The 233,875-nt window shown below is 43.0% G+C and overlaps 2 protein-coding genes and 1 pseudogene across 2 annotated transcripts; 2 read left to right on the plus strand and 1 right to left on the minus strand.

The window, feature by feature from the left end:
• Nucleotides 1-6,447: 6,447 nt before the first annotated feature.
• Nucleotides 6,448-19,352, minus strand: GRXCR2 (glutaredoxin and cysteine rich domain containing 2). Its single transcript, XM_065875451.1, has 3 exons — nt 19,017-19,352; nt 13,018-13,239; nt 6,448-6,630 (listed from the first exon to the last, which is right to left on the minus strand). Exons 1-3 carry the CDS (start codon nt 19,350-19,352, stop codon nt 6,448-6,450), a joined length of 741 nt encoding a protein of 246 aa, XP_065731523.1.
• A 30,284-nt stretch (nt 19,353-49,636) lies between these two features.
• LOC136120286 (interferon regulatory factor 3-like) lies at nt 49,637-71,818 on the plus strand (annotated as a pseudogene).
• Nucleotides 71,819-92,050: 20,232 nt separating this feature from the next.
• On the plus strand, nt 92,051-217,024 carry SH3RF2 (SH3 domain containing ring finger 2). The gene is made up of 9 exons (XM_065874425.1): nt 92,051-92,551; nt 152,150-152,419; nt 155,756-155,851; nt 162,536-162,856; nt 201,540-201,631; nt 203,153-203,323; nt 210,457-210,689; nt 214,175-214,533; nt 216,693-217,024. Exons 1-9 carry the CDS (start codon nt 92,174-92,176, stop codon nt 216,954-216,956), a joined length of 2,184 nt encoding a protein of 727 aa, XP_065730497.1. The 5' UTR covers nt 92,051-92,173; the 3' UTR covers nt 216,957-217,024.
• The last annotated feature ends 16,851 nt before the right edge of the window (nt 217,025-233,875 follow it).

Consider the following 233,875-nt stretch of genomic DNA (forward strand, 5'->3'; position numbering starts at 1 on the left):
TTCCCCCTCCTACTTCCTTCCCCCACTCTCCCACCCCCAAGCAATGAGGAAGTTCTACTGTATTATGGTTCCAAGTCTTCTCTTCTCTGGGCTGTACACGTTCTTTAACACAGGCAGTAATTATATGCCACAATCCGACACTGACATAACTCCATTTCTCTCTCACATAATTGCAGGAATGCAAACTCTCTATAATTACTGTGGTTAATTAGAAAACGAGGAGACGCAACTAATGAGGACAGGTGATAAAAACAACTGTGAACATTTCTTTCAAATTTACCTTTAGCATAAAATTCACTCAGCTTAAGCTCTAGTGAACCACAGAAGTTTTTTATAAATGTCACCAGCACAGGTCTAAATGAATATTTTACCACAGCGATTCGTGTTTTCAGAAGACTTAGAATAAGAACAACATCTTCTCTATAAATGTAAGCTTAATTCATGTCTTTGGAAAGGTAAATTATGTGGATTTCAAAAAATATTTTAAATATGCAACATTCTCTTCAAGAGGAATCTTATCTGGAAAAAAAAAAGGAAGCAAAAGTAAAAACAGAAAAATCGTAGAGTTATTCTAGGGGCAAAGGTTTCAGGAGTATGGACTCTTGCCCTCCTCACCCCACAGAATCCCCTGGACAGGAAGGGAAGGGAAGATAAGTCATTTCAAACCACAAGCGTCTTCCAAGAAGGGTGGGGTGTGTGAAAGAAAACCCCTAGCCCTGCAGATCTTGGCCTGTGGAGAAGCAGATAGGCGTTGAGGCTAAGCCGTGTTTGGGAATAGGGGCCATGAAGATGAGTCACTCTACCCAACAGATTAATAAAAACAGAGGGTGAACTAGAAAAGAAAGGAAGGAGCAGCAGGATGGTGGCAAGTGGCCAGCACAGTCAGCAAAGGTAGTCTTGCTGAGTTAGGTTGCCTCATTACAATCATATAAGGTCAGCCCCCGTTTTCATACAGCTTGTTCCTTTCACAAAGGCGCAGTGAGGCAAGACGTTTGTGAGGACCACAGCAAGGGCCTGCAGGTGTATAGTCTGGGTGGACGTGGCACCCAATGGAAAGGAACATCCTGTGTGGGACTGAAATCGAGCAGGACGCTGTGGGGCTCCTGGGCATGGAAGGCTTTCCGTGTCCCTCATTTCTTGTTTGTAGGGAATAGTTTCCAGCCTCCGTGACCTTCCCTGAGATCCAAAGGGCGGATTCCAACAGTTGCTAATCAGGGAACGGAGGGGATGCAGAGACACGGGCAGAGCCACCAAGAAACAATAGTGCAGCCTTGGAACAGGATCCTGGTCCCATCTCAAGGGATACACGACATAACGATATCTTTAAGCTCTTCTGCAGATCTAAAACCTCCACCAACTGGAAGATGTCCCAGAGAGAAGGTCACAGTTTGATAACCTCGAGAAACTCATCAGGACTACCTGAGGCCACATTAAAGGAACCAGAGAAGTTCATCAGGAGGCCAGATTAAAGGAGTGCAGGCCCTGCACACACTCTGATCCCTATCAGCAACTCTGCCCTTGAAGCTTTGCTATAAAACTCCATATCAGGGACTTCCCTGGTGGCACAGTGGTTAAGAATTCACCTGCCAATGCAGGGTACATGGGTTCGAGCCCTGGTCCGGGAATATCCCACATGCCGCGGAGCAATGAAGCCCGTGCGCCGCAACTACTGAGCCTGCGAGCCACAACTACTGAGCCCACGTGCCTAGAGCCTGTGCTTCGCAACAAGAGAAGCCACCGCAATGGAAGCCCGCGCACTGCAATGAAGAGTGGCCCCTGCTCACCGCAACTAGAGAAAGCCCATGCACAGCAACGAAGACCCAACGCAGCCAACAATAAATAAATAAATATAAACTTATATAAAATAACTCCTTACCAAATCTCCCCAGGTTGGGACACAGAGTCTTGAGAGGGGACACACAAACCCACTGTGGCCCCCCTTTGCCTAGCAAAGCAGTAAAGCTGCTCTTTTCTATGTCACCCAGAACTCTTGTTTTGAAGAGTTCGTTCGGCACTGGTGCAGAGAGGCTGAGTTTTTGGCATCAGGACTAAGAGGTGATCCCTAAACTGAATTAATTCAATTGTTAGGACGATTCAAGGTGCTAGTAAATGTGGAGTGCTAAGAACAGTGTCTTGTGATGAATTGGGAGATTGGGACTGACATATGTACACTAATATGTACGAAATGGATAACTAATAAGAACCTGCTGTATAAAAAAATAAAGTTCTAAAATTCAAAAAAAGTATTATTATAATAATGAAAATTAAAATTTTAAAAGAAAAAAAAAAAGAACAGTGTCTTGCACACACTACAGCTGATACGTACTTGTTAAAATAAACAAGTAAATTAACTCTGCAATACAGCTGACCTGGGCCAGCACAGGAACCAAAAGTCACTGGAGGAAGTAGCAGAGGAGGTAACTGCATCCTCCCCGAGCTGTAAGGCCAGATTCACTCATTATGCTGACCAGAGGCCCAAGATTATAATCTCATTAATGCGAAATACTAAGTGTACTTTCATCTTTGAATCCCCTACTTATTAATTCTTTATTAAATAGAAGCATGATTTAAAAGAGTACACATAACAAACAAACAAGAGTACACACAAAAGTCTATGAAACCAAACAGAAAAAAATAGCTACTAAGACTATACAAATACACTGTGATATTATATTATATATACTGTCTTTTATGTATAATATTTTTTAAATCTCAAAATAAGAAAGAGATTAATGCATAGACTTTAGCTTCCTCGAATCTGATCTTGCTGGAATATAAATGAATGGATAGATAGCGTGCCTTTTGCAAACATGTATTCATTGAAAATTTTTTGAGTTTTCAAAGGATATAGCATTATTTTTATTTTGACCACAGCATCACTGTGATACTTTCTAACCCTCTTATTTGTCTCTAGCTCTGAAGGAATTCTCATAGTCTTAGGCGTCCTGGTTGGCTAACCTTGCCCTAAACCTATCCCTGACACTGCCCAACCCACTGGTAATGCTTGTAGTCTACAAATCAGAAAGCGGATTTTTGTGCAAACTTACCTCCACTAGTAAGCAAAGGACTCAGGAAAGTTTTGTATACAGTTAAGTAGGTCACAAGCAATATTTCTGCATACAAAGGACAGTAAGTAGACCCTATATCTCTACCTTCAAAATATATCCACAAACTAACCATCTTTACCCCTTCTGCTGGAGCCACCCTGGCCTAGGCCACCATTAGCCGTCACCAGGCTTACTGCAGTGGTCTCCTATCTGGCCTCCCACTTTCACTTTTGCCCGGTAGCATCTTCCCTCAACACAGCAGCCAGAGTAGCTTGTTAAAACGTAAATTAGATGGTGAACCTCTGCTGTTCCAAACATTTGTATCAGTCAGCATCCAATCAGGAAACCAGAAACCACTCTAGATATCTCAAAGAGAGAGGCTACGGATTATAAGGAATTGATGACAAAGAGGAGTAACTGCAGGAAGCCACTGCCACCCTCAGGCTGGAGGAACAGAGGGAATATGGTGTGACATGGAACCTGCAATCAGAGCCACTGAAGGGACCATGGCTGGAAGGAGCTGCCTGAGCCAGAGTCCCCAGCTGCCGTTGCTGCTAGGGCAGCTGCCACATGAGAAAGGCTGCCAGGACCCTCAGCTGGAAAAACAAGAAAGGCTCTTCCTTCCTCCCTTCTTCCAGTCCTGCCAGCACCTCCCAGGGCGGAACCTAAGAGGACGCCAGCGGGCAAGGGACTCTGGGAAGTGTAGTTTGCAGGTCCCCTGCCCCAGCAGTAAGAGGAGGGAGCTAAAGGAGAGGGTGAGGGGTTTCAGAAAACAGCTCCCATCCAGAGCAGCACCTCTCTCACGGTAACACCCAAGTTCTTACGACGGTTTCACAAGAAGGCACCGCCTGGTCCCGACACACGCACGGGCAGGTCTTGACCTCCTCTTGTCATCTTGTTCACTGTGCTCCAGCCACGCTGGCTTCGTTGCTCTTCAAACACACCATGCTCTCCTTCCTGTGCTGTTTCCTCTGCCTGGAATAGTCCTACCCCAGATAACTTCGCAACTCCTTCATCCCCTTTAAGCCTTTATTTAAAGGGCACCTTCTCATGGCCACTTCCCTGAAAACTAATTTAAAAATGCAACCCCTCCCGATCCTCACCAATGTTTTCTTTTTCTTTTTTTTAAATTATTTTTATTTATTTATTTATTGCGGTACGCGGGCCTCTCACTGTTGTGGCCTCTCCCGTTGCGGAGCACAGGCTCCGGACGCTCAGGCTCAGCGGCCATGGCTCACGGACCCAGCCGCTCCGCGGCATGTGGGATCTTCCTGGACCGGGGCACGAACCCGTGTCCCCTGCATCGGCAGGCGGACTCTCAACCCCTGCGCCACCAGGGAAGCCCCAATGTTTTATTTTTCATCAAACATTTATCCTTCTGTAACACACTATACATTATATACATAGTATATAGTTTAATCAGAAAGGTATCTTTTTATTCTGTATTACATATTTTTAGTTGTCTCTAAATACATATATTTTTGTTGTCAATATCACCGCACCAAAATGTAAGCTCCATAGGGGCCAGGACTGTGTCCATTTTGTCTAGTGATGCATCCCCAGTATTCAATAAATACTTAACTGAATAAATAAATGTAATCATTAGTAGATGTATTTATTATGAAATGAAAAGTATTAAATGCTCTTAAGAGCTTGGGGTAAGGAAAAGAAACCAACAGAGTTCACACCTCTTCCTCTGGGAAGCCACTCTAACCCCACTCAGTCTACCTTAGGGGTCCCTTCTATGTGCTCCAAATGCTCCCTGGAATTCCCCTTTCCCAGAACTTGTCACACTATATTGTAATTATCTGTTTATATATCTGTCTCCTCCATTGAAACTCTAAATCCCATAAGATACCAAAGAGTGGTGCACATCTGGGAAACACTGCACATCAAGCACCTGGTAATACCATCCTGCATGTCCAACAAACAGTATCTGTGGTCAAATGTTCCTGTCAAAAAGCAGAAGAATACACTTAAAGGTCTTAGGATCTCTTGACATCATTCTTTCCTCTGATATTCTGGAAAGACAGAAGAGCCAATAGCTGTAAGAAAACATAAACAGAGTCAGGAAATAGTTAAGTACAGAAGCAAAGAAAGTTGGTGAGCGATAGTGCCACTGTTTTGGCTGAAAGAGAACAGGCAAAATTATCTTGGTCTTGAAAAATAGTTTAATGTTTTTATTAGAAGTATGTATATTGTCTGAAGATCACTCCACTGTTGAATTATATTAACAGCTGAATATTAGAGAATAACAAACAAATCTTGAAAAAATTAAGTTATGAAAATCAAAATAATTACCATAGAAAAGCAATGCATATAAATAGATAACAGATTTTACAGTGTTATTCTCAAGGGGGAAGGGGAATGGCTGTTAGAGCTGCAAACGTTCATTGAACAAACGTATTTTTCTAATTTTACAACCAACTTTAAGAGGAAAAATTATCCTTAGTATGTATATTCATAGACAGTAGAAACATAATTACTAAATATCAGCCTTGGTTAGTTTTTCTTTTTAGAAGTTTCCAATAGATACCTATAAAATACCCACAGTCTTTTATGAAGAGATCATGGCTATATCTTAGCCTTAAAATAAATGCATTCTTTTGGTAATAATTTGGGGGCTGGAAGAAGTCGTTATCACACACACCCATATACTTAAGCACCAAATTTATCATAAATAGCTTTGACTTGGCTTATAACCTCAGTAGTGTAGAGGCGCACAGAAATGTCTTATCTCATCTTGTCCTAAGAAGTAGCATTGCTCATTGCCTGCATGCATATTACCCAAGCACATCACACAGGAGAGACTCAGGACTTTGAAAAAAAGGGGCTCCTCAGCTTGCCTCTCTTCAGCAAGAAGCAAACACATCTTGTTTTGTTTTCAGCGGCCTGCTAGTGCATTCAACATTGGGCCTCCCTTTCCTCCTCTGCTTAATTAAAAATGCAATTTGACCAATAACTGTGTGAAATGCATTATAAGCAACAAGAATGCAGTTCAGAAACCTGCCTTTTTTTATTCCTTTCTCTCTGCATAATTTTTCAAATAACTCCCAACCGGGAAATGACTTCAGCCTGCTGCCTGAATTGTACATTTATTTGTCCACTTGTGCCAGGAGAAACCTGAGCTAAGTCAAGTGAGATACATGCACACAAGTCCTGGAAGGATCACTTGAGAACCAGTTTCAAAGCAGATTCTAATTCAAAAATGCCTCTGCCACTTAGACCCACATGGAGCCTCACGAAATATCATCGAGTAACTGAGTTGTGCCAGTGGAGGAAGTGATGGCAGCCACGGTGGCTTCCTTGCTGGGAGAGGGAGAAGAAGGTGGAGGAGGGGCAGTTGATTACAAATAGCTTTAGGGAGGATGCGATAAAAGCGGACATACAAAGCCACGGGCTATTGATTGCAAATCTGGCAAGGCTGCAGGCCATTCTCATTGCAGGCAGGGCACCGCAGGGCCCGATAGGACTCCTTAAATCTGTTGGCCAGCATCGAGAACTTGCTGCCGTGGCACAGAGAGCAGGTGGCACTGCCCGATCCTCGGCAGTGAAAACAGTTGTCCTCGGGAAGTTCCCCTTCCTGCAAGAGACAGGTCAGGGTTAAGTTACAGCAGCAGTCCAAATCCATTGTTCACACACAGGTCAAAATAGCACTGGGAGCCTGCAGAGGCTGGGGCAGAATTAGAGGAAAATGCGTCCCACACGTGCCAACGAGGGACCTGGCCAGAGGCACAGAATAAGCTCAGCACTTTCTCGGAGATTTCCCTGATGGACCTCTCTAAGACAGCAACTCCTGCCACCAGGCCGTGCACTCCACAACTTGACCTTTTTCGTCTCTCTTGTCACCATCTGACACATTATTTCTGTGCCCATAAGGGCAGGACTTAATGTTCCTCATTGCCAAACTAATAGTCAACACTTGTGAAACACCTGGGAGGTGTCAGGCGCTGTACCCGAGCCCTCGGCAGTGAGAGGGCAGAGTCCTAACCACTGGACTGCCAGGGAATTCCCTGGGCTCTGTTCTAAGAGCTCTCTCTGTGCCAGTGGTCACACAGCTTGAAGACAAGGAGGCAGGCTTGGGTCCCAGGGGGTCGGGCGCCAGAGATCATGCAGTCCTCATCGGAGTCGCCCAGCAGTAGGTGCCCAGGATTGTTCTGTGTGACTGAGGGGATGGATGAATGGATGTTGCAATCCTTTGGAGCGTAGCTCTGAGTTCCTACAGAACTTTTATCTTTATGCTCTTGGAGAGCCATGAAAAGGCCCTGTGATTAAGAGCTCGGCTCTGGAGTCAGCAGCCTGGAGCTGAGGCCTGCCTCTGACAACAACTGTGCATCTGGGACGGTTCCCCTAACCTCCCTAAATCTCAGTTTCTTTACCTGTGATCTGGGAGGGATATTGCTTACCTCTCTGAGTAGCTGGAATATTAAATGAGAGAGTATATGTAAATGCCCTAATATATTATCTGGCATATTATAGGTTCTCCGTTAAAGTTAGTTTACTTCTAAGCCTTGTCCCCTCCTGCCAGGGACACCAGACTATGCCTCTTGGCTATCGCTGTGCTCTTCCCCTAAGACATCTCAAGGAAACTGGCAATTTTGCGCTGCCATGCAATGACTGTGCACAGACCACGAACCTTCTGTGAAATAAGGGGTAATACCAGGTCGATACCAGGTAGATTCAGCACCAGTTCCTGTCCATTTCACCTTTTGAACATCTCTCAGATCTCTTCAGTTTCCCCTCCACAACCACAATCCCCATCCAGACACCTATCGATTCTGGCATCAACTCAGCATAGTCCCTGCCTCCGGGCTTGGGGGATGTTCTCACCATGGATACCAATCTCATGAACCTACAGTTGTGATTGCCACATAGAAAGCACCCAAGAAACCTTGTAATGAACACCTGCCCGCCAGATAAACTTCAGGTTAAAACCCAATCCCCGGGACTTCCCTGGTGGCTCAGTGGTTAAGAATCTGCCTGCCACTGCAGGGGACACGGGTTCGAGCCCTGGTCCGGGAAGATCCCACACGCCACAGAGCAACTAAGCCCGTGCGCCATAACTACTGAGCCCGCACGCCTAGAGTCCGTGCTCCACAACAAGAGAAGCCACCGCAATGAAAAGCCCACGCACCGCAACGATGAATAGCCACTGCTCACTGCAACTAGAGAAAGCCCGCGTGCAGCAATGAAGACCCAACACAGCCAAAGATAGATAAATAAATAAATTTATTGAAAAAAAAATCTCCTTAGCTGATGTACATTGTCAGTTACTTCTCACATCAGGCTCTCATCCTTAGGTCTCTCTCTAGCTGGTGTCGAGGAAAACTTTCCCCACTCTCAACCCAACCAGCTCCTACCTGTTCTCAGATGTCAGCTTAGCAGCACTTCCTCCGGGAAGCCTTGCCCACTCGTACCTCTGGACCAGGAGTCCCACCCCACCTCTACTGCCCCTAGCCTGGCAGGTCTCACACTCCCCTGAAAGTTCCTGCTGACTAGACAGGAAGTGTTCTGGGCTCGTGCCTCTCCCCATCACTTCCTGACATCTAGTGTAGTACCTGGCACAATATTTGCTGTTCACATACTTGCTGAATGAATAAACAAACAAAACAATGACGTCTGGAGATCCCTTAGTGTTCTTAAATTCTAGGAACTAACAAGACAGCCGGAGTTCACCGGGTGCCTCAACCAGCTAACACAGCTTTCTTTTGTAACCTAAGAATAAAAATCATCTCTGAAAAGGGAGGCCTATGTTCTAAAAACAGCCCCATCGCACTGCAAAGTGCCTAAGTAGGTATTAAATTGTATTTATTCTAGATGTAGGGAATGGAGGTCATTTTCCAGCTGACAAAATCCCAAATGATGTCCATGTCCCCTTTTGTTACTATTTTACTGATTGTTGCCATATTCTGATATGTTAACAATGGGGAAATTGGTTTTCTTCCCTTAAAGTATGCAGAATAAATATATTTGCCAAAATATTCTTAAAGCAAATTGCCATGTCCATTTTTCTGCCAAATCCATCATGTTTTTGTTTTGCACTTGATCCCACTGAGATTTTAATGATATGAGTCAATGTTGTCAAAGAAAATACAGTAAAATCCTACCATAATGTTACACATGTGATCCAAAAATTATTTGCATAGAATGCCAGGCAAGATATTGAAAGATTAGTGAAATGACCTGGTGAGCCTGCCATAAAGAACAAGAACAAATCATCAATCAAATTTCGTCGCATGTCACATGGTTATATGACACATTGTTAGAGGTTTCACTGGAGTTTCCATTCTTTTTTTTTTTTTTGCGGTACGCAGGCCTCTCACTGTTGTGGCCTCTCCCGTCACGGAGCACAGGCTCCAGACGCGCAGGCTCAGCGGCCATGGCTCACGGGCCCAGCCGCTCTGCGGCATGTGGGATCTTCCCAGACCAGGGCACGAACCCGTGTCCCCTGCATCGGCAGGCAGACTCCCAACCACCGCGCCACCAGGGAAGCCCTGGGGTTTCCATTCTTATCCTAAGTTACCAACCTTCCTCCAACTGTTTGCTCTCAATATGCTCTTTTTAATCATTCAGTTAACTCAACAGGTATTTATTGAGCCTCTACTCTATATAAGGCATGTATGATATCAGCGTCTGCGTACCAGTCTCAATATTTTTAAAAATTCTTCCCAGAAGACATTTAGTAAGAAGATATAGAACATCGCTGCACAGAGTGACTTAGGTTCGAGAACCCAACAACCTGCCCAAACCAACTCTCATTAGCTCCATGACTGAGAAAAGGGGTCCCAGCTTTCATCAGAGACTCAAAGGCTTGCGTGGCCCTGAAGATGGTAACCAGCACCAATCTGGAGGCCGATCAGCAGAGTGATTAAGACCATGAGATTGGTAGTCAGATGGACCCGGGTTTGACTACTGACTCTGGTGACCTCTGGCGAGTTACTCAACTTCTCTGGGCCTTAGTTTCCCCAGCTGCAGAATGGGACTACAGATAATACCCACCTCACAGAGTCCTTGTGAGAATGAAACGGACTACTGCATGGAAAGCACTGGGCATGGAGCCTGGCTAACATGAACCCTCAAAAAATGGCAGTTATTATTATTATCATTATTCTGTTTCAAAGGTAAGATCACCTAAAGCATAAAGAAGCCCAGATGACTTATGGTCTCAAATCCACTGAATACAGGGTCAGACTTTTCCCCTTCTACTTTTCATTGTGGCTCAATTCAATTATTCCTCTCCTTTTCTTTTATAGTTAATACAGACGTTCAAGCATGGCCTGGCTTTTAGCCCTCCCTGCTCTTTCATCAAGGTCCTACTGTTTCCCTGTTCCATATAACACAACAAAGAGTCTCTTGGTCAGAATGGGCTCCTTGATGTTCTCTGACCCTCTGTTTTAGAATAAAAGTTGTCTGGGCATTTACTGCATGAGGGATGGGGCAAACAAATAGCAATTTCAAACAGAGCTTAGGGACTTCCCTGGTGGCGCAGTGGTTACGAATCCGCCTGCCAATGCAGGGGACATGGGTTCGAGCCCTGGTCTGGGAAGATCCCACATGCCGTGGAGCACCTAAGCCCATGCACCACAACTACTGAGGCTGTGCTCTAGAGGCTGCAAGCCACAGCTACTGAAGCCCGAGTGCTCAACTACTAAGGCCCACGTGCCTAGAGCCCGTGCTCCACAACAAGAGAAGCCACTGCAATGAGAAGCCCATGCACCACAATGAAGAGTGGCCCCTGCTCGCCACAACTAAAAAAAGAAAGCCCGCGTGCAACAATGAAGACTCAATGCAGGCAAAAATCAATCAATCAATTAATTAATTATAAATAAATAAAATAAAATAGAGCTTAAAGGACAGGCAAGTGCAGTATAACCTTTCACAGCAACTTTCTGCTGCATACCTCTGTCTTGGTTTACGGCATTATAGCTAAAAAACACAGTTCTCTCCAAATCGAATTTAAAGGTAATTGTCATAGCAGGCTTGTTGTTGCTTTTTCATTCAGGCCTGCAATGTGACCTGCATTTCTGGTCCTCTTCTGAAAATGCATGCTCCAAGTTACAATATGGTATGGAAAACGATAGAATTAATGAATTTTAAAGTGGGACGGTAATGCTTTGGATCACAAAGTTTAGCTGTCTGACTGCTGCTATGCTAGGCTCTGAATAGTGCTTTGTAGAAAGTGAGAGAAGGCAGAGGCAGAATATTTCTTATCAGTTGGCACTTTCATTCCAAATTCCAGTATTCTTTCCACAAACATTTACCTAATATTTACTGAGCAGCTATTATATTCCAGGCTCTATTTTTTTGGCATTGGAACTACTATGTTACACCCAACATAAACATGCCCCCTGACCTAATAGAGACCAAATCCTAGTGGGTAAGAGCAAACATTAACCAAAGAATCACACAAATAAATGTAAGATTACATGTGCATGGGGAGGGGGAGGTGCCTTGAGGGGTCCATCCTTGTGGATTTTTATCCTCATGGGATTTTATCCTCATGGAAACCAGGGGAGGCCTCTCTGTGGAAGTGATGCCTCCACCGAGATCTGTGGGCAAGGAGGTAGGGAGTCTGGAGAATATTCTAGGCACAGGGAAGTTGCCTCTGGCAGGACAGAGCAAAGAACATCTGAGGGGTAGCCAGATGGGCAGTGTGTCTAGGGCAGAGAGAATGAGCAGAGATGTGTAAGAGATGAGGCTGAAGAAGCCAGTCCACACAGTGCTTTCTAGAACAAGTGAAGAGTTTTGGTTTTATCCCAAGTGATAAGAGCCTACTGAAAGTTGTTTTCTTTTGGCAGCGGGGTGGGGTGGGGGGGTGCTGTGAGTAAGGGATGGCATGATCAGATTTGCATTTCAACTATATTTTATCAAGTGTGAGATCAGGTCGGAAAGAGACAGGAATGGTTCTGAGGAGAACTGGAGTCCGGTCATGGCTTTCTCATTCCCTTGACATCACTCAAGTGCGAGGAAGTCCCTGGCCCATTTTGTCACGCTAACCCATGGGAGGTTCAGCTTCAAGTCCCAAGAGATGGAATCTAAAGAGGGAAAAATTCATTTCTGCTGCTTTCCAAGCTTTTACTCTCTTAGCTTAAATTCACCAAAATTGCTTTTCTCCCCCTCAACCCCATACTGTGAACTAACGAATGTCATCACCTTCCCGCTTGTCTGAGCATGTCTGAGCAAGGTGGGGTGTGCACACCTCTGAAACGTGTGGGGAGAAAAAACATTCGTACTATCTATATTTATTTTTTATCTAAAGAAAACAAAACAAGAATTAAGCTTTAATAATATCTTCATAAGAAATGGTTCTATTGATTTTTAATAAACTAGGTGACACCAGCACCCTAAGTTGGGCAGTCACTTAACATAGGTGGTACCCAAGGGACCCTGTTGTATACATGATGTAAAGTGACCTCACTTTACATAAAGTGACAATGACGACCCTGCTCATTCGTTCACTTTCAGCATATTACAACATGTGGTTCACTAGTGTCTGGTCTAGTGGATTTACAGATGATATTGCTTAGTTTTAACTAAACTAATCTCCACAAACTCTGAAGACAAGTAGATTTATTAGATTTCTTCAAGGAAACTGTGGGCTGAGGATTACCAACAGTAATAGGAGCACAAGCAAACCCATAAGAAAAGGACAGAGCTGATTTTTTCCATCTCTAGAACAAGCTGTTCTAAGCCTCAAAGCAAAGGGAAAACAATAAGTTCCTAATCAGATCTTAAATCATTCAAAATAATTCAAATTATGAGTATTTGAAATATGGGCTTATCACTATTATTGCTAACAATAAAATGTGATAAACCACGAGAATATAATAAAATTCCTCAACATCTTTAACATTTAGACATAAGTATTCACATTCAAAAGTTCTTACTTAAATAGTGCACAGTGAAAACAATTTGGAGACCACGGCTATAGGGCCAGCTCTGCACAGGGCAGTGAACCGTTCTGACATACCTGTGGGTACTGGTTATGGGGGAAGGTGCCTCCCGTCTCTGCCAAAGGCCCATCGTTCTGGTCTCCATAGATTTCTTCTTTGCTCATCAGAGACTCTTCCTCAGCCTCCTCTTCCTTCTGGAGCATTTTCCTCATGAAATCTCTCTTGTCCATTGGAGTTCGAATGATTTTCAGGTTATTCGTGTAGATGATTATCTTTCCAAAATCTATAATAGGTGGGGACTAGAGAAATGAAGAATGAGCATGGTGATTCACCAGGAGTCACCAAGTACAGGGCTGCAGAACCTCTTCCACATCCCGGGAAAGAGAGATATGGTCTGGCACTAGGGATCCCATCACAGCCCAAAGCTACAGTTCGTTCTCTGGTTTCTTTGCTCGGTCTGAAAACCCTGAACACCAGCTTCTTTCTTCCTGTTGATGGTAACCAGCCAAAGCTGAATTAATCATGTAACTAGAATGTAGGACTCTGCAGGACAGGGTCCAGAGCTTCTATTCCTACTACATACCATGGGATCTGGTGCAGGGCTGGGCACAGTGAGTGCTTAATGCATACAAAGGAAAGCTTTTAAAAAATAAATCTCTCAGCAACCAAATTACTAGTTATGCTTTTTTTAAAAAAAAATTACCAGTTTACATAATTAATCAGGGTGCCTTTTAAGTTCTAACTTTTTTTTGTTTATTGTATAATGCATCATTTGAAAATACCAAGGAAATATCTTTTTGTTTTTAATGATGCATGAATGCAAGTAATTCTAGTTGGCAGTATTTGATTGTAAGAAATCAATAAAGTGACTGTATTTTTAAAAAAATAAATAAATCTCTCTCCAACATTTTTATGCATAACTAATAACAGTAGACACAATTTATTGAATTACTACTATTATTATTATTATAGGGGATAGCATTTATTTTGGGTCAGGCTTCATACTAAGCATTTTACAAACATTACCTCACTTCCCTCCCAAACATCCCTATGAGGTAGATGCTATGATTTCTACATTTTACAGAGAAGGAGACTGAGGTTCAGTGTGGTTAAGAGTCTTCCACGTTTACAGAGTTACTCAGGGTTTGTGGCCAGGATTCAAACCCAGGTCTGTCTCACCCTAAGGACCATATTCTTAACACCTGTACTGTAGTATTCACAAACATTCCCCACAACCACCAGATAAGATGTGTGTGTGTGTGTGTGTGTGTTCATTATTCATATAATATGAAAATTTTTTATGTCAATAAATGTACTTCTATAGCATAATTATTAATAGCCTATGTTCCCTTGTATGGATTTATCATGTGTTACTTCATCATTTGCTGAGAAACAACTTGGGCAATACTACAATGCAGTAGAGAAGCCTGGGGAGGAAATGTTTCGCAGAGCTAGGATAGCTTGGGGGGAAACAACACTAGATCCCAGTTCCACTGTCCACCAGTTGTGAGATGGGGAGAGCCATTTGGCCTCTCAGAACCTATTTGCTCACGCAAATGGGTTGACATCCAACTGATGGGCACCACCAGAGACAAATTACTTATTAAAATATATGAATATTCCCATACTGGGTGGTAATCAGGTGCTGTCCTGATACTCCTGAGAGCCTTCCTGTTTCCCCAGCCTCTCTCCTCAGGGAGCCTCTCACATCCCCAAACCCGGCAGTGTAGACATTAATGCTTAAGACCCCAGTCTCAGGACCCTGCCCCAGCACTCTGCTGGCTTCTGTGCTGACTGAGCAGTGTTCCTGGGCTTAAATATTTTGACTCTCATCCCTGAGGCTAATTATATCAACGTCTAGGGGCGAGGGTGCAATGAAGAATATGTAAGAGTTTGCAAAAGCTGAAGATACGATGCAAGTGATGGGCACTGTTACTGCCACTAGTATTAAAAACTCCTTTAGTAGTGCACGTACAATCATGCTACACGACTACATTCCCCAGCGTGAAATATCTGGCCCTGCTTTTACAGAACTGTATAAACCAAATTTATTTAGATGCCACAGTTAATCAGTCTCCTATTTAAAGCCATCAGGCATTCAGTCACAGGCTGGCTTGAGCAGGACTTCAATCTTCAGGTCCCCTTCCTTGAAACACCCATGGAGTTTTCAATAATTATTTACGGAGCCACAAGCTTCCTGCCTGGCCCTGTATTCTCTCCCTCTCTTCAGGAGATCATGTGGCAGCTTCCATTTCCTACTGTTTGATGCATGCTGGGTTCCTGTTTCACACTCTGGACTATCAGTTTCTGAGCATCAGAAGATAAAGATGGTGGCACTTTTGGAAGGTTCCATATCTCTTTCCAGTAATAGCCAAAGAGGTTCAGTTACTAGGAAGCTTTTTTCACACATAGGGCTGGTTTTTTCAAGGCAAAATTCTCAATATACAAAAAAAAAAAAAATTGCAGTCATCTGGTCCAACATCCTGCCTCTCTAAGCTGGTCAGCATCTGAGATACCCAGGATAGTAAATTTATTTTTAAGATACTCCAAAGATGGAGGGTCCCAAATCACCTTTAAGGTGTGTTTAAGTTTCAGTCACCCTGACAGCCAAGTTCTTCCTTGTGTCTAAGGAAACTCTCTGGGTGTAACTAAAGTTCACATTATCCAGTTACACCCAATTGCCTGTGAGGAATACCCACTCTTACATTATAGAGGACCAGGATGGAGCCAGGAATTTTTTGTGTCCTTCCAACGCCCGGAATGGCAACTTATGTGATTAAACATTCATAAATACTCTGATGTCAAAAGCAACAGGACTGGGAATTGCCATTCAGGGACCATGAAACCTTTCCACTGCTCTGTGTTTAAATGCAGACATGCCTAGTGGGTACCAGAAACTCAATGGGCTTTAGAGGTAGGCAGACCTGAGTTCAAATTTTAAATCTGTCAAACTGTGTGAGATTTGCAAGTTTTTTTAAGCCCTATAAACTTGTTTTTCCAATTTGTAAAACTCTCACAGAGTTACTGTGAAGATAAAATTGCATAATTTCCACAAAGTACCTGTTCAATAAATGTTACATTCCTTCTTCCTTTCCCTTTCATTTTTTTAATGAAACTTATAAATTTTAGTCAGTTTCAATTCCTTAAAATATCTGATTGTTTATAACCACTTTCTCTATCCATCACATGAAATTTTAAAAGACTCCATATTTCCTAGGTAAGAGCCTGGTCATTATCACAATGGTAGGTAGCATATACAATGTGCCACAATGCTAAGTACTTTTAATGTCATATATATATTTTTTTTTTTTTTTTTTTTTGCAGTACGTGGGCCTCTTACTGTTGTGGCCTCTCCCATTGCGGAGCACAGGCTCCGGACGCGGCTCACGGGCCCAGCCACTCCACGGCACGTGGGAATCTTCCCGGACCGGGGCACGAACCCACGTCCCCTGCATCGGCAGGCGGACTCGCAACCACTGCGCCACCAGGGAAGCCCCTGTCATATATTTTTAATCACCATGATAATCTTTGAAAGTAGGTACTTTTATTATCACAAGGTTAAGTGGCTTGCTCAAGCTCACAGAGTAAGTGGGTAGAACGGACATCAAGTCCAGGTTTAATTGACACCAGAGCCTTGCTTTTTATGATTATTATTTTATTGTGGTAAAATATACATAACATAAAAGTTACCACTTTAACCTTCTTAAGGTTCAGTTCGGGGACCTCAGTACATTCACATTATCGTGCAACCCTCTCCACCACGTGTCTCCAGAACGTTTCCTTATTCCCACACTGAAACTCTTCAGTTAAAACTCCACCTTCTCCTCTCCCCAACCCCTGGCGAACACCATTCTGCTTTCTGTCTCTGTAAATTAGACTATGCTAGTACCTCATGAAAGTGGAATCATACAACTATCTTTTTGTGACCGGCTTATTGCACTTAGCTCAAGGTCTTCAAGGTTCAGGCATGTTATAATGTGTATCAGAATTTCCTTCCTTTTAAGGCTGAATAATATTCTACGGTATGTATATACCACGTTTTGTTTGTTCAGTCACCTATTGACGAATATTTGGGTTGTTTCCACCTATGGGCAATTATGCTGCTATGAACACTGGTGTACAGATATCTGTTCAAGTTCAGAGCCCTTACTTTTAATTATTGTGTTTCACTGCTACCCAGTGTTGCTGCAAAGCCAATGTTTACTAAGGGTTATTTTACAGTTGGATTCACTATTGAAAAATCATGACGTCCCAGCTCTCATTTCCTTATTTTTCCTAAGTACCGCACTGACAACCTGTTTCAGTGGGTGGAGCTGCACGAATCCATCCTGATCACTCTCACACCAGAGGCGGCCTAGCAGTGGGATGGGGCATTTGTTCAGGCAACAAAGAAAACAAGGATAACCGGATGAAGCAGAAATCAAACCCTGAACCTTGTCTCTAGAGTACTATGTTTAAAACCACTGTGCCGTGCTGCGAGGAAGACTCCGGTAGCTGGTTTTAGCAAGTCCATGCCTAATCATACTTTTACATAAATGCCAAGTATGACACATGACTGATGAAGGTCAAGAAGTCCAACATTATAAACCATGGCCTTGTACAAGGTTCGTATAAACTATGACTTTATAAATTCTAAAGCTACAAATGAGGTTTAGTTAAAAAGAAATCCTGTAAGTACAGGATATAACAAAGTACCTAGGATGTAATAAGCACTTGATAAATGGTGACTATTATTATCATCATCATCACTATTATTAATGGCCTTATTCTCTTAAAAGGAACATTGCATAGGGCCAAGGGCATGAGGAATCAGAAGACCTGGGTTCTTATTCCGACTCTACACCTAATGACCCTATAATATTGGGTGGGTCCTTTACAACTTGGAACTCAACTTTCCTCACTTGCAAAATGGAAAATACCATACTTTGCCTTTCTCCTCAAGGTTGTGAAGAAGACTCAATGAGATAGAATGTGATAGTGCTTTGTAATGCATAAGTCACTCCACTAACATGAGGGATTGTTCATTCCAGCCCCCTTTAATATCAAAAAGAAACCTGGTATTATCTTTGATAAATGTGGACATGCCCATAATTACACTTTTACCAATGCCAGCAAGGCCAATACATTTGTCTGCTATAGATGTATAATCTGTTCCCTTAGGAAACGAACAATAAAAATGATTAGAGAGTAATTATCTGAATTTCACACTTTAAATATGAAAACATATCCTGGTGTGCTATTCATTAAAAACCTGGTACATTATATCATTGTATTCACTCTTTTTTTTTTTTTTTTTTTTTTTAAGGCATTCATGGCCCTACTGGCAGAGAGCATATACACATCTCTGTTTTTGGAAATCAGCGAATATTTTCCAGGTTCTTCTAACTTCAAAGAAGATCATGTATGGGCTTTTGATTATCCATGGTACTGGAGAAGATAACTGAAATTCACAGATAAAATACATGTTTCAAGTGAAATATTAGCTCAAATGTCTTCCCATGTAACATTTCCTCTGGCTGATTTGCTTTTCACCATTTCTTCCCAGGACTCCAACTACCCAGCATTCATGTTAACAAGCAATGGAAAGGCAAAATAAATAAATAAACAAACAAAAAAGCAGGCAGCAGGAGGGAGATAAGAAATAAAAGAAGACATGGATAAACCACAAGCTGAATAATTGGCTGGAATAAAATAAGCCCCTTCAAGCACTTAGCTCTTTCAGGAAAAAGAACAACTCGTTGTCCTATAATTTTCTAAAACGGCAGACCGGCAACCTGAAAACCGCTGCATCTCTATTTCATTTACTTACCAAGATTGCCCAGCCAAAGACCCAATTACAATTTGCTACCCTGGATGGAATTTGAATACTAGCTATGCATATTGCACTTTCCAATAGGTAGTCAACAAGAATGTTATTTTCATCCCAGAAATATTATTCTGAGAGCGGCTTGACATTTGGTGCACCTATAGCTCTGGTCAGTACCAGAGTAGGAGCGAGATACAAATCTGAACAATTCAGGTGTTTCTCTAACCACATTTTAGTCCTTAAAGCTTATACACCATGGGCAATACCAACCTTACGGTCATTCGCCTTGTAATCATTGAAGAAAGGCTGGCTGCTCGCCAAGGTGTAGGCACTACCCTCTCGAAACACGCTGATCCTCTGAGCAGTCAGCTTAGGGGAGTACGACCGGGGTTTGGGGGCTTCCCCAGACCCATAAACACCATCCATTGGTTCAAGGGACTCTTGGAGGAAACTGTGAGGGTACTCCTCCTTTGGCGACTCTAATTCCTGCCCATCCTCAAAGACCTGCTTCAACACCCGGCCACTGTAGGAGGAAGAGATTTTAAATCGTACTTTCCGGGGTTTGCCGTCACTCTTCTGGTTCAGCTTCTTCGCAGGGTCCTCCATCAGCAGAAGGTTCACCTTGTGGTTTCCAGGCTTTGGTGTAGCCAGTGAAACTTGGGGCTCTGAGAAAAAGGCATTTTATTTTCTCTCCTGCATATGATTAATTCAAGCTGGTGCTGGGGTATGCTCGGTTTACAGCAACTGACACCTGCACGTTAAATATTGATAGGCCTTCATGCCGAGGCAGGCTGCTGCGGGTCTATGGAGTGGGCGGAGCATAAGACACGACTGGGTCCTCTCAGAATCCCAAACTCGCCCGTGCCTTCACCCCAACCCTGGCATTTCTTAATAGGAGCATGAGGAGGTTTATTTAGGCTGAACAAGTAATCAGTGCAGCAGGGATCAGTTAGCAAGGGTCTTGTTATTCTTACCCACAACTATGACCTAGTGAGCATGTAATAGGTGCCAGAGATTTTTACAAGCATTACCTTACTTTGTCCTCACAATAAACCTACAATGAAACTATTATTATCTGTGTTTTACAGAGGGGAAAATGTGGGCGCCAGCAGATTCTCCATTAGTTTACTCTATTACAGCAAGTGACAGAGCAGGGATTCGAACTCAGTTCTAACTGATTCCAAAACCCATGACCAGTCCACCAAGCCGAAAGTTTTCAAACCGTGTCTCATGGAGCCCTAGACAGGAAGAAGCCATGGGTCCTCCTGAGCCTTCTACCCCTGCATTAACCAATGCACCTTCACTTTATATCTATTTTATATTTAAGATTTCATCTGCAAGAACAGCATGAGCCCCAATGCCTACTGAAGACAGCACCTAGTAAATGCCCACACTGTGAGATAGTTGCTGGGATGAATATCAGAGAAGCACAAGACATGGGGCTTGAGAATGACAGTCCTATAATTCAGTTTAGGAAACAGGCCTAACACATACGGAGTAACAGCTTCCTGCTTAGGGAGCAAAGCGTCCACTGCTAACTGCCGGAACAGCTATTCTGGGAAGAGAGCAGTCCCTCAGGAGACAAGGATGGAAGAAGAAGGCTTATAATGGAAGGGCCCTTGTATTGGCAAAAAAAAGAACGAGTTGGATTTGAAGAGCTGACAGGGTGGAGGTTAAGACTTTCTCCCAGTCTTTGCTAACGACATCATCATTGACTTAGTTGCCCAAACTGATTTCTCCCGTACTTCTGCAGCCATTCCCATGGATTCTATCACCACTGCCTTCTTCCATCCAGCCCCACCTCTCCTGCCCCAGCTCAAGCCCTCATCACTTCTGTTTTCAGAGCTGTGGCAGCCTCGTGGTGACCTCCCCACCCATCCACAAGTCCATTCTCCACATAGATGCCAGAGCTATGCTTCCAAAGCACAAGTCTGCGGATGCCACTCTCCTGCATATAACGTCCTAACTCTTCATGCAGCAGGCAAAGTTCCTCAAAACCTAACCCTGTCTTCCCCTCCAGACTGTCCTCTGTCTCTTCCAGGTGCTGCCTGGAATTTGTGTTCCAGGCATACTGACAATCTCACCTATTTCTCAAAACTACAGTTTTCTGTCTCCTATCCAGAACAAACTGTTTCCTGATTGAAATGTCAAACTTTCACTCATCCTTCAAGTCACACCTCCAAAGTCACAGCTTCTGGGAAGCCTTCCCACCTGCCCTGAGGAGAAGGCCATGGGACTTTGGACCTACCACCATTAACTGCTTCTAGTTTTTCTCTTACCATCCCTGCGTTCTCCATGAAACTGTGAACACATCAGAGTCAGGCGCTATCTTGACCATTTCTTTACCCCTGGTTTTTATCAAAATGCCTAGTATTTAATAAAACTCAGTTAATAATTATTCAATGAATGACTTCCAGGTGAGAGAAATCTAATAAATAAAACTTTGGAACAGGAGATGAGCACATATTGTGGAGAACAGTGAAGAGGTGAAAGTTGTCAAGAAAAACATCTACATTTCTACTAAAAAAGGGTTTCCCGGTTATAAGGTCTCTGTGCAATCAATGCAAGGAATAGATTAAGTACACACACACACACACACACACACACACACACACTCACAGAGAAACAACATCTTAAAACAAGAAAGAAAGAAAGATATGTCTTCATAATATCAGAAGATACATGCCTATAGGTTCCCTAGGATGCAGAGCTGGCTGTGATGTGCCATGAATGGATGACAAGAGGCTGAAACATGGACCCCTCAGCCCTCAGGACAGCCAGGTGGGGCCCCAGGCTCCCAGGTGGTCACCTCAGATGACATCAGCCTCATCTATTTCCTCCAGTGTAAAAAAACAAGTACTATTATTTTCTAAGTATACCATGCCATGAAAAAGACCAGGAAGCCCTAACTAGAAGAACATTTTCTTCTATCTATCCCAAGAAACAAGTATTAGTAAGTGACTTATAGCCTATCTTCATCCAGAGGACCAGTGAGTGGACTTCCATGACTACCTGGTAAATAGGCATTCTGCACTGAACACGGAATAGACATCATTAAAAAGGTAGACTTTCAAAAGGGTAGATTTCAACCAGAGTGTATACATTGATGCATTTTGCACAATTGTGCTTCTGCTACCTTGAAAATTCGTTAAGTTTAAATTAAGACAGAATTATGAACACAACTGAATGAATTGGATAGGATTCTCACTATGAAAAAAAGAATCCTTTAGTCATGTGCAGAAATCAAAAGCTGGCAATGAGTTTTCCAAGTAACATTTGTTTTGTACTTTTTACACCCATTCCCACGTTCGCAAACAGACTTTCAGCAAGCCAGACCAAACTCGTGGAAGTTTTGAAACAATCATGCTTACTTGATCATTTTTAGATGTTAGTGATTTCAGGACAGTCACAACTTACACACATCCAGATGGAGCATACGTTGACAAAATGAAAACAATTTTGGCAGTATTATCCAAAGCTTTAAAACTGTTCACATCCTTGAACCTTACTAAAGAGAAAATAATCGCATAAATCGGAAAAATAATGTCAAAACATTAGCATGAGTTGCCCCCAGGTGGAAGACTCTCAATGACTATTTTTTCCTTCCCAGTTTCATTATATTTTACTTGACTATGATAAACGTATCTTACTTTAATAATCGGGGGAAAATAAATGAAAAAAAATTCATTACTTTCAACCCAATAATTTTTCTTAAGGAGATGATTTTTCTTTTTAATTTTAAAAGTTTATTTGAGCAAAATTGATTTGAATCAGGCAGCACCAATCCAGAAGTGGTTAGGAGTGTTCCACCAACAGGGGCTTGGGGAGAGACTTCTATAGAGAAAAGGCAGAAGCAAAGTAAGGCAATCATTGTTTGGCTATAGCTCAAAGCCTAGTTGTCTGTCTGTGACTGGTCAGCCTTAGCATTTTGATTTCATAACCATGAGGCATTTACAGGCTTAGACTTTGATTTGCTTACATAGGCCACCACAGCATTAAAGCTACACCAATTTAATGGCCTCCTTGTTTAATTAATTTAACAATTCCCCTCTTTTTGCTATCTTCTCATACATGAGAGACTGACCAAACATTTGCTATTAGTGCCTCTCTCAATCACCATCAAAGTTCAGTTGTTCTTGTCTCATTGTCTCACAGCTTATGATGTCAGATCCACAGAAGAATTGTTTTTGCTGTTCATCTCATTGTTCATCTAGTTTCTGCTTCTCCAAGTGCAGAAAGACCATCTGATGTACTGCTGATGGCTACAAACATGCATTTAAGACCTTTGATAGGAGGATAATACCAAGAGACTTAAGCATACTCCTTAGCCAGGGACCCCGTGAACCAAACCAGTTGATATCAAATAAATCAAAGAAGGTGCCTGAAAGGGCATCAACCTGTTTTAGCCAAGTGGCTTATTTGTTAATTTCTTGTATTTGCTACAATACCAAAGGTGCTGATCTAGGTATAGCAGAAGGTATTTGCTATGGCATAGACTGCTTTTTCAGCCAAGTAATCTAAAGAAATTCTATCACGTAAAACTGCCTTAGCAAGAAAGTCTAGGGACTTCTGTTGTGTAGCTATGGCCTTATCGGTAGATTCTGTGATAGTTGCCAGAGTTAAGGAGCATTGTCTTCCTATGCATTAACAGAGAGAAAAAGCAAGTAGTAAAAACGAAAATGGAATAAAGTTTTCACACTGGAGATGAAGATCTTGATCCGTGATCTTGGAAGAGCTGTCCACCTAAAGATGCCGTCTGCTTTTGGGAAGTAACCTCCCTAGTCAATTTTAATTTTAGATCTCCAGCTGGTATGCAGTTCCAAGAGTCTGGAGAAGCCCTTTATAACTGGGGGAGGTAGACCCAAGGTTCAAGTCCCTAAAATTCAGCTGCCATCTGGGTAGTGAGGAGGACCTGGTATGGTCCATTTCAAGGAGATTCAAGGGCAGCCTTTGTTCTTAGTGATTCCAAATCAGAAGGGTGGCAGAAAACTGGAATCATTAGTTTGGACAGTTGTAGCCAGATATTTGAAGAGACTAGAATTAAGGATCCAGTCAGTTTACTGGTATATAACAAAGCCTCAAAGACAATGAACAGGACTAGAATCCGATATCCACAAGACTGTCATAATTTTCTATGAAATATAATTATTTCCTCTACAATTACGCTCATTTCTATCAAAGATAATCATAGTAAGACAAATTTGTTTGCAAGTGTAGTCTCATTAAATTTGGCCTGATTATTCAGATAAATGCAGCAAGAATAGTGATTGACCATATAGATTCTCTTAAATCTGCTTTGCGGGAACTTTTCATAAGGAATCTTAGATTGGACTTTTAAAAGCCTGTCCAGGCTAAGAGACCAGGCCAAGAACTCAACGTTAAACTTCACCTGGAATACCTACAGATGTGAGTGAATTCCTCTCTTTCTGAGGGTACCCTAAGGTTCTGGGCCTGCCAGGAAGCGGGCTTCCTCATTCACCTGGTAGGGCTTCCAGGAATCCTTAAGCAAGGTAAGAGGCCAGTTTTTCCAAAGGGCTTTTATTGACTCCATAGAATCCACCTGAGTTCCTTAAAAGTATCAGGTCAAAACTGATTTTATGCATATTCTCATATATGACATTCTAGTCAAAGCTTTGGTAATATAACCAATGTTTCCAATTGTATCTTATTATAAGAAGAAAATATTCTTATTGAACTTATGCAAATAACTATATTGCTATGAAAATAAGAATACGCAACAACTTTCTAAATTCTGGAGGGGTTGGGTAGGGAGAAAAAGTAAATGTTCCAGTTCTGTTTATAAAGGTATACTTTACAAAATTACTCTAAGTCATAGATAGATTAAGAGAAAGGAGAAAAAGTTTTCCTTAAATCTGGAAGGTAGGGGGGAAAGAATATTAAAGATCCAGCAATGTTTCAAAGGAAAAGTTGTAAAAAAAAATTATAATCATCCTCATCAGTTCATCCAATCCCATGTTATTAACTCCTGTTCTGCTGAATACGATTTTCCCATTAGTTCTGGAAATTCTCACCCAAGTCACTTTTATGGTCTTTATCACAAACTTACATTCTAGAGTACTTGTCAGAGTCCTTCCCGTGAATCTCTCTAAAGATGAAACACCTTTGCAAAAGCATCACAGTAAGACAATAACTGTTTGTAAATGATAAAAAAAAACACAAAACTTTAAAATGGCCATGGACTAACATCTGACGAGAGTGCATTTGATAAGGAAATGTAGTTATTTCTATAGTATACAAAAATTTAGGATAATAATTGGACTACTAGAGTGCTGACAAATTTCTAGAAACTTTAAACAATTTCTAGAATACCTATATGAGTAACATATATCCAACAACATATAACCTAAGAAGGTTTGTCATTACTTACTATTTGACAATGCACCCCACATATTTTAACATACCAAATAGACATAATTAGGTTAACATCTCTCTTTTACAAGGTGAGAAACAAATCCTTTGAGATTTTCCAGGCTTCCTCTGGGAAATTTCAAAGTTACTTTGAGGTCAAAAAGACTGCACTTATACTTTGATTTTGGGAAGTTGTCAAAATGTCAAAAGGTTTGAACATTTGACTAAATAGGATCTCATATCTTTATGAAATAATACTTAATTATCAATTTAACTAAATTGACAATAGAAGATTTTAAAAGCAAACACAGAAGGTTACAAAGCTGTAAACAAAACTTAGATCTTTTAATATTGAGAAGACTGGGTTTTCTTAAGTAATCAAAGACCTGATAAAGGCAAAGTAAAGCACAATAAATTATTTTGGAAGACACCAAATCTTTGCTTTCCAGGTAGATTACCCAAAAAGTTAAACAACAACAAACTTTCACAATCAAGAGGAAACCCACATTCCAAGAAAACTCTGTCCTTTTAACAGAGAGAAAGCCAAATTCTAATTCTGTATCAGTGTACTTCTGATACTAAAACTCATATTTTAAAATTTTAAATAAATCCATTCTCATTTTAGTCAGCTTGACCACACATAAAATTCCTTTTCCAACATCCTTTTCCACAAAACTTTTACAGCTTTTTTTTTTTTTTTTAAATATCCATTCAGGTTTTGTCCTACATTTTTCTCTTCCTCATCTGGAACAACCCGTCATTTTACTTTCCTTACCTACTTTTCACACAGTTGTTTCCTTTAACTTTTCTAAGTAGTTTTAATTACATTTATTGATTAGAATTCTTAACCCTTAGAATCCTTTATTCCTAATAAAAACTAAGAAGTAAGCAATTGTGGACTGCTACAGTAGCATTCTGTGGATTGGCCAATTGATAAATATATTTCACAATTTCTAGACGTATACTCTTCCTCATAGTAAAATTTTCAATGTGTTACAAAATGTGTCTACTAATAGATCCAAATATCTTTAGTTCCTCTCTAAAAGGAAGGCAAAAGTGGATAAACCTATGTCAGTAATTTATGTTTCAGTACTTTATTTTATTTGGAAATGATCTGGCTATTCAATGAATATCCATCATTTAACTGATCTCAACATAACTTTAAGGTTTCAATTTATCAAAAATATTTTGGAAATTATTTTTAAGTAGACATTCCTTAAAGCATTATTATTGTTGAAAAGTTTATTTATAAGCTTTAACCTTACTTACATCTATTTAACTTACTTGTTCTTAACAATTATGTTTAGATTACTCATGAAAATTTCATGGGACATTAAACAGCTAACCGTCATCTTAAGTTATGTTTCTTGCTGACAAATTCTGTAACAGAGAAGACATGAGCTTATTTGACTTTTAGTAAACCTAGGTAGAATGAAAGCATTCTATTTAATACTGTAACTCTAAAGACATGCCTGTTTTAATTAAACCAACAGGCTTAAACTAGCTTTTATTTGTCAAAGATTATCCTAGATCACATGAAATTGAAAGACATTTGGGTTAGTTTCTATATTTCTGAGTATGCTTGATTTATATAAATGTTTTTTTGTCTTTAAGCCAATTAAATAGAGCTCTTTACCAATTAATTTTGGCAATACCATTAGGAGGCAGAAAAATACCACGTATCTATAACATACATACATAGACATACATAAACATACAGACAAATGCAGAACTCTTATAGCTTTCATTTTAAAATTTTAGCCATGAGACAGTTACAATAATATAAAACTCACTAGTTTATAAAAGAACATTTGGATACAAATTGTGCTTCTGGTGAATACAGTAAGTTAAGGTTACCTCTCTGATGGCTAGGGCTCTTACTAATATTTGTGGTAAAGACTTCAAGTTTTTTTTTTTTTTTTTTTGCGGTACGCGGGCCTCTCACTGCAGTGGCCTCTCCCGCCGCGGAGCACAGGACCCAGACGCGCAGGCCCAGCGGCCATGGCTCACGGGCCCAGCCGCTCCGCGGCATGTGGGATCCTCCCGGACCGGGGCACGAATCTGTGTCCCCTGCATCGGCAGGCGGACTCCCAACCACTGCGCCACCAGGGAAGCCCCGAAGACTTCAAGATTTTTAATTCAGCTAATTTCCAAAAAAAATTTTTTTTTTCTAGATCAGAATTACCTCCTTTAAGTTGGCATCTCAAGAGATGGCTGTAGTTTCCTAGAGAAGACCAGGTAGAACATTTACATCTCAAAGGCACAGAGAAAGGACGGGCTATCTCCAAAAAGGACTCTTTTTCCCCCTAATTCCAGATCTTCCACAATATCAGCAAGGCTTTTGAGATGAAAAGGTGATATTCTGGGACTGGATAAAAAAAGAATAGGTGGCTTCGAATTGTTTCTAGAGCCGAATTTCTGTTCTTGTCAAGACTCAATTTGTAAGACAAGCACAGTTGTTTTTCATTCCTTAAAGAATTGGGTTGCGCAATCAAGAGGTTGACCCACCCACCCAATTACATCATACTCAGTTTGCTTGGTTATATCAGGGAGAAGATCTTCAACTAAGACGGAAGTCAAAAGATTCCTGTACTATAGCTTGAGAGCCGTGTGTCATTGAAATGTGTGAGTAAACCCTTCCACAAGGGCTTCAAAATGTTTTCTTTCCCTCTGGATACACAATTTCATTTTAGTCTAGGAGAGAAGGCCTAAAAAGTAGTTTCCTACCAGGCTCTGAATATCAGCTTCTAATTTGGCCAACTTCTGACCATAGAGCTATTAAAAAAAAGAAAAGAAAACACACACACACAAAAAAAACCTTTTGAATGTCTTGTTAGCTTTCAATCAGGGCAAATAGTAAATTTTCCTGGCAGTACTGAACCCCTTGGATGAAGAGGCATTCCCCAAAGAGGGTGCAAAAGATACGATCCTCCCAAGACTCAGGACTCCTCCCAAAGATAAGCAAGAAAAAGAAAGACTTAGAAAATTCCCTTGAGAGCTGACAACAGTTGGTAGGACCCTAGCTGCAAATGGAGTGCAACCCACAGTCCTGTACGGTCATATTTTGGGGGCCCCACCTAACAGATGTCAAGCCAAGTTCTCAGGACACAAATTGAGACAAACAAGAAGGCAATAGATGTCCCTGGGAAACCAAGGATTGATAACTGTTTTTTCCTGCCAATCTGGATTTGGAAAGGAAGGGACAACGTGAAATTTTACCTTCCTCTCTTGAGCAGCCATCATAGAGATCTGGGCGAGCTGACTTTGGTAAGGATTCTTACCCCTTGTGGGCTTCTGCCACTTTTCCCAGGATGCCATCTGCAGGCCCCGGAGAGGGTGGGGTGTCCCACCGGGACTCCTCCTGGTTACCAGAAACTGAGGCTTCACACTGGACCCAGTCCAGTTTAAGTCAGAACCAGTCCAACCCTGGACCCAGTCTGGGTTCTCAAGTAGACCCAGGCCAACTTCAGCAGTTTCCAGAAAGAAATGTTCAAATAAAGTCTGAAAGCGCAGAATGCAGAAGCTGTGGATGGAGGATGGAGGGACCTTACCCACCACCTCCAAAGGCAGCAAGAAAGCAGCAACGCAAGGGGCTCTGCAGGTGCCTTCACTGCTGTCGCTCGTTGTTCCTGAGGGCCTTCGGGGGTCTCCTTGGGTTCCCTCTTATGTCACCAGACCTGTGAAAAGATAAACTGAGGCATATTAAAATTTTTAAGAGTTTATTTGAGCAAAACTCAATTCAAATCTATCAGTGCCAAACGGGAAGTGGTTAGGAGTGCTCCTAAGGAGATGATTTCAAGTGGAGAAAAATATTTGTATGGATAAATTATTCACAGTAGGAAAATAATTTGAAAACAACTTAAATGTTCAACATAGGAATTCCACAAAATGAAAGATTATGTAGTCATTTTTAAAAGATTTACAGAGCTTGAAATAATATGGAAAAATACTTATGAAACAAATTAAGTGAGAAAAGGTGTAACAAAAATTTTTGTTCTGTGATATAGACTTTACTATGTAAAATTTTATATGAGAAAAAGACAAAAGTAAATCCATTAACATGTTAAAAATAGTTCTGTCTGAGAAGGTAGTTAGGGGTGATTTTTATTTTCTTTTTTATACTTTTCTAAATTTCCCATAATTAGCTAATATTGATTTTAATATTAGGGAAAAAACAGGTTTTTTAAAAGTAAACTGTGCCTAACATTTTAAAATACAGATGAATTTATGCAATTGGCTAGAGAAAATTAAATCTTCAACCACTGCCATTTTTCTTCTGGATAAATTCAACTAATAGGAAATTATATCATTTTATTGTAAAAATATATTTTTTTCATACCATTTTAACACAAAAAGAAGTGATTTTAACTTAGGTCAAACTTAAGGTAGAATCATTTACTCATGATTGTACCCAGATGCAGGAAATTTTGATGGGTTATTGAAAGTAGAGGTGACTTACATAACAAAATCAATCAATTTATAATCTCATTATGGGGCTCATTAATTTTTAAAAGCTCTGATGGACACCTAACCAGGTGATTAGACTGGGTGTCCCTAATGGTGGGACAAAGTGACATTCTGTGTCTCCTAATGAGATGCTTCATTTACAGATGGGGTGTCCAAACCAAGATGTTCTTGACACTGAAAATCACTATTTATAGTTACACTGGGACAGGAGACAAACGGGAATAAATAATCACCCTACTGATGAGGTATTCTGGCCAAAAATATTTAATATTTATGTAATCAAGACTTTAGACCTAACTTTTCATTTACAAGAAACACAGGTGATGGAAGTATGAGTGAAATGACCCTAAGAGGAAACAGATGGACAAAGCCAGTATGTGGGACATCCTACAAGACAACTAGTCTCACCAAAAAGTCAATACGTTGGGGAAAAATGTTGTGATGAGTGGGACATTTTAGATTTAAAGAGATACAACCAAATGTAATATATGAACCTTGGTTGGTTCCTGGAGAAACTTGACTCTAGAGTTGGTATCAGAGGGACCTAGAGAATTATTCTTCATTTTCTTATACAGGGTAACACTATGTGATTATGTGTGAGAATGTCCTTTTTGTAGGAGACACATGCTAAAATATTTAAAGTGAAATGTCATGATGTCTGCAATTTATTATAAAAAAGCTTATCCCCTCAGTATATATGCATACTTAAATACATATGCATATATATAAAGTAAAAAAATGGAAAAAATATTAACAATTCTTTACGGTTGTTTATTATACTATTCTAATTTTTTAATGTTTGAAATGTTTATGATAAAAATTGGGGGCAAATAATGTGCTTAGAAAAATATTCACAGATGTTTGCTTGTATGCATTTTGATTTATACCTAGTGTATTCTGAATCTTCTTGGAGTAGAATCTTTATCCTATCCTGTCTGATGTCATTTACTGGACTCTATTTTTATGTGTACTTTGGGATTTGAGAGATTATATTAAATATGTGTCTTGATGAAAGAAATGTGTAATTATTGCAAATTGAGTATAAACATTATCCGTTAGCGATCTTTCCACATCTATCTTTTCTAATCAGAGTAGGGCTTATAAATTAAACATATCCTTTTAAAATGCTCATACATTACTACACAGTGTGTGTGTGTGTGTGTGCGTGTGCGTGTGTGTGTGTGTGTGTGTGTGTGTGTATTTAAACCCCAGTCTGGCATTTCCTTTTGAAATATTGTTATGGTAGAACATTGTTATAGTTATTGATCATTCCTAGAGAGTTGTGAGGGTTCATGCAACTTTATAAAAAACATGAAAAACAAAATCTAAGTTTAGAGTACCCCTACTCTATCACAACCAAAATAGAAATTTCCAAGGCAATACTTCAAGAGACTCATATCTCACTATTTTTTTTTTTTAATTTTACAAGGTTGTCTAAGCTCCCACAGGAATGAGTTTTTCATTACGGACCTAGGTGATATGGAACATAGTCTGGTGACTTGTCTTCCCCCATATCACAGGACAATATGATGAGGAGACCAGCCCATCCAAAGTATGAGATCAAGGGCTCTGATTAGAGGGTAAGACATTTTCTTCCACGCCATCATTTCCCAAAGTGTGACCGACAGAGCTAAAAGTTACTTCTTGGAAAAAAAAATCCTCATAAAATAAGTTTGGAAAATTATGGGTTAAGTCAAGTTAAACTAATTTCTTTACTGCAGAACTTCTTAGAATGTTAAATATACTAATATACTTTGTCGACTTCCACGAGGGGACACACCATTTCCAAAATGTAGTGCCCACAAAACTCTTTTTATTGTTGGAATTCTATTTCAGGAAACCAGTGTTCTGAGAAAAATGTCTCAGAGATGCTGTTAGAAGATGCTTATCTGCTTAAAACTTCTCCCCACCTCTCACCCTCTTCATAGTGAAAAACAGTTACAGCTTATTAAGCATTTGCTATGTGTAAGAGAGGTATTTCACAGATCAGAAAACTGGAAACTGAAGCTCAGAGAGGTTATGCTATCTGCACAGGGTCCCAGAGACACGAAATGTCAGTTGCTATACTCACCTAGGTCTGACCCCAAAGTTCATGCTTCTCTTACATCATCAAATTGATCACTTGGGGGAAAAAGGTCAATTCTTTAAAAGTGGGATAGAGGGGACATTCCTGGTGGTCCAGTGGTTAAGAATACACCTTCCAGTGCAGGGGATGCGGGTTCGATCCCTGATCAAGGAACTAAGATCCCACATGCCACGGGGCAACTAAGCCCACGGCTCTAGAGCCCGCACACGCCACAACTAGAGAGCCCACACACCGCAACTACTGAGCCCATGCACTCTGGAGCCCACGCCCACAACTAGAGAGAGGCTCACGTGCCACAACGAAAGATCCCTTGAGCCACATATAAGACCCGCTGCAGCCAAATAAATAAATAAATATTTTTTTTAAAAAGTGGGATAGAAATTAATTTTAAGAAGTCTAGTCATAATCTAAAACCCATAATAGACTTTTGAATATATGATCAGTGAGGCCTCTCTGTGGCTGGGATATAACTTAGCCACCAGTGTGGTTGGGTCTCTATGTTCTGTCTCAGAGGAGACCCCATAGTTTGTTTTGAAATTTAACCACCTGCATTATCTGTAATTCACCAGAATGGAGAGATAGGCCATCTTCCTTGCACTTTGAAATGCTTCTGAGCAGAGCTGGCACGAGTCTTTGCATCACAGGCCAAAACCCCCATGTCAGAAGGTAAAGGGAAGGTTCCCAGAGGACCGAGCAGAGGGTGAGTGTAGTGGAAAAACAGCAACCCTGCCAGAAACCACAGGCCAAAATCTGGGACTTCATTAAAAAATAATAATCACTTGGGATTATTCTACCATTGCAAAGACCCTGTCCCTAGGGCCCCTGGTTTGCCAGCTAGAGAATAAGGAACTCGTTTTTCTAACTCCTCTCTCACTTCTGACTTACTGTGCATTGCTACCAGACAGAAAGCAAGAAGGGCTCTCAGAGGCTGCAAAACGGTCCTGAATTTTCTTGATCTCAGCACACTCCAGTAGAAATACACATATGTATGTAATGTAACCCACATATATATTTTTAAATTTTCCACTAGCAACATTTAAAAAAGTACAAAGAAATAAGTGAAATACTAGAAACATTTTATCAGTATTCAAATTTCATAAGATTGATACTTGATGAAGTAGATTCACATACCCAAGTAGTTCCAATCACACTTAAAAAAGTCTTCCAGTAACAGACTTGAGCATCAGTTTAAAAATATATGTGTAGGGAGTCAAGATGGCAGGGTGGGAAGACACGGAGTTTGCATCTCCCAACAACTAGGGTGCCTGCTCGATGCTGGGGGGACCCCGACACGCAAGGAGACGGGAAGAACCCCCAAGCAAACCGGTAAGACGTGGGGGGACTGATGGGGGAGGAGAAGTGGAGACCATACAGGACTGGTGCCCCAGAGGGGTGGCTAAGACAGGGGAGGGGTTCCCACGCCAGGAGAGACGCTCAGGGGCTTGGATGGAGGGAGAGCACCCAGCATTTCCCCTGCCCAATTGGGAGGAAGTCTGCCCGGCTCTTGGGCTGGGTCCTACACCCTCAGAGGTCCCCTCTGGGCCAGATTGGTCCTGGAGGTGTAGGAGGGAGGCTAGGAGAGAACAGGAGAGGTAGGTGAGAGGGACCGAAGATCTGGAGAGGAGCAGAGGTCATTTGCTCCGCCTACTTGGGCACAGGGAGCCTCATGGGCTCCCAGGCTGGAACCTTGCCCTCCAAAGTACCCTCAGAGCTGTGTGGGTCCTGGGGGAATAAGAGGGAGGCTGGGGAGATCAGCAGAGGCAGGCAGGAGAGGCTGTCCAGGATGAGAGGAGTGGGAGAGGAGTGGACGCGATTTGCCCCGCCCACTGGGGGCCCGGGGAGCCTGCTGAGCTCCCAGGTGGGGTCCCCCCCACCCCCTGAGACCAGAGGCGGGAGGTATGCCTGGGCCCCTTCTGTTCTGTTGAGCCTAAGCCCCACCCCCCACATCCCCCAGGGCCTTTTGCAGCCCTGTGTGTCCTAAGCATAGGCCCCGCCCACTGCCCAAATCTCACCCTGCTTAGGCCCCACCCTCCACAGCCAATGCCTTTTCCACCTTTTTTTTTTTCCTCCTCCTCTTTTTTACTATTGTGGTTCTGTTTTACCTTCCAGGTGTTGTTTCATCTATATTTTTATTTTTATATTTTTTCTAATACAGCTTTCAGTTTCGTAGTCTAATTTTATTTTTTACTTTGTTATTGTTTCCCCTTTTTTTTTCTGCCCCACACAGCTTGCAGGATCTTGGTTCATGAGCCAGGGGTCAGGCCGAAGCTTCTGTGGTGGGAGCTCCATGTCAGAACCATTGGACTAACAGAGAACCTCAGACACCAGGGAACATTCATCAGAGTGAGGTCTCCCAGAGGTCCTCATCTCAGCACCAAGACCCAGCTCTACTCAACAGTCTACAAACTCCAGTGTTGGAAGCCTCAGGCCAAACAACCAGTAAGACAGGAACACAATCCCGCTCATAAAAAAAAAAAGGAAAAAAAAAACTGAGACGGCAAATAAATATGTCACAGATGAAGGAGCAAGGTAAAAACCTACAAGATCAAATAAATGAAGTGGAAATAGGCAATCTACCTGAAAAAGAATTCACAGTAATGATAGTAAAGCTGATCCAGAATCTCAGAAATAGAATGGAGGCACGGACTGAGAAAATACAAGAAATGTTTAACAAAGATCTAGAAGAACTAAGGAACAAACAAACAGAGATGAATAACACAATAACTGAAATGAAAAATACACTAAAAGGAATCAATGACAGAATAACTGAGGCAGAAGAACAAATAAGTGAGCTGGAAGACAAAATGGTGGAATAACTGCAGAGGAGTAGAATAAAAAAAGAATGAAAAGAATTGAGGACAATTTCAGAGATGTCTGGGACAACACTAAATGCACCAACATTCAAATCATAGGTGTCCCAGAAGAAGAAGAGAGAAAGAAAGGGTCTGAGAAAATATTTGAAGAGATTATAGTGGAATACTTCCCTAATATGAGAAAGGAAATAGTCACCCAAGTCCAGGAAGAACAGAGAGTCCCATACAGGATAAATGCTAGGAAAAACACACCAAGACACATATTAGTCAAACTACAAAAATTAAATTCAAAAGAAAATATATTAAAATCAGCAAGGGAAAAACAAAATATAACATACAAAGGAATCCCCATAAGGTTAACAGCTGATTTTTAGCAGAAGCTCTGCAGGCCAGAAGGGAGTGGCAGGATATACCTAAAGTGATGAAAGAGAAAAACTTACAACCAAGATTACTCTACCCAGCACGGATCTCATTCAGATTCGGTGGAGAAATCAGAAGCTTTTCAGACAAGCAAAAGCTAAGAGAATTCAGCACCACTAAACCAGCTCTACAACAAATGCTAAAGAAACTTCTCTAGGTGGGAAACACAAGAGAAGAAAATGACCCACAAAAACAAACCCAAAACAATTAAGAAAATGGTAATAGGAACATACATATCGAAAATAACCTTGAATATAAATGCATTACATGCTCCAACCAAAAGACAGACTGGCTAAATGGATACCAAAACAAGACCCATATATATGTTGTCTACAAGACACCCACTTCAGACCTAGGGACACATACAGACTGAAAGTGAAGGGATGGAAAAAGGTATTCTATGCAAATGGAAATTAAAAGAAAGCTGGAGTAGCAATACTCGTATCAGATAAAATAGACTTTAAAATCAAGGCTGTTACAAGAGATAAGGAAGGACACTACATAATGATGAAGGGATCAATCCAAGAAGAAGATATAACAATTATAAATGTTTATGCACCCAACATAGGAGCACCTCAATACATATGGCAAATGCTAACAACCATGAAAAGGGAAATCAAGAGTAATACAATAACAGAAGGAGACTTATCACCCCACTTACACCAATGGATAGATCATCCAAACAGAAAATAAATAAGGAAACACAAGTTTTAAATGACACAACAGGCCATATAGTTTTAATTGATATTTATAGAACATTTCACCTGAAAGTGGCAGAATACACTTTCTTCTCAAGTGCACACAGAACATTCTCCAGGATAGATCACATCTTGGGTCACAAATCAAGTCTTGGAAAATTTAAGAAAATTGAAATCATATCAAGCATCTTTCCTGACCACAGCGCTATGAGATTGGAAATCAATTACAGGAAAAAGACTGTAAAAACCACAAATACATGGGAGCTAAACAGTGTGCTACTAAATAACCAAGAGATCACTGCAGAAATCAAAGAAGAAATTTAAAACTACATAGAAACAAATGACAATGAAAACATAATGACCAAAACCTATGGGATGCAGCAAAAGCAGTTCTAAGAGGGAAGTTTACAGCAATTCAATCTCACCTCAAGAAACAAGAAAAATCTCAAATAAACAATCTAACCCTACACCTAAAGCAACTAGAGAAAGAAGAACAAAGAAAACACAAAGTCAGTAGAAGGAAAGAAATCATAAAGATCAGAGCAGAAATAAATGAAATAGAAATGAAGAAAACAATAGCAAAGATCAATAAAACTAAAAGCTGGTTCTTTGAGAAGATAAACAAAATTGATAAACCCTTAGCCAGACTCATCAAGAAAAAAAGGGAGAGTACGCAAATCAATTAATTTAGAAATGAAAAAGGGGAAATCACAACTGACACCGCAGAAATAAAAAGGATTGTAAGAGACTACTACAAACAACTATATGCCATTTAAATGGACAATCATGAAGAAGTGGACAAATTCTTGGAAAGATACAATTTTACAAGACTGAACCAGGAAGAATTAGAAAATATAAACAGACATATCACAAGTAAAAAATTGAAACTGTAATTAGAAATCTTCCAACAAACAAAAGTCCAGGACCAGATGGCTTCACAGGCGAATTCTGTCAAACATTTAAAGAGCTAACTCTGATCCTTCTCAAACTCTTCCAAAAAATTGAAGAGGGAAGAACATCCCCAAATTCATTCTACGAAGCCACCATCACCCTGAAACCAAAACCAGAAAAAGATATCACAAAAAAAGAAAATTATAGACCAATATCACTGATGAACATAGATGCAAAAATCCTGAACAAAATACTAGCAAACAGAATCCAACAACGTATTGAAAGGATCATACAACACAATCAAGTGCGATTTATCCTAGCGATGAAAGGATTCTTCAATATACGCAAATCAGTGTGATACACCATACTAACAAATTAATGAATAAAACCCATATGATCATCTCAATAGATGCAGAAAAAGCTTTTGACAAAATTCAACACCAATTTATGATAAAAACTCTCCCAAAAATGGGCATAGAGGGAACCTACCTCCACATAATAAAGGCCATATATGACAAACCCACAGCAAACATCATACTCACTGGTGAAAAACTGAAAGCATTTCCACTAAGATCAGGAACAACACAAGGATGTCCACTCTTGCCACTCTTATTCAACATAGTTTTGGAAGTCCTGGCACAGCAATCAGAGAAGAAAAAGAAATATAAGGAATACTAACTGGAAAAGAAGAAGTAAAACCGTCACTGTTTGTAGATGACATGACACTATACATAGAAAATCCTAAAGACACCACCAGGAAACTACTAGAGCTAATCAACGAAGTCGGTAAAGTTGCAGGATACAAAATTAATCAGAGAAATCTCTGGCATTCCTATATACTAAAAACGAAAAATCAGAAAGAGAAATTAAGGAAACAATCCCATTTACCATCACAACAAAAGAATAAAATACCTAGGAATAAACCTACCTAAGGAGGCAAAAGACTTGTACTCAGAAAACTATAAAACATTGATGAAAGAAATCAAAGATGACATAAACAGATGGAGAAATAGACCATGTTCTTGGATTGGAAGAATCAATATTGTGAAAATGACTATGCTACCCATAGCAATCTACAGATTCAATGCAATCCCTATCAAACTACCAATGGCATTCTTCACAGAATTAGAACAAAAAATGTTTCAATTCGTATGGAAACACAAAAGACCCTGAATAGACAAAATAATCTTAAGAAAGAAAAATGGAGCTGGAGGAATCAGGCTCCCTGACTTCAAACTATGCTACAAAGCTACAGTAATCAAGACAGTATGGTACTGGCACAAGAACAAAAATATAGATCAATGCTATGGGATAGAAAGCCCAGAGATAAATCCACGCACATATGGTCACCTAATTTATGACAAAGGAGGCAAGAACATACAATGAGAAAAGACAGCCTCTTCAATAAGTGGCGCTGGGAAAACTGGACAGCTACATGTAAAACAATGAAATTTAAACGCTACCTAACATCATACACAAAAATAAACTCCAAAAGGATTAAAGACCAAAATGTAAGATGAGACACTATAAAACTCTTAGAGGAAAGCATAGGAAAAACACTCTTTGACATAAACCACAGCAAGATCTTTTTTGACCCACCTCCTAAAGTAATAGAAATAAAAACAAAGATAAACAAATGGGACCTAATGAAACTTAAAAGCTTTTGCACAGCAAAGGAAACCATAAACAAGATGAAAAGACAACCCTCAGAATGGGAGAAAATATTTGCAAATGAAACAATAGACAAAGGATTAATCTCCAAAATATATAAACATCCCATGGAGCTCAATATCAAAAAAACAAAACAGTTCAATTAAAAAATGGGCAGAATGGCTTCCCTGGTGGCTCAGTGGTTGAGAGTCCGCCTGCCGATGCAGGGGACACGGGTTCGTGCCCCGGTCCGGGAAGATCCCACATGCCGTGGAGTGGCTAGGCCTGTGAGCCATGGCCACTGAGCCTGCGCGTCCGGAGCCTGTGCTCCGCAACGGGAGAGGCCACAACAGTGAGAGGCCCACGTACCGCAAGAAAAAAAAAAAAATGGGCAGAAGACCTAAATAGACATTTCACCAAAGAAGACATAGAGATGGCCAAGAGGCACATGAAAAGATGCTCAACATCATTAATTATTAGAGAAACGCAAATCAAAACTACAATGAGGTATCAGCTCACACTGGTCAGGATGGCCATTAGAAAATCTACAAACAAATGCTGGAAAGGCTGTGGTGAAAAGGGAACCCTCCTGCACTTTTGGTGGGAATGTAAATTGATACAACCAATATGGAGAACAGTATGGAGGTTCCTTAAAAAACTAAAAATAGAACTACCATATGACACAGCAATCCCACTACTGGGCATATACCCTGAGAAAACCATAATTCAAAAAGAGACACGTACTGCCGTGGTCATTGCAGCAGGTATCTACAATAGCCAGACATGGAAGCAACCTAAATGTCCACTGACAGATGAACGGATAAAGAAGATGTGGGGGGGGGACCTTGAAGATGGCGGAAGAGTAAGACGCGGAGATCGCCTTCCTCCCCACGGATACACCAGAAATACATCCACACGTGGAACAACTCCTACAGAACTCCTACTGAAGGCTGGCAGAAGACCTCAGACCTCCCAAAAGGCAAGAAACTCCCCACGTAACTGGGTAGGGCAAAAGAAAAAACAGAGACAAAAGAATAAGGACGGCACCTGCACCAGTGGGAGGGAGCTGTGAAGGAGGAAAAGTTTCCACACACTAGGAAGCCCCTCCGCGGGCGGAGACTGCGGGAGGCAGAGGGGGGAGTTTCGGGACTGCGGAGTAGTGCACAGCGACGGGTGCGGAGGGCAAAGCGGGGAGATTCCTGCACAGACGATCGGTGCCGACCGGCACTCACCAACCCGAGAGGCTTGCTGCTCACCCGCCGGGGCGGGCGGGGCTGCGAGCTGAGGCTCGGGTTTTGGTTTTGGACGGAGCTCAGGGAGAGGACTGGGGTTGGCGGCTTGAACATAGCCTGAAGGGGTTAGTGCACCACGACTAGCCGGGAGGGAGTTCGGGGAAAAGCCTGCACCGGCCGAAGAGGCAAGAGACTTTTTCTTCCCTCTTTGTTTCCTGGTGCGCGAGGAGAGGGGTTTAAGAGCGCTGCTTAAAGGAGCTCCAGAGACGGGCGCGAGCCGCGGCGAAAAGCGCGAACCCCAGAGACGGGCGCGAGCCGCGGCTGAGGGCGCGAGCCCCCGAGACGGGCGCGAGCCGCGGCTGAAAGCGCAAACCCCAGAGACGGGCGCGAGCCGCGGCTAAAACCGCGGAGCCCAGAGACGGGCGGGAGACGCTGGGGCTGCTGCCGCCGCCACCAAGGGGCCTGTGTGCGAGCACAGGTCACTCTCCACACCCCTCTTCCGCGGAGCCTGTGCAGCCCGCCACTGCCAGGTTCCCGGGATCCAGGGACAACTTCCCCGGGACAACGCACGGCGGGCCTCAGGCTGGTGCAACGTCACGCCGGCCTCTGCCGCAACGTCACGCTGCCTCTGCCGCCGCAAGCCCGCCCCGCACGCAGTGCCCCTCCTTCCGCCATCCCCCAACCCCCGGCCTGAGTGAGCCGGAGGCCCCGAATCAGCGGCTCCTTTAACCCCGTCCTGTCTGAGCGAAAAAACAGACGCCCTCCAGCGACCTACACGCAGAGGCAGGGCCAAATCCAAAGCTGAGCTCCTGTGAGCTGTGAGAACAAAGAAGAGAAAGGGAAATCTCTCCCAGCAGCCACAGAAGCAGCGGATTAAAGCTCCACAATCAACTTGATATACCCTGCATCTGTGGAATACCTGAATAGACAAGGAATGATCCCAAATTGAAGAGGTGGAATTTAGGAGCGAGATCTATGATTTTTTTCCCTTTTCCTCTTTTTGTGAATGTGTACGTGTATGCTTCTGTGTGACATCTAGTCTGTATACTCTAGCTTCCACCATTTGTCCTAGGGCTCTATCCGTCCATGACTTTTTTTTTAAAAATTCCTTTTCTTAATAATTAAGTTTAATTGTAATAACTTTATTATACTTTACCTTCGTTCTTTCTTTCTTTCCTTCCTTCCCTCCCTCCTTTAGACAACGAATCACCCCAAATTGAGGAGGTGGTCTCAGGGAGCAGGATTTATGATTTTTCCCCCTTTACCTCTTTTTGTGAAGGTGTATGTGTATGCTTCTGTGTAAGATTTTCTCTGTATAGCTTTGCTTCCAACATTTGTCCTCAGGTTCTATCCATCCCTTTTTTTTTTTTTCTAAATATTTTTTAATTCAATAACTATATTATACTTTATTTTATTTTTACAGTATCATCTTTCTTTCTGTCTTTTTTTTCCTTCTTTCCCTCCTTCCTTCCCTCCTCCCTCCCTCCCTCCCTCCTTTCTTTCCTTCTTTGCTTCTTTCTTCCTTCCTTCCTTTCCTCCTTTCCCTCTTTCTTTACTCATACTTCTACTAATTCTCCCTACTTTTTCTCCCTTTTATTCTGAGCAGTGTGGATGAAAGGCTCTTGGTGCTCCAGCCAGGAGTCAGGGCTCTGCCTCTGAGGTAGGAGAGCCAACTTCAGGACACTGGTCAACAAGAGACCTCCCAGCTCCACATAATATTAAACGGTGGAAATATCCCAGAGACCTCCATCTTAACACCAGCACCCAGCTTCACTCAACGACCAGCAAGCCACAGTGCTGGACAACCTATGCCAAACAACTAGCAAAACAGGAACACAACCCCACCCATTAGCAGAGAGGCTGCCTAAAATCATAATAAGGCCACAGACACCCCAAAACACACCACCAGACGTGAACCTGCCCACTAGAGAGACAAGATCCAGCCTCATCCAGCACAACACAGGCACTAGTCCCCTCCACCAGGAAGCCTACACAACCCACTGAAACAACCTTAGCCACTGGAGACAGACATCAAAAACAACGGGAACTACGAACCTGCAGCCTGCAAAAAGGAGACCCCAAACACAGTAAGCAAAATGAGAAGACAGAAAAACACACAGCAGATGAAGGAGCAAGATAAAAACCCACCAGACCTAACAAATGAAGAGGAAATAGGCAATCTACCTGAAAAAGAATTCAGAATAATGATAGTAAGGATGATCCAAAATCTTGGAAGTAGAATGGACAAAATGCAAGAAACAGTTAACAAGGACCTACAAGAACTAAAGATGAAACAAGCAACGATGAACAATGCAATAAATGAAATTAAAATCACTCTAGATAGGATCAATAGCAGAATAACTGAGGCAGAAGAACGGATAAGTGACCTGGAAGATAAAGTAGTGGAAATAACTACTGCAGAGCAGAATAAAGAAAAAAGAATGAAAAGAACTGAGGACAGTCTCAGAGACCTCTGGGACAACATGAAACGCACCAACATTCGAATTATAGGGGTTCCAGAAGAAGAAGAAAGAAAGAAAGGGACTGAGAAAATATTTGAAGAGATTATAGTTGAAAACTTCCCTAATATGGGAAAGGAAATAGTTAATCAAGTCCAGGAAGCACAGAGGGTCCCATACAGGATAAATACAAGGAGAAACACGCCAAGACACATATTAATCAAACTGTCAAAAATTAAATACAAAGAAAGCATATTAAAAGCAGCAAGGGAAAAACAACAAATAACACACAAGGGAATCCCCATAAGGTTAACAGCTGATCTCTCAGCAGAAACCCTACAAGCCAGAAGGGAGTGGCAGGACATACTGAAAGTGATGAAGGAGAATAGCCTGAAACCAAGACTACTCTACCCAGCAAGGATCTCATTCACATTTGATGGAGAAAATAAAACCTTTACAGACAAGCAAAAGCTGAGAGAGTTCAGCACCACCAAACCAGCTTTACAACAAATGCTAAAGGAACTTCTCTAGACACGAAACACAAGAGAAGGAAATGACCTATAGTAGCGAACCCAAAACAATATATAAAATGGAAATAGGAACATACATATCGATAATTACCTTAAATGTAAATGGACTAAATGCTCCCACCAAAAGACACAGATTGGCTGAATGGATACAAAAACAAGACCCTTATATATGCTGTCTACAAGAGACCCACTTCAGAACTAGAGACACATACAGACTGAAAGTAAGGGGATGGAAAAAGATATTCCATGCAAATGGAAACCAAAAGAAAGCTGGAGTAGCAATTCTCATATCAGACAAAATAGACTTTAAAATAAGGACTATTAAAAGGGACAAAGAAGGACACTACATAATGATCAAGGGATCGATCCAAGAAGAAGATATAACAATTGTAAATATTTATGCACCCAACATAGGAGCACCTCAATACATAAGGCAAATACTAACAACCATAAAAGGGGAGATCAACAGTAACACATTCATAGTAGGGGACTTTAACACCCCACTTTCACCCATGGACAGATCATCCAAAATGAAAATAAATAAGGAAACACAAGCTTTAAATGATACATTAAACAAGATGGACTTAATTGATATTTATAGGACACTCCATCCAAAAACAACAGAATACACATTTTTCTCAAGTGCTCATGGAACATTCTCCAGGATAGATCATATCTTGGGTCACAAATCAAGCCTTGGTAAATTTAAGAAAACTGAAATTGTATCAAGTATCTTTTCCGACCACAACGCCATGAGACTAGATATCAATTACAGGAAAAGATCTGTAAAAAATACAAACACATGGAGGCTAAACAATACACTACTTAATAATGAAGTGATCACTGAAGAAATCAAAGAGGAAATAAAAAAATACCTAGAAACAAATGACAATGGAGACACAACGACCCAAAACCTATGGGATGCAGCAAAAGCAGTCCTAAGGGGGAAGTTTATAGCAATACAAGCCCACCTTAAGAAGCAGGAAACATCTCGAATAAACAACCTAACCTTGCACCTCAAGCAATTAGAGAAAGAAGAACAAAAAAACCCCAAAGCTAGCAGAAGGAAAGAAATCATAAAAATCAGATCAGAAATAAATGAAAAAGAAATGAAGGAAACAATAGCAAAGATCAATAAAACTAAAAGCTGGTTCTTTGAGAAGATAAACAAAATAGATAAACCACTAGCCAGACTCATCAAGAAAAAAAGGGAGAAGACTCAAATCAATAGAATTAGAAATGAAAAAGGAGAAGTAACAACTGACACTGCAGAAATAAAAAAAATCATGAGAGATTACTACAAGCAACTCTATGCCAATAAAATGGACAATCTGGAAGAAATGGACAAATTCTTAGAAATGCACAACCTGCCAAGACTGAATCAGGAAGAAATAGAAAATATGAACAGACCAATCACAAGCACTGAAATTGAAACTGTGATTAAAAACCTTCCAACAAACAAAAGCCCAGGACCAGATGGCTTCACAGGTGAATTCTATCAAACGTTTAGAGAAGAGCTAACACCTATCCTTCTCAAACTCTTCCAAAATATAGCAGAGGGAGGAACACTCCCAAATTCCTTCTACGAAGCCACCATCACCTTGATACCAAAACCAGACAAGGATGTCACAAAGAAAGAAAACTACAGGCCAATATCACTGATGAACATAGATGCAAAAATCCTCAACAAAATACTAGCAAACAGAATCCAACAGCACATTAAAAGGATCATACACCATGATCAAGTGGGGTTTATTCCAGGAATGCAAGGATTCTTCAATATATGCAAATCTATCAATGTGATAAACCATATTAACAAATTGAAGGAGAAAAACCATATGATCATCTCAATAGATGCAGAGAAAGCTTTCGACAAAATTCAACACCCATTTATGATAAAAACCCTCCAGAAAGTAGGCATAGAGGGAACTTTCCTAAACATAATAAAAGCCATATATGACAAGCCCACAGCAAACATCATCCTCAATGGTGAAAAACTGAAAGCATTTCCACTAAGATCAGGAACAAGACAAGGTTGCCCACTCTCACCACTCTTATTCAACATAGTTTTGGAAGTTTTAGCCACAGCAATCAGAGAAGAAAAGGAAATAAAAGGAATCCAAATCGGAAAAGAAGAAGTAAAGCTGTCACTGTTTGCAGATGACATGATACTATACATAGAGAATCCTAAAGATGCTACCAGAAAACTACTAGAGCTAATCAATGAATTTGGTAAAGTAGCAGGATACAAAATTAATGCACAGAAATCTCTGGCATTCCTATATACTAATGATGAAAAATCTGAAAGTGAAATCAAGAAAACACTCCCATTTACCATTGCAACAAAAAGAATAAAATATCTAGGAATAAACCTACCTAAGGATACGAAAGACCTGTATGCAGAAAATTATAAGACACTGATGAAAGAAATTAAAGATGATACAAATAGATGGAGAGATATACCATGTTCTTGGATGGGAAGAATCAACATTGTGAAAATGACTCTACTACCCAAAGCAATCTACAGATTCAATGCAATCCCTATCAAACTACCACTGGCATTTTTCACAGAACTAGAACAAAAAATTTCGCAATTTGTATGGAAACACAAAAGACCCCGAATAGCCAAAGCAATCTTTAGAACGAAAAAAGGAGCTGGAGGAATAAGGCTCCCTGACTTCAGACTATATTACAAAGCAACAGTAATCAAGACAGTATGGTACTGGCACAAAAACAGAAAGATAGATCAGTGGAACAGGATAGAAAGCCCAGAGATAAACCCACGCACATATGGACACCTCATCTTTGATAAAGGAGGCAGGAATGTACAGTGGAGAAAGGACAGCCTCTTCAATAAATGGTGCTGGGAAAACTGGACAGGTACATGTAAAAGTATGAGATTAGATCACTCCCTAACACCATACACAAAAATAAGCTCAAAATGGATTAAAGACCTAAATGTAAGGCCAGAAACTATCAAACTCTTAGAAGAAAACATAGGAAGAACACTCTATGACATAAATCACAGCAAGATCCTTTCTGACCCACCTCCTAGAGTAATGGAAATAAAAACAAAAATAAACAAATGGGACCTAATGAAACTTCAAAGCTTTTGCACAGCAAAGGAAACCATAACCAAGACCAAAAGACAACCCTCAGAATGGGAGAAAACATTTGCAAATGAAGCAACTGACAAAGGATTAATCTCCAAAATTTACAAGCAGCTCATGCAGCTCAATAACAAAAAAACAAACAACCCCATCCAAAAATGGGCAGAAGACCTAAATAGACATTTCTCCAAAGAAGATATACAGAATGCCAACAAACACATGAAAGAATGCTCAACATCATTAATCATTAGAGAAATGCAAATCAAAACTACAATGAGATATCATCTCACACCAGTCAGAATGGCCATCATCAAAAAATCTAGAAACAATAAATGCTGGAGAGGGTGTGGAGAAAAGGGGACACTCTTGCACTGCTGGTGGGAATGTGAATTGGTTCAGCCACTGTGGAGAACAGTATGGAGGTTCCTTAAAAAACTACAAATAGAATTACCATATGACCCAGCAATCCCACTACTTGGCATATACCCTGAGAAAACCAAAATTCAAAGAGAGTCATGTACCAAAATGTTCATTGCAGCTCTATTTACAATAGCCAGGACATGGAAACAACCTAAGCGCCCATCATCGGATGAATGGATAAAGAAGATGTGGCACATATACACAATGGAATATTACTCAGCCTTAAAAAGAAATGAAATTGAGCTATTTGTAATGAGATGGATAGACCTAGAATCTGTCATACAGAGTGAAGTAAGTCAGAAAGAAAAAGACAAATACCGTATGCTAACACATATATATGGAATTTAAGGGAAAAAAATGTCATGAAGAACCTAGGGGTAAGATAGGAATAAAGACGCAGACCTACTGGAGAACGGACTTAAGGATATGGGGAGGGGGAAGGGTGAGTTTTGACAGGGCGAGAGAGAGTCATGGACATATACACACTAACAAACGTAGTAAGGTAGATAGCTGGGGGGAAGCAGCCGCAAGGCACAGGGATATTAGCTCGGTGCTTTGTGACAGCCTGGAAGGGTGGGATGGGGAGAGTGGGAGGGAGGGAGACGCAAGAGGGAAGACATATGGGAACATATGTATATGTATAGCTGATTCACTTTGTTGTAAAGCAGAAACTAACACACCATTGTAAAGCAATTATACCCCAATAAAGATGTTAAAAAATAAATAAATAAATAAATAAATAAATAAAAAAAAAAAAAAAAAAAAAAAAAAAAAAAAGAAGATGTGGCACATATATACAATGGAATATTACTCAGCCATAAAAAGAAAGGAAATTGAGTTATTTGTAGTGAGGTGGATGGACCTAGAGTCTGTCATACAGAGTGAAGTAATTCAGAAAGAGAAAAACAAATACGGTGCACTAACACATATATATGGAATGTAAAAAAAAAAAATGGTACTGATGAACCTAGTGGCAGGGCAGGAATAAAGACATAGACGTAGAGACTGGACTTGAGGACATGGGGGAGGAGGGGAAAGCTGGGGTGAAGTGAGAATAGCGTCAACATATATATACTACCGAATGTAAAATAGCTAGTGGGAAGCAGCAGCACAGCACAGGGAGATCAGCTCGGTGCTTTGCGATGACCTAGAGGGGTGGGATAGGGAGGGTGGGAGGGAGGCTCAAGAGGGAGGGGATATGGGGATATATGTATGCATATGGCTGATTCAACAGAAACTAACATAGTATTGGTAAAGCAGTTATACTCCAATAAAGATCTATTTTTTAAAAAGTATATGTATAAGTTGAATTAGATTAAAAGTTTAGTTCTTTAGTCTCGCTAGCCACATTTCAAGGCTCACTGGCCACATTCTGCTTGTGGCTACCCTATTAGACAGCACAGCTGTGCAAGAGTTCTTAATGGGGCCAGCAGTGCCCCCTAAGGGGCATAATGGAAATGTGTGGAAACATTTCTTTTTCAGTACTGTACTCACAGGCAGTGGGTGGGAGGCCAGAGATGCAGACATCCTGCAATATAAAGGGCAGTTCTGCACAACACGACATTGTCTCACATCTCAGATTCCCACATAGGTTAAACACATGTTTATAATTAGAACCTGTTTGTTTTGGTGAGAGCAGTACGCTTGGCTTTAATATACATTTTGGGGGACTGAAAATGTATATAACTTAATAGAAGTTTGTTTTATTCAGAGCTCTACCAAGAATTGCATAACATTTTGAAAAATTGCTTCACAGATTGAAATGTCGCTCCTATATCAGACAGCACCTGTAGCTGTGGCATTCACAGGAGTCCTAGACACAGGTAAAACAGCTGACTACTTCATGATATCTGCTAGGGAAATCACACCCAAGCATTTGCTATTAAAATACACAGCATTTTATTATCAATTACTTTCCTTTATTTCTCTTTATATGAGTGCAAGGGCATTGTATGGGTTTTCAAAGTTATATTACTAGGAGGATTATTTAATCTAGTAATTTCATTCCAGAATAGTAAAGGGGTGTCATGAAATGTGTTACTAAAAGCACGTAGAACCATTGTTCTAGGAAGAAGCGTGGCTGGCTCAAGCCGATGAAGACTGCCACCTGCAGGTAGGAGAGCAAACTGAGGCTGCATCCCAGAACGCAGAGGACGGGAAAGAGCTGCCTCAATTAAACAGCTACATACTTTGCATCTCCCAAGTCCAAAGCACTGTGCTAGAAAACAGGGCCATGGCAGTGACCCAAACGATTAGGGCTCTGCTACCAAGGAGCTCATAGTCCAGGGTGGGAAAGTACGTGGGTCTGGGGAGGGGGGATCAAGGTCAAATGGGCACAAATAATCAGCTGGTCAGAGATACCCCCATCCATTTCAATCCTCTCTGATAGCAACCTGTTCAGTTTAGTTGATCCAGGAAGATATACCAAAGAGTGCTAAATTTTCTGTACATATATTTCATATTGTTTCAAAATTTACATCAATTTAGAAAAACATACACAAGTAATACATGAATACAGTCTTTTAGAGGATAAATTTTTTAAATTAGAGAGGAATAAAGAAGAAAATAAAAGGTCTCCTTCACTCTTCTTAAAAAGTAACTGTTGGGCTTCCCTGGTGGCGCAGTGGTTGAGAGTCCGCCTGCCGATGCAGGGGACACGGGTTCGTGCCCCGGTCTGGGAGGATCCCACATGCCGCGGAGCGGCTGGGCCCGTGAGCCATGGCCGCTGAGCCTGCGCGTCCGGAGCCTGTCCTCCGCAACGGGAGAGGCCACAACAGTGAGAGGCCCGCGTAACGCATAAAAAAAAAAAAAAAAAGTAACTGTTGGGCTACCCTGGTGGTGCAGTGGTTGAGAGTCCGCCTGCCAATGCAGGGGACACGGGATCGTGCCCCTGTCTGGGAGAATCCCACGTGCCACGGGGCGGCTGGGCCCGTGAGCCGTGGCCGCTGGGCCTGCGTGTCCGGAGCCTGTGCTCCGCAGCAGGAGAAGCCACAGCAGTGAGAGGCCCACGTAAAAAAAAGTAACTGTTACTAATACATCTAGAATGTGGCCTTCCCAACATTTTATGCATTTATATACATATGAATGCAGATACAAATATATGGTTTGAAGTTATATATACATAGATACATATGTATACAGATATACATTATAATTTCATTTATGTTTAAATATATATATATTAATAGCTTTACAACTTGATTTATTTAATTTAAAAATATATCTTGGAGATCTTTCCATGTCAATACAGATAGATCCCCCTCATTGGTTTTATGATTCCATAATAACCCATTGTAAAGAATTCATTCATTCTTCAACAGATATTTATTAAGTATCTACTACACGCTTGAAACTATTCTAGGTGCTGAGGATGTAACAGTAAACAACAAAAGCAAAAAAAAAAAAAAAGGCAAAAACACTTGCCTTCATGGAGCTTAAATTCCAGTGGAGAGAAAGAGGCAATACACTTAATAAATAAGTTAATAATATATGCACATGAAAAAGTGATAACTGCTATGGAAAATACAGAACAGGATAAAGGAGATTGGGAATACTAAACTCAGAGTGGGGTGGATTGCAACTAAAAACAGGGTGGATAGAGCAGGCCTCACTGGAAAGCAGGCTTGAGTAGATGAGAAAGAGAGCTATGAGGACATTGTGGGAAAGAGTTTTCCAGGCAGCAGGAACAGCCTGTGCAAAGGTCCTGAGGTAGGAATGTAACTAATAGGTTCAAAAAACAGCGAGCATGCTACAGCAGCTGGAAAGGGCAAAAGTAGAAGAAGAAAGATTAAGTCGAAGGTGACTGCAAAATCTATGAGAGATGACAGTGGGTTAAGATCAGGGTGGTAGCAGATAATGAGAACTGGTCAGATTCTACATATATTTTGAAGGTAAAGTCAACAGGATTTACTGATGGTAGTCACGTGGGGAGTGAGAGGGAGAAAAAAGGAATCAAATGTGATTTATCCTAAGCACATGGAAGTACTGAACTGCATTAACTGTGATGTACCATAGCTGATGTAACCTGTTCTTTATAAACTAACATTTAGGTTATTTCTAGGTTTTCTCTATTATAAATGATCTTGCAAAGTTTATCCTCTTACATGTACCTTTATGCACATCCAGTTGGGTTTCCCAGTGAACAGTTTCACTCATCTCTCACCTTTGAAACGAGCTGATCTACTCTAAACCACCAGGGAGGACAGACATGTTCTCAGGACATGCAAAGGAATCGGTGCGTGAAGCATAAAGAAAAGGTCATCTTTTCTCTTTTACATTTTCTCTTCTTGCATCATCCCATTCCCCAATTAATATCGTGCATGATAAAATCACATAACAGCTAACATTTTTGAGCACTTGAGTGCCAGGCACAGTGTTAAGTGATGGACCAGCATTTTCTCATTTTTACCCTCACGACAACACTATGAAATAAATGTGTATGTCCATTGTATACATAAGAAGTAAAATAAGATCTTGCAGGGGACAAATGTACCCCAAAGGTCAAACACACATAACTGATGGAACTTGGGCTTTAACCTGGCCCTGAAGCTCACATCCTCAGCCATCTGCACTGTGCAGTATTTAATATAAATAAACTTCTACATTACCCTGTGATTATTTTTCCTTGGGACAAAATACCTTCAATTCCATTTACCGTAAGGACTATGCCTGCCCCCCTAAAAGGCAGTACAGGGTAATGCAAAGGACACAGCCTACGGAATCAGCTCTTTCTGACTGTATGATCTTGAGTAAACAGTTTAACCCCTCTAAACCTCAGAGAAGTGGGTCAGGACCCAGAGAAAACAAAACATAGCGTGGCTAATTCTCTATGGGTACTTGTGAGTATAAAAACCTCTTAAAGATTTTATATCCAAGTGTCCTGTTTGTGGCTAAATACAGGCATTGAAGTCCTGAGTCTCTACTGGAGAAATCTAGATCATTCTCTCCACTCCCTGTGGTCCCCCTGCTACAAAGCAGTTTCCTTGGAAATGCAGCATCCTCCCTATCTCCCTTCTTCATGACCTACTCTCTATCCTGTGTCAGAGCTGCCACCAAAGTCACCAAAAGATTTCAGGGCTGTGGAAGGAGGATTTGCCTCAGACTCAGAAGCTGAGAGTCTAGTCCCAACTCGATCCATAGAATTGCTGTGTAACTGGAACAAGCCCTTAGCCCTCTCTGAGCCTGTTTCCCAACTCTGAAATCATCAGTAAACCAAAGAAACTCTACATTATCTCTCAGAATGAACATCCTACAACTCTGTCTCCAGTGGTGATGGGAAGGAAGAGAATTATGGATGCAGTGAACACGAAGAATCTTGCGTCCTACCTATATTTATTGATTTGTCAGAGGCCACAATTGATTGTCTTCCTCTGGAGCAGACGCTCAACTGCTGTTCATGCAGCAAAAGCCATTTTTTGCCTGAGGAAACAAAATGTTCTGGGAAATTTCACAAAAATTGATCTTAAATTGTCTAAAGAGCCACAAATTCACATCAAACAGGGCATTACGAGAAGCCTGAGGTCCCAAATGTTGTCTGTAAATGCTTCCTCCCTATGAAAATTTTAGCGCACTTCAGAGATGTGTCCTGGACTGCCTGGCTTAACGATTAGCTCTGTTGGTAAAGGCTGCGGAGCAGGGGTGACTGGAGCTGAGCTGGGTCTGACTCACTCCAAATCCAGGCAGCCGATTCATGTGCGAACATGGGTCTCTGGCCAGAGGGGCACTGGGAACACACAGAGCTCTGGGAGGATTACATCACTCCCCCTAAACCCCCAGCCCAAGGCCCCTCCAATCTACCCCATGTCAGATTCCCAGAAACACACACACTCACCCCACCTCTACCCCACCCCCGCCAACCATTACCACTGAGGAAACCTGAGGCGACAGGAAAAGACCAAGAGGAGGAACTGGGATACTGGGCTTCTGGCCTGATGACTGGTAGATCTTGACCCTAGAACTGGGCCTTAATTACAGTATCTGTAAAACGAAAGAACTGGACTTGAACTTGTTAACTCTGACAATCTACGATTCCGGGACATGAAGGACCTCCACCTAGGAGTTATGCTGGCTTTCTGCAGTCTCTACCAGGCTCCAGGACCTATACTTGTTGTCTCTTCTGCACAGTTTCCCAGACCTTCTGTGAGGCTCTCTTCCCCTGATCCATACGGTCCTCAAGGAGGTACAAGACCCCACCACCATGGCCACGGTGACTGGTTCAGGGCTGGGCAGGTGAACTTGGAATAAATCAGTCGCTTGCTTCTGTTACCTATTGCTGAAGACCAAACTGTCCTGAAACTTAATGGCTTTAAGTGACAACCATTTTACTCTCCCTCGAGGTTCTCTGGCTGGAATTGCAGTCAGCTGGAGGCTGGCCTGGGCTGGACCATCTGGGACACTCACTGCACCCAGGAGGCTCACTCATGCTGCCTATTGGTGCTGAGTGGCTGCTGAAGACTCAGCTGGGGCTGTTGATGAGAGCATCCTGCTTCTTCTACCCCATGGTCTCTCCATGTGGCTTGGGTTTTTTAGGGCATGTCAGTTGGGTTCCAAGAAGGAGCATTCAAAGTAGGCAAGTCCCAATTTGCCAGCAATTTATCAAGCCTCTGTTTACATCACGCTTGCTAAAATCCCATCAGTCAAAACATGTCACATGTCCAAGCTCAGAGTCACTGAGGGATGGCCGGCCCTACACAAGGGTGAGTACCAAAAAGCACGGTTCTTTGGGGGCCACCAATTAACCAATAAATTTCCTATTGTACTTAAGCTGACTTGAGTTGCTCTCACTTGTTGCCAAAATAGTTATGACTAATACAAAGATTTAAATTCAATTCTTGTCCTTACCACTGCGCGGCCAAAAAGTTACTTGACCTGAGATTCAGTTTCTTCATAAGATAAAATATTCAGTTCAGAATACCATTATAGAAAGTAAATAAGATGAAAAACCCCAAAACATTTTTAAAAATCTCAACATGCTATACAAATAAGATGTCCTATACAAATAAACATATCATAAATGATGATGATAAAGGTGATGATAAAGCAGGAGAAACTGAAAGTTTAAGTCACTTCAGTTTGTAATTGATTCATTTCACAAACACTTCTTAGATATCTACTATGTGTACAATACTATTATAACTGGCTGGTTGTATAGTGGCAGGAGATGTCCAAGCCCTCAAAGAATTTAGAGTCCAATAGGGGAAACAGGTATACACACACACACACACACACACACACACACACACACACATATATGTATATATACATATTGGATTGGCCAAAAGTTCGTTTGTTTTTTTCTGAAAGATGGCTCCAGTAGCGCTTAGTTGTCCTTAACTTCATTCGAAACAATTTTGTTAGATTGTATTGTGACAGCTGTCATATCCGCATGCATTTGAAAAAAAACTTATCGAAATTGGTGAATTTTTGTGTAGCCATTTTAATATCGAAGATGGAAAAAAACCCAACATTTTCAGCATATTATGCTTTATTATTTCAAGAAAGGAAAAAACTGAACTGAAATACAAAAAAAGATTTGTGCAGTGTATGGAGAAGGTGCTGTGACTGATCGAATGTGTCAAAAGTGGTTTGTGAAGTTTCCTGCTGGAGATTTCTCCCTGGATGACGCTCCAAGGTCAGGTAGACCAGCTGAAAGCTGATAGAGATCAGATTGAGACATTAATTGAAAACAATCAACTTTATACCACACGGGAGATAGCTGACATACTCAAAATATCCAAATCAAGCACTGAAAATCATTTGCACCAGCTTGGTTGTGTTAATTGGTTTGGTGTTTGGGTTCCACGTAAGTTAAGCAAAAAAACCCTTCTTGACCATATTTCTGCATGCAATTCTCTACTTAAATGTAACGAAAACATTCCTTTTTTTAAAACAAATTGTGACAGGTGATGAAAAGTGGATACTGTACAATAACGTGGAACGGAAGAGATTGTGGGGCAAGCGACATGAACCACCACCAACCACACTCAAGGCTGGTCTTCATCCAAAGAAGGTGATATTGTGTATATGGTGGGATTGGAAGGGAGTCCTCTACCATGAGCTCCTGGAAAACCAAACGATTATTTCCAACAAGTACTGCTCCCAGTTACCAAATGAAAGCGGCACTCTACAAAAAGCGTCCGGAATTGGTCAACACAAAACGCATAATCTTCCATCAGGATAACACAAGACCACATATTTCTTTGATGACCAGACAGAAACTGTTACAGCTTGGCTGGGAAGTTCTGATTCATCTGCCGTAGTCACCAGATATTGCACCTTTGGATTTCCATTCACTTCGGTCTTTACAAAATTCTCTCAATGGAAAAAATTTCAACTCCTTGGAAGACTGTAAAAGGTACCTGGAACAGTTCTTTGCTCAAAAAGATAAAAAGTTTTGGGAAGATGGAATGATGAAGTTGCCTGAAAAATGGCAAAAGGTGAATACTTTGTTCAATGAAGTTCTTGGTGAAAATGAAAAATGTGTCTTTTATTTTTAACTTTAAAAACCAAAGGAGGGTGGGAGGGAGGGAGACGCAGGAGGGAAGAGATATGGGAACTTATGTATATGTATAGCTGATTCACTTTGTTATAAAGCAGAAACTAACACACCATTGTAAAGCAATTATACTCCAATAAAGATGTTAAAAAAACAAAACAAAAACAAAGGAACTTTTTGGCCAAACCCATATATATATATATATATATATATATGTATATAAAACATTAACCTAAGGCTAAAAAAAATGTTGCCTCAGGAGAGGAATAAATTTTTCTATGACAAGAGATGGAGGGAATAAATCATTCTGAGCTGCATGATGGGTGGAGGGGAGAAGAATGAGGGCATCTTAGAAAATATGGTACTTAACCTAGGCCATAAAGAATGTGTTGGCTTTTATATACATGGAGGAGGCAAAAGGCATTCTGGAGAGCGGTCACCAAAAGGACAAAGGCTGGGAGGCATACAGTAGGTGCTTCATCAGAAAAAGATAGATAGATATAAGTAAGTGAATAAATGGTGTCCCAAGGATAGCACAGAGCCCAGTGCTTCTGCAGTGAAGGGACGATGGGAGGGAATGGTGAGACAAAACCAGAAGAATAGACTGGGACCACATTATGATGAGCCTTGAATACCAGCCCAAAGGATTTTCGCATTTATTTCAACAGGGAGTCAGTGAGGATCCTGGAGCATAATAATGACAGGATCAGAACCATGTTTTGCAAAGATCAGTCTGGTAATAATGAGGGATGAACCTATACTTCCCTTTACAGAAGCAGCCCTCCGTCTGTCTCAGTCTACGGATGGTGGGGGGCCTGGTACCCCTACTCTCTCATTCTACTCCAGGGGTGCGCAGGTGATTCGACTTGACCAATGGGAACATTTCATCCCAGTGGCTGGTTCAGGGAGAGGTGTCTGATTCAAGCTAGGTCAATGAGATTGTCTCCTAGGACTTTGGATAGAAGTGTTGGGAAAGACGTTGTTTGTTTTTTCCCCACTGGTGTTGCTAACGTAGTGTTATGTAAGGCTGAAGTTTATGGTGACCAAGAAAGCCTGCCTGAGAATGAGGCTAACAGGGAAGAAAAAGAGACAATAGGCAAAGGAAGCAAGTGACTATTGGCTTCATTTGAGTTCCTGGATAGAGCTGCCCTGAAAGTAATGCACCCCTGAATTTCTATCCCATTGGAAGTGATCCAATCATATTCCATTTGAATTGGTTTTCTTTTTGTAATGAAATGATTCCGGACTTCATACAGTCAGGCACTACGTGAATCCCTTAACAGTCATCCATTCACTCAAGAAATATGTTTAAGTGCCTACTCTGTGCCAGGCACTATTGTAGGCATTGGAAATAGTGTGAAAAAAACAGACAAATATTCCTGCCCTCAAGGAACTTACATTCTAGAGTGGACAAGCAGGCTAGATCAAATGAGATTAGAACTATAATGGGGGAGGGGCACCCTGGAGGGCTTAATAGGCCATTCTGAGGATTTAACTTTTGTTCTGAGGACAGGAAAGCATTAGAGAGTTTTGAGCAGAGGAGGGGTATGCACTCGCGCAGATTTCAAAGGATCACTCTAGCTGCCACACTGTGTATGAAAAAGGGCACGAGTGAAAGCGCAAGGCCAATTAGGAGACCATGGAAATCAGGAAAGAGAGGATGGTGGCTCGGTCCGTGGTGACAGCCATGAAGGTGGTGAGACATGGTCAGAATCTGAATCTAGTCTGAAAGTGAAGGCCAACAGGTGCTGCTGATGAATCGGACATGGGTCCTGTCAGGGAAAGAAAAGTGTTGGGGAGACGCCAACATTTTCCCTCAAGCACCTCAAAGGATAGAGTTGTTGTTAACAGATGTGGGGAAGCCCAAGAGAGGAACAAGCATGAGGGTGAAGGTCAGGCATTTGTTACCTTGTTAAACTTGAGTTGCCTGTTAGACTTCTAAGTGGAGACACGGAGTAGGTGGTCAAATATTAGAGTCTCGACTCCAGAGAAAACATCTGGACTGGAGTGACACACCTGCACCCACCCCAGAGAAAGATCAAGGGAAAGCTGCTCTGGCTACCTTACTTTTCCTCTGTCACTACACCTGCTCCCCTTGTAACTGTAATTGCCTGGCCAGGCAGTGAGCTCAAACATGCTTTCCACTGGTCTCAGAGGATCTTCTATATTCTAACAGTCCTATCCAAGAAGACTTTTTTTTTTCTTAAGTTTTTCAAGGTGAAAGTTCAGTTCTAGAGATCCAAGAACATAGGAATGACCATGTGCAAAAAACAAAAACAAACTCACTGGGAACAATGTTTCCTACCTGAGAAGTCTCAAGGAGAACTGGAATTCCTGGGCTCTACGCAAGCAGGAGCAATACAGGCACCGAGAGCAACGTCCGGGTGACAGGTGGCAGAGTGGGGGTCGATTCAAAATCGCGGTGGCTTTCATCAGCTGATGAATACTGAAACGCTTGGGGGATTTTTTTAGCTCAAAATAGGAACAATGAATATGGAGGGATCTTTTAAATATTAATAGAAGCAGTATTAAGGAAGAAAATTGAAACTATTGTTTCACAAACAGCTGGATCTACTGAAGCAAATTCAGTGTGTATTTCTGAGGGTTCCTTTCAAAATATGCTTAAGTATAATAATCAAAAACTCCAGGGAGTTGTGCCATGGGGAAAAGACCGGTGGATTGGGAATCGGATCTGGCTTCCACCCTGATGGCAAATCACTGACTTCTGAATGTCACATTCTAAAATGCAGGTTCTAAGATCGCTCACGGTTGCTGTGAAGTGGAAGACAATGTGCGTAGTAATGACAGAACTAGGAGCATTGAGAGTCATCACTGCCGGCACTGGGCGAGGTATCTGATGGGTGCTGTTCTAAGGCTGCTAAATCTGGAAGATACAGGGGGTAAGGCTGAGGACTTCGGACGAAGAGTGCCTGGATTCAAATCCCCATCCTGTCACTCACTGGCTGGGTGACTTGGGGCAAGTTGCTCACCCTCTCTGTACTCAGTTTCCTCATCTGCAAAATGAGGAACATAATATTAGCTTCTAACCTTATCAAGAAGGTTAGCAACAAGATTAAATGAGCTTTGGTAAATGAAATGCTTAGCCCGGCACATAATAAGCGCTCAATAATTATCAGTACTTATTACCATCACAGGTAAGTCTCATAACACGGCCAGGAGGTTGTAGTCATTACTACTGCTATGTTATGGCTGTCAAATTAGAGTGATGAATACCTTGTCTAAGGTCACACTGCTGCTAAGTAGTAAGTATCACTAGTAAGTAATAAAGAATGTGAAATTGTTTATTATTTGTATTTTAGTATGTGGCAGGGATTGAGAGACCTTTTGGTTTTCTCCCTGATGTTCAGCTCATTTCACGGCTTCTCCTGTTCTGTTCCTCAGGTGAGCTGCTAGGAACTTCCATCTCCGGGCAGCTGCCTCCGCCCAAACATCTGCTTTTCATTCCATGTCACATGTTCAGAGAAGCCTTTTCTGACCGTCAACCTTAAACAGTCCCTACCACCCCCATCCGAGTACCAGCCTATAACGTGACCCTGTTTTATTTTCTTTACTAAAGTTACTGATTAACTTGCTCATTTGGTTGTTGTCTACCTCTTCCCACCAGAATGTAAGCTCCTTGGGGGCAGGGACTTCGACTGGCTTCTTCACACTCGATCCACATGGCCTCGAATAGCACCCAGCACATAGCAGATGCTCAATAAATGAAAGATGAATGACTGACGTTCTCTCCACTTATCTGAGCCTTTGGAAGGCAGCCTCATTTTACTTCTATAAATCCTTCTCAGTTAGTCTTCTGTCTTAGATCCACCAGCAAATGACCAAGGAATTGGGATAAATATTCCTGCTCCCTTTACTGCCCCCCATTAATACCTCTCTCACACACATTTATAAGACTAACAGGACAGTTCGATCAGATGTGTTTTTCTCCTCTTCCTAAGGCTGCTGCTAAATTGTGAGGATTAATGAGATTCCCATCGTTCTCACACATTCTAAGTGTCATGCCGTGGCTGAACCAATATTGGGACTCATATAGTACATCGGAGTTCATTTCGTTCCTAGGCTGTTGTATTTGCAAGCACAGTCTCTGTCAAGTTTGTTTTAATAACAGGGTTCCAGAGAAAACGCCAACTGAATTCACTACTAAAATAAATTGAAACTACATGAGCAGGCTTGAGGGGAAGAGGTATCCAAGAAACTTTATCTTTTCAAACTCGGGGGCCGGTCATAAATTGACAATCAGTAGAACACACACCACCTCTCCTTGGGAAATAATTTCTCTTGGCCGGCACCCGCAGACTATGACTTGACTTTGTGAATCTAAATTACCCTCTCCAGTAACCAAGCAAAGAGGACCTTGTTGCCCAGAGATTTTCTTTTTCCTTCTTTTCAATAACTCCCCAGTCCATAAAAATAATATAAGTATAAATAATGGCATAATAATATAGCAACTCTATACTATCTTCTGTTGCAACATCTGGGATACAGTGGTGCCAATTAATTACACCACCTACCTGCACTCTGATGGTGGAGATGACACAAAACATATGTAAATCACTTCATTATAAACTGTGATAAGTGCTATGGCTGAGGCCAAGGGACCTACTTTAGATAAAGCAGATAAGATTTAAACTGAGATTGAAAGGGTAAGAAGGTCAGCTATGTGAAGTGTGTGTGTGTGTGTGTGTGTGTGTGTGTGTGTGTGTGTTTGTGTGTACATGTGGGCATGCACATGTCCATCAACATCCACATCCCCGTCCTGTGGATGAGGAGAGCAGGGCTCCGGGAGGTTACATTTCCTGCCCAAGGTTACTCAGTCATTACAAGGCAGGGTTTGGAAACCCATATAACCCATTCTAATGCTAGGCAGTGATGGTCCAAAGATGAATGAAGTGGTCAGTGACTGGTCTTGTCTAAAATAGGGTTCTCCTCAGACTCCCCAAGTTAGCCAGCAAGTGTCCAAGCCAGAGGCCCTAATGAGTTCCACTGCTGTTGAATGCCCCTCTGTCCCAGGTGTGGGCAAGCTCTAAAAGTGCAAAGGTGGATCACATCATTCTACCCACCAGAGCTCAGGGCCTAGTGAAGGAGACAGAGGGCCAACAGGCAGTTACAACCCAGTTGGGCAAAGGCTGTAGAAGAGAGAAATGCAGGAGGCCATGGGACCAGAGGCGGGGAATCTTATCCCTGAGCAGCGGTCAGGGAGCCTTCCTGGATGAAATGTCCCTGCTTGCGTTCCTTCAGCAAATAATTAGAGAGCCCCTAGTATGTGCCAGACGCTACTCTAGGTGCTGAGGATCCAGGGATGAACAGTAAACCCCAGTCCTCATGGACCTGACATCCAAAGGGGAGGGGGAGACAATAAACAAATAAACACCAAGGAAAGGAATTATTTAAGTAATTTGATAGATGGTGTTAGGTGTTTTGAAGACCACAAAGCAGAGTGAAGTGAAGGACAGTGACCAGCAGAGAAGCTACGCTAGAGTGGGTGGGCAGCAAAAGTGCTGGAAAAGAGCCCTAAGTATCCAGAGCCAGCCATGCGAACATCTGGTAGAAGAGGGTTCTAGACAGAACCCTCTGGTGCAGAGGCCTAAGGCAGCAACAAGCGTGGCCTCGTCAGGAAACTGCAGGAAGGCCACTGTGACTGGAGTAATCAAAAGCAGAGTGGACAGACCAGACATGAGGTGGAAGATACAGCAGGGCTGGTTCCCGAGGTCCTGGTATAGGTGTGGGATTTGATTCCCAGGGCAATGGGAAGTCACTGAAAGACTTTAAGAAACATACTGATATGCTCTGATTTACATATTCAAAAGGTAACTTTGATCAAATGGATTTTTGAGCACATGGACTGTCAGCATTTTTTTAATAAACTTTTTATTTTGGAATAATTTTAGATTCGTGGAAAAGCTACAAAAATAGCACAGAGATTTCCTATACCCTTCACCCGATTTCTCCTACCGCTAACGTCTTACATAACCACGGTGTAGTCAGCACAACGAAGACACTAACAATGATAGATTACCATTAACTAAACTACAAACTTCATCTGGATTTTACCAGTCTTTCCACTAATGTCCTTTTTCTCTTCCAGGACCCAACTGAGGAGAGCACAATGCCTTTAGGCCTACCTTCTTTTAAATAGTCTTTCTGTCTTTGAGGAAATACCCAGGTCAGCTAGAATCCCCTTTTCTGGATTGTAACTGAAAATCTTGACAGATGAAAGGGGGGAAGTGGGCTCAGGCAGGCTACTTCTGGAGGCTACTTCAGTCTTCTAGGCAAGAAATGCAGGAGCCTACCCAAAAGAGGGGGGCATGGAGTCAGTTAAGTCAATATGGTCACATCTCTTGCTATCACCTCATAGAATAGAGGTAATTTTAACACACCCAAATTAGGAAGAACATAGTCTCAGAATAGACAGTCTTTTAAATTTAGCTTTATGAAAAACTTAATACACTGCCCTAAAGTTTTGCATTTTTGTCTGACAAGAGTGCAACTTTATATGGACTTATTCTGGTCCAGCCCACAGAGTCTCATCTGGAGACAACCGCTCCTCAAAAAATTGTGGATTCACAGAATTACAGTCACTTAATCAACAAACATTTATGGCACACCTTCTATGTGTCAGGCACTACACTGCTCTCTCGGGATCCTTGTGTTTCCTGTCCTAGTAGAGTCTACAGCCTTTGTAGGCATCAGAAAAGCTCTGGTTTTAGAAGCATGCTATGGATCAAAGAAAATGAAATAACTTATTGCAGAATGACATGTTCAGAGGTTTATTACTAACCTGGTAGAGCAAATGATTACATGCCACTTAACATTGACAGATTGGCTGTAAACTGAGCATAGCAATGGGAGTGCCCCGCAGATTATATCTGGGATGGGACGGGTAGCCACTCCTCTTCGGAAAAAGGCCTTCTGTGGGAGGTGGAGCCTCCAGCACAACTTAAAGAGGGAACCAAGCTGGGGGCACCTTCAGCTGTGTCTACACCTAAACATGCAGCTGTCTTTATAACCTGTCTCTAGTGCAGGATCTCTTCCCTACTTTTTCCTGATCATTTCAGTTGGTCAAAATGGGCAGTCAAAGTTGGTCTCTAAATGGGTTAGAGAATCCCTTGGTAGGAGATATTAGACCAGAAGATAAAAATCTTGATCCTAGTTAAGAAGATTAATAAATAATAATAAATATTATTGAGCTCCTACAATAAGCACAGCAGATAAAGATGAACAGCTCCTCAGCTGCATCCTCCCCAGCAACAGAGGTGAAGGGTGAAGAGCAGAGAGCAGAGCAACCAAGTGATGCTGGGGTCCCAGGATTACAGTCATGCTCTCGGGCACTTGTGAGAGATTGCTCGAGGCAAAATCAGGCCGCTGACCTACAATTGCATTTTGCTTCCTTGTCCTAATGTTATTGTCTGAGAAGCAGTGGTTACTTTTAAATAGCAAGTTGGGGACTTCTTGCATCAGGATCACCAGAGGTGCTTGGAAAAATGAAAATTCTAGGTCCCTCTCCCAGGCCTCCTGAATCTGAATTTCCAGAATCTGGATTTTAGATAAGTTCCCTAAGTGATCCTGACCCCCCTGAAACCTTAAGAACTGCTGTCCGTAAGGTCACCCTACCTATCCATAGATGGCTGTAATGACAGAAGTGTGGGGAAGGTGCAAATGATGGGGAGGAGGTCTTGCAGGAGGTGACAGACAGAGACAGGTGCAGGGGGCCATTCCCACCACCATCCCTGTGCTCTCCTTACAGGGAGAGAATGGTCAGGTTTTGGTTATCTTAAATGGTCTATGGATGGTCTGTAAACCCCTCTAGTCATTGTTACTGCTTGACTTGACCTTTCCGAGGTTACTGTCCACCTTGATTCTCTAGGGCAGGGGTCCCCAACTCCCGGGCCATGGGCAGATACTGGTCTTCAGCCTCTTAGGAACCGGGCCACACAGCAGGAGGTGAGACGCAGGCGGGCGGGAGAGCGAGCGAAGCTTCATCTGCGGCTCCCCTTCGCTCCTCATTGCTCGCATTACCACCTGAACCACACCCCCGGTCCCCCTCAACCTGTCCGTGGAAAAACTGTCTTCCACGAAACCGGTCCCTGGTGCCAAAAAGGTTGGGGACCACTGCTCTAGGGCCCTGTGGGCTGAGAACTTCAAAAGCCAGAGATACTCTCAAGGCTCTCCGATGTTTCACAAGGAAGTTTCCAGAACAAAACCTAAGCTGGTGAGTCCTGCTGGTTAAGAAGACAGGCTCTAGACTCTAGACACTAGAGGGCTATGTGTCCTCGGACATCTTGTGCCTCAGTTTCCGCATCCGTACAGTGGGTTGACCACCAGGACCCTTCTCCTTGGGATGATGTAAGTAGCAGATGAGATAATCCGTTCAAAGCTCTCAGCATGTGTCTGGAACGAAGTTCATACATGACACGTGTTAGCTCAAATATACATCCTGTCGGAAATACCGGGCCCCCAGGGGCACACCCAGCTGACAAGTCACTGTGGAGGGGTGGAGAAAGACAAGCTTTCTCATGGGAACTCAAAGAGCTGTGTGGGAGGGAGGCGGGGGGCGGAGGAAAAGGCGGGATGCTGCTCAGACCCCTGCTTGCACTGGGGCGGAAATCACGTGTGATGGGAAAGGAAAAGAAATGAAGGGAGGTGACAAACTCTCTGTGCGTGTGTCTGTCATCCTGGATGAGCAATACACATGATAAGAACCCTCAAGACCAGGCCGCATCATCAGATGAAGAAAAAAAAAGCTTATCATTAGGGGAAATTGATGCTCTGCGAAACCAGAGCTTTGAGAACAAAGAGAATCTGACTGACATTCTGTGAGGCTGGGGAAGCATGTTTCATTCATGACTGGTTACAGGTCTTGGGGTCTTTTGTTTTCTTTTATTTCCTTGTTTTCTTGTCTCATTTTCTCCCCCAGGCTGAACCCTGGGGGTGGGAGGGGGCGCTGTCTATAAAAAAACCCTTGAAGGGAGGTGTTGGGACGGGGAGGATTTCTTGTCGGGGAAATACACACAGTCTGTATCTCGAAGGGCTTTATTTGAACTGCCTAGAAAATACTTCAGAGGCAAGTCTGTACAACCTCATCAATAAATTCAACCTTACACTTTTCGAAGGAGGCAGTTCAGGGGGTGGAGGAGGGAATGGATGTAGCTTTCAGGCTGGGATTCAAACATGGTTCAAATTAAGTTGACTGGCTGTGTGACCTTGGGGAAATCACCTAACCTCTCTGAGCCTCCATTTCCTCATCTGTAAAATGGGGTCATGGTTGCCACTAATCTTACAGAGTTGTTGTGAGAAATAAGACAGGGTGGTGTAGAGCAAGCCCTTAGAGAAAGGGCACTGTCCACATTGATGTCACTGTTGTTACGATCCTTAAGAGGTTTTGGGAGCAACAAGGGAAACCAACATAAAATCAAGATGTTCCCTGGTTTACAATCATAGCAGCATGCAGGAAACTCACAAAACACCTGTTTCAACCCTAACAACAATAGGAGCCATTTCCAGATTTATTTTGTCAGTTCCCAGTTCTTTTTGAAAAAGCTCCTATTTCCAGGGCCAGAAGTCTTCAGAGCCCACATCTCCTTCAAGTTACAGAATAGCATTATTGTGTCAAGACAGACGAATTCTCCACAGAAGATGCCTGCTGCCCCACCCACGCACCCACCACCAGCGACCAATTCCCAAGTCTCCTTTCTCCCCCAGAGTTGATCCCCAAGGCACAAAGAGCTCAGAAAGGAAAGCAATTCTTATTATTCTTCCTCAGCTTTTCCTGTTTCTTCAACCCATGAATTTGTGTTTCCATGTTCCAGTCTCCCCAGAGCTGTGGATTACTTTAAAGGCATTTCAGAAAGAGAAGCAGCGTAAGAATGAAAGTGTGCAGAATACAGACAAGAACCGTGATCCAAAAAAAGGAAACACACCCTTTCAGTCACTCACTCACTAAATCGTTCCATAAACCTGATGGGACGAACCGCCACTGAGTGGCAGGCCCTGTGCCAGGGGCTGGACAATGAAGAGAAGAGAACATGGTCCGTGATCTAGAAGTGCACAGTCTAGAAGGTAGACAGGGATACATGACCACGGCAGAGGCGACAGGAAGGGCAGCTGTCACATCCTCAGCACTGCCCCAGTAATTGGTACCCCCTGATGAGATTATTGGGTTCGTGTCCCACAGACCAGCCTCGGGAGTAGGTAGTGAACACCCAGGGATCTCCCCAAACACCTCCCCACCCCTCACCTGTCTCCACGCCTGAGTTCCCTCATGAGTCTTCATTTTGGAATAAGGCACCATCACTTGGTCGAATGCCAGTAGCCCTAGGAGCTGTCATCGTCAGCCAAGCCAAAACCACTTTCCTTAATTCCCTTAAACAGAACTTTACAGTTTACAAAACATTTTGCAGTTATTATCTGGTGGTAGGGTAGGCAGTTTTGTCCCCACTGTACAGACGAGGAAGTTAAATAATTAGCCGATGGCCTCAACACTCAAAGGTAACAAATCTGGGGTCTGAACAAGGTCTTCTGCCTCCAAGTCTAGGGAGCCGGCCAGGATCATCACTATTGCCTAGTACCTAAGGCCTAAGTTACTCTTTCCTCTCAAAAGTAGATATTTTGTGGTTGTGATGGAGAAAACTGACTTAGCATGGACTTAATAATACCCTACTCTGCATTCTCCAAAGAGTTCCATGGAAAGAGGGGTTGAGAATTCTCATGTCCTTCAATACTCAAGCAGACCTTGCCCGGGGCCATGGGCACAGGGCAAGGTCAGGTGGCAGGAAACAGCTAGGAATAATGACCAGTTCCTGGATGGTTACCCTGTGCCCAGCATTCTGCAGCAGACTTCAGCTACATCACCCAAAAGTCCCTACTCCTCCCCTGTTCCCACCTGTGTCACTTCCACCCCCGTCGTTTAGGGATTTCCCCGCACACAGAAGGAGAACCTTCGGAACGAGTCCCCTTGTGTTCTTCATTAATAACTACTGCCCACTCACAAGTCCCTGTGGGAATTACTTTGTCATCTCCATGGATGCTGTGGCCTCCATGAAAACACTGCTTTCCTGCCCAGGATGCTGCCTCTTGGGAACTCAAAACTTTGAGAGGAAAACAGACCCGGGTTCCCTTGTGTTTTCACTGCACCCCTGGTGCCATGTGTAAGCCCTTCCCCAACTCTGCATTTTGTCACCTTGGCCTCTGAGCCACTGAGTGTCCCGCACCACCCGGGAAGAACAGATCCTTCAGCTTATGACTCTAACCCCTGCCTTACGGGGGCTGAGCCACAGTTCCTTGGGTCAGGCAGGGTCATACTCCCCACAGGCCATCCTCTGTCCCTGTGTCCCCATTTATTTCCCCTTCTCTTTCAATCTAAAACCATATAAACAAATTGGAGAAAACAGAAAATCTAGCCCCACAAACCAACTGAACACTGCTGGATAATTCTGTAAACATGACAGCTCAGGGGGGCATGCAGCTGTTGGTCCCAATCCTAAACTCTTAAAAATCACCCGGGTAGTAACAATAGCTGTCATTTATTGAGTCCTCACATACTTATCTAAATAACCCTCACAAAGGCTCTTTGGAATAAGTACTACTACTGCCCTCAATTTAGATAAGAAAATGGGAGCTTAGAAAGTCATCTGTTAGGGTCACTCCCTGCAAGCCAGAAAGTGGAGAGATGGGCCCCATCCATCTGACCCCAGAGCCTAAACTCTTTTTTTTTTCTTTTTTTTTGGGGGGGTACGCAGGCCTCTCACCGTTGTGGCCTCTCCCGTTGCGGAGCACAGGCTCCGGACGCACAGGCTCAGCGGCCATGGCTCACGGGCCCAGCCGCTCCGCGACATGTGGGATCCTCCCGGACCGGGGCACAAACCCATGTCCCCTACATCGGCAGGCGGACTCTCAACCACTGCGCCACCAGGGAAGCCCCAGAATCTAAACCCTTAACGCTAACGTGACACTGAATTCCCCACCTTGGCTGTGTTTGAAAGGCTTGCAGATTCAGGTAGAATTTCTTATGACTCGATTCCTTCTAGAAACAATGACAAAGGAGAGTTTAAGTATTGGGTTGGTGGTTGGAGGAGAAGCTGTTAATTTTAGATCTGTAATTCAGGCTGCTCATGAAGTGACAGAGGTGTCACCATGACCCTTATATTTGCCATCCACCTTCTAAAATAAAAGAGTCAGGGCCCATGATTTCCTCAGTGGGAAGATCCATCTTTATGTACTTAAAAGCCCTAGGGATGATGGGTGTTTTTTTTTGTTTTTTTTTTTTACAAGTTACTAAAAGAAATTCTGGCCTGTGGAACTCCCCTGTCATTTTCCAGAATTTCCCTAAAGCGTGCCCTTAACACCTGGTAGAGAGTCTTGTGCAATAGGAGAATGTTCCAGAAATGTGTTTTTTAATCCAGACACATCTCAAGGGGTCAAGGCTGATAAAACTGTATTGATGCCCGGTCAGTCCAGGCCCCTCCTTCCTATGTCTGTGTCACACAGATGTCCTCAGCAGCAAAGGTAGATTCCAACCCCCTAGAATACTAAAGTATTTCTCCTCACTGCTTATATTAGTTCTACTTAAATTCAAAATTAAGCAATTATTTGACATAGCCAAAATAAGGACCCCCAAATTAGAATAATAGCCAAGTGGTGGCAACTACTTTATGACCCCTACCCAAAAATACAAAAGGTGATGGTAGCTCACATCCATCTGGTATTGACAGGCTGCCCTGTTGTCAAAGTATGGCCTGGGACCACCACACTAGCACTGCCTGGGAATTGGTTAGAAATGCAAATTCTCAGCCTCTCCCAAGACTTCAGGAATCACAACCCCTGAGGACGGAGTCTAGCGGTCTGTTTTAACAAGATGTCTGGGTGATTCTGATTCTCTGAGGTTTGGGAACCCTGACTTACTTCACTGAGTCTTTACAATGACCGTGGAAGATGCAGGAAGTATTGGGCATCACTGTTCCCATTTCAAAGAGAAGAAAACTAACTCTGAAATTATTGAAGGACTTCCCTGGTGGTGCAGTGGATAAGACTCTGCACTCCCAATGCAGGGTGTCCGGGTTCAATCCCTGGTCAGGGAACTAGATCCCACATGCATGCCGCAACTAAGAGTTCACATGCCACAACTAAGGAGCCTGCCTGCCGCGACTAAGACTCAGCGCAACCAAATTAATGAATTAATTAAAACAACAACAACAAAAAAACAAATACTGTAGTGGAATAACTGAGGACATGGAAAGGAGACGTGACCCATGAGCCCCCCCGCCCCAGCAAACTGGGGGCTGGCGAATAAGCCAGAACTGCAAACAGTCCTGATTGCTTTGAGCCACCCCGGCAAACCGGGGGCATGGGAATAAGCCAGAACTGTGAACAGTCCTGGATGCTTTGAGCCCCATCCCGGCAAACCGGGGGCCTGCGAATAAGCATTGAGTGCTTTAGGCACTGATCCATGAGATGTCCTCAGTATAATCAGAGTGGTGGGAACGCAAGGAAATGTCCTTGTGCTACTTCAGTATAATCAAAATAATGGTGGGAACTTTGTGCTGCTTTTGCACTCAAGGACGAAGCACGGCATGTTTTCAAGGAAGCCCATTATTGCTTGTATAATCAATAGAAGCATATGTTGCTGCTTTGGCATTTCTGGAATGTTAAGAAAATAAGTCTTAAAATGTAAACATAGATAATGCTTCAATAAAAGCTACCACAGCAGGACAGACGGCGCTGTTTTGCCTGAGCGAGCGGCAGCCCTCTACTGCTGTGTTTCGGCACAATTCATCTCGTGTGATGAGCTTACTTTCGGCCCTGTCATAAGATAAGCTACAACAAAATACACATTACTTTAAAATAAACTTAAAAATAAAATAAAATAAAAACATTGAGTCACCTGTCCAAAGCCAGTAGTAACACCAGGATTGGAATACAAGGCATTCTGCTCCCAAAGTTCCCACTTCTCTGAACATGTGTTTCCTTACTGGTGAAAAGTAAGCAGGACAGAGAGTCAGGGAGACAAATGGCTATTCCTATGAAAACCAATTAAAAGTAACTTTAGTCCAGGGTCCGGAGAGAAATTAACATCTATTGAACATCAGGTATGTGTCAGTCACTATACACAAACATCTCACCCCATTTAATTGTCACAGAAGCCCAGGCTAGGTGGGCACTCTGAAATCCGATCAGGTAGGGTAAACAATTTTCCCAGGCTCTCACAGCTAAGTAAGTTGCAGAGGAGAATCTGAATCCTGCTTAGTCTGCCTCTAAAATCCTTACAGCCTCCCTGGGGCACACTTACACATTCAGCATATGCATGTGTCCTCATGGCAAAAAGACAAGAAAGCCAGAGATGAATGCATAGGCGGCAGCAAATGAGATCACCCTGCTCCAGGGGTGAAAAACCACCGTGACAGCAATTGTGGGGCTTTCACAGCGTCACCAGTCAACCCAGTCTGTTCCTCCCTCCCCTCCCTTCTCTCTCTCTCAAAAACCACTGACTTTTCCCTTTCACCTTGTGAGACAGGGAAGTCAAGTTATTACCAAGTTAAACGTGTTTATTCTCTTCCTATTCATTGAGGATTCATCTACCTTTCTGGGGAAGCGTGGCCTTTTGTGGGTAATGGTGCCAGAAATGGCATGGATTGCCAGTTGAAATCCTAGCAATATTCAGCAAGGATTATCATAATATTATGGATGTCTTTAACCAGCTCCCCACTCAGAATACATACACACCCTCGAAACTGGTTTGGAATTTACCAGCAACCTTCCAAGTTGATGGGTTAATTAACTTGCAGGCAATGTATGACATGTCATGAAACATCTAAAGTCATGCAGCACAGAAGGTATAAAACTTAAAGCTACAGTTTCTCACCCATTATTTTGTAGAGTTTTTTTTTTAAACACTTGTTTCCTTTCACTTAATAAAAACAAAAACAAAAAAACAGTATGTCCCACCCCACACCCCTTGGTTCATAGAATCAAGGGAACACAAAATGAAAACTCCGGGTGAAAATATTTGTTGACATAAATATATAAGAGAGCCCCCAAATCTCCCTAGCTTAAAACCAGTCATTGGCTTTCACGTTCTTTTAGGATGGAGCCCAGGCATCCCAGGCTGCTCTATCAAGCGCCTGTGATCAGATGGCTGCCCACGCTCATCCCAAAGCCTGACATCTCCTGCCACAAACTCAGTACTCAGGCTCAACAGAGTACGGGCTGTTCCCAGAAGGTCCCAGGTCCTCTCCTGCCTCCTTACACCTGTGGATCTCTCAACAGCCCCTCATTTCTTTACCAGGCTAACTCCTGCTCATCCCTCCAAACTCAGCCCAGGTGCTACCTCTTCAGGCAAGTCTTCCCTAACTTCCACTGGAGTCTCCCGAGGCATCACGTGCTGGCCCTCACCACACTACGTTTCACACGATTTTACATCAGTCTATTTATGTGGTGCTACCTCCAAAGCTGGGAACTCCATGCAAATCTCTCACTGCTATCAAGACCCAACAAAGGGCCAGACACATAATAAGCACTCAGAACATTTTTGTTGAATGAAAGAGTGAATGAATGAATGAATGAAAGATGATCACTTAGCTATTCATTTTCCCACAAACTCTGAGCACATCACGGAAACTGAGAGAGATGATCGCTCCCTTCCTTAAAATGCTGCTTCTACCCCAAGGACCCATATGGTCCAACACAGCCAGAAGTATCTCAAGGCTGCAGAAACCCTAGTCCAAAGCAGTATCCAGACGAGCTCATTATCTAGATGAGCCCAGGGGTATCCACCAAACTCAAGACACTTGCGATCAGTAACAAAACCAAAGCTAGGCCAAAATCCTGAAACTGGCTCCAGTCTGAAATGGTCTGGAAACTCACTTTGGTTCAGACCTTTCTAGCATGAGGCCAGTGTAAGTATGTCTGTGTGTTTGTATTCATCATAAAAGCAGGAGATAGAAAAGAAAGCTCCACCACTCTAAATCCCAGCTGCCAGGAAGGGGACGGATACGTGCAGCTGTGAGCTCGAGAGCTACCTGGAGTCCAAGAGCAGGCCTAGGTCCCAGCACCCTGCGTGCACCGAGCCTCTATGCTGGACCTTGGGAACCCTAAAGCCTCGGATCCGTGTGGCAGCTGGGCCTGGGGCAGCCGTAGGGTGTGGCCTGCCTGGACCAGAGCCGCATGTGCCTCTGCATCACTTTGAAGAATGGTTTGCGGCAAGATGCCCAGTGGGAGGACTTCCGCATCTTCCAGCCTGGGCCAAGGCTAGAGGTCCTAAAACCCTGGGAAGGATAAGCCCAACCTGCTGACCCAGAAGAGGAATTTCCGGTCTGCCCTAAACCAGAAGGAAGTATTTTATTGCATTTGGCCTAGGAGAGAGCAAGGACCCCCCAGGATCTGCACTAGATCTACGAGTTTGTGACCTCAGGAGCTGGGGACTTTCCTGAGCCGGATACCTCTCCAGACACCAGTGGCAGATGTGGTACCTCTGACGCCCAGAAGGAGTTCCTGAGTGATATGGGCTTGGCCCCATTACCAGATGGGGGCCCTCGAGCCTGGGTGTGGACCCTGAGCACACGCCTCAGCTTCTGCTGAGCCCCACCTTAAACATCCCTGTTCCCTGCCCTAACTTGGACCCCCGCTCCCACTCCCAAAAGCCCACTGAGGCAGCTTACCTGAGGAAGGTGAGTACCAGCTGTGCCATGGGAGGGGCTGGAGCTGGGGTGACGGCCCCTTACACTCTCTCATCCCTCTCTCTTAAGATTGCTGCTATCACTGCTCAGAGTGGAAGTTCAAGGGGACCACCTCCTACCTGGGTACCAAGTCTTCCAGCAGACTGTCTTCTGCCCCAGGGGCCTGTGGCTGGTGGGGTCAGATGCAGGGGACAGGGCACTGCTTGGACAGCCAATAAGACTGTCAGACCCCAGGGTATGACAGGCTACATGAGGCTGTGCTGAGCTGCCTTGCAGGGGGGTGGGGGGAGGAAGCGGGGAGCTCTGCAGAGAGCTTGGCAGCAGCTATGGGCCCAGAGGCTGAGGTACTGCCACTGGTACTGGGTCATGGGCTAGACCGCCTTCCTGATGGTGGCCACCAGCACGATGGCGAGGCCCCCAAGGGCAAGAAAGGAGGCATGTTCCATCTGGAACCTTTTGTGGCAAACCTGATCATCTTCAGGGAAGGAAGCAGACACCATCTACACCCTGTAATTCTCTTGCTGGGGACTCGTGGTCCCAGGACCAGCTGTCTGTCAAGAGGCTCCTGGTGGTCAAGGTTGTTCCCATGTGCCTCAGCACCCTGCCAGATATGGCCCATTTAGAGGGTACCTCCTCCCTGGGGCACACCTTGAACCTGCACATTTCCAACAGCCACTTACTCTCCCTCACCTTGAACCAGTACAAGGCTTATCTCCAAGACCTGGTCAAGGAGGTGGATTTCTAGGTCACTGGGAAGGCCTGAAACCTTGCTCATCATGGGTATAGGGCCCTCAGCCCTCACCTCAACCAAGAAACGGGTTCTTGAGACAGGTCAAGAACCCCTCAAACGTAAAGCAACGTATAGAGAGTGGAAATTGGCCCATGATATGATTCTCCAGAGAGAGCCATTGCTAAGAGTATGGCCCACATACTGTGAGCCCGCAAGACAAAATCCAGTTTAAAATATTTTTTTAAATATTTCTATTAGTTGCCACAAAATAAAAATCTAAAGGTTCATGTAACCGAAATATTTTTGTGGAGCTCTGAAGGCGGCAGAGAAGGAAATAGACTACCACAAAGTAGCACGAGAAGTTACAGCTTTTCTTGGAAAATCCAAAAATCCACCAACCCATTAGCAATGATTATCTGAAGCTGAGTGGTGCCAGTTGATTTCACATAGGGTGTGCTCTCAAGGTTGTCACAGTACCTACCTGACCCATTCATAAAACCAGTCTGGCCCCCATATGCATTTGAGTTTGCAATCATTGATGTCTATCCTTTCAAAACCCTTCTGTAGTATGAGTATTATGAACACTGCCTACAATTTTCTCTTTTGTATTGTATCTATCTATGTATTCCTCTGTATGACCACATTATGGTATATATAAACAATCCCTTCCTGATGGATATTTATCATTAATTACAAAGAAGGTAACAGTAAAAACCCTTATATGTATCTTTGTATATTTGGGCATTTCTCTTGAATAAACTTCTAAATGTGAAATTACTGAGTAAAAGGGAACACATATTTAAAATTTCAATAGATAATGCCAAAATACTGAAGTTGGTTTAGAATCCAAGCCATTTTTTGCCCCAAGCAAGGAGCAAGGAGTAGTTGAGTTTAGAGACAGGTACCAGAGATGAACTGTTCAACTCACAGACATAGAGAACAGATTTGCGGTTGTCAGGGGGAGGGGGGTGGGGGGAGGAGGGATGGAGTGGGAGTTTGGGATTAGTGAATGTAAACTATTATATATGGAATGGATAAACAGCAAGGTCCTACTGTATAGCACAGGGAACTAGATTCAATATCCTGTGATAAACCATAATGGAAAAGAATATGAAAAAGAATGTATACATGTGTAACTGAATCACTTTGCTGTACAGCAGAAATTAACGCAACACTGTAAATCAACTATACTTCGAAAAAAAAATGTTTTTTAAGAGATGAACTGTCCAACACGTGAGCCCTCTTCTTCAATAACCGTACTCCTATACTCCTAATCTACCCATAGATGATTTCCACAAAGATAATATTGCAAATGGAAAAGGCAGATGCAGCAGGACAAATATATTTTAGAGTTCTAGCTGACAAGTTATTTCACAGTCATAAATTGGGCGTGAAAACAAAATGAGATAATAATTCTGGTTATATTTATGGAATTCTCCATTTGTTGTTAAAAACAAAAGGAATTTTTATCCAAATATATTGACTAGTCTTTATCTAGTTTTTGGCACTTCTCATCATTTCATCTAAAAAAAATACCCCCTATATTTTCTCCATTTATGTTTCAGGCTTATTTCCATTTCTGTTCCTTGTAGATTAACTCGATGTTACTGTGTGAAGGCTGCTTATGTTTCCAAGGTTTGGGCTCTACTGAGTGGAACTAAAAATAAAAATCTCGGATCAAAATTACAATAAGGAATTCACAAAAATAGCGTCGTTTTTTCTATGATAAATGTAGCAAATGGGATGACTTGAAGGTTAAGAGTAGAGATTGCCTGGGCATAAGTCTTGACGTTCCCCCAAGCACTAGTTGGGGCAAAACATAAACCTCTCTAAAACTGTCTCCTAATCTATTAAGATTGGGGTAATACTAGGGTTATCGTTTTTTTGCGCAGAATCTGGCACAAAATAATGTTCATTGTTATAGTTTATTCTAACATAATAGCAAGCCCCCGCCCCCTCTTAAAGTCTATAAGATGCTACAACGCTCAAGACCACTGCGGCTACTCTGTGAGTTGACAATCATGTAATGGCCAAATCGGAATGAATGACTCCTTCAGGAAAAGAAGAAGCCAGGAGTTGGGCTCAGTTTTAAATTGTACTTTAGATGCAACACCATAAATGATAAGAGGCCTGGTAAGAGGATAATGGCTAACCTTTACTTAGCACTTACTCTGTGTCACACTCTTTGAAGCATTTTATAAGCATCTTCTCAGTGTATGCCTACAATGATCCTATGGAATGAGCGCTATTATTATCATCCCTGTTGTACAGATGAGAAAACCAAGTACAGAGTGTTTAATCAACTTGCTCTAAGTCATCCTCTTATTTAATAAGATGGCATGGGCTTCCCTGGTGGCGCAGTGGTTGAGAGTCCGCCTGCCGATGCAGGGAACACGGGTTCGTGCCCCGGTCCGGGAAGATCCCATGTGCCACAGAGCGGCTGGACCCGTGAGCCATGGCCGCTGAGCCTGTGCGTCCAGAGCCTGTGCTCCGCAACAGGAGAGGCCACAACAGTGAGAGGCCCGCGAACCGCAAAAAAAAAAAAAAAAAAAAAAAAAAAAAAAATAAGATGGCATAAGTCAGAAAGAGAAAAACAAATATCAGGTAATATCACTTATATGTGGAATCTAGAAAAAGGGTACAGATGAACTTATTTGCAAAGCAGAAATGGATACACAGATGTAGAGAACAAAGGTATGGATACCAAGGGGAGAAGGGGGAGATAGGATGAATTGGGAGATCGGGATTGACATATATACACCACTATGTATAAAATAGATAACTAATGAGAACCTACTGTATAGCACAGGGGACTCTACTCAATGCTCTGTGGTGACCTAAATGGGAAGAAAATCCAAAAAACAGGGGATATATGTATACATATAGCTGATTCACTTTGCTGTACAGCAGAAACTAACACAACATTGTAAAGCAACTATTCTCTTATAAAAATTAAAAAAAAAAAAAAAGATGGCACAGGCCTTCTGACTTCAGAGCTTACACTCTTAACCACTATAGTAAGTCAGAAACAATGGCAGAAAGAGGCCATTTACAGCTAGGACAAAAGGAGGAATTCAGGTATTGTCAACTAATATCTTTCAAGCAACTACTCTGTATGAGATAGTGTTCTAATGCTACCAATGCATATTAGGAGGTTTATTCCTTATGCCATGCCTGAAAATTACATGTTACTGATAGCACTTTTGCTGATGGGGCTTAGAGCTATTGAACACCTGGGGTCACAGAGCTGTCAGCGGCAGAGGTGAGTTTCCTAAACATGTCTGCAGATTCCAAGTCCCAGGCTTTCTCCCTAGGATTGCAGTAAGAATTCCAAGCACAAATGAGTCATCTTCACCACTCAGCAAATGTTTATTAAGCACTTATTTGTCTCAGGTGCAAATGAACAACACAAACGGTTCCTGCACGAAGGAACAGGGATTATTTGTAAGAGAAACAATTTACAGGGACAAGTGAGTAAGTAATATTTTATATAATTAATATATAATCAGCACCATCACAGGGCCCAGAAAAATGTCTAATTGATTTGGCAGATATTTACAGTCAGCTACAGAAAAATAATTCTACTTCTCTCTTTTAAAAAAGAGGAAGATAGGGGACTTCGCTGGTAGCACACTGATTAAGACTCTGTGCTCCCAATTCAGTGGGCCCAGGTTCAATCCCTGGTCAGTGAACTAGATCCTACATGCATGCCACAACTAAGAGTTCACATGCCACAACTAAGGAGCCCAACTGCCACAACTAAGGAGCCCACCTGCCACAACTAAGACCCAATGCAACCAAATAAATAATAAATTTTTTTAAAAGGAGGAAGACATTTGTTTACCATGTATTTTCATATTATCCTAGAAGACTTACCTATGAAGAAAGGCATGTAGGACTAATCAGGGCAAGTAAGTAATTACTAAGTTTTGTAACTTTCCCAACTGTGATCAAAAGTACTAGATCGTGGTTACTCATTAGCCTAGGCAAATAGTCAGCTCTTGCACAGACTTGCCCTGAGTTTAATAAGTATTAAGGGTGCATCCCGCTCATGGTTTTGAATCAAAACATTTACTGATTTCATCAGAAAAGAAACAGTAAAGGAAAAGGAGAAAGACTGGTTATGAGTGAAGTAACTGACCACAGCCCTTTTCTTTTGTAAGGTACAGTATCTATTGGGGATTAACATCTACATACAGCAATTTCGGAGCTTTGTGATTTATTTTTCTTTCCAATGGCTATCTTATCAATTGTAATGCATAGATTATTAGTGTTACAGGATTTAACTCTGTCTGTTGTAAATGTTTTAGTAAATCTATAATGATTTAAGCTAGTTTTATTATCTTTGAAAAATTTATTACACTAGTAACATACATTCATTGTAGAAAAACTACAAATACACATGAGCAAAATAAAAAAATTAAAATCAATTGATAAGTCTAGTGGCCAGAAATAACTCTCACTGACATTTGGGCATACATTCTTCTAGTCTCAATAATATATATCTACATATCATTCTTAAATAACCTGGGCTCATATGGCTTGTAAGTTTCTATATTTACTTAATTGTGCATGTCCTTTATGTCATTAAATATACATCTCCACTATAATTTTCAATAGCTGTAATATCTATCTATGCCACCATTTATTTACCCATTTACCCATTCCCCTATTATTGGACATTAAGGATGTTTCAAATACCATAAATAATTATATGAGGAACATACTGGGGTATATACCTGTTACAGTAGTAAAAATTTCTAGAAGTGGTATTTCAGGGTCAAATAAGGACATATTTGTAAGATTTTGGCTAATTTTTTTACTGGTTTCTTTTCTTTTTTTTTTTTTTTTGAAATAATTATAGACTCACAAGAAGTTGCAAACATGGAAGTAGTACAGAGAAATTCCTTGCACCCTTCACCAGTCTTCCCTCAATGATAACATCATACATAACAATAATACAGTATAAAAACTAGGACACTGGCATAATGTAATAACTAGACTACAGACTTTACTTGGATTTAACCAGCTGAATTATTTTTTTAATATTAATAGAATGGTAAGATGCATTCTCACTTTCCTACTTTCTCCTCTCACACAGCTGTCTTTAGCACTCCCTTCAAATCCTACAGAGAGGAAAGACTACAACTATGTTTAGTAGACCATTGTCTTTTATTAAAAATTAAGAGGAAAAAAATGCAAGTAAGACTTTCACCAGATGCAGAGGTGGTTGAACCAACATTTATGACACAGAAAATGCATAGGATTCTGCCCTCCTTTTTGTTCTTTGCATCATTCCAGTTCCTTTATAATACACTGGAACAAAGTTTTCCAAAGCTGAGGGTACCCCAACACAAAGCAAATAACAGTGAATCACACAGTGAGAAAGTGATTCATTTCTCCTTCACTCCTTTGATGACATCAAGGAGAAAGCCTCAGTTTAGGGCTACTCTTCAATGCCTCTATAACACTTACTAATTCTCCCTTTTTAACAAATTGCTTGGGCCTCAAGTTCAGACGTAGGCAGGCAGCATCATTTAATTGGAATTCAATGGCATTTTACTGTTTTAACGAAATGTACTTTTGCTTTCAAATTGCAGCAGATGAAACTGGCTTTCCAGTTACAGGAGTATTTTTTAAGTTTCCTTTTAAAATAAATTTATTTTAACAAAAAAGTGATTTTATTTTTAAAAATTAAAAAAAAAAAAGCAAAAAGATGGAATGCAAATAGCTGAGCTTAGTGATACATTGTGTTAGAGCATTTTGGTCAATAAAAAGCTGACCAGGGCTTCCCTGGTGGCACAGTAGTTAAGAGTCCGCCTGCCGATGCAGGGGACACGGGTTCGTGCCCCGGTCCGGGAAGTTCCCACATGCCGCTGAGCGGCTGGGCCCGTGAGCCATGGCCGCTAAGCCTGCGCATCCGGAGCCTGTGCTCCGCAACAGGAGAGGCCACAACAGTGAGAGGCCCGCGTACCGCAAAAAAAACAGAACTGACCAGCCAAATGGCCCAGCATATTCTTCCTTGGGGTTGAGTTTGGGTGAGAGTGAGAATCACCTGGCTTCTGGTTCTCTTCTGGGATTTGCTTACAAAAATGAAATAGATGAACAGAATCCTATATCTGTTAAGCACTTATTGGATGCATCGTTTCATAGACTCCCCAGAACAACCCAATGAGATAGATTTCATTAATAACTTCATTTTAAACATGAGGAATCCAAGGGACAGAGGACCTGGCAGGGCTAGGATTCAGACCAGGTGACTGCTGGTTCATACTGTTTCTCATTAAACTTAAAGACCATTAGTCAACTCTAGAAAATTTGGGATGACTCTTTATCCTTGCCAAGACTTTGGGTCACTGCGGGTCTGGTGCTTGCATAGGAATTCCCTAAAGTACATTCCTGACCTGATTAGACAGACATACTCCTGATTAGAAAGGAAATCTCACAGTTAACTTCATTATGGGCCTGCATCTTTCAGAGAAGACAGAGGTTAAATAGCCATTCAACCCCTGCCGTTCTACTTTCCTACACATTTCCACTATTGGAAACGTGCCCACTTTTCTCCAATCATTCCTCTCCTTGAAGAGCTCCAAAGGTTTCCCAATATCATTAGAAAACCAAATCACAGAGACAAATTCAGCATCATGGAAACAGATAATATAGCTCGATTTAAATATTTAAAACCTATATCCAAATTTATACTAGGTACTAAGGACAGAGAGCAAAGAATTACAAAGCATGGGCTCTGCCAACAAGAGTCCAGTGACAGTCAAGAGAGTCTTCATGACCTTTCAGTTATAATACCTTAGATTTCCAATGACCTGAACTCCTTTGATGGACTTATGGATTGGGTTATGAATGACTAAGCTGATGGCAAAGCTCCTGAGACCACCAAAGTGTTAAGAGCAGGTCAAATGAAAACAGCACACCTCTAACGTTATAATTCGAAAAAGTAAATAAATTTCATTGACAAAAATTGTCTGCGGGAGAGGCCTTCAAGATGGCGGAGGAGTAAGACGTAGAGATCACCTTCCTCCCCACAAATACATCAGAAATACATCAACATGTGGAACAACTCCAACAGAACACCTACTGAACACTGGCAGAAGACCTCAGACTTCCCAAAAGGCAAGAAACTCCCCCACATACCTGGGTAGGGCCAAAGAAAAAAGAAAAAACAGAGACAAAAGAATAGGGATGGGACTTGCACCTCTGGGAGGGAGCCGTGAAGGAGGGAAACTTTCCACATGCTAGGAAGCCCCTTCACTGGTGGAGACAGGGGGTGGCGAGGGTGAACTCTCAGAGCCACAGAGGAGAGCGCAGCAACAGGGGTGCAGAGGGCAAAGCAGAGAGATTCCCACTGGATCAGTGCCAGCCAGGACTCACCAGCCCGAGAGGCTTGTCTGCTCACCCGCTGGGACGGGTGGGGGCTGGGAGCTGAGGCTCTGGCTTCAGAGGTCATATCCCAGGAAGACGATGGGGGTTGGTTGCGTGAACACAGCCTGAAGGGGGCTAGTGCGCCACACCTAGCTGGGAGGGAGTCTGGGAAAAAGTCTGGACCTGCCTAAGAGGCAAGAGACCATTGTTTCGGGCTGCACAAGGACAGGGGATTCAGAGCACTGCCTAAATGAGCTCCAGAGACGGGTGCGAGCCACGGCTATAAGTGTGGACACCAGAGATGGGCATGAAATGCTATGGCTGCTGCTGCAGCCACCAAGAAGCCTGTGTGCGAGCACAGGTCACTATTCACACCTCGTGTCCCAGGAGCTTGTGCAGCCCACCACTGCCAGGGTCCCACGATCCAGGGACAACTTCCCCGGGAGAACACACGGCGTGCCTCAGGCTGTTGCAATGTCATGCTGGCCTCTGTCCCCTCAGGCTGGCCCCGCATTCCGTACCCCTCCCTCCCCACAGCCTGGGTGAGCCAGAGCCCCCTAATCAGCCGCTCCTTTAACCCCGTCCTGTCTGGGCAAAGAACAGATGCCAGAGGGTGACCTACATGCAGAGGTGGGGCCAAATCCAAAGCTGAACCCAAGGAGCTGTGCGAACAAAGAAGAGAAAGGGAAATCTCTCCCAGCAGCCTCAGGAGCAACGGATTAAATCTCAACAATCAACTTGATGTACCCTGAATCTGTGGAATACCTGGATAGACAACGAATCATTCCAAAATTGAGGCAGTGGATGTTGGGAGCAACTGTAGACTTGGGGTTTGCTTTTGGCATCTAATTTGTTTCTGGTTTTATGTTTATCTTAGTTTAGTATTCAGAGTTTATTATCATTGGTAGATTTGTTTATTGATTTGGTTGCTCTCTTCCTTTTATATATATATTTTTTTTTTTCCTTTTGCTCTTTTTGTGAGTGTGTATGTATATACTTCTTTGTGTGATTTTGTCTCTATAGCTTTGCTTTTTACCATTTGTCCTAACATTCTGTCTGTTTTTTGGATTTTTTTTCAGTATAGCGTTTAGAACTTGTTATCATTGGTGGATGCGTTTTTTGGTTTGGTTGCTCTCTTCTTTCTTTCTTTAATTACTTTTTAATTTTTAATAATTGTTAACTTTTTTATTTTAATTATTTTATTTTATTTTTCTTTCTTTCTTTATTTTTTTCTCCCTTTTATTCTGAGCCATATGGCTGACAGGGTCTTGGTGCTCCAGCTGGGTGTCAGGCCTGTGCCTCTAAGGTGAGAGAGCCGAGTTCAGGACATTGGTCCACTGGAGACCTCCCAGCCCCACATAATATCAAATGGTGAAAGCTCTCTCAGAGATCTCCATCTCAATGCAAAGACCCAGCTCCACTCAATGACCGGCAAGCTACATTGCTGGACACCCTTTGCCAAATAACTAGCAAGACAGGAACACAATGCCACCCATTAGCAAAGAGGCTGCCTAAAATCATAATAAGGTCACAGACACCCCAAAACACACCACCGGACGCGGACCTGCCCACCAGAAAGGCAAGATCCAGCCTCATCCACCAGAACACAGGCACCAGTCCCCTCTACCAGGAAGCCTACACAAACCACTGAACCAACCTTAGCCACTGGGGGTAGACACCAAAAACAACAGTAACTACGAACCAGCAACTTGTGAAAAGGAGACCCCAAACACAGTAAGTTATGCAAAATGAGAAGACAGAGAAACACACAGCAGATGAAGAAGCAAGGAAAACACCCACCAGACCTAACAAATGAAGAGGAAAAAGGCAGTGTACCTGAAACAGAATTCAGAGTAATAATAGTAAAGATGATCCAAAATCTTGGAAATAGAATGGAGAAAATACAAGAAACGTCTAACAAGGACCTAGAAGAGCTAAAGAGCAAACAAACAATGATGGACAACACAATAAATGAAATTAAAAATTCTCTAGAAGGAATCAACAGTAGAATAACTGAGGCAGAAGAACAGATAAGTTAGCTGCAAGATAAAATAGTGGAAATAACTACCACAGAGCAGAAAAGAAAAAAGAATGAAAAGAACTGAAGACAGTCTCAGAGACCTCTGGGACAACATTCAACGCATCAACATTCGAATTATAGGGGTCCCAGAAGAAGAAGAGAAAAAAAATGGACTGAGAAAATATTTAAAGAGGTTATAGTCAAAAACTTCCCTAATATGGGAAAGGAAATAGTCAATCATGTTCAGGAAGCACAGAGAGTTCCATACAGGATAAATCCAAGGAGAAACACACCAAGACACATATTATCAAACTATCAAAAATTAAATACAAAGAAAAAATATTAAAAGCAGCAAGGGAAAAGCAACAAATAATATACAAGGGAATCCCCATAAGGTTAACAGCTGATTTTTCAGCAGAAACTCTGGAAGACAAAAGGGAATGGCAGGACATATTTAAAGTGATGAAAGGGAAAAACCTACAACCAAGATTACTCTACCCAGCAAGGATCTCATTCAGGTCCAACAGAGAAATTAAACCTTTAGAGACAAGCAAAAGCTAAGAGAATTCAGCATCACCAAACCAGCTTTACAATAAATGCTAAAGGAACTTCTCTAGGCAGGAAAGAGAAGAGACGGAAAACACCTACCATAACAAACCCAAAACAATTAATAAAATGGTAATAGGAACATACATATGGATAATTACCTTAAATGTAAATGGATAAAGTGCTCCAACCAAAAGACATATACTGGCTGAATGGATACAAAAACAAGACTTGTATATATGCTGTCTACAAGAGACCCACTTCAGACCTAGGGACACATACAGACTGAAAGTGAGGGGAAGGAAAAAGATATTCCATGCAAATGGAAATCAAAAGAAAGCTAGAGTAGCAATTCTCACATCATACCAAAGAGACTTTAACATAAAGACTATTACAAGAGACAAAGAAAGACACTACATAATGATCAAGGGATCAATCCAAGATGAATATATAACAATTGTAAATATTTATGCACCCAACATAGGAGCACATCAATACATAAGGCAAATGCTAACAGCCATAGAAGGGGAAATCGACAGTAACACAATCATAGTAGGGGACTTTAACTCCTCACTTTCACCAATGGACAGATCATCCAAAATGAAAATAAATAAGGAAACACAAGCTTTAAATGATACATTAAACAAGATGGACTGAATTGTATTTATAGGACATTCCACCCAAAAACAACAGAATACATTTTCTTCTCAAATTCTCATGGAACATTCTCCAGGATAGATCATATCTTGGGTCACAAATCAAGCATCAGTAAATTTAAGAAAATTGAAACCAAGTATCAAGTATCTTTTCCGACCACAACACCATGAGACTAGATATCAGTTACAGGAAAAAATCTGTAAAAAATACAAACACATAGAGGCTAAATAATACACTACTAAATAACCAAGAGATCACTGAAGAAATCAGAGAGGAACTCAAAAAACACCTAGAAACAAATGACAGTGAAAACATGATTAACCAAAACCTATGGGATGCAGCAAAAGCAGTTCTAAGAAGGAAGTTTATAGTAATACAGTCCTATCTCAAGAAACAAGAAACACCTCAAATAAACAATCTAACCTTACACCCAAAGCAATTAGAGAAAGAAGAACAAAAAAACCCCAAAGTTAGAAGAAGGAAAGAAATCAAAAACATCAGATCAGAAATAAATGAAAAAGAAATGAAAGAAACAATAGCAAAGATCAATAAAACTGAAATCTGGTTCTTTGAGTACATAAACAAAATTGATAAGCCATTAGCCAGACTCATCAAGAAAAAAAGGGAGAAGACTCAAATCAATAGAATTAGAAATGAAAAAGGAGAAATAACAACTGACATTGCAGAAATACAAAGAACCATGAGAAATTCCTACAAGCAACTATATGCCAATAAAACGGACAACCTGGAAGAAATGGACAAATTCTTAGAAAAGTACAACCTTCCGAGAATGAACCAGGAAGAAGTAGAAAATATAAACAGACCAACCACAAGCACTGAAATTGAGACTGTGATTAAAAATCTTCCAACAAACAAAAGCCCAGGACCAGATGGCTTCACAGGCGAATTCTATCAAACATTTAGAGAAGAGCTAACACCTATACTTCTCAAACTCTTAGAAAATATAGCAGAGGAAGGAACACTCCCAAACTCATTCTACAAGGCTACCATCACCCTGATACCAAAACCAGACAAGGATGTCACAAAGAAAGAAAACTACAGGCCAATATCACTGATGAATACAGATGCAAAAATCCTCAACAAAATACTAGCAAACAGAATCCAACAGCACATTAAAAGGATCATACACCATGGTCAAGTGGGGTTTATCCCAGGAATGCAAGTATTCTTCAATATACACAAATCAATCAATGTGATAAACCAAATTAACAAATTGAAGGAGAAAAACCATACGATCATCTCAATAGATGCAGAAAAAGCTTTCAAGAAAATTCAACATCCATTTATGATAAAAACCCTCCAGAAAGTAGGAATAGAGGGAATTTTTCTCAACATAATAATGGCCATATATGACAAACCCACAGCCAACATTGTTCTCAATGCTGAAAAACTGAAAACATTTCCACTAAAATCAGGAAGAAGATAAGGTTGCCCACTCTCACCACATTATTCAACATAGTTTTGGAAGTTTTAGCCACAGAAATGAGAGAAGAAAAAGAAATAAAAGGAATCTATATCAGAAAAGAAGAAATAAAGCTGTTACTGATTGCAGATGACAGGATACTACACATAGAGAATCCTAAAGATGCTACCAGAAAACTACTAGAGCTAATCAATAAATTTGGTAAAGTAGCAGGATACAAAATTAATGCACAGAAATCTCTTGCATTCCTATACACTAATGATGAAAAATCTGAAAGAGATATTAAGGAAACACTCCCACTTACCACTGCAATAAAAAGAATAAAATACCTAGGAATAAACCTACCTAAGGAGACAAAAGACCTGTATGCAGAAAACTATATGACATTGATGAAAGAAATGAAAGATGATACCAACAGATTAGAGATATATCATGTTCTTAGATGGGAAGAATCAACACTGTGAAAATAACTATATTACCCAAAGCAATCTACAGATTCAATGCAATCCCTATCAAACTACCAAGGGCATTTTTCACAGAACTAAAACAAAAAATTTCACAATTTGTATGGAAATACAAAACACCCCAAATAGCCAAAGCAATCTTGAGAAAGAAAAACGGAGCTGGAGGAATCAGGCTCCCTGACTTCAGACTATACTACAAAGCTACAGTAATCAAGACAGCATGGTACTGGCAAAAAAACAGAAATATAGATCAATGGAACAGCATAAAAATCCCAGAGATAAACCCACACACATATGGTCACCTTATTTTTGATAAAGGAGGCGAGAGTAAAAATGGAGAAAAGATGGCCTCTTCAAGAAGTGGTGCTGGGAAAACTGGACAGCTACATGTAAAAGAATGAAATTAGAACACTCCCTAGCACTATACACAAAAACAAACTCAAAATGGATTAAAGACCTAAATGTAAGGCCAGACACTATCAAACTCTTAGAGGAAAACATAGGCAGAACACTCTATGACATAAATCACAGCAAGATCCTTTCTGACCCACCTCCCAGAGAAATGGAAATAAAAACAAAAATAAACAAATGGACCTAATGAAACTTAAAAGCTTTTTCACAGCAAAGGAACCCATAAACAAGTCGAAAAGACAACCCTCAGAATGGGAGAAAATATTTGCAAATGAAGCAACTGACAAAGGTTTAATCTCCAAAATTTACAAGCAGCTCATGCAGCTCAATATCAACAAAACAAACAACCCAATCCAAAAATGGGCAGAAGACCTAAATAGACATTTCTCCAAAGAAGATATACAGATTGCCAGCAAACACATGAAAGAATGCTCAACACCACTAATCATTAGAGAAATGCAAATCAAAACTACAATGAGGTATCACCTCACACCAGTCAGAATGGGCATCATGAAAAAATCTACAAAAAATAAATGCTAGAGAGGGTGTGGAGAAAAGGGAACACTCTTGCACTGTTGGTGGGAATGTAAATTGATACAGCCACTATGGAGAACAGTATGGAGGTTCCTTAGAAAACTAAAAATAGAACTACCATACGACCCAGAAATCCCACTACAGGGCATATACCCTGAGCAAACCACAATTCAAAGAGATTCATGTACCACAATGTTCGTTGCAGCTCTATTTACAATAGTCAGGACATGGAAGAAACCTAAGTGTCAATTGACAGATGAATGGATAAAGAAGATGTGGCACATATATAAAATGGAATATTACTCAGCCATAAAAAGAAATGAAATTGAGCTATTTGTAATGAGGAGAATGGACCTAGAGTCTGTCATACAGAGTGAAGTAAGTCAGAAAGAGAAACAAATACCATATGCTAACACATATATATGGAATTTAAGAAAAAAAAATGTCATGAAGTACCTAGGGGTAAGACAGGAATAAAGATGCAGACCTACTAGAGAATGGACTTGAGGATATGGAGAAGGGGAAGGGGAAGCTGTGACAAAGTGAGAGAGTGGCATGGACATATATACACTACCAAACTTAAAATAGATAGCTAGTGGGAAGCAGCCACATAGCACAGGGAGATCAGCTCGGTGCTTTGTGATCACCTAGAGGGGTGGAATAGGGAGGGTGGGAGGGAGGGAGATGCAAGAGGGAAGAGATATGGGAACATATGTATATGTATAACTGATTCACTTTGTTATAAAGCAGAAACTAACACACCATTGGAAAGCAATTATACTCCAATAACGATGTAAAAAAAAAGAGTAAAACAAATACCATATGCTAACACATATATATGGAATCTAAAAAAAAATTTTAAATAATTGGTCATGAAGAACCTAGGGGCAGGACAGGAATAAAGACGCAGACGTAGGGCTTCCCTGGTGGCGCAGTGGTTGAGAGTCCGTGTGCCGATGCAGGGGACACGGGTTCGTGCCCCTGTCCGGAAAGATCCCACATGCCGCGGAGCGGCTGGGCCCGTGAGCCGTGGCCACTGAGCTTGCGTGTCCGGAGCCTGTGCTCCGCAACGGGAGAGGCCACAGCAGTGAGAGGTCCGCGTACCGCAAAAAAAAAAAAAAAGACTCAAACGTAGAGAATGGACTTCAGGACACAGTGAGGGGGAAGGGTAAGCTGGGACAAAGTGAGAGAGTGGAATTGACATATATACACACTATCAAATGTAAAATAGATAGCTAATGGCAAGTAGCTGCATAGCACAGGGAGATCAGCTCCGTGCTTTGTGACCACCTAGAGGGATAGCATAGGGAGGGTGGGAGGGAGACACAAGAAGGAGGAGATACGGGGATATGTGAATATGTATAGCTGAGTCACTTTGTTATAAAGTAGAAACTAACACACCATTTTAAAGCAATTATACTCCAATAAAGATGTTTAAAAAAATTGTCTGCATAGCTATTTTGTGATTTAATTTTAAATTTGAGGGACTTCCCTGGCAGTCCAGTGCTTAGGACTCTGTGCTCACTGCCAAAGGCCTGGGTTCAATCCCTGGTCAGGGAACTGAGATCCCACAAGCCATGTGGTGCTACCAAAAAAAAAAAAAAAAAAGAAAGAAACTATCTTAGCCTGAGACAAAGGCTTGCTGGCCTGAGGTAATTTATTTGGGGGCGAGGGTTAGGGATGAAAGAGTGTTACAGGGAATGAGGGAGAGATAACATAAGGACGCATTATTGTATTAGCCACCCAACGATGAGTGCAACTCGTCCCACAGAACCTTCTGAAAAGCCTTATGAAATCTCAGGACTGCCCACTCCAAAGGCTGAACGGAGGAAGAATTTATCCATAGATTCCTCATTACTGAAAGGTGGTCCACAGTTTTGGATCATGCACTTGTTACTGGAGAGCAAGTTCCCACGGGTGTCCCTATTGCAACATCAGAGAAGCTGACGACAGGAAGCAAGAGGTGCATGGCAGGGTCCCGACAGCGCCAGGTAGCATTCACCTGAATCTGGTGAAACTTCTTAGCATTAGAGGTGAGGCTGAGAACATCCAAGTGGCATCCAAGAGGTCGCCAATATAAAGCCATTATCAGCAATATGATGTACATCTGCCCAGACACAGCTTTTTAAGAACACCATTCATTCATTCATTCATTCATAAACCCATTCAACAAATATTTATTTATTTTTATTTTTATTTTTTTTTCAACAAACATTTATTAAGCATCAACCACATGCCGGTGACTATGTTAAGTACGAGGGATCCAGTAGTTTGTCTATCATAAGTGCTTTGCTCTCTTGGAACTAGCAGTCTATTTGGGGGAATCAGGCATTTAGTAAATTATTATAACAATTAGTGAATTACAATTGTGATAACTATCATGAAGCGTAGGATGATAAACTTTCTAGTCATGAGAATCAAGGAAGGCTTCCCTGAGGAAGTGGCATTTAAGCTAAAACTTGCAGAGGAAGAGGTGAAGAAAGTAAAGTAGGGGAGAATAACTAGAAAGCGTGTTGCAGGCAGAAGGAAGAACGTGAACAAATACCCCTTGGCAGAAAAACTTAAACTGTCCTGAGGAGAAAGAAAAGGCCAGGGGCACTGGAGTGTGTGAGTGAAGGGGAGAGGCGGGGGTAAGTTGGTGGCTGAGCAAGAGCCAGATCACGTCCGGCCTGATAGGTCAGAAAAAGGATTTGGATTTTATCCTAAGGTCAATGGGCATCTACCGAAGGATCTTGAACAGGGGAACAATTATAATCAGATTTGGGTTTTTGTTTTGTTTTGTTTTACATAAATCAAGATACACTTGGTAAATACAAGCAGCAGAAGCTCATAAATATCACACAGGTATTTAAAAAGAGCACCGTCTGTAATAGCTATGTAACTGTATAAAAACAAAGAGGAGTGTTGATGAGATGGGAGCAGTGGGCTGGTGGCCTGAGCCTGGAGTCTGGGAAGGCCTGCGTAGTCCACTTTTTCTGTGTTTTTGAGGACTACTTCTTCGTCTGATTTGACACCAGTTTGCATTTGGGTAAGCCACAATGAAATCCCCACTGAAAACTCTCCCCCTTCTTCAGAAGCTTCAAAAGAAAATTCCTCAAGTTTCCACTAAGACTAAGCTCATATGTGGGTGGTGGTAGGGACCACCTATAGGATGTGACTCAAAAGGTGCTAAAACACCACTCCTATTCAGTGTAAACTTTCTATTCCCTCTGCTAGTGTCTAAAATCCTACCATCACCATTCCATTCTGATGAATGTTCAACTGTCAAATATGGTAGCACTGGATCTATCCTGCCTTCCTGGGACGGAGCTGGTTTTTTGTGTTTTCTCAGGGATGGGAGGATTTGAAGCTTTTTGAGATCACTGGCCACACAGGGGCAGGGAGGGGCCATGAGACTGGGTAGGTTACAGAGGGTGAGAGTGAAAGGAGCTTGGGCTCGTTTGTAGTTAAAGGATGCATACATAATGTTGCATGTGTATCTTTACATAAACTTAGGTCAACATAGACGGGTATACTTATGGCATATACATGACTTTATAACATGGGAAGCAATAATGGTAAGGAACATAGGTCCCAGGATAGACCAACCTGGGTTCAGATCACAACCACTGTGACTCCAGGAAAGTTGTAGCACCTACCTTATAGGGTGGTTCGCAGGATTCAATGAGATAGTCTGTTTAAAGCCTTAGCACTGCTCTGAGGCATAAATGTTACGTTACTAAGATGATGAGTATGTTTGTCCTTGTGCAAACATGTGTGTGCCTGCACGTGTAGGTGCAGATGTGGGTATGTAAGGGAGACAGAGTATGTCTAAGAACAGGAGCGGGGGGACTTCCCTGGCCGTCCAGTGGTTAAGACTCTGCGCTTCCTGGTAGGGAACAAAGATCCAAAAAAAATACGAGAGAGGGGAAGAGGGAGAATGTTGGCCACCCCTGCAGGTGGAGTTCCCACTAGAGTGGCCCTTTCTGTGGGGCGAGGGGACTGAGGGACAGCTCACAGAGGAGACAGCTCAGCTTTACCAAGCGGGGACACCAAAGGGTCTGGAACTACAGGGCCTTCCTGATAAGCACAGAATCTAAAGTAGAAATTAGTTGAAGGAAACAGGCAACAGAGTGGGATGTGATGCTGAAGCTCAAAACACCCTACATAAAAGAGAGATGAAAGAAAAAAAAAAAAGAATTGAAAGTGATCTCTGGAATTGACATGTATCCAAATTAGGCCCCTGTGCTTGGAGAACATACGACTTCATGTGCTCCATCCTAAAGCTCCCCGCTGTTTTGAGCCTCATGCATGTTTGCTTTTTCAGAACTGACACAGAAGAACTTTGAAAAGCCTGTAAACCACTGTGATCTGTTCTCAGACCTCTTGGTTCCCTCCTATGATTTTCCCATGGAGTTATATCTAAGTACTTTCTTCATGATAAGGAATTGTCATCCCTGTGTTTGAGAGAGAAGATACAGTAAAAGCAGAGCACCCAGTATCTAGTCCCAGTTCTGCCCCTAACTCACTGGGTAATGTCAAGGAATCTCTCAGTCTCTCTGGGCACAGCTGCCTCATCTGCCACGGAATTTGATTGGTCACTTTGGGTCATTATCTTTTGACTTCCTGCCATCCTAGATGAGGTTTAGCTCCCCTCAAACATCTCTCCTCCCCTTAAAGTTGTATCACCATATGACATGGTGGTTGAGAGCCCAGATCACCAGCCTCTTGCTAGCTGTGACTCCTAGGATGAGTTATTTAACCTCGAGTCTCCATTTCATTCTTTGTAAAACGAGGGTAAGAAGAGCATAGTGTATCATTGGGTGGCTAAAAGGATTAAATGAGTTAGTGCAGTTAAAGTATTTAAAACAGTGCTTGGCACAGATAAGGGCTACACTACTCTGGTGTTATGTAATAATAATAAGATCATTACTACTTTATTGGGTAACTTTGTAGTGTTAAAAGAAATATACTATTGATAAATCAAGAAATAGAAGTATAAGCATTATTTGGGGCTATAAAAGTCTCCAGTGGGTAGGGTAGGGGGGACCTGGGACATTGCTTTTCCTTTTTCTTTAAGCCCTCCTGTGCTTTGACTTTTCAAGGATGTGTCTGGACCACCACAGTATTGTTTTTTTAATTTCAAAAGATTGAGCAAAAAGATCACTCAAGTCCCTCTCAAATCTCACAATTCAAGGACTGACTGTGATTTTTAAGGAACAGTATTTTTTAGGTGCCCGGTTTATCTTTGGTATCATAGCTACCATTAATACGTTTGACGTTTTCAGGAAATCCTCATAAAAGGTTAAAATAAACACAATCACCGGGGCATGTTTATAACTGAGTGTGTTTCAGCGTCTGGGAAAGGAGCGAAAATGAGAAAGGTGAAAATATAAACTTTGTAAATATTTGGACTTATGAGCTAGCAAAATATTTTGCCCCCTGTAATCTTTTCCCAGAAATCGACTCAGTTGCACAAAGGAAGGATCAGTAGCAGTAAGCTCAGAGGAAAGCACCGCCGGCGCCCAGCGCTGAAAGCGTTAACAGGGCTGAGTAAAGCGATCCCCGAAGTGAGTAAGGCTCGAGTTGTAAAAGTTTGCAAAGCAGCGGCGGCAGCAGCTCCCAGGGAAATGGAAGCCGGTCGAGGGAGCCTGGCGGAGCGGAAACCGAGAACCGTGCTGAGCTGAACTCAGCCGGGATTACAAACTCAAGGTTAGTGGACCCCGCACACCTCCCCGCGCTGACATCTTTGTTGAGTTGTCTCAGGAAGGCCGGCGCCGGCTCCCAGCCTGGTGTGTCCTGTCTGCTTTATTCACCAGTGGGGCCGCCGGCTGTCGTGCCAAACCTCCCGCGAATGCGTTCGCCCAAGCCCTGGCGCTGTGAGGGCCGGGGACCTCTTCCCTGGAGACTCTCCTAAAGGGGAGACTTCTTTTCAGACATCCGAAAGGAAACTGTTTCTGGGACAAGGATGATTTTCAGAATACACACACACATAGGCGCACACACACACCTGTATACGCTGCTCTATCTTGGTTCTTGCAGGCTGTGACCACAATCCAGAATTCCTATCTGCTTCAGTTGAAACTGAGAACCATTGTCAAAGTAACAAAACAGGCTGTGCAACTTTATCATATGGGAGGGATATTGTCTCTGAGGCTAAGATAATCAAGGTGAGAAAAAAGAGAGAGGAAAGAAAGAAAACAAACAAAAAAGAAACTTCCAAGCCACATGGCCTGGAGTTGACAAAAGAATTTTTGAAAATTAGTTTCTAGTAGAAATGTTTCTTGTACATTGCTAGAACAAAATAATGGGGGAAGATGTATTGTGAAGGAAAGAATTCTACAACTACATGAGATTCAGATACATTTATCTATGTAAACAGTTTGTTATAGCATGGTGCATAGCAGATAAACTTAAAAGAAGGGGGGGAAAAAGAGTAAATGGCTTCAGAGAAATTGCATCCTGAGGGGCCTTTCATTTGAGAACCAGATGGACTGCCTGAGGGCTTTCACCCTTGGGAGCCCTGGCTGAGAGAGCGGGGTGGCTTTGTCCCCTCAACAGGCCAGTTCTGTTTCCCCCTCTTGCCTTGCACACGGAGAGGCAATGAGTAAGTAGCCAGTGGCCGGCCGTGCTGACAGCTCCCTCACATCCACCAGCAGGCAGGAGTCGAGGCTTATACCTGCTAGCACTGAATCAGAATGAGTCATCTGAAACTTGGGTGCGGGAGCAAAGTCCTTGCAAACTGCCTTATGAGACGCTGGCTGGATGTAGGTGGGATACACCTCTCCGAGCACTCACAGTTTTTTCTTCTCTTCCTTTCTCCTTCAAACCGGCAGGCATCCGGACACTCTCAAGAGGCAGTCTCTGCCCCTTTGGCTCAGCTGACCTGACCATGTGGACTTAGCCCCTCCGGGTCAGGACTGGAGTTTTAAAATAAAATGGATGATGTGACATTACTTGATCTTCTGGAGTGCCCCGTGTGCCTCGAAAAGCTCGATGTCACCGCCAAAGTCCTCCCTTGCCAGCACACCTTCTGCAAACCATGTCTCCAGAGGATTTTCAAGACCCACAAAGAGCTGAGGTGCCCCGAATGCAGGACCCTGGTGTTTTGCAGCATCGAGGCGCTGCCGGCCAACCTGCTGCTCGTGCGCCTTCTGGATGGCGTGCGCTCGGGCCAGGGCTCAGGGGGAGGGGGGTCCCTCTGCAGGCCTGGCGTGCTGACCTCACAGGGCAGCAGGAAGAGCAAGACTCACCCCCGAGGTCTGCAGTGCAGCCCCTTCCAGCTGGTGCCTAACATCAGAATCCACATGGATGGGGTAAGAAAGATCTCATTTGTTCCTACTGTGTCCACTTGGAGGTTGGGTTTGCCTGCACCAGCAGTTGGGGCTTCTGTTCTTTTAGTTACATTTCAAAGACCCCCTGCGGAGGATTCCCTGGGGATAAGTTTCTGTGGGCGGTGATCGTTGTACTGAGACTTGGTGGAATCCTGAGTCTATCTGATCCACCCAGGAATGCTTAGATTGTTAAAGCTTCCCAGGTTCTCCCTGCTCCTCGTCCAGAAGGTGGTAGGACAAGGAACGCTTTCCTGATTATATTTTTGGTCTTACATTTCTGCTGTCCTGAGGCCAAACCAGGGCACGGGAAATGCACAGAGGATGGGAAAAAAGAAAAACAAATCTAACTGCTTGTTGCTTTTGAGATCTCAAAGAAATTTCCAAATGTCAGGTTTTGTTTGCATTTTACCCCGATCCATCTTTCCATTCCCAGTCATAAAGCGCCATGATGACAATGCTCATTCATAATGGTTCAAAGTTATCAAGACACTTAACTGCCCAAATTTCCCTTCGGAAGGGAGCATATATGTGGGTAGAGTGATTGACAGGAAAGGCTGGCTGTGAAGTACAATAGATGTGTATAGGAGCCCCGCAGGTGTGTCTTACTTTACAAAATGAATAAAACATACACAAAGTGCACATCAGAGGCTGCAATAAAAAAAGAAGAGCCCCAGGAGAGCCCCGGGAGACCACCCAGTAATGTTTTTGGTGTTTGTAATGTGAATCGCTCTCTCCAGCCTTGTGGGCACATCCTCAGGACTTTATCTGACCTGGATATGGGAAGCTGGGTAAGGGGACATTTCAAGAGAAGGGCGTGGTCCTTGTGGCTCCAGGAGGATTATTTGCTGTCACCCTTGCAGTCAGTGTGTCCACATGGACATGGCAAGCTGTGGCTTGGGTGGGTGGCATACTTAGAAAGTCTCAGCGGGATTCGGTGAAGTCCCACCTGAAGCAAGCTTTAACACTGGCAGCAGTCTCACGGCTCCCTGCTGTGAAGAGCCGCAGAGGGTGGGAGGGTCTTCCCCGGATGCCTTCCCACTGAAGGAGAATAGCCTTGTGGTGTGCATTCAGAGCAAGTTTCTAAAGTATTCCTTCCAACAGCTCACCCCTCCTTGGGTTCTCTGCACCTTTAAGCCACCCATGCAGTAGGGGTGTATGGAAACATTCCAAAATGAGAGCGGGAAGAAGCAGGGCATTGGTGTGATTTCTTCACTGCGGACTTTTTCGTGTCATCGGGCCTGTGTGCGTGAACACATTCCCGAAGAAGGCTAGGCGCCCTTGTTTAAGGCTCCTTATTAGCCCTAGGTCTAGTCATCAATCAGAATCCACAGGCCTGGAAAAGGCGGGGTCAGGGTTGCGGAGCAAACTTTCTGAGGCAGGCTGTGTTTATAGAGCATTAGGTTCTATCTTGGGTCAGCAAATCTCCCTTTGAATTCCTAAGACCCAGCAACCTCTCCCCTCCCTTGCGCTGCAAAGTCTGACTTGCCTCCCTGCAGGGCAGAGTATCATCGATCACTCAGAGTGTCGGGGGACTGGGAGAAGGCAAGTCCCCTACCACCTTCGCATGTTCTTGTTCATGCTTTGATCTTTTTTCGATGTGGCTATGTTGCTAAGAAAAGGTAGCAACAGATGGATCCACAGCTACCTACTTTTTGAACCACAGAGGATTCCCAGGCCCCTCCCGGCATAGGGAGTTGTAGGAACTAGAGCTGGTCCAACGGAAGAAACAGCCAGTAAGATGCTGCGTGTCCCTGGAACTCTTTCACAAGGACTTGTCACTTCAGACCAAGGTGCCGGTGATGGGGTTGTGCCCATCCTCTGAGATGCACTGGAGTCCTACCATGAGGCTGAAATGGAGAACCAAGCCGTTGAGGGCTCCTGCTTTCAGGCAGGACCTGGTTTAGTGAAGACTCTCTACAAGAGAGCAGAGCTGGCAGCCAGCCCGCAACTGCCCCTGTTTCCTTCATCTCCTGAGCCTACCTTTCTCCAAGTGCCTCGTGTCATCCCTTTTGCCTCTCTCAATGGGGATATGAACAAACTATTCCTGGATGTAAATACGGCTGTAATTCTGCAACCTGTTCTACTTCCCCAAATACAGCTACCTTTCCTATAAGTGTGAAAGCGATCGCGTGTCCCTGGGTTCAAAGAATTGCGGATTATCTGGGAGGCCACACTGTTCTGAGAGGCAGAGTGATGGCCTTGCATCCTCAGTCAAACCCTCACCAACCTACTTGCCCTCTCAGCCTCAGTTTACCCAATCCAGTCAACACTTAGTAATACTTGCTACCCCTCTTCCTCCAGGATAGTGTAAAGATTATCTTACAACATACTCATAGCACCTTAGAAAACCTATGCCATGTAAATGCAAAGCATCTTCATTATCATTAATTTAAACCGGCTGTATGTCTTTGGGCAAGCCACTTAAGCTTGCTGGGTCTCAATTTAAAATTCTGTAAAGTGGGAAAATGTATTCTAAAAACAGAGAGCCACTGTGAGGCTTAACTAAAGAGTGTTTGCAAAGCACTTTGAGATCCTTAGATGAAAGGCATTAAGAAGGTCGTTATCATAGTAAGCATTATTATTGACTGTTTAGTGTGCCCTGCCGTGCATGAGGCATTCTACAAAATACAGCAGGAGTGATAGCCCTTGCAGGAGAGTGTAATAGGTCTTATTATTGAACTTGAGTCTATGATGAGTCCAGGCCAGGATAATACTAAGTATCAAGTACTACCCTAACACGGCATAAATAACCTGTTGTCACAGGGTACCATTTTCTAAAACACCTCTTCCAAAGGACTCGATGTTAAGGTGGCACTCCCAAAGAGTTCATTTAACTTCCTGTCCAGCAGCTTTTTAAGCCCAAAGTCTGTTCTGCTCTCCTAAACTCATCAAAACCACAAGCTCATCAAGATGTTTCTGTTGGCTCAAAGAGGCCTGGTACTTTTTGTGCCAGCCAGTACACTAGGGTGGAACCAATAGTCACACTTCACGGTGCCAGCCCAAGAGACAAAAAAATAGTCCATTGTGCCTACCTGTCTAAAACCCTCCTAAGCCGATTGTGTAAAAAGAAAACTTGAGAAACGGCTGTAGGTTTCTACAGCACGCAATTATTTCAAACCAACAGGGGAGATCAACAGACTCCTGGAGGGCCCACGGCAGTGCAAATCCCACGGGCTCTTATTCCTTCCCGTACTGCAGGTGAGCCAGAGGAACTTTGCAAGACTTAGAGAAGATTATGGGCTTCTGTATAGCTGATCTCTCTTCCTCCTCTGTCTGTTATCCTTTAATAATATTTCTGAATTAGAACAGGCAAGAGGGGCTTCCCTGGTGGCACAGTGGTTAAGAATCCGCCTGCCAATGCAGGGGACATGGGTTTGAGCCCTGGTCCGGGAAGATCCCACATGCCGTGGGGCAACTAAGCCCATGCGCCATGACTACTGAGCCTGTACTCTAGAGCCCGCGAGCCACAACTACTGAGCCCATGTGCCACAACTACTGAAGCCCGTGTGCCTAGAGCCCATGCTCCACAACAAGCCGAGCCACCACAGTGAGAAGCCCACGCACCGCAACGAAGAGTAGCCCCCGCTCGCCACAACTAAAGGAAGCCCGCAGGCAGCAACGAAGACCCAATGCAGCCAAAAATAAATAAATAAATTTATTTAAGAAAAAAAAGGAAAAAGGCAAGAAAGCAGTGAAGATAAAATTTGCAAAGTTAGGTTTGAAAAATACCAGAATTCAAATCCTGATTCTGCCCCTTGATAGTTGTGTAATTTGGATGAATCACTTAAACCTCGGTGCCTCTAATCCCCCTTTTATAAACTAGAGATAACAGTAGTATCTACCTCAGAGCGTCAGTGGGGAGAAATAAATGAAACTGTTAATGTCAGTTAGCTCGTAGCACCGCAACTGGTTCCTATTACAAGCTCAATAAATATGAGCTATTATTCTTATTAAAGCGACTCAAGACTTTCCAGTCTAAATTACACAACATCTCTCACCCCCTTGTTAATCGAGTGTCCTCCAGAGATGGTCCTGGGTACCCTGATTTTTGGTTTGCTTTGTGTGTCTCCAAAGGATCCGGGGCCATGATTCAGGTATGTGATTTCTCCCAGCATGAGCTGACTTGGCAGCTCACTTCCAAGACCCTTTAGGAGCTAGGAGTTGATTCTAGGAGAAAACGTGCTACCCAGCCTCACTTCCCCAAATGGCAGGCTCAGCAGGACACCATACAAAGGGCAACAACCTGGTGCACCTCCGCAGCATCACCAGTTCCTCATTAAGGTCTAGCTTTCCTTTCCCCTGCACCTCTCTATCCCCAGTACAAACGTTGCCGCCCTGGGCCTTGCAGGGCCGGACTCTCTCCCTTCTTTGTTAAACAACATGCCAACCACACACATTCCTGTCTCACTTGCCCTGTCTCAGCAAGAACACACCTGCCACCTATAGCACACAGACCAGGTGGCCGTGTCCTAGAAACTTTTTCAGCTGGTGTTACAAGCAGCTGAGATGGCAAAATGAGGTCAGAAGGCACATGAGGGAATTGAGGCTGGGTAGAAACCAGAAGGCGCCCAGCCCCTTTTCCTGGGTTTCAGCTGCTGTGTCCTTCGGCAGAGCTGTGACACAGACGGTGGTTTCTGCTAAACTTACAATGGGACTAAAACCATCCCAAGCCCCTGAAAACAGCAGGCAGATGCCACTGGGTCAGCAAGGCCTGGATGCGGCAAGTGGAGGAAGACATAAAGGTAGGAGCTGAGGTTGAGAAGTCAGGAGACCCAGATGGTTCCCCAGATCCACCCACATATGCAAACCTTTTAAAAAACCACATGGCCCCAAACTGGCTTTGCTCCCAACCCTCTCTCCATGGACCTCCTTCCTAGTTATAGTTCCCTCCCTTTTACTGATTAGTGTTTAAGGATTGTGGTCAAATGGAGCTGGGTTTGTGCTGGGATTCAATTACTTGTGAGCTATGAGGCCTCAGGCAAGTCACTTAACCTCCCTGACCTGCAGTTTCCATATTTGTGTAATGGGGATAATAATGGCGTACATATATCAGAAGGCTATTGTGAGATTAAAATGAGATAATGTATGTGAAAAGCTTAGTATAGTATGGTACATAATAGACGCTAATAAATGTTAAATAACAAAATTAACAATAGAGGAGAAAGCTTGGGGCATTGGATTTGCACCCACACATAAACATGCAGAGACTTCTGTTTAAAAATTAAGCAAAGGAGATAGCAAAAGGACAGGGGCTTCACGAAAAGACAAAACTATAGTGATGAAAAATCGTGGTTTTCAGTGGTTACCAGGGGTTCTGGGTTGGGAGAGGATTATAAAGGGATAGCATGAGGGAATTTTATGGGATGAAGGGGCTGTCCTGTATCCTGTTTGTGGTGGCAGTTAAATAAATCTGTGTATGTGTTAACATTCATAGGAATATATACCAAGAGAAAAAAAAGTCAATTTCACTGTATGATGATGTTTAAAATAATATTTTTAAAAATGAAAGGGAGCCCTTATACATTTCTTTGAGTCTCTGCCTGATTTTTACTGGTCCCACTCTGATGTCCTTTCATCTCTGTGTGTACTGGGTCAAGGCTATTTCAGAGAAGGATTTTACCATCATTTAAATGATCAGGGTAGTTCCTGCAGGTGGGCTTCTCTCTGTTTTAGCAAACCATTCTATTACCTGCTTCAGTTTTCTCATCAGTTAGAGGTATCTGGCCAGTAGACAAACACAGCGGCTCGACCCCCAGTGGATGGCCCAGGCAGATGGCTGGGATAGAAGGTTCTCCTCACTCAACCTCAATTATCCAGCACATGCGCTGGGGCACGTCACCTAAGGGATCAGTCAACGCATATTTTGTGTCATTTTGTTGCCTCTTAGGTTGCCTTCCCATATGTCCCTTCATACTATAAAAAGATTATGGAATGAGGGAAAGTGCTGTTCAGCCCTTGACTCAAAGAGCATCCTCATCCATCCCATTCCAGGCACCATTACGTAGCTTTGGGCTTAGCTGGGCCCAGCCCACATACAGCTCTCTTCAATCTCATTATCTTCTCCCTTTCTTTCTTATCTTTAAATTCATGCTTATATGACAGACCTTCACAAACTGTATTCTGTATGCTATTAATGGATGTTCCATAAAGCTCCAGGGTCAAACAAACCTGGACTGAAACAGAGCCAAACATTTGTTTCTTTGCCGCAGGACTTTTCGGCACTTGTAGCACGCTGATGAGCTGTGAATCTCTAAGTGGTAGATAATAAGAAGAAACGTTCCCCAAATTTCTGTAACAGTGATACTCCCCTCTCCCTCCTTTCATTAGTACCTTGAGTAGTGTTAATTGTCATGGAACAAATTTGGGGAAATGCTGTCTCATACTAATGCAGAGGTAGTTAAGCCCCCAGAGGGAACCTTTATTGTGGTTAGAGACTGTTGACTCCAAGAAGAGTTTTAGGCAAGCTCTTGTCATTAGAAGATATTTTTGGAAAACTGTTTGAAACTCACTATCGCCACCTTCTGCAGTATTTATTTAGCTTCTGTCAGTAGTCAGCTATAGGTACACTGGGAACCCACACAGCAAAGTAAAGATTCTACCTTCCCAGTGCTTACCGTCTAATGGTAAAACCAACTAGTTAGATACATGTGTCTAAGCATACATACATAAATATATATGTGAATATGTGTGTGTGTGTGTATATATATATAACATATCCCTGATTTAAAGATATTATCTATTGTAAGATATATTATTTAGTTATAGCTCTTAAGGGAAAAGAAGCATTACCATGTTAGATGTTCACTGTAAGATACATCCAATTTTAGAAATGTTAAGACATGAAAAAAGGAATGTCTTACTGAAGAGTACATATTGTGTGATTCCATTTATATAAAATTCTAGAAATGGCAAAACTATAAACTATAGTGATTTTTTGGGTAATGCAAATGTTTTATGTGGTGGATATAGGTTTGTCTAAATTCATCAAACTGTACATTTTTAAAAAGCTCATTTTTGGTATGTAAATTATAACCCAGTAAAGTGATTAAGACAGAGAAGCCTTAGACACAAAAGATGATGGTTTATGAAAATGTCAGGCGAGGACGTGGTTCAGTTTAAGGGAAATGAAGTTTGGCCAATAAAAAGAAACTTCCTACAAAAAATAGGTGTTTTAATGGTCAGGAAGGACATGGTCAAGGAGTGAAAAAGCAGGGTCTACTCTGGGCATGTGGGTGCTAGGAAAGTCAGGGCAGGACAAGGATATCTTGAACAGAATGGAAGTTGGAAGAGAGGGAGAAGGAAGCAGATGGAGTGGAGATGGGGTGACCTGTTACCTGCTTCAATACCACTGCTAGGAAGGCATGTGTCAGTTACTCTGTAATAAAGTCTCTCTGCAGCCAAACTGCTTACCTGTCATCATGTGGCCTGATGGATTCAGTGCAGCCAAACAAGATATCTCTGCTCCAAGCAGATGGCTGAGCTCACTGGGTAACTGAGCACCAGTCTCCACTTCACTGGCAGACAGAGCCACCCTTTTCCACTGAAATGGTCAGGTTACCTGACAACCCTAGCATGCAGGAACACGAGCCAGCACACCCAAAGCAAGGAGTAGAACACAGGACAAGGAAAGACAAGTCCATCTGTTGTGAGCTGCTTCCTGCAACTTGGGTCTGTGTCCGCCCCCAGGGTCACACCGTTCTAGATCCCCAGGTCAGAAGCTAGGGCATTCAACAGACTGCTTCTAAGTGCCTGCTACATGCCAGGCTCTGTCTTGAAAGCTCACACCATTGAAAGCCCATACCGGGAATGCTCATGGTCTCAGACTCCAGGACTCACATGGCAGCTGAGTTCACCTCAGATCTCTGTCATTTTTCCAATCTTTTTTCCAAACACCAGCAGAACAGGCAACTTGTCCTGTGTCTCGATACTGTGCTTGGAGTACCCAGCCTACAACCTGGCCCAGATTAGGAACCCCCAAATATTTTTCGAATGGATGAATAAATAATGAATGTATTCATGTCTCCGGTAGACTTCATGGAATCACGGAATAACCCTTCATAATGCAGAAATGAACTCTTTATGGATAGAACCATGACAAAGCTATGTGAGGAATGAGCAGCTTATTACAGTAGGCATACTGAAATATTCTAGGTGGGAATCACCTTATTAAATACCCTTTTGGGTGACAAACAGTACTGTCCAGAGAACACAGTGTGCCAGGTTCAAAACCACTTAGCTCATGAATTGCTAACCCTAAGAAGATAGGAAATGCCTCTCCATATATGGCCAAACTCCTGCATCAGACACCACAAATTCTATGTGCTCCTTTGGTCATGGGGGAAACACTTCATGTTGAGTTAATGTACACTTAGTCCCAGGGATACCAGTGACAGAAAAGATGAGGCACTAGAAGAATTTGTTCCTGAGTTATGAGCTAAATTGACCTGGCCTCCTACATGAAGGGAAGGCAGTTACTTCAGGTAGGAACATGGCCCCTGCACCTCTCATGCTGACAAACCTACAACACACATGTATATAATGTATATAACATACAGGTTGCCATTTTAGCCCTTTTTACGTGTATAGGTCAGTGGCATTAAGTATATTTACATTGTTTTGTAACCATCACCACTATCTATCTCCAAAACTTTTCATCATCCCATACTGAAACTCTGTACCAATTAAACAATAACTCCTCATTGCCCCGTGTGTGTGTACATGTATGTGATTGTATATATATATGTACATATACACACACACATATTTAAAACTTTTTTCTGAGTAAGAGGAGTAGGTGTTTTAGTATCATTTTTTAAATATGTATTCCAGTTTTCTGCTGCTTCTGAACTTAGACTTCCAATGAGATAAGCAAACAAGATAATGCTGTGATTCAGGACAAAGGCGCTTCATAAATGTATACTGGCTGTGTGCTTCTGGGCAAGTTACTTAGTAATCCTGAGCATCGCTGCTACAAAATGAATATAGGCAACTTAACTCAAAGTGTTCTTGGGAGGAGTTAACGAGGCGATGCTTGTAAAGTGCTTAGTACAGGGTCTGGACAAAGTAAGCTCCTAGTAAAGGTTAACTGTCTGCTTGCACTCATCCAGGTAGGTTAATCTCAGAAAGTACCACTACACTGACTGCGGTCAGCCTGCCATTTTACTGCACTGAAGACACGGGGGTAATGGTGATCGTGGCATCATTTGGAGGATAAGTCAAGATAATTCTTGTGAAGTTCTTAGCGCAGGGCATGACGCATGGTACTCCGTGACAGCAAGTGTGAGGCATTATTATTCTTTCCTATGCCTCATTCATTCAACAAGCATATACAGGATGTCTTTTATGAGTAAGACCCTTTGCCAGGCTCTACTGAAGAACAAAAGCAAATATGATATGATCCTTAATAACATGTAGACATGGAAGAGACCCAGGAAAACTGACTAATTCACCAAAATGGCTGAAACCCTCCCTTAAAGAGCTCATGGTCTTTTGGGACACATCCACGGAAAGTAATAATTATGATGCGGTTAATAAATGTTAAACAAAGGACTTACTATGTCAGGCACTGGGTAAAGCACTTTTACCTACAGAATCTCACTTAAACTTAATTCTTTCTACAACCCACTGAGATAGGTGCTACCGTTTTCTCTACCTCACAAATAAGAGGCTTGTGCTCAATAAATGTTCATATAAGAAAACACAATGGGAGAAAATGGCTGCAGATCGAAATTTAGCATTCTGTATTTGTGTTTGGGGCAATTATTGAGGTTGCATTTTTTTTAAATGCAAATGGTCTGATTCTTAACCATTCATAGAAACCCACGACACTGACGACTGCAAACCTCACAATACACTGAGAGGCATGTACATTGGGTGGTGAGTCCTGGCATCATGGTCCCAATGCTGCTGGTTTGGGAAAATGTGCCTTTTGGCTGCCATTCACACGCACAGCATGGAAAACCAAGTGAAGAGGTGAGAGAGCTTGGATCATTCACTGTTACTCTTCCCTGAGAGGCTAACAGGAAAACTTTAGCCTGGAGACAGGAGAAATAAGGCAAATAACTCCCGGGGTGCCTGAAGCAAACCACCCCAGCTGAGGGTATCAGCCACCTGCCAGTGTTAGAGAAGGCAAGTATGGAACCATCTGCCTAACTGGGAAACTGGCCCACGTGGCTGACTGCAACCCATCCTCTGGTCTCAGTGTAGCCTTCACTCCTCCAGGAAGTCAGCCCTCTGTCCCAAATCCCAAGCCAGCCGGCCATTTGTTCCTCCTCAGGCTCCCAGAGTCCCCAGTGCTACCCTCTGGCCTTGTAGCACACATAAGGTCCATGAGGTCAAGGAAGTGTCTTGTCTCCTCCGTACTCAGCACAGTGCCCGAAATGCAACCAGCATTCAATAAATATTGAAGTACTGAATGCATAATGTTGGCGATATTGCAAGACACTGCAGTTAGATTCAGAATCTTCAAGGCTCAGGAGCCCCTGGTGTCTCCCCCTGAGGCTAGAGGAGAGGAGACATCCCAGCCATCTCGTCCCCAGGATCCCTTCCAGCCCCTGTCTTGTTGACAAGGGTGTTTCTTGACTCAAGGCCAGGTGTGCTAGGAATGGCATGTAAGTGCTTGCAGGGGATTCAGAGGTAATTGGGAGGTGAAAAAAGAAATCAGAGCAGAACGGAGCCAGAGAGAGAGGAGAACACCAACTGACTGGCAGGCGCAGCCCTCTGAGCAGGTTGCCCTGGATTTGCGGAATTGAGGATGATACGGCCGCACACATAGAAGTGTTTTATTTGGTTGCCAAGGCAACGCAGCAGAGTCAGTGGGCATGGAGCAGGAATAGATCTCTGCAGAGCTGTGTTCCGGAAGGGTGATTGGCTGTGATATTAATGAGCTGCCTGGATAGGAGAAAGGCAAGGCTGACATAAACCTGATTTGGGACTTTTGCTTAATAAACAGGAATGGCAGAGAAATGGAGGGGCAGAAGAGAAAACTTCTCTTTCTGGCTTTCTGGGGAAGCAGGAGAGGTAATCTTCTGGACTTCCAGTTTCTCATTGGAGTGGTTCCATGCTTGAAGGAAGGCGGAAGGGGATGATTGAAGAACAAAAGGAGATGGCAGCGTTTTCTTCCCCTTAAGAGATTATAAAAAGGATGCAGAAGCCCACATTTTAACAAAAAGAACATTTTCCAATTCCTCCTTTTACTTCCCTTTGTGTGAGAAAGGAAAAGAATTTGCTGTTAAGCTTGTTTCTTTTTATTTTGTTTTTATTTTCTTAAGTTGTTGAAACACTAAGATTTTTTTTTTTTTCACGATCATAAAACTTTGTGATTGAGAGAGGTCCTGGGTTTTCTAACTTCTCCTCTACTTGCTGTCCCAAAGCCTCGAGAATCAGGCAAACGCCAGCACTCAGAGTGGTTGGCCCGATTGCTTGGGCAAGGAGGGTGGGACCAGAAGAGAGAGAAGCTAGACGGGAGGTGGACATTATTAATTTGCACCTTAATAACTACAACTGTCACATAGCACACACCGTGTGCCAGACACTGTGTGAAATAAGCATGGTTTTCTTGAGTTCTCCCAACAGCCTTTGGAAGTCCATGGTGTTTTCTCATTTTACAGTTGAAGGAACTGCTAGGAAGTGGCAGAGACAGGATTTGAACCAGGTTTGCCTACATCCAAGGACTGGGCTCTAAACGAGATCAGTCAGGGTGACCAAAACAAGTATGGTGTTCCCTTGGCACCTCAGGGAGCCCTGCACCACCTGCCATTGCTGGTTGGTTCCTGTTGGCACCAACACCACCATTCAAATGTGGTTGAGAAGCCTTCCAGAGCATGATGTAGTCTGTAGCCAATCCAACTCCATGAGCACGATATGCTGTGCACCTGGTCATAAATTTAAGGGTTTAAGTGGTAGGAATGAGTCTAAGTGGATGGAGAGAGAGACAAGAGAGGAGGAAATGGAGCCAGAGAAAAGAGGAGGGTAGGGATAGAGAAAGGCAGAAAAGACACATGGGAGATGTAGACGGGCAACAGAAAGCAGGGAGGAAGGAGGAGGAAAGGGAGAAGCTGATCAAGGAAGCAAGTGCTGGGGGGAGGACTCCTTGGGGAGATATGTTATCAGGAGATATGGCAGGCTCTGAGCCGGAGCTGGTCTGCTTTTCTCGAAATATAAACAGAGTTAGATCAAAATATTTATGCTCCATTCCTTTCGGAAACCTGTCATCGGGATAGGCAGAATGGTCTATTAAAGGTGGAGAAAAATAGAGCCTGAAATTCAGGAAAGTCAGCTTCTAATCCTGTCTTAGCTGAGAACCAGCCTGGTGACATGAAATGTATCTGAGTGCTTAGTAAATGTAAGCAATCACTATGGCTATAGAAAACGTCTTAGATTCTCTGAGTCTCAGAATTCCACTGTCTCAAATATTTTACAGAATATGCAAATGATACAGAAGTATTTACATTTATGTTGCTTTAAAAAATCTATATAAATTTAAAGATTTTCAGAGAAACAGTTACTGGTTTTGAACCCTTATGGTCTTCACGGGCCTGGGCTAAATACCTGCAAAAGCTTATTGAAACCACAGAGCAACATTGTTTAACAGCAGAGGAAATTGAGGTTCAGGAGTAGAGTACTGAGTCGCTTGCCCAGAGTTACCTGTGTTGACTAACTCTAAGCCCACATTGTTTTTTTATAATTTTTTAAAATTGAACTATAGCTGATTTATAATATTGTGTTAGTTTCAAGTATACAGCAAAGTGATTCAGTTATATATATATTTTTTTCAGATTCTTTTCCTTTATTGGTTATCATAAGATACTGAATATAGTTCCCTGTGCTATACAGTAGGACCTTGTTGTTTATCTATTTTATATATAGTATCTTGTATCTGCTAATCCCAAACTCCTAATTTAGCCCTCCCCTACCCTTTCCCCACTGGTAATCATAAGTTTGTTTTCTGTGTCTGTGAGTCTGTTTCTGCTTTGTAAATAAGTTCATTTGTGTTATTTTTTAAATTCCACATATAAGTGATATCATATGATATTTGTCCTTCTCTGATTTACTTCACTTGGTTTGATAATCTCTAAGTCCATCCATGTTGGTGCAAATGGTATTATTTCATTCTTTTTTATGGCTGAGTAATATTCCATTGTGTATACATATCAACATAGCTTCTTTATCCAGTCATCTGTTGATGGACATTTAGGTTGCTTCCATGTCTTGGCTATTGTAAATAGTGCTGCTACGAACATTGGGGTGCATGCATCTTTTCAGATTAGAGTTTTCATCTTTTCCAGATAAATGCCCAGGAGTGGGGCTGCTGGATCGTACGGTAACTCTACTTTTAGTTTCTTAAGGCACCTCTATACTGTTCTCCATAGCAGTTGCACCAATTTACATTCCCACCAAGCATGTGGGAGGGTTCCCTTTCCTCCACACCCTCTCCACAAGCCCACATTCTTGACTATCGCATTATGCTACCCTGCAGCACAGTAGCTCTGCTTTCCTTGTGCAAAGAGTATATGTAGCACATATCTTTTGTATTTATTAACGTGGCGTTAGTAACTTCCTCTCAAGTCATGTTACCTGTGTAAATCTTGTCACTCCAGAACTACATGGTACCAACCACACGTGCAGGGACTGAGTGAGTCTTCTAATTCCTTTATATTCTAGAATCTCACACCTGCAGGAGATCTCAAGGTCCTCCAAACTAGCCAGCCACTCTCCTATGCTTCAGTCCTCTTTGACTTCCCACAGAGACACCCACTTGACTGTTGCCTTCAGAACTCCAGTGTGGGCGAGTTTTCTGTGCCTGAACCTAGGCTATTCCCTCCATTTCTTGCCAGCAATCTTAGAAAAGTCTTTCTGAGGTTGAGCCACACAAAACACAGCTGCTCTCTCTTTCCATGGAAGCCTACAGGTCTTTGAAGGCAACTCTGGAGGGTTGCATCTTATTTTTGTATTTCATTTTCAATCTTACCTTCTACAGGCTAAAGTACTTCTCTTAGTTCACCTAGAGAGCTGGTTTAAGTATTTCTAACTCAGGGGGCAAGATGGAGGAATAAGAGCAGGGCCTCTGAAGTCATGAGAGCTGATTTCAAATCCCAGTTCTACCTCCTGTTAGCTGTATGCACTTGGGTACGTCATTTAACCTCCCTGAGCCTCACTCTCTTTACCTGAGGATGAGGTAACATCCAAACTACCCCACACAGCGGTTCTGAGGATTAAACAATATGACACATGTGACACACTCAAGGACTGGCCCATAAGTGCACTTAGTCCACGTTGGTGATTTTTTTTTTTCTACTGAGGTATAGATGATGTACAGTATTATATAAGTTTCAGGTGTACCACATAGTGATTCACAATTTTTAAAGGTTATATTTCACTTATATTTATTATAAAATACTGGCTATTTTCCCCATGCTATACAATATATCCTTGTAGCTTATTTATTTCATACATAGTAGTTTGTTCCTCTGAATTCTCTATGCCTATATTGCCCCTCCCCCTTCCCTCTCCCCACCAGTTTGTTCTCTGTATCTGTGAATCTGTTTCTTTTCTGTTATATTCACTACTGTTTTTTTTTTTTTCAGATTCCACATATAAGTAATATCATACAGTATTTGTCTTTCTCTGTCTGACTTATTTCACTTAGCATAATACACTCCAGGTCCATCCACGTTGTGGCAAGTGGCAAAATTTCATTCTTTTTTATGGCTGCATAATATTCTGTTGTATATATAAACCACATCTTCTTTATCCATTCAACTGTTGATGGGCACTTGGGCGGCTTCTATGTCCTGGCAATTGTAAATATTGCTGCTGTGAACGTTGTGGTGCATGTATCTTTTCAAATTAGAGTTTTTGGTTTTTTCAGATATATACCCAGGAGTGGAATTGCCGGATCATATGGTAGTTATATTTTCGGTTTGCTGAGGAACCTCCACACTGTTTTCCATAGTGACTGCACGAATTTACATTCCCACATGTTGGTGACCTTTTTATTCTTTAGTATTATTATTGCCCCTCTCCCTGCATAGTTGTCCATCTTATTTCACTGGGAGCATCTGGTCCAGGATCCAGTTGCTTTTTGCTTAAACCACCCACAAATAAGCATAACAGGGTCTGTCCCAGAAAAGACCTCTGCAGTATCTCCACACTGGGATTTCAGGAAGAAATGCCACAGTCCTAGAGAATGTCTCTTGGGATCTCCTCCTTGTAAAGAGTCTCTAGCCATAACAAACCTTCCTAAAACAATAACAGGAATGCTACTCTTGAAAGCACTATAGAAGACAAAATCTCTCTTTTTTTATACTGTATGTTTGGGAGGGTGCATGTAACATTCTGTGGGTGCAAGGTAGGCTACTGGTATAAACTAAACTCAATGAAAGGAGAAAGCACTACATTCCAGTAATAATGCCACGAGTAGGTACTCATTATACAAATATATATCAAGCGCTGTCACTATGTACCAGACAGTAAACTGGGCAGCAGGATATAATAATGAACAAGATAGACATAAAAGGTACACTCCACTGGGATTGATAAAAAGAAGAAAAAAGCCATGGTCTTAGTTAGGTTCCCCCCAGAATCAGACTCTGACATGAGGATTGAGTGCTCATAGATCATTTGGGAGAAATGAGGACATCGGTCGGGGCGCGGGAACATCATACAGGAGAGGGAGGTGACTAGTTAAGATGTGTTTTGAAGCCACTCACCACAGTGGGCTACTGACGCTTTACCCCTTGGAAAAGCTCTAGGAAGCAGTGTAAAACTCAGACTGAAGAATTATCCTGGCCAAGAGGTGAGAGATCTGGGGCATTTATACCTCTATACCTGTCGGCCAGTGGTTAAGAGCTACCCCAAGGGGCAAAATATGTTCTAGAAGCTCAAGGGAAGGCTTCCAACAGAATTGCAGGTGCTGGCTATAGGAAGTGAAGTTGAGTTGCACAGAAATGATAAAGGGATCTGAGAAGATATGGGTAGAGCACCAACCATGTCACTTACATACATACGAAATAACCAAGATAATCACAAATTGTGCTGCGTGTCTGCTGTATAAACTAAGTCTTATCTATACAAGGATATGAAATAGAGGATAAAAGGGAAGATCTTTGATCAGGGGAGGCATTGATGCTGAGACCTGAATGATGAGAAGAGGGCAGCTCTGTGACAAGGAAAGAACTGGGTTCCAGCGAAGGAGGACATCTTGAGCCTGATCCCAGATGGAACTCGCTAAGTTTGGGGAACCAACTGAATGCCCACTTGGCTGAGGGGTGATAAGCAATGAGGTGAGATGCATGAGAATAGACTTCAGAGGAAGGTATAGAGGGACCAAGAAACGATGGTCATGAAGGGAGCTTGGATCCTAGATGCAATGAGAAAGATTAAAGCAGGAAAATCATCTGACCTGATTTTCAATTTAATATATTACTTCGGCTCTTGTGTGGGAAACGAATTTCTGGGGTACAACAGTAGAAACAGAAGATCAGTTTTAAGTCTTCTGGATGGGTGGCCTGGACTAAGATGGCATCTGTGATGGAGAGAAGTGGATGAGTTTGAGAGCAAACTTGGAAGTAGAAACAGTGGGACTTGCTGCATTTGGGCACGCAAATTGGACCCTTTATGTGCCACTAACCTTACTGAAAACTCACTATGCCAAGCACTTCCATTTAACTCTTGCAACTTCTGTGTGAGGCAAATACCATTCCCTTCACCCCATTTTACAGGTAGGGAGACTGAGACTCAGAAAGATTAATTTGCTCAAGGTCTCACAGAGATCAAGAGACAAAGCTGGATGTGGCCATAGCTGGTGACCTTAAGGTGCTCTATGGTCTCATTTAACCCAAGAGGAGGTGGGGATTGGCCCACGTCACCCTCTTTGAATGTGTGCCTCACTGTTCAACGGTGTTAAACCTGCAGGATGTCAGTCAGGCAGAGGGAAAAGCACAGGCATTAAAACCAAAAGACCTGAGTCTGAATCCCAGCTCTCTCACTGGCTACTGTCACTAGAACTCTCTGAGCCTCAGTTTCCTCCTCAGTAAGGTACTAACATCTACTTCAAATGGTTGTTCTTTTTTTTTTTTTATTTTATTGAAGTATAGTTGATTTACAATGTTGTTTCAAATGGTTGTTCTTGATATTATGATAAATGGAACCTTGTAAAGGCTGAATCACCAGGTTGTCCAGACCCAACTCAGACCACCTCCCTGGGTGCCTCCAGCCAGGAACAGAACTGGGGCCACATAAGGCCTCCATCCTTGGGAGTTGGTTCAGGAGACTTGACTCTCAGGACTCAGAGGGGCAGATTTCTTCAAAGGGGAAACTCATCCAAACAAATTCCTCCCATGACTCTGCCTAGACCTAGACTGGGTGTTGCATAAAAGGCAGTCCTAACCCAAGTTTATCTCAGGCTTTCTTTAAAAATGCCACCTTGTAAGGAATCATAAAACACAGGTGCTGGGCTTCCTTGGTGGTGCAGTGATTTAAGAGTCCGCCTGCCAATGAAGGGGACACGGGTTCGAGCCCTGGTCCGGAAAGATCCCACATGCCGGAGAGCACCTAAGCCTGTACGCCACAACTACAGAGCCTGCGCTCTGGAGCCCATGAGCCACAACTACTGAGCCCATGCGCCACAACTACTGAAGCCTGTGCACCTAGAGCCTGTGCTCTGCAACAAGAGAAGCCACCGCCATGAGAAGCCTGCGCACTGCAGCGAAGAGTAGCCGGCACTCACCACAACTAGAGAAAGCCCACGTGCAGCAACGAAAACCCAATACAGACAAAAATAAAAAAAAATAAAAAACACAGGTGCTGAGAGCTGAAAAGGACCATAAAAAACCATCTGGCCCAATGTCTTCCTATGCAAATGCGGAGTCTGCTGCTTAGAGGGAAGAAAGGACTATCTAAGGCCACACAGTTTGCCAGTGAATAAACACTGGGACCAAAGTCCGGGCGCTCTGAATCTTGGCCTGAGCACTCTGTATTTTAACTGCCTTGCATCTTGCCCAGGCCATTGTAGTGAGTTTGTTGGGCTTGGGTCAGAGGCCTCCAAACCAGATTTCAACATAAAGAACTCCTTTAGAAACGTGAGCACATTCAGATCATGTGTAGTGTTTTGCAGCATGGCCTGGTGAGGGCACTTTCAAACCTCTGGCCCTCAACTGCAATCTGGGCTGAAAAGCATGTAAGCATTTACACGGTCTCACGGTTTATGCCAATTTTGAGCCTCAAAAGGCAATTTCCAAAGACTCAGGGGGAAAGAACAAGGGACAAGCTATACAGAGAGACATAGAATAAAACTAGGATGGCAATGAAAGAAAAATCTTTCCAATGTAAAGCAAAAGGTATGAAAGAGATGCGCCTGGAATTGGCATCCAGTGGCTCTAATTTCATGGATATTGTTCTTTAGAAGCACTTTGTTATGCAACCATTTGCCCAATCCCACCTGCTATTTCGGTTTTGTCTTTTAAATATTTTAAATTATTTCCAAAGAATAGAAAAGCGATTGCTGGCTCAGAGGGGATGAATATTTTTGAGACTCCTAATATGTAATGTTCATTTGCTTTCATCTGTGTTTGTCAGAACTTTTACTTGCAAGTGACAGAAACTCACCTCAAATGAGTTCAAATAAGAGTGGGAATTTGTTAGCTCATGAAGTTCAGAGAGCTGATCTCAGGGCTTCTAAGGACCCAGACTGTCTTGCCAGTTTGCTCCTGTATCTTAACTCCACTTCTTTCCCGATATTGGCATTATTCTCCCCAATTACAAATAACATTCTCCACGATGGGGTTGGAAGAAGGTGCATCCCCCAGGTTCCAACAGAATCCACTGCAGTTGGTAATAATAATAGGGACTTCCCTGATGGTCCAGTGAGTAAGACTCTGCGCTCCCAATGCAGGGGGCCCGGGTTCGATCCCTGGTCAGGGAACTAGATCCCACATGCCGCAACTGAGAGTTCACATGCCACAACAAAGATCAAAGATCCTGTATGGGGTTTCCCTGGTGGCGCAGTGGTTGAGAGTCCACCTGCCGATGCAGGGGACACGGGTTCGTGCCCAGGTCCGGGAAGATCCCACATGCCGCGGAGCAGCTAGGCCCGTGAGCCACGGCCGCTGAGCCTGCACATCTGGAGCCTGTGCTCCACAACGGGAGAGGCCACAGCAGTGAGAGGCCCGCGTACCAAAAAAAAAGATCCTGTATGGCACAACTAAGACCCAGAGCAGGCAAATAAATAAATAAATAAATATTTTAAAATTTTTAAATAATAATAAATTAATTAAGAAGACGCAGAATTACTAAATTCACAGAATTTCTGGGAGGGCTGCAAAGCCTGACTGGAGGCCAGTCTGCCAGGAACACTGCCTTAAATGACCAACTGCTGACTTCCAGGGCTGACCTTGCAGGCTCTGAACACGGAGGCCTCCTGCAGCCCCCCTCCTGTTACTGCAGTTGGAGGCCACCTTTGCATTAGCCCCTACCACGTTCGCACAGAAGAAAAGATGAGTCTTCCTGGGTCCCCTCTTTGTGTCACTAACTTCCAGTTTGAAGTTCAAGTCAGATCTCTGTCGCTGACAGAGCCTAGACCCCTAGTTGAAAGCAGTACTGATAAAGCTGGCATGTTCAGCTTCTTAATTCTGAGGCAGTTCCTGCCACCCACCAAAATTCATAAGGTGGGGGAGTTCCCAAACATAGAAAGTGCGTTCAGATGCATGGCATTCAGAAGACTCATGAACACGTACTACACAAAACACAGCAACAGACAGCTCAGATTTATATCGCTCTAGCTCCACCACCCCAGAAAAAAAAGGAAAGCCTCTTTCAACACTGCCTAGTTCAGTGCCTGGCACGTAGTAAATACCTGTTGGACAGAAACGATCCAGAAGCTTTCACAAGTAAGACCTGATTCCAAATCCCAAGACTCCTTTGTCCGATACTGACAAAACGAAGATGAAATTAAAGTCCTGTGTCCCCCTAGTTTCCTTATATCTAAAATATTTCTTACCTGAACTTTTGTTTAAAGGTGGGCAGGCTGACCTACCTCACTTGTGTCTAACTTTTATGGCTGTCTGATTTCTTTTTGTGGGGGGAAAAAGGGGGATGTAATATTTCTGATAAATGGGAACTTGACATTTTTACCAATGGAAGTCTACTGAAATAGAAAATGAGATTCTTACCTGGGAAGAACATTAACAACATGTAAAATTGTTATTGGCACTTAAAGATGCATTAGGAGGGTCAAAACTGGGATCAAAAAGAACCCAATAGGCGAGGCAGATGACAAACACAATTCTCAGCTGCATTGAAAACAGGGCAGGAAGTTAACATGCAATCCCTCAAAGAGCTTTCACAGGTAGTGTGATATTTGATAGCAGCAAGCAACTGATGGAAATTTTTACACAGATGCTGAAATTAGCTTTGCTAACACTACTCCTACAGTGAGTACTACCCAGCCTTGACTCTTGGCAAGTTGCCTGTGGAGATAAAATGAAGAGGGCAAACTGGTATCATTTTTGAAGACAGGATTTTTCAGGAACTACTGCATTCCCACGTCCATCCTCATTTTTTTTTTTTTTTTTTTGCCTCATGTCAATTCAAAAGTTTGTAGCAGAGAAAATCCTGAGGGGGTTATCTTTAGTTGTCACTTGTAACAGTCTTTCCCTAATTTGGTAGTAGAAATAAGCACATGTTGAGTCATTAGAATTTTCTCATTTCTCAAGAAAGCACATTGACTCTTCAACAGACTATACTGCCTCTTTCTGCCTGCGGGGAAGGAGGGAGGCACAGAGAGATAACCTTTCAGAGGCGGATGAAGTAACAACACTCATAGAATCCTGGGTGCAGACAGGGAACTATTTCAGGATTCTCTGGAATGAAAGGACTCAAGTACCTAAAATACATGAAATAATCAGTGATTCATGGTTAAAAGAATGTTGTGGTTTTGATCTAAAATATTTGAAGTCCTGGCATCTACTTGGCCATTATTATAACCACAGTGGTTTTATCATTTTAACTGAAGTTGCTGATTGAGGCCATCAATTCATCAAGAAAGAAAAGTGGGCCAAGCCAGAGGTCAACCTGAAATATCAATTTTTATTTATACTGTTTAGACTAACTTATCCAAGAAAATTTACCTTGTATCAACACAGTTTATCCGCTCTATGTGTGAGGTCGTTTTCAGTTGTAATTTGCAAAATTCCTTGCCAAACTAACTTAACCAAAAAAAAAAAAAAAAAAAAAAAAAACTTGGGAGAGGGTGACTAGAGGATTGGTGGTTTCACGGAGATTTGAAGAGCGGATTTTAGGAGTGGCAGGATCTATGAGTTCACAGTAATCTAATTCTGTATCTCTCTGCTCTGCCTGCTACTGCTTTCTTCATTCTCAGGAAAGTTCTTTCCAGGAGAAGGATATTGGCAGCCAAACTCTACATCATTCTTAAGGCTCTTAATCTTAGAGAAATTGAGGGCATACTCCTTGACAGCTCTGCCAGAGATGCTAATTAGCTTGCCTTAGGTCCTATGTGCATCTCTGAGCAATTGCTGTGGATAGGATATAAGGAGTACTCTGGTCAGGACTAGGTCACGTGGCCACACCTGAAGCCAGAGGGCAGGGCAGGGTCAGCCCACCTGCATCACAGGGACTGGGCAGAATTGCTAGGGGATAAAGGAGAGGTGGTTGGTTCACAAAAGGAAAAAAGCCTGTGCAGACAAATGTCTCAGTAAGAATACATTTAGATTCTGGGCACATTTTTAATATTATTTAGGATTAACTGCCATGCATGGCAGTGAAAAGCAAAAAGGAACCAAAATACCAAGTACCTCCCAATGTTTTAGTATTTCCTGAACTGTCTAACTTTCCATCCAACCTTTCCACCAACCCACGGTTCAGTGTATCAAAATCCCCCCCACACTTTTTAAGGTCCTGTTCAAATACCACTTCTTTATTTTTTTTAATACTTTTTAAAATTGAAGTATAGTTGATTTACATTGTTTCAGGTGTACAGCAAAGTGATTCAGTGTGTTTGTGACGTATTGCCTCACACCGGTCAGAATGGCCATCATCAAAAAGTCTACAAATAACAAATGCTGGAGAGTGTGTGGAGAAAGGGAACCCTTCTACACTGGAATATATATATCTTTTTCAGATTCTTTTCCGTTATAGGTTATTAGAAGATATTGAATATATCTCTCTGTGCTATGCAATAGGAGTTTGTTGTTTATCTATTTTATATATGGTAATGTATATCTGCTAATTCCATACTCCAAATTTATCCCTCCTCCACCCCCTTCCTCTTTGGTAACCATAAGTTTGTTTTCTATGTCTGTGAGTCTATTTCTGTTTTGTAAATAAGATCCTTTGTATCATTTTTCTAGATTCCACATATAAGTGATATCATATGGTATTTGTCTTTCTCTGTCTGGCTTACTTCACTTAGTATGATAATCTCTAAGTCCATCCATGATGCTGCAAATGGCATTATTTCATTCTTTTTTATGGCTAAGTAATATTCTATTGTGTTTGTGTGTGTGTGTGTGTGTGTGTGTGTGTGTGTGTGTGTGTACATATACACATACACACCATATCTTCTTTAGCCATTCATCTGTTGATGGACATTTAGGTTGCTTCCATGTCTCAGTTATTGTGAATAGTTGTGCTATGAACATTGGGGTGCGTGTATCTTTTTGAATTAGAGTTTTTGTCTTTTCCGGATATACGCCCAGGAGTGGGATTGCTGGGTCATATGGTAGCTCTATTTTTAGTTTTTTAAGAAACCTCCGTACTGTTCTCCATAGTGGCTGCACCAGTTTACATTCCCACCAACAGTGTAGGTGGGTTCCCTTTTCTCCACACCCTCTTCAGCATTTATTGTTTGTAGACATTTTGATGATGGTCATTCTGACTGGTGCGAGGTGACACCTCATTGTAATTTTGATTTGCATTTCTCTAATAATTAGCGATGTTTAGCACCTTTTCAGGTGCCTGTTGGCCATCTGTATATCTTCTTTGAAGAAATGTCTATTTAGGTCTTCTGCCCATTTTTTGATTGGGCTGTTTGTGTTTTTTTGATATTGAGCTATATGAACTGTTTGTATATTTTGGAGATTAATCCCTTGTCAGTCACAAAGTTTACAAATATTTTCTACCATTCTGGAGGTTGTCTTTTTGTTTTATTTATGGTTTCCTTTGCTGTGCAAAAGCTTCTAAGTTTAATTAGGTCCCATTTGTTTATTTTTGCTTTTGTTTCCATTATTCTACAAGATGGATCAAAAAAAATATTGCTGTGATTTATGTCAAAAGTGTTCTGCCGGGACTTCCCTGGTGGCACAGTGGTTGAGAGTCCGCCTGCCGATGCAGGGGACACGGGTTCGTGCCCTGGTCCGGGAAGATCCCATATGCCGTGGAGCGGCTGGGCCCGTGAGCCATGGCCGCTGAGCCTGCGCGTCTGAAGCCTGTGCTCCGTAACGGGAGAGGCCACAACAGTGAGAGGCCCGCGTACCGCAAAAAAAAAAAAAAAAAAAAGTGTTCTGCCTATGTTTTCCTCTAGGAGTGTTATAGTGTCCAGTCTTACATTCAGTTCTTTCATCCCAAATGCCACTTCTTTAGAAAATCTTCTCAGTTTGTCCCTGTCTGAGATTCTGTGTCCCTCTTTAGTTCCGATAGCCTCACCTGGCAGTTCCCTCGCCCGGCCTCCATGTGTCTTATATATGCATGGTTTTGCCTTAGGTACCAACCCCTGACTGCCACCAGAATAAAACTCAGAAGATACTTAGAAAGGAAAGATTAAGGGATCAAGAGAAGGAGGAAGAAAAGAAGCAGGCTAAGTCAGGATCCCCTTTGGACTCCACACTTCCCCCTTTATTGACATGGATTTCTTGTCTCTTTCTCCTCCTGGACTCAGTTCCTTGAAGGCAATGACTATGTTGTTCAATTATTCCTTTTTTTATAGCTTGCACAAAATAAATACTGGATGCATGAATGGATGGATAAATGAATGACTTTATAGAGTTAGTTGCAGGCTGACATAAACCTTCCCCTTCTCCAATAAAAAACAGGTCCAAAGAATGAAGGGATTAAGATCAGCTGAGTAAGCACTGAGTAACACTTTATACTGGAAGGTATCATAACCCCATTGAACACAAAAGGAACACACACATACACAAAAAGAAAATAAATGGAACACAATACATTAAACTATTGCAGAAGAGAATTTGTTTTAATATAATGGAAAACGACCCTCCTGTCAGGATGATTAAACACCAAACCCCCTCCTACCTTCACTTACTACTTTTCAAGTCCCCTGAACACAAGGGGCTGGATTAAATGACATCAGGTGACCTTCTTCAACCCTCTCCTTCACCCCCAGCTCTTTGATTCCTTGGAGTTCCCCTTAATTGTTTTGGGTTTTTTATTGCTGTGTCTCCATATCATTAGAAAGTCCCAAAAGTGCAGTTCTAGTTAAATTCTACTTACAACAAAACGAGAGGCAAGCATGTTGTGGACATGTGCCCTGTGTCAGTTTTGACCATGGATCATTAAGTGATCTGTTCCAAGGCTCCACTTTGTTCTCACAAAAAACGCTCCAGTAGAAAGACATTTTCTTGTATGTACTGAGAATAATTAAATGAAGTGGCCAGCTCATTTTTGAGGCTTTTGTTATTTCTGACAAGGTTGTTCAAAAAGCAAAAACTAGGGCTTCCCTGGTGGCGCAGTGGTTGAGAGTCCGCCTGCCGATGCAGGGGACACAGGTTCGTGCCCCGGTCCGGGAAGATCCCACATGCCGCGGAGCGGCTGGGCCCGTGAGCCATGGCCACTGAGCCTGCATGTCCGGAGCCTGTGCTCCGCAACGGGAGAGGCCACAGCAGTGAGAGGCCCGCATACCGCAAAAAAAAAAAAAAAAAGCAAAAACTAGAAGAGCCCTATTTCAGCCAATTGCAGTTTTTCAATTTTTCTCCTAGAAATGGCATTGCCCTGTTTTGTCGGTGATGTTTACCCTCAGGCTCTGTCTGATTCTGTAGGTAGCTATCAAGTAAAGAGTGATGTGAGTTCGCTTGTTTATCTGGGGCTATATTAGCCCGATATCAATGGTCAATTGACTCTCTGTGTTACAAATCATCGTAAGACTTCTGAGCAATCGTCATTTTGTTATCTAGAGCCATCACCGTTTTGGACTAGGATGATGGCAGTCTTCTGTTAAACTATGAGAAGGGAAAGAAAGTTGAAATTCAATTGTATTCGTTTCAACAAACATTGCTTTTGCACAGAGAGTGATAGACTGGGCACTGTGGGGTTTTCAAAGTCGAAAAGAGGTAAGATAATCAGTGTTTACATGAACTACTCTAAATGTCATTCATCCTTTCAACAAATATTCATTTATCAGCCACCATTTGCCGGACATACTGCTAGGCTGTGGAGGGAGTAGAGTGAAGAAACATGTAGATGCAGTTTCCCCTCTTACGGAGTGTGCCATCTCATCGGAGAGAGGTTAAGTAGTAAAACACACAAATATGTATAAAATTTTGAGGTATGATGGGTAATAAGAGAAAGACCTGAAAGCTGTGGCCTATTCTTGAGGAGGGATATTTTAGACAAGCGTCAATGAGGGAGACTTCATTAAAATGAGAATGAGAGATGAGAAAAAGGTACTTCCTGAGGGAGTGAAGGATAAGTTGGGATGACCCAACTAAAGAGCTGGGCAGGAGTATCTGAGGCGAGGGAGTAGCTTGTGCAGAAGTCCTGCAGAGGAGAAAGGAACTGTTAGAGGACCTGCCCTCAGGCTTTGTAAAGAAGGGGAGAGGAGTCACAGGTCGAGGAGAGGGAGGCAGAATCAGATTTTAAATGCAATGGGAGGCCACTGAAAAGTTTTAGATGGGAAGGATATGATCTTACTTACATTTTCAAAGGATCTTCCTGGCTGCGTTGTTATGAAGGACTGGGTGAGGGCAAAGGGGAAGAGGGGTGACTATGAGGAAAGCATGGCAGAGACAGAAGAGAGTGGAAGTAAGACAGAGAAGTGACAGAGTTGAGACCCATTTTGGAGACTCAATTCCCTCAACTTTAAAGTGGAATCGATAACACCTATACCTTGGGGTTGTGAGAAAAAAGGAAGATAATGTATGTAATGGTTTATAACAATGCTTGACACGTTGTGAATGTTCAGTAAATGTTAGCTATTATCGTTTGCATAATTTTCAGAGCAATTTTCAGAATGACTTGGGAAACAAAATCCTCTCTCCTCTGTATTAAGAACCTTCTTGAAAGGGTTCTGGTTCACAAGAACTAAAATACGCATTCTATATCCAGCCCTGTACCAAATGTTGGAGGGAACACAAGAGACAGAGGAGATATGGTTCTTGCACTCAGAAAAATCCAGATTTGATGGGTGGGAATGAAGAGATGATAAGATGCGTCCTCATGAAACAAATAGAAGTAATGACTTTATAAATAGGGACCAAAGACCCTTCAAAGAGTCTTTTTTACCCTTTAGCTTTTATCCTTTAGGTGAAAATCTGCCAAGTGGAACCATGATTTTGGAATAGGAGCCCTGGTATAAGTTGAATACTGTTTAAATTGTTCCTATGTAGGCAACTGCTTCAAAATAATAGCTTTGTGTGGAGAAAAGGTGCCCAATGTTTAAGTAAACTCAACATAGACACCAGTTCACTCTTCTAATTCTCCCTTTTATGACTCCTGCCCCAGTCAGGACCAATGACCGAGCACTGAAAGCATTGTTAACTCTGTCAGTGGAACAAAGATGCCTCAAGATAAAATCATTCAGCAGAAGTGCCAAAAGAGAAGTAATATCTATTTAGTGCCTGCTGTGGGTCAGACCCCATGAGGTAGGTAGTTTTCCCCTGCTTCATGGAGGAGACTGAGGCTGTGTGAGTTTAAGGCATAAGCCTGAGTGGGGCTCTGAGCCCACGTCTGCCTAACACCGGGCGGGGAGTCTTGACCACTATGTGGGATTGTCTCTCTCTTCTAGTCGACAGTCAGGACACTTAGAAGCTGAATTTACGGTAAGTTGTTTCCCTAGAAGTAGACTTCTTAACTTTGATTCCGGGAGATCCATGAATTCCTGACACCCTGTGGAAAACCGTATGGATGTTTACCTGTGTGCAATTTCCAGCAGAGAGAGTCCATCAGAGAATCCACCAGATTCTCAAGAGGGGTCATGACCCCCAAATGTTAACAGTTGGCTTAATCTATCAAAATGTAAGATGTGTGTACTTATTAATTTAATAATCTCACTTGTGAAATACTAGTGAAGTGCTTAACAATATTTTTGTACAGATGCTCAAACTCTGCATCACTGCTTATAAAAGAAAACCCTGGAAACAACCCCATCTGTGAGAAATGATCAAGTAAACAATGGTCTATCTATACGACAGAATATTTATTGCCATTTTAAAAAACAAAGGTAGCTCTTAATATACTAATAAAACATGTCCACAAAGTACAACTAAATGAAAAAAGCAAGTTGCAGAACATATCTACATGTGCTATATACATATTTTTGTTAAAAATTATGTTTACATCTGTGTTTGTGCATGTATGTAGGTTTGTGTATGCATAGAAAAAAATCCTAGAACATTATTCCCTAATATAATGTGAGCCATGTATGTAATTTAGCTTTTTTTGTGGCTGCATTAAGAGAAAGGTGGAATTAATTCTAATAACATATTTTATTTAATCCAATATATCAAAGTATTATCATTTCAACATGTAATCAATATAAAAATTATGAGATATTTTACATTCTTCTTTCATACTAAGTCTTTGAAATCTAGTGTGTATCTGCAGCACATTAAATGTGACGAGCCACATTGTAAGTGCTGAGTAGCCACATGTGGCTACCATACTGGATAGTCCAGGAAGTAGGATAGAGGAGAGAGCAAAAAAAAAGGGAGCTATGGGCTTCCCTGGTGGCGCAGTGGTTGGGAGTCCGCCTGCCGATGCAGGGGACACGGGTTCGTGCCCTGGTCCGGGAGGATTCCACATGCCGCGGAGCACCTGGGCCCGTGAGCCATGGCTGCTGAGCCTGCGCGTCTGGAGCCTGTGCTCCGCAATGGGAGAGGCCACAACAGTGAGAGGCCCGCGTACCACAAAAAGAAAAAAAAAAAAGGGAGCTATATTTTCTTTATATGTTTTATAGTGTTTAGGTTTCTTTATAAAGATATATTTCTTTTTTTACTTCTTAGTTACATATATTTTAAAGAACTATTAGGAGCAACACAGAGGTACCTGAATTTGCTTCTCAAGTCCAGCTAGATATCCACCCGGCCTATAACATACTTGATGTCAAGGGGTTATGACCAATATTTACATGCTGCTGCCAAGCAGATAAATCAAGCCATCAAGTGTTTATTAAGAATACACACACACACACACACACACACACACACACAAGAATATACAGTGTGCTGTCAAAATGGCTATCATCAAAAAGAACACAAATAAATGTTGGCAAGGATGTGGTGAAAAGGGAGAACCTCATACGCTGTTGGTGGGAATGTAAATTGCTAACGGCCACTATGGAAACAGTATGGAGGTTCCTCGAAAGACTAAAGAGAGTTACCATAGGATCCAGCAATCCCACTCCTGGGTATATATCCAAAAAAAATGAAAACATTAATTCGAAAAGATACATGCACCTCAACGTTCGCAGCAGCGTTATTTACAAGCGGCAAGATATGGAAGCAACCTAAGTGCCCATCAACAGATGAATGGATAAAGAAGATGTGGTTCATATATACGAAGGACTACTCTCAGCCATAAAAAAGAATGAAATTTTGCTATTTGCAGCAACACGGCTGGACGTGGAGGGCATTATGCTAAGTGAAATAAGTCAGACAGAGAAAGACAGATACTATTTGATATCACTTATATGTGGAATCTGAAAAATACAACAAACTAGTGAATATAACAAGAAACAGACTCACAGATATAGAGAACAAACTAGTGGTTACCAGTGGGGAGAGGAAAGGGGGGAGGGGCAATATAAGGATGGGGATTAAAAGGTACAAGCTATTAGGTATAAAATAAGCTACAAGAATATATTGTACAGCACAGGAATAGAGCCAATATTTTATAACAACTATAAATGAATATAACCTTTAAAAATTGTGAATCAGTATATTGTACACCTGTAATGGACATAATGTACATCAACTATACATCAATTTAAAAATGTACAGTGTGAAAAAAATCTCAGTGAGAGCTAAACCCCATGGAGTTTATGAAGAAGAAGGAGGCACAATTCCTGCCCTCGAATTTAGAATTTTGTTGGAAGAAAAGACTTATTTATGGAAAAATTCAAGGTTGAATGGCATCATCAAGTAGGCAGTGTAGGGGTGACAGTGCAATGGGAATTCAAAGAAATGGGAGTTGGTGGGAAGTGGGAGGAAAGGAAGGATGGAAGTGAAGGAGGTGGGAAACAAAAAATGCCCATCGTGGGTGTACTGGAGCAGGACTCCATGTTCGCTGTGTCACTGAGTAGTGATGGAAAGGGATGGAGGGCAGATCCCAACACCTCCTTATTCTCTACCTGGTTTATGTAGCAGCTACAGAGGTGAGAGGGTAAAGCAGCTTAGAGGAAAGGAGGATCCTAGCCGTGAGTTGGCAAAGAACACCAGGCAGATTGGATGGGGTGGTCAGTATATTCTCTAACATGGGTGTGTGATTCCCCGGATCCTGGAAGACCCAGGTTGTGCTGCAACATCACATATTCTGAACATATTTTCCCAGAGCTCTGCATTTATTCTCTCCCCATCCCTTTAATCTGAAAATGCTCTACTTACCAAGAAAGAAGTGATTCATGTGCAAAAGAATCTACTCATACTGCATAATAATAATAATGGCTAATCATGACCAAGCCCTCATTCACACTGGCTGTACGTGCATTAACTCACTTAATCCTCACAGAAACCTTGAGCAGCTGTACCAAACCTTGAGCATCATCCCATTTTAGACACTAGAAACTGAGACTCAGGAACATTAAGTGGCTTGCCTGCCCAGATTCCCCCTGCCAGTAAGGGCTAGAACTGGCATCTGATATAATCTGAACCCAAACCAGCATTCTGCTACCACCCCCAATGGTCTGTTTGTTTTTTGAGGTAACATTGATTTATAACATTATGTAAGTTTCATGTGTACCATATTATATTTCTACTTCTGTATGCCCTACAGTGTGCTCACCACCAGAAATTTACTTTCCATCTGTCACCATACAGTTAATCCCCTTTACCCATTTTGTCCTCTTCCCCTGCCACCCACCCTTTCCCCTCTGGTAACCACTACTCTGTTCTCTGTATCTATGTGTTTGTTTTTGTTCGGTTTGTTCATTGATTTTGTTTTTGTTTGTTTATCAGCTTTTTATATTCCACATAGGAGTGAAATCATATAGTATTTGTCTCTGTCTGACTTGTTTCACTTAGCATAATACCCTCAAGGTCCATCCATGTTGTTGCAAATGGCAAGGTTTCATCTTTTTTACGGCTGAGTAGTATTCCATTGTGAGTGTGTGTGTGTGTGTGTGTGTGTGTGTGTGTGTGTATACACACACCCACATCTTCTTTTCTTCTTTATCCATTCATCTGTTGATGAGCACTTAGGTTATTTTAGTATCTTGGCGATTGTAAATAACGCTGCAATGAACATGGGGGTGCAGATATCTTTTTGGATTACTATTTTCATATTCTTTGGATAAATACCCAGAAGTGGAATAGCTGGATTATACGGTAGTTTTGTTTTTAATTTTTTGAGGAATCCCCATACCATCTTCCACAGTGGCAGCACCAATTTACATTCCCACCAACAGTGCATGAGGGTTCCCTTTTCTTCACACCCTCGCCAACACTTGTTATTTGTTGTCTTTTTGACTACAGCCATTCTGACAGATGTGAGCTGATATCTCATTGTGGTTTTGAATTGCATTTTCCAGATGATTAGTGATGTTAAGCCTCTTTTCGTGTCCCTGTTGGCCATCGGTATGTCTTCTTTGGAAAAGTGTCTGTTCAGCTCCTCTGCACATTTTTAATCAGGTTTGCCCAACCAGTACTCTTGACCTCTGTGCTATATTTGCTTTCCCTCCTACTGGGTGTTGACTGGGCCCCATCTTACTCTAGTAAATGAAATCAACATCAGCATAAGAAAAACATTCTTTCAATTTTCCCAACAACCTGGGAATTCAGAGCTTTGAGAATTTTTTTAAAGAGGGACGTGAACTTGGTGTATATCAGATGTTCTGACAATTAATGAATGTGTAACTTTCACTGAAATGATTAGACATGCAATTTGATCTCCACATTATTCTCAGAACATTTGAAAAGAAGAGGGAAAATCAATCTCTTCACAAAACTTTGAATCATTTTTGAGTCACAAGGAATATTAATGGGAACCCAGTTCCAAGACCTTCCAACCTTAAATAGTCTCTAGTTTTGAGGTTTCCTTTGCAGTGGGCTGGTTCTCCTTAGACCAGGGCTCTGCTTTCTCGCTCTTTTTTTTAAAATAAATTTATTTACTTTATTTATCTATTTTTGGCTACATTGGGTCTTCATTGCTGCAGGTAGGCTTTCTCTAGTTGTGGCGAGCAGGGGCTACTCCTCGTTGTGGTGCAGGGGCTTCTCATTGCAGTGGCTTCTCTTGTTGCGGAGCACGGGCTCTAGGCATGCAGGCTTCAGTAGTTGTGGCTTGCGGGCTCTAGAGTGCAGGCTCAGTAGTTGTGGTGCACAGGCTTACTTGCTCCACGGCATGTGGGATCTTCCCGGACCAGGACTCGAACCTGTGTCCCCTGCACTGGCAGGCGGATTCTTAGCCACTGTGCCACCAGGGAGGCCCCTCTGCTTTCTCCTGCCAAAACTTAGAAATTCAGCCCAAAACAACCTATGACTATTACTTGCATGGCTGCATCTGGACTTGAGAACTCTGCAAGAAGCCATATTTGTTCCACCTACAAACTGAGCGCTTGGGTTTGGAAACTTTTCCTACCAGTCAAAAGCTGACAAGCAGGCTTTATTGGTTTGTAAGTAAATGAAGCAATAAGCCAATAAACAGCAGTCTGCCTCTCTCCTTCCCTCTGGATCCCGGCATCAGAAGGTGACTGTCCTAGTTACAGGAGCTGGTTGAGGGAAGAGGAGAAGGGACCAGCGCATGTGGGGCTTCTCACATGTGTCATTTCACCTTCACAGCGACTGTACAAGGTGGGAATTATTACTTCTACTTCACTGATGTGGAAAGTGGAGATTAGAATAGGCAGGTTATTTTTCCAAAGTCTCCCAGCTGGCAAATGGCTCTGAAGCCTGTGTTTATTCCTCAATACTGTGCTGTTTTCTAGGATGGGGGAGGCAAGCATCCAGGCTTGAATAAATGATCAAGATGCCTACTCTGGCTAGCCATGTGCTAGGTGCTATGGTGGGTGCTGAAGAAGAAAATTACATGGTCTTAGCTGACCCTATCAGTGTTGATAAATAAGACTATCAATCTGGAACGGTCAGGCTAAGATCAATCCCCAAAGTTAAGACACAAGACAAAACATGAGGTTTGAAATAGCCAAGAAGTGAAAATAACGATGATAATGGTTAACAATTTTGAGCATTTACGAAGTTCTGAGCATTGTATGTGGGCTATCTCCTTTAGTCCCACAACAACTGTATGAGGTTGGTGGTAGTATCATCCTCGCTATCAAGAGGAAGAGACTGGGCCAAGGTCACTCAGCTAGGAGTGGAAAAGCTGGGATGTGAACCTACATTCTCTCTTCAATGAATGTACTTCTTGGAATTTAGAACCAGAGAGACTTTGTTTTAACCCTTACTAGACCAGTCATCTGATGACCCTGAGCATGCTATTTAACTTAGCTTGCTTGCATCAATTCATCTGGAAAATAATAAATAAAACTAATAATACCAAAAGAGGGAGGGAGGGAGGGGAGGAAGGAAAGAAGGAAAATAAAGAAGGAAGGAAGGAAGAGAGAGGTCATGCTCTGAACCATAGTAGGTAGAGAGGACAGGGACTGTTCCAGCATCCTACCAGAACAGCAAAGGCTCCATTTCTACTCTTCAGGAGAGACTGGTTTGCTGCCTTCTAAGGGAGTGAGCACAGAAGCTACGGCATTAGGAGGATGTGGGCGCCACCCCCCTCCCCACTACCCACCCCAAATACTTGACTTGCTCAGAGTGTTACTTCACAAGGTAATCACCAGTGACTGCCCCAAGCCATAGAAGGGGCAATGGACTGGATGTGAAGTTCTCTCCCAGCCTGAACACTGCCTCAATGTGTGAGTGTCACAGGAAGTGCAAGTATCTGGGGCCACATGACCCCAGAAGGAGACATCTGCTCTGCAATTGCTCCTACATCCTTTGCACCCTTCCAGGAGATCCAGAGGCTGCGTAAATTATCTTTACCTCTAATGATCTAGCACCATGGCAAGTCACTTGGCTGCTTTGGTTGAGGGATTTTGAGAGTATAACTGGGGCCAAAGTGAAGCTTTGGCTGGCAATGTACATTACCCTGAGCCTATGTTGAGCTCCATGGAGGTGGAACTTTGTCCTATTTGCTGCTTTAGTCACAGTGGTAAGCACACAACAAGGCGTGAGGGATAAAAGAGGAACCTACGTATGAACCCTGCCCTTAAGGAACTCATGCTTCACTGCAGTTAGACAGGCATGTGAACATGGAATTTAAATATAATATAGTAAGAGCTATGGTTGGGGAAGTAAAGGGTCCCCTGGAGAGACACCTGACTTGTGCTTGGGAGTCAAGAAAGCCTTTGAGTGAATGACATCTCAACTGGGACTTGAAAGGTGGATAAGAGCTAGCCAGTTAAAGAATATGGCAAAGAGGGTTCAGAGCAGAGGAACAACACATTCCTCCAGGAGGAAGGTTCTGAAACGAGAGATCTAGGAACATCAGAGGAAGAAAGAGGAACAATGAAAGTGAAGAAGTTGACAGTGGCCTTTAAGCCATGTTAAGGAGTCGGGACTTTATCTTGGGGGCAATGGGGAGACTGCTGAAGAGTTCTGAACAAAAAAATGATATGATCATTTAGGAACTGGGCATTTTCAACATTATCTTCCACATCATTCAAGAAAGACAGTGGATCTGAGAGCAGTCGTGCTTCTCTCCATAATAAGTCTTTTGAGTCCCTTTCAGTCTTTCAAACTTTTCATCACATATGTAGTAGTTGTTGAAATGCCCCAAAAGAGATTCATCCTTTTAAGAAGGAGAAGTTGCTGAAATCTCTATTGATCCGTATAGGAGGAAAGACATGCTGCTTTTATTATGCCAGAAAAAATAACTGCAGCTTCCCTAGGTCTTTCTCCAAGGATACTTGAGCCCATTCAACCCAACTCAGTTTGTTCTTCTTGATTGTTTTGTTTGTTTGTTTTTGTTTTTAACCTTAAGACAAAATTGCCCTCTAAATATTTCAGCAAGGGATATATGGATATGGCTCTACTGCATTTTCTACTTGAGACATATATGTGGCAATTATGAAAGTCATGAAGTAGTGAAAAGGAAAGTAGAATAATTGAGAAAGAAGGGCATATCTATGCTGTGTAACAAATGTGCACAAACTTAGAAGCGTAAAACAACACACACATTATCTCACAGTTTTAGTCGATCTGGAGTTCAGGCACAACCAGCTGAAACTTCTACAGTCAAAGCTTCTAGCAGGGCTGGGTTTTCGTCTGGAGTTTCGACTGAGGAAGGATCCACTTCCAGGCTCACTAAGGTTGTTATCAGAATTCATTTCCTTATGGCTGTAAGACTGAGGGCCCAGGCTTCTCGCTGGCTGTAGGCTGAAGGCCACCTTCAGCTCCTAGAGACTGCCCTCAGCTCCTGGCCATAAGGACCTGCTAACGTGACCACTTACTTCCGCAAAGCCAGCAAGGGATAGAACCACTAGCAAGATGGAGTTTTATACAAATGAAGTAATCACAGTAGTGACGTCTCAACACCTTTGCCATCTTCTGTTGGTAGAAACAAGTCACAGATCCCACTGACACTCAAGGGGAGGGGATTACACAAAGGCATGAACACATTTGTCCATGGTGGGGCATCATGGAGGCCACCTTAGATAGAGTCTGTCTGCCACAGAAGGATAGGGAAGGAAAGGGCAAGAAAAGAGCAAGGAGAGGAAAAGAAAAGTGGAAGGAGGAGGAAAAAATATCTACATGTATGTAACATTTATTAACCATGTATTGTGTGCAAGTTCCTGTGCCAGTTATCTTTATGTTCAGTTTATCACCCTGTGTAGTAGGTGTTACTAATATCACCATTTTGCAAAAGAAAAAACTAGGGTTCAAAGAAGTTAAATACATTTCTCAAGTTTACGTAGTGTAAAAAGTAAAACAAGAATTCATAATCATTTCTACTAGATTCCACAGTCCAAGCTTATAACTACTATTCTGTGTTTTAAGAGAGCAGGGAAGGAGAGAGCAAAAGAGAATTAAAGTGAATGGAGCAATAAGACAGGACAGAGTTTCCAAACAAATGCAAATTTGCTCCTAAAACAATTGGCAATCAATGAGGAAATCTTAGGTCTACAATATATTGGATTGGTTTCAGCAAGAAGCAGCCAATTAGAAAAACATGAACTTGAACTGAAGCTGGTAGGACCACTGATGAGTCTCAGGCTTCCGAACCCTTTTCTGGCCCACCTAGGTTTTGCAGAACCTAGAGCGAAAGCACTACAGCCAAGCCGCGCTCGGGACCTTGGAGACGCCAGCTCAAACAGGCAGCATCCTATACCCACGTTCTGCCGAATTTCTGCAGGAGCATGTCTGGGCCCAGGCGCTGGGCCGGAGCCTGGGCTTTTTTTTCACGACTCATTTGCAATGTCCCGTTCTATTCCTGGGCACGCCGTCCTTCCCAAGTGACACTGGAGCTCAAGTTTCCCAATAGCCACTTTACCACGATGGCTTCAAAAGCGCTGCTCAGCACCAGTCCTTGGAACTAGCATTGTCCAACACTTGCTCTAAGAAGGATGGCTGAACATGGCATACCCCTGACTCCCCTCAGGTGTCTGAAAGGGGCAGCTGCAGGCCACACAGGAAGCCTCCTCCACTGACAAAAGGTGACTCACGGCAAGCAGTATGGGAGAAAGGAAGGGTTTAGAAATAGGCCCCCCTGCACCAATTTGGGGCAGGCAGCATGGCTAGTCCCCGCCCCTGCCTCCTGCACTGTTTGACTTGACAAAGCCCCCAGCTGGTCCCCACCTGCCCAGAGGGAGAGATGAGTAAAACCATTGATCTTATGGTTCACAGTCAACCCTGCTGGAGTCTAACCAAGCCATAAATGTGAATTGAGTTCAAATTTTACACAGGGCCACTGGACCCTCAGCAGAGTCCAAGGAAACGGAAGACATTATGTCCTCATACCAGGCCCCTGCCATTTACAAGCTGCGGTGCTGCGGACAGATCCCTGCTCTGTGCCTCACGTCCCTATCTGAGGGTTGGGATGATAAGTGGACTTATCTCATGGACTATTGTGAGGCTTAGATGAGATGCTGCCTTAGGACATAGTACTAACTAACCAATAAATGTAATTTATAGTAGGCACTTGATAAGGAATGAAGGGTGTTGACTTTTATGAAAAGTTCGACACCTGCAGGGAATAGCGTACACAAATACTTAACTGTGCAACTTGAGTAAGACAGTGACAGGTCACATGCATACTGATAAAGAGCTTTCCTTTACATGTGATGGATTTTAGTAAATATTGGGGGAATTCATTGACCTGGAATATTAAGCAAGTACAACAGGGAAGCCAATCCCATAACAGTACATAGAGAGGGATCATTAATAAATGTAGGATGGGGCTTCCCTGGTGGCGCAGTGGTTGAGAGTCCGCCTGCTGATTCAGGGGACACGGGTTCGTGCCCCGGTCTGGGAAGATCCCACATGCCGCGGAGCGGCTATGCCCGTGAGCCATGGCCACTGAGCCTGCGCATCTGGAGCCTGTGCTCCACAACGGGAGAGGCCACAGCAGTGAGAGGCCCGCATACGGCAATAAAATAAATAAGTAAGTAAGTAAATAAATAAATAAATAAATAAATGTAGGATGCTGCAGAGGAAGGAGGCTGGGCTTTATCCTCAGACTCCACCACTTATCAGCTGTGTGACCTTAGGTTACTCCTCCTCTCTGAGCTTCAAATTTCTTTGCCTATAGAATAACAGTAATACCTGCCTCATAGGCTGGTTATAAAGACTGAATAAGATACTACATCTAAATGCACTTGAGCCTGGTTGCTGACCCACAGCAAACACTAAATGATAAGTAATGACTTTCATTCGCTATTTTACAGACTAATGGCGTTAAAAAGGAAAACAAAAAGGGATTTTCAGTTGAAATGCACTTGCCTAAAGGCTAAAATCACTAACTCTTAGAAAACACCTTGCTGTAGTTTCACTCCCTAAATTGACAGAAAGATTGCCTTATTCATGCTTGACTGGGAATTTGAATAGCCTTGTTCTAACTGGAAAAGTCAGTGAGAAGTGAAAGATATTAGTCAATGACAGATAAAATGTCTGAGCCAGATAGACTCTTAGACCAAATTGAGCAGAAGTAACTTCACCACTGTAACCCAGTTATCCCAAGCAAGCCTGGAACATGAAAGACAAGCTCACATGCCTAAGCCATCTAGTTGACAGCTAGGCTCTCCATCCAGTTCTCCCCATGGTTCTCTAAGTTGAGGTCATCTGAAACGATCTAAAGCTGACCCACTGTGTGATCCTGGGCAAGTCCTGTCATTTCAATTAGTGTTTTATAAAGCATGTTAGAACAGAAAGTCATTCTAAGACTCACCCACTCACCACCTTCCAGAGTCTGGCTCATACCCTTTTGTCTTTACACAGACTAGGCAAAGCAAGAATTTGTTCAAATGAAGTACATTCATGTCATAATACCAGCACGTGACCTAGGCCAACCCACACCCTCATCTCAGTCACAGATGAGAAAACGGAGGCTTGGTGAAGGTCACTTGGGACAATTAGAGACAAGCAATGGGTGAGCGGGGCCAGAACCCAAGTCTTCTGATTACTAGCCCAGAGCTCTTTTCCTTAGGTCAAACTACCTCCTGCACCTACTATAACAAAAGGAAAAACAAGATAGCTTATGGTTGCCCATCACCTATACTTTGTTCTGACATATATGTTTACTATTTTCCCACAGACTCCGAGGAAGGAAACTAACAGTTATTGAACACCAACTATATACTGTAGATGCCTTGCTTGCATTAAATTCTCATCATACACCTACAATAATGAAAGATAGCATTTATAGATTAAAGATAGCCAGCTGCTCTTCTAGGAGCTTTACGTGTTTTTGCACATGGTACCCAGCCAAGGAGGTATACCGGAGGCTGAATCCTACCTCTGCTTACCAAACCCTGAAATGCGACCACATCAGCTGCTTGGCAGGAGTGCCTCTTTGTGTAACTTATCTGCCCAAATATACACAAAGGCATGCATAGATATGTGGTGGAGGGATCTTGACAGCATCCCCATATGGCTGGTCCTATTACTGTTCACTTACTAAGATGTCACAGCTAGTTAGTGGTCACGGCAGGATTTGAACCCAGGAACTCTGACTCTTGTCTCATATCTGGGCTCTGTGAGAGGCAAATTGAGATAGGGGCTCTAATATTACATACACCTTGAGGACAGAAATTCTGGCCGCTTCGCTGACGTGCCCCAGTGTCCAAATCTGTGTCGGCACACACAGGCACTCAGTAAATTTCATGGACTGATTGACTTCCATTTTACAGATGAAGAAGCTGAGTGTCAAAGAGGCTAAATAACTTGCTTAAGACCACACAGACAGCTGGAGATTAAGTTGGGATTTGAATGCAAATCGCTCTGACTCTAAAGCCCTTGTTCTTTCCACAATAACATTCTGTCACTCATAAGCATTTGTTGAGTGTATTGAACTCTAATTATGTGCTCAGGAATACGGAGCTGCAAAGATTAATAAGATTTAGTGCCTACTCTCAAGAAACTGGGATTCCAATTGCTGGCAAGAATTCATATTCCCCTGAAAAAGAATAGAGATATGTATATTTATGGCGGGGTCACTTTGCTGTACACCTGAAACTAGCACAACATTGTAAATCAACTATACTCCAATACAAAATTTTAAATATTTAACAAAAAGAATTCATATTCCTGGAATCATATTCCCTGATTTCCTAATTCAAAGCAAATCTAAATGGTGTAAGCCCATGGTACATTTTAAGGCAAGAGGGTCTGTCCTGTCTCCCAAGCTCAGGATTATAAAAGTGGCCCACCACGGTCCATTGGCCTCGTCTATTTCCTTCTATACACCATTGGCTGGTGTGTCCACAGAATACCGTTGCCGGGAGAATGGATTAAATCTGTGCAACCTTGGGATAGCCAAACCCCCATCCTAGCTTCTCTAGATTCCTTTGAAGTGATGTCCACAGGTGAGTTTTCATATGTAACTCCACGTCCTCTTGCTTTCTCCCCCATTTACCAAAAAATGAACACTTAAGTTAGAACATTAGGCTAGGAAAGTTACACTTTTCTGAAAGCAGCAATCATGTTTTGATCAGGAACATGAATTCAGGATTTACTTCATTTTCCTTCCTGGTTTGGTTTTCTATTATATTTCAGAGGCAGGAAGTGGTTAGAAGAGAAGGGTGGTTTAAGAAAAAAACCTGTAAATTCATTAGTTGAATTCCACAGGGCTGTGTGAGCAATCTCTTAATAATCCTACATCGATACGAGAGAAGTTGTAACTAGTTCACTTAGTGTAATTATAGGGCAGCTTTCTGCCAGGCTTTAAAGATAGACTTTGAAAAGCTTCTTTTTTCATTTGCCTCCCGCTGTGTGTGGGGAGCAGCTCAGGTTCCTGGGATACCTGCCAGAGCTAAATGGGGGCCAACTGGAGAGAGAGAGGCACCAAGGTTTGGTTCCTGTTTTCTAGTGTTCAGACTGCTGGGAGCACAAATATCTTAGCAAAATGGTCTCCTGTAGAAAGCTCTGGGCCTGGAACCACTATCTAAATCCTCCCATCTTTAGATCAGAGAAGAACTGGTAAAGCCACTAAGATTATGGCAAGATATATAGCACAAAGCTTAGAGTTTGCACTAGAATAGCAGTTCCCCAAGTGCGGTCCCCAGACCAGCAGCAACAGCATCACCTGGGAACTGGTTAGAAACGCAAATTATTGAACCCCACCCAAAACGCATAAGAAATTCTGAGATCCCCAGCGATCTGTGTTTCAACAAGCCCTTCCGGTGAATGTGAGGTGCGCTGAAATGTGAGAACCACGTTTCTAGGAACATGATATTGAAGAGCATGATCCCACTAGCTTTGTCCAGGAGATGGGAATTCCAACTCGTAAAGACTTAGAGGCATATCTAACAAGGCATATCTAAACATTAAGATGTTTGGAGTTGCGTAGAGCGGGGCTCCAATCCAGGCTCTGCCTCTCACCAGCCATGGGGCTTAGACAAGTTACTTAACTGCTCTAAGCAATAGTGTGCTGGTAAATGTTTAACAAACAGCTCGGTGGGAAATGTAGTGTTTGCCAGTTTCCATGGTGTAAATACTCCCATCTCAGCTAATTTCAAGCTACCCACATGATGGTCAACTAACTCAAAAATTTCATGAAAATTTAACAGTTAGTTCTCATAAACCCATTCAAGCTGATGCCAGCACACCACTGCTTCTAAGACTCAGTTTTCTCATCTGTCAAATGGACGGATTTAGTATTAACCTCATAGGGTAAATGGAATGTTGAAGTGAAAAAATAATAAGAGTACTTATATGTACCAGGCACTTAATATGCATTATCTCACTCAATTCTCATACCCATGAGTTAGGTACTCTTAGGTATTCTTTCCATTTTATATATGAGGAAACAGCTGAAGGAACTAGTCCAAGGTCACACAGCTAGCAAGTGGGAGAGCCTGTGAGTGAGAGACCTCTTAGCACCTGTGTGTAGACTTCTCTGCACGATGCTGGGCACAGGGTGTCGCTCAGTAACTGGTAGCTATTATCACCATAGAAATGAACTTATTAAACGCCTCTCCACTTTGGAAGGAGGGATCAACAGTTTGTGCTGAAAGAAACTTCTCAGTCACAGATGCTACATTCATTTTCTTCTGGGAGGAAGGGCCAGTATCAGTCCATGCAGGCTGCTATAACAAATACCACAGACCACGTGGCTTGTAAACAACAGAAATTTATTTCTCACAGTTCTGGAGGTTGGGAAGTTTAAGATCAAGGTACCAGCATGGTCTCATTCTGGTGAGAATCCTCTTCCTGGTTCATAGCCCCTGTCTTCTCACTGTGTCCTCATATAGCAGAAGAGCTAGGGAGCTCTGTGGAGTCTTTTTTACAGAAACACTAATCTTGTTCATGAAGGCTCCATCCTCGTGACCTAAGCACCTCTCTAAGCCCCACTACCTAATTCTATCACCTTTGGGGGTTAGGATTTTAACATATGAATTTGCGGAGGACACAACCTTCAGACCAGAGCTGCCAGGTTGTCTGATGGAAGAGCCAGCTGTTCATTATTCGTGGGACAGATGTAAGCTACTCCCCTCCCCAATTTGGCAAACTTTTTTCCCAGGCTTTCTCTGTGCTTGTACACTGATATATGTACACATACACATATGTCGTTTTATATCGGGTCGTTTTTTTGCAATTTTCTTTTCTTTTTAACCTAACAGTATATCACGGACATCTTTCTGATAGTGGTCCATACCAATCTATGTCATTCTCTCTCAAGCTTTTATCACTCACTCCACAGTGGCTACATACCAGCATTTATTTAACCACTTCATGACTAAAAGACATTTAGGCTGTTTCCAATTCTTCACTCATATAAATGACTCCCCATTCCACAATCTTTTATAGATTCTTTCACATGTCTGAAGAAGAAATTCCTAAAACTAGGATTTCTGGGTCAAAGAGAACACCTAGTTTAAATCTGGATCAGAGTACCTAAACTGACTTCTCAATGTGAAATTTAAGCTCCCAGCATTCAAGAAGGAAGGTGCCTCATGAAAAGATGCCTGATACTGCTAATTATTAGAGAAATGCAAATCACAACTACAATGAGGTATCACCTCACACCGGTCAGAATGGCCATCATCAAAAAGTCTACAAATAACAATGCTGGAGAGAGTGTGGAGGAAAGGGAACCCTCCTACACTGTTGGTGGGAATGTAAGTTTGTACAGCCACTATGGAGAACAGTATGGAGGTTCTTCAGAAAACTAAAAATAGAACTACCATATGACCCAGCGATCCCACTTCTGGGCATTTACCCAGACAGAACTCAATTCAAAAAGATACACGCACCCCTATACATGCAGCACTATTCACAATAGCCAAGACATGGAAACAGCCTAAATGTCCATTGACGGATGAATGAATAAAGAAGATGTGGTTCACATATACAATGGCATACTACTCAGCCATAAAAAAGAGTGAAATAATGCCATGTGCAGCAACATGGATGCAACTACAGATTGTCATACTAAGTGAAGTCAGAAAGAAAAACAAATGCCATATGATATCACTTACATGTAGAATCTAAAATATGACACAAATGAACTTATCTATGAAACAGAAACTGACTCATGGATATAGAGACCAGATTTGTGGTTGCCAAGGGGGAGGGCATTGGGGGAGGGATGGAGTGGGAGTTTGGGCTTAGCAGATGTAAGCTATTATACGTAGGATGGATAAACAACAAGGTCCTACTCTATAGCACAGAGAACTATATTCGATATCCTATGATAAATCATAATGGAAAAGAATATAAAAAAAAGAATGTATGTATATGTATAACTGAATCACTTTGCTGTACAGCAGAAATTAACACAACACTGTAAATCAACTATACTTCAACTTAAAACAAAAGAAGGAATGTGCCTGTTTGTTCATACTCTCACCAACATTGGCATTCCTCTGGTAATTTTTAAAACTTTTTATTATGAAAGTTTCTTGATGTAAAAAACGAAGAAAATAATAATACTGAACTGCTATATAGCCATCACTTGGCTTCCACAATTATCAACAATTTTAAGGCAAAAATAGACACAGATGTAGAGAACAAACGTGTGGACACCAAGCGGGGAAAGCAGAGGGGGCTGGTGGTGGGAGGAACTGGGAGATCAGGATTGACATATATACACTAATATGTATAAAATAGATAACTAATTAAAAAAACAAAGAAACTAATAATACTGAACTGCTGTGTAGCCATCACTTGGCTTCCACAATTATCAACAATCTTATTTCATCTATACCCCACTTTCTCCCTCCACTAGATTAAATTGAGATAAAGCTCATATATCATCCTCTTTTATCTGTAAACAACTCAATAGGTACCTTTAAAAGATAAGGACTCTTTTTTAAAATATATTGATCGTTTTTTTAATTTTTTTTTTTTTTTTTTTTGGCTGAGTTGGGTCTTCGTTGCTGTGCGCGAGCTTTCTCTAGTTGTGGCGAGCAGGGGACAGTCTTTGTTGCAGTGCACAGTCTTCTCGTTGTCGTGGCCTCTCGTTGCAGAGCATGGGCTCTAGGCACATGGGCTTCAGTAGTTGTGGCTCAAGGGCTCAGTAGCTGTGGCTCGCGGGTTCTAGAGCACAGGCTCAGTAGTTGTGGTGCATGGACTTAGTTGCTTGCGGCATGTGGGATCTTCCCAGACTAGGGATCAAACCCATGTCCCCTGCATTGGCAGGTGGATTCTTAACCACTATGCCACGAGGGAAGGCCCAGGACTCTTTTTTTTAAACATAGTCTCAATACCATTATCACATCTAAAAATTCCTTGATATCATCAAATACCCAGTCAGTGTTCAAATTTCCCCAATTGTCTCAGAAGTTTTTAATAATTGGTTTGTTTTAATCTGGATCCACCAAGGTCCACACATTACACTTGGTTCATATGCTTCTGACATGTCTAAATCTCTCTGTTACACACACACACACACACACACACACACACACACACACACATTCTCTTCTTTTTTTCCTTGCAATATACTCATTAGAGGAATTGGGTCATTTGTCTTAGAGTTTCCCACTTTCTGAATTTTTCTTATTACATCCCTGTTGTGTCATTTGTTTATTTTTTTTGGGGGGGGCGTGTCATTTAATATGTCTTCAGTCTTCTGTGTATCTTGTAACTGTTAGATCTAGAGCTATGCTGTACAGTGTAGTAGCCACTAACCACATGTGGCTATTTACATTTAAACGAATTAAAAATAAAAATCTAAAATCCAGTTCCTCCATCACATTAGCCATATGGCAAGTTCTCAGTAACCAGGTATGGCTGGTGGCTACTGTATAAGACAGTACAGAATAGCACACTTCCATCATCACAGACAGCTCTTTGCACAGAATGCTTCTAGAGGCATCATCAGATCCTCTATGATTATTAAATTATTTTTTCCTCATCTGTGCTCAAGAGCAAAGATGAACGCCTTGAAGTTTGGGTTACTAGGTAGGCTCAGGTAATACAAGGGAAGCCACTCATGTGTGCCAGACTACACCTGCCTGTTTTAAGTGGCAGCCACCTGTGTTTACAGACGATGATTAGATGTTTGTGATGAGCGTCACAGGTATGTATGAGATTCTGTGATGCTAAAAGGTCAGCAGCTCCCAGCGTGCAAGCAGCCCTGACCCTTTCCTGCCTCCTCAGAGGGAAATTGAGGGAATCAATGCTAATTCAGAAGGCTCAGTCTTGCAATTACAGGACATGCTGGTTCCAGAATATTCCTAAACATTCCTCCTTTCCCAGAGGTGCAGGTGTTTCTGGCTGGAGCCTTCTTCCTGCCTGTGTCTGTCATGGCATGTGTGTAATGAGCACATTTCAGACCACACCAAATAGGTTTCTCAGCTTACTTCTGTGACACTTGGAAAAGCCCACAGGGGCCACAGCAAGGCAGAGGAGGGGAGCAGCTGCCACCGACAGTGGAGCCGTCTGGCTGGCTGTGCATTCTAGCAGAAACCTCCCCGGGTTCCTGAGAAAACCTCAACCAACCTGTGAGGAAATGTATTCTTTGGGGTCCTGATAGGAGATAGGTATAGAAAAAAAAAAGCATTCTGTGAATTTGGGGTTAGGAGACCATCATTCATGGATTCATTCATTCTAAAAATACTTATTGGGGGGCTTGCCTGGTGGCGTAGTGGTTGAGAGTCTGCCTGCCGATGCAGGGGACACGGGTTCGAGCCCTGGTCTGGGAAGATCCCACATGACGCGGAGCAACTAGGCCCGTGAGCCTCCGCGTCTGGAGCCTGTGCTCCACAACGGGAGAGGCCACGATAGTGAGAGGCCCGCGCACCGCGATGATGAGTGGCCTCCTCTCACCGCAACTGGAGAAAGCCCACGCACAGAAAACGAAGACCCAACACAGCCAAAAGTAAATAAATAATTATTAAAAATACTTATTGGGCCAGACACTGTGCTTGGCACTAGGAACAAGGTGAGCTCATTAAAAGTTTCTGCTCTCACCAAGTTTACAGTCTGATGGAGGAGGAAGGTCCGTAAACAAGCCATTTAACAAATACCATACTGGGGGCATGGGGGGGCTGTGCTAGACAGTGTCATTAAAGTACCCGGAAGAGATCCCTGCCCCTGACACGGACACTCAGGGACATACTGTTTAAGCTGAGACTGAAAAAACATGTAGCAGTTGGGCAGGAGAGGAAGAGGGTGGGATGCTTAAAGAACATTCTGGAAGAATGTAAGAAGTAGCCATGCACGAGGCATTGGTAGTACAGAAAGATGTGCGGTTGGGCTGCAGTGGGCAGTGTGGTAGGAGAATGACTAGGGTTAAGAGTGGAGAGACAGGGCCTGAGCAAATCCCAGCTCTCGGAGCTGAGGCAAGTCCTAGCTTCCTGTGCCTCGATTTCTTCCTCCACCAAATAGGCATAGTAATTCTTACCGTGCACTGTCGTGGTTAGAGCCCAATGACCCAACAGATGCAGAACTATTTTACAAACCATATCCTAAAGTCCGAGTTGTAGAAAGACAACCGTACTGTTCTATACCATCTTGCACCTCTTGAGCGAGCGTGAATTAGGGAGCTGTGTCGCAGTGTCAGACCTGGTCCCTGAGGGCCCACAAAAGGCAATAACACATATGTCTCCTGTCTTCCCAACTCCATATTCAGCAACGCCAGGTTGGTAGCCCAGGTAGGAGTAATTACACCATAGATATTGGCAAATACTACAAATCAGAGCCTTTTTTTCCCTTTGTTGGAGAGCTGGTTTACCAGCACACCACCAAGTGAGAATGAAAGGAATAGAAAGAGGAGGAACCCTGGGGCAGCAATTATCAAGGAATGTCCATCCACAACAAAGAAGATTTTTCACAGAGTGAGTCTATCATTTTTTCTGCCATCTGAAACAGGCCCACCCAAAGCCAGTGCTCGGGGAAGAGAAGAGCAGGGCCATTCCGTCATGCCAACCCAGTCCCAGACGTGCCTGAGGAGTGCCAGTGACACCCGGGTCACAGAGATGAGACTGGAGCCTCTCAGATCAACAGCTGCTAGGAGCTGCTTTCTTTGGCTCATGTGGCTAGCGAGAAATTGGATTTCAATGTTCTGAATAGGCAGAAAAAGATATCTCCTTACTTCCTTCTGCTCCCTTTCCCGGCACTGCCAGCTGGCGTTTTTTGTCACTCAGCATGGCTTCCTGTAGTGGAAATTAGACACTTGATGAAGAGGACATGTAGGCAAGAAAAAGTCTTCAGCAGTGGGAGGCTCCAAGGCAGGTATCCGCTGGAAAAATAGGGATACGGACATAGCTCAAAGCACATTTTATGTAATAGGGCCTTTTTAAAGGATGACCTATAAAAATACTATTTTTATCCGTGGCTAGCATGCCTGGATACACCCCAATCCTGGAAAAATAACTAGTCGGGCCTGTTGGAATTTTATGTCAGGAGCAGAGATGGCAAAACATCAAAGTTGGAGTTGGGTTTAAGTGGCATGGTGTGGCTTAATATTCATTCATTCATTCATTCATTCATTCAACAAATACTTACTGGTTCTTACTAGATGCTGCTAGAATGTAAATCCCATAAAGGCAGAGACTGCATCGGTATGATGTGCTGTAGGCATCCAGAACATCTGTGTTGAATGAATGAGTGGATGCCATTGCTTTGCCACGTGTGAGTGGCATAAAGATGGACAAATCATAGACCCTGCTGCTGCACAGTTCAAGTCTGGTGGACAAGCAGACAAGTAAACCAGCAATTACAATACAAAGTGATGAGTGCTGTGTCAGGGGAAGTGTAGGGTGCAGTGGCTCACTAAAAAAGGAAGCCCAACTCAACCTTATGGGAAGAAACAGCAAAGGCTTTCTAAAGACCAAGATGCAGAAGACAGAGGCAATGCCAAAGATATTGGCACCTATCTGGATAAGACCTTAAAGAAGAAAGGAACTGTCCGCATATTCTGCAGTATCTCATATTCCTGGGAGGACTAATGACTTTATCTCATTGTGGAATATGTTGCAAATAGCTGCTGTAATACTTCTATGGCTTAATCCTCGGAAACGGTTTCCATTTCTCAGGGACTTTCAGAGGGTTTCCCTCAATTCAAGCTTTCCACTGGAACGATCCTGTGCTCCGTGTGACAGATGACATGTGGGTCTTTAGTATCTCTCTGATGTCCAGCCACTCACTCCTAAAATGGGGTCCAGCTCTACAGGCAGGCAGGGTACTTCTCCTGTAAGTTCACATCTGTTCCATTTGGTGTAAAGGAGAGGCATGCTCTGAATTTTGATTTCAAAGAGGCAGATACACTGCAGATTTGCAGGAGGTCCTGGTATTGACAATGCCGTCTCAAGGACAGCTGAACTGAGAGGGAAGATTTCTAACTTCTAACTTCCCAGGGCTTGCTGTTTTCAACAAAAGTCACGTAGACTTTTTCTTTGGGTATCACCAAATTAAAGTGCAAATAAGTGTAGATAGGCACACAGACAAACATCCAAGTCACAGAGGAGGAAGGCTATTTAAGAAGTAAAGCATTTGAAGCTCTATTTACAATAGTCAGGACATGGAAGCAACCTAAGTGTCCATCAACAGATGAATGGATAAAGAAGATGTGGCACATATATACAATGGAATATTACTCAGCCATAAAAAGAAACAAAATTGAGTTATTTGTAGTGAGGTGGATGGGCCTAGAGGCTGTCATACAGAGTGAAGTAAGTCAGAAAGAGAAAAACAAATGCCATATGCTAACACATATATATGGAATCTAAAAAAAAAGGTTCTGGAGAACCTAGGGGCAGGACAGGAATAAAGACGCAGATGTAGAGAATGGACTTGAGGACACAGGGAGGGGGAAGGGTAAGCTGGGACGAAGTGAGAGAGTAACATTGACATATATACACTACCAAATGTAAAATAGCTAGTGGGAAGCAGCCACACGGCACAGGGAGATCAGGTCCGTGCTTTGTGTCCACCTAGAGGGGTGGGATAGGGAGAGTGGGAGGGAGACGCAAGAGGGAGGAGATATGGGGATATATGTATAGCTGATTCACTCTGTTATACAGCAGAAACTAACACACCATTGTCAAGCAATTATACTCCAATAAAGATGTTAAAAAAAAAAAGTAAAGCATTTGAAATCCAGATGTAACTTTTGGACAGGAGAGGACAAGCCCAGCCACTTCAGCTCTCCTCTCCAAAGTCACTTTCCCCGCGGTTCTGGGGCACTCACGTCCCTTCACTCCTCACCACAGCCTGTCCTGCAGTGGCACCTTTACTCACCAGCCATTCTAGGAGGACCACGTACACAAGAGCAGAGACAGTAGTGGAATAAACTGCCTCTACCCATGACTCAAATCTCAATGATTATCAATATTTTGCCAATTTGGGGTCATTTGTAGAGATGTGGATGGACGTAGACACTGTCATACAGAGTGAAGTAAGTCAGAAAAACAAATATCGTATATTAATGCGTATATGTGGAATCTAGAAAAATGGTACAGGTGAACCAGTTTGCAAGGCAGAAAGACACAAGTAGAGAACAAACGTATGGACACCAAGCAGGGAAAGCAGGGGTGGGGGTGGTGGGATGAACTGGGAGATTGGACTTGACATATATACTCTAATATGAATAAAATAGACAAGTAATAAGAACCTGCTGTATAAAAATAAATAAAATTCAAAAAAGATATTTTGCCAATTTGGTTTCATCTCATCCATCGCCCTTATTTCTAGCATATTCTAAAGATACTCCTGGAGCTCTGATCATTCACTTAATATCCCATTATCATTATCATTTGAAGGAATGGTAAAATTCACCTTCTTCACTTTGCAGTTGAGGAAACCGAGGCCCAGAGAGGTTCAGTGCCTCTCTCAGGGACCCAAGTCTGTAAGTTGTGTATTATATCTAGGGGCCACTTCCAATCCCCAGACCAGATGGCTCCATTATCAGAAACGTTCTGCTGTTTGCCTGAATCCTGTCGTCACCAGTCATTCCTCTTTCAGCTCCAGAAACCTCCACATGGAGGTGAAAGAGAGAAACAACTTGGCGGAGAAAGCCAGTGTACGTGTGACCACAGTTTTTTTCCCCCTAAGTCAGAAAAGTGGTGGTGATGGTGGTGGGAGGGTCATTTGACTCATCTTCCCTCCCTCTGCATGGTGGACTTGGCTCAGTTTCTCGAGCCATATGGAAAGAGACTCATCCACTAAGTGCCACACCTACAGGAAAAGCTCTCTCTGGGAATGGAGAAAATGGAAGGGGGCAGAGTGGCCTCCCAGGAGGAGTGAGATGGCTCTTCCCTCTGTCCTTCAGGCTCCCACGCACCTCCAGCCCTCCCTCACAGGTGCCCTGTACCCTCCTGTTAGAAGAGATGGCAACCAAAATGCTTTGGTTCCCTGGAGAATTCAGTGTTCTGCCACTGAACAGCTCCAGGATCTGGCACCAAGCTCATCTCAAATGCAATCCCAAGCTGTGTATTAAAAACCAGCTTATGTAGGTAGCCAAGAATATGGCCATGAGCATGTCTGGGATTACCTCCTGTGATGGGGGAATGAAATCACCCCAAGGCAATCTCAGAGAAATGTCTGGAAGGAAAAAATGAAAGCATGCTAATGGTGACCCTGAAAACAGGCTGCTGGTTATGAATGGTTCTTTCTCTGCCCACTGGCGTAAATCCTGCTTCCTTCCCCCTTTTCCTGCCCTAGGACCCCTGATAACTCAGAAAGAAGGCAGGAGAGACCAGGGGAAAGAAGACTGGCATATTCCTGATGCCTGATTGATATTTGATTAAGGGAGGAAGGAAGGAATGCCGTGCCCACTGACCCACAGTGGCAGGAGATAGATAAAGAAGGAAAATGGACAGACAAAGGATTAATCTCCAAACTATATAAACGGCTCATGCAGCTCAATATTAAAAAAATAGACAACCCAATACAAAAATGGGCAGAAGACCTAAATAGATATTTCTCCAAAGAAGACATACAGATGACCAAGAAGCGCATGAAAAGCTGCTCAACATCACTAATTATTAGAGAAACGCAAATCAAAACTACAATGAGGTATCACTTCACACCAGTTAGAATGGGCATCATCAGAAAATCTACAAACAACAAATGCTGGAGAGGGTGTGGAGAAAAGGGAACCCTCTTGCACTGTTGATGGGAATGTAAACTGATCCAGCCACTATGGAAAACAGTATGGAGGTTCCTTAAAAAACTAAAAATAGAACTACCATATGGCCCAGCAATCCCACTACTGGGCACATACTCTGAGAAAACCATAATTCAAAAAGAGTCATGTACCACAATGTTCAGCTCTATTTACAATAGGCAGGTCATGGAAGCAACCTAAATGTCCATCGACAGATGAATGGATAAAGAAGATGTGGCACATATATACGATGGAATATTACTCAGCCATAAAAAGGAATGAAATTGAGTTGTCTGTAGTGAGATGGATGGACCTAGAGTCTGTCATACAGAGTGAAGTAAATCAGAAAGAGAAAAACAAATACCATATGCTAACACATATATAAGGAATCTAAAAAAAAAGGAAAAAAAAGTGGTCATGAAGAACCTAGGGGCAAGACGGGAATAAAGACACAGACCTACTAGAGAATGGACTTGAGGATATGGGGAGGGGGAAGGGTAAGCTGGGACAACGTGAGAGAGTGGCATGGACATATATACACTACCAAACGTAAAATAGATAGCTAGTGGGAAGCAGCCGCACAGCACAGGGAGATCAGCTCGTTGCTTTGTGACTACCTAGAGGGGTGGGATAGGGAGGGAGACACAAGAGGGAAGAGATATGGAGACATATGTATATGTATAACTGATTCACTTTGTTATAAAGCAGAAACTAACACACCATTGTAAAGCAATTATACTCCAATAAAGATGTTTAAATAAAAACAAAAAGGAAGATGTGGCACATATATACAATGGAATATTACTCAGCCATAAAAAGGAACGAAATTGGGTCATTTGTAGAGATGTGGATGGACTTAGAGACTGTCATACAGAGTGAAGTAAGTCAGAAAGAGAAAAACAAATATCATATATTAACGCATATAGAAATGGTACAGATGAACTGGTTTGCAAGGCAGAAATACAGACACAGATGTAGAGAACAAATGTGGACACCAAGGAGGGGAAAGCAGGGGGGAGGTGGGTGGGGGGGTGGGATGAATTGGGAGATTGGGATTGACATGTATACACTAATATGTATAAAATGGATAACTAATAAGAACCTGCTGTATAAAAAATAAATTAATTAAATTAAATTTTTTTTTTTAAATCACACACACACACACACAAAGGAAGGAAAATGGAGAGCTGTGCTCTCCCAGGTCTGTACCTAGGACTAGAAGAAGAGAGGCTGAGACAAAAGGCTGGGGGGAGAGAAAAAGGAGAGAGATACATGACAAAAGTCACAGGACAGAATAGACTTTTAGATATAGCTATAAGGCCAATAATAAGAACCTTCCTTGCACTGGTTCTCCTTCCATCCCTCAGCATCTCTCACCTCCCTATTCTTCTCTATAACACTTACTCCAACTTGTAATTATGTGTATACTCGTTTATTTATAAGTTTGATCTTTGTTTCACCAGGTAGACAATGCCTGGCATGGGTGGCACTCAAAATGACGCCAGGTAAACAGTCTCTCTGGTCAGGCAGGATATTCCAGGGGCTTAGAGAGTTTGGCCCAGGTCAAGGGCCAAAACTTCCATTGGAATCTGCAGGGTTTGGGTAACACAGACTTGCTGAGTTTACGGCATAAAGAAGTATTAGTATTAGCCCCAATTTGTGGATAATCCAAACTAAGAATCAGGAAGACTTAAGTGATTTGGCCAAAGTTACAAAAGCCAGAATGCAAACACCTTACTTGACTCTAACATCTGTGTTCTGTTGCACCCTAGTACCACCCCTGAACAAGTAAAATTCTCTATGAAGGAAGAAACTCACATGGTATGTCTCATAAGCCTGGCCTCAAATTTGAATGTCAGGATTCAGACCTTCTGGTGATCTCAAGCCCCCAAGCACCAGACGGTCTGGGATTTGTCAAGCCTTGATAGATCTGATGCTGTTGAGTGAGGACTGAAGTGTTCCCCCTCCTCACCAGAGAAACATGAGCACAAGGGCCAGCCAGCCCTTTCTAACATATGCTCCCTTGCCCCCGACATCAGGTCCAAAAGGGTTGCCAACATGAGGGAGAGATGCAGGATGGCTCAGTTGTCTAAGCAGCAGCTGGGAAGTTAGGGCCCAGGACAGTTAGCTGACCCTTTGCCTCACGAGTGGAATGAAATCACAGGGGAAGTCACATTTACTTTACCCAGCATTCCCCAGGCCCATTCTGCTAATCCTGCAAAGTGGTCCAGATGCAAATACAAGGTCACATTAGTGGAGTAAAACTTCTGAGAAGCCAGTCAGCAAAAGAGCCTGTGTGACTTGGTTCAATTCAGTGATTCCTGAGCTTATTTGAGTATGGAAACCTTTTTGAGTATGGGTAGCACGAAATTGTTAAAATTCAGGGCAATTTGGAAAAGAGGACCCAAACTCTCCTTTTTTATTTTCTAGTTCATGCCACTAGATCTTTCCAATAATTATTATCAGTCATATTTATTAATCTTATATGCATTCTTTTCCTCCAGGAATGGCAATTCCTGGATGTTTCTTGATTAATTCACAAATTCATTCACCAAGCATTTATGAAACACCTGCTTGTGTCCAGGGCTCAGAGACAGAGTTTCAGAGGTGTTTCAGACACAAATCCTAAACTCTCGGGCAGAGAATTCATAGCCTGGTGAATGATACCTGAGCCAAAGGCCAGGATGTTTTCTCTTGGCTCCATTCTCCTGTGACGGGCCATCTCATGACCAGCTAGAGAGGTAAGCAGTTAGCTCAGCATGTTGGTTTTGGCCCCATCTGATGCCAGAAGTAGAGAACCAGACCTACCTCTTTCTAAATAAGTGGGAGTGCCACTCATGCATGGTGAACAGTTCATTACACAGGAACAGGCTGAATGCTCACTCCAGCTCAGCTTTTTCCCTTGTCTCATCACTGTGATGATTCCAATCTTGGGCTCCTTTTCTCTTACCCTGTTATCAATCCATATGCCTCCTTCTTTATTTTCCAATTGGAAATAAGCTCAGAGCTCATTGGCAGCTAGTCCTCCTGCTGTTTCTGAATTCTGCTTTTTGGATATTTCACTGCTATGCAGTTTTGTTGTTTCTGGGTTTTTAATATGCATTAATCAGGACTTTTTCAGTTTCAGGGGTCAGAAAATAACTCCAAGCAGTTTCAGTAATAAGCAATACATTGAGGATATCATCTCATTTAACTGTGCATCCTTTAGGCACAGTTGGATATAGACATTCAAATTTTCTTGTGAAGGCTCTATCCATTACTTATCTGTTTATCTCACGATATCTCTAGTTCTGCTGCCTTCTGCAGCTTCACTCAGGAAGGTGTGTCTGCTGGCTGGGAAATATCACCACTGGTAGTCCAAGGCTTGCCACCTCCAGGCTCATGATCCAAAAGAAACACTCTCTTCTTGGGTGTCTATATATCAAACGTCAAAGAAGATTCTAACTGACCCTATTTGGGGCACACGCCTGCCCTGTTCCAACCTTTATGCCAGGAGGATTTGGGCACTCTGTTGCCGAGCCAAACTTGGGTCCACTCACCCGCACAGTAAAGCCAATCTACTGACATCAGGTTGTGGTGAAGGAAAGTGCGGCATTTACTGCAGGACACCAAGCAAGGAGAATGGGTGGCTAATGCTCAAAAGACCAAAACGCCCTGAAGGATTTCAGGGAAGGGATTTTCAAGGCAAGGTGAGGGAGAGGGTTGCCGGGTGCCGGATCAGCTCATGGACATTTTTCTGATTGGTTGGTGGAGAGGTAACTGAGTGGTATTTTGGGAGTTAACATCATCAACCTTTTGGATTTAACTGGTCTGGGGTCTACGTGTATATGGTCAGCATGCAGCTAACTTTTTTCACCTGGGGAGGGTTTTAGTATCTGTAAAACAACTCAAGGACATGGCTAAAATATTACTTATAGTCCTTAAGGAGGAACTGAAGGTCCTTGACTTTGTATTATGGCTAAACTATTATGTTGTCTCACTTGACTGTTTTTGTTTCTGCATTTTCTCATTTTTGATTGAATTTGTTCTCTGGAACTCAGGGAAGGCCTAGGAGGCTAAAGCTCTTTTACAAACAGGAGGCAAGGGACATGGTGGGGGTGGGTGGGGGTGCTTCTGTCCCCAGAAAGGCCTTCACAGGGCCTTGCTCGGTTATATAGCCTTGTTCGGTTATATAACTGGCCAGCCTGGGCCACATACCCATGTGTATGCAGTGTGACCAGAGTGAATAACATGCCCATGAGAAGATGGAGAGCAAATGGGTGGATCCTCAGAGAAGGGATGGCTGCCATTTTATTACCAACACACGTAACTACTACAACATAATTTTACCACTAATGTCTCTGCATACCCCCTGCTTCCTTATTTCAGGGTTCTGTGCTTTATCTTCCTTCAAAAGCATGGACCTCGTGTGGCTTTCACCTCACCCTACTGAGATGACAAATCAATAGACAAACTACAGGTGCATAGAAGTATTAATCCTTTTGAATCTCAGAGAAGGAAAGCTTTGTAGGCACACACACAGCCTTCCACTGGATTATCTGGCTTTCTGAAAAACACCAGGAGAAACATTTGGTAATGACCTGGCTGTGAGACCGCCACACCCACTTTATCCCCATTCTCCCTCCCTCCTGCACCTGTCGAGACAGAAAACAATTGGGGTGGTGTTTTGTTTCACCCAACAAAACAACGGGTGATGGCTGCTGCAGAACTTGGAGTCATTTTCCCTTGAGAGAACCATTGCTGACTAGATAGAATCAACCAGCTGAGTCTCTCCAGGCAGGTGCTTAACTTTTATGCGAGGGCTCTAGAGTTCAATAATTCATGCTCGTGCAGCCAGCAGCAAGCAGATGGCATTCAAACTCTATTCAGATTGTGATTATAAAACATCACCCCAAATGAGTTTTATGATGGAAAAACATACTAGGTGACTTCAGCGGGATGAAAGAGAAATCAGGGCTTTGACGTCAAATGAACGGAAGTCAGTCTCGGGGCCGCTGTACATTGGCTGTGTGACTTTGCCTGAAGGTTGAACGTCTCAGAACCTGTTTCTTCGTCGACAAAATTAAGATAAACCTACTTCACAGGGCTTTGAGCTCATATAAATGAGATAGTACTGTACATGGAAAGTGCAGTAGTGCAATAATGTAAGACAAATTTCTATGGCTTGCCAGAAACACAATAAATGCTAATTTCCTTCCCCTCTTCAGATTCTTTCTCTCTCCTTCCCCTCCCCCACCCTCTTTACAGCATGGAAGCCAATGTTTTCTATAAGTATGAATGTAGGACTGAGAGTAAAAGGGGAGAATGAAGAAAAGAGGTGATGAAAAGAATCTTCATGTTAAAAATAGAATTTACAGTTTGCTTCCACAATAGTTTATCTCAACTGAGGGGAGATAGAGAAAAGATGAAGATGGTCAGGCAATTAGTACTCTCTCAGGGTTTCAAAGTCTATGCACCTTCAAAGAGATTTAAGCATTTTGTGCAGTTTTAGTCTAATATACTTGCTCAATAGTCATTAAAATACATAAGCCACCTTGTATGGGAATGTCTTCCAGAAAAGAAAGGGAAAAAGCAGCTCAGCCATTTACAAAACTACATCAAATCTCCATTTTAGTTAGAATAAGACATAACTCAGACCAGCGGCATCAAACTTGGATGGATGGGAGAGCTGGATAAAAATGTAGCTACTTAAACTGCCCTCTAAGAGATTCTGGTCAAATTGGTCAGGGATGGGGTCCAAGAGTCTGCATTTTTTACATTTCCCGAGACTGTGATCTAGGTAAACCACAGACTTCATTTTGAGAAACACTGGTTGAGTAGTTAAGACCTTGGGCTTGAGAATAGACATACTTGAGCTCAAATTCCAAAATCTACCACTTTCTAGCTTCATGAACTTTGGCAAATTTTTAACCTCTCTGATCCCCAGTTTTCTAATCACAGGTTGTTGTGAGAATTAAATAAAATATACTGTGGCGTGCTTAGCACAGTATCTGGTACATAGGAGGAAGCACTCAATAAATATTAGCTATTGATATTATCATTATTATGCAAAGTCAAAGGAGCTTCAATTCCTTTTTTCCTAATTTTTTCATTCTTCCTTCCTTTTCTTTCTTTTCCTTTTATAAATCCAAAATAACAGTGTATTAGCCAAGATGGAAGTTTATTTAGATTTCAGACACACGTCTGGAAGTAAAGTAGTCCAGGACTTGCCTGGCAGCTCTGCAACTCAGACTACTTTCTCCCCTTTTTAGGTGTGACCCTTATCCTCATTGTTCAAGATGGCAGCTAGAGCGCCAGCTCTGCATCCCACATAGCAAAATGGAGGAAAGAAAAAGAAAGTCAGTCTCTCTCAGTAGGGACACTTCCTAAAATTTGCTTATATCCCATTGGCCAGATGTAGCTGCCAGTGAGCCTGGTAAATGTGACCAGTGTGTGCCAGGTGCTCATATACCCATAAAAATGTGATTTATATCACAGTGTAAAATTGGGAGAAGGCTTAGGGACAATTATTATTCCCTGATATGTCTAACCCTGGGAGTCTAACAGATTCAGATCATTCCCCAGAAATCCTCTGTTCTCGATCTGCTTCTACCTGCTTACTTCTCAGGTAAGGGAGAAGCTTCTCCAAAAGGTAGTTACCTGGTTTGTTGATCCCACTCAGCTAGGCTTATTTTCTTCCGAAATTCCTCCCATACCTTTCACTTCTTATCCCCCAGCTTCATTCATTTTCTTTTTACTATCTAATTGTAATAGACAGTACAATTTTTTCATTGTAGAAAAGTTAGAAAACAGTGCAAAGCACTTAGGGAAACTTTTTTTTTAATATTCAAAAATCTCATCATTTAGAAATAGCCACTCTTAAAATGTTAGTATATAGCCATCTAGCATTTTCCCCAGGTAAAAAATATATATGTATATTTACAAAGAGAGCCTAGTCTACATAACTGTTTTTAATCTCTTCTATTATACTTAACAGTATATTATGAGTAACTCTCAGTGTTATTAATTATAGATCAACATCATCAGTTTTAATGACTGTAGGGTTTTCCATTGTATGGATGTATCATAATTTATTCAACTGGTTCCATTTATCTACAACAGTGTGTTAAACCTCCTAGCACATACATCTTTGCTCATTTGTCCACCAGTTTCCCAAAGATGAGCTATGTTCCTGTGGTTTTCTAACTCCCCAGGGACCAGCAGAAAACCATTGCTCTGCTGCTGTCCCATCAGCAATATGATGCCATTCAGGCCTTGTCTCGACCCTGAAGCTGCTTGAAATTCCTTTTCAAATGAACACTGCAGACTCTGAAGGTCCTTGAAGGTCCCAGCAAGACTGTCCCCAGCAGAGGGGAATACTCCACCCAATGGCCGAGGAAAGCACAAAATACAATACAATCACAGGTGACACTGAAGGGCTTGCTATAAAACCTAAGTTACTAGAACTTTCCATTTGTCAAACTGACCTCAAACAAGACCAAAGTGACGCCATTTCTCTGTGGAGAAACCAGTTTCAATCAGGAAAAGAAATGCATTTGACTGAAATAATTATTTAGACTGACAATTGACTTGACAAATGACAATTCTTTAGCTGATTTTTTTTAGGTGCTTATTGATTTCTGACTATTAACTCATCTCGGTTGTGCTTCCTAAAGATCCAAACACACATGAGGTTTACACTTTCTAGACAGGCTGAAGACAACTTATAATGCATCACTCTCACGTAGCACTTTCTATTTTCAGGGGGTTTTCACCTCAATTTTCTTGCCATCAACACTGAGCCCTACATTACAGGTGTTAATTCTAAGAGGTGTCATTTATTGAGCACATACTATGTTCCAAGCAATACACAGAATGCATTATCAATATTTTTTAGTCCTCACAGCAACTCTAATGAGGTAGACATTCTATTATTACCCCATTTTTATAAATGAATGTGGTTTAAGAAAGATGAAATAGCTTGACCACAGTCACACAAGAGCAAAGAGGTGGAGCCATAATTCAAAATCAGTATTCAGATCCCAGAAAGAGTCACAGCCTCACTCAAGTTCACATAGTTGTGGAGTCAAGTCCAAAATCCTGTTCCCTGCATAGTGATTAAGAACAGGGTCTGGGCTTCCCTGGTGGCGCAGTGGTTGAGAGTCCACCTGCTGATGCAGGGGACATGGGTTCATGCCCCGGTCTGGGAAGATCCCACATGCCGTGGAGCGGCTGGGCCCCGTGAGCCATGGCCACTGAGCCTGCGCATCCGGAGCCTGTGCTCCGCAACGGGAGAGGCCACAACAGTGAGAGGCCTGCATACCGCAAAAAAAAAAAAAAAAAAAAAAAAAGAACAGGGTCTCTGGGCTTCCCTGGTGGCGCAGTGGTTAAGAATCCGCCTGTCTATTCAGGGGACACGGGTTCAAGCCCTGGTCCAGGAAGATCCCACATGCCGCAGAGCAACTAAGCCCGTGCACCACAACTACTGACCCTGCGGTCTAGAGCCCGCAAGCCACAACTACTGAGCCCGTGCACCACAGCTACTGAAGCCCGCGCCAAGAGCCCGTGCTCCACAACAAGAGAAGCCACTGCAATGAGAAGCTGGCTCACCACAAGGAAGAGTAGCCGCGTTCACCGCAACTGGAGAAAGCCCGCACGCAGTAACGAAAACCCAAAGCAGCCAAAAATAAATAAATAAATGTATATTTAAAAAAAAGAACAGGTCTCTAAAATCAGATTGTCAGAGTTCAAACCCCATATCTGCCATTTCCCAGCTGTGTCACCTTAGGTAACTTCCTAAACCACTCTGTGCCTCAGTCACCTCATCTTAGAAAGGGGAATAATAGTGTTTATCTCAAAGGTTAAACAAGATGACCCACATACGGCACTTAGCACATAGGAAGTGCCCTGTATTTAGTTATTAATATGATCCCTTGTGTCCCTCCAGCCTCTAAGCCATACATATTTTATTGATCTGTGACACTGCAGGTGCCGCGAGCAAAGGCCTTGTGCAACTACCGAGGGCAGAATCCTGGTGACCTGAGGTTTAATAAGGGAGATGTCATCCTCCTCCGGAGACAGTTGGATGAGAACTGGTACCAGGGGGAAATCAATGGAGTCAGTGGGATCTTCCCAGCCAGCTCCGTAGAGGTCCTCAAGCAGCTTCCCCAGCCACCCCCACTCTGCCGGGCCCTCTACAACTTCGACCTGCGTGACAAGGACAAGAGTAAGAACCAGGACTGCCTGACCTTCCTCAAGGTAAGATTCTGGGCAGCTACCAAAGTCACCAGTGACCACATAAAGACAGGCAGAACCTCGAGTTTTTGTTTAATATTTGCTGATTGTTTTTGATTATATTTTATCCATAAATGTATAAATGTGTGCCTATATATGTAATGTGTATGTATAATTCAAACATATGGTAGTAAAGTTGCCAGAGAAATCTAATAGGAGTTTGACAGGAATCCTCAAACCTTTTCTATTGCAACTGCAAAACTAAGTATCCGCACACTCATTCATTCATTCTACAATCACTTTTGAGCACCTGCTCTTTGCAGACACTGGGGAGACAGCATGAACAAGTCACAGCACCTACCCTCAGGCAGAGTAGTGAGAGAAACAGACACTTGGACAGAAGATTACAGACACGGTTTAACAGCGTGCTGCGTAGAACTACAGATCTTACCTCTTCATTGTGTATCTGCAGGGGTATTCTCGCTGACCAAGTTCTGATCACCTAGTACTACTCGTTTACAACACTCTATTTTGTTTGTAAACATTGCATTCAAAACACTCCAAACAACACAATAACATAATTATGTCTTTACACATAAATCACCTCTTACAAGATATATGTTCCGAACACATTAGTTACCTTAAGGTTTTTTCCCTCTCCTTTTTTTTTTTTTTGGGTGATTCTTCAGCATTTGCAAGTAAGGACAAGTCTACTAAAGTCTAGACTACAACCATCCCTCGGTATCTGAGGGGGATTAGTTCTAGGACACATTGATTCCTGAAGATACAGAAGCCGCGGACGAGGAGGGTCGACTGTACTTTAAGTCATCGTATTCAGTACTTATTATTCCGTAAACATTTGAATTCTCTCTTAGAAACCAAAGTTGGGGTGATTTTCATTCTTTGCTACTTATGATAAGTAGATCAAATACAAGTACAAGTGGCACTGCTACCGTAGCTCAGGAAAGGTCTTTCGTTTTGTAAAACATTTTTATTCCATCACTACTGGAAATGAGATTTACTTAAGATTCACTCAAACTAGATAACCCCACTGTCCTCAATATTTTGAAATACTGATCTTTGTTATTGTCTTAGCACTTCAGAGTGAGTCCCCTAAGGAATGTCATTCTGTAGCTGACCTGTAAACTTTATACTTTGACTACAGCTGGAGAAGGGCAGTTCAATTCCACAAGCGTTTATTGAGTATTTACTTTGTGCCAGGCATTAGACACTAAGCTCTAGGGACACAGCTGGAGGAAGACATAGGCAGGAAGCAGTACCTGCTTTTTTGCCCTTTTCTGGGAATTTGCAAACTGGGACACTTACCCACCTGCTTGTTCATTCACTGAATCCATCCATGTGCCAAGCTGTCCACTGGAGATAAAGTGATGAGTCACTGTCCCTGTCTTCACGGAGCCAGCAATCTAGTGGAAGGAACAGAAATATAAATGGGAAATGAGGACAGAGGACCCAGAAGAGAGGATTTGATCCCTTCTGGAAGCCTATTGAAGGCCAAGACTACACCAGTATATCTCATGGTCTTCCTAAACACAGCATGTCCAAAAAAACTCAAGATCTTCTCTCCAGAAGCTTTTATTCCTAGTATTTTCTATCTCAGTAAATTTTCCAGTTTATTCACACATGCATTTATTCATTCACGCATGCATGCATTCAAGAAATATTGATTGTTTAAAAACTGTGATTCACTATGTTGTACACCTGAAACTTATATAATATTGTACATCAACTATACCTCAATAAAAAAAATTTAAAAAAGGAATGATTGGTTGACTGCTATAGGGGAGCCGCTATATAAGGTCCTAGGGACAAAATGAACAAAACAGATACAGGCCCTGCACACATGAAGTTTATGGTCTGATGGGGTGGACAGGCATTAAAGAAATCATAACCTATAAATATGTAATTACAGGTTGTAATAAGGACAGAGAAATCTAAGAAAGGGTATAATGCAGTAATGGATTTAGATCTGGATTTGTCTATATTACTAAGGGGCATAGATCAGAAGATCAGAGAGATCAGTGGATGAATATTCAGATTTAGACTGATAACAGGCATGGACATGGAAAGGTATTCCTGATGTGATATTAAGTGAAAATTCAATGTATCCTATATGACTTCATTTGTAAGAAATACAAAATAAGCCAAATGAATGTATTTGCTAGGAGTCAGAGTAGTGGTTACCTCTTGCTACGTGACAGGAAAGAGTACTAAAGAGCCATCTTGGTGCTGGAAGTATTTTATATCTCTTACTCTGGGTTGGGGTTTTGTGGATATATTCAATTTTAAAAATTCATCAAGCTTTACATCCAAAATGTTTGTACTTTATTGCATGCCTATGCATATTTTCTGAAAAGTTTTTAAAAATCAGTGTGTCTCTATGCACATATATTTTATCCTCATAGAAAAGAATCTGGGAAAAAATGTGTCAACCAAGATGTTAACAGTGGTTGTACCTATATTGTGATAGAATTCTTTCTTTGTTTTGCTTATCTGTGTTTCCAAGTGTTTCTACAAATCTCCATATAACCTTTGGTAATAAGAAACATTCAAATAAAAAGCCACGTTACATTTGATACATTAAAAATTAAATAGGGGGACTTCCCTGGTGGTGCAGTGGCTAAGAGTCCGCCTGCCATTGCAGGGGACACAGGTCGAGTCCTGGTCCGGGAAGATCCCACATGTTGTGGAGCATCTAAGCCCGTGCACCACAACTACTGAGCCTGCGCTCTAGAGCCCACGAGCCACAACTACTGAAGCCCATGCACCTAGAGCCCATGCTCTGCAACAAAAGAAGCCACCACAATGAGAATCCCTGAGAAGTCTGCGCACTGCAACAAGGAGTAGCCCCCGCTCGCAGCAACTAGAGCAAGCCCACATGCAGCAACAAAGACCCCACGCAGCCAAATATATAAATAAATTTATTTAAAAAAAATTTTTTGAACACTGAAAAGTGTACAAAATCTGAATGAAATTCATTCTTCCTTTGGCTAAGCCAAAATTCTATCTCCCTACCTCTTCCATCTTGGTTTCTCCATCAGATTAATTTAAATGAAAAGCCCAGATTCTGCTGGTGATGGAAAATTAGAGACATTTCCAAGTTTTCCTATAGGATTTCTTCAATGCTCCAAATTACTTCTACTCCTCTTTTGGTCTTGGTGACCCAAATACTGCCCTTAATGAAGAAAGATTATTTTAGTGGAAGATTTTGTAAATAAATTGTGAAAGAGTTACATTCCTTGCCCCTTACACCATCTGAGACTCCAAGCTGATCTCCACTGAAGGCTTTCAGCACCTGAAAACTGACAGTAAATGCTAACCAGGAGACTTTCTCTCTTTCAGGATGATATCATCACTGTGATCAACCGAGTGGATGAGAACTGGGCAGAAGGCAAGTTAGGAGATAAAGTCGGCATCTTCCCCATCTTGTTTGTAGAGGTACGTGACTATCAAGTCTACATCTGATTCAAGCTTACTCAGAATTATACATGTGCTACAGTGAGTAATTCCTATTTGATATGAGGCTTATTTCAGAACTAACTAAAGTCTTGAAAGAAAAGATGCTAGATGATAATACCCATTTCTGGCAAGAGTGTGGGAAAATAGGCCTTTGCGTTCTGCTGATAGGAGTACAAATTGGTGCCATCTCTCGTTTCCAGACTCAAACTCCTATCAAGGATGTTGAAAATGTACATCTCCTTTGAGTCATTAATTCCACACCTGAGAGTTCATTATAAGGAAGTATTAAAACAAGTGTGCAAAGATATGTGTACAAAATGTGCAAAAATGTTCATTGTAGCATTGTGCAGTGGTGAAAAACCAGAAATAATCTAAAACTCAACAATAAGGATTTAGTTTTTTTTAATTATGGTGATGGAAAAATATATACCCATTAAAAATAATGTTAAAGGAGAATACTCAATATCATGGAGTATCTGGTATTATGGAAATATGTTTGTGATTTATTGTTAAGTAAAATAAAGTTTAATGAGCATAAAGTTTCAGATTTAGAAGATGAAGTTCTGGAGCTCTATTACAATGTGGATAAAATTAACACTACTGAACTGTATACTTAAAGATGGTTATTATAGTAAATTTTGTTACGTGTTTTTTACCACAATTAAAAAAAAATTAACTGCTTGAAACTAGCTTTGTAAATACATATGTGTATATATAAATGGATAAAGGGCTAGAAGACTATGTACCAAGATATTAACAGTGGTGATCACCAGATGGTGAGATTCTAGATAATTTTCATGTTGTTCTTCTGCTGACTTGTATTTTGTAAATCTTCAGAAATGAACACATATTACTTCTATTGTTTTTTTTAAATCTACTTTGAAAAAAAAAGAAAGAACACATGCTAGGCTATCTACCTATTTCTCCAGGATAGGAATATAACCTATAGCCCCTAACCTCTCTAGCCATCATTCTCACCCCAGCTTGAAGCAGGTCATTACAAATTTAGAAGAGAGGTTTCACTGTTTAACTGCACTTATTGGGTGCTTACCAGGCATAAAGCATTAAAAGCTAGCAGTGCTGGGCTTCCCTGGTGGCGCAGTGGTTGAGAGTCCGCCTGCTGATGCGGGGGACACGGGTTCGTGCCCCGGTCCGGGAGGATCCCACATGCCGCGGAGCGGCTGGGCCCGTGAGCCATCGCCGCTGGGCCTGCGCGTCCGGAGCCTGTGCTCCGCAACGGGAAAGGCCACGACAGTGAGAGCCCCGCGTACAGCAAAAAAAAAAAAAAAAAAAAAAAAAAAAAAAAAAAAGCTAGCAGTGCTGAGCTATAAAAGAAGTAGAAGGTATGCTCCCTGCCCTCTAGGAGGGTGGGATGAAACAGAACAGAGGTAGAGTTGGAAAGAAGGGACCACTTCTACCATTCGTAAGAGCCAAAGTGGGTTCTGAAGTGAATGGTGTGCCCAGAACACTGCCCAGCTGTCAAGGTTCCCTCAACCTCTCATCTCAATCTGTATGGAAGGAATGAAAGGTGGAAGGGAGGGGAAGAGGAATGGTCCAGAGAGGCTGGTCTTCCTAGTCTCTTCACTAAATGATGGTGCTTTTTCTCTTGTTGAAGCCCCTTCCAGGTACAGCCACCCAATTCTCTCTACATGTTCAACTTCACTCATTTTATGAGGCTCAGCTAGAAATCTTCTTTTTCCATAAAATTCCAGCAACTAGTTGAATACTCAGTTGTCTCTTTCTTCTCAGAACACCTGATGCGTGGGTGGCTTGTACTTCACAGGCTAGCCCAACACAGAGCAGGTACTTCATAAAAAAAAATTAGCTTCACAAGTGAATGAATGAAAAAAATAGTTGGGAGGTGGTCCGACTGACCAGGAAAAAAATTCAGAGAACATACCTTTCAACGTGACCCTGTCCTAAATATATATTCAATCATTCAACTTATTTTTCATTGACTGCCTGCCATGTCAAGTCCTGTGCTAAGTTCCAGTGATACAAGACAGATATGAGTCCCTACTTTCAAGGACTGTAGGGGCAGACATGAATAAATAATTATAAGTGTGATGAATGATGCAAAGAGTGAAGGAGAGGGAACTATTGGGGGGAGGAGAGTATGATGTTCAACTTACCTGGGTAGGGTGTCGGCAAATGCCTTGTAAGCCAAGATCTGACAATGATGAGGAGCATGCATGGAGGGAAGAGTGTTTTAGGGAATGGAGGTAACATGTGCAAAAGTCCTGCAGGATGAGGAAGTGTGGTGCCTCCAAAGGACCAAAGAATACTAGAGCTGGAGCTTAGAGAGTAAGAGAGAGACAAAAAAAAAAAAAAAAAAAAATTAAGCCAGGGAAGAAAATGGGACACACACCACAGGAGACTTCGTAAACCTTCTTGCATTAGTCAGGATGAGCTAGGTTATGCTATGGTAATAAACAGCCCCTGTATCTCAGTGGCTTCACAAAGAAAAAGTTATTTCGAATCCACATTACGTGTTCAGCACAGAATGGTGAGAGGCTGTGCTCACACAGTCACTGAGGAACCCAGACTGATGAGGCTGGGCCATCTTGTAGCCGTGCCATCTGGAACATACGGACTTCCTAGGTTTCATGGCGGGGAAGAGTAAAGAAGAGTGAGCTGTGTATCAGCGAAGGCCTCAGCTCTGTGACATTTGTCACTCCCACTCATAGTCCATTGGCCTGAACCAGTCACATAGTCCCACCTGGCTTGAAATCAGCTGAGAAGTATAGGGGACTACTTGGAGTATTTGCTGAGCATCCTCACCTCTGCCGTATCATAAGAAGTTTGGACTTGACCCAGAAGTCAGAAGACACCACTGATAAATTTAAAGTAAGGCAGTGACTCCATCAGATTTGGGGTTCTTAAAGATTGCTCTGGATGCAGTAGGAAGAATAATTTGAGGAGGAGGGATTTAAAAAAAGCAGAAAGATCAATTAGGAGGCTACTACATGGCTCAGTTAGAAAATGATTGTAGCTTTGACTAGTAGATTGGAAACAACTGGACAGATTCCAGGACCTTTTAGGAGGTAGATCCACAGGAGCGGGGGATAGGGGTCAGGAAGTGGTCAAGGATCACGCCCCATTTTCGGATTTGTGTGTCTAGGTCAGTGGTAGAGCCATTTGCTGGATCAAGCAACATATGCTGAAGAGGAACAATTACGATGTTTGGGAGATAACCGTTAAGTCTCCAAGGACAGAGATGAGCTACAACTAATCCTAGTTGGATACATAGGAGGTGCTTAAATTTTTGCAGATTAGAGCTTGCATGGTCCCCTGTATTATTTCAAGAAGCTTCTTCATAGGTCTGGGGGAAAAAGGCATCACTGATTTCATTACCCATTTCTGATATCCTTTTTTCCCAAAACTTCTACATTTAATGATTATTCATTTGGATACTCTCCCCACTATTCCACCTCTAAAATTAGTGATTACAAGAACCCTCACAGTCATCATAAAACTAGGGTCCTGTTCTCCTAATTGCTAGGAGGGGAAAAGATATCAACTGGTTGCTCTAATCTGGGAACCCGGTTTTCAAAAATTACTTGAAATCTAAATTGAGCTTTTTAAAGCAGTACTTAAAATTTGATTCCAGTCATTTCATTAAGACCAGCACTTGCTGAGAACCCTTTAAATAAGTTTTAAACTACCAGCGCCATGCAAAGCAATTGGAAGGAAGGAGAGCTTTCTTCTGAGAGTGAGGTGGGCTTTTTGGCATAAACAGGATTTTTCTTGTTAATGTATCATTTGACTTATTGAATTGCATCTGGGTAAAAGGTGGTAAAACAAACGCGGAGCTTATGCCCGTTCTTGTCAGGACTTCTCCAGCGGGGCCTGCCTGGGTTATACGAACCTCGCTCAGCCCAGTGGACCTCAAGGATATTGTTTCAAATGAGTGGGTGCAAATTGAAGAGCTCTGCAGTCCTTCCCCGGCTGAGCTATTAATCACCCTGACAGAGGACAGGGAGGACCTAGAGTCACACGGGGCTCTTTGTCTGTGTTGCTGATGGAAACACCCACGGTATTGCTCACCTGGGGGCAGAACAATTAGGTGAAGGCAGAAAAAAATTAACTTATTTCATCGTGGCTATGAATGACCAGAAAGAACTTTACTCAGTCAACTCAGAGAGCGTGTATTATCGTCTTACTGGGTGAACAGTGGCGGGATGGGTGCTCTGGGGGAACATGAGACATGGTCCAGGCTTCCATCAGAAGCGCCCTAAATAATTTCAGTAATTTCCCAGTTGATCTCCCTCCTTCCCGTCTGGCACTTCTGCATAGCAGCCAGCGTGAGTTTTTATGTATTTATTCTTATTTACATAGAGTAAACTTTGCTCTTTTCGGTGTCTCTGCATTCTAATAAATGCATACAGTATAACCACACTACCATCAAGATATAAAATAGTTTTAACACTTGCCAAAAAATACGAGGGCAGGCTGCCTCTTGGAAGTCCGCTCCTTCCCTGACTGCAACCCCTGGCACCTACTGATCTGTCTTCTGTTCCTGCAGTTTTCCTTTTCCAGAATGTCACAGAAATGGAATCACATAGAATGTAGCCTTTGGAGTCTGGCTCCCTTCACTTAGCATAATGCCTTTGAGGTTCATCCATGTTGTCGGGTGTATTGGCAGCTCGTGCCTTTTCTTTGTTGAGTCATACTCCACGATGCGGATGTGCCGGAGTCTGTCATCCATTCGCCGACTGAAAGACACTGTGATTGTTTCCAATTGTTTGGCAGCTATCACTAAAGCAACTATAAACACGTGCATACCAAGTTTTGAGTGAGCCTGAGTTTTCATTTCTCTTGGGTAATTACCTAGGAGTGGGATGGCTGGGTCAGACGCTAAGGAGGAAACTGTCAAACCGTAGCATGAGCTTCTAAATAAAAGCATACATCAGATCATGTCACCCTTCCACCTAAATCCTGCCAAAGGCTTCCTATTACAGTCAATAGACTCAGAGCCTCCCAGTCGTATGCGATCCGGATCCTGCCTGCCTCCATGGTCTCCTCTTTACCACCTGTTCCTCACTCACTCTGGTCCATCCTTCTTTCTGGTTCTTTCACATCGTTTTCTCAAACAGGCTGAGCTTTCTCCCTCTTCGGGATCTTTCCACTAGCTCGCAATCCCTCTCCTGGAATGTTCTCATGCTTGTCTTCACATGGCTGGTTCCTTCTTGGCATCTGTGTCTCAGCTTGAATGTCACCTTCTCAGCAGGTCTTCCTTGACAGCCCCCCACCCCCCCGACCAATCTAAAGTAGCCGCCTCCCGCAGTCACCCTCTGACACATGAGAGCATTTATTACCGCCTGGTCTTTTCTTGTTTGGTTGTTTACATGCTGGCTCTGCCATGTATGTCACCCCTTCAGCTCTCTTGTCTTTAAAGTGGGCATAATAATGCCCCTTCCCCTACTTGATGGTTTCTTTTCACAATATTACAAGCTTCTGGCAGCAGGAACTACATCTTTTTAAAAATTTTCTATCTCAACTATATTAATCATCTTAATCATCCTCACATTGTTATTAAAAAGTTCTTAAATGAAGAAAAAGTTCTTAAAGGAGCAAACTCCCTTTTACCTCTATAGGTGAATCTCTAAACTAGAATGAGACACGTGCTTTTAGAGGGCAACTGGTGACAATCACCGTGATGGAAATTTAAGTAACTGTCCTGGAAAGTTTATTCACACAATCCCCTTTGTCAGCATATTTCCGATTTCTGAAGGACATGAACTCACAGGGCCCTTGGTGGGCAGGGTACTCAAAATACAATACAGTCAGTGGTGGTGCTAGAGCTGGCTGGAGCTAGATGGCAAGGGCTGGGTGTTAGGTTTTCAGGAATCTTGCTAGCCAGTTGTTAAACCATTGGTAGATCTTTACACCACAGAGATTGGTAAACTCTACAGATTGGGGTGAGGGGTGTCATTTGTTTGTTTGTTTTGTTTGTTTTTCTGATGTACCAGCACACCACTGACGATAAGAGGTATAGAACAAGAGAGAATGGTGATGAGGTAAAAGTATTTAAAGGAAGTAGTAAAAGGTGGTCTTAGCCTTAGGTGATCCAGGGTCCTGAATGGATTTACATTCTGGTTAAACACTTATCAAACGTATGAACTTGAGCAACTTCATCCACTCATTATTGCACAAACACTCACTGAGCACCCACTCGGGGATACAGCAGAGAACACATGTATAAGGTCTCGGCCCTCAGGCAGCTAACAGTCCAGCGGAGGAAAGGAAGATAAATGATTACCGTGTGGAGTGGGAAAGCATGGGGGCTGCAGGAACACTGAGAAGGACAAACAGCCAAGTCAAGGGTGGAGGGGGGGATTCAGGGGTGGCTAGAGGAAGAGGGAAGTGTCCCCCAGGTAAAGGAGGCTGGGACAATGCTGAGAGACGGGAAAATCAGAGTATCATGGCTTGTTTTAAATTCTTCAGACTTCAATAAGAGTCATAGCTACGTTGCAGGAGAGTTGTGAGAATTGATTGATATAGTAAAGGAATTGGGATATATCGATAACAGGTTGAAGCTGACCAAGGAATGACAACTGAGGCGGTGGCATCTGAGCCGACTTCAGACTAGCCTGGGTAAGACACAGCCGCTCACACGAGATCAGGATGCCTAAATTCTCATCAGACCTTTTGCCTTTTTAGCCAAACCTCACTGCAAGACACCTCCTGCAGAAGAACAAAGGCCGTCAGTCATCCCACACAAAAGGCATGTCCCTGGTGTCATCTTCCAGAGGCAAGGCGACCAACGCACCCACACTCCGAAGGGGCCCAGGGTCCAGGAGGAAGGGGCCCGGGCAGTTCTCCATCATGACAGCCTTGAACACCCTCAACAGGATGGTGCACTCTCCCTCGGGGCGCCATATGGTGGAGATCAGCACCCCAGTGCTCATCAGCTCCAGCAACCCCTCTGTGATCACTCAGCCCATGGAGAAAGCGGATGCTCCTCCCAGCTCTGTGGGGCAGGTAGGGAACAAACCCCCGGGATAAGGGCACCTTGGAGTTGGGCACGTGACCCACACCGTGTCACAAGCAATATTGGATCTTTAGTACCTGCTAAGCCCCCATAATGCATTAATAACAACTAATGTCATTATGTGTCAGAACTGTCTACACGTGATCTCATTTCATCCTTGAAACAGCCTGTGAGCTAGGTATTATTATTATTGCTATTGTTACCCCCATTTTACAGATGAGAAAACTGAGGTTTAGAGGAGGGGGGTTTGCTTTCCCTTGCTAAGAGCCATGGCATTGATTCCTGTCCCTTCGAGAACTTCCCTCCAAGGAGATAATGACATCTGTTTTCTGGGATCACAGTTTAACATTCACTGTTCCATCATGTGGCAGGGAAGAAAAAGGAAGAAAAAGAAATTATGGGTTATTGGGTGTTTTCAGGACTAGCTATATACTTTGCAAGGCCCAGTGAAAAATGAAAACGCAGGTCAAAAATGATTAAGAATTTCAAGATGGCAACAGCAGAGCATCAGACCAAGCGAAGGGCCCTTCCGAGCACAGAGCCCTGTGTGACTATACATGTCACATACCCTTGAAGCCAGCCCTGGTGGTTTTCATATGGAGCATTTAATGAGATAATGTATGGAAAATGCTTAGCACAATGCCTGGCACATACTGAGTACCCAATAAGCATTAGCTCTTAATACTATTGTTATTAATACAACTGCTGTTATTATTGAGCCTGGCCACTGAGTTGCCGACTGAAGGGAGATAAGCCAAGGGGCCGTCCTGGCAATCCAGAAGCAGAACTACTTCTAACAGCACGAGGCTATTTAGGTTGAAGGATGCTTTAAAAGATGAAGGACCAGAGGTACAAGGCAAAGTAATTAAGAATTGCATGTCAGGTATTCTGCTATAAACACTCTTTGGAACCATGCAGGTGACAACTTGAAAAGACAAACCTCAACTTGCACTGATGTAATTTTTATTAAGCTGTAAACCTTGTTTTTAAACATGAATCTCTACCTTGGGATTAAATGACTTAATTGGACTCTAATCCCTTTTTAACAAGACAAGGAGGAGGAGAAAGTCAAGGGTTCCTCAGAGACCTGTGTGCTGGTCTAAAAGGAAAACAATCACCTGCTACAGCACTTCAGACCTTATACCACTGTCTGCATCTCTAGGAGGCTGGCTGTTGACGTCATCCTGCCCGCCACTTGCACTACATACACACACACAATTACACTCTCCCCTCCCTATACACTCTCCTTGCATTAAAAAACTGTGAAATTCCCTTCCCTTCCTACACGTACACACTCCAAACACTTTTTTACAAGTACATACACACTTTGTGCCCCAAGTTCTACACCCCGTACACACACATACACACACATACATGCTCCAACATGGGAGCCTAGTGACTCACAGTTAAGCGAAAGACTAGCAGAATTTTTCTGAAACCATTCTTTCTAAATATATAGACATAGGTATACGAAGTACAGCCCACACTCAGTAGATCTAGGCTAGCTCACTCAGCTATAAGTTGGCTTCCGAAAGGATTTAACCAAGAGTCACTTTCCCTGTGCCTTTTTCATTCTTCTCCCTGGTCATTTACCTCATCAACAGAGAGGCTGGACTGAAGCAGAGAATCCTAGTAGATTCAAAACAAGTAGTATTCCTTCCTAATGCTCACAAATGGTGAGAATTCCAAAGTGTGGCATTGGCATACCCTATCCCCAGGGAACCACTGCACAGTACTGATAGCCTTTTCTCAATTCATATGGTGGTGGATTACAAGTGTTTCTACATGTTTGCCCAGATGTTGTCAAAAACACACTCTTAAAATGCCCCACTTATGAGCTACATCTAAAGATGAGTGGAAAGTTGAGCAAATGACAAGATCTCCTGCTTCCTTTTTCTCTAACATCCTTGAGAGCTGTGGTTGGGTCTGTCTTATCAAACTCCCCCTCCTTCCCTATCCCAGCACCTTTCATATTACATAGTCCCTAGTAGGTGGTCAGTAAATCAAGGAATCAAGACATTTGGCTTAAACATCTGGGCAGATGGTGGTGATGTATACATAGACAGGGAAGACTGGAGGAGGAATTGTTTCCTATAGAAAGATCACAGGTAAGTGTAATTCTTTCAACGAGTAGACATCTGTTGAGTGCTTACAATGTACTAATTACCAGACTGAGTCCTGGGGATTCTACTACCAAAACCTCAAGAACAGCAATAACAATCTCAAACATTTATTGAAAGTAAAAGAATTGATAGGTAGAAAAGGAAGGAAGGAAGGGAGGGAGGGAGGGAGGAAGGGAGGGAAGAAGGAATTCTTTCTTTGTTGCCAGTGTCCTGAGTCCGGCGCTCCATCCTAAAATATGGTAAGAGCCTTTGTAGGTGAGGTACTCTCACCACTTTACAGTGACGTAATTAAGACCCCCAAAGAAAAATGGTTGGGCCACCGTTCCTAGAATTAGTGAACAGTGAGAGTCTGTTCTGACCATAGAATTGTGTGATTCTGGCCCATAAGCTCTTGTCACTATGCTTCGCCATTAACAGAGACGTCATCAGGCAACACCGTTACATCAATGTAGTTTATCTTGAATGTCTGTAGCCTCCCTTTTCTTGCACATCTTCACTTGACTCCAAGGCCTTCCAGCATTCTCTTCCCTGCCCACCCCTCAGTAAAGAATTTGCCCTAAGTTTTCTGCACCTCAAGAAGGTTTTCATTTACTATCACTTTGTTCCTTTATGAACTACCGTGTCCAAGCATTGTGCACGGTACTGAAGGCACCAGGAGTAAGCTCTTGCCCACAAGGAACTCACAGTCTAGCAGGGATACAGAAAATAAATGACTTACTATGGTGGAGTTAGGGCTTCCTAAAATGAGATGAGCACCCTGATGGCACCCACACTGACTTAGGCGGTGAAGATACTTGGAATTTTACAACACAGAACTGTCGACAGAGAAAGTTACTTCCTTTCCAACTTTCCCCAAGCCTCTTGGTGATATCAGAAAGTCTTAGTTTGGTGCTAGTCTGTCTTTAACGTCCTTTCTCAGGTTTTGCTAATCTCCCTCTGTCAGGAAGAGAAAACCAGGCATCAGGCTCAGAGCTTTGGGCAAGCAATTGCCCATCTCTGAATTTCATAACACTGTATGTTTTCATCATGTTGTCGGATGGTTATCCTCCATATCTTACAAGTGATACCAGTTCTTGTTCACAGAAGTCTATGAAAATTTTTTAATACTTTATTAACATGTTTAAGCTTTTTTTTTTAAAGAACAGTGAGTTAGTAAAGGTACAAGTGATATGTGGATATGGCAAAAAACCATAGAGATGGGACACAATGCAGTTTAGAAAGCACCAATCCAGAGTAAATATATGCATAATTAGAACATGCAGGAAGTGCTACGGAAGCAGAGAAGAGGGCATTTGTTAGCTTCAGTCCTGTTCCCTGAGAGAGGGATATTTGAATATTTGAACATTGGTCCTTCTGTGACTGATGTGTAAAAAGTCCAGGAAAATGTTTTAGGGAAAAGCCTCTTTAAAGAATGTTCAGTCCCCACCAACTAAACGGAGGGGGCTTGGAGGATCAAGGAGTAGGTTTTCTGAAAACACCTCTAAAGAAACAACGAAGAGGAGGATTGTCCTTCACCTCTTAAACACCAAAGGGTAGCAGTTCCTATCTTCTCACAGAGAGAAGCTGAAGCAAGGAATTCTGTTTTCCTGTTGTCATTGTGTCCTCCCACCCTTGGGAAACCACCTGACACATCTGGCTGGAACGTCAGGAAGTGACCTTAAAGGTGAACTTTGGACTAAACACAATTGTGCTTGAAAATAATTCAGGATTAGACCTGAAGACTCTGAGTAGGTTCCATGGGAAACTGCACTGGAGGAGGTTAAGAAGGGGGATTGGAACCAATGTAGTTGGCCTTTGGGGGAGTCCTGGAGATTATCTCTAGGTCTGCACTGAGGACGGCGATGCCTTTGAAGGAGAAGGAAAGTCAACTGCATGGGACACGAGTTAGAAAGAAGTCCGTCAGTAATGCCTCTTAAGGGAAGTCACAGTGCCAGGTCCACCCTGGAGATTCCAAAACTGACTTCTTCAGGATGTGGAGTCGGTTTGTCCCATCTCCCCACTCACAGCACCATGAGGTGCTCTTGTTTGCTGTAACTCTAGCCTTCCTAAGACATTCTGCTCCCCCAGTCTACGCACCCTCCCTGCCCAGGGAACTCAGCCTCTTCCTCCCTTCCCCCTCCCGCCACTGCCAATCCCTCCAGCCCCCTCCTTCAGCCTGCCCCTTCCCCTGTATCACAGGCCCAGGTGAATGCAACTGCAATGCAGCTATATAGAAAGCCTGTCGTCATTCCAGAGTTCTCTCTTTCCCTCACCTTCTACATCCAGTTCGTCAGCAAGTTCAGTTTGCCACCTAAATTGCAATTGTTTCTATTCATCCCATCCCACTGCCTTAGTTTTGGTCCCCATCACTGCTTCAGTCTCTTCCTGGTCTCCCAGAACCTTGCTCAATCTCAACCCCTCACCCTGCCGACCCCCTCACCCCTACCCATTCTCCCAGTTATAGCCTCCATACTCTGGAAAACCCAAATCCGTTTGTCTGCTTCTCCTCCCCAGACCACCAATGGTTACCTACAGTCTTCAGAAGCGACAATACCTGCCATTAACTAAGTGCCCACTAAAAGTCAGCAACTCTCAATATGAGATGATTTACAGACATTATGACTATTCTCACAACTCTTCAGAGTAGGTGTTCATATGCCCATTTTACCAAACAGAAAAGGTTTGGGACAGAAAAATTAGATAACTTGCCCAAAGTCTGAAAGCTAGAAACAGACCCAGGATTTGGGGCCAGACCTGTGCCTTCTCTCCCAAATGAGTGAAGGCATTCTAAACCCTCCCTGATGTGACGGTAGCCTTCCAGCCTCCCCCCATGTCCCCTGCCACAGGCATACACAAAAGGTGCAGTGACCTTCTCAACATTTGTAAGCATAGTGTATACTAGGCCACCTCTTGGCTTTTTGTCCTTGTACCCGGCATAGTGCCTGCATTACTCTGGGCAATGAACAAATGTTTGTGGAATAAATAAATGCTGTTCCTACTGGAATTTATTTTTGGTTCATTTGCCTGTCACAGTCACATGCATACCCCAAGCCCTGTATGTATACCATTTCTTCAAGGAAACTTCTGCCACCCCTCTTCTGCAGAATTAATATCTTTCCCCTGTGTTCACATCACATTGTTTACACTTGTGTTCTTAGTACTATAAGCATCCCGTATGTATCTTATCACCAGGCTTACTAGATTGGAAACTTGTTAGGGGCAGGAGTGGTGTTTTATTCATTTATGTTGCTGTTGACTTTCCAAAGCCCCAGTAAAGTTTTCTAATAACATATTTTGCCTCAAGAATCAAAAACAAAGACAGAGGCCTCTGATTTACTTAAATAACTACCAATCCCTTTCCCCTCTTCTGATTACCCAGAAAATAAAAGAGGGAAGATAGAGAGGGGAAAGACAGGCCACTGAAATCATTCCTTATGATGTGATTCCCTCCTCCAGGCCTCCTCCATCCCATCCCAGGATGATAATGGCAAGTCCAAGCATCTTTCCTGGGCTCCTGGGAAGATGAGCTGTCATGTGCCTTAGGGAATTCTGAGGTCTGTAAAGCTGACTCTCCTTTCGATCCAATATTCAAAATATTCTGAAGAAAGTAATTTCTAGGAGCTTCAACTATAAGTCCAGATCTCCTGTGTCCCTTTGTCTCCATCTTTCACAGAAATCTCCCAACCCAACTTTAGGGTACTCAGGACAGCCATGAGAGATGGTTTTTACTGAGTAGTAAGATAATTTTTTTTTCCTTTGGACACAGTGTCAGTGCTAATGTATGTTTAAGATTCTTAGCTAATCCTCCTTCTAAGGTAATTTACAGACATAAACTTCCCCTATGCTTATATTCTTATTTTGATTATCTTCCAATATAAATCTTTATCTTTACAATTTTCACGCAACAAACCCCTGCTCACAAGTGAAGCTGTCAGAGCTCTCTTGAACTGGCCGGATTGGCCCCAAAGAGTCGTGAGTGTAAAGTGGGGAGGCTCCACTAAATGAACACCTGTCCCCTCAAACTGTTCTGTTCCATGTCATCATTATCTTCCCCAAAGTACCTTCTATGGGACCTAACAGGTGCTTGAAATATGTTTATTAAATTTTCAAGAACATACCCCTTGGGTGGAGACAGCCCCTTAGACTGTTCTCATACATTATCAGTTAATGTCTTAGCAGGAGTTCCCTGGCTGACATCTGAAAGCAAAAAAAAAAAGACACAGGGTAGAACCAGAGGGCCTCTGCCGCCCTCTGCTCTGCCAGATCCCCTGGGTAAAGAGCTGTCAGGAGCCACCTAGAGAAGCAGTGTTATGTCCAGGGGAAACCACTCCAGCCTTAGACCCAGACACCTCTCCCCTGTCTCAGCAGTGAGACCTCTGACAAGTCCGTAGCCACTCTAAGCTCCAGTTGCCATCAAAAAAGCAGGAATAACCCCTGCCTCACAAGGCTGTCGGGAATATCAAAGATGTAAAGTGGGTGTAAAGTGCTTGGCTCCCATTTTTATCATTTTTGTTATTATTAAAAATGTTAGCAGTCAAAATTTCTTAGTAGTCAGTTGCTAGATTTCTCTTCAAGCACTCTCCTCCAGGTTTTTTGAACTTTTTTGTAAGAGAAAATTTCAAACACATATAAATGTTAAGAGAAGAGCACAGTGAACCCTCGGTACATATCACCCAGTCTCAACAATTATCCACTCACAGGCCTATCTTATTTCAGTTATACCCCCCCCACCCGCCCCCGCTCATGAACCTGCTCCTAACTGAGTTATTTTAAAGCAAAGCTCAGACATAATATCATTTCATCCATACACATCTCAGTATCTCTTTAAAAATTTCAGGGAGTATTTTCTTCCAAGAGTTTAACATAAAAGTGATCCCATTATCACACACTAGAAAATGGAAAATAATTTCTTAAAAACATTAAATGTTCAATGCTCAAATGTCCATATTTGCCTTATAAGTTTCTTACAAGATGCTTTGTTTAAATGACATCTAAATGAGGTAAACACCTTGCATTGGGTTGATATGTCTATTAGATTTCTTTTATTCTACAGGTCCTCTTGCTTTTGCTTTCTCTCTCTGTCTCTCTGTCTCTCTCTCTCTCAGTCTCTGACTCTCTCTCTCTGTCTCTCTCTCTCGTCCTTTGCCATGGACAAGTAAAAAATGCCAAGTCATTTCTCCTGTTGAATTTTCCACATTCTGGGTAGTACTGGTTGAGCCTATGCAATGTTAACACATTCCTCTCTACCATTCATGAGGAACCATTCATGACCATTTATTCGGGGCTGCAAAATGGTGACATTCCAAATCTGTCATCCCTCCTGAATTTTTTTTTAATATTTATTTATTTATTTGGTTGGTTGGTTGTGTCAGGTCTTAGTTGTGGCAGGCAGGCTCCTTTAGTTGCAGCTTGCGGGCTCCTTAGTTGTGGCATGCGAACTCTTAGTTGCTGCATGCATGTGGGATCTAGTTCCCTGGCCCGGGATCGAACCCAGGCCCCCTGCACTGGGAGTGTGGAGTTTTAACCACTGCGCCACCAGGGAAGTCCCCCTCCTGAATTTTTTTAAGCTGCAATGCTTCTGTAAGATTGACTACTACCTTCTAAGAGTTGATGATGTGTAAGATCCTATACTGTGAGTTTTAACTAAATTATTTCACAATGATCTCCAAACTTTCATACCATAGGCTCTCAGCATATACTGGGGAATCCAAAGTTCATGTCTTAACCACCATATATTTATTCTCTCCCCACCCGTCCCGTGTTTCTCTCTCTCTCCTCCTTGTTTGTTCCTGGGTGTTTCCCTAGTTCAAAGACAGGACTCATTTCTCACCACCTTCTCTCCTGGCATGTTTGCCATCACTGAACTGCTACTCCTTTTTCCACTGGCCGCTGCCAGCTGGGCTAATCTCCCCTGCCTGCCTGTGCCAGTCTGCTTGTTTACATCCTTATCACTGCCCTCAGGCCGGCCTCCTCATCCTGGCCCCTTCAGCCGTGTGTTCACCCTTCTGCCCCTCCTGAGGACTGGTTCCCACAGCTGGGCTAAGACCAGGAGGAAAAGACCAGGTTTCTTCAGCATGGAGAAGAAAGGGCTTCAGTGTTGCTGTGGGAATAGGAGTTGACTTTACTTTTCCAAACATGGGTTTATAGACTGGTTTTGTGTTCCTGTGTCTGGAAGAGGAAAGGAACATAAATCAGCACATGAAGGATTTCATGAGGAACAGGGAGAAATCTCTCCCATCACATAGACTGTTAGAAACTAAGTACTGAAAATGCTGAAGGAGCCTGTGGGTGCTGCTGTTGGATTTTGGGGTGGTTTTTATTTTTCCCTGTAGAGGAAGGCAGCTTAATATAAACAGAAGGGCTCTGAGTCAGGCTAAGCTTCATGCCACGGCTTTGCTACCTAATAACTAAGTGACAGTGAACTAAGTACCTTACCCCATTGAGCCTCAGCATCCCCATCTGCAAAATGGGCAGGTCCTTCCATGCGAGGTCTTTTCAGGGATTAGCCATCACTCAGTAAGCTGCTGCCATTGCTCTTACCTGCTTGCCTCCAAGCAGAGTGTTTAGAATATATCATCATTGGTGTGATTGAGGAGAACCCCTGGTTTAAACCGGGCATTGAGCCAGACATCTTCCAAGATCCAGGTGACCCTTCCAACCTGAATTCCCTAAGGTATATTTTTCACAACTCCTGGCCAACACGGGGGTGATCTTGTCTCATTTTATATGTGAGAAAAATGGCAGGAAAAGGTAATTCCGTAACAGAGTCAATGTCTTCCTCCAAAATCAAATCAACTAAATGTGGCTTAAGACCAAACTAAGAGTCCTTTTACTGCATCATTTAATGCCTCGTCCGTGAGCCATGTGGTCCCAGGCTGCAAGAGTGATCATTAGTACAAGACAGGTGCCATCACCACCTGATGTGCCATGATGTCGCCAGTTAGGCCTAGGGATCTGATCCGAATGCTCCCCTCCATCAGCAGCATGACCGGGGGTGGGGGGGGGGCATTTTGCCTCTCTAGGTCCCAGTTTTCTCATTTTCTAGGTGGAGTTAATAAAACAGACCTGGCAGAGCATTATGTGGCTCAGTTAGCGAATAGCACACTCTGAAGGTAAGTGACACCAGGAAGAACAGCTCCTATTATTTAGTTAATGATGGTCCCGGTGGTGATTCCTCTGGTCTTTTCTCAAGCACACTTTCACACAAGAGTTCTCTTTCCTTTCTGGCTACTGCAAAGCTTTCTCAGCCCCAATAGGTGTCAGGTAGAGATCTCCTCTAGGAGTTTTTTAACAAAGAGCTTTTTGGCACTTTAGGGAGAAACAGTATAGTAAGAAGATAAAAATAAGGGCTTTGGGGGTCAGCCAGCTCTCACTCTGCCTCTTACTGAGCAATATAACATTGGGCAAGTTACTTAATCTCTCTGGACCTCTGTTCTTCCATCTGTAAAATGAAAGTGATGTGGTGATTTTTGGTTTTTTTTAAACCTCTTAAGATCGCTGTGAGGATAAAATGAGGTGATGCATGTACATGAGATAATGGCCAGGGTTTGGCAGTGGTAAATGGCTCGGTAAATGTTCACTGTATGATTAATGTTGGGTCGGCTCAGGAAGCTATGACCTGCCCCCATGCCCATGCCCCAGGGCTGGCCTGTGCAAACAGGTCTTGCTAAGAATGCCGTCCGCCAGCAGCACGCTTCAGAAGGATGCTCCATCAGAGCCTGCCTGGGGTGCAGAGGCTTCCAAAAGTCCCCGTGCTTCCTTGTTAAGCAGTGGCAATTCTGGAAGTAGGGAAGGAGTATGGCTTTGGGCTTGTATCTTGCAGCCCCTTGGGGCAACTGTATTTGCTCAGCTCAGACCCTCAGCTATAATCCCAAGGGGAACCCGCAGGAGGGAAGCCATGAAAAAAGACTTTGGACAAAGGAGGAGACCAGGGTGGAGACTGAGGCGGGGCCGTGTTTCCACCATCTTTTTTTCGGCACCTTTCAGCTTTTTCTGTAAGCCACATCCTCATCTGATCTAGTTGCTCAAGCCCCTCACAGCCCACCAGTGAAGCAGCCAACAAAGAGTTGTCAGGTGCCCCCAGTGCTCCAGGCACAGGCAATACAGTGGACTAGGCAGACCTGGTCCCTAAGCTCGTGGAATCTCCAGACCAGCAGGGAAGACAAATACTAAACAAAGTATTATAAATACCTGATACAAGATTGTAAGTGTGCAAAGTTCTGTAAGGTTGAAGGATGGGGAATGAAGAGAGTCTGAGGGTGGTCAGGGAAGCCTACGTGCAGGAAGTGACCTTCAGGTAGAGAGAAACCTGACGGATAAAGGAAGTCAGCCTGGGGAAAGAAGGTGGTGAAGCGAGACCCGCTCCTCAGCCCCAGCAGCCCAGTTCACTTTATACTGAAGCTAACGCCAGAAGACAGCAATGCTCCTGGAGCACCATGAGGCCTGCAGTGCACAGATCCCCGCCCTGCCCAAGCTCCCTGAGGTACTCTGGGGAAAAACCATTCTTGTTTCTGGTGACCAAATCAAGTTCGGTAATTAACCCAGCTTGCTTCTTTGATTGAGCATTTCTTCAACAAGAAGTTAAACTTTACATCATCATTCTGCCCAATTAATCATGGCAGGTGAGCTACTCAGGGGCCCCAGCCCTGCCAGGGTTGAAAAAGGGAGCGGCCTGGCCTGCACCACAGACATTTTAACACAGACTCTTTAGCCCTGGGAGCCAGGAGCAAGGGTAACTGATACCCAAGGCCACTGGGGCCCTTAACACACACACACACACACACTCACAGAATTCAGCATGAAGGAAAAATAGGAGAGGAAAAATAAAATAGAAGGGCAAGAGAAAGAGAAAAGAGGTGTACAGGGCAACAGTCAGGGACAAGGAAGGTAGTATAGAGAAGGGTAGTACAGGAGACATGGACATTCTTTAATGGCACAGGGACCTTGTCCATGTGGCTCAAATTTGCAAGGACTCAGTAATAGCACCTTTCACACAGACCTGTTAGGAAAGTGAATGAGATATTCACATAGAGAAGGATTTGTCAACCTCAGTACTGCTGACATTTGGGGCCAGATAACTCTTTGTTGTGGATACTGTCCTATGCACGGTAGGGTGTTTAGCAGCATCCCTGGCCTCTACCTACTAGATGCCAGGAGCACCCACCACCTGGTTGTGGCAACAACACATATCTTCAGACCTTGTCAAATGTCCCCCAGGGTCAAAATTAGCCCCAACTGGGGGCCATTTATGTGCGGGAGATAGCACAGGGCCTGGCGTACAATACATGTAGAATAAACGGCAGCTGACATAAGGTCTGTGCAAGGCAAATGCCCTTTCTGAATATCAGACCCTTCTTCCCAAACACATGCCAAGAATATAAGGGCTTTGGAGAAAAACTGGAACTTTCCGTAGGTGGGACAGGTAGACTTGCCAGTGCCATCACTGGAAATGTGCAAACAGACTCATGTGCACAGGGATGCAGAGGCTGAAGGGACCTATATATTCACTGGATTGTTGGAACAGGTCCACTTTCCACTCTGCTCAGCTCAGAGAGAAAGGAGCTAATTTTGTGGCGTGGGTAGCAGGTGCCAGGCCCAGTGCCAGGGTCTTATATACAGACCAGCCTCTGTGAGTTCTGTGAATAGATATTATTATTTCCATGTTAGATGGAGGAACTGTGACCCAGAGAGGCTAAGTAACTAGCTCAGTGTTACTCAGCAAGTACATTTCAGGATTTGGGTCAGAACCCAGGTCTGACTCTCTTCCAAGCCCATGCTCTTTCCCCACCCAGGTGGTAGGAGTAGGGCTTCTCATATGCCTACTTGATCATTCACAGTGAGAGTTTAAGAGCAATTCGAGGGCAGCAACCGGGCTTAGTGGGAAGGAATGATGGGATTGATTAGCAATGTCTGCCATGGGCCCAGGAATAGGAAAAGGAGGCAGGTGTTCCAGGTGTTTGCCATCCTTGTACAGACCCATAATCCAAGATTCAGTGATTCTGTATCATCCTAGCTGGCATTTTCTGGGGTCTACACTGGACTAGGGGTACATCCCGGTTTGTTCAGCAAATTAGCTGCTTTCATGCTTTCTCGGGGCATAGCTGAAAATCAAGTCTTCTCCATAGGTGAGGGTTTCTACAGAGGGCACAAGGAGCCTGTTCTTAACACATTGTTCTCATGGAGAAACAAGGTATCACAACCCTTTGTTAATGCTTGAGGAATTTTATTTTTGATGATTAAACTGTTCTCAAAAAAGAAAAGGAAAGAGAAACTTCTGAGGAAATGGGCCATTTTTTTTTCATAGAAAAAAATGTTTGTTGTATTTCCAAAGCACAAGCTTTGGAAGATGCAATATCTATCCTTCTCCCTCTCTTCCCACTCTAAAATAATCCAGCCCTGGTGGAAAATCGCACAACTAGATGCATAACAAAACCTGCTTACACATGCAAAGAACTTTGCAAACACCAGTTCATCTGTTTCCAGACACTTCAGCTAGGGAAACGTGCTTTCTCATGGCTGAGTCTAGGGCAACCCAGAGGACAGAGAGGGTAGAGTCAGAAATGGGAACAGATCCTTCCCTCCTGCTGGGCTTAGTTCAAGCTGCCTAAGTGAGCTCTTGTGCTCCACCTTGGCCTTGACCTTGATCTGTGCTGGCACTGATTAGGGAAGGCTCCTTGCCTTCACGGTCCTGTTCACTAACACAGCGTGCCCACCATGTGCCAGCCAACCATTCATTCAATAAAGACTTACTGATTCCCTGTCATGTGCCAAGTTCTGGGCAAGCACTGGGGAGACCAACCCTAAATATATATGTACCAGGTCATAGAGAGCATTCACAATTTTAATCATTCTCTTGCATCCATTTCAAGTGGGTAGGACATGAATGAGATTGGAGAATGTCTACCCTTGATGTTCAAAGTCATATTCCCTATGACTGGGAGTAGGCCCTTGATGGGCCTCTCTATGCAAATAGAGAAAGCAGTCACCAGGGGAAGGACTATGCACTGCAAACTATTTCTGCTATTGGCACCTGGGAATTATCCACTATTCATTTATTTGCTGGGGAGGTGCTACAATAGGAATGGCAAACTACAGCCCACCAGCCAGATGTGGCCCTCAGCCTCGTTTTGTATGGTACAAAGCTAAGAAGGTTTTTACAGGTCTAATTGGTTGGAGGGTAGGGGGGAATCAAAAGAAGAATACTCCATGACATGTAAAAATTCCATTTTCAGCATCCAAAAGTAAAGTCTTGCTGTCACACGGCCACACTCATTCTTTTCGTATTGTCCATGGCCGTTTTCACACCACACAGCAGAGCTGAGGACTTTCAAAAAGACTGTATGTTCCACAAAGCCTAAAATATTTACTGTCTGATCCTTTACAGCAAAAGTTTGCCAACCCCTAGGTGAAACCTTCCTCTCTCTCTCGCTCTCTCTCTCTCTCTCTTCCTTTAAAATGCAAATACTTGCTGGTCTAGTGACATCTGAGGTCCCTAATGCCTTGGTGAGAATGCGTGTACCTGGTCACTTGCAGCCCTGCAGGGAAGAGGCCGCAGCAGATGCCTGGGAGGCACCAGCTGAGCCCCCGTAGCCATTCATACCTGCCTCTGGGTACACAGCCGTCACTTTACACCTTGTTTTGGCATTTACCTAACTGCTGCCTTCTTACCCTAAACTCCATAACAGCAAGGTAACTGGTGCCTCCTGACCCCCTCCAGGGTTAATCCTAGTTGAGCCTGGCATGGGGAAATATTTAGTAAATGTTAGTAGATGTCTGAGTGAGGAAGTGAGTGAAACCCAGTGAGTGTACCGATGTGTCTGAGTCAATAAACGTAAACAAGAGACTTCAGAAATGGCTGAAGTAAGGAATGATCAAGTGATCTAGGGGTTGGATGAAAGACAGGAGACATGGATGAGTGAGGGAATGCTTGTAAGAGTGAGGAACTGAAGAAAGGAGTATACAAGTGAAAGTGGGGGATGGGCTGTCTACAAATGCCACGTAAAGGAGATGAAGGGTGTCACCGCCAAGCTCTGCTGATCCCCTCATTTTGCTATTCTTGCTCATGCCCTGCCAGCCGTGGGGATTTTGTGCTTAATCAACACCCTCCCTTGCTGAGGGTGTGCCCATGCTTTAGTGCTTTAGCATCTAGGGCTTCTGTCAGAAGACAAAAACACCTGCGCCCCTGGGCGTGAGGCCGAATGGCTGTGCCTCCCTTACCGTGGCCTCCCATATATGGAAAAGATACACCTTCAGCTGATGCATCCTCAGCCCCATCCCTTCTGTGCACCGCACGGGAATAGGACCTACCCCAAAAGCTGAGGTCCCCACAAAGGCACACTTTCGCAGGGCAAGGAATGGGCAACATGTTGATTTGGCTGACATTCATGGCCACGGTCATCCTAACCAGGTGGGAAGACGTGGAATCAAAAACACCCTCTCCAAAGCCAGCCCCTCCCGGTATTCTGTTTCCCTCCTAGCATGTATTTTTAAGTGTCTTTCCTTGTTTTTTGTTTTGTGTATGTTTATTGTTTTGCCTGTTCCCTCACTAGAATATAAGCTCCCTGAGGACAGAGCCAGGCACATGGAAGTCTCAATAAATACTTGGCGAAAATGAGTGAAACATAGTCTGGAAAACAAGTCATGTAAACCAACCGCTTGAACCAGCTACCAAGACAGGATCCCCTCTCCCAATGGGGACCTGACCTGACTCTGCCACCAAATCCCAAATATGACCTTCAACATGCCATTTCGCCTCTCGTTGGCTCAGGAGATTAAATTAGACTATCTTTAAGGTCCCTTGCAGCTCTCATATACTACAGTTCTAAAGCCAAGGGGAGTGGGCTTCAGATTTTTCAAGGTTCATATATAGTTAGTTAATAAGAACCTCAGTTCCCTGACCACAACTCTAAAAAAAAAACTTTAACTACCTGGCTCATGATGGAGATAAAGTGACACTGGGTGTAGTAACATCTCTGTTTTGGCCAGCGGCCACCTGAGCATCAAGTGTGACTATCCAAATGCAGCCATTCCTCTCCCTTAAGCTTTGCTGAACCTCTGCCCAGAGCCAAAGCCTGGCCTGACATCCCGCTGCCGGTGCCTTATGAAAGCCATGAAAGTGTACCATGAAACCCCAGGGAGAGAAACGACTGGGAAATCTCTTCTCAGCCATCCTTGCAAGATTCCCAGAAACCAAGCATACTTGCCCGGGCTCAGCCCAGCAAATAAGGTACAAACATTGGGAGAGGACTTGTCTGAGGGCTCCAACCCTCACAGACTCCTGCGCTCTGAGAACCCTCCAGCCCTGACAGCCTCTTGATCCAACCTCCAAACTGTACACACTGTTTTGCATACTGTAGGGAGTTCTGAGAGGGTCGGCTCTCAAGTCAGGATGTTTAGGTTTGAACCCCAGCTCTGCTTACTTGCTGGCTCTATGGCCTTGGGAAAATTACTTTCATGGGTTTTGCCTTGACTTTCTCATCTGTAAAATGGGAATGGTGATGACGATAATAATAGTATTTAGCCCTTTGGTGTGTTGTGAAGATGACCTGAGCTAATAGGGTGCTTAGGAATGGATGATCCCTAGGAAGCATTCAAATATTAGCCCTTGTGGTGGTTGTGATTTGCAAAATCTGGGGATGGTGATCCCCATCTTATCTCAGTGAGATTGTACACTCCTTAAGGGCAGGGACTACACCTTCCTCTCAACCCCATCCTCACATTGCCTCATCCAAGGCTGGGAACACTCAGAACCCTTGTCAGTCAACAGGCATCAGACATTCATTCTCAAACGTTGTAGGAGGTCTGCTAGTCAAAATCCATGGGCACTGGCACCTAGCCTTCTTTTGAGAAAAATGACACAGGTTGTGAGAACAGGCTGAGCTAAGGAACATCAAGAGAAGGTAAAGAACAAAAAGTAGAACTCTCCATCCCCCCCCAAAAAATATATATATATACCTTGTTTGGTGTTAACAACTTCGTAATGCCAACAGAAGAGAGAACAAATAAGTGGCAAGAAATTAACTTTCTGAAGATACCAAGTGAACTTGACACTGTCACATGATTTCTGGGCTCACTGAATTCTTTTTCTGGCCATGCCATGTAGCTTGTGGGATCTTAGTTCCTTGACCAGGGACTGAACCTGAGCCCTCAGCAGTGAAAGCACCAAGTCCTAGCCACTGGACCACCAGAGAATTCCCTTCACTAAATTTTTTAGAAGGGAATTGTTTTTTTTAACTCTCCTTTAAGCCCTGCTTCAGTTTGCTTCTCCAGCTACCTCCCTCAAAGTGAAAGCCACAGGCCTATAAAGATTGATAGTCCTTAGAGAAAAACCTACTAAAACTCACCTAAAACAGATGAAGGAATTTAGGACCAGGTAGGTAAATTTAGGACTAGGTTAACTTCCCTAGGGTCACCTGGTAAAAGATTAATAAAGCAGGGAGCCATACCTAGGAAAATCTGAATTCAGAACCCACGTTTTTAGCAATTATGCCATATTGTCTCCTGACTGGTTTTGGTTTGCTGCTTTCCCCATCCAGCTCTCCCTGTGGGTCCATTTTCCTTAGTTCAGGAAATAACTGTCCGCCCCACTCTCTCTGCCATAAAAAGCCACTTTCTAAGTCATGGAGTCTGTATCAGAGGCCAGTACAGCATGTGAATTTCTAGATGTTCAGAAATGACTCCTCTTTGGGTTGCTTGTGTCTGGAAGATGTGCAGGCAGGACCCAGGTTCTGTCGGGTTTTGAGACAGAAGAGTTCTCGCACAGTCTGCGCTATCCTGGTGAGCAGTGGCCTTCGTCATCGATCCCCAGGACCTAGCACAATACTCGGTACTCCGTAGATGCATGACAAGCATCTCCCGGGAATAAATGCCATGAGAGGACCCACAGCAGATTTAAGAGGAACTTTGCTTGTTTAGATTTTTATGGCCCCTAATGAAGCCCAGGGAGAGGATTTAATTATAATTATTGCCAAGCAGTTACTTCTTCAAACGGACCGTTATGACTAGGAGGGCAAGGGTTATAATTAAGGTTTTGGTATACCGTGGCATTTCAAAAAGCACTAATAGCACTCAACTCATCAGATTCTGCTTTGGTACAAAATCCCACCTTGCAGGCAGCAGGCTGTTAGGCTCAGGAGAACATGAGGTCGAAAATGGAAGGGGGAGTGGCAGGGCTGGGGATACTTTTTGCCCAGCCAGAGGACCCAGCTTAAAGAAGGGGATTTTGCCTTTCTGGTTTGAGGTGTCGCCTTTTTTCTGCATTTTCCCAAGAAGCCAGTGCAGAGCACAGCTACAGAGAGGTGCCAGACCCCATCCTTCACTGGAAGCCTCAGGGTACATGAGAAAAGCCCAGTCCAGTGTCAGGAAAGGACTCCTGAATACATGTCCCACACACAGGGCTAGGTGCCCGTCACTCAGTCTTTCTCAAAGGGAATCTGGACTATTGAGGCCCTTGTGTCCCAGAGAATGAATATTTCCTCCTTAAAATCCAATCTCGTGTGAAGCAACTATACTCCAATTAAAAATTTTTTTAAATAAAAAATTTTTAAAAATCCAATCTCATTGAGAAAGTCCTATCTTCTGCTGCTTCTTCTCACACATCTGCTTTGTATGTCTCCCCTCTTGGAAGAGTAACAATGTTACAATTTGGGGGGTATTTCATATGAGCCAGATGTTGTGCAAAGTACTTTGCGTATATGTTCTGTTAAATTCTCACAAGAATTCTAAGGGATAGCTACCGTTATTGGCCCCTTTTATAGATGAGGAAACTAAGGCTCAGAGGAATTATGTCTGAGCCTCACACAGTTGGTTACAGTGCCAAATTTCAAACTCAATTCAGACGGCCCCCAAAGTCCATTCTCTTAGCTATGGTGGCCTAGTGTTTCAAGGATTTACAGAAATCCACCAAGTCAGTGACTGTCCCCATGCAGTTCTTCTTGAGTAATGCCATGGGACCCTGGAGACGCTAAGAACTTGAACTGACAGTGTGGTGGTCCACATCACCTGGGTTTTTCCAAGCTTCTGTACAATTATTCCAGGCATCACCTTTTCTCCCCAACGGAGGGCACCAAGCAAATAAATTAATCAGAAATTTATCTTCAGCAAACATGCTTTATGAAAAACATTTTACATCTGGGACACAGTTCTTGGCAACTCTTTAGAATCGTATGATAACCGTTAAAGAAATTTACAATCTTCCCACAAAAAGAACCCCAGACCAAGATAGGTTTACAGGTGAATTCTTTCACGCTTTCAAGGAGGGGATAAATTCACTTTTTACAAACTCTTCTAAAGAATGGAAGAAAAGAAAACATTTCCCAACTCATTTCATGACGCCAAGATATTCTTAATATCAAAAACCAGAAAACAACAACATAGGAAAGGAAATTTTGAGTTCTACTTCAGTTATAAACATAGATGCAAAACCCCTCAAGTGTCTATTAGCAAACCAAATCCAGAAATATAGGAAAATAGAATATACCATGATTAAGTTGGGGTTTTCCCAAGATTTGAAAGGTTAATTTAACATTATGAAATTAATTGTATAATCTATCGCATTAACAAATTAAAGGAAAAAACATCTCTTCAATAGATAAAGAAAAAAAGTTTGATAAAATTCTCTACCCATTCATTACACATATTTAAAAAGTCTTAGCAAGGGCTTCCCTGGTGGCGCAGTGGTTGAGAGTCCACCTGCCGATGCAGGGGACACGGGTTCATGCACCAGTCTGGGAGGATCCCACATGCCATGGAGCGGCTGGGCCCGTGAGCCACGGCCACTGAGCCTGCGCGTCCGGAGCCTGTGCTCCGCAACGGGAGAGGCCACAACAGTTAGAGGCCCGCGTACGGCAAAAAAAAAAAAAAAGTCTTAGCAAACTAGGAGTAAAAGGGAACTTCCTTAACACGATAAATGGAATCCATGTAAAATCTACAGCAAACATCACACTTAATGGTAAAATGTTGAAGGCATTCCCTTTAAGATTAGGAAAAATAAAAAAATGTCTGTTATGTTTCTACTCAACACTGTCCCTCCCAGAGTACCTGGCCAGTACAGGAAGATAGGAAAAAGAAGTAAAAGGTTAAGTATTTGAAAAGGAGAAACATAGTTGTCATTATTTGTAGATGATACTGTTGTCTATATAGAGAACTCTTAGCTATGGAATCCAGAAAAATATATTAGGAATAAATAAGAACTTAGCAAGGTTACTGCATACAAATCAATACAAGAGTGTTAATTGCACTTCTGTACTCTAAAAAGAAAACAGAGAATTCCCTAGCAGACCAGTGGTTAAGTTGTGCTTACGCTGCCAAGGGCCCAGGTTCAATCCCTGATGGGGGGACTAAGATCCCACAAGCTGCATGGCATGGCCAAATAAAATAAAATAGAATTATTAAAAATAAATAAAAAGAAAACATAAAAAGATACCATTTACAACAGCCACTCAATTTTTTGAATCCAACAAAAGATATGCAAGCCCTTTATGGAGAAAATGTATCAGACTTTACTGAAAGACATTAAAGAAGACCTAAAATGGTGGAGATGGGATGGATTGGGAGTTTGGGGTTAGCAGATGCAAACTATTATATATAGAATAGATAAACAACAAGATCCTAGTGTATAGCACAGGGAACTACATTCAATATCCTGTGATAAACATAATGGAAAAGAATATGAAAAAGAATGTATGTATGTATAACTGAATCACTTTGCTGTACAGCAGAAACTAACACAATACTGTAAACCAGCTATACTTTAATAAAATTAAAAAGAAGACCTAAAATAAATGAAGAATTATGCCATGCTCTTAGATAGAAAGACTCACTGTCTCCAAAATTTTATTTATAAATTAAAATCCCAGTGGATTCTTTGTGTGGAACTCAAAAGGTGATTCTAAAATTCAAATGGAAGGACAAAAAGCCAATAGCCAAGATGCTTCTAAAAATGAAGATGGAATTTGGTTGGGGTGAAGAGTGGGACCTACCCTATCAGATATCAAGTTTTATTTTAAAGTTATAATAACTGATGGCACGAATTTAGCATAGGGATTCTATTAAACCAATGGAACATACTGGAGAACCTAGAAACAGACAACATGGAGACTTGATTTATGACAGAGCAGGCTTTGCAGATCAGAAGGGAAGGATGAACCATGGTGCTGGGCTAATTGGGTATCCATGTGGAAACAGATGAAATTGGATTCCTCCCTTGTCAAAAAATCAATTCCAGGTGGATTAAAGACTTAAATGGGAAAGACAAAACTATAAAACTTTTAGAAGACAACATAGAAGTTTATCTTTATGACCTTGGGATAAAAAAAAATAGTATTCAAGATTCTTCAAAAGTATAAGCCATAAGAGAATATATTGTAAATTTGACTCTATTAAAAATAAGAACTCCAGTTCTTCAGAAGACACCACAGAGTAAAAATACAAACTACAAAAAATTCATATCCAAAATATTAGAAGTCCATAACTTAAGAAGAAAATAACCCAAGAGAGGGGTGGAAAAGCAGACAAAGGAAATGAACAGGCATTTCATATAAGAAATAAGAATGGTCCATAAACATTTGAAAAGAAACCCCAGCTCATCAGTACTCAGAGAAATTAATTTGAAACCACAATGAGATATCATTTCACACCCACCACAAACAGGTATTAAAAAGCTCAGCATTAACACACACTGGTGAGACGGTGGGGTAACAGGAATTGTCATTCACTGCTGGTGGGAGTGTAAATTGTTACAGCCATGCTGGGAACCAGTTTGTTATTGCCTAATAAAACTGAGCAGGCTCCTACCCTACGGCCCATCAATTCTACTCGTAGGTGTAGATCCTGGGGGAACTCTTGTACATGTGCACGGGGAACATATACAAGAATGTTCATAGCAACATCCTTCAGGACAGCCCCAAACTGAAAATCACCCAAATGACACATAAATGATAGGATGGTTAAATGGTGGTAGACGCATACAGTGAAATACAGGACAGCAGTGAAAACCAACCACAACAACTTGGTGTTAAGCCGAAGATGCGAGTCACAGAAGAACACACGCAATGTGAATCCATTCACACTGTTCAGAAACAGGCAGACCTCAACCACATATGGTTTAGGGATGTATACCAACGTTGTTAAAAATTACATAGAAAATCAATGGAACAATTAATAAAATTTCAGCATTGTAGTTAGCTCTGGGAGGAGGGAAGAGATCTGATTAGAGAGGAATATGCAGAGGGCCTCTAAGTACAGTATTCAATTCCTATTTTTATTCTGTTTCTTGAGTTGGGTGGTATGTATGCAGGTGTTAGTTTTGTTATTCTTCTTTAAATAACAAAAAATTATATACATTTATTTCTATGCCTACTGTATTTATAATTTTAAATGTCAATAACGAGGGAAAATAACAGAGTGGAGATGGGGGTGGGGGGCATAGAAAGGGCAGGGGTGACAGAAGCAGTGTGACCTGCTCAAGGAGCTGAGAAAAGACCTCACGGCTGAAGGAAGTGAAGCGGGGAGGGGGAGGGGAGGAAGGTGAGGCTGGAGAGCAGGGCAGGGGCTAGACCACAGAGCACATTCAAAGCTTCGATGACTACCTAGAAAATGGAGATATAGTTGGCTTCACAGCATTATATAATATTACCCCTGCTGACCTCGCTGTGTACTTTAGAAGACATTTTTCGAGGTGGACCTAAAGGGACCTGCTGCCAGCTCATGATCGAGTTTTCTTTTTCAGACAACGCTTTTACTCTCAGGGCAAATCAAAGCACTGGATGGTGGCTCCCTGCTCATCCAGAACAGGGAGGCTTTGCAGGCCGGACTGGTTCTGAGACAGGCTTAGAGAAGGAAGGAGAGCAGTCTGGCAAAAGGAGCTCTGACTCTGTTGGGACATCGCTTTGGCCAGGGAAGGAGGAAGATAAACAACAAAACAAAAACAACGTCATATTCAACCTCCCTCCAGATCTATTGTATATTACGGGGGACACTGGCCAGGGATGGTGGTTGTCATGAACATGATATACCTGTGAACATAAAAACAGAATGCTGAATTTGGCTACACGGCTTTTTCCAGGGATGCACAAACATGCCTCACATACTTGAGCCCTCTAGCCAAATGGAGTTAAGTGCTAACCTTGCTGATTCACAGAAGGGGCTCCGGGCCAGAGTCCTTGCTCCTGGTGTCAACTTAACCAGTGACTTGCTGGCCATCTCCTGAACATCATGTAATCTTTCTATCTTGGCTTCTTCATCTGTAAAAATGGGAATTGATGACAGTGAGGTCTGTGTATCACAAGTTAGTGTTGGAATCATAGGCTGTGACTGAAATACCTCTTGGAGATCAAGGCAAGCATCTCCCAGCAGCGCCCAGAGCACCTTCAGCCCCACCCCTCGGCGGCGCCAACATGCACCATGTTTACATAACTATGGGTTTAAGTGTCTTCCCTGGTATACATGGTGAGATCCACCTGAGGAAGGAGCTCTATGTGTCTTGTTGGTTGCATTAACTCCAGTGCCCAGGACCAACTATGGCCCACACATTGCAATTGCTGACTGTGGCTCTTAAGCCTCTTTTTTTTTTTAAATTTAATTTTATTTATTTATTTATTTTTTAACATCTTTATTGCAATATAATTGCTTTACAATGGTGTGTTAGTTTCTGCTTTATAACAAAGTGAATCAGCCATATGCATACATATGTCCCCATATCCCCTCCCTCTTGAACCCCCATCCCATCCTCCCTCTTGCGTCTCCCTCCCTCCCTCCCACCCTCCCTATCCCACCCCTCTAGGTGGTCACAAAGTACCGAGCTGATCTCCCTGTGCTATGCGGCTGCTTCCCACTACCTATCTATTTTATGTTTGGTAGTGTATATATGTCCATGCCACTCTCTCACTTCGTCCCAGCTTACCCTTCCCCCTCCCCATGTCCTCAAGTCCATTCTCTAGTAGGTCTGTGTCTTTATTCCCGTCTTGCCCCTAGGTACTTCATGACCTTTTTTTTTTTTTTAGATTCCATATATATGTGTTAGCATACAGTATTTGTTTTTCTCTTTCTGACTTACTTCACTCTGTATGACAGACTCTGGGTCCATCCACCTCACTACAAATAACTCAATTTTGTTTCTTTTTATGGCTGAGTAATATTCCATTTTATATATGTGCCATATCTTCTTTATACATTCCTCTGTCGATGGACACTTAGGTTTCTTCCATGTCCTGGCTATTGTAAATAGAGCTGCAGTGAACATTGTGGTACATGACTCTTTTTGAATTATGGTTTTCTCAGGGTATATGCCCAGTAGTAGAATTGCTGGGTCGTATGGTAGTTCTATTTTTAGTTTTTTTTTTTGCAGTACGCAGGCCTCTCACTGTTGTGGCCTCTCCCGTTGCAGAGCACAGGCTCTGGACGCACAGGCTCAGCGGCCATGGCTCACGTGCCCAGCAACTCCGCGGCATGTGGGATCTTCCCGGACCGGGGCACAAACCCGCGTCCCCTGCATCACCAGGCGGACTCTCAACCACTGCGCCACCAGGGAAGCCCCCTATGCTTAGTTTTTTAAGGAACCTCTATACTGTTATCCATAGTGGCTGAATCAATTTACATTCCCACCAACAGTGCAAGAGGGTTCCCTTTTCTCCACACCCTCTCCAGCAAGCCTCTTTTAATTAAAGACGAGAATGAATTTTTAACTTCATAAAGTTCAGTGGTCGACTCTAGATTATCCATAGTGTTGGTATAGAAACTACCGTATAATAGTTAATTTTCTGTCTCTAAAATGCAGCCCTTCTCCCGACCCTAAGTGAACACTCTGTAGGTTCAGGCCCTTGTTAGCTCCTGGGAATACTGAGATGCAGGACCACAAGGGCTTGGGAGTAGGTCACACTCTGTTGAGGAAGATAGTACCCCATACCCACCAAGCTACTGAAAGGCATGAGCCCCGGAGGAAAGAGCTGAGTGCCACAGCATGGGGGTGGGGTGGGGGGGAACAGCAAACTTACATTTGGGAAAGCCGGGGACCTGAAAACTCCTCTAGAAGAGTAGGGCTGCTTACTGCCATCCCCCACTGCATCCTTGGGTCCTGGTCTCAGTCCAAGACCTCGCGGGGCCGTCGCATAAAAGGAGCTGCTCAGCCCACCCCACCCCACCCCGCACAGCAGCTAATCTCTTGGTAGATCAAAATAAGTAGAGTTAATTAATATATACACACTACTATATATAAAATAGATAACCAAATCTAAAAAGAAGTACAAGTGAATGTATTTACAAAACAGAAATGCAATCAGAGACTTAGAGAATGAACTTTTGGTTACGGGGCAGGGGGGAAGGGTGGAGGGAAGGGATAGTTAGGGGGTCTGGGATTGACATGGACACACTGCTATATTTGAAAAGGATAACCAACAAGGACGTACTGTGTAGCACAGGGAACTCTGCTCAGTGTTATGTGGCGGCCTGGGTGGGAGGGGAGTCTGGGGGAGAATGGATACGTGTACATGTGTGGCTGAGCCACTTTGCCGTGCACCTGAAACCATCACAACATTGTTAATCAGCTATACTCCAATATAAAATAAAAAGTTAAAAAAAAAAAGATAACCAACAAGGACCTACTGTGTAGCACAGGGAACTATACTCATTATCTTATAATAACCTATAATGGAAGAGAATTTTGTAAAAGAATATATATATTTATATATATATATATATGTATAACTGAATCACTTTGCTCCACACCTGAAACTAACACAACATTGTAAATCAACTCTATTTTAAAATAAGTAATATTTATTGAGCACTTGCTTATGATGCACTAAATCCTGTCCATGGATTCTTTTATTTAATCCTCCTAACAACGCTATGAGACAAATACCATTACTGCCCCCATTTTAACAGATGACGAAGTGGAGGAGCCACAGTGTTCAGTCCTTGCCCAAGATCACACATCCTGGAAAATGCTAGAGCTGCATGCTTGAGTACTAGGCTAGACCTGCCTCCAGACTCCTGGACGCGAGCTGACTCTGTGCCCACATGACTGACGAGGCTGGCACAGGGCCAGTGGAATGTTGCAGCAGCTCTGTGCCAGGCGCCGTGCCCCCTTCCTTCCTCACTTAACACCTCGAGACCTGAAAACACCCAGAGGCCACACAGCGGTGGATTCTTCTGTTCCCGATAAAGACTTCTTTTAAATGAGTCATTGCCTTCAAAAAGGAGGAAAAACTGTTTTAAGATCGCAGCAGAAATACCCACCCCTAGCCTCAAGTACATACACTTTCCCTGATCCTGCTCAGATCCCCAAATCCTATCCCAGGAAGCACCAGATGCTAGAGGACCTCGCATGCAGCCTCACAAACCCTTTGTAGCTCGGGGACCTGAGGTCACAACTGACCTCAGGAAACCACCCGCCAGAGGCCCGTTCACTCAGACAGGTTGGGCGTCTGTCTTGGATGCCAGTGACAGGAACAGACTTGCCTCCTCAGAAGTTGGCCGTCTACCTGGTTGTCTTTATTTACTGGGTGGCGCCTTTGTTTCTGTCTTGTTCTGTCTGTCCTCCTTCCCTGCCTTTATCTATCTTGCTCTCTTTTCCTATCACTCCATTCATTCATTCATTCATTTTTGTTTTCACCTTATTTACTGAGCTTCTGTCTGATGCATAGGTTTCCACCTTTGATTTCTCTCCTATTCAGGTGGCCCCCTGCCATGAGGGCCACTGCCTAGCTGTTCACTGTGAAGCTGAGCCATCACCCTTATCTCCTTCGCTGACCAATCCCAGAGCTTGGGCTGGGTCAAGCTATGGCCAATTGGATGTTTCCTGCCAGCTAGATAATATATTCCTATTTTTTTAACAGCTTTATTGAGCTATAGTTACATAAAGTTCAACGATTTTAAGCATACAGTTCAACGACTTGGCAGATGTAAAAAGGTAATGACTAACAAAATCAAGATGTAGAACATTTCTATCACCCCCAAAAGTTTCCTTGTGCCCCTTTGCAATCAATCATCTCTCCCCATCCCTGGCTCTTGGTAATCCCTAATCTTGCCATCACTATAGTTTTGGCTTTTTTTAGAATGTTACATAAATGGCATCACAGAATATGTAATTTTGTGTTTCATGCTTCTTTTACTTAGGATGATGTTAAGATTCTTCCATGTAGTTGCATGTATTCCTGAGGAATATTCCACTGTGTTTGTACCACAGTTTGTTTATTCGTTCTCCCATTGATTGGCATTTGGGTTGTTTCCTGTTTCTGGCTAAAATAAATAAAGCTGCTATGAACATTCATGTACAAGTCCTTGTATGGACATAAGTTTGCATTTCTCTTAGGTAAAAACTTGTGAGTAGGATGCTGAGTAGAGTGGTAAGTGTATATTTCACTTTATTTAAAACGGTCAACTTGTTGTCTTGTGTGGTGGCACCATTTTACATCTCCATCAGCAACATATAAGAATTCTAGGGCTTCCCTGATGGTGCAGTGGTTAGGAGCCTGCCTGCCGATGCAGGGGACGCGGGTTCGTGCCCCGGTCCGGGAGGATCCCACATGCCGTGGAGAGGCTGGGCCCGTGAGCCATGGCCACTGAGCCTGCACGTCTGGAGCCTGTGCTCTGCAACAGGAGAGGCCACAACAGTGAGAGGCCCACGTACCGCAAAAAAAAAAAAAAAAAAAAAAAAAAAAATTCTAGTTGCTCCACATCCTCACCACCACTTGGTACGGTCAGTTTTTAACTTTAGCCATTCTTATAGGTGTATAGTGGTATCTCATGGTGGTTTTAATTTGTATTTTCTTGATAATTGTTGATGTTGAGCACTTTTTCATGTACTTACTGGCCACTCAATATATCATCTTCTGTGATGTCTTTTGCCCACTTTTTAATTGGATTATTTGTCTTCTGAATGGGTTACAAGTTTCCCCAGTCTTTTCTTAATCTCCCTTTTCTTCTTGTTTCCTCTATCCCTCTGGATCTATCTCTTTCTCCCACTGTGTCTCAGTCTCAGTTTCTGACTCTCTCCCCAACTTTCAGAGTTGTCCACTATCTCCCTCTCTCCCTCCCCCTCCTTCTCCATTTGTATTCTTCCTTCTCCTCTCAGACACCTCAAAATCTGAGAATCTGTCCTCGTTTCCCATTCCACATTAGAAGGAACTCCATCACAAGCCCAGTGATTTCAGTTCTGGCAGGGTTCCATGTTCCAAATAGGGGGAAAGATCCCCTCTCTAGTCGAAGACCTAGAGAGGTAAAAAGCCTGGTACAATGAAGGGATGACTTTTTTGCATGCTGGCATTTTCCTCCTCCCTAAGTGATTAACAGTGTTTATGGATGGCAGGGCTTTTTACTCAAACATAACACTGGAAAGTCACAGGTGTTAAGTGAGGTTCATCCTGCTTAATCAGTGGTCCAACAGCCTACACAAACATAAGATTAGTTGTTCACACAACAAGGCCCTCCCTTGGCACATCTCCCAATCCGAGCAGGGTTTTATCTTGCCCAGTTGCAGGGAAGGAGATCCTAGCCCAAAGCCAGCAGCTTGTTTAAGGAAACCAGTATGAAAGTGTTTGATTGCAAAGCTCAGAGCACTTTATGCAGTGTTAGAGGCTTTCAGATGGATAACCATGGAATAGTCTTTGGGGTTTTTTTTAAATACAATTTTTAAGGGTCACACTCCATTTACAGTTATTACTAAATATTGGCTATATTCCCCATGTTGTAAATACATCCTTGTAGCCTATCTTATACACAATAGTTTGTACCTCCCACTTCCCCACCCCTATATTGTCCCTCCTGCCTCTCCCCACTGGTAACGACTAGTTTATTCTTCATATCTGTGAGTCTGCTCTGTTTTTGTGATATTTACTTGTTTGCTGTATTTTTTAGATTCCACATATAAGTGATATCATACAGTATTTGTCTTCCTCTGTCTGACTTATTTCCCTTAGCATAATGCCCTCCAAGTCCATCCATGTTGCTGCAAACGGCAAAATTTTGTTCTTTTTTATGGCTGAGTAGTATTCCATCGCATCAATATACCACATCTTCTTTATCCATTCATCTCTTGATGGACACTTAAGTTGCTTCCATATCTTGGCAATCGTAAATAATGCTGCTGTAAGCATTGGAGTGCATGTATCTTTTCTTTTTTTTAATTTTTGAATTTAGTTTTATTTATTTTTTTATACAACAGGTTCTTATTAGTCATTAATTTTATACACATCAGTGTATACATGTCAACCCCAATCTCCCAATTCATCACACCACCACCACCACCCGCCTGCCGCTTCCCCCCTTGGTGTCCATACGTTTGTTCTCTACATCTGTGTCTCAATTACTGCCCTGCAAACCAGTTCATCTGTACAATTTTTCTAGGTCCATATATATATATATACATATGAGTTAATATACGATATTTGTTTTTCTCTTTCTGACTTACTTCACTCTGTATGACAGTCACTAGATCTATCCACATCTCAGCAAATGACCCAATTTCATTCTTTATTATGGCTGAGTAATATTCCATTCTATATATGTACCACATCTTCTTATCCATTCGCCTGTCGATGGACATTTAGGTTGCTTCCGTGACCTGGCTATTGTAAACAGTGCTGCAATGAACATTGGGGTGCATGTGTCTCTTTGAATTATGGTTTTCTCTGGGTATATGCCCAGTAGTGGGATTGCTGGATCATATAGTAATTCTATTTTTAGTTTTTTAAGGAACCTCCATACTGTTCTCCATAGTGGTTGTATCAATTTACATTCCCACCAACAGTGCAAGACGGTTCCCTTTCCTCCACACCCTCTCCAGCATTTGTTGTTTGTAGATTTTCTGATAATGCCCATTCTAACTGGTTTGAGGTGATACCTCATTGTAGTTTTGATTTGCATTTCTCTAATCATTACTGATGTTGAGCAACTTTTCATGTGCTTCTTGGCCATCTGTATGTCTTCCTTGCAGAAATGTCTATGTAGGTCTTTGGCCCACTTTTGAATTGGGTTGTTTGTTTTTTTAATATTGAGCTGCATGAGCTGTTTATATATTTTGGAGATTAATCTTTTGTCCACTGATTTATTTACAAATATTTTCTCCCATTCTGAGGATTGTCTTTTCATCTTGTTTATGGTTTCCTTTGCTGTGCAAAAGCTTTGAAGTTTCATTAGGTCCCATAGGTTTATTTTTGTTTTTATTTCCATTACTCTAGGAGGAGGATCAAAAAATATCTTCCTGTGATTTATGTCACAGAGTGTCCTTCCTATGTTTTCCTCTAAGAGTTCTATAGTGTCCAGTCTTACATTTAGGTCTCTAATCCATTTTGAGTTTATTTTTGTGTATAGTGTTAGGGAGTGTTCTAATTTCATTCTTTTACATGCAGCTGTCCAGTTTTCCCAGCACCACCTAATGAGGAGACTGTCTTTTCTCCATTGTATATCCTTGTCTCCTTTGTCATAGAGTAGCTGACCATAGGTGTGTGGGTTTATCTCTGGGCTTTCTATCTTGTTACATTGATCTATATTTCAGTTTTTGTGCCAGTAACATATTGTCTTGATTACTGTAGCTTTGTAGTATAATCTGAAGTCAGGGAGTCTGGTTCCTCCAGCTCCACTTTTTTCCCTCAAGACTACTTTGGATATTCAGGGTCTTTTGTGCCTACATACAAATTTTAAGATTTTTTATTCTAGTTCTGTAAAAAAATGCCATTGGTAATTTGATAGGGATTGCATTGAATCTGTAGATTGCTTTGGGTAGTATAGTCATTTTCACAATATTGATTCTTCCAATGCAAGAACATGGTATATCTCTCCATCTGTTGGTATCATCTTTAATTTCTTTCATCCGTGTCTTATAGTTTTCTGCATACAGGTCTTTTGTCTCCCTAGGTAGGTTTATTCCTAGGTATTTTATTCTTTTTGTTGCAGTGGTAAATGGGAGTGTTTCCTTAATTTCACTTTCAGATTTTTCATCATTAGTATATAGGAATACAGGAGATTTCTGTGCATTAATTTTGTATCCTGCAACTTTACCAAATTCATTGATTAGCTCTAGTAGTTTTCTGATGGCATCTTTAGGATTCTCTATGTATAGTATCATGTCATCTGCAAAGAGTGACAGCTTTACTTCTTCTTTTCCAATTTGTATTCCTTTTATTTCTTTTTCTTCTCTGATTGCTGTGGCTAGGACTTCCAAAACTATGTTCAATACTAGTGGTGAGAGTGAACATCCTTGTCTTGTTCCTGATCTTAAGGAAATGCTTTCAGTTTTTCAACATTGAGAATGATGTTCGCTGGGGTTTGTCATATGTGGCCTTTATTATGTTGAGGTAGGTTCCCTCTATGTCCACTTTCTGGAGAGTTTTTTTTTTTTAACCATTTTTAAAAATATTTATTTAGTTATTTTTTTTGGTTGCATTGGGTCTTCGCTGCTGCGTGTGGGCTCCCTCCAAAAGCGGTGAGCAGGGGCCACCCCTCTTTGCGGTGCTCAGGCCTCCCACTGTGGTGGCCTCTCCTGCCGTGGAGCACAGGCTCCAGGTGTGCAGACCTCAGTACTGGTGGCACACAGGCTCAGCAGTTGTGGCCCGCAGGCTCCAGAACACAGGCTTGGCAGTTGTGGCACACGGGCCCAGGTTGGAGTTTTTATCATAAATTGGTGTTGAATTTTGTCAAGAGCTTTTTCTGCACCTACTGAGACGATCATATGGTTTTTCTTCTTCAATTTGTTAATATGCTATATCACATTGATTGATTTGCATATATTGAAGAATCCTTGCATCCCTGGGATAAATCCCACTTGATCATTGTGTATGATCCTTTTAATGTGTTGCTGCATTCTGTTTGCTAGTAATTTGTTGAGGATTTTTGGATCTATATTCATCAGTGACATTGGTCTGTAATTTTCTTTTTTTGTAGTATCTTTGTCTGGTTTTGGTATCAGGGTGATAGTGGCCTCATAGAATGAGTTTGGGAGTGTTCCTTCCTCTGCAATTTTTTGGAAGAGTTTGAGAAGGAAGGGTGTCAGCTCTTCTCTTAATGTTTGATAGAATTCACCTGTGAAGCCATCTGGTCCTGGACTTTTGTTTGTTGGAAGATTTTTAATCACAGTTTCAATTTCATTACTTGTGATTAGTCTGTTCATATTTTCTATTTCTTCCTGGTTCAGTCTTAGAAGGTTATACCTTTCTAGGAATTTGTCCATTTCTTCCAGGCTGTCCATTTTATTGGCATAGAGTTGCTTGTAGTAGTTGCTTAGGATGGTTTGTATTTCTGCAGTGTCTTTTGTAACTTCTCCTTTTTCGTTTTTTAATTTTATTGATTTGAGTCCTCTACCTCTTTTTCCTGATGAGTCTGGCTAACGGTTTATCCATTTTGTTTATCTTCTCAAAGAACCAGCTTTTAGTTTTATTGATCTTTGCTATTGTTTCTATTTTATTTATTTCTGCTCTGATCTTTATGATTTCCTTCCTTCTGCTAAATTTGGGTTTTGTTTGTTCTTCTTTAGCTCCTTTAGGTGTAAGGTTAGATTGTTTATTTGAGATTTTTCTTGTTTCTTGAGGTAGGCTTGTATAGCTATAAACTTCTCTCTTGGAACTGCTTTTGCTGCATCCCATAGGTTTTGGATCCTCGTATTTTCATTGTCATTTGTCTCTAGGTATTTTTTTATTTCCTCTTTGATTTCTTCAGTGATCTCTTGGATATTTAGTAACGTATTGTTTAGCCTCCATGTGTTTGTGTTTTTTCAGTTTTTTCCTTGTAATTCATTTCTAATCTCATGGTGTTGTGGTCAGAAAAGATGCTTGATATGATTTCAATTTTCTTAAATTTACCAAGACTTGATTTGTGACCCAAGATGTGATCTATCCTGGAGAACGTTCCGTGCTCACTTGAGAAGAACGTGTAATCTGCTGTCTTTGGATGGAATGTCCTATAAATATCAATTAAATCTATCTGGTCTATTGTATCATTTAAAGCTTCTGTTTCCTTATTTATTTTCATTTTGGATGATCTTTTCATTGATGTAAGTGAGGCGTTAAACTCCCCCACTATTATTGTGTTACTGTCAATATCCTCTTTTAGAGCTGTTAGCAGTTGCCTTATCTATTGAGGTGCTCCTATGTTGGGTGCATATATATTTAAAATTGTTATATCTTCTTCTTGGATTGATCCCTTGATCATTATGTAGTGTCCTTTGTAACATTCTTTATTTTAAAGTCTATTTTATCTGATATGAGTATTGCTACTCCAGCTTTCTTTTGATTTCCATTTACATGGAATATCTTTTTCCGTCCCCTAACTTTCAGTCAGTATGTGTCCCTAGGTCTGAAGTGGGTCTCTTGTAGACAGCATATATATGGGTCTTGTTTGTTTATCCATTCAGCAAGCCTGTGCCTTTTGGTTGGAGTATTTAATCCATTAATGTTTAAGGTAATTATCAATATGTATGCTGCTATGACCATTTTCTTAATTGTTTTGGGTTTGTTTTTGTAGGTCTTTTTCTTCTTTTGTGTTTCCTACTTAGAGAAGTTCCTTTAGCATTTGTTGTAGAGCTGGCTTGGTGGTGCTGAATTCTCTTAGCTTTTGCTTGTCTGTAAAGCTTTTGATTTCTCCATCAAATCTGAATGAGATCCTTGCCAGGTAGAGTAATCTTAGTTGTAGATTCTTCCCTTTCATCACTTTAAGTATATCATGCCACTCCCTTCTGGCTTGTAGAGTTTCTGCTGAGAAATCAGCTGTTAACCTTATGGGAGTTCCCTTGTATGTTATTTTGTTGTTTTTCCCTTGGTGCTTTCAATAATTTTTCTTTGTCTCTAATTTTTGTCAGTTTGATTATTATGTGCCTCGGCATGTTTCTCATTGGGTTTATCCTGTATGGGACTCTCTGCACTTCCTGGACTTGGGTGTCTATTTCCTTTCCCATGTTAGGGAAGTTTTTGACTATAATCTCTTCCAATATTTCCTCTGGTCTTCTGTCTCTCTCCTCCTTCTGGGACCCCTATAATGTGAATGTTGTTGAATTTAATGTTGTCCCAGACGTCTCTTAGGCTGTCTTCATTTCTTTTTTCTTTTTTTGCGGTACACGGGCCTCTCACTGTTGTGGCCTCTCCCGTTGCAGAGCACAGGCTCCGGATGCACAGGCTCAGTGGCCATGGCTCACAGGCCTAGCCGCTCCGTGGCATGTGGGATCTTCCTGGACCGGTTCACAAACCCATGTCCCCTGCATCGGCAGGCGGACTCCCAACCACTGCGCCACCAGGAAAGCCCCTGTCTTCATTTCTTTTCACTCTTTTTTGTTTATTCTGTTCAGCAGCAGTGAATTCCACCATTCTGTCTTCCAGGTCACTTATCCATTCTTCTGCCTCAGTTACTCTCTTATTGATTCCTTCTAGTGTGTTTTTCATTTCAGTTATTGTATTGTTCATTTGTTTGTTTTTTCTTTAATTCCTCTAGGTCTTTGTTAAACATTTCTTGCATCTTCTCGACCTTTGCCAAACATTTCTTGCATTTTCTCGATCTTTGCCTCCATTCTTTTTCCGAGGTCCTGGATCATCTTTACTATCATTATTCTGAATTCTCTTTCTGGAAGGTTGCCTATGTCCACTTCATTTAGTTGTTTTTCTGGGGTTTTATCTTGTTCCTTCATCTGGTACATAGCCCTCTGCCTTTTCATCTTGTCTATCTTTCTGTGAATGTGGTTTTTGTTCCACAGGCTGCAGGATTGTAGTTCTTCTTGCTTCTGCTGTCTGCCATCTGGTGGATGAGGCTACCTAAGGGGCTTGTGCAAGTTTCCTGATGGGAGGGACTGATGCTGGATAGAGTTGGCTGTTGCTCTGGTGGGCAGAGCTCAGTAAAACTTTAATCTGCTTGACTGCTGATGGGTGGGGATGGGTTCCCTGTGTTCGTTGTTTGGCCTGAGGTGACCCAACACTGGAGCTTGCAGGCTCCTTGGTGGGGCTAATGGCGGACTCTGGGAGGGCTCATGCCAAGGAGTCCTTCCCAGAACTTCTGCTCCCAGTGTCCTTGTCCTCACGGTGAGCCACAGCCACCCATCACCTCTGCAGGAGACCCTCCAACACTAGCAGGGAGGTCTGGTTCAATCTCCCCTGGGGTCACTGCTCCTTCCCCTGGGTCCCAGTGTGCACACTACTTTGTGTATGCCCTCCAAGAGTGGAGTCTCTGTTTCCCCCAGTCCTGTCAAGTCCTGCAATCAAATCCCAGTAGCCTTCAAAGTCTGATTGTCTAGGAACTCCTCCTCCCGTTGTCGGACCCCCAGGTTTGGAAGCCTGACGTGGGGCTCAGAACCTTCACTCCAGTAGGTGGACTTCTGTGGTATAAGTGTTCTCCAGTTTGTGAGTCACCCACCCAGAAGTTATGGGATTTGATTTTATTGGGATTGCGCCCCTCCTACCATCTCATTGTGGCTTCTCCTTTGTCTTTGGATGTGGGGTATCTTTTTTGGTGAGTTCCAGTGTCTTCCTGTCGATGATTGTTCAGCAGTTAGCTGTGATTCTGTTGTTCTCACAAGAGGGAGTGAGAGTACATCCTTCTACTCCGCCATCTTGGCTCAGGCTCTCTCGTCATCTTCCACTTGTTGGTCAAGTTCCTCTAGGTCAGGAGTGCATGTATCTTTTCAAATTAGTGTTTTTTGTTGTTATTTTGTTTGTTTGTTTTGGACATATACCCAGGAGTTTAATTGCTGGGTCATATGTTAGTTCTATTTTTTTTTTTTTGATAAACCTCTATACTGTTTTCCACAGTGGCTGCACCACAGTGGCTCCCACCAACAGTGTACAGAGGTTTACTTTTCTCCACATCCTCACCAACATTTGTTATTTGTGTCCTTTTTGATGATAGCCATTGTCACAGGTGTGAGGTGATATCTCATTGTGGTTTTGTTTTGCATTTCCCTGATGATTAGCAATGTTGAGCATCTTTTCACGTGCCTGTTGGCCATCTGCATTTCCTCTTTGGAAGCACATCTATTTAGACCTTCTGCCCATTTTTAATCAGTTGTTTGTTTTTTTTAATGTTGAGTTGTATGAACTGTTTACATATGTTGGATAGTAATCCCTTATTGGTCATATCATTTGCAAATATCTTCTGTCATTCAGTAGGTTGTCTTTTCATTTTGTCAATGGCTACATTTGCTGTGCAAAAGCTTTTAAGTTAATTAGGTCCCATTTGTTTATTTTTGCTTTTATCTCCTTTACTTTAGGAGACAGATCCAAAAAAATATTGCTACAATTTATGTCAAAGAGTGTTCTGCCTATGTTTTCCTCTAGGAGTTTTATAGTATCCAGTCTTACATTTAGGTCTTTAATCCATTTAGAGTTTATTTTTCTACATAGCAGGTGGACTCTCAACCACTGTGCCACCAGGGAAGCCCCCTTTCTTTTATATGTAGCTGTCCAGTTTTCCCAGCATCACTTATTGAAGAGAGACTGTCTTCTCTCCATTGCATAGCCTGGTCTCCTTTGTCATAGATTAATTGAACGTAAGTGTGTGGGTTTATTTCTGTGCTCTTTATCCTGTTCCATTGATCTGTGTATCCGTTTTTGTGCCAGTACAATACTGTTTTGATGACTATAAGCTTGTAGTATAGTCTGAAGTCAAGGAGTGTCATTCCTTCAGCTCTGTTCTTCTTTCTCAAGATTGTTTTGGCTATTCGGGGTCTTTTGTGTTTCCATACAAATTTTTAAATTATTTGTTCTAGTTCTGTGAAAAATGCCATTGGTATTTTGAAAGGGATTGCAATGGAGCTGTAGATTGCCTTGGGTGGTATGGTCATTTTAACAATATTGATTCTTCTAATCCAAGAACACAGTATATTTTTCCATCTATTTGTGTCATCTTTGATTTCTTTTATCAGTGTCATAGTTTTCAGAGTACAGGTCTTTTGCCTCCTTAGGTAGGTTTATTTCTAGGTATTTTATTCTTTTTGATGCTGTGGTAAATGGGATTGTTTTCTTAATTTCTCTTTCTGATCTTTCATTGTTAGTGTATAGAAATGCAACAGGTTTCTGTGCATTAATTTCATATCCTGCAACTTTACCAAATTCATTGATGAGCTCTAGTAGTTTTTCTGGTGGTGTCTTTAGGATTTTCTACTCATAGTATTATGTCATTTGCAAACAAGCAGTTTTACTTCTTCCTTTCCAATTTGCATTTCTTTTATTTCTTTTTCTTCTCTGATTGCCATGGCTAGGACTTCCAAAATTATGTTGAATATAAGTGGCAAAAGTGGACATCCTTGTCTTGTTCCTGATCTTAGAGGAAATGCTTTCAACTTTTCATCATTGAGTACGATGTTAGCTGTGGGTTTGCCATATATGGCCTTTACTGTGTTGAGGTATGTTCCCTCTTTGCCTGCTTTCTGGAGAGTTTTTATCATAAATGGATGTTGAATTTTATCAAATGCTTTTACTACATCTACTGAGATGATCATATGCTTTTTGGCATCTTTTTTTAAAGCTTATTAAAATATATTTCACATAACATACATTTAAGCCATTTAAGATGTACAAGTCAGTGGTTTTTAATATATTCACAGATATGTGCAACCATTTTCACCACAATTTTACAATATGTCATCACCTCAAAAAGAAACCCTGTATCCTTAACTATTATTTCTATATCCCCCTATATCCCCAGCCCCTGGAAACCACTAATCTACTTTCTATATAGATTTGCCTCTTCTGGTCATTTCATATAAATGGAATTATGTAATGTTTTTTGTGTCTGACTCCTTTCAATTAGCATAATGTTTTCAAGGCTTATCCATGTTCTGGCATATATCAATACTTCATTTCTTTTATGGTTGAATAATATTCCACTGTATGGATACACCACATTTTGTTTATTCATTCATTAGTCAATGGACATTTGGGTTATTTCCACCTTTTGTCTATTATAAATAATGCTGCTGTAAAATTCATGCACAAGCTTTAGTGTGGACATATGTTTTCATCTCTCTTGGGTATTGGACTTACTGGGTCATATGGTAATTCTATGTTTAGTCATTTGAGGAACCGCAAAACTATTTTCCAAAGGGCCTGAACCATTTTATGTTTCCACCAACACTGTATGAGGGTTTTGATTTCTCTACATTCTTGCCAACACTTGTTACTATCTGACTAGAATAGTTTTCTGATCCTATACCTGGATTGAAATGTCACACATACATACGCAGCCATACATATATTTCCACAGTCATTGGCACACACACAAAACTATACCCATTCATATTTGCACACACCTCTAGAGTTTACATACCTACGCACAGAATTCCAGATAGACATTTACAACCATACATACATATAATCACACAGAGTATACATGCTTATCAATCCACAGACCCACATATGTGAACATAATCAGACATACAATAGACCAGTGCCATCATACATGTACATACAATTGTCATGGGTTCTGAAAGAGCATACGCAATTGTAGAAAGAACCAGAGATAAATGTACTTGGTAATGGATTAGCAACTGCCCAAACACACATATGCAAATAATAGTTATACCCACAAAAGCATAGTCGTAAAAAGGCACACATATGTAGCTACCATCGCTTATGAGTTGACAACTGAAGACAGATTGAATGTATTTACTCTGGATGGCATGGAGATGGTTGAGGTTTCATCAGTCCTTGGTGGACTGGGTAGAAAGATCTTTTTGTTCATTTATTCATTCTTTAAGCTACAAGTACATATTGGGCACATAAGAAATACAATGATGAAAAAGACATAGTCCCTGCCCTCATGGAACTTACAGTCTAGTGATGGGGGATGGTCAGTAACTAAACAAGGAAACAATCACAGCCTGTGGTATATGCCAAGAAGGAAATGAGCAAGGTAAGATGTTAGACAACAGGCAAGATGCCAGGATAATAGGCAGTTTCCAGATACTTTTAGCATTATTGCTCCCTCTTTCATCCTGGAAAAGTAAAGAGGATGCAGATTTACCTTCCTTAAGTCACTGGGTAAACTGGTGTGTGTGTGTGAGTGTGAGTGTGTGAGTGTGTGTGTCTGTGTGTCTGTGTGTCTGTTAATACTGATAGTGTGGGCTCAGGACCTAGACAACCTGGTTTAAAAGTTTGTTTCATACTAGTTAGGTAGCTTTTCTTTCCCTCAGTTTCTCATCCAAAAATAGGGATGATAATAGTCCCTTTAATAAGGATTAAATTAGCTGATACTTGTAAAGCTCTTAAAACTGCCTGGCAAGTGTTAAGTTCTCAGTATTAGCTATTGTATCATTTTATAAGAATAGGTTTTCATAGAGGGAGGTGAGTGCAGTGGGAGATGGGTAGGGAGGGGCCCAGGGAAGAGATCAAGGATCCTGGCAGTACCCTGTTGACTGTAAACTAGACAGGTCTTCTCCTCTGCCCTCTTTGAGCAGTCTTTTGGATTGCGACCCTGGCATGCCACCCCAGCAAACGATAAACCAATCTACCACTACTTGGCTCTGCCTACAGCCCCAAACCACAGAGAAGACACATGCTGGGTGGTGCCAGGCGTGGCCCTTGGTTTTTGGTTGCGTCAGGCTGCCTCTGCTGTGGGCCTGGCTGGTGATGTTCACTGGTTCTGCCTGGCTTTTCTGTCTGTGTAGGTCAGCACTTATCACCCTGCACCTGCCTCCCCAGGACATTCCACGGCCATCATCAGTCTGCCCGGCTCCCAGCAACACCTCTCAGCTAACATGTGAGTAAAAAAGCTCAACCCTCCACTCCCGGTCCTGGCACAGAGGGGTCATCTTTGCCATCCCTCTGCCATCAAGCATCCCCCGTCCCCAACCAACACATCCAGAGAGATAACAGCTCCCCTTCTTTTACAACCTCCAAAGGGAATAATGGTGAAAAACACAAATTACCAAACCACATCATCCTGGCTCATTATTTTACAAAAGTAGAAAGAGACTGGAAGATTATATACCAAAACATTACAGGAAGCTTAGGTACTGAGCAATTTCTACTGTCTTCCTTTAGATTCACAATGCAAGATCATCAATAGATGTTGCTCTAGTAATCAGCAAGAAATAAATATAGCATTTTAGAGGGGAAAGGAACCTTGCAGATGAGAATACTCTCCTAGCCCCTTTGATAAAACCTTTCAGTGTCTCAGTCCATAGAGTCTAGAAGGACTTCCTAACATCCAGCCTGAGGCCATACACTGGTAACCCCGAACCTGGCAAGCCAAAGTGGGTTATTTTTTATTTTTTTTGCCGTACGTGGGCCTCTCACTGTTGTGGCCTCTCCCATTGCGGAGCACAGGCTCCAGACGCACAGTCTCAGCGGACACGGCTCATGGGCCCAGCCGTTCCGCGGCACGTGGGATCCTCCCGGACCGGGACACGAATCCGTGTCCCCTGCATCGGCAGGCGGACTCTCAACCACTGTGCCACCAGGGCAGCCCCAAAGTGGGTTATTTTTAATGCCTTTAGTCGGGCAGTTATTCTCCTACCACAGCCTCACTATTCCCCAGGGTCTTCACCCCCTGGCTCATACCTGGATGTCACCTGCCCAACTCCTGTGTGGAGAGGCAAGTTACTGCTCTAACCCAAGAACATTTCTACCATGTTTCAAGCCCATCCTCCTCCATGCCAACATGCAGCCAGTATTCCACTGAGTGCCAAACACTGAAATTAACACCCACCTCCCATTTTCCCATGTCCACCTCCGGCCTACATTAAGCTAAGCTCCTCGGGCCATTCCTGGGGGTCAGACATGTCCCTACCCTCAGGAGAGGGAGTGGATCAGAGAGGTTTCTCTTCTGAGCCCTCAGTTCCCTGAACCTTGATGGCTGTGACCATTGTCTTGGGGGATACTCTAAGCAGTGTGAAAAAGCATCCTAGATAGAACCATCACTTCCAGGTTTGAGACCCAGCTCTGCCCCTGATTCCTGGTCACCAACTCCTTTCTCTATTCTAGACCAATTTCCCCATTGTCAAAGTGCTGATGTGACCTAAATGAGTGATTTGCAGCTGTGGGGCACTCTGTGGAGGAGCAGGGAGGAGGTGGGGGCAGGGATCTGGGTGCCTCCATTGCTACTTCAACCAGGCTCCACCACTTTCATCTGCTTTACATAGTGAGATTTCAGTTCTTAAAAGGTGTTGTTGCTAAACACCGGGCAAGTGGGCTCTGAGTTTTCCTCTCGCTTCACCCTTCACTGGTTCCATGCCTTCTGCTCACCAGCTTCCTTTACCAATTCCTTGTGTCTCCCCAGGTTTGTAGCCCTGCACTCCTACTCAGCCCATGGACCCGATGAACTGGACCTGCAGAAGGGAGAGGGCATCAGGGTCCTGGGGAAGTACCAGGATGGCTGGCTCAGGGGTGTCTCCTTGGTGACCGGGCGAGTCGGCATCTTCCCCAACAACTATGTCATCCCCATTTTCAGGTGGGTCCTCTCCAATCTCAGGCATCAGAGGGTCAGGTCACCTAGGCCAGGTGCCATCTGTGGGTTGAATCTCTGAAGGACTCAATGCCCTTTCAGAATAAGGGCCAAGAAACAGCTTTTGCTCTACTACCCTCCTAACACTTAACTTAAAAAAAAAAAATAGCAGAATAGTTATCTTTTAAATAGCTCTTCACATTTCACAAGCACTTTTGCATCTCTTAACTCATTGGCTATGCTCAAGAATCTTGTTTAAGGTAGATGTTATTTTACAGATGAGGAAATTGATATGCAGAGTTAACCAGTCTGCTCAACAACTAGATTTCAGGTTTTCTACTATATAATGCCCTCCCCCAATTGCACCTCACACCCTGCACCCTGACACTTCACAATCATGGCACAATGCGAAAACACAATGATCAGAAGACCTCTTGGAGCACCTTGGGAGACTTCCTAGGATTCTGGTCCATTAGGCAGGGTTTTTGTGACTCAGACCACTATCCATCCATCCATACCCCAGGGTCACATGCTAGTTACCCTGAAGATCTTCTTCCCAAACAGCTTTTCTCAATCTTTTTCATTCTCTGGCACATTCATCAATTTCACTGGCATACAGTTTGTCCAGCCACCTCATATGACCACAACTACACACAGACCCCAAAACTATCCATGGTTCCTCCTACCCCCACCCCCACAAGTCCAGGCAAAGCCTGTCACAAGGTAGCAAGACCATCACTACACATACACTCTGTCTTTATGACATATCAGAGAGTCATAACTCCAAGGAAAGGGATAATCCCATTTTACTCTATGGGGGTCAGAGCTAGAGTCATATATGGCCAGTTTTGGGGACTTTCATGTAGGCGGGGCAGTGTGTCCAGCGGAGGGCAGCAATGGTGAGGAGACAGAAACTATATCACTGGAGAAACCTATAAAGAAAGTAGGATTATTTGAGCTGCAGAAGACAAGGGTCACAGGAACCATAACAGAATGTGTAGACCAGGAAGTAGATTTGTTCCATGAGGAGACAGTGAACCAGTTAATACAACTTAGAAGGTTCTGGTTCAATAAAAGACTGTACTTTCTAACCCATAGAGTTTTCTAATCAGTCTGGCTGGTGAGGTGGTGGATCCCCTTTCTAGAAAGACTACAGGTAAATTGTGGGTTCCAACAGATCCAGGCAAAAAGATTTCTTCACATGCCAGAAAATTGGAATAGAGGATCATAGTTACTCCTTTCAAATGGAAGGTTCTTGGAATTTGTTAGAAAACTGCAAAAGCTCCAAAGGCAAACTAAGGATGTCTACAACTGATGCTTTAATTCATTTATTCAACAAATATGTACTGAGCACTATATGTCAGGCACCTTTTTAGATACTGGAGAAACACCAGTGAATAAAAGACACAGTATCCTCTCCCAGTGGAGCTTACATTCTAGTGGGACAGACAGACAATAAACAAGGCATACAAGTAATATATGGCGTGCTAATGATAAGCTCTAAGAAGAAAAAAGAAGTCAGGGATAGAATTTGCATGGGGGTGATTACAATGTTAATCACTTGGTCAGAGATGGCCTTACTGAGTGGTAAGAAGGTAGAATGAAGAAATGAGGGAGGTGTGTTCCAGGCCCAAGGAACAGCAAGTACAGAACAAAGGCCCTGAGGGAGGAGCACGCCTGACATGAAGGCCAATAGGACTGGGTTAGGGAAGTGAGAGGGGGTTAATAGGTGATGAGGTCAGAATGGTAACAGGGATTCAGATCACACAGAATTTCCTTGGTCATCATGAGGAATTTGGCTTTAACCTATTTATAGGGCTTTGAGCAGAAGCATGACATGATCTAACTTATGTTGTAATCAGAATCCCTCTAGTTGCTGGGTTGAAAGTAAACTATAGATAGGAAAAGGTTGAAGCAGAGAGACTAGTTAAGCTGATATTGTAATAATCCGATTGGGGGAGGGGGTGACGGTGAAATGAACCAAGGCGCTAGCTGTGGAGGGAGGGAGCAGTGGTTAGATTCTGGGTATATTCTGAAGGTAGAGACAACAGGATTTTCTGACAAATCAAATCCTGGGTGTAAAAGAAGAGAGGATTCATGGTGAGTCCACTTTTTTTTGCTTTGAGTAACTGGAAGACAGAGTTGCCTTTTACTGAGATGAAGTTGAAAACCCAAAGAGGAACAAACAGGTTTTGAGGTGTTGGGGGGAAGCAAAAGCTTGGCTCATAGAAGATTAAGTCTCAGATGCCTTAGTATTCCTAGTAAAGACATTGGTAAGCAGTTGAGTATACACGTCTAGCATTTAAGAAAGAGGTCCAGCCTTGAGATGGTATTTAAAGCCCTAAGACTAGATGAGATCATCATGACAGGATCCATTGAGATGGAGAGAAGGACAGTGATCCAGGAGCTCAATTCCTCAAGGAAAGAGGGGAAATGATGGCTCCAACACGGCAGGGTGGTAGGTGGTGGAGTCTAATCATGTGAACCCAAGCTGGGAAGTCTTGAGAAGAGTGGGAGGATGATCCAGAAGTGACAACGAAGAGCAAGGACCTACCCTAACTCATGAACAGTCTTCCATGGAATCTTATCATGAACCCTCTAGGGACCATCTCTACTACTGGGGAATTTGCTTATGCATCAGGCCTTAGCCCAAAGTCCTGGATATTCCATAAAAAAAACATTAAAAGAAGAGTGACCATATAACTTACTATCCAAACTAGGATGCTTTTGAGATAAAAGAGGGACACTCTACCAGGAGAGCAGGTGTAAACTGAGACTCTCCTGGGAAAACCTGGACGTAAGGTCACCCTAACTAGAATGCATGTAGGACTCCATTCCAGTGTACTTCAAGGCTCCAGCTTCCCGTTTTCTCCTTGGCTTTTCTCCAAGTTAGATCTGTTCTTGGGCGAGTCATGAGCATCTAGACTCACCCGCTCCATTATGGCCACATGTTAGGCAGTGGATGGAGTTTCAGCACCAGCATAGCTTGCCATGAGTCCATCCCCACCCCCAGCTCATAGAAACCTGCATATGTGCATATACTGAGATGCTACTTATGCTGATGTGTGTGTTTGCTTCTAGAGAGCCAGCATTTCTAAAAAGGAAAGTCCCTGTCACAGTATAATCTCCTGAGGGCTATTAGGTGACAGCAGATCAATGCTTTCTGTGTGTATGTGTTTTCCTTGACAGCCTCTCAGATGCAGAGAAAGTTCCCATCCCCAAAATCTTGGACGCAGATGACATGCTCAGTTTGTCTATCTGGGGGCAGCTCACCCTGTTCTTAACAGCCCTTCCCACTTTGGGAGGTTTAATTCCTCCCACTTCTCAGGGCTGAATGATGCCACCCTTTGTCAGCTGAGTTTTTCCTACCGAGTGGGTTGGACTATGTGCGCAAGGCCCCTTTCTGTTCTAACGTTCTGCGTGTGTGAGAGGTTTTGCCCCACTTTTGTTGTCTGTTTGCAGTGATGGCTCTGCACTGCCACCAGCCCCCGTGGTGTACAGGGCTGCCTTTTATAAGACAGCCAGACCTCAAAGGTGTGTAGTGCCCCCTGAGCATTTGAACCTCTGCTCTTACTAGCATCATCTCCTAATGAACTGAGCCAGCCAGAGTTTAAGGATCAATTAGAGACCAGAGTTGACAAAAACGCCAGGGTTTTGATTTACAATTCAGCAAGGGAGCCTTTTAATTACTGAGAGAGGAAAGGCTGCTATGCTGTGTAAAGCTCCAGTCCTCTGTGCTCGGTGGTGCCACCAGCCTGTCCAGCTGTGCCAACCACAACTAAATATCTGCCACCATGACCTAGTTCCTGTATCCCAGAGTTATCCCCTGGCTCAGGTGGTACAGAACACTTGTCACGTTTTCATTCAAGCCCTTCCTAACAGCACCTACATCCCTTTGGTTTCCTCTTCCATGCACAGTCTCGGTAGAGGCATAAGTTTCCTCCCTTTTCAGAGGCTGCAGAAGCCAACTCCTCCCCGCTCCCCTCCCCCTCCTCCTCCCCCTCTGCCTCCTCCTCCCTCCCCTCCCCCTCCTCCTCCCTCCCCTCCCCCTCCTCCTCCTCCTCCTCCTCTTCTCTCCTCCTTCCCCTTCCCTCCCTCTCCCCCTCCTCCTCCTCCTCCTCCTCTTCTCTCCTCCTCCCCCTTCCCTCCCTCTCCCTCTGCTCCTCCCCCTCCTCCTCCTCCTCCCTCTCCCCCTTCCTCTCATCCCCAACCTCCTCAACTCATCACCACAGGTGAGGGACAGGCTCAGCCTCTTGGGACTTGGAAACATGAACAAGGAAGGAACAAGGGAGGAGAGAATGTGGACAGAGTTGAAGGCCATTCATGGCGGGGACTCAAGGCACAGCACCTGATCAGACTCTTCCCACCTCCAATCCCTGCTGCCCAGCTCTCAGCAGCCTCCCTTGGATCCTGTTTCCAAGCTCTTTCCGCTCCCTCCTGTTCTCCCAATAAATGCCCTTCTGCCCAATAAGCCAGGATATTTCTCTTTCTGGCAACCTTCACTGGACACGTACGCCATCCTGATGCCTAAGGGGTGGAGAAAAGTGACACGAGGGCCACCACTCACTTTCCTTTAACTTTCTACATAGAACTATATAAAGATTGTCATGGTCCAAGCTTTTGCCTTACCAGGAGGTTACTGGCAGTGCTGAGCAGGATAGAGCCGCTGTGTGTCATGTCCCTTTCAAATACTGCGCAAGTTCTTAAGGGCTCATATCTCAGGTAGAAGAGGGGACACAGGGACCTGCACACTCAAAGCAGCCCAGCGGAGCAAATCAGAGGCAACACACACACCTCCCACTTAAACCCAGAATGTCTTTCAGTCTCTCCATCTAGAAAACAGGGATCATAATATCTGCAGGTCTGGGGTGTCATGGGGATTAATGAATATATGTTTGCAAAGTGCTTTGATGCTAGAAGAACATGCTGGGTAAGTGCTGAGTTTTTTGCCAAAAGACATAGAGGGACTCAGTGTTGGATGGGAGACTTGAGATTTAGGAGTTTCTGGAATCTGGCCTCATGCTGGGTCCAGAAAAATGAAGTTGCATCTTTGTCTGTAAACAGTTGTCCAAAGAAGGGACTGGTGGGATTAGGCTGGCTTGGGCCTCATTAACTGTATTCTGTCCAGGCTGCTGATGCTGCTGGCAACAAATTCGGAACCTGTCTTTGCTGTTGCCAGTCCATTTTGCAGCATCCAACACTTTGAGGCCTTTGTTTAAAACACAGATAGGGGCTTCCCTGGTGGTGCAGTGGGTAAGAATCCACCTGCCAATGCAGGGGACACAGGTTTGAGCCCTGGTCCAGGAAGATCCCACATGCCGCAGAGCAAGTAAGCCTGTGCACCACAACCACTGAGCCTGCGCTCTAGAGCCCGCGAGCCACAGCTACTGAGCCCATGTGCCACAACTACTGAAGCCCACACTCCTAGAGCCCGTGCTCTGAAACAAGAGAAGCCACCGCAGTGAGAAGCCCACACAGTGCAACGAAGACCCAGTGCAGCCACAAATAAATAAATAAATAAATTCATTTAAAAGAAACAGGTAGATGCAGACTCTGCCAGGCAAGCCAGTGCTGGGGAGTTCTCTCCAGCCCAGCCTTCATCTCCAGAATGTAGTCTGAGCTCTTCCTGGTGTACAGCCCACTCCGCCTCACTGACTGCATCCCCAGGGGCCAGAAGCAGGCTGAAGGCTGTGGACAGAAGCCCCTCTCTGCAAGCATCAGTTCCCAGCGTGTTTGGCTGCATGTGCTTCCTGGGCAGAGTTGGCTGCATTACATGCACCCTTTCCCATCTTGTACAACACTGGTGGCTCAGTATTAAACTACATATACTTTTTTAAAGCAAAACAAGGAGAGAAAAGGAGAAATAAGGGGGAATTACCTAAAGAGAAACCTGGAGGCATTGACAGGAAGGAAAATACGTGGAGGGCATCACTGTGCCGGGGCCTTGGTTGAACTGGTTATCTCCAGGGGATTAGCAGGGGTTATTTAATCAACAGAGTGACAAGGGGATTCATGGACTACTCGGTAGGGGCTGTGATGCTGGGGCAGGATGGTAAAAGGGCAAGAAGGGCATGTAAAATGACACCATTCCCCATGGGGTTCACAGAGTTGCAGGCTGGAAACATGGACAGGAGATTGGTGTTTTACAAAATATTAACACTGTTCTTAAAAATCAGAGCCTAAGGCTGAAGAATTAGGTCTTATGGAGGCATGTGTAGGGCCTACCAGCTCCTTTAGTTTGTTAATTTTCAAGTAGGATGCAGGGTTTTCCAAATGATGAACACTCTAACTAGCCAGTAGGTAGGTAGCTTAGTGGTAGAGCGAGGGGCCAGCCTGGACCTGGGTTCAAATCTCAGATCTATTAATTGCTTGGACAAGTAACAGTAAATCTCTATTTTTTAACCTACAAAACAGTAGCACTAATAGTACCTACCTCAGAAGGCTGTCGAGAAAAACCTGTGAGATGATGTGGGCAGTGTTTGGCCAATGCTGGGTCTTACAGTGGGTATACAGTAAGTGCTTACTATGTGTGAGACAAAATGACTGGCTTCAGTGCTAAAAGCATCATGGCAGCCATTCAACAAACATTTATTAATAAACAATATGTGCAGAACACAGAGGCTATGAAACAAGTCATATAAAATCTCTGCCTTCAAAGAGTTTAGGATCTAATGGGAAAGTCACTGAAAGAACAAGAAATCGGCCCTGCAAAGCGAAATGAACACATACAAGATCTTGTGCTCTGAACTGAGGGCTGAAGGGACATGGGGTGAAGAGTGATTGGAGCTGGAGTGAAAGATGATGATATTCAAGTCTTCTAGTTCCACCAGGCCTCAGTATGAGACCCCCTCCCCTCCCTCAGCATGCCCACACAGTTATCCAGGTGTGGAAGCTGAGGCCTCCATAGTTAAGCCTGTGATGAAGACAAGTATAAACACACACACATATATATATATATACATACATATATAATATGTATGTAGGTATTTATGGGTAGGAATACGATGAGGAGGGACCACATGTGCTATACAGTTGGGAGCAGATCATTTTTTTAAAACAGGACTCTTGACTGAACCTTTTCTTTCTCTATTTCTTCTCTTTCACAAAAAAAAAAAAAAAAAAAAAATTTGCACAACCAGAAAGACATCTAGTGTTCCAGACTCCCGGAGCTCTGCTCTCTACGCCACATGGACGTTATCCACCTCCTCTGTGTCCTCCCAAGGCAGCATTTCAGAAGGTGATCCGCGGCAGAGCCGGCCCTTCAAGTCCGTCTTCGTGCCCACGGCCATAGTCAACCCCGTGCGGAACCTGGCCGGTCTGAGGACCCTGGGGCAGGGTTCCCTCCGCAAAGGGCGGAGCAACATGAGAAAGAGTAAGTGGTGGCAGAGAGGTACGTGCCTAGAGCTAGGGGGTGGGGGTATCTCACACTGGCAAACAGAGTGCTTTTTGCAAAAACAAGGATCTTGGCTTTAAAACAAGCCTCTGTGAAGGTTGCTTTACACTTCCCAAATACTGCGTTGTTTTATCAGATGAAGCCAAATGGACTCAAGGTCCCCGCCCTCAGTCACTTCATACATACACGCTGACTGATTGGGATGATACCAGCCCTGAATGCCAACATATAATTAGAGCATGGCCAAGGTGGATGCTGGTTCTTATTAAGACAGGACAACTAAAGCACTTGCTGGATCAATGCTTCTTAAACTGTGCTCCATGGAACCCCTCAGGAGGTGCCAAAAGGGAAACAAGGGGAAGAGGAAAAGAGGAGTCATTGCTAAGAGACCCTGAATCCCGCTTTGTTTAACTAATATATGCACAAGGTAAAAAAATTATATTGTACAAAAGTACCTTATATTGTACAAATGACTCCTTCATATCCTTCCCCCCAGTCCCAAGTTCTCGTCCATGTACATACATACCTTGTAATCTTAGTACACTGCTCTGCACCTTGGTTTTATTTTTATATAACATCCACATTGCACACATGGCAATTACATAGCTCCTTCACCTTCAAAGCCATGCTTTTATCTCCTAATATATTGAATTTCTGCATAAGGCTTCATTTTCAGGGGTTCTCAAAAAGTGGTTGAAACCCATTGTTCTATAAAACTTCAAGCCTCTATATTCATACAACTCTCTAGAAGAAGAAAACAAGCCAAACAAAGTCAACTTGATTTGTTCTACATCCCCTGACTTAAACTGGGCTCTGCCATCCCTCCTGCTATCTTAAAAAATGATTAAAGGTGGGCTTCCCTGGTGGCGCAGTGGTTGAGAGTCCGCCTGCCGAGGCAGGGGACACGGGTTTGTGCCCCGGTCCGGGAGGATCCCACATGCCGTGGAGTGGCTGGGCCCGTGGGCCATGGCCACTGGGCCTGCGCGTCCCGAGTCTGTGCTCCGTGACAGGAGAGGCCACAACAGTGAGAGGCCCGTGTACCGCAAAAAAAAAAAAAAAAAGATTAAAGGTGAAAATTCAGTACTAGTCAGAGCAAAAGATTCACATGTGGGATGGTATGCCACACAGACATTAAAGCAATTAGTGCCCCAAGACAATTAAAGCAATTATCTTAGTTCTACCCTTTCTCAGTGCTTTCTGATCATCTGCTTGACCACCAATCCCACCACTGTTGCTTCTTAATTCTAGCCGACGGTGCCTCCCTCCTCACCCTCTCTCCTCCACCTTCTCCCCACAAAACACATGTGCAATAAGTTATCCCACCACAACAGCCTCGGGCAAGTTACTGACCTCTTCGGCCTTCAGGTTTCTCATTCGCAAAATGAAAATAAAAATAGTACCTACCTCATCAGGGCATTAAATAATTCATTGAACACTAATGGCCCAGTGCCTGGCACATAATAAGCTCTCGAGAAATGTTAGCTATTTTTATAGTATAGCATTTTATCAGTATCAATATTGCTACTGCAGCTAAGCAGATCATGTTGGGTCCCTCCAGAATGTGAATGTAATTCACTTCACTTGTGTTGAAATGTTCACATAGTCTAGACCACTTTTGAATACCGGGGAGAAAAGCCCCTCGGCAATTGTTCACACTTCCTTTCGGACACTCCCTCTCTAACTTTGTGTAGATCTTGATTGGCTTGGAGTTTTGACGCTTGCATTATATGCACACGTAATAAGAAAGCATTAAAGCTCTTGGAAATTAGGAACCCGACAAGATAAGTAGATAAGGCGGTAAACTGATTTTTCACCCATTTCTGAGAGCCTAAGGACAGGTCTGCCTAGTGTGGCTTTGACCTTCCTAGGTCCCAGAGGCTTTCTCTCTCTCCCTTTTCCCAAGGTGAGGATGGTCAAGCTATCAATCTCCCCAAAGCAAAGAGAAATGACAGAGAATTGACTGTATGGCATCTCACAGGGCTGTCAGTGGAAAAACAGACATTGACATTGAAAGGTCAGACTTGTGTAGTGGTGGCTGGGTTGCCAGTGGCAGCTGAGAACGCCAGCGGTGTTACAGGGAGCATCTGCTCTTCATGTTCACACCCGGCTTGATAAAGAGTCATGACACAGAACATGGCCTAGGCTCAGGCCTTCTGCTCTGGACACAGATGACTTTGATTCACACACGTGTCCATAGAGTGTCACAAAGAACTAACATCTCTGCTGGATGTCACCTATAGCTCTAAATTCTGGGAGACCCTTATGAAGAAATAGCCCACAATGCTTCTCAGGGTGTCTCCCCCACTGCCCCCCACAGAGCACAATGAGCTCTCGATTATTCTCCAGGTCACCCACAGGACATATGCTCAGAGGATGGGGATCTCCTGTCTTCCAGAGAATTTGAGGGGAAGGAATGGCTTCCTTTTACTGAGGGAGGACTATCTCAGTTTAAAAAAAAAAAAAAAAAAGAGCTCAGGGAAACGGAAGGGGCAAAACCAAACTCCTGGACCGTGCATTTTTAGAGTTTGCTTCTCCTTTACCTAAAAACACACACAAAAAGTTTTAAAACAAGGGGCATTTATGATGTTCCAGGCACTATCCTAACGTTTTGCACACATCATAAAATGTAATCCTCACCCCAGGCCACGAGGTGCTGTTTTTAGCTCCAGGGGACCGAGGAGCAAGGAGATGATGTGACTGATGTGCTCCTGGCTCCCTGGGAGGAGATCTGATTCCAGAGCCTGTGTCATGGGACTTCACGAAGCTCATCCGCTCACATCCCTAACTTGGGAATAACCTTTCCAAATTTGCTTCCAGCTGCTGTCACGTTTGCCTGGTACACACAGTCCCTAAATTCCGCTCACCCTTCCTCCCTGCAGACCCGATGAAAAGCAGAGGTCCCACCAACACAGACCTAAAGCTTCCATCAGAATTTTCTTTAAGTAGCTGGTTGGAGTCCTCTGCCCTCTCTCCTACCCTCTCTCCCTCCCACTCATGCCTCTCCATTGACTCTCTCTTGCGTGTCTCAATTTCTGCTGTCTCTTTCTTTGTCTCTGCTTTTGTGTCCTCTTTGGTCTCCATGCCTTTATTTCTCACTGCAAAGCTCTCTCTTTAGGACTGTCTTCTTCACTTTCCATCTTAAAGGCCTGGAGGGAGAAAGTAGGAGTGTGTGTGTATATGTGTGTGACAGAGAGAGAGAGGGAGAGGACAAATAGAGGTGATATACCTTCTGACGCCACCCCACCCCCAGTATTCGCCTAGCCAGTCATTTGCTGCCAGCATCAGCAAACAGCACTAAAAAAAGAATAAGGTCACCTTTGAAAGACCCTGGGAGAATGTGAGCACAGTCAAACTGGGAAAGCACTTAACTATTCTGGGCTATCAGGACACATTGCTTACCCAGCTCCCACCCAAGCTGCTGTCAGCTGCCCCACTGCTGATATCTCTGTCATACAATTCCCCAGATGGATCCCTGCAGAGACCCGTCCGGTCAGGGGTCCACACCCTCATGGTGGGCTCCCTCAGACGCAGCCCCACCATGGTCGTCCGGCCTCAGCAGTTCCAATTCTACCAGCCACAGGGGGCCCCCTCCTCAGCCTCGGCAGTGGTGGCGGAGATGGGACCCAAGCCCACTGCCACTGGGGAGCCTGCCCTCACGTGCGTCAGCAGGGGCAGCGACACCAGGATCCACTCGGCGGCCAGTTCCCTCATCATGGAAGGCAAAGAAATCCCCGTCAGGAGTGAGCCTCTACCAAAACTGCCTGCATCTGCCCCGCCATCCATCCTGGTGAAACCAGAGAACTCAAGAAATGGCAGCGAAAAGGTAGGAGTAGGTGACATTAGGGGGGCCTGATTCTTTAGACCCCTAACTTTGCACAGTGTCCCAGCTCCTGAGATTTCACCGTAAATGGACAAGGAATCAAAACTGCAGCCTCCAAAGAATCCTCACACACAACGCCCCTTCCATATCCTCACATCACCCGCATCCTCCCCAGACATGTTACTGAATCTCTTTTATGCTTCCAGAAGATTTTATACATCCTTCTTTCGAGGCCCAGAGGCAACTTGGAAAAAACACGGCTTTGGCATCAGATACAATCTTGACTTGAATTCCAGCTGTGCTGCTTGCTAGCTGGTGACTCTGGTTAAAACACTTCACCTTTCTGAGACTCTTTTACCTAAAATGGCGGTAAGAAGAGTAATAGCCTCATAGGATTGGAGTTAAATGAGTAAAGCACTTACATAGGGCTTGATACGTACTCGTTCACAGTATAGGAGAGGCAACTGAGGCACAGAAGAAGGTAAGTGACTTAGTAAGGTCACACTGAGTTATAACTACTCCAACAACTGTTATCGGGACCTTTGCGGTTATCGGTTCTAGGGCTTTTCCCACTAGAAGTCCTAAGAGTTTTTGTAAAAGTGTTATGTTCTCAACAATATCCTTGAGGCAGGGATGGAGGAGGTGGCGTGAAGAAAATTAGGTGACTGTTATCTTTTAGTGTATTGAACATCGCACCACCACCATTACTATCACTATCACCACCACCATCACCAACATCACCATCACTACCATCACCCATTTCCCTCCAAATGGAAAGATGGTGTGGTTTCCTCCTCTTTGTTAAGCATTTACTGAATGCTAACGACCTAGCAGGCACTGTGCTGAGTACTTCACATGTCCTATCTCATTTAATTCTGACAACAACCTTCTGATGTAGCTATAATTATTATTGTCATCCTCATTTAAAAATGAGGACATGAAGGCTTATGGAGTTAAAGTACATTACCCAAAAGCACACAGCTGACACACATGAGTGTCTGGAGTAGAACTGAGATCTGACACAAAAACTAAGCTATAAGCTTTCAGGGAAAGGCATTTGGAAAAAGTTAGTGTTAACTGATTTAAACGTTGAGAGTTCTTCTTCTGAATTACGGTATTCAAATAATTCAAAGTTTTCCAGACCCCACTTGTCAGTTACCCCCAAGCCATTAGATGCAGCCCTCAAACTGTCTTTAGTAAATGCCCAGACCTCTGCTGGATATGGTAAGGGTCAAAAGAATGAAGACATTTGGTCTCCCACTCACCTTTCAATCTCAAGACCCTGGGATTGAATTTCACAGGAAAAAGAAAAGATTTCTGAGCAGTAGCACAGAACACTTTATTAAGCTGTAAGATAGGGAATGGCCAAAGTAAAATCTAATATACAAGATCTATAACAGGCTAGGAAAGAAGGGAGAGAGGAAGGGCTTATGCAAACATCAGATCATTGACTCCCACATAAAGTGGGACCTGCTAATCAGCTCCAGCCAGTTGCTGCCAGAATGGGGCACAGGCCCCAGTGTGCCTGCACTTTGATTATCTTAAGGGATATATAAAATGCTGATTTTTATATGCATCTCCCAATTTTTATGTTAGCAACTAATTCAAACTCCCAGACTTTCTGCAGACTATATTCAGTCAGCAGTGTCCAGTTGGCTAACTCTGAGGGTTTATGAAGGAACTGTCTGGATGGAGTCAGCAGGGAGGCCTTACTGGCAGGTGGGAAGGAGAGAGGGGAGGTGAAGGACCCTGTTCTCAGGTAGGTGGTTGTCCCCCCTATTTCTCGCAGCTAATTCCCAGTCGTTCTTCAGTTCTCGGCTGAAATAACTCTGCCTCTAAGAGGCCTTCTCGGACAAGGCCCATTCCAGCTTCAGGTGGATACTTCTCTGCATTCCTCAGCATCTTCTGCTTCCCCCGCAGTGGCACTGGTTATCATTGTCATTTGTCAGGGCGGTTTTGCTCACTCTTGGCTTCACAGCACCTGACAGAGTGGTGCTGCATGGTCGACACTCATGACAGACACAAGTATTTGCTGGATGAACACGTGAATGAGGCATTCCAGGAAGGGACAAGTGTAGCGAAACAGCATGAACCAAGTCCCAGGGGGAAATAGCACAGGTCTCCCACTCACCTATGTCCCTTTGCTCTCCTCTGTCTTACAGCAAGTCAAAACCGTGAGATTTCAGAATTACAGCCCTCCTCCCGCCAAACATCACACCTCTGGGAAGCCTGAACAACCAGCCACCCCGAAGGGGTCCCAGCCTGAAGCAGCCCCCTTGGGCCCAGAGATGACCGTCCTATTCGCCCACCGAAGCGGCTGCCATTCTGGACAGCAGACAGACCTCCGGAGGAAGTCAACCTTTAGCAAAATCATGGCCCCAGCGACCACTGCCTCGACCACGCAGACCGTGTTTCCCAGCAAATGAATCTACAGGTGGCTTTTCCTAGACCCCAAAGAGGTGAATTGCATTTAAATACAGTATGCCTCCACTGAGGGCGTCCTGCCATTCTTTGGGGACTCAAGCATGGGTCCTTGTTCTGCCCATTTTACCTCCAGGAAAGGACAGGTGGGAGTGGGGATTCCTGCCCTGGCTGAGAAGATAGACTAGGTGACCTTCCAAACATAATGACTCAATGTAGCAAGGCCACTACCCAGACCAAGGAATGGGAGCTCATCCTGCCCACTCTATCCCCCAGCGTGCAGTGTGCAGCCTCTCATTCTCTGGGTTCTGTGTAGAATTTCTATGATGTTATAAAAGGGGCTCCAGCCAGGGGGGTCACAATGGTGGAATGCTGGCATTACTTCTTTGACCTCAACATCTTAGAACAGCTTCTGCCATCTTCTGGGACCTAGACACCAGCCACTAGTAGCCACCATATCTTTGTGCCTCCATCAAGTCATAATCCTGGCTGCCAAGGGAGAATTTCTGGGAAGGGTGTGAGACAGATACTTTGAACATTCCAAGAACCCTCTAAACCAAAGACAGACAGCTTCCTGGCTTTGCTCCAAACAAGGTCAGAGAGAAAGCTGACTACTGTCATACTTTAAGCTTCTCAATCTGTTTGCCCACATATAATCCTACACGATAGATAAGCAGGAATCACGTACTTGTGGAGAGGGTCTTGTATGGTGTTACGGACAATTCATTCATCCTGGCTCTAGTCTGATTTCCCCAAGAAAACAAAGCATGCTTAGAAACAACTTGGTAAGGGGTTTGAGTTTAGATATACATTCTGCTTGCATTGCAACAGTCTTTACTTTCACTGATTTCTTCTATTTGGGGCAGACTAGCTGTTTCACCAAGGTGCAGAATAAGGCAACAATGTCACTGAGAAGACGCCAATCCACTGCTGGGTTGGGGGTGCCTTCTAGAGGAAAGTTTCTATAAAAAGGGACTGGACAAATAAGGTTGGAGAGGAAAAGTGGGTAAGAAGGAGGAGAAAGGGAGAGTGAAGAAAATATGGAGGAGAGAGTGGGGAGGTGATGAGAGTGAGAGAGAAAGAGGATTAGGGGAAGTGTCAGGGAAGAAGATAAAAGAGTAGGAGAGCAGCCTTGACATTCTTGACAGGTGGGGAAAGAAGGATGGAGTCTGCAAAAGTAGGTGACCCCACTAAGATGGGGCTGAAGTGAGTGGGACCAGCCAGGCAAAGCCTTGTAAACGGGGGTAAAAGAGCACCCCAGAGAGTGGAGGCAATGCTGTAAGACAAATCATTAATTCTCATTTAACTTAATTGTTGTGATTTAACATTTATTGCATGCCCATCAATGTGGGCACTTTAGTGCATAAATGCCACTTGCTACTAAGCCTGAATGTCATTTAAAAAAACAAAAGGCTGGGCTTCCCTGGCAGCACAGTGGTTGAGAGTCCGCCTGCCGATGCGGGGGACACCGGTTCGTGCCCCAGTCTGGGAGGATCCCACATGCCGCAGAGCGGCTGGGCCCGCGAGCCATGGCCACTGAGCCTGTGCGTCCGGAGCCTGTGCTCCGCAGCGGGAGAGGCCACAGCAGTGAGAGGCCCGCGTACCGCAAAAAAAAAAAAAAAAAAGGCAGGTCTAATTAGACCTTCTCCCTGGACAGTTCTTGAAGATCCTGGGATTAAAAACATCCATATTTTATGTACCAACCACACACTTGGCAAACTAAATTGTCAAGACTTTTCCAGGCCTCAATAAAACAAAAACCAAACCATAATCCTGCCAAGGAATACTGCACCTGTGTCAGACCTTTGGGGTTGGTAGAGCCAATGTGGTCACATGCTCTGGTGTTTCTGTGTGATAGTGACCCATGTCTATTCCACAAAAATTGTCAGGCCCAACTGCATGACTCAATGAGCTGAATATAGTAATCCAGATGGAGAAATGGGGAAAAGTCATAAAGACAGGCAGGCATTGTACGATTTGTCAAAATATGAGTACTTACACCTCGTATTTACCCCAAAAAGCACTCTCGGTGAGTTAATGAGTTTAGCAATCTACACCCAGAGTGGCAGATACACGGCATGCCCAGCCAACCAAACATTTAGTTTGTGCCTCAGTAGCAATGGAGCCAGTTAATTTTTAACTGTTGTGGCTGAAAATCAGGTTGTTTGGGCGTAGTGAAGATACAATCCATACCCTCCAAATGAAACAGAATATTCTTCCCATTGTCCACGATCTCTATAGAGTAACCTCTCTGAGAAATGTAAACAACGCCAGAGGCTGGCCATCCCCATTCCATCCAGCCTTCTTCCCCCATGCCCCGCATCAGACCCACTCCCTCCCAAACCAAATCCCATCTCTGCGGAGTCATATGAGGATTTGAAAGGGGCAGTACAAGTTGAACTCACTGGGCACTGCCCATCATTTATTCTACCACCATGTTTCAGATATTCCTATGAGCTGGGTACTGCAATGAAAACAAGAGATACATCCTCTCCTATAACGTCTACCATAACCTTATAAGGCAAGTACAATTGTCCCCATTATAGAGCCAAGGAAACTGAGGCTTGAAGGGTAACCACAGACAGTGACAGAGCGAGTTTGATAGCTGCCCTCACCCTATCTAACTTCAGAGCCTAACTTGGGACTACGCTACATGAACCAAGAGACCATCCTTGATGTCAGGCCACTGGCTTCAAACTGCAAGGAGGTGGCATAATGCAGTGGTTACAATTGCAGGCTCTGCTGCATAAAGACTGGGTCCAAATCTTCATTTACCACACGCTAGCTATGTGATGCTGGGCAAGTTACTTAACCTGTCTGAGCCTTGTCTTCTTAAATAGGAACGATAATGGTGCCAACCTCACTGGGCTATTGTGAGGGTTAACTGAGATAATAAAGTGACTGGAACCATGCTGGCACACAGTGAACACCTGATAAATGTTAGCCTTGAATGTTTTTAAGGAAGCAGACCATCGAAATTCCAGGTGAAAAAGCCGAAAACAAGGGCCTGTCCAGGGATGTGGTGCTAAAAGGAGACCAGGTAGCCTAGTCATGGAGGTCACAACGCAGTCTTGAGTCCTGAAGGACAAGAAAGAGTCAGGCAGAAAAAGGGGTGGGTGCCCAAGCAGGGAAAGCAGCATTTGGCAATGGGTTTAAACGTAGCAATCAAGCCAAGTTCTCTTGTACCTAAGTACAGAGGAATCTACTCCTTTGTGGAACATTCCCGGGATCCCAATTGGATCCCTAGCACCTCTCGTCTGAAGCCACATATTCCATCCTGTGAGAGCTCCATCCCCTCAGCTAAGACTCAGAGTCCCTAGAAGAGGTGCCCCTTCACTCCGTGATCAGACCTGACACCTCAGTGCTAGGAAAGCTGTGGAGGGCAGGCTCTGCCTGGGGGCGGGGGCAGAGAGCAGGGGGAGCATCTGAGAGGTGAAGGAGGGGCGCAACCAGCTGAGGACAGACTCTGAGGGCCACACCTAAGGAAATGGTGGAGTCACACTTGACTTGAGCGGCATCAAGGGCCTCACTTAAAACTTGTCTCCTTCCCTTATCGCGCGGTACAAGCTACACCTCCTCCACCCTTCCCCCTCCCACAGACAGAGCTTTTGTAGCAGGAAGAGTTTAAAGCGACGCCCTACCTATGACTTGGTGAGATGCAGAGCTGACTCACCGACTTCCAACTTCCCTTGACAATTCAGAAGGTCCGTCCACGCCAGGCCTGCGCTCGCGACTGGCAGCCATCTGATGGGGCTGCAATTGCCGTGAAACGGACATGCGCTCTTCAATTTGCCACGCAGCCCCAATAGCCTGCTTCACTCACTCACACGACCTGCACCTGAACTGGGCGTGTTCCCCTAGAGACCGCGTGCTTGACTTCATCTCCCAGAGGCATCATAAACCCCTTGAAAGTTACAGCTGGATCCCCAGGCATCCACTGATCCAGGCACACAGGTTTCAGGAGCATAGCAGGCCAAGCCAGGGCCCTACAGGGTGTCGTTCAGTAGTTTTGAGGTGGGGACTAAGCCTCTGTGCTTTCAACAAGCTCCCCAAGTGATTCTGAGGCACATGAAGTATGAGAATCAAATTCACCTTTCTCATGTGGTATAGCAGAGCTGACATTTGGATCTGACATTCAGCAGGAGTATGACCTCACTGGTGGTTAATATCTTGAAATCGTCCTGTACTGATAGGTGAATAGATGCTCTGAGCTCCCCAAGACCTCTCCCCCCTCCCACACCCTGGCCCTTTCTCCATGTCGTCCTCCCCATCGCTCTCCCATCCAACAGCTAAAAAGCTAAGGCCAGCTGCAGCTGAGACCTCCAGCAATAAAGCCCTTCTTCATGCTGATTGGCTGGTGCCTATGCCATACTGATTACTAAATATCTTGACTGTTACCCTATTATAGAGAATAAGGCCCAGAGGTTGAGAGCACTGCTGTCAAACCTGACACTCTTCCCAACCCCCATCCTGGCCACTGTTCATCCCTCGACAAGCACCTTCATCAGGCCCCTAGCTTAGGAAAGGAGCTGACTTGGAGGATGAGCATTTCCATGCCTATTCACATACCTTTTTCAGCTAAGAGTTTCATAGGCATAAGTAATGCACTTCAGCTTCCCAGCTCCTCTGGCATCATGTTGGCAGGTGTGGAAGCACATAATTTGCTTCAATAAGATAAGCAGGCCTCCGTCTTGATCCTCTCCCCAGCCCCTATCCACACGGGCAACCCCACAGCCTCTGACTCTCTTCCCAGGAAGTGAGAAGCTGAAGCAGGTAGAATAACGAGGGCCTCTCAAGCCTCTCCAGCTGGGAGCAAGTACTTAACAAGCTGGGCTTTCCTGGGGCAGCAGCTGCTGTCACTGATGCTTCTCTTACTTAGTCTTGAGAGTAAAGACTCCAGTTCCCCCTTGGGCTAAGTGAAAGGAGTGTTAGCACTTACAGAAACCTCTTAGGTGAGCCTGAAAGGCAGTCACCTAGGGGAATGTGTTTGGCAGGCAAGACTAAGCCAGAGGAATTAACTCCAGAGAGCCCTGCAGCAGGTTGGTGTCCCTGAGGATAAATCTCACAAGGACGTTTTTCTTGAAATAGAGCAATGTTAAATGATGATCAAAGCCAACTGCTGCTGGCCAGGCCATAGTATTGTGTCCTAGACCAGAGCAGAAACAAAATGTTCCCGGGAAGCCCTTCTGCCTATTGACCTATACTTTGACAAATGGAATGCAGCAGAGGTGGGATCCAAGATGATGGGATGGAGGAGCATTAGATTCACCCATCCAACCATCCATCCATCCATCCATCCATTCATTCAACAACAGTTCATTCATCACGTACTCTGGACCAGGCTCTATGAGAGGCAACAGAAATAAAGTAGTTACCAGGATAGATAAAAATACATATGGCCCTCACAGAATGTTGTTTCTTATTACTTTTTTTCTGGATTTGGGGCTCCTTTCTGCTTTTCTCCCCTTTTATAATTAAATGTTCTATACAAATATATAGGATAATAAAACCAATAACTATATACCCACCACCTAGCTTTTTAAAAAATAATTGAAACCTGCTGTGTGCTTCTCCCAGTCCCATTCCTTCCTTCCCCACCTCCCCACTTCCTTCACAACCACTATCCTGAATTCCATGCTTATCACTCCCTGTAAATTTCCCAATCATGTACCATATGGAACTCTGAGTGCAGCTCATAGAGGTACTCAGTAAGCACTCGTCAAAGCAAATATTGCAACCTGGGGCCATAGATACCCTGCCTGAATATTTGAACTCCCATCTGGCTTCTGTCACTGGGACTCTAAAGCTTTGATTCATTGCTGGGAATTGAGATTTTGATGCACCAGCATGTCTGGTTTTGAGAAGTTTAAGTTTAAAGGGGTTTTTACAAGAGTTCTTCCAAGTACAGCTGTTTTAGGAGATCTTGTTGCTCCTGAGTAGAGAAAATATGGGTTGTGGCTGTGCCTGCATTGTTTGAATACAGGGTTTTCTACCTAGCTCTCCTCTGGGTGTTGTCTGGAGCCTCTGGGTAGCCAACTGCAAAAACCAGAGTAGCTCCTCAACTTCTGAAACTAAAACAGATCTTGCTGCTGCTGCCACCAAATTCTTATAAGAACCTCGTGAAGAGTGCAGAGAAAAGTTATTTTTGTCCCCAGACTACAGATCAAAAAACTGAGACTCCGGATATTTCAATGCCTTGATTAAGGTCACATAATTAGTTTGAGATGGAAGGGAGACTACTGATTCTTCATCCAGCAATAACTGTCACCATTTACTGAGCATCTACTGTGTACCAAGCACTGTACATGCATTATGCCATCCAATCCTACCCAACCCTATGAATGCAGGTACTGCTATTATTCCATTTTAGGGATTAGAATTATGACTCACAGGTCAAATGACCTGTCCAAGGCAACAAGAACTAGAACCCAGGACTCTAAATCCAAACCTTAATCTTAAATCACCACATCCCTCTTCTTCAATAGCAACTGTAAGCACATAACATGGTTGAGGTTGGAGAGGTTGCACAAATGTGTGTGTGCTGCTGAGACCACAGGGGTGAGGATGGAGACAGGGGTGGGGGAATGGTTTAACTCAGGGGGTCAAGCCCTCCCAGAGAATAAGTGTTGGGTTGGCCAAAAAATTCGTTCAGGTTCTTCCATAACATCTTAACAGAAAAACCAAACAAACTCTTTAGCCAACCCATACAACGGTCTTATCATCCAAGAAGTAGGGATGGGAAAGAAGGTGACTGAGAGTGTTCTGTACAGAGAAATCCAAAAAGCAAATCTACGCCTGCTGCAAGGGCGGCCAGACACAGCCCAGCAACTTGTAAAAGAACCAAAGCTTGCAATGTGGTTCTGGATCATTGACATCAAAACACAATGATTATTTTGCATTCCCTAGATCTCTCCCTCTTCTTGAGTTTACTTCCAGTTTTGCCTGTCCTCACTCTAAAGGATACAGAGTCCAGAAGAAGGGGAACATGATTTCCAAAATGACCCCCACTTTCATCTTCTCTGTGGGAACAAGAGGACTCAGAGAGCTGACACCTTCCAGTGTTCCATGCTAGTATTTTTCCGAAGTTCAAAGGCAATTGCTTTCGGGGGTGGGGGTGGTGTAAATACACACCCACAGATGCAAGCTAATTATGCAGATAGGGTCACTGCTGGATGGACAAGAGCTGCAGCCTGGTAAGGACTAAAAGGATGCCAGCCAAGACCCAGGGAGAAAGACAAAATGCATTCGCAAAGGCCATTTTGTGTATCCTTGGTGAACGCTGTTAGAATCAATGCTAGCGTGACCGACCGACTTGATGAAGGCCACTTGCAATGTCAGAGTTTGACGGCTGTCAGTCGCACGTGTCCTAGAGGCCAGAGCCATCCTAATGTCCTTCCCATGAAAACAACTCCCTGGACCATCTGAGAGGATTGTGAGAACTATTTGCAGTCAGGAGACTCTCACAAATAAGCAAAAGCAAGCGTGAATCAAAACACAAGGAGACAGCAAAAACGCCTGGGGGACCATAGAGGAATTCAAACAAATATCACCTTCAAAGGGTTGTACCTGGATCCCTACGCCTCCCCCACCCAGTTCCTTGGGAGATGTTTTCCATCTCTGTCTAGGAGAGAGCTGGAGGACCGCACTGCCTGAGGTCTGCCTGAGGAGAACATGTCAGTCACAGCTCGAGAGAGATGGCACCAGTTTCCATGACAAAGGACAGAGCAGTAAGACAGCCGGAAGGCACCATACTGTTTGGAATGGAAGGCTAATTTTAGATATCAAAACCACATCTCCAAATATTCCATCCTGCACATTCTATTTATAAACTGAATTCTTTTTTAAGCTTACAGTCTTTGTAGATTTGGCAAATTTGATAGCTTGGACCTTCTTCATGGAGACCTCCAGTAAAGGACTAAATTTTAACACATCAGTCAACAAGGATTTGGGGGTAGCTATTCTAGCTGTATTCCCAATCCACTAGAACTTTACAAGATATGGAGAAACAATATAATAGCTAGGGTGACGGGTTTTGGAACCAAATCATCTGGGGTTTGGTCCCAGCTTGTCACTTACCAGTTAGGTTTCCTTTGGCAAATGACTGAAGCAACTTGAGAAAGTTACACCACCTCCCTAAACCTGCTTTCTCATCTGTAAAATGGGAATCAGAACCTCCACCTCATAGGGTTCTCAGCAGGATTAAATGAGATCATGCTTGTACAGCTCTGATGGTGATACGGGGTACATCAAAGTGTTCAATAAATGGTAGCTATTACCCATAAGTGGGAATGGAGGCACAATTCAAAAACAGAGTACGAGAAAGAGCTAGGCTCAGAAGCAAGAGCAGGGAGTAATGAACGAGTGTTTCAGCTGTCGGGAGAGCTCCACTGAGGCGAAACAGATTCTGAAAGATGGCAGCATGGAGAAATGAAGAGGAAACCACCTGGGCTCTGGAATCACATATCCCTGGGCTCAAATCCTGGCCCCACCACTTCTTGGCTGTCTGACCTTGGACCAAGTTAACTAACCTCTCTGAGACTTTCTTTACTCATCTGAGGAGTGAAAACAATAATCAACACTTTACAGAGTCATTGGGAAGATTAAGTAAGGCCAGTTGCTGGCGTGCAGAAGGGACCCTAGCAGTGAATTCTGCAGTCATGACAAAGGCAGGTGATCAGGAGAAATGCTAAAATAAGAACAGAATCTTCTTACTACCATTCATTACACGTCTACTAAATGCCAGGGACTGAGCTAACCCCTTAGAGGGTCATTTACAGGGTGGTTAAAAGCACAGTGAGTCAGGTGACCGGGATTCAAATCCAGGCTCTGCGTTTCCTCCCTGTGTGATCACGGGGAAGTCATTTAAACTTCCCAAACTTTAGTCCCCTTGCTTGTAAAATGCAGGCTCTAACTGTGCTCTCCTTGAGTGGTTTGGTGGGGACTAAAAGAGCTAATGGGCATGAGGTCATTAGCACAGCGCCCAGCTCTTAGAAAATGCTCTGTGACGTTAGCTATCATGACTGTTTACATGCCTTTTCTCATTTAACATTCACAACAATCCCATGAGTTGGGTGTTATTGTCCCCTATTTATGGATCAAACAGATCTGAGGCTCTGAGGATAAATCACTTGTCTAAGGTCACAGAAAGGAAGCAGTGGGGCTGGCTCTGTAAGACTAGAAATCTCAGCTTCTTTGTTCTCTTCACTTTTCAGATCAGCTGGTCAGTGGCACCAGGGTTGAGGAAATATGACAGTTATTTTTAAATGTATCTCATGCCATAACCCTCATCAGTCTTTTGTCTTCTGGTTGTCCCTATCACCTCACCTCCTCATCTGTCGAAGGTTTGAGATTTAAGGTCATCTGTGACCCCGAATGCAGCCGGTGGGCACCTTGGTGCTGCCCCTCTGGGGACTCACTTGCAGCTTCACAAGGTTGACAAGGTTTATGAAATGTCCATTCTGATTTGCAAATAGGTCTGACATGGACACGCTTCCAGCTGGCTGGTGATTTCGATAACAACCCCTCCTCCTCGGTGCTAATTAACAGAAATTAAATGTCCCTGGCACACTTTGTAATTCAGAAAATGCATGTGCTGATTAGTTAATCCCCAGCTGGACACACCATTATGACCAAGGGGCTCCAGGCCAAAGTCCTAGCTCTCACTCCATCTCCATTTAAAGTCACAGAATGTTTTCTTCCTGGGTAGAAATCAGTGTCACCTCATTCATTTATTCATTCATTTTCATTCAACAAATACTGATTGAGCATCTATGTGTGTGAGGTTTTGTCCCATACAGTTAGGATACAGCAGTGAACAAAGCAAGTAATGTTCCTGCCTTCATGAACGGGAGTAAATGGTAAACCATTAAACACACAGGATTGTTTCTATATGACAGGAAACAAAGAGGTGGGACAGAGAATGGCTGGGGGGGTATGCACTACATTGGGTAGGGTGGCCAGGAAAGGATTCTCCAAGGAAGTGAGATTTCAACTGAGATTTGAAGACTGAGAAGGAATCGGACATGCAGCATAGTGAGATAAAGAGGAACAAGCTCAAAGTGTCAAGGAAATTCACTCATTTATCAAACATTTTTGATCATACATTCAATATGTGTTGAATGAACAATTGGAGAATAAATGAATCCTCTTTCTTGCCAAGAAGGACCTTCACAGGAAAGATGAATTTATGGGCGATGCCACAAGCTTAGAGGCAAGTTACTTCCATTTTCTCCAGCCCTGTTTCACCTCTCAAACAAGGGACTTGGCTCAGGCACTAGCATTCCAGGACTGCAGGATCTTAAGTACTCACCTTCCAAAGGGACTGGCCCTCACAGCTCTTTAAAGCCATGATTCTGCAGCAAGCAAAAAGCAATGTCATTTTTCTAAGCAGTCAAAATGGTTGTTTCGAATTATGTAGACAAGGCATAAAACGTCATCTGCTTTGTTATCATTAGGATATATGTATTGAATTCCCACGCCCACTTACTCATTCCAAGAATATTATTATTAGTTGCGAGTCTCCCTCTCCCCTTCCCTCCCTCCCTCCCTCCTCCTCCCCACCCCCCCCATCTCCTTCACTCTCTTCCGCTCACCTTTCTCTGGCCTAGCAGTGGAGATCCCAGGCTATAGAATCAGAACACCCATTGTATCTCAAGTGTGACTCACTGTGTGACTCTGAGCAAGTCACTTCACCTCTCTGAGTCTCAATTTTCTCATCTGTATAATAGGAAGAATAATAGAGGCTCTCTCCTGACAATCATATAAAGTAAATACTGAGCTATTGTTATCCTCATTTTGTGGATTAGGATGTAAAATTTTAAGAACTCTATTCAGGTTTTTAAGGCAAAAGAGACTCCAGTAATGAGTGTGACCATGAGCCAGTTTAATGATCTGTATCCACCACCTGTAGGGTTTTCCATTCTTTGAGATAATCAAGAACCAGGAACATAATAAATAGCCTTGAAGAGGTCTCTTAATTTATAGTAATACTTTTGAGCCAACAATGATAGACAGACCCCTGCCTTGTGCCAGACACTTTTATGTGCTTTACTTATATTGACTGATTTTAAAATCTCACTACAACCATACAAAGTAAATACTATTACTATGCCCATTTTACAGGTAAAGAAACTAAGACCTAGAGAGATTAAATAGTTTCCATGGGGTCATACAGTTGGGACTTGGTGGAGCTTGGGAATAAACCCAGGCAATCGGACCCCAGTGGATGCTGCTAGCTGCTTGTCACCTCATTTAAGATGAGACACAAAAGCTTTCCTGCAGACATCAGGGTTTTCTACTTCAAGCAGACCTGTCCCCTGAGTGCTCAATAAGCAAAGCATTATTACCTGCCTAATCCTAAAACCCCTGGCCTGTAGACACAGGACTGATAAGAGCTGCTACCCAGTACTGTACAACGCCAGCCATAGGTAAATTCACCCCTCCTGCCACTGACGGGATTTTTGAGTGTCCATTAAAATGTCAGTGGATCTTAGAGTTGAAGTTCTTTCTACATCATTTAGCACAACCTGGAAGATCAGATTCATGTGGCAGCTGGCCTTCCCTTGGCAGTTACTTCCTTATTACTTCCCTGTCCCTGCGCTCACCCTCAGAAATGCTACATCACAACAAAGGTAGTTAAAGAGCTAACAAACCGCCACTACTCCCTTGAGATCCAGAAGCAGTTGTCTCAAATCACCTTGCCTCCAGTCTCGGAGGGATATGCCCCCAGCTGCTGATGCCAGGCCTGATGTGCAGATCAAAGAAGCCATTTCCAGGCCCCCTGTGATAGCAACGGGTTGACCCATCTCCAGAGGCAGGTGCCCAGCATCAGTGCCGGTACCCACTTAGGCACAGGGAGGAGAAGCAGACTATGTCTAACACAGGTGTCTTCCCTTTTTAGGGATAAAAGTTGTGAATAGCAGGCTGAAACTCCTGCCCATGTTTGGGGGTGTACGATGGAGACAGCATAACTCCAAATCCTGTGTAACTTATCGTCATGATGGGACGCAGAATGCGTCCTCATAATCACAGGCTTTCTATTCATTCCTGCTTCTCGCGTTGAATAGGAAGCAGCCACCTGGAGCCTCCAATGGCTCTTACTTGCTTGCTGTTATTCTGAGTGGAGCACGTAAGTCCTGTCTTGCATCGGCAGGCCCTGAGAGCACAGAGAAGCTCAGTTGTTAGCCCAGATGTGGCTGCCTGCTTGAAAGCTCAGGCTCCTTCTGTATACTTAGTCTCTGTAGCCACAATTCATGCTTCTGCCTTTGGAGAGTGGGTTTTGATCAGACTCCCAAAACCGATACTTCCCATAAACTTTGCTTGCAAGATCCAGCTGTCCTGTGCCACCCCGCAAAGAATGAACCTGTCTGTGATCATCACTAAAATTTCCCCAAAGACAAAACTGGCCTGTTAAATCAGCAGGAGTCGTTGGATAGAAAAGGACTCAGGCTCCAAATGAAAGACATTGGGCAGGAGATAGAAAACTCCCTCTCCTACTTATTTCCTGTTTTACTGGGTTTTCATGGGAATTCACTTGTGGACAAACTCCGAGCCTGGGTCTTTTAGAAAGCAAATCTTTTTAAATGTTATTGGACCAATTTCCCGTCATCCTTTTAGCTTTCTCCTGTCCCCCTTCAGCATGGTCAGTTGGGACTTCATTTGCACTCAGAAGGGCCAAGAGCCAAGCACTGGCAGCAAGGTCACAGAGAGCAGCCAGCTCCTGTGATGCCCATCCAAACCGCCTGCCCTCACCTGGACAAGAGGCAGCTGGAAGTGTTGGCTGCACTTCCTTCCGAGCATCCTCAGCCTCGGGAAGAGAAGAGGCACCAGGGGCTAGGCAGGAAGGGGAGGACATTGGCTACACGTGTGGGGATGACAGGAATGCAGGTTGGGTTTGGAAATCAAAAATAAAATATTTGAGGCTTTGGAGAAATTCTGGGGGCTCGTGAATTTTAACTTTATGTTTTAAATAATTTCAGACTTTTAGAAATGTTGCTAAAATAGTACAAGGAATTCCTGTATACCCTTCAGGACTAGGTTCCCTAGATATTAACATTTTACTATGTTTGTTTTGATCCTCTCTTTTATATATGTAGGTACATATGTATTAATTATTAAATTAAAATTTAATATAAATTATATATATAATTTTTCTGAACTGTTTGGAAGTAAGCTAAAAATCAAGTCCCCTAAACATTTCAGTGTGTATTTCCTAAAAACAAGGGTGTTACATAATCACAATGCAATTACCAAAATCAGGAAATTAACACTGATATAGCACTATTAACTACAGATCTTATCCAATTGTCCCATTCTTTTCCTTTACAGAGAAAACAGATTTTGATGTCTTGTCTAGGATCCCATCTAGGACCACATATTGTATTTGTCATATCTCTTTAGTTTCTTTTAATCTGGAACAGTTCCTCAAGATTCATTGTCTTCCATGATCATGGCATTTCAAAGAATATAGGCCATTTATTTTATAGAATGTCTCTCAATTAGGCTTTGTCTGACATTTCTTAATCAATAGATTCAGATTATTCATTTTTGGCAGTAATGGATGATAATCCTTACAAATAATCAAATAGGAATCCCTGAGTCCATACTATATAAAGAAATGAGGAAGAAGGAAAAGCTCTTCCTTACAGTACAGGGCCAACTAAAAATTGTAGAAGGAATGATGGAATTTTTTAAAATCCCAGTTTGACAACCACTGCAGTAACAATTGGTTCGAGCAAAAGTCATCAATGGATTAAAACTAGTGTATCAGAGTATCTCCTCAAAAGATACTTATTAATCACAAATGGGAAAATAACAATTTTATAGTGAAGAAAGCTGGTAGACAACCACCTTAACCAAAAGATCAAAGTTAGCATCTCCAGTAATGGGGAAGTAGATAGTGTGTACCTCCTGATATGACGAACGGAGGACACGACATCTCTTTTGTGAAATGAAAAGACAAATTCCTGCCCAAAAGACTTAAGAATTTTAAAGAACTACAGTTCTAACCAGGCTGCATTCACACACAATAGATTCTAAAATCCTTTTCACCTTCACAGACCCGACCTTGGAAATCTTCCCAGGAGGAGCTAGCAATAACCGGTTACTGAAGAGAGCAAATCGTCTGCTTGAATGGAAACCGCTCGGTACAGAGCTGTGGACCATGTGATACTCCTTGGACATCAGGGATGGTACAGGAATACCAGTAGGCTGGCCTCCAAGACAGCAGGGTAATAGGAGAAAAAGCAAATGTGTCTTCCCACAGTATCAATGGGTGGCGGGCCAGGTTGGAGAAAAGCACGTGAGTCATGTGCCGCTACACGTTACACCAGACTCCTGGCCCTTCTGTTATTCTGTTCTGCTGTCAAAGCCAAACGTTGTCTTGCCAATTTCTCACACCTTGGCACCTAACTGACAAATGAAAAGACCGAACATCAAATGCCTCCCAACACTGTGTCTGGCCTATTGCTCCAGCTCAGATTTAGAGCAGTACAGGGGATGGCATAATATTCTCCTCTCAGATGTTCAAGCCAGAGGGGCTAGTGCTTCTTCACAATGTCCCCAGCCTTCACTCCCTCCCCTGACTGTGCATCCTGCATCACTCCACCACATCCACATTCTTTTCCATTCCAATTCCGTTCTGTCTTTCCACCCTGATACTTTCTGATCCAGAGGGTTCTTGTTAGAATATACCAATCAAGGAAATAAGGACTTAGTACATAAATAATCTCAGACAAGAAACATGCATGATGTTATAAGGGAGATGCCACAGACTGCAGTGCTATTTCAAGTCTAAAGATATAAAAATCAGTTATAACCATGCAGGCTTTTTTCTTCAGAAATAAGTCATCTTAAAAGAGTCAAAAGAAGATATTCTACCCCTATTTTTTCAAAAAGACTATAATTTAAAATATAAATTTTAAATTATCTGGGCTGGGCTTCCCTGGTGGCGCAGTGGTTGAGAGTCCACCTGCCAATGCAGGGGACACGGGTGTGTGCCCCGGTCCGGGAAGATCCCACATGTGGTGGAGTGGCTGTGCCCGTGAGCCATGGCCGCTGAGCCTGCGCGTCCGGAGCCTGTGCTCCGCAACGGGAGAGGCCACAACAGTGAGAGGCCCGCGTACCGCAATAAATAAATAAATAAATAATCTGTGCTAATCTGAAAGATTGTACAGATAAACGAAACGCACAAATACCCCCAGACTCTTTGAGCCATGTGTTTTCATCTTCTCCCCCATCTTAAGACATCAATAAGAGTTTCATCTCTAAAAGCACATGCCACCTTGATTATCAAAGACAATGACATGAATGCAGCATGATTTGGATATGTATTGACAGATGGTTTTGAAGTTCAGTATCATAATTTTGCACTGAAGCATCCCCAGTCTTTCATCCAGTCCTGCTGGTAAGGAGCCAAGCCAAACCATGAGCTGAGTAAGGACTGTATTTTGTGGTTACAGAAATGTTTTCCTCTGTGTGAAGCTGTCACTTGCAGGGCTCAAACTGGCACCTGTGTCTTAATGGGATGACTAACTTGATGGACTTCTTAATCATAGCCTTCTCTTGGTTAACCCCAGGGGAAGGTGATAATAGGCAACAAGAAGCCCCACAGCATTGGCTTTATCTGCCAAGACGTGAGTGAGAAGCAAGAGGTATGATGAGACCACAGAAAGGCCAATGCAGTGACAACATCTCCTTCTTACATGTGGTCCATGATGGTACTGCCAATTGTCGGTCATCCCTTTTCTCTGAACTACTGTGACTAAATGTTGGTTCCATTTCCTCTGGGATGAATTTGGGTTTGGCTGGCTCCTCAGAAGCAATGAATAGAGACATGCTGCCTTCAGATTCTGGCATCTACTTGTTACAGTCATGAGGCCTTACAACCCACCTATAGATAGGTTTCAAAGACTTCACTAGCCAGGGCAAAGTCATAGAGTGTCAGAGTTGGAAGGAATTTTAGTTTTATAGGTGATATACAGAAAGGTTAAGTATAGGCAAGCTGTCCACACAAAAGCAAGTTGTATAAGCTGGGTGGGGATGGGGGAACAATACAACTTTTAACGCCCAGAAACCATTAGACCACATTGGCTAATTATAGCTTTGTCCCCAAGGCCCTCTCGCTCAGACTTTCTTCTTCTTAGACTGGCTTCCCCCCCTCACATTTAGAATAACAGGAAACCACCACTCCTAATTTTTACAGTTGCTGTTTTTTCTTCTCTGGGAACTTTCCATGTCTTATAGTTTCATGGAGGGTTTTATGAAGATTTTGATTTCCTTTGAAACTGCTTAGCCAAATAAACAAAATACTTTTTTTCTAAAGCACAAAATGAAGACTATGATTTGTTCCCACCCAAACTCAGAAGCATAAGAAAAGCTCCCCCATTTGCTAAAGTTTTCATCTCCAGACTGTGAGCTCCAGCACATATATTCCAAATTGTCGTGGGTCAAAAAGTGCTGGAGGTGTTGGGAATGCAGCCAAGGATGAAGTAGAATGATTAGAATGAGGTCAGCCCAGAAATGCACCGGAGAATAGTCTGCTAACCATGAAGTCTGAGTTTCATCTTCTGGAATTGTTGCTTCTTATTACTGCATGCTGGGTCAGGGGGAGAGGGTGTTGTTTAGGGGGAAAAAGGAGGAAAGAGAAAATGAAAGAGGAGAAAACTTCACTCTTCCATGGAAATATCAGCAGAAAATCTATAGACTCTTGTGTCTCTGCTTCTTTTTTCAGTACAATGTTTTTAATAGACCAAAAGACAATCTTTATGATGTAATAGGTATGTGAATAATGTTTATAAAAAGGGTATATATAACATGTTAGTCATTATCAACTATTGTACAAATAAACCTTAGATATGTAAAATATATAAACACATAAAAATTATTTTATAAGGCAGTGGACACTTTTCATATCTTCGTTCCAAAA

Source organism: Phocoena phocoena, chromosome 3, assembly GCF_963924675.1.
Source record: "Phocoena phocoena chromosome 3, mPhoPho1.1, whole genome shotgun sequence".
Classification (NCBI taxonomy): domain Eukaryota; kingdom Metazoa; phylum Chordata; class Mammalia; order Artiodactyla; family Phocoenidae; genus Phocoena; species Phocoena phocoena.

Coding starts and splice junctions, on each gene's coding strand:
- GRXCR2 (XM_065875451.1), bottom strand. CDS start 19,352: ATGGAGGACCCTGCGAAGAAGCTGAACCAGAAGAGTGACGGCAAACCC. Junction 13,240..19,016: donor ACAAGGCGAATGACCGTAAG/GTTGGTATTGCC, acceptor TCATTTCTCTAG/TCCCCACCTATTATAGATTT. Junction 6,631..13,017: donor CCCATAACCAGTACCCACAG/GTATGTCAGAAC, acceptor TGTCTCTTGCAG/GAAGGGGAACTTCCCGAGGA.
- SH3RF2 (XM_065874425.1), top strand. CDS start 92,174: ATGGATGATGTGACATTACTTGATCTTCTGGAGTGCCCCGTGTGCCTC. Junction 162,857..201,539: donor CTCCCAGCTCTGTGGGGCAG/GTAGGGAACAAA, acceptor CTGTCTGTGTAG/GTCAGCACTTATCACCCTGC. Junction 201,632..203,152: donor CAACACCTCTCAGCTAACAT/GTGAGTAAAAAA, acceptor GTGTCTCCCCAG/GTTTGTAGCCCTGCACTCCT.